General features: G+C 58.4%; 7 protein-coding genes and 1 long non-coding RNA gene across 15 annotated transcripts; 5 read left to right on the plus strand and 3 right to left on the minus strand.

Moving 5' to 3' along the window:
* Positions 1-3,085: 3,085 nt before the first annotated feature.
* On the minus strand, positions 3,086-14,572 carry EIF4A3 (eukaryotic translation initiation factor 4A3). Its single transcript, XM_078438041.2, has 12 exons — positions 14,339-14,572; positions 12,428-12,500; positions 11,798-11,864; positions 11,330-11,392; positions 10,613-10,745; positions 10,045-10,125; positions 7,739-7,880; positions 7,125-7,263; positions 6,250-6,365; positions 3,688-3,795; positions 3,467-3,594; positions 3,086-3,299 (listed from the first exon to the last, which is right to left on the minus strand). Exons 1-12 carry the CDS (start codon positions 14,505-14,507, stop codon positions 3,283-3,285), a joined length of 1,236 nt encoding a protein of 411 aa, XP_078294167.1. The 5' UTR covers positions 14,508-14,572; the 3' UTR covers positions 3,086-3,282.
* A 101-nt stretch (positions 14,573-14,673) lies between these two features.
* On the plus strand, positions 14,674-51,969 carry CARD14 (caspase recruitment domain family member 14). 4 transcript variants are annotated; one of them, XM_081791137.1, is made up of 24 exons: positions 14,674-15,559; positions 15,990-16,151; positions 18,262-18,488; positions 24,226-24,447; positions 26,740-26,969; positions 28,930-29,067; positions 30,867-31,171; positions 35,837-36,004; positions 36,839-36,958; positions 37,656-37,781; positions 37,904-38,053; positions 39,109-39,216; positions 39,705-39,847; positions 39,998-40,089; positions 41,340-41,397; positions 41,615-41,807; positions 44,500-44,626; positions 44,937-45,174; positions 45,992-46,043; positions 46,636-46,750; positions 47,319-47,492; positions 49,466-49,587; positions 50,274-50,389; positions 50,911-51,969. In XM_081791137.1, exons 5-24 carry the CDS (start codon positions 26,759-26,761, stop codon positions 51,116-51,118), a joined length of 2,964 nt encoding a protein of 987 aa, XP_081647263.1. In that variant the 5' UTR covers positions 14,674-15,559; positions 15,990-16,151; positions 18,262-18,488; positions 24,226-24,447; positions 26,740-26,758; the 3' UTR covers positions 51,119-51,969. The 4 variants fall into 4 exon arrangements, with proteins under 4 accessions (XP_081647263.1, XP_081647262.1, XP_078294164.2 ...); XM_081791136.1 differs by having other exon boundaries at positions 14,674-16,151; XM_078438038.2 differs by lacking the exon at positions 15,990-16,151.
* Positions 51,970-52,080: 111 nt separating this feature from the next.
* SGSH (N-sulfoglucosamine sulfohydrolase) lies at positions 52,081-59,792 on the minus strand. The gene is made up of 8 exons (XM_060645183.3): positions 59,655-59,792; positions 58,390-58,550; positions 56,495-56,600; positions 56,098-56,248; positions 55,646-55,802; positions 55,230-55,311; positions 54,270-54,473; positions 52,081-53,523 (listed from the first exon to the last, which is right to left on the minus strand). Exons 1-8 carry the CDS (start codon positions 59,749-59,751, stop codon positions 52,964-52,966), a joined length of 1,518 nt encoding a protein of 505 aa, XP_060501166.1. The 5' UTR covers positions 59,752-59,792; the 3' UTR covers positions 52,081-52,963.
* A 41-nt stretch (positions 59,793-59,833) lies between these two features.
* SLC26A11 (solute carrier family 26 member 11) lies at positions 59,834-79,276 on the plus strand. 2 transcript variants are annotated; one of them, XM_078438040.2, is made up of 17 exons: positions 59,834-59,932; positions 60,935-61,170; positions 61,712-61,904; positions 62,244-62,329; positions 65,202-65,281; positions 66,407-66,549; positions 67,050-67,225; positions 67,628-67,700; positions 70,542-70,592; positions 72,375-72,435; positions 73,918-73,973; positions 74,059-74,199; positions 75,998-76,125; positions 76,491-76,590; positions 76,989-77,122; positions 77,585-77,657; positions 78,422-79,276. In XM_078438040.2, the coding sequence occupies exons 2-17, from the start codon at positions 60,937-60,939 to the stop codon at positions 78,511-78,513; spliced, it is 1,821 nt and encodes a 606-aa protein (XP_078294166.1). In that variant the 5' UTR covers positions 59,834-59,932; positions 60,935-60,936; the 3' UTR covers positions 78,514-79,276. The 2 variants fall into 2 exon arrangements, with proteins under 2 accessions (XP_078294166.1, XP_078294165.1); XM_078438039.2 differs by lacking the exon at positions 59,834-59,932 and having other exon boundaries at positions 60,229-61,170.
* Positions 79,277-86,418: 7,142 nt separating this feature from the next.
* Positions 86,419-191,749, plus strand: RNF213 (ring finger protein 213). Of its 3 annotated transcripts, XM_078438035.2 has the most exons (69): positions 86,419-86,518; positions 88,319-88,460; positions 94,360-94,544; positions 98,640-98,783; positions 108,085-108,591; positions 108,819-108,941; positions 109,597-109,775; positions 110,274-110,432; positions 110,766-110,968; positions 113,340-113,623; positions 114,492-114,748; positions 116,443-116,640; positions 118,758-118,980; positions 119,511-119,566; positions 120,378-120,531; positions 123,454-123,627; positions 126,012-126,101; positions 127,452-127,574; positions 129,965-130,145; positions 131,954-132,127; positions 132,729-132,878; positions 134,810-135,399; positions 136,285-136,450; positions 137,420-137,637; positions 139,452-139,592; positions 139,717-139,881; positions 140,516-141,671; positions 141,933-142,126; positions 142,304-142,459; positions 143,799-147,419; positions 149,065-149,201; positions 149,584-149,679; positions 150,345-150,463; positions 151,946-152,065; positions 152,488-152,627; positions 152,843-152,987; positions 153,191-153,329; positions 156,195-156,386; positions 157,455-157,600; positions 158,998-159,152; positions 161,137-161,355; positions 161,759-161,940; positions 162,493-162,613; positions 166,354-166,454; positions 166,546-166,728; positions 167,699-167,868; positions 167,974-168,073; positions 169,433-169,544; positions 170,613-170,823; positions 171,062-171,252; positions 171,952-172,074; positions 172,832-172,942; positions 173,499-173,741; positions 174,027-174,108; positions 175,655-175,689; positions 176,783-176,877; positions 178,432-178,591; positions 179,738-179,918; positions 180,629-180,720; positions 181,325-181,582; positions 182,889-183,021; positions 183,333-183,416; positions 183,746-183,926; positions 184,124-184,325; positions 185,323-185,400; positions 185,940-186,134; positions 186,701-186,790; positions 186,879-187,057; positions 189,792-191,749. In XM_078438035.2, the coding sequence occupies exons 2-69, from the start codon at positions 88,364-88,366 to the stop codon at positions 189,943-189,945; spliced, it is 15,723 nt and encodes a 5,240-aa protein (XP_078294161.2). In that variant the 5' UTR covers positions 86,419-86,518; positions 88,319-88,363; the 3' UTR covers positions 189,946-191,749. The 3 variants fall into 3 exon arrangements, with proteins under 3 accessions (XP_078294161.2, XP_078294160.2, XP_078294162.2); XM_078438034.2 differs by lacking the exon at positions 86,419-86,518 and having other exon boundaries at positions 123,457-123,627; XM_078438036.2 differs by lacking the exons at positions 86,419-86,518; positions 98,640-98,783.
* A 3,111-nt stretch (positions 191,750-194,860) lies between these two features.
* Positions 194,861-210,006, plus strand: ENDOV (endonuclease V). Of its 2 annotated transcripts, XM_060645186.3 has the most exons (9): positions 194,861-194,985; positions 195,288-195,459; positions 199,982-200,116; positions 200,353-200,392; positions 201,286-201,398; positions 202,517-202,585; positions 202,872-203,000; positions 205,555-205,628; positions 206,264-210,006. In XM_060645186.3, exons 1-9 carry the CDS (start codon positions 194,930-194,932, stop codon positions 206,415-206,417), a joined length of 942 nt encoding a protein of 313 aa, XP_060501169.1. In that variant the 5' UTR covers positions 194,861-194,929; the 3' UTR covers positions 206,418-210,006. The 2 variants fall into 2 exon arrangements, with proteins under 2 accessions (XP_060501169.1, XP_060501171.1); XM_060645188.3 differs by lacking the exon at positions 199,982-200,116.
* Positions 210,007-233,541: 23,535 nt separating this feature from the next.
* NPTX1 (neuronal pentraxin 1) lies at positions 233,542-243,243 on the minus strand. The gene is made up of 5 exons (XM_060645184.3): positions 242,631-243,243; positions 242,100-242,307; positions 239,666-239,910; positions 238,290-238,469; positions 233,542-237,624 (listed from the first exon to the last, which is right to left on the minus strand). Exons 1-5 carry the CDS (start codon positions 243,108-243,110, stop codon positions 237,403-237,405), a joined length of 1,335 nt encoding a protein of 444 aa, XP_060501167.3. The 5' UTR covers positions 243,111-243,243; the 3' UTR covers positions 233,542-237,402.
* Positions 243,244-243,996: 753 nt separating this feature from the next.
* Positions 243,997-265,887, plus strand: LOC144614403 (uncharacterized). Its single transcript, XR_013552182.2, has 3 exons — positions 243,997-244,207; positions 256,859-257,080; positions 264,351-265,887. It is a non-coding gene; the product is annotated as an uncharacterized LOC144614403 (long non-coding RNA).
* Positions 265,888-274,641: the final 8,754 nt, after the last annotated feature.

Below are 274,641 nucleotides of genomic sequence, written 5' to 3' on the forward strand. Positions count from 1 at the left end.
TTGTGCCAACACCTCACTGTTGTGCCGTAAGTTTGTAATGTTCCTGGGGATCAGGCAGGAAAAGTCCTCCAGCTTTGTTCAGTTTTTCAAAGCTGTTCCGGCCATGCTGGGTCCTTTGTATCTCCATGTGAATTTTATTTTTTTGTTAAAAAATTTTTTAATATCGGGGTGCCTGGTGGCTCAGTCAGTTAAGCCTCCGACTTCAGCTCAGGTCATGATCTCACGGGTCATGAGTTTGGGCCCCGCGTCAGGCTCTGTGCTGACAGCTCGGAGCCTGGAACCTGCTCCGGATTGGATTCTGTTGTCTCCCTCTCTCTCTGCCCCTCCCCTGCTTGTGCTGTCTCTGTCTCTCAAAAGTGAATAAATGTAAAAAGAAAAAAAATTTTTAAATGTTTATGTATATTTGAGAGACAACAAGTTGGGGACGGGCAGAGAGGAAGACACAGAATCCAAAGCAGACTCCAGGCTCCGAGCTGTCAGCACAGAGCCCAACGCAGGGCTCGAACCCACGGACTGTGAGATCATGACCTGAGCCGAAGTCGGACGCTCAACCGACTGAGCCACCCAGGCCCCCTCCATATCAGCTTTAGAATCAGCTTCTCGATTTTTGCCAAAGTCTCTTGGTACTTTGATCGGGGCTGTGCCGGATCCGTGGAACAACGCGGGGAGAACAGACACCTGAGCGATCCCGACCCCTCTAGTCCCGTTACGACGGCGCCTCTCGTTTATGGGCGTTTTTCACAGCAACACGTTGTGGCTCTCGGGGCACGGATGCCGCAGGTGCCAAACGTATCCCCAGTATTTCACTCTCTGGCGCCACCGTAAGCAGTGCTGAAGTCTCCCTCTCCAAGTGCTCACTGCCGGCCTGCAGGAACGCGAGCGGGTTCTGGACGCCGACCTCGTACACGGCCGTTCTCGACCGCTGGCTCTAGCAGCCCAGTGGCAGAGCCCTGAAACTTTCCACGCGAAGGAGAGTCTACGCAGACTTTTCTTCCTTTCCAAACGGATGCCTTTTACCCCTTTTCTTGCCTCACCACGCTGGCCAGAGCCGCGGTCTGCTGTTGGCCGTACGTGAGGAAAATCTGGTACCTTTATCTTCCCCGGGTTCCCGAAAGCAGCTGGAACCAGACTCGCCTAGCCTTCCCGGCAGCTCTACGGGCTTTTGCCAGTGTGAGGCTCCTCTGGGTGCAAGGCCCCTGGGCTGTCCCGGCGGCATTTGTGACGAACCACCTTTCCAGGTATCACGTACGACACGGCTCTCTCTGCCCCTGGTAAGTCTTCCCAAAACCTCTGCCCAAGGCTCACCGTGGTCGGAGGGCTCCCGTGGGGCACGTTTCCCTTACTTCTCCACTCTCCGCTTACTCGCGCCTTTTGTGACTTCTTCGAAGTATGTGTAGCTGTGTCCTGTTTCGGGACCCGGTCGAGCCATCTTTTATAGCCTGTGCCCCCCCCACCTGATTTGTAACGGAGACGTAGCTCCGTAGGAGTCACCCCTTCAAAACGTGACCGCTCAGTGACGTCCGCCACGCTTACAGAGGCGTGCAACCGTTACCACGGTCCGACTCCTCAACGTTTTCGACCCCCAAAGCACGCGCTCCCCGGTCAGGAAAACCACCACCTGAGTTCTGTCTGATGCAGCCGTCTGGGACATTTCACGGAAGTGGGATCGCACAGCACGTGGCCCTCGGCGAGCGGGTGTCGACACCACACCCCTCTGGATGGCCACGTAATACTCCTCACGCGCCGTGACCGCACTTGCCGGTTGGTGGAGGTTCGGGTCATTTCCACTTTTTAGCGAGTAACGGCTGAAACTGGCAGCTGAACGTCTGAATATTCAGTGTCGAATGCTGAACGGCTTTCAACATCCTGTCTGGCCGGGCACACCGGCCCCCTTGCTTCTCTCAACGTTCGGCTGCCAAGGGACACCGCTAAACCCACTTGGGCCGTGACACTCGTGCCCCGGCTGCCCCCCCCCCAACACCCCCCAACCCCCTCACAGCCATGCAAGCACAGTGGCTCCCCCCACCCCCCCAGTCCACGTTCCGGAAAGCTGCCTAAGGCAGAACTCCCCCCTCAGAGAGAGAGAACATCTTCATTGCTCCCACTGGTCAGGGCCAGGCTGCTTTCCCACTGACACCACAGCACCGACGTTCCCACGCCCTCGCCACACTCACGGTCGTTACATCTTTCCTGGCCACACGTCACACCTGAGTCACCTGCCACGTTGAATGTTTTCCTGTGTTTTGCTAGTTGTTCTCTTTCCTAGACGGCGCCTGAGTTCGGCTTCTCACGCGTCTCTCCCTCTGGCTTGCTTCCTGCCGCCCCCTGCCCGAGCCACGGACGAGGCCCCCGCGTGCTCCCCTCCCTCCTCCACCCACACCGCGCTGGTCAAGCCAGAAACGCTACGGCTGCTGACAAACCCTTCCCCCCAGCTGCTCGCCCGGGGCTCCCGCTCCTGGTGCGCAAACCCAGGGCCAAGCTGGAGTCAAGGACCTACGGCCTCTTCTGCCGAACCCCCTCCCTCCCGACCGCGAGAAGTGGGATCCGGTGCCCGGCACGGCGGCTGCTTCCTGGCTGCACGTGGCCGGGGCTGTGGTGTCGCGGTCTCCGCTGCCGGCACATAGGTGCCCTGCACGTGCTGCATCGGACCCTGTGCGGCCCCGCTCCAGGACGGGAGCTCGTCGGGAAGTTCCTTGCACACGCCACACGACAGTGATGCCCGGGGTCGGAGTCGCCGGGCGAACTTCAGAAACGTCTCAAGCTCCCCACAACCGTGGACGTTCGGCTGCTGCCATCTCGACCCGCTTGGGGAGGTCTGCACAGGCGGGCTGTACCACCACTTCCGTTCACCGACAGAGACAGAAAGCAGAGTGAAGCGACCCGACCTGTGGCCCAAGATCGCCCAGCACGTTACTAGAAGGGCCGGTGGCACCTGAACAGATATAAACCTGAGGGGCACCTGGCTGGCTCAGTCGGTGGAGCGTGCAACTTTTGATTTCGGGATCGTGACAAGCCCCAGGCTGGGTATGCAGATTGCTTCAAAAAGAAGTATTAAAAAAAAAACACAAATTAAGAGTTTATGGGAAAAGTTTTAAACGTTTAATGAAAAAAACTCCAAGCATTATTTACACGTGGGTAAGAAAAGAACACCGAGGGCTCGCCTGTCCCGGGGGCTGTCGCCAAGCTCACACAAACCCCATCACCCAGAAACCGCCCCCGCACACTTCCCGACAGCGGCACGAGGTGGGCGACGGTCGCCAGCTCATCAACGCGGCGGGTTCCTCAGATCAGGTCAGCCACTGAGGGAGAGAAAGGCACGTGTGAAGGAAGGATGCAAACGGGGTGCAAACGTGTAAACTGAGCTACAGGCTCACGACGTATTCTAGACACAAACAAGACGGGAGGGGGAGGCGGAGGGGGAGGGCAACGGCGGGTGCCACACATCCTGGCGGGCAGGCCGGCTCACCGTTCATGGGCATCTCGTCGATCTGGGTGGAGTAGTACTGCTCGATGTCTCTCAGGATACGGATGTCGTCGTTCTTCACAAAGTTGATGGCCACCCCCTTCCGGCCGTAGCGGCCCGAGCGCCCGATTCTTCGAGGGCAGAGCAAAACCCCTTCAGTACACGCAGCAGGAGAGGGGACGGGACACCCGCCAACGGGAGGCCCACGGGAAGCCCACCCCTACCTGTGTATGTACAACTCTCTGTTATTGGGCAGGTCGTAGTTAATGATGAGGGACACCTGAGGGACGTCCAAGCCCCTGGCCCAGACGTCCGTGGAGATGAGCACACGGCTGCAACGAGAGAAGGTGCTTGAGGCAATCACCCCGGTCACGAAAGCTTAAGACTGGCTACGAGCGGAAACACGTCAGGTCACCCTCACACCGGCCCCCCTGCAGGCGTGCAGCGTCGGGGCGGCACCGGAAAGACCTGTCCACGAAGGGCCTCGCATCTGTGGTTGTGCTCAGTTCACGCGCACCGTCTGATAAAGAGAGTTCTGGTAGCTTCTGCTGCACTACGTTTAACTGTTTGAACCCAGCCCCGTATCAACAACTGGGAAAGACGTCCTACTTCCGCCTAGAGGGGAGTCAGGGCTGGTGGCCTCTGGACCTTGGCGCAGGCTTTACAGCGTATTCAAATTTGAAATGCAACTCACAGCGCTCTGTCCCGCAGCCAGGGCAGGATCGGACACGCCACGGGCCGCCACGTCCAATACCGAGGCCACCAGCCCGCCTACCCATCGAGCACGTGCAGCGCGGCTGGCCCGGAATGAGATGCTCTTTAGAGTGTAAAATACACACAGGATTTTCAATGCTCGGTACAAAAAAAAGTAAAAAACACTTTAATTAGTATTTTTAATGCTACATATTGCAAATGTTGAAATGACGCGCCCCGATGAGTCAAATACTGTATTAAAAATCAACCTCACCTGTTTCTTTTTGTCTGTTTTAACACGGGTATTAGGAAATCTCAGATGTGGCCTGAACTATATATTTCTATTGGACGTCGCTGGTCTAGAAGCATTCAATTTAAGGGACAGCAACACAGGAGAATGGAGTTCAAAACAAAACGGGGAGGTGTCACTGCCCCATAATCACCTACAACCGCAGCCCCAGAGGGAGAGGGAAGAGGAGCCCAGCCACACGGCAGGGGCAGGAAGCCGGACAGCAGCCCAGCAGGAGGAAAGACCAGAGCCGCACGGACGCATCAGAGCAGGAGCCGCTGAGACAGCGAAAGACAAGCGGGGGTGGGGGGTGGGGCAGCAGCGAGACCGCAGGCGACTTCCCAGAATTCTATCTCAGCAAGTTTCTCCTTCGAGATAAACACTTCTAGACAAACCAAAATGGACACTCTGTCATTGGGTCACTGGCAGCCCCAAACCAAATAGGTGAAGACATTCTTCAAGGAGAAGGACATCCATCCCAGACACAAGTTCAAAGACAAAGAGTAAAATGATAGTATGAGTCTGAACGTATGTACGTTTTGTCACATAAAGCAGAGGCGTCCTGTGGAGTTTGTGATATTAGAAAACACGTGACCACCACCACCGCTTTCTAGAAATGCAGGGGTCACTGAAGCCTCTGGTCTCTGCGGGAGCAGGGACGAAGGCCCACGTGCCAATCACAACAGATGTGGAGAATGGAGGCACAGAGCGCTACACTCCCTCAGGAGAAAAGGAAATGGGGAAAAGGAATGAGGATATGAAATCCAAAACCAGGGCACCTGGGGCTCAGCCGGCTTAAGCGTCCGACTCTTGATTTCTGCTCAGGTCATGGTCTCACAGAAGCCCCACATCAGGCTAAGCACTGAGCACGGAGCCTGCTTAAGATTCTCTCTCTCTCTCTCTCTCTCTCTCTCTCTCTCTGCCCCTTCCCTGCATGTGCACGTGCTCTCTCTCAAAACGAATTTTAAAAAAAGGAATCAGAAAAAGAGCATGAGAGGTAAACGCACTGATGAGATGATTAATTCAAACGTAGTTTCAACAGCATCAAACAACACGGGACGAACTGCATCCCAAGACAGCGATCAGCATTACGACGACGAAGAAAACCAACCAGAAGCCACCGCGAGCCGTGTGCACAGCGCACACCTGCAGCTTCGGGCGGCACACGGAGTGGGGGCGGGGCGCGTGAGGGGACCCGGCGGGGACACCCACCCCACAAGGCGGCCGGGCCGGCCTCACGGCAGGACTGCCGACAGGCAGCATTACTACGGACGGAGGGACGCTTCTGTGATGAAGGCTAACCCTGCAGAAACCCAACAACCCTGAACTGGTCGGCACGACGGCCTCAGGACCCATCGAGGACACACGGAACTCAGAGCTGCACCCACAGCTCCCTCGCTGCTGCGGAGACAGTAAAGAGAAACAGAGGGGAGGGTGCGGAGGGTCCGAGACGCAACCGGCAACCGAGCCTCCGGGGCACGGCGACCACGGGGCGCTCGGCCTGTGCACACGCGCACGGGGCATCTAGAAGTGAGCGTGCCGGGCCGGCAAGCAAACCTGGGTACACGCTATGAGGAACGACGCCACGTGCTCTCCGACCACAGCGGTACTTGGCTAAGACCCCAACACAAAAGCACCACCGGAAAACCTCCTTACTCGGCAGTGAAGACCCCTACCCGCCCCCCACCCCCGAGGTGATGGCAGCTCCCCCCAGCCTAGCGCCCCCGCAGGGCTGCCCACGCCCACGCCCAGGAGGCAGGAGGCAGGAGGGCTCGGTCCGGGGTCGGAAGTGGCGCTGACCCACCTGGCGCCGGACCGGAACTCCTTCATGATGGACTCGCGCTCCTTCTGTGGCATGTCGCCGTGCATGGACGACACCGTGAAGTTGGCCTCTCTCATCTTCTCCGTCAGCCAGTCCACCTGCAGGGCAAAGCAGCAGCCGCCACCGTAAGCTCAGAAACCAGACCGGGGCGCGTGCTGCGGACCTCAGCTCAGTCGTCCGCGGAACCAACGTGAACGCTCAGCGCCGGGGCCCTTAACACGCGGATCGATCACGGGGCGCCTGGGGTTTGGCTCAGCGGGTTGAGCGTCTGACTTCGGCTCAGGTCGCGGTCTCACACGTTCGTCTGGGTTCGAGCCCCGCGTCGGGCTCTGCGCTGACAGCTCAGAGCCTGCTTGGGATCCTCTGTCCCCCCTCTCTGCCCCTCCCCTGCTTGCTCTCTCTCAAAATAAACCTTTGGGGGAAAAAAAAAAAAAAACCTCAGAGGAATCTTTACTAGACGTGTGGGAAACGTTTGCCCAGCACATATTGGGGCAAAACTCCTCTCGCTGGTTCCGTGTACGTTTCTCAAGGGAAAAAAAAGGCCGTCTCTCACTATTCTCATTTGAAACTTAAATTCAAATCTCCTCTGGAAGGTGGCCGACTCCTGGCTGTCTGGTCCACCTGTACAAGAGCATCACTTGGGAGCCTAGGAAAACCCAGGCCCGGGGCCCCACCTAAAGCCAATGACGTCCGTGTGTCCGGTCCTGGGACCAGCATGAACACGTCCGTACAGCTTCCCTGGCCACGCCCACCTGTCCCCTTCTGAGCCACCACGGGCAAGGTCTGGGCTGCGTTCCAAAGAGAACCAAGTTCAGTTTTTGCCACGAGAACACTGAAGAGCTAAGGCGGCTACGTACCTTCCGCTTGGTGTTACAGAAGATGACCGCCTGAGTGATGGTCAGCGTGTCGTACAGGTCACACAAGGTGTCGAATTTCCACTCTTCCCTCTCCACCGCTACAAAAAACTGCTTGATGCCTTCTAGGGTCAGTTCATCGCTGGAAGACAAAGGCACGTCCCGGGAACTCATTCCTCCACCAAGATTTGAGGGCGCACACAAGCCACGCACCGTTCCCGGCGGCGGCCCCTACCCTCCCGGGGGCCAGCACCTCTGCTGCACGGGCCCCACCAGCCTGCGCCTTCAACAACTTGCACACCTCGTATTGCACATTTTGCTCCCACGGCAATGATGGACAAATACCGTCAGCTAGCTCATAAATTCGGAATCGCGGAGCCAAAGGAGAAGGCCCGTCGTGAAAGTTAGCTTTTTTTTTTTTTTTTTTCCACATCCAACACGGGGCTCGAACTCACAACCCCAAGATCAAGGGTCCCACGCTCCACTAACTGAGCCAGCCGGGTGCCCCAAAGCTGGCTTTTCAAAAAAGAATACAAGAAACACTTTACACGTTTGCAGACCCAAACACCAGCTACGTGGCCTGTGGCTGCGGCACCCGAGGCGTGGGGCGTGCTCACCGCTTCACCAAGATGCGGATGGGGTCCGTCATGAACTTGTTGGTCATCTCCAGGATTTCGTGAGGCAGCGTGGCGCTGATGAGCACCACCTGTGTGGCCGGGGGCAGGTACCTGTACACGTCGTAAATCTGCTCCTTGAAACCTGGGACAAAGGAGGAGACGCGGAGAATTCTGAAGGCCGCGCGACTGGACACGGAGGTCGCGGATGTGAAACGTAGGTTTCACAAAGAATGTCTTCCGCGGAGCCCGGAAATCCACGCGCCCCTCTCTGCCGTCTCTGGGGGTCGCGGCCCCACCCCGACAGGCCCGGATGCCGGCCGTGAGGAGCAACAGAAGCCCCGGCCCTGGGTCGCCCACGACCTCAGACGCCTGCTGGCGGTCACCGCTGCTGTTGGGCTGCTGTGAGGATGTGCGTCCGACGTGGCCAGATCTGCCACGTTTTAAGAGAAACCAGAGATCCGGATTCGGACAGAACAATCTCCCGCACACGTGGGATCCTTAGGGGTGTATGTCACCCGTCAACCACCCCTCGACTGGTGGGACCTGGCCCACGGGCCACCACACCGCGACCTCCGCTGCCCCGGGCAGGACGCGGGGTCAGCAGGCGAGCCCGTGAGAATGCCCGCACGGCGGGTCCCGGCCTCCAAAGGCCCCTTAACAGACCGCGAAGTCGTGACCCCACAAATGACAGAGCCCAAGACCTGCGTTTCTAGCAAACCCCCAGATGATGCAGACACCGTCCGTCTGGAGACCTCGCTGTGCGAACGGCCGCCCCAGGGGCCGCCCGCGAGGAGCCGCCCGCAGGCGACGCTTCCTCAAACGCTAAGGAAGCCGCCCGAGTGCGCAGCGGTGACCGCGCCGTCCCCTAGAAGAGCAGGGCCTCCGGACAGAGGGGCGCGGGGACAGCTCCTCACGCAGCAGGGGCCCCGCAGGTCCGGACACCGGGAAAACCGGCAGGAACCACACCTAAGCCACTGCGTCTGTCACCCGGTGACCCCCCGGTGTGGGGGCAGGGACTGAGGGGAGGGTGTGTACAGGCAGCGGAGGCGTGGACACACGGAGAGGCGCTCTAACGGGCGCTGGACCCAAAGCATCTGTCAGTCGCATCTCCCTGTCACCGTCCTCACACCACAGCCGCCACCACCGAGGGGGGCGTCACGTATCTGTCCTCAGACGTTTTGATGGAAACACGTGAAAATCCTAAAAGGTACGCGTGGAGTCTAAAAATTTGCTTTAAAACGTAACCGGGAAAAAGATCAGCCTACGAACCTGGGTGGCTCAGTGGGTTGAGCGTCTGACTCTTGGTTTCTGCTCAGGTCATGATCTCACGATTTGTGGGATCGAGCCTCGCATCGGGCTCTCTGCGGTCAGCACAGAGCCTGCTTCAGATCCTCTGTCCCCGTCCCCACCCTCCGCCCCTCCCCCTTGCTTGCTGGCACGAGTTCTCTCAAACAATATTTTTTTTTAATGTTTATTTCTGACACAGAGAGAGAGCATGAGTGGGGGAGGAACAGAGAGAGAGGGAGACACAGAATCGGAAGCAGGCTCCAGGCTCCAAGCTGTCAGCACAGAGCCCGATGTGGGGCTCCAACTCACAAACCGCGAGATCCTGACCTGAGCGGAAGTCGGACGCTCAACCGACCGAGCCACCCAGGCGCCCCTCAAAAAATAAATATTAAAATTCTTTTAAAAAAGGGGGCAGCTGGCTGGCTTTTTCGGTTGGGGTCCGACTCGGTTTCAGCTCAGGTCACGATCTCACCATTTGTGGGCTCGAGCGGGACTGTGTGCTGACGACACAGAGCCTGCTTGGGATTCTGTCTCCCTCTCTCCCTCTCTCTCTGCCCCTCCCCTGCTCGCTCTCTATCCCTCTCCCAAAACAATTACGTAAACGTTGAAAAATATATAATAAGGTAAATTTAAATCGAGATAAGAAAGTAAAAGCCTAGACAACCAATAGGACAGCTAGCTAGAGAGATTACAGAACCTCTAGACAACACGACACGCTGTTACCAGAAACCCAGGCTCCCTGTCACAGCCGCCAGGGCCCCACAGGGCACAGCAGGCATCTCTACGCGCCCCGCCTCGACCGCGCGCCTCCCCACCTGCGCCAGCCCCGGACGCGCGAGGAGCAGTGGCACAGCGGTCCCTTCCCCACCGCGGGAAGGACAGGGCGCAAGTTCTATTTCGTAGTCGCGACTGGGCCGAGCGCTTCTGCTCACGCGGAGAACGCTTGTGTTAGCTGGTTTCCACCTCGTGCTGTGAAAACGTAGTTAAACGTTGGGAGGAAATTACGCTGTTACTCATACCTTTATTCAACATTTCGTCAGCCTCATCCAAAACCAACATCTTGATAGCGCGCGTCCTCAAACTTCTGCGCCGAATCATGTCTACGGAACCACAGTTAAAAATAATTAGACCTCAAGGGACACCTGGGTGGCTCAGTCAGTTGAGCGTCCAGCTTCGGTCAGGTCATGATCTTGTGGTTCATGAGTTCGAGCCCCGAGTCGAACCTGGAGCCTGGAGCCTGCTTCGGATTCTGTGTCTCTGTCTCTCTGCCCCTGCCCCGCTCACACTCTGTGTGTGTCTCTCTCTCTCAAAAATAAACCAACATTAAAAGAAAAGAAAAGAAAAGAAAAGAAAAGAAAAGAAAAGAAAAGAAAAGAGATAATTAGACCTCAGGCTACAAGGAAAGGGCCAGCCGTTCTGGCTGTTCTTCACATTTTCACGGCATTTCAGAGACCTCTGTCCACCTCCTACACGTCACCCATGTGCAAAACTGTGACGCCGCATGGCAACGGGAAACAGTCCCAGGCAGTTTAAACGCCACTTGCGAACCCTGTTGGGGGCGTGACTTTTACAGACAGAAGCGCTTACCAAAGACACGCCCGGGGGTGCCGGCGACGACGTGCTGCCCGTAGTCCAGCTTCCTGATGTCCTCCCCCACGTTGGTGCCCCCGATGCAGGCATGGCACTGGACGTTCATGTAGTCACCCAGCGCGAGCAGGCCCTGAATTCAAACGAGGCTCACGTTCGTGCAAAGTCAGAGACCTCACGGTTTTCCCAAAACGAAGGTAATTTCTCCTCCAACGTAAGACGACCACCAAGAGTCATTTATTCTATTATTTACAGCATAAAACTACAAAAAGACCCGCTCTCCCCCTCCTATTCTGTGCCAAAATGAAGTCGTTTTGCTGCTGGCTTATTAGTACAAAAGCAGTACATTTCAATTACAAAATACCCCGGAAACACATAAAACTCATAATCCCAGCCACCCAGAGACAGTATTTACTTCTTAACCTGTATCAAGTGTTTATAGTGTTTTAAGTATAAAAGTTACACCCGCTTAACTAAAACGAATCTTTTTCTGAAAAAAATTACAATTCTAAAACCGCAAAAAGCTAGTGGAATCACACCAGCAACGTTAAAAATGATTTAAAACGTATCAGAAATTCACGTCACAAATGTTAGGGATCAGGAAATAAAATTAGAGGAAACCAAAAAGCAGGATTAGATTCAACCAACCAGTCAGCCTTTGACCACTGAATGAGAAAGCAATACTTGCAAATACGGCACCGCCTCCCTGGGTCTCACCTTCTGGATCTGGACTGCTAACTCCCTCGTTGGAGCCAAGATCAAAGCCTGGGTTTCACGAACCTGGTAAAATAATGTGTCAGAAAACAGAGTCCTCAGTATTTTTGAGGTACACGACACTAGTTCAGCGCAGACCGCTTTGCAATGTTATCTCACGTCAACCGCACATTAGACCACACGTCTAACAGAGGTAAACGAACCCGAATGTGAGTTCAAGCGTGAACCCAGCAATCACGGGGTTTACCAGGCAGGACTGCGGCTTGCAGACAAGAATGTCCGCTGATAGATCTCTCGGTTTAAACGACAAGGAATTGATGACAGAGTATTAGCTCTCATGTGAGTACACACCTAAGAACCTCTTAAGAAATTAGTTGAGTCGGTACAACCCAATAGACATTTTTCAAAGCTGCCCTTTTTGAACTGCAGTTAGAGGAGAAAAGGAAGGATTTCCTAGGAGTTGCAGATTACCTGAATATCCAAACACTGGAGGACGGAAATGCTGAACGTGGCGGTTTTGCCTGTGCCAGACTGAGACCTGTTCGAGAAAACACAGACCGAGGGTGTAGAACGGGCTCCCTGCTCCCACTCATGGCACCCCCACCATGCCATTACCCCCAGGGGCAGGTGCAGGAGCACCTGGGCAGCTTCTGAGCAGGAGCCCCAGCTCCCGGAGCAGACCAGTGCCTCAACAGAAGGGCGGGGGCTCTGCGGGGTCACCAAGGGAGACCAAGTGTTACCGGTGGCAGAAAAGGAGAGATTCCCCTTTATATAAATGTAATTCTTTTCTGTAATCTTGGACTAAAACCAGCCTCCAAAAATAATTCATCTTGTAACCAAGTCTTTAAGAATAAGGCAAATGGGGGATAAAGCCATTAAGAGTATTATAAACCATTCCACACGCCAACTGATAGGTAAGGCTGGCTAAAAATATGACGGCTTTCTAGACAGGACAGGAAAGGAAAAGAAAAAGGACAGGAAAAGAAAAAAACAAGACACCCTGTGGATTAAAGTCAAGGAAAGGGTGAAAAATGGTCCTCCCAAAGCACTCTCTGCACTGGGCTGACTGGAGCCTAACCCCGTTTGGGGCCAGTGACGTACTGAGCGATGACGTCTCTGCCTTTAATTATCTGCTTGATGGCTCGCTGCTGGATGGCTGACGGTTTTTCAAAACCTGCAGAGAGAAACAAAGTTAGTTCTAACCACACGCTGGAAGCTCTTCGGTATCCTTGTTTAAGCCCTCACCCCACCCCCCTAACCCCAAGTCCAACATACGGAAGCTCTCGACAAACAGCTGGTGAATGAACTGGGCTGAACCATGTTTTCATACTAACGTGGATCTCATTTGTACAAAATCCTTATTTAAAAAACACCGTTGCAGAATACAGAGACCTCAGGTGGATTACCAAAACCCCCCAAAAAGTTAACGGTGGCACTCCCGGACCCCGGGCGGGGGCTCACCTTTGACTGCAATCCCTTCTGTGTTATTTACAGTCACTTGCAGAGCTATTCTTTGCGTTACTGTTTGAACTACAAGGAAGGGAAAGAAGTCCAGTGGCTCTGCAGCCGCCCCTCTTCCCTCTCCGTATCGGTCTGCATGCTGTCCAAGCGTCTACACTGCATTTACTCTACTGCCTGGGTCTTTCTGCGGGGTCCACACTGTGCCCCTTCCACTCGCGGTGCAGCTATACAAACTAGGACACCATCCCTCTACGTGACTGTTACCGGGGAACGAGGCTACTCTGAAGGAGTAAAAGTATTTTCCGAGTAAACAAAAGTTTATGTACAAAAAAAATTTTTTTTTTAATTTGGGGCAGTCTTTTAAAATACAGTACAACTTCCATTTAACGTAAAAACTATAATAGATGACTTAAAACCCTCACCATGACAAGCACGTAGCTGGGAAACTAAAAAGTGTTTGGGGCAGGGATGTCCCGGATGCCCGGAGGCAGGCAGGACTGTCAGCCTCGCACCAGGCGGGGATGCGCTGGCACTTCTCACCTCCCATCCCCTCAGCACCCTCTCTGCTGTCTAAACTGCCAGAACATCAAGGACTGCTGGGTGAATGACAGCCCAGTCCCAGGCGTTAAACACAGATGCTGATCACTCCCATCTGCACTGCCCCCCCCCCCCCCGCCCCAACTCTTCCCAGGCTCCCAACTCGGGCAACTGCCTCCCAACATCTCCAACTGGATGGCTTCCAAGCCCCTGAGATTCACCTCGCCCAGGACAGAACTCCCGACTCTGCCTCCCTCCAGGGCTCCCCACCTAAGCAAACAGCACCACCACCCACCTCTGCTGCTCACATCCAACCCATCGCCACCGCAACACCATCACCTCTCCCCTGCCTCCTCCCCAGCCTCACCTCTCACCTCCCCTTAAATCCAGACTCCCAAAATAATCTCTGTACCTGCAAATCCGACCCCTGCTTAAAACCCTCCAAGGGCTTCCCACTGCACTTAGAAATAAAAAACTCTTCATCACCTCACACAGCACGCTGTAAGACCTGGCCCTGTCTGCCCCTCCAAAGTCGCCCCTGGGCTCCCACCACAGGAGGCTTCTTTCTGTGCCTGGACTTAGTACCGCACGGTCCTGGCACCAGCTCTTCCCCTCTGCCCGGTCCTCTCACGACGGGCTCCTTAATCCAGACCTCAGTTCAAACAGTAGCCCCACTACTCCCCCTGCTCCCCGCGTCACAGCCATCACCACTGCCTGAAGCAGCCTCGGGTCTAGGCACGAGCCTGCCGGATTCACTGCCAAACCCTTAGCGCCCAGAGCAGCGCGGGTCCCTAGCACCTACTAGGTACAAGCCCGTTATCCAACGCATGAACGGCTCCCAAGTGCCCGGGAAGACTTCTCAGCCTTCGCTGGACCCGGCACCGTGCTGTGCACCGAGGACGACGCGCCGAAGCCTCCGACACCGACACGGCGGGGCCGCGGCATGCTGGGCCCCGGGACTCCCTCCCGGCCGCGCCCCCGCCCTCGCCGCCCGGCCACCCCGCGGCCCCCGACCGTAGGCGTAGATGCCGCGCAGCAGGTCTTCCCGCAGGCCCATGGTGTCGAACGTGGGCGTCACGTCCACCTCCTCGCTGGTCTCGAATTCCACTTTGGTCATGTCCTCCTCTTTGAGCAGCCGCTTCCGCGCCGAGCCCGAGGTCGCCATCGTGGCCGTGGCCGCCATGATCCCGAGTCGGCTGAGAGCGGGGCGCGCGCCGCAGCGGAAAGCGGAAGCAGGGCCCCGCGCCGCCGGCGCCAGGAACTGACGCCACCGCGCGCATGCGTACGAGCGTGCGTCGGGGCCGCGTCTCGGGAGGGGCGGTGGAGCTCCTCTTCCCCTGAAGAGGGAAAGGGAGGGGGCCTCAGGGAGAGAGGCGGTGCTGCTGCCGCTGCTGCTGCTGCTCTCGCGCGTTTGAGCCGCCGCGGGAACTCGCGAGGGGCGGGGGGCGGGGCCCCTCCCACCCCTTATAAATAGGGCCGAAGCGGCGGGCAGCCGGGGCTGGTTGGAATGTGGGGCTGGTGTTCTCTGTTCCATTACCGCCGGGACGGGGGACCCTGCGCGCGGGTGGGTGGGCGTGGGGACCCCGCCAGCGGCAGCCGCCGAGCCAGGGCCCCCGGCCGCACCCTGGTTCCGCTAAGGTCCCGGCCGGAGCGGAGGGCGCCCGCTCGCCGCGGGAAACAGCGCTGCCGCTCAGTGTCCCTGGCCCCCGATGCAAAGAGTTTACTTTTGGAAAGCCTCGCTGCCGGCTCCGATTAGGTAGCCGGGTTTTAAGCCTCTAAGGGAGAGTCCCTGCGCCGGTCGAGTGTGTGAGGGCACGACCCCCGGGCTGCGCTGCACCTGCAGCTCCCGGGCCCCGCGTGCGCCACCGTGCCTGCCCCGCAGGAAGGGAACCCCGGAGGGCTCGGCTTTTGTCGCCCTGTACCCGAGAGCCAGTCCTGCGTGTGACCCTTAAACTTGCCTAAGTGCCTCCAGTGCCAGGCTCGCTCGCTCGCTCGCCCCTGGACCGGCGTCACCTCCCGACCTGGCTTCGTTCTGTGTGCTTTTAATTTTGTGAGGCTTACACTCCCTTTCTCTTGGTTGGCTTGGCTCGCTTCACTGGGCATGTGTTTAACCCGCCATCTCTTTCCAAGGGTGCTGGAACGCTCTCCTGTTGTGAAGGTTAATTTACTTGTAAGTGGATAATCGTTTCTTCCACGAAACCAGGCATACGTAAAGCGCAATGTGTTGCGGTATAGGTAAGTGAGACCTGCCTTCTGAAACACCCACACTAAGGGCAGAATATGTCCAAACTCTAGGAGGTAATTGATCCGATAAGCATGCCTCATAAGAATGCCGGTGGTAGTCAAATGTTGAGTATTTCTAAAGCTGACTCGCTTTCTTAGACTTTGAAATACGTATGCATCGTACAACACAGCACAGTTTGCAAAACTGTCCGGCCTCAGAGAGGACGCTGGATAATCCTCTGCGGAGAAGACATAGCAACTTTATTTTCTTTCAAAGACACTATAAGAAAAGGGTGTAAAATATCTCATTAATAACTTTTATGTTGACTGTGCGTTGAAATGGCAATATTTTAGATATACTGTTACATAAAATGTTATTTCAATTAATTTCACTTATTTTTAATCTCAATTTTGATTTTTGATGGTTATTTTCGAGAGACAGAACACAAGCAGAGAAGGAGCAGAGAGAGAGGGAGACACAGAATCCGAAACAGGCTCCAGGCTCCGAGCTGTCGGCACAGAGCCCGACACAGGGCTCAAACCCACAAACCGTGAGATCGTGACCTGAGCAGAAGTCAGACGCTTTACCGACTGAGCCACCCAGGTGCCCCTCTTTTCTTTTTTTTTAAATGTTTATTTTTTATTTTTATTTTTGAGAGAGAGAGAGAGAGAGAGAGAGACAGAGCACAAGTGGGGGAGGGGCAGAGAGAGAGGGAGACACAGAATCGGAAGCAGGCTCCAGGCCCCAAGCTGTCAGCACAGAGCCCGACGCGGGGCTCGAACTCACGGACTGCGAGACCATGACCTGAGCAGAAGTCAGACACTTGACCCAGTGAGCCACCCAGGCGTCCCGGCTACTGGAATGTTTTAATCACACTGTGTATGATATTCCTATTGGACAGTGCTGCTCTAGGTATATCTAGCACGTAAAATAACCTTGCCAGGAGTGGGGGAGAGAGTAAAAAGAAGACTCTACAAATTCTGACATCAATGGGGAAAGGAAGAAATTCTTGCATCCCTACTAAGTGCAAAGGGGAGAATTGACTCTTGGCGCTTGCTCACAGACTCTTCATCCTAATTCACAATCCACCCGGCTTGTCTTTCGCCTTCACACTTTTACGGCATTTTATGCCATTGTTCCCGCAAGGCCCTTTGGCTGTGTTTGAATACACATCTTAAAAGCCTCTTCCTTTTGTTTGGGGCCAGTAACTTTTTGACTTTTTAGGCCAGAGTCCACGGAAAAGGACGAGAGGTGGGGTGGGGGGGAGATCAGTGCAGTCTCTCATAAGCAGTGCTCCCCAGGGAGCAAAGGGGAACCAGGCAGACGTGGTCTTTGTCCCAGAGGCTCGCGTAATCAGATGGGATGACACCCTCCCCCCCCAAAATACAGTGAGGTCTAGAACACAGCGGGGGTGCACCTGAACATAACAGGCAGGTCCCCCTTGGTGGCCAGGAGGCCTCTGGGAGAACAAGGAGGGTAAATCCACTCTGGGGAGCTCAGAGTTCAGTAGATGACAGCAGAGCCGTGTTTTTATGACGCGGGACAGGCGGCTCTTGGTAAGTGCGGCCGGGAAAAGAGTCACTTCGGGAGATGTTTTCCTGCTCCAATACTCTGCTACTTTCACGAAGCCCATGCAACGTGCCCCAAAGGGTCAGCAGGGTCTGAAACGCATTTTGCTTCATCGCCAATAGCAAACGTAACTGGTTAGTTGTGTACTGAGAACACGCCTTAGTCACTTGCTCTGTCTGTTGGCCTCCTGTTTCCACGTCGCTATGTTGCGTTGGGCGTAGCATCTGCTTATAAAGCAAGAATTGACAACCCCGGGGGGGCGCCTGGGTGCCTCAGTCGGTTGAGCGTCCGACTGGGGCTCAGGTCGTGATCTCAAGGTTCGTGAGTTCGAGCCCCGCATCGGGCCCGCTGCTGTCTGCGTGGAGCCTGCTTCGGATCCTCTGTCCCCCTCTCTGCCCCGCCCCTGCTCACACACCCTCTCAAGAATAAAAAAACACGAACGGACAGCCCAGCTTGGCCCTCAGTACACGTTTCCACTGCTCGAACATGCAGATTAATGTTTCCATTCTTAACAGACACCTCAATTACAATTCCAGCTACAAGCTGCAGAGTAGAAATGGCTCCACTCTGAGTCCCCTAAAAAGTGGATTTCGATGGCTTCTCACCTCCGGGCCCTTTATCCCAGGACTTCCTGTCCCTACAGGGGACCCACCCATTCTGTTTGGGCACGGTACCCCCTCTTCCTCCCGCGCCTCACTTCCCACACCCTTTATGTTTGGGGGAGGGAGGCTGCCCTACCTGATTAGACTAATGTCAGGGAGGGCAGCGCCCCGTGTCTGTGTTTTTCCCCATCCTGCCCAAGCACATAGTAGGTGTGCCTGGCTGCGTAGAGCAGGAGGGCAGGAGGACCGCAGGACAGATCCGGCTGTTCGGGAGCAACCTGAGCTCATCCCAGAGCAGTGGGGAGCACAGGGACAGGTCGGTGGGCTACACCACAGGAGCCCACCCGCTTCTTTCTGGGTACCTGTGTTAGACCAGGTCAAAGTGGCTTGTCTTGTCCGGGGGCAGACGGAGGGTTAGGTTAGCACTGCTGGGCTGGGCTGGGCTGGGCTCCCATGAATCATCACCATAAGAGCTGATGCCCTGAATCTGAGGGGCTGTCCCCCAAGATGGACTTCCTGCCCTTCCCACTGTTCCTTTCTAGGAGTGGCCCTCTCTCACTGTGCTCCCGAACCCACTGGCTGGAGCCTTGACTACACCCTGCCAGCGTCCGGCATTTGGGCGGCAAAGGTACAGGTGCATAGGAGCATCTCTGTGGAGCAGGCGCTGGTCCAGGAGCTGGATTGGGTGGCGGACAGGACAGACAGCACTGCCGGGCAGAGCTCGTGTTCCATAGGAGGGCAAGCCCGACAAAACATGCAGACCAATAAGGTAATTGCAGGTTTTATCATGGCTGTGATGCAAAAAAAAAAAAAGCAGAGTGGAAGAGAGGGGGTCGCTGATTTACTGGGTGACTGGAGGAAGGTGTCGTGTAAGTTGTTAAGGGAGGTGGCCATGGAAACACCCCAGGGAGGAGTGTTCCAGGAAGAAGGGATGACGAGTGTGAACACTCCCAGACAGGCAGGGGATCAGTACAAGAGAGGGGAAGGAAGCCAAGGTATCGGTGGCATTGTGAGCGTGGGCAAGTGTGGGGGTGGGACAAGAGGCGAGCAGGGCCAGATCATAAAAGGTCTTACAGGCTGTGAGTGGAGTTTAAATGCGTTCCAGGGGCGCCTGGGGGGCTCAGTCAGTTAAGTGTCTGACCCTTGATTTCAGCTCAGGGCATGATGTCACCATTGGGAGCGTCGAGCCCTGAGTCAGGCTCCACAGTGACAGCACGGAGCCTGCTTGTGATTCTCTCTCTCCCTCTACTGCTTGTATGCTCTTTCTCTAAACAAAACAAAACAACAAAACAAAAACACTAAATGCCGCTGAATAGTTCACTTTAAAATGGTTAATTTTAGGGACGCCTGGGTGGCTCAGTTGGTGGAGCAGCCGTCTCTTGATTTCGGCTCAGGTCACGATGTCACAGTCCGTGAGTTTGAGCCCCGAGTCAGGCTCTGTGCTGACACTGATTCTGTGTCTCCCTCCCTCTCTGCCCCTCCCCTGCTCGTGCTCTGTCTCTCTTTCTCTCTCAAGAACAAATAAAACATTTTTTTCGATAGACCTGGTTTGGCTGAGTCAGATTTGAGATGCCTAGACATCCGAGTGGGATTGACAGGCAGATGATTGCACGTAGAATGGGAAAAGCAACCGAGAATGACCGGTTTTCCCTGCTCCTGTGGAAATAGCTGCTTCCTGCCCTCCTCGGCCCACCCTCCGAACTGGTGCTGGCCAGAGGTGGGTGTGGGGTCCGCGCTGCCGGCTCTGTACCCGAGGGGGGCTGTGGGGTCCACACTGCTGGCTGCACACCAGAGGCCAGCCTCAGAACCACGCCCAGCCCCGCCCTGGGACACTCAATCCGCCTCCAGCTCAGCAGTTGAGAAGCTGCCTACAAGTTCTGGAATCCTGCCCGGCGTTAGTCGGGAGAGCGAAGGAGCATAGCCCCCATTTAGGTACGTCATCCCCTGTTTGGAACCTGCCCCTGAGGGCCGTGGGCTGGTACCTGGGCTCCTGTTCTCTGGCTTCTGTTTTGGGTCTGCCTTTCTCCATACGGGACCTCCACGTACCCAGCACCTAGCACCCGCACCCCCACCCGCTGCCAACGTCATGATTGCAAAGCAAGCCCAGAAACCTCCCCACTCACACTCCCTACGTTTTACGGATAAGAGTATCCCCCAGAGGTGCTCTGTGGCCCCGCGCAGTTGACAGTGACTATTGATCACTCCATGATCCTTTATTGATCACATCTCTGGGATGTGGTCACTAGGTGGCGTTGTCCCCATGCCTACCGGGTCCCCCACCCCAACCCACTCCCTGGGTGTCCCTCCAGAAGACACTCTTTCAACCAAACCAGAAATACAGTTAACAGAAATACTGCTTTCTTGACCTTGGAAGTGTGGGGAAATTGTCAGTCGGGGTCTACCCGACGTTGCCGTGGTGACTAAGAAATGGTTTTTGGCCTCCTTCTGAGCTCATGGCCCTTTGGGAACCGGGGGCTTCCTCAACTCTGTTCTGACAGCTCTTCTGATATTTCTGCTTTTTTAAAAATACGTTTTTATTTATTTTTGAGAGAGAGAAACAGAGAGACATGGAACAAGAGGGGGAGGGGCAGAGAGAGAGGGAGACACAGAATCCGAAGCAGGCTCCGGGCTCCGAGCTGTCAGCACAGAGCCTGACGCGGGGCTTGAACTTGTGAATTGTGAGATCATGACCCCAGCTGAAGTCAGACACCCAACTGCCTGAGCCCCCCAGGCGCCCCTTGGTATTTCTGTTCTTTACCAAAAGAACTTACAGATAAGCAGAGGCTTATTGAGGATTCAGCCACCTTCCCTGGCCTCCTCTTCCACTTAGAATGCTGGCATTTCTTTGAGCTTTTTATAACTACCTAGAACTTTCCGTGCACCAGGCACGGTGAGAAGCGCTCTCCCGCCGTGATGCGGGTGCCACTATTAACCCCACTGGGCAGGGAAGAAAGCCAGGGCTCAGGAGTTAAGTAACCTGCCTAAGAGTCCCGGCTGAGAGTTTGTGTCCAAATGTGACCTCAGGTCTGCGCTCTGGCCCCTCTTCCCAGGCGGCCACAGCCTCCTCCTCCTCCTCGCCTCATTCTGTTGCTGTTCTGCCATGAACTGGCTGTGTGGCCTTGGGAACTGACCCTTGTCTGTTGGGATGATGATCTTTAAGGTCCTTCCTGCTCAGCCCACGGAGTCGTGATGGAGCGTCACTGTTCTGGGTGTGGGGACACAGCAGAGAACAGGAGAAACAAGGATTCTTGCCCTCTGGAGGCTACAGGCTCATGGTGGGGAGGCAGGCACGAGACCAACAAGGAACCGGGATGTTTCACATATTCAGAAGCAGTGCGTCCAACAGAGAAAAATGAGGCAGGGAAAAGAGGAGGGAGGGATAACCAGAGTGGGGAGTCCGTGATTTTAAATAGAATGGCCCAGAAAGACCTCTCTGAGAAGATGGCCCTTGAGTGCAGTCCTAAAGGAAGTGAAGGGAAGAGCATTTCAGGCAGACGTAACCGCACGTGCAAAGGTCCTGGGGCTGGAGTGTGCCTGGAGCTTTCAAAGGCTTTCAAGCAGGCCCCTGTGTGTGGAGCAGGTAAATGGATGTGATATCAGCAAGTACAAGATACGCAGGGCACTGTGGGTCACGGTGAGGATGTGAGGACAGAAGGAAATGACCCTGCCCTGGCACATCCCCGAACAAACAGCCGTCTTAAGAATTGGCCAGAAGCCGGGGTGGGGGGTGTTGTCGGGGCAGCAGACGGAGGAGAGGTCGTTGTAGAGCTCGGGGCATGGTGGTTCAAGCGGTGAGAAGAGAGCCAAGACCTTTGTCTAACCCTAAATAGTAGTTATCAAATGCTGATTTTAGGGGGGTGCATTGGGATGCCTAAGACATCCCCACAACTGACCATGAGAACCAGACAAAAATCCAGGACTTATCCTGAGGGATTGACGATGCGCTGGGCTGACTGCTCACAGAGAGAAGATTCCCAGCACCCCAAGACCCCGAGAGTCTCCATCACCCTCTCAGTCACTGCCTTCTGTGGATTCTGGGGTTCTTACAAAAGCAAGCGTCCTCCCTGCCGTGAGATCTGCACAGACCCAGGGCAAGGCACAGCCTCTGTGGGCAGGGCCGGGACAGACGGCAGGACCTGTCAGACCTGCTCCTCGGCTGTTCAGCCCGTGGTGGGTCAGCCTGCCTTTGCTTCTCCCGGACAAGGAAGGCGAGGGCATGGAGTCTGTGCCCGAGAGAGCAGGTCAGCATACAGGGAGGTGGAAGGTCGGGATGGGGTCCGGAGCTGTCCGGGGCGGGGGGAGGGGGGGGCTCCTGCCTCATTAGGAGTGGAGGTGCCTGCCTGTGGACGAGAGGAGGGAACAGCTCGTCCCATCTGGCTTGGTTTCATTACTTGAACATTCTCTGGTGGCTCAGTGCCGCTTTGGCATCGTGGGCCGCGATGGATGAAAGAAACGCTCTTATGTGTAATCTCTACGTTGTTGCCCCAGGTGAAAGAAGGGGAAGGAAGGTTTCGACACCCAGCTGCCTGCTGCTGGTGGTAAGGACACAGCCACACATGGAAACGGGGGCACTGGAGTGGGCTCTTAGCTGAGGGGTGCAAGAAAGCACCGCTTCCTTCGCTGGGTGACCACTGGCCTCACCCACCATGCGTGCAGGTCACCGGGTGGTCTAAGCTCGCGCTGACTCACGTTCTCCTATTCTGGAGTCCTGTGCGTGCATCTGTGCGTGTGAGCGAGTGTGAGCACGTCTGCGCGTGCGTTTCGCAGAGTTGAAAAGGTCTAGAGGGATCTGCGGGGTAACTTTTCCTCACCGTTGGGACCAAGGCCTATTTAAACTGGAACCGAGGGGCGCCTGGGGGGCTCAGTGGGTTGAGGGTCCAACTCTCGGTTCCGCCTCAGGTCATGATCTCGCGGCTCAGTCCACACTCAGCCCGGAGCCTGCTTGGGATTCTCTCTCCCCCCCTCTCTCTCTGCCTCTACCCCGCTCTCTCTCCCTCTCAAAGTAAATAAGTGAACTTAAAAAAATAGAATACATCAGAACCGAGTTGCAAAGACACTCCTACGTGTTTTGTGCCACTCGGGGTTTCATCGTCGGCTGCTTCGCCGCACAAAGGAGGGGCTGCGATGGCTGCCACCCAGCTACACCCCCTTACCCGGCCCCAGGGTCCCAGGAGAGGGCGGCGGTTGGTTGGGGTGTGGAGAGTCCTGGGGAGACCTCTGTCTTCATCTGCCCTGATGCTCTGTGTTCCCTCCGATGGGGCAGGGTCTAGGACTGCTAGTCGAGTCCTAGCAGACTCTGTGTGGGAGTCCCACGAAGTCTGGGGCCAGGCCCGAAACCGAATGGACCCGGTGCTCACCGTGCGGCTGGGAGTGCAGCCTGGGGTCCAGGTTTCTGCCTCCAATCAGTGCAGGGTGCTTGCGCCCCCAGGAAGGTCCGCCCACCTCTGTGGAGCTTCCTCTAGTGGAAGTCGGGAGGAGTTTGGGGTGCCTTCGCCTCTGCAGACTCAGCCCGAGTTTTCTTCTCTCCAGACGAGCAGTTAGTGGGGAGAGAGTCCTTGAGACCCTTCCCTGGTCCTGTCCCGGGGCCCCGTGCCCCTCCGCCCCACGCGACACCTCTCCATCAGTCTCAGGGCTCGGCGGCCAAAGCTCCCCTCAGTTTGCGGCTGCTTTATATAAATATATAAAATTCTGGCTCCCTTTGCGAGGAGCTGGGGCAGAGGGGTCCCGCGGGCCTGCTTCAGGCAGCACCTTTACCACTCGCACGGATTTTGTATGTTGAATCTGACCCAGACTCTGAGCTGGACGTGTGGGAGTCAGCTGCTCTCATGGGGTGTCATCGATGTCACGGAACAGGCGCTCCTGGGGGTGCAGGGCAGCTGAGGGGGACTCGGATGCTGGGCCGAGAAGGACGGAAAGGAGGGGGCATCAGGGAACATCCCAGGGCAGAGGACGGAGCTCGGCTGAGGGCGTGTGCAGGCCCGGCGTGGCCCAGAAGATGGAAGGAGGAACGGGGGGCTGGTGTCCCATATGCCGAGGGTGGCAGGCATTGGCCTCGGGGAGGCGGGGGCAGGCCGATCCCCTGGGTTCCTCCTCACCACCCACCCTCCCCTGCATCCGGGCAGGGCGTGGGGTCAGAGGGAAGCAGGGTGTGGTTGCTGACAGCTCTGTGGTCTTTTTATTTGAAAAAAAAAAAAAAGACGTTATTAAAATGTAATTCATATACTGGACAACTCAGCCATTTAAGGGGTGCAATTTATGGCTTTTAGTGTATTCATCGACACGAGCCACCAACACCACAGTCCCAGAGGGGCCCAGGCACTGTGGGTACCCACGGCACCTGGCAAGCGCCCTTGACATTCTAGGGCTCGCGACCCAGCTTCCTTCGAGGACCCTGCTTCCCAGCCCCGGGGAAGTGTCTGTAGTCACTGAGAAACCACGGAAGTCAGAGATCTGTCAAATTATTTCCTGGATCAGAATTTGCCTTCTGTTTTCCTCCCTTGCCTTAGTCTTTGGTGCCTGAACTTTGAGTTTTGGAGCAAGTCACGTGGCTCGAGAGCAGGCAGGCCAACTTGGCGCTGGCTTGGGGGGCTACTGCGCCCAGCCCCGTCCTGCCCCGCAGCCCGCAGAGAAGGGAGCCGGCGGCCGGCACCGCACCTGGCCACGGAGGGGACACCGGATCCCAGCGCACTGTGAGGAGTGCCCGTGGGAAGGAGCTGGAGGGTCCCTTGGTGAGCACTTCGTCCTCCTAGGGATTGTGGGGGGCCGCTCACGGACGTGGGTTCTCCATCCACTATTCCCCGTTCTCCTTAGTGTACAAGGGTTGATTGGCTCTGGTTTTCCAGCATTTTTACCACACAGACCTCTTCAAGAGGCATTCGAGCCCCGCCGGCCCAGCTGGTCATTCCAAGGAAAAGGGCCAAATCGCAGGAATTCAGGGGTCTGAGAGGACGTCACCACAGCGCTGAGTGCAACGGAGGACAGATGGAAATGACCTAGTGGGTCATTTATCGACAGGGGCGTCGATAAATGGTTTGTTCACATAAGTGAACCCGGCACCAGTAAAAAAAAAAAAAAAGGGGGGGGCATGCATGTGTAAGTATCCAACTTGCCAAGCCTCGGGAACACGCAGCACCGAGCCCAGCCTGACCCTGTGTATGTAAAGTGAGAGTCAACAGTAAAGATGCTCTTTATCTACAGGTACTCTGTGCACAAAGAATGGTGCAAACGCAGGCGTATGTTTGTAGACGCATCCACGTGCAAGGCAGCTACCTCGGGGCGAGAAGGAGGGCAGGCTGCAGCCAGCGGGACTGAGCTGTCTGTCTCCAACAATGCGTTTCCTTAATGAGTGCAGTCTGCATGATGGGTACATGGTTATACTGTGTATTTGCAGGACTTTTTAAATATGCTTGAACCAGGGGCGCCTGGGTGGCTCTATCGGTTGAACGTCCAACTTTGGCTCAGGTCATGATCTCACGGTTCGTGGGTTCGAGCCCCGCGTCGGGCTCTGTGCCGACAGCTCGGAGCCTGGAGCCTGCTTCCGATTCTGTGTCTCCCTCTCTCTCTGCCCCTCCCGTGCTTGCACTCTGTCTCTTAAAAATAAATAAATGTAAACAAAAATGTTTTAAAATAAGCTTGAGCCAGCCCAGGGTTTAAAAACATTTTAGAATGATTTCGATGGATTCATGGTCTAATGACCTCGTGCCAGGGCCAGGAGGGAAGAGAGAGACTCAGGTGGGGACACAGCTACGGAGGCAGCTCGTTGCAAAGCTGGGATCGCCCAGGGCGTGTTCTGTGTTCCGTGGATGGAAGGCTGGGTGGCGCCTTCCAAGGTCCTCCCGACAGAAGGTTCTGGAATTTAGATCAGTCAGCCTCAACACCCCATGCCCAGGGCGGCTGTTCCGGTACTTTCAAAGTGAGCTGTTTCATGATCGTCACCTAGGCAGACCAGGAGTTTGTGACTCCAGCTGGGGCATCTGCCCAGACCCACTGCAGCTCAGCAATTTCAGGGACCTGTCTGTCTTCAATCCACACACCCTGCCAGCCCAGAGGTCGTGGCCTTTACCACTTGCTCTGAGTCCTTGGTTTTCGTTTTCAATTGTTCTATAATACGCTTTTACAAAGTGTCGTTCCCTAGCACGTTTCCTGAGTGCCTAGTGCAAGTGTCCTGGGGCTGCTGAAACATCACAGGCGTCTTCCTTGCCAAGTGAAGTCAGGGTGCCTCCTGTGTGAGCACCCTTGTCCCGGCCCTGCTCCCGCCTGACTGCCCCCGACGCCCTCACCGTGGACCGTGGGCACCTCCTCTGGTTGCTGGGTTGCCAGACGGGGCGCCCAAACCCTCACACTTATTCCAGGGCGGTGTCCCTAGACCTTGTGTCATCCTCAGCCCTGCGGAGACTTGCTGGACATCTCCCTCACCGCGTTCCCACGCGACGTTAGTATCACAAAGGTCCTGAGTATCTGTTTATGCACGGCTGTGCTTTGGACACACAGGACTGAGAATTTTTGCTCAAGAACCAGTTTTCGATCCCGTGGGGGCCCCGTATCACCCTTCTTGAGAGAATGCATGTTCGAGATCAATCTTGTAAATCGGCTCTCCGCACCGAGGGCAGTTTCCTGTGTTTCAAAGGCAAATTCAGTGCCCTGAGACCAAAAGAAGCCAGTTCCTGCTCTGCTCCAAGTAGAGGGATTGGTTTAATTTTTTTTTAATATGAAATTTATTGTCAAATTGGTTTCCATACAACACCCAGTGCCCATCCCATTGAGGAGATGCCCTCCTCAATGCCCATCACCCACCCCCCATCAACCCTCAAGGGATTGGTTTAAAATCGAAGCTAAGGAAGGATAATCCCCCCGCTGGTCTTGGGACACCAGGGCCAGGGCCAGCGTCACCATCCTCTCCAGACGGGTCATTCCCTTCCCTGCACACAAGCCGGGGAAAGGTGGTTTGACCGGAAAGGCCTCCCGGGGCCCAGAGGCCGGGTCCCTGGTCCCAGCCCTCCATGGCCGCCCTCTCCTTCCAGCGTTCCCGAGCACGCGGTCATGGCGACCCTTCACCGCACAGACTCGACGCTCACAGCCCTGGATGAGGAGACGCTGTGGGACATGATGGAGAGCCACCGCCACAAGATCGTGAGCAGCATCTGCCCCAGCCGCCTCACGCCCTACCTGCGCCAGGCGAAGGTGCTGGACCAGCTGGACGAGGAGGAGGTGCTCCACAGCCCCAGGTTCACCAACACGGTCATGAGAGTCGGTGAGGACCCCCCACCCCGGGGCCCTTCCCAGGTTCACCAACATGGTCATGGGAGTCGGTGAGGACCCCCACCCCCAGGCCCTTCCCAGGTTCACCAACACGGTCATGAGAGTCAGTGAGGGCCCCCCCCGGGGCCCTTCCCAGGTTCACCAACATGGTCATGAGAGTCGGTGAGGACCCCCCACCCCGGGGCCCTTCCCAGGTTCACCAACATGGTCATGAGAGTCGGTGAGGACCCCCCACCCCCGGGCCCTTCCCAGGTTCACCAACACGGTCATGAGAGCTGGTGAGGACCCCCCACCCCCGGGCCCTTCCCAGGTTCACCAACATGGTCATGAGAGTCGGTGAGGACCCCCCACCCTGGGCCCTTCCCAGGTTCACCAACACGGTCATGAGAGTTGGTGAGGACCCCCACCCCGGGGCCCTTCCCAGGTTCACCAACACGGTCATGAGAGTTGGTGAGGACCCCCACCCCGGGGCCCTTCCCAGGTTCACCAACACGGTCATGAGAGTCGGTGAGGGCCCCCCCCGGGGCCCTTCCCAGGTTCACCAACATGGTCATGAGAGTCGGTGAGGACCCCCCACCCCGGGGCCCTTCCCAGGTTCACCAACATGGTCATGAGAGTCGGTGAGGACCCCCCACCCCCGGGCCTTTCCCAGGTTCACCAACACGGTCATGAGAGTCGGTGAGGACCCCCCACCCCCGGGCCTTTCCCAGGTTCACCAACACGGTCATGAGAGTTGGTGAGGACCCCCCCACCCCGGGGCCCTTCCCAGGTTCACCAACACGGTCATTAGAGTCCATGAGGACCCCCCTCCCACCCACTCCGGGCCCTTCCTGCCACACCAGCTCCACACGGCCATGCTGGGAAGCCCAGTGTCCGGACAGGGAGTGCATGACTTTAAAGACTGCGTTCCAGACATGGGGACACTGTGGTGATTTCCCGTAGCTGCTGTAACAAAGGACCGCAAACTGGGCAGCCCACCCCTGCAGAAATGCGTTCGCTCGCAGTTTGGAATCCGCGTATGGGCAGGGCCTCCCTCCCTCGAAGGCTCAGGGACACCTCCTTCCTTGTCTCTTCCCGGTGGTCATGGGGCGTTCCTTGGCTCGTGGCCACATCCCTCCAGTGTCCACCTCTTCCATCACGCGGACTTCCCTGAATCTTCCCCTGTCTGTCTCTTATGAGGACACTTGTCATTGGATTTAGGGCCCCCTGGAGAATCCAGGATGACCTTATTTCGAGATCCTTACCATAATTACATCTGCAAAGACCCTGTTTCCAAATAAGGTGCCCCCGACACTTTCCAGGTGGATGTACCTTTGCGGGGCGGGGGGCACATTTCGACTCCCTCCAGATGTCTTTGGAGCGGATTCTGACAGTCTGACTCACTGTGCTTATTCACCCCAAACAGGGAAGTGAATAGCCTCTCCCTGTCAGGTTTGGGGGATCGAATGAGACTCCTCTCAAGGCTGGGGCCAGAGGAAGCAGTAAGTGGTAGCTTCTTCTGACTGTTCCTTACGAACCTCAGATACAGGAGAGAGGAATCCAAGCTGCGAGTCAGGCTGGGGGCGCTGGCTTCACGGTGGGCCCTCTGGGCCCTGGGGTACTGCCCTTTGTGTCCTTTGTCCCGTGAGGCTCATACACAGGGTCTGCACATGTCACCGACACACCGGGAGGTCTGGAGCGCAGACAGAGGTCAGCTTCCTCTTTCACGGCCAACTCAGTGCTCGGCTTGCCGAGGTCGCTCAGTGCGTATCGGCCCGGCCCTTCTGGAGACTGGCTGCCGTCGTGTGAATTAGAGGGACCCACAGGAGCAGCGAGGGCACCCCCCGAGGATCCCGGAGCTCCGCTTCCACCCCCTGATTCCTAGATCTGCGTGGGTTCTCCCGCCTCCCCACCCTGTGTCCCCGGGGACGCCCTCCCAGAGCCCTGTTGGCTGAGACAGTTTGTCGTCCTAGGGCACTTGCTGGATTTGCTGAGGACTCGAGGGAAGAATGGAGCCATTGCCTTCCTGGAGAGCCTCAAGTTCCACAACCCTGACGTGTACACCCTGGTCACCGGGCTGCAGCCCAAAGGGGACTTCAGCAACTTCAGTGGTGAGAGCTGGCTCTCAGGGTGGCTTGGCGAGGGCTTCTTCGGAGCCTCTGGGTCCTGGTGCCTGCAGCCTTTTGCAGACACTCTTCTTGCCCGCCCCCCCCAACCAGGGAGAGGTTCCTTCCTGTCCCGCTGCCCCAGCACAGGGAGCAAGGAGGCCCCCACTAACCACGGTGCAGGAGAAGGTGCTGGCGGCCTCTGGTCCTAAAAGAGATCTGTCCCCGATGACCACGTGCCACGAGCAGACCCGTCGTGGGGCACAGAGTCTGCATTTGAGAGGTGCCGGCAGAGGGGAGGCATGTCCTTCCCCTAGAGATGCTCCTGAGCCGGCCTTCGCCTTGGCAGTGGGTGGAGGACGGCTGGGGCTGCGAGGGGGCCGAGGAAGAGAGGCCGCAGGGGAACGGGAGGGGAGCTGGCAGCCTTCTGCACATTTGCTCAGCCGGTGGAGAAAGGTCTAGCCGGCCTGGTGGGAGATTTTTTAGTTTTTGTTAGTTAAGTGGTTTGAGGGTTCCCTGGAGAAGCCGGGGAAAGATTTTGTTGTACAAAGGGCGAGACTAACGTCACTCAAAACCGGGTAAGAAAACGTTTCTGCCTGTTTGGCGTCACAGCCCGCGTTTCTGTTAGAGCGCCGCTGGGTGCCGTGCAGATTCATGGTCCTTGCTCTGTTTTTCTCAGGGTGACGTTGAAAGGGAGTCAGCATCGAGCACACCTTAGCTGATGAGGGAGAGCCGGGTCTGAGCCGCAGGGGCCCACGGGGAAGCGAGAGGAGGGAAAGCTGGTACCGAAGTCACCAGTCGTGCTGTTTATTTAACCAGATATTGAGTCCGGCTGAGCCGCTAGTTTGTTGGGTTTTGTTTCATTTTTTATTTTTTAAATTTACATCCAAATTAGTTAGCATACAGTGCCACGATGATTTCCGGAGTAGATTCCTTCGTGCCCCTTCCCCATTTAGCCCCTCCCCCCTCCCGCCACCCCTCCAGTCACCCTCAGTTTGTTCTCCATATTTTTTTAAATATAATTTAACTTTACTTTTTGTTTTTTAAAATTTACCTCCAAATTAGTGAGCCTGTAGTGCAACGATTTCCGGAGTAGATTCCTTAAGCCCCTTACCCGTTGAGCCCATCCCCCCTCCCACAACTGCTCCAGTAACCCTCTGTTTGTTCTCCATATTTAAGAGTCTCTTGTGTTTTGTCCCCCTCCCTGTTTTTCTATTCTTTTTGCTTCCCTTCCCTTATGTTCATCTGTTCTGTGTCTTAAAGTCCTCATATGAGTTAAGTCATATGATATTTGACTTTCTCTGACTGACTAATTTCGCTTAGCATAATACCTTCCAGTTCCATCCACATAGCTGCAAATGGCGAGATTTCATTCTTTTTGATTGCCGAGTAATACTCCGTTATATAGATATACCACATCTTCTTTATCCATTCATCCATCGACGGCCATTTGGGCTCTTTCCATACTTTGGCTATTGTTGAGAGCACTGCTATAAACATGGGGGTCCCTGTGTCCCTTCGAAACAGCCTAGTATCCCGTGGATACTAACACCTGTATCCCGTGGATAAATGCCTAGTAGTGCAATTGCTGGGTCGAAGGGTAGTTCTATGTTTAGTTTTTGGAGGAACCTCCCTACTGGTTTCCAGAGTGGCCGCACCAGCTTGCATTCCCAGAGCAGCTAGTTTTTAAGGAGACCGACAGATCAGGGTGGGGGCTCCGGCCCGAGAGTCTGGGCGTAGGAAGCAAAGACCCCCGGGGGGCAAGGACAGGGGGTCGAGGTCGCCCACCGGCCCGTGCTCCGCAGGGCTCATGGACACGTCCAAGCTGACCGAGTGCCTGGCCGGGGCCATCGGCAGCCTGCAGGAGGAGCTGGGCCAGGAGAAGGGGCACAAGGAGGCCCTGCGGCGGCGCTGTCGGCAGCTGCAGGAGCGCCTGGGCCGGGCGGAGGCCCGCGTGCGGAGCCTGGGCCAGCTGGAGACCGACCATGACCGCGTGAAGCGCGAGGTGCTGAAGCTGAAGGACGAGATGCTCAGCCTGTCGTTGCACCACAGCAACGCGCTGCAGGAGAAGGAGCTGGCGGTCACCCGGTGCCGCGGCCTGCAGGAGGAGGTACCGGGTGCACCCCCCCGCCCCCGCCCCCCCCCCCACCCCTGCCGGGGCCACCGAAGGGGTGGACGCTCCCGGGAGGCACCTTCCCCCAGCGACGTCAGTAACCTGGGGCCCCGGGGACCTCCGTCCACCCCTCCCGGGTCCCCCGGTGGGGCCTGCGTCTGTGCGGGGAACAGGGGGTCGTCGACGAGGCCCCCAGACCCGACAACACCTTTGCTCACTTCTCGGCTGTGGGCTGTCATTTTTTTTTTTTTTTAGTTTAATGTTTATTTATTTTTAATCTTGTTAATGTTTGTTTTTGAGCGAGAGACAGAGAGACAGAGCATGAGTGGGGGAGGGGCAGAGAGAGGGGGAGACACAGAATCCGAAGCGGGCTCCAGGCTCCGGGCTGTGTCAGCCCAGAGCCTGACACGGGGCTCAAAGTCACAAACTGCGAGATCACGACCTGAGCTGAAGTCAGAGGCTGAACCGACTGAGCCACCCAGGCGCCCCTCAGGTTTTTATTTTTTAACATATATATATATATAATATATATGTATATATTTTAATTTTTAAAAAACGTTTAGGGGTGCCTGGGTGGTTCTGTCGGTTCAGCGTCTGACTTCAGGTCATGATCTCACGGTCTGTGGGTTCGAGCCCCGCGTCAGGCTCTGTGCTGACAGCTCGGAGCCTGGAGCCCGCTTCGGATTCTGTGTCTCCCTTTCTCTCTGACCCTCCCCCGTTCATGCTCTGTCTCTCTCTCTGTCTCAAAAATAAATAAACATTTAAAAAAATGTTTATTTATTTTTGAGACACAGTGTGCAGAAGCAGGGGAGGGGCAGAGAGGGGGGACAGAGGATCAGAAGTGGGTTCCATGCTGACAGCAGAGAGCCCCATGTGGGACTCAGACTCATGGACCGTGAGATCATGCTCTGAGCCAAAGTCGGATGCTTAACCACTGAGCCACCCCGGGGGAGCCTGGGCTGCTGTCTTCTGATTGACTTGTAGGAGCTCTTTCAACACTGAGGAGACTCATTCCCTGTCACTTTGGCACCCGTTCCTTGCCCTGGGGCTTTTGTGTGTTTGGCCTTGATTTTTAAATTTTAACTTTATTGAGAAAATTAATTTCAAATTTGTAAACAAATACACAAATATGAATATCGTCACCCCTTGAACAACATGGTTTGAACTGCAAGAATCCATTGATACCTGGATTTTGTTTCTGTAAATACAGGAGTGTAAGTGTATCTTCTCCTTCTTATGACCTCCTTGGTAACCTGTTCTCTAGCTGACGTTACTGGAAGAATACCGTAAATGATACATGTAACACGCAGAATGGGTTAGTCGACCATTTGTGTGATCAGGAAGGCTTCCAGTAACCAGTAGGCTGTTAGTAGTTAAGTTCTGGGGAGAGTCAAAAGTTACATACGAATTTCTAGCTGCAAGGCGGGGGGGGTCAGGAGGTCGGTGCCCCTAACCCTCACGTCCTTTAAGGGTCACCTGTAATACCCAGGACACCCAAGTATCCTTACTTCATCATTGTCCGGCTCTCTGTGTCTGTCTCTCCACACACACACACACACACACACACACACACACACACGCTCTTTTTTTCCTGAACCACTTGAGTTACGTATATCATGGCCCCGTACCCCTAAACATTTGAATGTGTATTTCCTAAAAATAGGATATTCTCTGATGTAATCGTAGCTCAGTTATCAACGTCGTGCACTTTCACCAACACTATCTGTTTATCTAACCCGACGTCTGTGTTCCAGTTTTATCCCTACCTAGATGGCATCTGTCATGGCATTTTCCTCCAGTCCAGGAGGAGAGCCTGTGGTCGTCCTGTCTCTGTCGTCTCCTTTAATCTGGAACATTTCTGCAGCTTTTGTCTATTATAGTGTGGATATTTTTTAAGAACACAGGCCCCCCCCTTTTTTTTTAAAGTTTATTTATTTTGAGAGACACAGAGAGAGAGAGAGAGAGAGAGAGTGAGCAGGGGAGGTGCAGAGTGAGGGAGAGAGAATCCCAAGCAAGCTCTGAGCTGTCAGCACAGAGCCCGATGTGGGGCCTGAACCCAAGAACCGTGAGATCATGACCCGAGCTCAAGTCAGACACTCAACCCACTGAGCCCCCCCAGGCGCCTCATGGCCCCTCTTTTCTGTAATAGACTATTCCTCATTTCGGGTATGTCTCCTGTGTCCTGGTGACTGGACGGGGGTTATGCCTTTTTGGTGGGACCTGCACAGGGACGCTGGGCCCGGGTCCAGTCACCCCACCGTGGCACCAGGCCCAGCGCCCCTCGGTGCTGATGTTAATATTGCCCACTTGGCCCAGGGGCTGTCCGCTCCCTCCCCTGTAACCGCTGTTCCTTTTTCCTCCGGCAGCGGAGAAGCAGCCTGGGTGTGGGGGGCTCTGGAACCAGCAAGCACCCTGCCCTTAATCGACATTTCCCCCTGGAGAGCCTCAGTGGGGGTTCTTGCCCGAACTCATCTCTAGTCTGGTGGTTGCAGGATGATGAGCCCATCTCCAGCAACCCCTCTGGTCAACCAGCTGGCCCTCGACATCCTGACCGCGAGGAGGAGCCTTATTCCCCAGTGTGTGCGTCTGTTGTTGGCACAGACGCGTGCATTCTTACATCCAGTTGCCTGTAACACGTCGCTGTCCTGAATGAGCTTGCCCAAAGTGTCCCAGATTTGGCCAGAGGGAGCCCCTTTAATCTCTTCCGCGTCCTGTGACACGCCCCCTCATATTCCGAGCACGGACTCCCTCTCTGGAGGCACAAGAGGTTCCGGGGTCATCTGGTCCCCACCCGGCCCCAGCTCTGGGCTCAGCCACTCCCCGAAGGGCCTGGTTCCGTGCAGAGACCAAGATCAGGGCTCTAGGTGAGCTCATAGCTCCTCGGTCCTTCCAGCAGACAGAACTAGGAAGCGTGCACCTAAATGTACGAATACGCATACAAACAGGCGTTGCACGTATGCGCGTCCACACACACACTTGTATTTTAGAAGCCACGAGATCACACCCACACCTCAGATTCCAGGCGATCCCCAGAGCCTCCTCCCCCATTCCATACTCGGGCGCCCCTAGCCCCCCGGCGAGAACCCCCCCACCCACACTAACACTCACTTGCTCGGTCCTACAGTGCATGGAAAATACTTTCAGCATAGCTGTGCCCACACCAGCACGGGAAACAGAGCTGCTAAGGAATGTTGAGGGTTTGTACTTCAGTCCCAAATTGTGGCTGCTGGTCTCTGAATCCCCCCCACTCCCCTCATGGTGGTTCCCCTGTTTGAAATATCATTAGGTTCATTTGCTTAGGTTTGTTATCAATTTCAGGTGCCCCCCCCCATTCCGATCCTAATGATTTAATTTTACTTTTTGAAAATGTAGGCTACGACACACCTAACCCAGTTGGCCCATAGCAGGAACTTAGTCGTTGCTTACGGAAAATTCACCAAGTAGACGTCAGAGGGGAAAAAGTCCAAGTGGAAAGGTTCTTCCTTCTCTCCTTGACCCGAGTGAGTGCTGACTCCACCCTGACTCCCGATTTCCTGGGCTCTCCTCTTGGGGAAAGTCCCTTCTCCCCACGGACACCACACCCAGGATTCCAAGAGGGCAGGATCTTGGTTCCAGATCTGAGTTTCTCTTGGGGGCACTGTCTGGCAGGGTGGAGGCCAGGCATGTAATTTCCAGAGACCCACAGCCCTGGACAAGCAGCCCTGCTGGGGAGCACATATTTGCACGTGGATTACGAGTGCATCTGCATAGACCCGTCATCTCTGCTCCGTCTGACTTGTCTTTCCTCTTTCTTTACACTTACTGCTTTTCACAAATCTCAGTTCCTTTTATGCAACGGATTTAGCAGAATATGGAGAGGCGGGGAAGCCAGGGAGCATGCTGGAGGACACTTGGTCACTGGCCACTTACCACCAGCCATGGGGATTTGTTTTGCAAGACGGTCAGAGAGCCGATTCCCCGGGGTTCCTTGCTCTGTTCCTGGGGACCCAACCTAGTCATTTAACTGCTATGCCTCATCTACAAAATACAGCTAGGGGCGCCTGGGTGGCTCAGTCGGTTAAGCATCTGACTTCGGCTCAGGTCATGATCTGGCGGTTCGTGAGTTTGAGCCCCGCGTCAGGCTCTGTGCTGACAGCTCAGAGCCTGGAGCCTGCTTCGGATTCTGTGTCTCCCTCTCTCTGCCCCTTCCCCGCTCATGCTCTGTCTCTGAAAGATGAATAAACATTAACAAAAAATTTAGGGGCGCCTGCGTTGCTCGATCGGTTAAGCGGTTAAGCGTCCGACTTCGGCTCAGGTCATGATCTCATGGTTCGTGAGTTTCGAGCCCCACGATGGGCTCTGTGCTGACAGCTCAGCTCGGGGCCTGGAGCCTGCTTCGGATTCTGTGTCTCCTCTCTCTGCTGCTCCCCTGCTCATTCTCTGTCTCTCAAAAAATGAATAAACGTTAAACAAAAATGTATCAAATACAGCTAGAATGCCTTTCTCCTCCACAGAAACTGGAACGACTCGCCACGTAAACCCTTTAACGGGTTATGAAGTCTAGGGGGAGGGACCCCTTTGAGCAGGAGCAAAGGCACCATTGAGGAGGAGGGGTGGGAAAGGAGCTGGCTCCCGGGCTGGTGGGGAAACAGTGTTTCCATTGTCCTTCCTCCCCACTGGCAGCTGTACCTGCTGAAGCAAGAGCTAGAGCGCGAGAAGATGTCTTCTTCCCACGAGCGGGACTGTCGAGAGCGTTCCCCACAGATGGCCGACGGCCTGGAGCCCGGGGACAAGGAGCTGACCCGCCTGAAGGAGGAGAACGAGAAGCTCCGGTCGCTGACGTTCAGCCTGGTGGGTCCCCTCCCTGTCCCCTCCCTGGCAGCCAGCTGGAGTTTCCCGCGGGCCGCGGGGCTCCCGACGGGTGGTCCGTGGAGGGGGCGCTGAGGACTGACTGGGCTGCAATCTGGCGATGTCCTGTATTTCCCTTCCTGCTCCTCCCCGGCCCCCAGCGTTGGCGGGACTTACAGCCAGCGGACGTGCATGACGATGCCCCACTCTGCTGGGCAGCGTCTGTGCTGATTCTACAGGCTGGGGTTCAAGGCTGTGGGCGGGGGCGTGAGGGGGGACCCTTCTGCCTGCCGTCCTGCCCACGCGTGCTCTGGTGACACCAGGGCCCCGGCATTACACAAACCCTTTGCCTCTCCTCTCCGGTTCCTTTCGGTCAATATTATGTCCACTTATTGAGCGGGGATAGACACTCACCGGGTGCAGGGTAGGCGGCCGCCCTGGCGCTGTCTGTCACGCGGCCTGGATGGTGCCATCGCGCCTAAGCCCCTTCCCGCAGAGCGGGCGACGGGCGAGGGCGTGTCCGTCAGTGTCCCGTCTCTCAGAGACCCTGCTGGTGGATCTGGGGACGGAGCCGCCCGACGCTGCCACCCCCGGGGACTCTCGGTTTCCTTTACCTTCCGTCGTCGACCGCGTGGAAGTAGAAGTGAAATGCACCCGTTTTGACGGCTGACCCGGCCTTTCCTTCTGTGAGATGCGCGGGAATGAGGCCAAATCCATCCACGCGCCCGGCCTCGAGATTTCCTGTTGCCCCTTCCCGGGGAAGAACGATGGGGTGCTTCCCAGGGGCAGGCGTCTCGGGAGGTCAGGGCCCCGGGGCTGACCTCTCTTTGCCCCCAGGCGGAGAAGGACATCCTGGAACAGAACCTGGGCGAGGCCCTGGAGGGCACACAGACGCTGGTGGAGCGTATCCACTCCCTGAGGCAGCGGGCCGTGGCCGCCGAGAGGCAGCGGAAGCAGGTGACCCTTCCGGGCCGCGTCCGGCACCGCGGGGCGCGGGCGGGGGCCGCGGGCCCTTGAGACCACACCGCGCTTAAACCCAGTGCCGCTTCCCGAACACGCTGGCCCGACCGCCCATCCTTCACGGAAGCCCCGTGCAACACGGACCCAAGGCCAGAGGCCCCGGCCGGTTAGCGGGTGGTCAGAAAGCGATCGGACACACGAGCAATAGCACGGAGGGTGCTCTCCAGTGGGGGCCCCGGGGGCCAGCACCAGGGGTTTATTCAGTTGCCACAACAGGCAAGGGCAGGACACGGAGGAAGGAGACAGCGCGAGAAAATGAGGCGGTAGCGTCGAGGGAAATTCTGTACGTCTCTGGGGACGTGGAGTGAACGAAGCACAATTGTACGTGCCACACCCATGCGTATTTCTTTAAGATTTTATTTTTAAGCGATCTCCGCACCCAACGCGGGGCTCTAACCCGCAGCCCTGAGATCCAGAGTCACACGCTGTACCGACTAAATTCAATTATAATCAGCATAGCAGCCCTGTGGATAGACGCACCTTGAAATTTGGCACTTAAGACACGGGCAGGAAGTCACCTCTGTCACCGCCTGGACGGTCCCCCCTGTCCGCCTCCCCGAGGCACCCCGGCCCCACCCCGTCGTCGGCCCCCAGAGCCGCTGGCCTGCATGGGCTGTGTCTGTCCCCCGTCCAGTACTGGGAGGAGAAGGAGCAGACCTTGCTGCAGTTCCAGAGGACTAAGGTCGACTGTGACATCTACAAGGAGAAGATCAGCGCCCTCCAGGGCCAGTTGCTGGAGCTGCAGCGAGAGCGAGACCAGGTGCCCGGAGGGGAGGGGCCCCGGGGTGCCGCCCGGCCGAGTCCCCACCACTGCTGTCCCCCGCTGGCCGGCTCGCTCGCTCGCCACGTGCCATCCTCCCTCCTTTCCTTTCTGCCTCCCAGGCCTACTCGGCGAGAGACGCGGCCCGGATGGAGATTTCTCAGAGCCTGACAGAGAAGGACGCCCTCCGCAGGAAAGTGTTTGAACTGACAGACCAGGTCTGGGAGCTGCGCCATCAGCTTCAAGGGCCGCAGGCCGAGTCCCTGCGTGGGGTGAGTGCCTCCCTCCCACCCCACGGGGATGCGGTTGGGTGGCGGGGCTGGGAGGCCAGGTGGGCACAGCGGGGGTGGGGGTGGTACCGGGCCACTCACGGTCCCTGCCGGGGCATCGGGTTGAGCCGCATCCACGGCACATCGGCTCTCGTGGGTGAACCATGTTGCCGGGTCCTTGAAGGGGCACATCGGGGCAAGTTGGGTCTGTGTCCACCTCTCCTTTCGTGGTAATCTTGTGCAACTCATGAAAGGGGTAGCTTGGCGGAAGGTTCTGGAACCTCTAAAGTATGGTGTTCGATGAAGAAAGAAAGCGTGTGAAACCGGGCAGGCAGCCACTTGCTTTTGTAGATGATGCATTCCGGGTTTGCAAGGCCAATGTCCAGGAGCTGACTTCCACGCATGAAGGGAACTGCGTTCCCCAAGGGCTAAAATGATTATAAAAACCTTCCGTTAGGATCTGTCCACAGCTCCAACTCTGGCACCGGCCCGGGGGGGGGGCGGAGAGCCTCTTCAGAGGTGCCCGGGAACTTGGTGAGGCCGTGGGAGACCCTCCTCTTCCTGGGCAGGGCCCCAGCTGCTTCCTCCTCCACCCTCCCCACATTGACCATGTTCCAAATACATATACATATAAAAAGACAGACAGCAAAATGCTAACGGTCTTGTTTTTTGAGTGTGGACGATGGGTGGCTTTTCTTCTCTGATCAATTCTGTTTGCCTCCGATACTCTGTGTGGAGTGTGGATGTTCTACATATAGCATGTGTTATTTGTGTAACCTGTAAGGAACAACACATAATCCCTAAAATGCCATTCCCCAAGCTGGTTGCTTTCCTTCTCCTCAGTGGTCGGCTCCTGCTGTGAGGGGTGGGGGGGGGGGGGCGTCCCAGGCTCGGAGGAGGGGACGTGATGAGGGAACAGTGCCCAGAGGGAAGAGGTGGGAGGTGGAGGCAGGAGGGGGACACGGGAGGGAGTTGACTTGCTGGGACCCCCCCCCACCCGGAGGGCATCCAAGAGGAAACTCTCCTGCGCCGAACAGCCTGTGGCCCATCTTTGGCAGCCTGAGCAGGAAGCCGGAGCCCGGGAGCCGTGTCCAAAGGGGAAGCAGCGGCTCGTGCGCATGTTGGCCATCTGTCCGCGGGATGACAGTGACCGCAGCTTCACGGAGGTACAGCGGCTGCCTGGTCCCCTCCTGGGGCCCGGCCAGGCGGACCCCCACCTACCGGGATAGAGGGGGCCTGGCTGGCACCCCGCAGGTGCTAACGAAGTACTTGTGAAGCAAACCCGGTGGGGGGGGGGGCTGCATTCGGATCCACACGGGGCACCTGCTATCTTCCAGTGCCTCGCTCCGCACTGTGGCCCTCACCAGCCAGGAAGTTGGCCTCTCTGGGCCTCAGCTGCTTTGTTTGTAAAGTGGGACAACGCTACCCCACCACGTAGAGTTATCTACCAGAACTGAGCTACACGAAATCTGGAAAGCAGCTAAGAGGGTGCCTGGCACATAGTAGGTGTTCAGTTAGTGTGACCTTGCTCTGTGCTGTGTCCTTGTCGCCTCCTCTGCCCTGACAGTTAGGGACCCCGCTGCTCCGCGTGAGCCCCGTGAGCCCCGCGTGAGCCCCGTACGACCTCTGTCCCGCCCCCCCCCCCCGCCTCCAGTCTCAGCTCTGCTCTGACCTGAGCGCCACGTCCAGCCGTGAGCTGGTGGAGAGCTTCCGGTCCAGCAGCCCCATGCCTCCCAGTCAGCAGTCCCTGTACAAGCGGGCCGCAGAGGACTTCTGGGAAGACCCCTGGTCTTTCAGGTAAGGGACTGGCAACGGGGTTCAGATGGCACGGGCCCCGGCAGCTCACCGGGACCCCGGCCGAGGGCTGGGCAGGTGCCGGGAGCTCTGGGTCTGAGTCAGGGAGCAAGCGATCACCCTGAGCCGTCTTCTTCCCACGCTTTCCGGCAGCTTCCCAGAAACCCTGCAGGTGGACCGGGGACCCTCCCCGGGGGCTAAGGCAGGTGCTACGGACCTGGATTATGAGATTGTAGACCCGGCAGGTGAGTGCACCCCCCCCCCCACTGGACCTCTGCAGCGGCCCCCCTCTCCTGGGCAGCTGAGCAGGAGGAGAAGTGAGAACAGGGGTCTTCAGGGAGGCGGGTGAGTCAACCCAGTGCCTCTCCAGAGGGCAGGGGAGGCGAGCTTCACTGCTGCCCCGCCCCAGGCCTCTGGGAAATGCAGGCCACCTGGTCACTCAAGCCCATGCCCCGATGTGCCCTGTTACTGGGTGTCCTTTCTATCTCACCTGGAAGCGGAGGGAGCTGTGTTCATCTTTCCGTCCAGCTCGGCATCAACATTCACACGTGTTCTCTCCCTGTGCCCCCCCTGCTCTGACACCGGGACGCTTAAGTGATACCGGAAGGCAAAGGGGGTTAGTCCCCACTGCTCCTGGAAGAGACACCTGCTGTGAGCATCTCTCCTCCCCCCGGGTGCTGCCACCTGCCACCTGAGACCTCCCCACATCGCCTGCGGCCTATTCTTCATATTTGTGACTTAACTGGTCTCCTCTCCTTCTCAGGCCACGGGCCCCACAGGGGCGGCCTCCCCACCTTTTCCACCCCAGCTCAGCTGCCCCCAGCCGTGCCCCCCCCCCCCCACAACAGGTGCTTAGCACCCCGTCTGGAGTTCACGCAGTGGGCCACCAGGGGGCGCACGCACCCTGCTCTGTACAGAACAGCCACACCTTTGGGGCAGGAGGGGTCCGGGGCTCCCTGTGGGTCACTGACCAGGCAGCTGATGGCCGGTGCTGGCAGTTGCCGCCGTGGGGAGATGCAGGTCCCTGCAGAAATGCGGGCCCAAGGTTATGCCAGATCTGATTGGTTTTTTTTTATGTTTTTGGTTTAATTACCCGGTGTTTATCACAAGTGCACGCCTTAATCCCCCCATCTCCTATTTTGCTCACCCCCCCACCCTAGATTTGATTTTTAATGTAGCCAGAAATCCAGACTCTAGCTGCCCTATCCTGTAAAATGTTGGCAACTCAACTCTCATATAAGGACACCGTGTAGGTCAAATCCCACTGCTGTTTGGGGGAAGATAAACTGAGGTTCTAAGCAGCAAGAAAGGAAAGAGGAAAGGGAGGTTCCGCCTCAGCAGAAGGAGACAGACCAGCGGGGGTGGGGGTGGGGGTGGTGGCTAAGGCTCTGGTGGGGGGGGGGGGGCGAGGTGGCCCAGGTGAGCAGAAGCTCCGTCAGGAAGGGTGACCTCGGGGCTGGCCTGGCTCGTGTCTGAGCCCTCTGCTTCCGTCCAGAACTTGCCGACTGTGACAGCCTGCAGCCATCCTCCGGGGGCCTCTCCGTCTCAGCCAGGTGAGCGGCGGAAGGGCGCCAGGGCCAGCAGGTGGCAGGGCAGAGTGAGGACCGTGTCCCATCGCTGTTGGGAGGTGACAGCATTTCTGAGGATGGGGTTGTGGCTGGGTGGGTGAGGGGAGGTGAGAATTCCAGGTGCTGGGGCCGGTGGGGACAGGGCCGTGCCTGACCTCCTGCTCTCGGTGGCTCGTGGGCTCTGTCCCCTCCTCTCCTGCAGCAGCGTCCCGGTGCGGAGGAGGCTGGCCCGCAAGATCCTGAGCCAGGTCACCGTGCTGGCCTTCCAGGGGGACGAGCTGCTGGAGCAGATAAGTGTCATTGGCGGCAACCTCACGGGCATCTTCATTCACCGGGTCACCCCAGGCTCCGCGGCGGACGAGATGGCCTTGCGCCCGGGCACCCAGATCATGATGGTGAGTGTGGCACCGGGCCCGCGAGCCCCCCAGGATCTTCCCCAGCGGCGTCAGCAGCCGCAGCTCCAGCCGGAGGAGAACGTGCTGTCGGGGTAGCCCACGCTCCCTCTCAGGCTGAGGTTATGCTCACTCGGAGGCCAGGGTCCTGTGACGAGGCCACAGGCCAGTACTGAGGTGGGGCCTTTTTAAAAAAAATTTTTTTTAATGTTTTTATTTCTTTTGGAGACAGGGAGAGACAGAGCACAAGTGGGGGAGGGGCAGAGAGAGAGGGAGACACAGAATCGGAAGCCCAGAGCCCGACGCGGGGCTCGAACCCACAGACCGCGAGATCGTGACCTGAGCTGAAGTCGGATGCTCAGCCGACTGAGCCCCCCAGGCGCCCCAAGGGGCCTTTGTTAGCTGTGCCGACCACTTTGTGTGTGTGTAGTGAAATGCGCGTAACGCTAATGTGTTACTGTTCACTGGGGGCATTTGAAAAAGCTTTCTACCTGTAAAATATTCGTTAAACTGCAAAACCCACTTAACTAATTATTATCGAGCGAATAGTGGGCAGGAAGGTGACGTTGATGTGGCCTGAAAGCAGGAAAGAGTCGCCCAGTTCCCGAGGGCTGGTTCCCCCAGGAGGAGCCTGGGGTGAGGCGGGCACGGCGCCTGGAGTCAGTGCTGACAAGGGCGGGGGGGGCTGCGCCTTGGTCAGGAGCCCTGGCCCCGCGGTTCATCTTCGATCTCGTGCAAGGGACACACACACACACACACACACACACACACACACACACACGGCCCTTCCTCACATCCCTAACACACCCCTTAAGATCCTCAGTCATCGGCCTACGTTGCGGTTAAAGCGACAGGAGCCTGCGGAGACGGTCCTGACATCCAAATGGGGCCAGTTCGGTTCTAACAGCATAAAAACGTTTCAAATATATTTTTTTATTCTTTCTTTATTTAAAGTTTTTATTTTAATTGTGGTTAGCTAACTAATCCAGGGTAAGATTAGTTTTAGGTGGACAATAGGGTGATTCGACACCTTCATCCGTCACCCGGTGCTCCTCACAGGTGCCCTCCTTCACCCCGTCCCGTTTCACCCATCCCCCCACCTCCCTCTGTCACCACCCGCGTGTTCTCTGTAGTTGAGTCTGTTTCTGGGTTTTTGTCTCTCTCTCTCTTTCCCTTTGCTCCTTGGTTTTGTTTCCTAAATTCCACATAAATCGTCTGGTATTGTCTTTCTGTGAATATGTCACCTACTCTCATACTTTCTAGCTCCATCCATGTCATTGCAAATGGCAAGACGCCATTCGTTTTGATGCTGAGTAATACTCCACTCTGTGTGTGTGTGTGTGTGTGTGTGTGTGTGTGTGTCTATAAACCACATCGTCTTTATCCGTTTCATCAGTCGATGGACACTTGGGCTGTTTCCATAATTTGGCTACAGTTGATGCTGCTGCTGTAAACATCTGGGTGCATGTACCCCTTCTGATCTGTATTTTCGTATCCTTTGGGTAAATACCTACCAGTGCAATTGCTGGGTCGTAGGGTAGTTCTCTCTGTAACTTTCTGAGGACCCTCCATACTGCTCTCCAGAGAGGCCGCACCAGTTTGCATTCCCACCAGCAGCGCAAGAGGGTTCCCCTTTCTCCGCGTCCTCACCGACTCGTGTTGTTTCTTGTGTTGTTGATTTCGGCCATTCTGACAGGTGTGAGGTGGCATCTCATCGCGGTTTTGATTGGTTGTTTCCCTGTTGAGGAGTGATGGCGAGCATCTTTCCCTGTGTCTTTTGGCCATCTGGATGTCTGCTTTGGGAAAACATCTATTCGTGTTTTCTGCCCATTTTTCAACTGGGTTTTTGGTTTTCAGGTACTGAGTTGTATCAGTTCTTTACATATGTTGGATACTAACCCTCTATCTGATATGTCGTTTGCGGAAGTCTTCTCCCACTCCGTAGGCTGCCTTTTACTTTTGTTGACTGTTTCCTTCACTGCGCGGAAGCTTTTTATCTTGATGAGGTCCCAGTAGTTCATTTTTGCTTTGGTTTCCCTTGCCTCCGGAGACGTGTTGAGTAAGAAGTTGCTACGGCTGAGGTCAAAGAGGTTACTGCCTGCTTTCTCCTCGAGGTTTTTTGGTTTTTTTTTTTAATTTTTTTTTTAACATTTATTTATTTTTGAGACAGAGAGAGACAGAGCATGAACAGGGGAGGGTCAGAGAGAGGGAGACACAGAATACGAAGCAGGCTCCAGGCTCTGAGCCGTCAGCACAGAGCCCGACGCGGGGCTCGAACTCACGGACCGCGATATCATGACCTGAGCCGAAGTTGGCCGCCCAACCGACTGAGCCACCCAGGCGCCCCTCTCCTCGAGGTTTTTGATGGCTTCCTGTTTTACGTTTAGGTCTTTCATCCATTTTGAGTTTATATTTGTGTACGGTGTTGAGACGTGGTCTAGTCTCATCCTTCCGCATGCTGGCCAAGCCGCGTGCTAGAGAAGGGACGGGGGTTGACTCTCGGGTCGGGAATGTGTGCGGTCAGAGGAGCTGACATCGAGATGTCCTGAAACAGGGCCGGTGACAAGGGCTCTGATGGGTGTGTGTGGATGGCTGGGAAGGGCGAGCGGGTCCTTCTGTAGGGCACACCCCTGTACTCAGACTGTGACCGCAGAATCCGGCTCAAAAGATGCCGACACTCGTGATTTGCCCTCAGGTGGATTACGAGGCAACGGGGCCCTCGTTCAAGGCCACCCTGGAGGACACAACCCTGGAGCAGGCCGTCGGACTTCTCCGGAGGGTGAACGGCTTCTGCTGCCTGTCTGTGAAGGTCAACATGGAGGGTACACACTCCCCCACACCACCCACCCCGTGAGGCCACCGCCGGAGGCTTGTGCCACTGAGTCCTGTGTCCGTGAGCCCCCGGCTGCACCGAGGCCAAGCCCTCCCGCCCACCCCAGGACCATACCGTGCCCCAAGTCTGCAGACGACCCCAGGGCGGCTGGGGATCTCCCACTCACGGACTCCAGCACCGAGATGGCTCCTAAGACTCTGGGGGGGGGGGGGGGCGGGGGGGTCCTTCCTTCTCCCTTCCTCTCACATTCCAGACCCTTCCTCGTTGTGGGATCACAGCCCAGGCTTATCTTTGATCAGGTTATAAGAAGTTGGTCCAGGACCTGGAGGCCAAAGTGGCTACCTCGGGGGACTCCTTCTATATCCGGGTCAACCTGGCCCTGGAGGCGAGGGCAGTGGGGGAGCTGCAGGTGCGATGCAACGACATCCTGCATGTCACCGACACCATGTTCCGGGGCCGCGGCTGCTGGCACGCCCACCGCGTGGGCCCCTATAGCACGAAGGGCACCGAGAGGGGCAGCATCCCCAACTATGCACAGTGAGCATCTGTCCTGCACCCCGACACCTCCCCGGGTTGGGCCAGGGCGCTGCCGGGGTCGCCCGGCCTGGCTTCTCGTGGACGCACCCCCCTGCCAGCGAGGAAGAGTGGTCTCCCCAGGCTTCCCTCCACTGCCCAGGAGCAGAGGGTAGGCGTGATGAGATGTGCCCCCAAGTGGATGGAACCCCCAATGTGCCACCTCAATTTTACTGCTCAGATGAGGTTTCTTTGTGAGAAGGGGTGGCCTTCATCCTAGAGCATTCTAGAGCACTGAGGACCAGCGTGACACCGGGGCTGGCTCACTCTGTCACGGGGGGCTGTCCTGGGCACAGCAGGATGTCAGTGGTCCTTCTGCCCCCTAGTTGTGACAATGAAAAATGTCTTCTCCAGACATGGCCCAGTGTCTCCTGGTATGTCTGGGACTTGCTGGTTTGAGCACAGAAGTCCCGCGTCCTGGGACAGCTGGACAGGGGGTGGCCTCCCTGGGAGCAACGACACGCCTGCGGAGAACCGTGCTCTGGACCGAGCGTGGTCCACGAAGCGCGGGCGTCGGCCGTACCCGGCTGTCGAGGTTCTGGAACGTGGCCCAGACCCAGGCTCACGCCGAGTCACCTGGGCTCCGACTCAACGGTTCCAGTGGCAGCTGCAGGGGCGGGCCAGGGCTTTGCACTTTTTCGAAAGCCCCAGCGGACCACAGTGGCCACCAGAGTGGAGAGCGGCTGCCTGGGGCCACAGGGGTGCTCTGGGGTGCTGGGCGGGGGCCCCTTCTCGTCAAGCCCTCCTTGCCACTGGGTCAGGGCTGTGCTCTTCTGCACAGGGCTCAGCAGCTGCTCATTGCTCTGATCCAGCGGAGCACCATCGCCCGCAAGGTGAGGCGGGGAGAGCCGCACCCGGACCCCGGACACGGGCGCCTGCTATGGGGGCCCTGCCTCCCCCCTCCCCGGCCCTCCTCCTCCCGGCTCACAGCACCTGGAGGGCCCTGACCCCATCTGGGGTGGGCTGGAAGGGGGGCAGGTGCCGGCCTGCTGACCCCATGGGTGCGACCCCTGGCGTGTCTCTCCCTGGGGGGCCCTCCGGCCGTCACCTGGGTCTGCACCCTACACCCAGCCCGCAAGCTTCTCTAATGCGTGCAGGTGCCCTCTCTGCCATGCCCCCAGTTCATCCCATCTGCCCGTCCCCACCCCATCCCATTCCCTCTGAGGTCCTGACACAGAGCCCTCAGCTGTCCCGGGATTGGGGCAGGGCCGGGCTGTGGGGCCCCTCCTCTCCCCTCCCCTCCCGCCTCACTCTGGATGCCCTGCCTGAGGATCCTCTCCTGCCTCCCTTCATCTCCCACCCTCCGGTGTGGGGCCTGCGCCACCTGGCTGTTCGGCGGGCACAGCCTGGTGGTGCAGGGACCAGCCTGGGTTGGGCCGTGTGCAGACAGCTTGGACACCTGCTCGTCCCTCTGCTCCCCTCCAGCAGTCTTCCGGGGGACCCCAGAAGCTGGTCCGCATCGTCAGCGTGGACAGAACCAAGGCCGGCCCTGTGTGCTCATCCTTTGAGGGGGCCCTGTCGGAGCGCAGCAGGCCGGGAGGTGAGGCGGCCGGAGCGGGCCGAGGGGCCCTTGATAGCCCCCTCGTGCCAGGCGTGGGTGGGAGGTCATAAGAGAGGTCAGCACGGCACATCCCCCGACCCCGTCAAACCGTGTACACGAAGACAGTGGCAGTGGATCGTCTTGAGTTAGTCTTCTTCTTTTTGGAAAGTTTTTTGGGTGCGTAACATGACTGCTGAAGACAGAAGGACAACCTGGAAGGCCAGGGATCCGGAGGGAGGGAAGGCCTGGTGCTGTGGGTCCAGCAAGGGCGGGGACCCCGGGGCCAGCGGTCAGGCTGACCGTGGGAACGGCAGGGAACTGCGTTTCTCCATCCTGCGGTGGGCCTGTGGAGCGGCGCCTGGAGAGACCAGAGCCCCCGAATCAAAGGGTGCAAGGAGCCGCCGAGCAGGGCGTGTGGGAGGCGGGTGTCCCCGGGGGGAGCCGAGTGTGGGCCTGTGTCCCAGCAGGAACCCCGGGCTGTGCAGACACGGACAGACTCGGTGCGTCCTGGGCCGTGGGGGCTGGTGAGCAGCCCCGCCCGGAGCCTCACGCCTCCTCTCCCCCACAGAGCCCTCCACCACGTGCTTCTGGGCCGAGACCTGCTTCACCCTGGTGCCCTACAGCCTGGTGCGTCCCCACAGGCCCAGCCGGCCCCGGCCCGTGCTCTTCGTGCCCAGGGTGGTCGGCAGGATCCTGAGCGAGAAGCTGTGTCTCCTCCAGGGGTTTAAGAAGTGCCCAGCAGGTACGCTGTCGCCCGGGAGCCCCGCCTGTCTGTCAGGTTGCGGAGCGAGGCCTTGGCAGAATGCTTGTCTTCTTCTCTGGAGGCCCTGGGGCCGCCATGAGAAGGGACCACAGATTGGGCCACTCCGAACAGCAGGGATTTATTCTCCCGGGGTGATGCAGTCCAGAAGGCGGAGGTCCAGTGTCTCGGGGCTGCCCCCCGCCCGGAGGCTCCAAGGGGTGGGGTTCTCCTTTCCTTTCCTGGCTTCCGGGGTGCCCGCAGTCCTGGGGGTCCCGGCTTGTGGCTGTGTCACTGTGCTTTCTGCCCCCTTGTCCTGTGACCTCCCCTCTCCGTGTCTGTCTTTGGTCCTTTTTTTTTTTTTTTAGTTTATTATTTGTTTATTTATATATTTATTTAATTATTTAGAGAACGTGTGAGCAGGGGTGGGGGGTGCAGAGAAAGAGAGAGAGAGAGAGAGAGAGAGAGAGAGAGAGAGAGAGAGAATCCCAAGCAGGCTCCTGGCTGTCAGCACAGAGCCCAACGTGGGGCTCTAACTCACGAACGGTGAGATCATGACCTGAGCCAAAACCAAGAGTCGATGCTTAACCAACTGAGCAACCCAGGCGCCCCTCACAGTCTTCTTATAAGGAACCAATCTTGAGGCGCCTGGGCGGGGCTCTGTCGGTTCAGCGTCCGACTTCAGCTCAGGTCACCATCTCACAACTCGTGAGTTCGAGCCCCGCACCGGGCTCTGTGCCGACAGCTCGGAGCCTGGAGGCTGCTTCGGATTCTGTGTCTCCCTCTCTCTCTGCCCCTAACCCCCTCGCATTCTGTCTCTCTTTGTCTCAAAAATAAAACATTAAAAAAAAAAATTTAAAGGAACCAATCTTTAGGGCCCGTCTTCTTCCAGGATGACCTCATCGTAACTAATCACATCTGCAAAGACCCTATTTCCAAATAAAGTCACAGCCCGAGGTTCCAGGTGCCCACGCATTTAGGGGGCATGCTGTTCAATCCAGCGCAGTCGCTGCTCGCAGATAGGGTTGTACGGAACCGGGGCGGGACCAGCGGAGGGCTCCACCCGCCTGCTCACCTCCAGAGCTGCTGGGTGGAGGGTCCCCGAGAGACCCCGGCCATCTGGACTGCCAGATCCCAGGGGACAGGGTCTGAGCGTCTGCACAGCAGAAAAGAAGGTTGCGATGGTTGGAGAGCGGGACGAGGGCTTTGTGGGAGTTTTCATTCATCCGCTCGCCGCTGGCTGATGGCTGCGGGAGGCCTTGGCTCTGCACTACCCTTGGAGCTCACAGAGGGCACGGGGCCGCAAGTGTGTGGGCAACGTTCGGGCGGCGAGGCCCGGGGAGAGGAGCTGTCCGTGAGCCGGGGTCGCCATGACCGTGGGGACGCTCTGGGGGCGCGGCTCGGACTCTGGAGAATGGGCGTCAGAACTGAGAGTGGCACAAGTGGGGGTGTCTTGACTGGTTCGTTCGGGGCAAGGGGTCTCCGCCCGGGCACCGACAGCGGGCTGGGGCGGCCTCACTCTCTGTGCTGGGGCCCGTCCCTGGCCTCCACCCACCAGATGCCGGTGGCGCCCTCTCCCCCTGAGCCGTGACAGCCCAGAATGCCTCCGGACGTCGCCAGGTCTCGCTTGGGGGCCCCACAGCCCTGACCTGTGGGCTCTAAGGGATTCCTGGGGTGACAAGCTGGACATTCACGTTTGGATCTTGAGGGTGTGGGAGGGGTTTATCCGCACCCTTCCTCCCTCCCTTCCGTCCATCCGTCCACCCACGTCCGGGCACTGGCAGAGCACGTGACTGATGGTCGAAGGTGCGCATGCAGGGCACAGACTCCTCTGAGCGTGAAGAGCAGGGCCAGGGGTACACAGACGACACCCCAGGCAGAGGGTTCCCCAGAGCTGGGGGGGGTCCGCGGGGGTGAGAGTGCTCAGGACCTCGCAGAGCTGGGTGCCTGATGTCCCCGTCCACTGTCACCTTCAGAGTACTTGAGCCAGGAGGAATACGATGCCTCCAGCCAGAGGGGGGACATCATCCAGGAGAAGGAGGCATCCGGTGGCCGCTACTGGGTGACCCGCAGGGCCATTGAGTCCCTCATGGAGAAGGTAATGGGCGAGGCCGGGAGCTGCTCTGGGGGTTTGGGGACCCATCTCTGGAGGATGGTGGTGGGACAGGGCAGGAAGGACCGACGCTGAGATCGGAGGGACGCTGGTGGCCAGCCTGCAGGCTAGGGACGCCCCGTGCTGGTGCTCAGCTAATCTCTGGCTCAGCGTGCGGAGGGCGTAGTGCGGAAAGACCGAGCCCCGTCTCCGCCACCTGGGATCTGTTAACTTCCCTGAGCCGGATTCCTCGGCACAGGAAATCTGAATAATATTTGTTAAAACGAGGAATAAAATGGAGATAAGCCTCCATACTGATTTAAGGCTCAAACGAATACATGAAAAGCAGCTCACCGTGAACCATGCGGTTTTATGTGGACGGGAGACGGGCAGGCCCAGCTGTGAGCCAGAGGCAGATGCCCCCCTTCCCAACCCCTGCCCACAGAGGCTGACGGGGCCTTCCGACCGGGAGGGTTCCGGCCTCCCACAAAGTCTCCCGCGACCCCAACGACTCACAGTTCCTAGATTCTGCCGATGAAACACCAAACGGACAGACCTGAAATGGTACAGCAAGTGCCCTCGCACCCAACAGGGCGCCCCCGGCTTCTCTCCCCATCGCCCCTCCCCGGTGTGGGCTCCTCTCGCCGCCTCTGAGGCCGAGGACCTTGAGCCGTCTCCCCTGTCCCCTGCAGAACACCCACGCCCTCCTGGACGTCCGGCTGGACAGCGTCCGTGCCCTCCACAGGTCGGAGATCTTCCCCATCATCGTCCACATCTCCGTCAACGAGAAGGCGGCCAAGAAACTCAAGTAGGTGGGACCCCGAGGGCTGGCGGTGGGGCTGAGCCTGGCATCACGTGCCTCCAGGGCGCGGCCTGGGGTCTGGGACAAGCACCTGCAGCCTCCCCCCTGGGAGCAGCCCTGACAGTGAGGGAGGCCTGGCACCCGCCTTGACTAAGGCCGCGTGTTCGCTGGGGTACGAGCAGCTCACGGTCCAGCTGCGCTGGGTGAGGACAGGAGCTGAACACCGTTACTTGGGGTGTGGCTGGGGACAAACCCAGACGTCCTGTTGCCCCCTTACCACTTGTCAGCTGAGGTTGTAAACTGGACCCCGCGCCCCACACCCGTGCAGCGTCGTCCGGGGCCTGACTCCTGTCTTCCTTACGAGGCGCTCGGACCCCCAAAGCGGGGCAGGGCATTTGTGCCGCGTGGCCCGTGTGCTGGTCCCCTGGCATTCCGCGCCGGCGGTCGGCTTCCTGGGGCTCTGCGCTGGGCCGCCGCACGCAGCTCTCGCTGAGGGGTCCCCCCCTCCCCGTGTCCGGCCCGTGCAGGAAGGCCCTGCAGCAGCTCAACACCTCGGAGAGGCAGCTCCTGGAGGCGGGCAGGCAGGAGGAGGGCGAGCTGGACGAAGTGCCCTGTCTGTACAGCCACCTGGCCCCCGATGGCTGGAGTGACCTGGAAACCCTGCTCGGCTGTGTCCGCTTGGCCATCGCGGACGAGCAGAAGAAGGTTGTGTGGACAGAGAAGAGCCCCCGCTGACGCCCCCGGAGTCCCCTCCAGAAATTGTGGGGACCTCTGAGTCCCCACAGGAGTCCCCGACAACGTGGCCCTGTGCGTTGAGCTCAGGGCCTCTCAGGCACAGCCCTGGGGGTGCTCACCAAACAAGCCCAGCTCTCCGGGCATCGGCTCCCCTCTCTCGCCAGGGTCTGACCTTGAACTACATGCAGGGGACAACGGGCATTCGGACCATCTCCTCCTCCTCCTCCAAGGCTCCGCGTGGTCTGGAACCAGACGCCCCGAGAACATTTCCGCAGCGGGGGCGTCTCCCGAGCCTTCCCAGAGCTGGAGGCCCCAGATGTCCAGAAAACGACCTGTCGGACCCGAACCACTGTACTTCCCTTTGCAATTCAATGTGCCAAAGGGCTTGTTCCAAAGTCACGGTGGCCACAAGCTGGTAGCCCTGATGACCCCCACGGTCACTCCCATCCCTGCCCAGAGCAGAGACACAACCCCTCTTGTGATGTCATCCTGGCTAACTTTCTCAGCTCCTGATGGCAGACAGGTGCCTCAGGAACTCCAATTTAGAGAGTTGTGTGTATGTGCTGGGAAGCCTAGTTTCCCAGGGATGGAAACAGTATTTTCAGCGGTGCCTGGCGGTTTTGGGGGACCTGTGGGGGGTCCTCGAGAAGCCTTCCACAGACACATTGCACAAATGCCATCTGGGCTCCCCCTGAGCCTGGGAACTGCCCCCCTCTAACTGGGTACCCCCCCCCCCCCCACCAGCTCCTTCTCCAGAGTAAAGGACCTTTACTCCACCTCCAGAGCTCAGGAGACATTTGGGCGTGGCTTGGGCAGGGACCCCCGGGGTCCCCTCACCACCCGGCCTTGCCGCCCACGGTCACAGACTGAATGGAGTTTTGGCAGCAGTGGCCCTGAGTCTGAGTGCCTCGGGCGGCTGCTCTAGAACTCAGACCGCCATTATCGCAAACGAGGTCAGAAAATGAACTTCTATGTATTTTACCGAAATAAAGCTTTTCCAGTGCCCTGGACCATGGCTCTGTCCCTACGCCGCCAGGATGAGGTTGGCAGGGGAGGGGAGGAAGGCAGGAGCCCGCCACTCAAGGGAAAAAGCCCCCTCTTTCTGGGTCTTTCCAGGTTGAGCAGGTGGAAGCTGGGCAGGTCCGGGGCAGCTATGAGCAGCAGCACGGGTGTCCAGCCGGACAGAACTGACCCAAGCCACAGGATGGGGTCTTCGTGCTTGGACATTCAGAAAGGATGAGCTCTGCCCACACAGACCACAGAACGAAACTCGGCACCCGGGAAGCCTGCCACGGATCAGCAGCCTGGCAGAAACCCCGCCAGGGTTGGGAACTTGACCGTGGGGCAAAGCGAAGGACGCAAAACACGCTCAAGGGTTGTTCGAAGAGTTTTCAAGGCCAGGGATGGACACGAGCCAGACACTGGGTTCCCACATACAGTGTGGACTGGGGCCACCGCCACCCACAGGGCACCCAGAGGCCCATCTCCTCCCGGGTGAAGGGCGCGGGGACGTCTGTGGGCTCTGAAGAATGAAGGTCTCGAGCCCCAGGTCCCAGCGCCTTCTCTTGGCAGGTTCCCAGCCGAACCCAGGAAACAAGCCCCCCTTCCTGCAAGTCCTGTGCTGAGACATGACTCGGACACCAGGACAACTGCGTCCCCACTCCCACGGGCGGAGGAAGGAGCCGGGCACAGGCCCCACCACTCCCCCCTCCACGCAGCGGCAGCAATGACCCCAGCATCAGGGAGAGCCCTGCTCAGACGGGAGGGTCGCTGCCCCTCCCTCCGCCTCAGCTGGAAAGGTGGGGACCGGGCGTGGGGAGGCCTCCCACGTGCCCCCGGCGACCCTCACAGCTCATTGTGGAGCGGCCGGCACTGGGGAGAGAGCCTCTCCTCCAGGACACCATCGGGAGCACACACCCAGGGGTCGTGGGTCTCCCACTGCCACTTGGCCAGCTGGGTCTGGAGCAGGTCCAGAACCTGGGCATAGCGTGGATCAGCGGCCAGGTTCCGGGTCTCGTGGGGGTCCTGGCTGAGGTCGTAGAGCTCCCAACGGTCCCGGTAGTAGTAGTGATGGAGGTCCTTGTACCAGCCCGTGGGCTGGCCGGCCGCGGTGCGATTCAGGAGGTCCTGAAAGGTGGGCGACACGTAGAAGTCCTGGTCGATGGGAAAGGGCATCCTGAAGTTCAGGTTGTGCACCAGGCGGAAGCCCCGGTGGTGCACGGAGCGCATGGGGTAGGCCATGGTGACCTCGTGGTGGCTCTGGCTGCCAAAGACGGTGCTCCAGAGGGGCTCTGCCTCCAGCGCCGGCAGGAGGGACCGGCCGGTGAGCCGGACGGTCTTCGAGCCAAAGATGGGGTAGCTCGGGTAAGGGACGGAGAACCAATCCAAGATGGTGGGCGTGAGGTCTGCAAAGGAGGCGGGGTCTCGGCACATCGGCCCTCCGTGGCACGAGAGCCCCCACCACGGAAGGGCTCGATCCAAGCCTTTCTGGAACGCTGCAGGGCCCCCCTGCACACCAGATCGCCACCAGGGAGCTGCGCTGGGTCCAACCTGCCACTGTGGCCCCAAACCTCCAGGACGTGACGCCTTCAATGGGTTAATGAGAGGCTCCAACTTGGCAATACTGGGGCTCCTGGTAAAATCTCTCAGGTCCGTAAGGAAGCCCCCCCGGAGGGCCTCATCTATTCTTGTCCTGTGCTGTGGCCACAGCGCTACGGAACTTGTGCGTTGGGGCCAAAGGGCGATGTGGGCCCCAAGCTGCCCTGGCCCCTCAAAGTCAGCTTCCCCGGCATCAGCAATGCAAATTCTCCGACACTCTGGGGATGTCCACGTGCACACCACGCGGACGTTCCCTATCACTCCAGGGGGCTCTGACACTCACCCGGGGAAAAAGCAAGTCTCAGGGGCAGCGACACCAAGGCTAGAATCCTATCTTGACGCTTACAAGCTGTGTGCCCTTGGGCAACTCACCTCACCTCTCTGATCCCCATCTGCACTTATAGAACGGGGTGGCCCTCCCTTCTCTGCCCAGGTGGTATGGGAACCACGTAAGATAGCGGGTGTCGAGCGCAGTCTGGACACGGTGGTACCACTAAATTTGCCCCCGCCCTCCTCCCCCCCCCCCCCCCCCCCGTGAGCTGCGGAGCCATACCTAGGAGGCTCACGTAGGCCTCGCTGACCTGGCCCCAGCGTTTCGTGTGCTCTGGGGACGACACCAGCAAGGGTTCGGCGGTGCCCGGCCAGTACAGGTTGGTCCTGCCGCTGGGGAAGGGGATCCCGTTGTCGGACGTGAAGATCACCAGGGTGTCATTCAGGACACCTGCCTCATGCAGCTCCTGGAGCACGAGTCCCACCCCTGGGGGTGCGGAGGGGACAGCAGAGCTCAGCCACAGACGGGCATGGAGGGGCGGGGAGGGGCGGGCACTCACACATTCCTCCATCCACCTGTTGGACCTCTGCTGTCTGCCCCCCTCCCCCCCCCGGCCACCGCCCCGGCCCCTCACCCAGCACCCTGTCCTGGAGGGGGCCGGGGACGCCGGCCATCCCTCAGCACATCCGTGGCACCCGCACGGCCGGTTTGTTTTCTGGAATCTCATGCCTGCCCTGTGTGGGTAGCAGGGACCATACGGGGCGACGGCTGGAAGACAGGAGTCCCCCCACACTTTTCCCCTTCCCAGGTCACCACCCACTAATGGCACCAAACGATAAAGGTTCCAACTTTCTGTAGTGGCTGAACGGCGGTCCCTGCGAAGGGAAACAAACCCGCCAGAACCTGTGAACGTGAGCTCATTTAGTTAAGGGGACTTGACAGATGTCACCGTCACGGATCTTCAGGGGATCATCCAGGTGGGCCCTAAAGCCTACGACAAGGGTCCTTACAAGGAGAGACACAGCCAAGACGTACGAGGCTATGTGAGGCCGGGCAGAGACTGGAAGGGTGCGGCCACGAGCCAAGGGACACCTGGGGCCCCCAGACGCCGGAGGAGGCAGGAGGACTGTCCTGTGCCCCAGAGGCTGCAGGGGACACGGCCCTGCTGCCACGACTTCAGACCTCTGGTCCAGGACGGGCTGCAAGCTGCAGCACACCGCCGTCCGGGCTCCTGGAACCCACCTTGGTCCATGCGGCCGATGGTGGTATACTGGGCGGCTAGGTCAGCTCGGGCTGTGGGAGTGTCGGGGACGAAGTAGGGCACCTGGGGGAGCAGGTGAGGGCAAAGCCAGGGTTGGAGCACGGAGGCCGGGGGAAGGGGGGGCCAGTGCTTGAACGGCGGTAGATGAGGGCCAGCCCCCCTCCCAGGGCCCGAAATCCTGCTCCACGGTGAATGGTGGGGCCCAGAATGTCCCCGCTTCTAGACACGTTAACACTTGTTTGCCAGCCGCGCGGACGGGAACCGGATCCAGTGGGTCTCCTGTTAAACGTGCTAACGTCACACGCCCGGGGGCCCAGGCTGCCAAGCCCCCTCCCGATTTACGAGGCGGAAGAAGGGTAGGCGAGCATCTTGGAGACACGGCGGGGGGCTGTCCTACCACCACGTCCTGTGGGTCGTAGGCCTGGGGGGTCCAGTCTGGGATCCGCCCCATGCCGCTATCCCCGTTGCCAAACTTCTCACAGAAGGTCCCGTACTGGGGCTGGGAGTGCCCACAGCGGTGGGGGTCGTGGAAGGCGACGTAGAGGAAGAAGGGCCTGCCCGGGGTGGGGAGGGGCTTGAGTCTTGAGGTCAGCTGGTTGACATGCCACCTGGCTTTCTACGCTGCGGAGCCCCATTCTTTAGGCGGGAACACCCCTCGGGACCGTCCCCTCCTCTGTAACTGAAAACGTCCCCTCTCCTCTCCCTCTGACCAGACTGACTTGAGTATCTGGAACTTTCTCCCCCTCCCCCGCTCCTCCACCTGGGGTCTCCAAGAATCCCAACTAAAGACTCTGGGACGTGCATCTGGCCGAGGGGGTGGGTGGTAAGGGGGCGGGGGCCTCCGCGCACCTGTCATCCTGAGTCCGCAGGAATTTCCGGACGAGCAGCTTAATTCTGGTGATGTTGCGTCCTACCTGGAGGACAGAGCCGTTCTCCTCCGTGTAGGCGAAGTCAAACGGGTACACCGGCTCGGGCCCCACGTGCTTCTTCCCAATGATGCCTGGAGGTGGGGACACGGGCCTTCCAGAGCCCCTGAGGTATCCCGTCCCCCTCCGCTCCCTTCTGCACCCCCCCCCCCCGCAAAGCCCTGCCCCGGTGTGGCCTCTAGGCGGTCAGCCCGGGCCCTTGTCCTCACGGAGCCAGGGCTCAGGGGAAAGGCCGAGGACCTCGGGTGTTCAGAGCAGGCGACACGGGGCTGACCCCGAGGGGGCCTGTGCGGTCCCCGCTGTGGCAGGAAGCCGCTCACCTGTGCGAACGCCGGCCTGGCCGAGCAGCCGCGGCAGACTCTGCACCTTGTCGAAGGAGTTGAAGTGGTGGACGTCCTGATGCAAGCCGTACATCCCGTTCTGATGCTGCGGCAGAGACGCGCGTGACGCGGGGCCCCACCTGCCCCGGCTCTCCCCATGGCTCGTCGCCGGGCCCTCCGGGGGGCCCCCTTTCGGCCCGGGCAGCCGGCACCCAGGGAGAGTTCCGCGGCCTCTCCCTCAGGCCCCTACCGTAGGACGTCAGCAGGGGAAACAACGCGCCGGAGATGTGCCCCAAGGGGGGGCTTTTATTTGCTGCTTTTTTGTCTACCTGGGTTTTCCAGCTTTTTCGTCACGAGCACATGCCACGGCGGCAAACCGCTGTTAACTAGATTTTTTTAAGCTTATTTAGAGAGAGAGCACGAGTAGGAGAGAAGGGGGGGGCGGGATCACAAGCAGACGCTGTGCCATCAGTGTGGAGCCTGATGTGGGGCTCGAATCCACAAACTGTGAGATCACGGCCTGAGCCAAAGGCGGACGCTTAACCCACCGAGCCACCCAGGCGCCCCGATTAACTGGATTTTTTACAGCATAAAAAAAAACAGTCGCCCACGTTACAAACTGAGACTGGAAAGACGTAAGACAAGCTGGAACGGTGCTCTCCTCATTCCTACGGCCCGGACGGGAGTGCAGCTCACAGCTGCCTGATTAACCTTCCAGGAAGCGTCTGGGTAGTGGCCACACAGGGGCCGCCTACACGTGGCCTTGGTCTCTCCAATGGGGACGCACACAGCACACCGGCTCCCCGGAAGATGGTGTCTCGGGGTAACACATCGGGAGTAAGTACTCGTGCACCCGAGTTCACAGCAGCGTTAGTCGCGACAGTCAGAGGAGTACAAGCAACCTCGGCATCCATCGGCGGTTGAACAGGTAAGCAAAGTGCGCCAGACCCGCGCGACGGAACCTCACACGGTGTTTTGGCCACAAGGAAGGACATCCTGACGCCTGCTACGACGTTCCCGCGAGGCCACTACGCTCGGTGACATCAGCCAGTGCCCACAGGACACACACCGTAGCAACTGCATGCACTGAGACGAGACTAGAATAGAAGGGGCCGGGGGCCGGGAGGGGCGCAGGGAGGCAGCGGGCACAGAGCTTCGGTTTGGGAACACGATTAAGTTCCGGGGGTAGACAGCAGGAACGCCGCGCGATAACGTGAGCGTATCTGATGTCGCTCAGTCACGCACTTAAAAAAAAAAGTGACTGGAACGAGGGCGCCTGGGTGGCTCAGTCGGTTAAGTTCCTGACTTTGGCTCAGGTCACGCTCTCCCGCTTCAGGAGTTCGAGCCCCGCGTTGGGCGCTGCACTGTCAGCACAGAGCCCGCTCTGTCTCCTTCCCTCTCTCTCTGCCCCTCCCCCACAGCCTCGCATGGGGGTGCTCTCAAAAATAAATGAAAAAGCATTTAAAAAATATTTTAGAAAAGACTCAAAATGGTAAGCTCCGCCCTACACATATTCTAGCACACACGATACAGAGTAAACGTTTACATGATAGCTCCTACCATCACTCAAGCTCCCGAGATAACAGTGTGACAGGAGTCAACCCCGGACAACCGCGTGCCAGGCACCTGGCTATGCGCTTTCCATATAAAGCATGAGCTTGGCCAATCCCGTAAGAATCCCAGGAACGAGGTGTCCTCAAGACCCCATTTCACAGGTAAGAAGACTGAGGTCCGCGAGTACGTGATTTGGTCACGGTCCCACAGAGCCGCGGAGAGGGCGCCCTCTAGCCCATACTCGAACCCGCTTGGCTGGGAGTGGGGAGAAGAGGGTGGACCCATCCCCAGGGGAGGTCAGGGAGGGGCTCGCGACACTCCCACACCCCTGCTGCCCTCACCTGGGGCAGGCCAGTGAGCAGACTGGCGCGGCTGGGAGAGCAGCTGCTGACGGAGGTGAAGGCATTGCGGAAGACCAGGCTGCGGCGGGCCAGGGCATCCAGGTGAGGGGTGGCGATGGCGCTGTTGTTGTAAGTGCCGCTCTCAAAGCCCCCATCGTCCGCTGAGGAAGGCAGAGGCAGAGGCCCCGGGGGGCTGGACTCAGGACTGAGGGAGACCCGCAGTCCTGCTGTGGTGGCCTGGGCCCCTGGTGCCCGGGCACGCGTGACACCCAGGCGGCAGGACCCAAGTGGGCATTGGATCTGGGCAGGCGTGCCACCTGAGTGGGAACGCCACCAGGCACGCACAAGAACTGGGCGAGCGGTCAGCAGGCAGGCGTGAAACTCCGGTGGCCTGACACCGGGTGGGATTGGTACCCAGGCAGGCACGACACCCCAGACGGAATACTCAGGTCGAGTGTTAGCGAGTGGGTGTGGCCGGGCAGCCCCCGGGGCTCCGCAGACCCTGCAGGAGCTGTGGTTTCTGCACCAGTGTCCCCAGCAGGGAGGAGCGGATGGGAGCCCTCAGAGGAGAGCAGCTGGATGTTACAATCAGCGGAAGGGCGGGTTGGAGACCACAAACTTAATCAGAAAGAGTGAATCTGGCAGAGCCTCAGACCTCAAAAGAGGAAAGAACAGGGTTGTCTTGTGACAGCCCCGCTCTGGTCACCAAGTCTCGTGAAAAGCAGAGCGCTAGAAAAACTTGTATATCTGGGAGGGGATGGGGTAAGGAGAGAGGGCAGCTGGGTGGCGTGGGGGGGGGGGGGTGCGGCTCAGCCAGGAGGAGAGCTGAGCCACAGCGCTCCCGGGTCTGAAAAGGGAAGGGCAAACTTACAGGGTTTTCCGGCTGGGGAGGAGATGAGCCCCCCACCCCCCACCCCGGCCGGCACCCAGTCGCGTCTCTGGGGACTTGGACCCCAGCTCCTTCCTCCACCGCATCCCCTCTGGGGGCTGTGGACCACCGAGCTCTGGAAGGCCACCCAGCTGCCCGAGCTGGGGGCCCGCAGGGCTGGCCCTGGCTGCTGTGGGCACGCGTCGCGGTGCAGGGTCAGGGCCAGCGGCAGGAGTGGGGCGCTGGACGCCGGCCCGACCCCTGCGGAGCCCGCGGTGGGCGAGGCCGCCCCGGCCTCCCTCTCCGAGGAGCCGAGCGCGAAGAGTCTGGGGCAGCAGAGAGGGCACACGGGGAGGGCTGCGGGGCTCGCTGGCGAGGGGCGCGGGGGCGCACTCACCGAGGATCAGCAGCACGTTCCGGGGGCGCGCCCCGGGCACGCGGCAGAGCCCCAGCGCCAGCAGCAGCACCCAGCAGGCCGGCCCCCGACGGCGCATGGCGGCGGCTCCCGGCCCGCCGCCCCGCCCCCGCCCGCGGTCACGTGGCACAGACCCCGCCCCGGGGTCACGTGCGCGCCAGGCCCCGCCCCTCCAACTCTCCCCTCCCTCTCTCTCCCTCTGCGGTTCCCGCAGACCCGGGCTGCGGCGACGTCCGGAGACCCCCGAGCCGCGGCGCCCGGTGGGTCTGTGGCGGGCGGGGAGCGGGGCCCGGGCGGGGTGGGCGAGCTGCGGGGGGACGTGCTGGGGGTCGCTGGGGGAGGCTCGGGGCCCGAGGGTGCGGGCTCCTCTCGCGGGGACCCTTCCCCACCGCGTCCCCACCAGGTCCCCGCCGCCCTCGGCCTTGCTGGAACGGTCAGCCGGCGTGGGGTGCCTACCCTAAGACCCAGCGTCCGGGGCAGGCGGCTTCGAGGGTGGGAGGCGGGGTGCGCCGGGGTCCGGGGGTCAGGGGTGGTCTGAGGCCGGCTCTGCGCGCGGGGAGGGGGGGAGGCGCCAGGCCCCTAGAGGATGCTGCGCATCCGGAATTAATGGAGGGGCCTCGAACGTTCCCCAGAGCCCACTAGAGTCCCTGGAGCTCCTGTAGGGATGCGAATGCCACAGGTGGGGGGTGGGGTGATGCGAGACCCCCACCTCCCGCGCCGCAGTCAGCCGTAGTGGGTGGAGTTCGCCGGCGCTGCGCACTTGGAAAGCCTCGGGGTCCTGGAGGCTGCAGGCCCCCCACCCACGCGCCGCCTGCCAGACGAGGGAGCCCCCGTGGACCCCGCTAGTCCTCGCGCTGCTGCCGTTAAATTCCTTGGCGAGGGAAAAAGAAGAAACAGATTATCCCGGGAGGAGAGACGTGGGGTCTAATTCGCGTTTAGGTCCCTCACCGAAAACCCGTTCATCCCATTCTTTCTGTCGAGGGGCCTTGGAAAGAAAGCAGCTGGCGTTTGGGCAGGTGGGATTCAGGGAGGGTAGCGAGCAGGGGACTGGATGGGGGACTGCATCTTTGGTCGAGGCCCCCTCTGCGCTGGTTGTTGGGTCCCTTCGAGGCCAGCAAAGGGGCAGATTTAATCCATCTGGTTCAGATCCCCTGGGGGGAGGCCCGTGTGCCCCTCCTGACTGCCCTGGACCCTGCCCTGTTGCTGGATTCTCCCAAGCCTAGACCCTGACTGCTGCTGTGTCATCCCCATGCCCACCCCAGGCATGCCCTCTCCCGTGAAGGCGTTGGGGCAGGCCAGGCCCTCGGGTGCCAGTATGGCCCCACAGGCCCGCTGCTGCTCCCCTGCGGCCCTGCAGAGGCGGCTGCCCATCCTGGCCTGGCTGCCGGACTATTCCATGTCATGGCTGAAGATGGACGCCGTCGCCGGACTCTCTGTCGGGCTCACGGTCATCCCGCAGGCGCTGGCCTACGCCGAGGTGGCTGCCCTCCCGCCCCAGGTGAGACGTCTGCCCCCCGCTGCCGCCCCACTCCAGCCTCAGCACCGTCCCGGGAGCCGAGCAGAAATGCGTAGTGTCCCCTCCAGACAGGCAGGGCACCAGAACCCCAGCCCCGTGGGGCCCCCCGGAAGGCTTGGCGTGCAGTCTGCAGCATGTGACCGCCTTGGGGCAGACACACGCCCCTGTAACCGCTCTTGCCACACTCGTCACACGCAGGCACTGGACCAGTAGTGCTGGGTTGCCCGAGGGGCCCGGCAGCATGACTCACGAGAACGTTTTCTTAGACTCCTAGACTGAGATAAGGGCTCAGGCCTTTGTACTCCTGTGGGCACCCCGCTGGGAAGCAGGTGGAAAAGAGGCCCCGGTCACTGTAGGTCCCCAACCGTGGCTAACGGCGTGAGTGCTTTACCCCGCCTGTGCGCCGGGGTCCCCGCAGGACACGACAGCCACCCGCCACAGATCCTGCGCTTAGACACCTGCCCACGGGACACCGTGGGCATGCTGTGTGCCTCCGTGATGCTCAGTGCTGTCTCCCCACCAGTACGGCCTCTACTCTGCCTTCATGGGATGCTTCGTGTATTTCTTCCTGGGCACCTCCCGGGACGTGACCCTGGGCCCGACGGCCATCATGTCCCTCCTGGTCTCCTTCTACACTTTCCACGAGCCTGCCTATGCCGTGCTGCTGGCCTTTCTGTCTGGCTGCATCCAGTTAGCCATGGGCTTCCTGCGCTTGGGTAAGACTCTCAGGCCTCCCTGTCACAGGGTACCCAGGCCCCCACGTCCCGGGGATGCCCTGGCCCTCAGCCAAAATTTCCTTCTTTGCGTCCCAAGGGCTCTTCGTGTGTGTGTGTGTGAGTGAGGGGGGCCCTCTCAGCCCTCTACTATTCTACTTGGAGAAGGGCTCCGGGTCCCAGACCCTAGCCTCCCTTCCCCACTGTCCAAACTAGTCCAGACAGGGCATGTGGTCCTTAGCCTTGTTCCACCCAGGCCGCCTGTCCCAGCCCACATCTAGCCACGTCCTCTGGGACTGGGCAGAGCTGGGACCAGCTTAGTGTTCTCTCTCGGCTGGCCAGGCTTCTTGCTGGACTTCATCTCCTGCCCTGTCATCAAAGGTTTCACGTCTGCTGCCACCATCACCATTGGCTTCGGGCAGATCAAGGTAGGCCCACTAGCTGGCTCCCGGGCACCTCGTGGGTAGTGGGACGGGGGCTGGGGTCGATATGTGCGGGCCAGTTGATGGCTTGCTGTTCTGGAGCTCAGAGCACAGGTGCTACAGCGCATCTCCATCGGTCCCGTGAGCCCCTGGGGAAGATGCTGAGTGACGGTTAGACTGTGCAAGAGGTAACGTGGGCGACTGGTAACGACAGGCTGGTCTTGCTACAGTTTTCTTTTTCTAAATTTCTGTTGACCGTTTTTCTTTGATTTTATTTTTAAAAATTTATTTGGACGCACGTGTATACATTTTTAAAGTTTGTTTTTGAGGGAGCGAGAGAGGGAGAGAATGAGCAGGGGAGGGACAGAGAGAGGGAGAGAGAGGGTCCCAAGCGGTATGCTAAGCAGGCTCCGAGCTGTCCTGCGTAGAGCCTGAAGCGGGGCTCAAACTCACAAACTGAGATCATGATCTGAGCCAAGATAAAGAGTTAGATGTCAGTTGACCAAGCCACCCAGGCACCTCTGTATACTTTTTTTTGGGAGAGAGAAAGAGAGAGAGTGCTTGTGCACCCCTGCACCTTGGGGCTGGGGAGGAGCAGAGGGAGAGGGAGGGACAGAATCCTAAGCAGGCTCCACGCTCAACGCTCAACGTGTGAGCCTGACGTGAGGCTAACCAAGATCCTGGGATCACGACCTGAGCCAAAATCAAGAGTCGGACGCTCAGCCGACTGAGCCTCCCAGACGCCCGTTTGGTGCTTTTCAGATGCCATGCTTTAGGACTTTATTTGCTGCCCTTTCACTGGGTTTTAAGTTCTCGAAGGGCGTGTTTTGTTTAGGCCTGGCCCTGAGCTTTGTAAAAAGGAAGTGAGTGCTCAGTGGGGCGACCGGAGTAGAACTGAGCCAGGGTGTGGGAATGAAGGCCCGCCCCTGCCTATGTGTCACCTCCTGGCCTCTCCGAGGCGCGGATCCCATGGCCAGGCTCTGCTCCCGGCTGGCCCAGCGCGTTTCCCTGATGGTGGTGGAGCGGGAGAGTCCGGGACGCGAGGGCGTATGAGCCAGGGCTGACCCTGTTTGTGCTCTTGCTACGTGCCAGACGCTGGGCCAAACCCTCCCTCGTGTTTGATTCTCAGGCTGCTCCTGGGAGGCAGGTCTGTGGTTATCTGCACCAGAGAGGAGATGCTGCTCAGGAAGGTGTGAGTGGGCACGGTTTATGTATTCTGTGCACACGTGTGTCAGGGTGAGCTCGGCAAGTGCTGCTCCTTGGGACAGTGTGTCCTTTATTCTGGAAACACCGTTCTTCTTTTTCAGCATCAGGATTGTTCTTTTATGGAATTGTAATACAGAGAGGGCAGCTTTTTTTTTTTTTTTTTTTTAATAGTCTATTTATCCTAAGAGAGGGAGGGATTCTCAAGCAGGCTCTGAGCTGTCCGCATGGAGCCCAATGTGGGGCTTGAATTCACGAACCGTGAGATCGTGACCTAAACCGAAGTCGGACACTGAACTGACTGAGCCCTCCAGGCTCCCCTATAGAGGACCGCTTCTTTTTTTTTTTTTTTTTTTTTTTCAACGTTTTTTATTTATTTTTGGGACAGAGAGAGACAGAGCATGAACGGGGGAGGGGCAGAGAGAGAGGGAGACATAGAATCGGAAACAGGCTCCAGGCTCCGAGCCATCAGCCCAGAGCCCGACGCGGGGCTCGAACTCACGGACCGCGAGATCGTGACCTGGCTGAAGTCGGACGCTTAACCGACTGCGCCACCCAGGCGCCCCGAGGACCGCTTCTTCATGCACTCTTACTTGGCAATCCCAGGTCCCCCAGATCTTTAACGCCTTGACCAGGTTATGACAGCCATTTGAGAGCCCTAAGCTGGAGGCGGGGGAGGGTCAGGAGTAGGGCTCCTCCTGACCTGCCCTGGCTGGGAGCTCCTTGGGCCCCAGAATCCATGTGTCTCCACCCCAGTGTCTGTCCCACCTGGGGCTGTGTGCATGTTTGGGGATCCTTGCAGCCTGACCCTTCTGGGGGTCGCGGCATCAACCTTCTCGCTAATGTTCCCCACCTGGTCTCAAGTGGATAAAGAACTAAGGGGCGCCTGGGTGGCTCAGTCGGTTAAGCGGCCGACTTCAGCTCAGGTCATGATCTCGCGGTCCGTGAGTTCAAGCCCCGCGTCGGGCTCTGTGCCGACAGCCCAGAGCCTGGAGCCTGTTTCAGATTCTGTGTCTCCCTCTCTCTGACCCTCCCCCATTCATGCTCTGTCTCTCTCTGTCTCAAAAATAAAATAAATGTTAAAAAAAAAAAAAGAACTAAAACGCAGGGTAGACGCCTTCTCCCCTCCGAGGACCCTGCCCTCCTGGGTCCCCCAGCATCCTTCCCAGGAGGCCCTCGGAGCCCCCAGGGGCTCTGCCTTTAGCTCCACCTGGCTGTACTTCTGGCAGGAGGTGGGCCTGGCTGGTGGGCCTCCGGGTGAGGGTTGTGGCCTCGGGCCAGTGGCAGGGGGTAGGGATGGGGCGCTCGGTGTGAGGGACAGGACGGAGCCAAGGGCAGTGGGGCCTGCAGGGCGGGGTGGGGTGGGCCGGCAGCGACCCCAGACCCTTGACCAGGGCGCACGAAGAGGTCTCCCTGCTTTGAGATCACCCGGACTGGTTTTCCTCACGAGGGAGAATTGTTCACCAAGACGTGTCCTTGATCTCTTTCGCCCAAGGATCACGATCCCCTGCCCCTGGGGGCTTTGGGAATGGGCAGAGGGTCCCCAGAGAGCCTTGGGATGTGCCCCCAGCAAGGGCCCTTGGACTCTGGCTTTACAATGTACTGAGATGCTGCAGGGGAGGGCTTCGGGCCTCACTTTGAGAAGGTTGTCTGACCTGAATCTCCGTTTGAACAGAACCTCCTGGGACTGCAGGGTATCCCCAGACAGTTTTTCCTGCAAGTGTATCACACCTTCCGCAACATCGGAGAGACCAGGTACCTCATGGCCGTGTGGTCCTGCCCGTGTAGGGAAGCCCTTCCTCCCGGAACCCCTCTCCCAGGCCCCACCCCCGGGGGGAACTTACTCCCGACCTCTGGGGCCTGTCCCTTCGAACAGGTCCCAGAGCAGCACCAGCGTCACAGGGGAGCTGGTTAGGAATGCAGACTCGCGGCCATGCGCGGACCTGCTCAAGCAGCCAGCGTTCAGCGGGGGCCCCGGGGGGGTCAGTGTGCACACTGCAGTTTGAGAAGCGCTGTGCGGGACGACCTGAGAGCCGGTCCCGTCCCGTGGCCCTGCACAGAGCCTTGGGTGGTAGGAGTGGGAGGGCCCCCCGCAGAGGAGGGGCAGCGGTCTGTCCAGAGGTTTGTGGTTCAGTGAGGAGAACGCAGGCCACGGGGCAGGCAGACCATGTGGATGTGCCCGAGGGACGGGCGGCAGGCAGCGGGTCATGGGGCTTCTTCAGTCGAAGGGCCTCCCCCAGAGAGCAGGCAGGGTAACGAGACCGATAGGAGAGGATCCCAGATGAGCCGGGAGTCTGGACGTGTCTCTGGCCGGATGAGCAGTGACCTGGGGGTAGCTGCCCGGTGGGGCCAGTGCTGAGGCCTGGAGGGAGAGGGGGAGACCTGTGACCGACTGTCCTCTCTCCCCTTCGTCTGCTGTGAGGCTCCTCGGGACTGAACCCACTGGAAGCCAGGGGCTCCCTGGCCCGGGTCATGCAGCCTGTGGGGGTCATCCTCCTGGGGGGGGTGGGAGGGGGGCAGGAGAATTGGAGACTGACTGGTCAGAGAGCATAAGAGGCGGTCAGATCTCCCTAGGCAGTTCTTCCTGCAGGTGAACCTCCTAGAACAGTCCAGGCCTCTGCAGCCCACGGAGCTACGTGACTGAAAACGTGAGCTAGTGGCCCCAGTGCCACTGGGATTCGGGCCTCGGCTCCCAGGCCTGCGCTGGCCTGCGTGGTCACTAACTTTTGAACAAAATGTCGAAACAGAGCAGGGGAGCACGTTGCTTAGCAGACAGCGAGAAGAGCGTCCGAGAGAGGCGGCTTTCCCGTGGAAGGGGCAACCGAGGGGCAGAGGTGTGTGCCCTGGGCCGGCCTGGGCGTGACCGGTGTCTGTCCACAGGGTGGGCGATGCCGTGCTGGGGCTGGTCTGCATGGTGCTGCTGTTGGTGCTGAAGCTGATGCGGAACCACGTGCCCCCCGTCCACCCTGAGATGCCCCCCGGCGTGCGGCTCAGCCACGCGCTGGTCTGGACGGCCACAACAGGTGAGGGGTGTTCCGGCCGAGGAAGTCGTGAAGCCGTCCTGCACACCCAGGGTGAGGGGTGCCCCGTGTGCCCCCCTGCACACCCAGGGTGAGGGGTGCCCCGTGTGCCCCCCCCCCCCCCCCAGCCCCGGAGTCCCACCCCGAGGGATTCTCCTGTCTCCGGTCTGGATGTGACTTGAGAGCTGGCTGCATGATGGGGCTCACGTTCCGGGAAGAGGTGTCCCCCCCCCCCCCCAAGCAGCCAGCACAGCCCAGGCAAGACGCGAGGGGTGGGACGCAAGGTGAACCAGTAGGTGACGCGTGTGGGCCCTGCACGTCGCCATACGCCCGTCCTGCCGTCTTGGTTTGCCGTGGCATCACGTGTTCACGCCCTCCCCACAGTCACTCGAGCCCGTGCTGTTTCCCAGGCGGGAGCGTCAGGGGCCGTGGCTGGGGTAGGGTGTATTCACCCCAGTCACCCAGAGGAGCCAGGTTCACCAACGGTTCTCGCTCTGTCCTAGCTCGCAACGCGCTGGTGGTCTCCTTTGCCGCCCTGGTCGCGTACTCCTTCGAGGTGACTGGATACCAGCCTTTCGTTCTAACCGGACAGACGGCCGAGGGGCTCCCTCCCGTCCGCCTTCCGCCCTTCTCGGTGACCACGGCCAACGGAACAGTTTCCTTCACCGAGATGGTACAGGTGGGTAGAGGCGGGGAGCCAGGCCTCTGGGCTGAGCTGCGGCAGCCTCTGGCCTGGTTCTGTCTGCGCCCTGATGCATCCGCTTCGTAACAAGGAGCTCTGAGTCCTCAGGGCGGAGCGCCTCTGGGTGCAGGGACAGGCACGAAAGAGTTCCAGATGGGGCACGACCTCAGAGGACACCGCCTTTATTTTCCTGCCCTGAGCCCAGAGGAGCGTCTCGCGTCACGGGCGCTGGCAAAGCAGGGGTTCGCTCCGTGTCCTGCTCCGTGCACGTGCCACACGGAGTTGCTTCCTTGCGCGCGTGAGCTCACGGCCCCGCAGCCGAAGGATGGGTCACTGCCCGCTCAGACCCCTGCTCTCCTTCCTCAGAGGGTCACTCACTGTCCCTGTCTCCTCCCTCAGGACATGGGGGCTGGGCTGGCCGTGGTGCCCCTGATGGGTCTCCTGGAGAGCATCGCGGTGGCCAAGTCCTTTGGTAAGGTGCCCGCCATCCACGCCTCCCTGGTGCTGTCCGGGAGCCTGAATAGCTTGCCTGCTCTTTTCCTTTCCGTTCTCTGCTTTGATTTTTCACAGCTTGAGTTTGTTTTTTTTTTTTTAATTTTTTTTTTTTTTAACGTTTATTTATTTTTGAGACAGAGACAGAGCATGAATGGGGGAGGGTCAGAGAGAGGGGGAGACACAGAATCAGAAACAGGCTCCAGGCTCTGAGCGGTCAGCACAGAGCCCGACGCAGGGCTCGAACTCACGGGCCGCGAGATCATGACCTGAGCCGAAGTCGGACACTTAACCGACTGAGCCACCCAGGCACCCCTCACAGCTTGCGTTTTTATCCAAGTAGTACATGTTTGTCTTTAAACAATAATTTGTGGTGAAAGTAGATTTACAATGAAAAACCTCACCCAGTGGTGGCTGCTAACGTCTGGGAGCCTGCTCTCCAGAAAAAGAAGGGCTTGCATTTCCTCTTTGCCTTTTCTTGGACGAAATGTTCCCCCCACCCACGTGGCTCCCAGCAGAACAGAGTTTGAAGTTCCCATCTTGGGATGAGATTGCGGCAGCCACGCCCCCCATGCGGTGGCCACGCCCCCAGGCGGTAGCCACACCCCCACGTGCACATGCTTTGAAATGAGCTTGTCTTAGGAAAAGGTATGTAGGCAAAGGAGGAGTTTTTGTTTATTTTTTTTAGGAGTTGTTTTTTTTTTTAATTTTTTTTTTTAACGTTTTTATTTATTTTTGAGACAGGGAGAGACAGAGCATGAACAGGGGAGGGTCAGAGAGAGGGAGACACAGAATCTGAAACAGGCTCCAGGCTCTGAGCTGTCAGCACAGAGCCCGACGTGGGGCTCGAACTTACGGACCGCAAGATCATGACCTGAGCCGAAGTCGGCAGCTCGACCGACTGAGCCACCCAGGCGCCCCAAGAGGAGTTTTAAGTATATCTTTATTTTTAATATAATTTGATGGGAAGTTTTCACATAATAGATAGTAATGGCTATGTTTGGTGACAGGTTCCCACAATTCCTAAAAGTTTAACAACGTCAGGTGCCTGGGTGGCTCAGTCGGTTGAGTGCCTGACTCTTGATTTCCGCTCAGGTCATGATCTCATGGTCGTGGGATCGGGCCCTGTGTTGGGTTCCTCACTCAGCATGAAGCCTGCTTAAGATTCTCTTTCTCTCTCTCCCTCCTCTCCCTCTGCCCCTCTCCCTGATCAGGCTCCCTAGCTCGTTAAAAAAGTAAATAAATAAAAACCATTTATAGAAAAAATTTTAACAATGTGCTCCTTCAGTTGGCTGAGCACACCTGGCCTGTCCCCTCCTTGCCCCCAGGGAGGCCCGGAGACCTTAATCTACTTAAATATCTATTGCCCTCATTCCTCCCTCTGGGCTGAGGCTGCTCCATCCTTCTCGTGTCCCCTCCCTTTGGTCTGCTGGACGTCCAGCTTTGTGTTGTCTGTGTGGGTGGCATTTTCATTTCGTTTTATGACGGTTAGGCTCTCTCCCTGGGGTTTAGGTGGACCCTAAAGATGAAACCCAGGAAAGGTGCCCGTGTCGCTCTGTCTCCATAGATCGGCTCTGGTTATGCCAGGGTTTCGTTTCCTCGTGCGAACTGCCAGCAGCCTGACCCTTCTGTCCTTCCGAAGGGAGTCTTGAACTCTCTCTTCCAAATGCCAGTGGTTGCTCGAGGTCATGTTCCGATCAAATCTTTCTTGTACAGCTTTTGTTTTTCTGATTATCTTTTTCTGGCAGGGGAGATTTGGGGGCATTTTGGAGTCTACATCTTAAAGAGTTCATGCCTCTCGCCTCACTTTAAAACTTTGTTTTCTGGGGCGCCTGGGTGGCTCAGTCGGTTAAGCATCCGACTTCGGCTCAGGTCAGGATCTCAGGGTTCTTGAGTTGGAGCCCCTGCATCGGGCTCTGTGCTGACAGCTCAGAGCCTGGAACCTGCTTTGGATTCTGTGTCTCCCTCTCTCTGCCCTTCCCCTGCTTGTTCTCTCCCTGTTTTCCTTTGAAGTCAGTTGCTCTCCTGTCCTAACTTGTAAGCTTGTCATCCTCTGAATCGGGGGCTTGGAGAACCCGTGCTGCTGCCCATGGCCTGAGAGTGGCTGTTACATTTTTAAGCATTTGAAAAAAATTTCTAAACAAGTTTAGGATTTCCTGACACACAAAAAGCACGTGAAGTTCATGATCTCAGTATTCGTGTAGCAGAAAGGTGTTACTGGAACGCGGTCCTGCTCACGTGATCGCGGGTTTCCACGGCTGCTACTTACGGCTGTGACACGCACGGAGTCGTGGTGACAGAGTGTGGCCAGCAGAGCCTAAAATGTTCCTAGCTGGCCCTTCACAGAAACGCGTGCCAGCCGCTGCCTGGGACTCACAGCCGCTGCGTGTCCCCCCCACCCCCACCCCGTGCCTGCCGACCCGTCTGTCTGCATGGCCTCGTCCGTGCCTTCCGGGTCCTCCCCACTCGTGATCAGACAGGTTTTCGTTTCAGATTTCGCCCTTCTCGTGAGAGCAGCACACGTTGTCGTCGTAGGGCACGCGGGAGGTGCAGACGCGTACGAAGAAGCCGCCCTCGCCACCCCAGTTGGCCGCTGTTCACGTTTTCCCGTCCGTCTTTCTGCCCTTTCTTGGGAGACACGCATACACGCTTGAGCGTATTTGTTCGCATACATGCGTGTGTTTTTTTGCGTGTTTACACGCTTACGTTTACATCACATAGACGTTGCCATGGGTGGAAGTTGATAATCTGTTTTTTGTCTGACGGACGTTTTCTCAGCGAGGCCGTGTATCTAGTGACTGTTTTTATTCTCTCTCCGTAGCGTCTCAGAATAATTACCACGTTGACGCCAACCAGGAGCTGCTGGCCATCGGTAAGACCCCAGCGGCGGTCTCACTTGGGCTGCTCAGACCGTGGTGATGCGCGTGGCGAGGTGCAAGGAGCAGAGGTGGCCGCGAGTCGGGCCTGTCCCCAGATGGTCCCGTGCGTACTCACGTGGCGTAAGCGGCTGACCTCTGGTGCCACTGACTGGAGCTTATTGAGCACTTGCTGTATACCAGACCCTGAGGTCTGTAGCTCTGCTCCGGGTCAAGGAATGCCAGGAATGTTCCACGTTGGGGGCAGATCGCCGAGGAACGTGGGCTCCGGGTGAGCCTGCTGATGTCCGGGACCCCGTCTGCCCTCGCCCTCTCCCCGTGACCCCCCTGCAGGCCGGGCAGGCAGGTCAGCGAAGACTCGGGAAGGCCCCACTGTTGGGTGGGTCTGTGCCAGGTGTCCTGGCTTTTTGTTTAGTTTCCACAAATCTGGCCTCTCTGGGGATTCTTTTTTTTTTTTTTTAGCGTTTATTTATTTTTGAGACAGAGAAAGACAGAGCATGAACGGGGGAGGGGCAGAGAGAGAGGGAGACACAGAATCGGAAGCAGGCTCCAGGCTCTGAGCCGTCAGCCCAGAGCCCGACGCGGGGCTCAAACTCACGGACCGCGAGATCGTGACCTGAGCCGAAGTCGGACGCTTAACCGACTGAGCCACCCAGGCGCCCCTCTGGGGATTCATTTGGAGGGCATGACCCGCATCTTAAATTGAGTTCTCACGACTGTTTTTCGTTTGCGGACACCAGGCTCTTCTGCCTTTGCTTTCTGCCGCTTGTGAGGTAGGCAGGGGTCTGACCTGGCGGTGCCAGTAGGTGCCTTCCTGGGGGAGTCCACAGGAGCCCCCCATCCCCGTCCCCCGCCCTGCTGCTTCCCTGCATGGCGGCGTTTTGGGCTCAAGCCACTGAGTTTCCTGACAGCACAGGGAATGGGGCCCCAGGATGGGTCACAGAGACTTTGGGGGGCTCCTCTCTGAGCTCTTGGCGGACGGGCGCCGCAGAACGCCCACACCACGCGGTCAGGTCTCTGACCGGAGTCTCCGGGGCCATCGCGAAGAGTCAGGGTGACCACGTGTGGTCAGCACACGGCCTCTGCTACCTCCACCAATGTCTGGCCCTGCTCTCGGGGCACGTGCTGGGCTGTGGGACCCAGGAGGGCCTGGTTCTGAGCGGGCCCCACCCTGAGCTATCTCAAGAGTGGGTACCTGAACCTGTGAGCCCATTGTGGCGTTATGGACCGTGCGGGACTGCGGTCTTTGGGAAGGCCCTGGGCGAGCCACATGCTGCCAGGGCCGCCCGTGATAAACGTGGGCTAATTAGTTATCTCCGTTCGTAGGTCCCGGCCAGGGTCTCAGGTGTGGGTGAGTCAGCGTCACGGGAGTGGGGCACTTACTAGCCGTGACCTTGTGTACTAGCTGGTCGTCTCACGAAGGGAGTGTGGGTTTGAAGAAGGAGGGGGATAGCTGACCTCCGGGCTGGTGGGCCTTCTGGGCCCTGTTACACATGGAAAAAGGCATGTTTAGTTCACCGGGGCAAGGCTGGGGCCAGAGTTACTTTAAAGTTAGGGTCAACCCCAGTGAACTCGGCAAAGATCACGATTTGTGTTTCCTTCCCTGTGACAGACACCTGGACGCTCGTAGCACACCCCTGGGTGATTCCTCCCACCTTCCCCTCTTCCTGTTTCCTTCCTGGTCTCCGGCCTCCATTTCATCATCATGTCCCATGTGTTTGTATCATTTTATGTCTCGCTCCCCCCGGATAAACCTCTTGCTTTCGTTTCCTCCCCAGGCCTGACCAACGTGCTGGGCTCCCTCGTCTCCTCCTACCCGGTCACAGGCAGCTTTGGGCGGTGAGTGACCACGTCCTTCTCTGTGCCTTGGGTGGGGGAGGTCCCAGCCCAGGCCAGAGGGTCCACATGCAGCTGGAAGAGCCTGCTGGGCCCCTGCCCACATCTCGATGCCCCTCTGTTCTCCTCCGGGGCAGAAGTCTGCCTGTGGCGGCCGCACCCCTCCATCAGCGGCATCCGTGGGAGGCAGGACCTGGGCTCACTCTGCCGCCCTTCACCATCTCACCTGTTTTCTCTGGTCGCCGGTGCCGCGGTTTACTCCTAACACGTCCCCAGCACGCGGCAGGGCTCCCCGCATCTCCTGCCGGAGCGCATTTCGGAAGGGGACGGGAAGCATCGTGCTCTGTGTGGAGAAACGGGTGTGGGTTATGCACAGCCTCCACACGTGCTGGCACCAACCCCCCCCCCCCCCGGAAGGCCAGAGGGCAGGGCAGAGAGTGACCTTGCTGGGGGGGGAGAAGTGGGGGCATTGGCCAGCAGCACCTGCGTCCCCAGAACCGCTGGCCCGACCCCGTCTGAGTACTGGACCTCCACAACACTCCCAAACCCCCGCGTCCGAGGGGCCGCAGGGCCCACTCCGTGTCCTCGCCTGCAAATAGGAATCACAACAGGCCCGCGTCAGAGTTACCGGAGGTTGAACGAGAGCGCGTAGAACGAAGCCAGCAGCCTGCGGGCCCTGGGCTGGTTTGTGAAATAAACCCTCCGTGTGTCCTCAGTCTAACCTTCCACCAGCTCTTGTAGCGTGACCTGTCCATCAAGGTCGCAGGTCTTGTGCCCCCGTCCGGTGCAGTACCTTGTGTATAACGGGTACCAGAAAAATCAGTGAGTGCTTGAGGAATGAAGTTTCTGCCCAGCTCTGGAAAAGCGGAAGACGACTTAGGCTCTCTGTGGACACGTACAGACGGACTGGCATATCCAGAGGGCATGCAGGCGGGCACAGGTCACCGTCAGGGTGATCGGGAGCCGAAACCGGGTTCTACCTTTGTGGTGCTCGCGGTGGCAGAGGAAAATGTGGGCCGGGGTCGAGTTCTTGGGCAGAGAAGGCTTTTCCGGGGTTACGGGACCGGATGCAGTTTTCCAAACAGGCGACGGGAAAAAGGGAAGTCGAAAACAGCGAAGTTGACTTCCAGTCCCCTGGGAGGAGCCTCACCGTCAGCCCGTGGCGGTTCTCTCTCCAGGCCTGTCTGTCCACGTGTGCGCGTGCATGTGGGAGACGAGTGTGTGGGGAGAGGGACGTCCCCCACTCGATAGTGTCACCGGCATGTCTGCGTATCCGTGAACACAGTGACATTTTTGCTAGCGCTGCCGTGACGAAATGCCACAGGCTGGGGACAGGCAGGGTTGGCTGCTCCTCAGTGTCCCCGCTTAGACGCCAGTGTCCGCGGGGCCCCGACGTCCCCTTCCAGGCGCTCCGGTCCCAGGGGCCAGCCTCCCCTGCCGGTCCAGGGCCCCTCAGCCACCAGGGGCGTCTGTGTTTCCTTCCAGGACGGCTGTGAACGCGCAGTCGGGGGTGTGCACCCCAGCAGGGGGCCTGGTGACAGGTGAGCAACCCCCCCCCCCCCAAGCCCGGAACACGTGCGGGGCGGGGCTGGTGGTCACATGACGCCCTGCGCCCCCACCCCGCAGGAGTGCTGGTGCTGTTGTCGCTGGACTACCTGACCTCGCTGTTCTACTATATCCCCAAGTCCGCCCTGGCCGCCGTCATCATCATGGCCGTGGCTCCGCTGTTCGACGCCGGGATCTTCGGGACGCTCTGGCGCGTGAAGAGTACGTGTGTGCTCGCCGGTCACGCGCACGTATTCTGGATCCTCCCCCCACCGTCTTCCGGGACCCACGGGGCACGGTTGCAGCCGGGGGTTACCGTTGTCCCGGGAGGTGGCCCTGCTGGCCGTGGGTCAGGAGGGTGAAGGGTGCCCCAGACCCGCTCCGTGCAGTGCGGAGTGAGTCTGCAGCCCGCAGACACCCCTGCTGCCCTCCCCCCGCCCCTGCTCCCCCTCCTCTCTCCTCCATCCTTCCTCCTCTCCCCCTCCTCGCCTCCTCTCCGTCCGTCCTTCTCCTCTCTCTTCTTCCCCTCTCCCCTCCTTCTCCCCCTCTTCCCCTCCCTCCTTCCCCTTCTCCTCTCCTCTCCATCCCTCCTCCCCTCCCCTCCTCCCCTCCCCTTCATCCTTCCTTCTCCTCCTCCCCTTCCCCCTCATTTCCTCATGGATTCTCCCCTCCATCCCATCTTCTCCCTCCTCCCCTTCCCTCTTCCCCTCCCTTTCATCCCTCCTTCCCTCCTTCTCCTCCTCTCTTCTTCCCCTCCCCCTCCTCCCCCTCCTCCCCTTCCCTCTCATTCCCTCATCTATTTTCCCCTCCCCTCCATCCCTCCTTCTCCCCTCCTCCCCTCCCCTCCATCCCTCCTCCTTCTCTCTCTTCTTCTCCTCCCTGCTCCTTCTCCCCCTCCTCCCCTCCCCTCCTTCCTCTTCTCCTCTCCCCTCCATCCCTGCTTCTCCCCTCCTCCCCTCCCCTTCATCCCTCCTCCTCTCCATCCCTTCTTCTCTCCTCCTCCCCTCCATTTCTCCTCCTCCTCCTCTCTTTTTCCCCTTCCCCTTCCCCCTCCTCCCCTTCCCCCTCATTCCCTCATCTTCCCCTCTTCTCTATCCCTCCTTCTTTCCCCTGCTTCTCCCTCCTACTCCCTTTCCCCTTCATCTCTCCTTTCTCTTCTCCTCCTCCCCTTGTTCCTCTTTTTTTTACCCCTCCTCCCTCCTCTCCACCCCTCCTTTTTCTCCTCTTTTCCCCTTTCTCTCCCCCTCCTTCTGTCCCTCCTCCCCCTTTCTCCTCTCCCCCCCCCCCCCTCCTCCCCTTTCCCAGCCTCAAGCCTGGCCTGGCTGGGGAGAAATGAGAGGCCTCAGGGTGACCCCAGCGGCCTGACTCCTCTCGGGACTCCCTGGAGCCTGCAGTGCCTTTGACGGAACTCCCGTTCTCGTGTTTGTTTCACTGGCTGAAGCAGTGGAGGGATTTACGGGGCTTACCTGGTTCCTCCCGTCTGCCCCCGAGAGGCATTGGTGATTTCTTCATGTGCCACACGTGCCAGCTCCCTGCTGTGTCGCTGCCGCTCTCTTTGGGACAGCCCTGAGATGCGTGGGCACCTGTGTGGGCCCGGCAGGTGCTCTCCGCCCCCACGGAAGCCCAGGGAGGATGGGGCCTCCCCTGAGTGACACATGTCAGGGTCGAATCCTAGGCTGACCCCCGAGCCCTCCCGCCTGCCCTAGGACCCTTCCTCCCGTGGCTCAGAGGAGTCACGCATGTTGCCCAAGGACCCACCAGGTCCCTTCCTCAGGCCCCCGACAGGTGCCCACGGTTGACCTCCTCCCTGAGGGCAGGGGCCCTGGGCCTGGCTGTCAGGTCTTAGTGGCCCCTCAGCCAGGCAGGGAGGGCTTTCTTGCCCCTGACACGTCTCGGCCAGCGTGGCCGTGGCCCATGTCAGCCCCTGAGGCCCCAGACGGAGGTCTCTCTGGGGCTCGGATTCGCTGGAGCCCAGCTTATCCTGAGGGGGCCACCCCTCAGTTGGACTCCTCTCTTCCAGGGCTGGACCTGCTGCCCCTCTGCGTGACATTCCTGCTCTGCTTCTGGGAGGTCCAGTATGGCATCCTGGCCGGGACCCTGGTGTCCGCTCTGATCCTCCTGCACTCTGTGGCCAGACCCAAGATACAGGTACCGGCCCATCTGTTCTCCCCGAGCCAGGGGTCTGCTGGCCTCAGGGGCCTGGTGGGGTGACGCGTGCCCTGGGCGGTACCCCTTGGCTCAACTGTCACACGCCTCCTCGGTGCGACTCTGGCCCGTGGCACCACCCAGTGACCGTGCACACGGTGGACGGGTGTCAGCCTCCTGCCGTGGACCACAGAGCTCTCCCGCTGCACGTGAGGCTGCGGACAGGCGTGAGGGCCCATCAGCTGTGCTCCCCCCGCTCTGTTCTGTCAGCCTGGGTTGGGGCCTCCTGCTGGAGGGGCCACCCTCTCAGAACTGCCAGGTCGGACTTGCCTCTGGGACCCACTGGCTGTCCCCTGCTCTGTCCCCAGGTGTCGGAGGGGCCGGTGCTGGTCCTGCAGCCGGCCAGCGGTCTGCACTTCCCGGCCATCGAGGCCCTCCGGGAGGCGATACTGAGTCGGACTCTGGAAGGTGCGTGGGCTGGGGCCCCCCAACTCCCTGCCACCTTCTCTGTACCCCCGTCTGCTCCCACGGGACCCTGAGTCCCTGTCCTCAGCAGCCAGGGAGCTCACCCACTCAGGCCCAGGAGGTCTCGGGGCGTCTCGGGGCATCCGGTGGGTGCCTGCCGTCTGCACACAGCAGGAGGGGCTGTTCCCCAACGTTTGTTCCTAAAGACCGTCCTTTGTTCCCGGGAGTTGGTGTTCGGGGAATAAAAGGGGCCCGTTCCTCCTCTGAAGGGGGTCGCTGCTGCTGTCTCCAGATGGCTGTGATCACAGGTCCTGCGGACCCCGCCCCCACCCTCCCTGCTGGGGCCGGACCCCTCCGTGGCCTCGCTCTGGCCCCTGACCCGCCGGCCCCTGTCTCCACAGCATCCCCCCCGCGCTGCGCGGTGCTGGACTGTACCCACGTCTGCAGCATTGACTACACCGTGGTGCTGGGGCTCGGGGACCTCCTGGGAGACTTCCACAGGCACGGCGTCACCCTCGCCTTCGTCGGCCTGCAGGTGGGTGTCGCGACGGGCGGCCCTTTTCGCCCTCAGACCTGCCCGTGAGGTCGGCGTTGTTCCCATCCCCACGTGAGGACAAGGGCACCGAGGCCCCATGAGGCTGAGTAAGCCGCCCAAAGCCACACAGCGAGGACGGCGGCCCCTGCTCCCTGACCCGGGCACCTGGCTCCGAAGCCTGCTGACAACGGTCACGTTCCTCGTCCTGTCTGCAGAGAGCTCGTTTTTGTGTCCTCCTTAGAACGTCAACTTCTAAATACTCCTCTTCTAGCATAGCCAGGAGGCCCAGTTTCTTCCCTCCGTTTTCCTGGGTAGAGGCGGAGTTGTAACTGCTTGGTCGCTCTGGGGGAAGCAGTGACCTGGCCGGTGGCCCTGGACCTGGGGGCCCGCCCCAGACCGCGCGTGCCCACGTGTTGAGACAGGAGCATCCCTGCCCAGAATTAAAGTCTGCCTGCCCTGCAGGTTCCCGTTCTCCGCGCCCTGCTGTCCGCTGACCTGAAGGGTATACAATACTTCTCCACACTGGAAGAGGCAGGTGGGTACGGCGGGGTCATCTGAGAGCGAGCCACGTCAGCCGCACGTGCCCGTGGCCCCGGGTGGCAGGACGGCAAGACAGAAACTCTGGAATCGGAGGGTCGGACGCACAGGTCCAGGAGTGGGGAGCGTGGGCACGGTGGGTGAGGCAGAGGCCACAGAATCGGGGGGCCCTCTTGTTCTGGGGGTTTATTTGGGGGGGATGTTTTTATTTAAGGTACAGTATAGGTTCAGTGAACGCACAGATCTTAAGCGTGCACCTCGAGTTCTGACAGGTGGGTACAGCCAGGTGTCCGCAGTCATTCCAGAAGGTTTCCTCAGCCCCTCTTCATGACCCCCCGCCAGGGTTAGCCACTGTTCTCATTTCTTCCACCGTAGGTCAGCTTTGCCTGTTGTAGAACTTGACGTAAAGGGGATCGCAAAGGTTCTTTTCGTGTCCGATTTCTTCGGCTCAGCGTGGTGTCTGAGATCCATCCACGTTGTTGCTGGAAACGGCCGACCCACAGGAGACAGAGGGACAGCTGTGGCCCGGCCCTGCCAGGGGACCGCCCGGCACTGAGGAAGGGTTATCGGGGCTTGGAAAGCAATGAGGCTCTGATCAGGGATGTAGCTGGAAGCCTGCCTGGGGTTGGGGGTGCCGGCCGGGGGGACCCCCAGCTCCCTGTGCACCAGGACCCTGAAGTGCCAGCCTCGAATCCCATTCTGTGAAGTGAACCTTCCTCGCTTCTGCTTTTTTAATGCTTGCAAACCTTGTGTCTTCTGCAGAGAAATACTTGAGTCAGGAACCGGGGACCCAGCCCTACAACATCAGCGAAGATTCTGTTCCGGAACACAAGGTCGCCCTGTTGAAGGCCTGATTGGGGCACCGACGGGCACCTGATGCTCGGGGCGTCTCGCAGAAGGTTCCTGATGCCAGGATTCCGGATGCCACCCGATAAACACGCTGAGCTGAGGGCTCTGAGCAGGTGACCCTGGAAGGAGGAGGGAAAACCACACACCAGGATCCACAGGTGGGACTCTCACTGCCTTTATTTGGGGTGACTGAAAATTGATCTCCCTTCTGATTCCTGTGCACGCACGTTTTTCTGAGGAGTGGTTTGAAGACAGCCTTCTAGAATGACGGACCATGTGAGAAAGAAGGGACGGGATTTCCACCTGGTCCAGGGGAGGGGTCTCCACGCCCCAGCACCTTCCTGGTTACAGGGGACGTTGGGAGTGGGCAGCTCGGAGGTGGGTTCGAGCCTTGGTGGCGGCATCCGTATTTGTCGTCGGGGAGAAAGCCAAGGTGTGCCAAATGATTTCAAAGTGTCTTGTTAAAAATAATTTTGTTGTTGTTGTTGTTTTAAATTAAAAACGTAGCAGCTTTGGTGTTTTTGTAAAAATCGGAAACGCTTCTTGTAAAAGCTGCAGGAGACCGTCTCCTGCAGCCACTTTGGCGGTAGTCCAGACCCCATCCCCGCAGCGTGCGTACGGCTCCGTACGTCAGCATGTGGGTACGTGCGTTTACGGTCGTGCGCGGACGGGGTCCTTTCATACGTGGTGCTCTGTGACCCGTACCTTTGTGCAGTCCTTGCTGTGAACGACGCGTTGTGATAATAAACAGAACCGTGATTTGCCGTGGCTCTGTCGTATTTTATTCTGTGTCTGTGTCACAACGGACTCCTGAGCCTCTACACGTGACCTCTGCCTGTCCCGCCTGTGCACGCGCCTTTCCACCCCTGCTGTCACAGCCGAGGAAGCCTGTGCTCCCAGAACTTCTTAGAGAAAGGACTCGCTGGGCAGATAGACCCCCTGGAGCTCACCGGTGGTCCCACCAAGACACATTCTGGCCCAGTGGCCTGGGCCCCGGTCTCGCGATGTTTCTCCCTCCAGGCCCCGAGCGCACCCCGTCCCTGAATCTGCATTTCCTTTCCTCGAGGAGCCTCTCCATCTGCACAGACGAGCATGTCCTCGAGCCCTGTCTGCCTGGCCGCCGCTGCCCAGGGCCCTGGGGGACGGCAGTCCAGTTGTCCCCAGCCCACACACCAAGCACACCCCTTCTTGAACCAGGAGACTGGCCACCCGTCTGCTCTGGCGGGCCCTACCCGCCTGTGAGCCTGGAGGACGGCTTCCCAGAATCTTCTTCCGGGGTGCAGATGCAGGGATGGGCATCACAGCCCGGTTGGCAGTTGTAGAGAATGAAGGCCAGCTAAGCGTCTCCGTTTGGGAATGTCGTGACCGCGAAGCACATGAGCTGCAGGGCTGTGTGGCTGAGGGACGAGGCACCCCCGCGCCCCTGCACACGGGTGTTGTTGAAGGGACAGTTGCAGAACGACGTTCATCTCAAGAGACCATTTGCGGGGGCGCCTGGGGGGCTTGGTCGCTTGAGCATCTGACTCTCGATCTCAGCTCAGGTCACGATGTCCCGGTTCGTGAGTTCGAGCCCCGCGTCGGGCTCTGTGCTGTCAGCGTGGATCCTGCTTGGGACTCTCTCTCTCCCTCTCTCCCTGCCCCTCCCCGCCTCGTGTGTGTGCACGCACACATGTGGTCTTCTCTCCCTGTTAAGATCGAAAAACCGAAGTTAAACGATGGTATTTTAATTTTATATCAATATAGTACGTAACAGAATGAAGTTACAAATTTACTGAGTTTAAAATTCATAACTTATTTACGAGCTTATTAAGTTTATAATTGATTTCTAATTAGAGCTTATGTTAAATTAAAGAGAAAGGACTGGTCTGGTCAACTGCATGGAAAGAGTTGGGAATTTGGTGCCGGAAGATGCGGGGCTGGGCCCCACCATCCCTCGCCAGCAGGTAAGCCCCCTCGGGGCCTTGGCCTACGCCCCGGGGCCCATGGGACTGTGTCCACGACAGCACTGGCTGGAATGCTGCCTTCAGCAGGCTGACAAGGTCACGGCGCCACCCAACACGGTGGCCGTTAGGCAGTGGTGGGTGTCGTACGTGGATTGGCAGCACGCGACTCCCGGTGCCCCAAGCACGCGACTTTATTGGGAAAGAGGATCGTTACAGGTGTAATGAGCTGAGACGAGTCCATACTGGATCAGGATGGGCCCTAACCTTTTCGTTCAGTGCTTAGGAAATGAGCTTGGGTGCGGACACGCCCCCAGGAAGAAGCAGCCGGCAGAAGTCGGGTGATGCTTCTATAAGCGGAGGAACAGCACAGACGGTCAGCTTGCCGCAGGGAACGCATTCCACCTCCGCCTCGGAAGGAAGCAGGCCCGCTGGCCCCCGGATCCTGGACCTGGGGGGGGCTCCGCCTGGGCCATGCTGCTTTGTTAGAGCCGCCCTGACCGAGCAGCGAGATCTTCAGTGCTGGCTCCTACAAGTCTCCCCACCGCTTCCTGGCTGGCTGGGGGTCCCCTCCGTGCCACCCAGCCATGGGTGCCCCGGGAAGCCACAGCCTGAGAATGGCAGAGAGCGGGTCACCTGCGGAGCACACGCCCACCGGTGCCGCCCGCCTGTCACAGCAGCTCGGAGCCCTGGAGACGCAGCGAACGGTGACGTAGGACCCCACCGTCGAGGGAAGCACAACCTGTGCCACAGACGTGAGCCACGCGTGCCGTTTTAACACTGCCAGCGGCCCTGCGGAACGAGCAAAAGGTAACGGGTGAAATTAACGTATTATCATCCGAAATGCTACCCTTTCCACCTGTGATCTACACGCGACTCACCGACGAGACTCTTGACGTGAGTTTTCTCGTACGAGATCCTCAAGGCCTAACACGGATTGTACGCTCACGGCACGTCCCCGTTCAGACGAGCCACGCTTTGAGCTTTGTGCCCCGTGTGTCGTGTGGCTGCCGTGTCGGAGAACCCAGGTTTGAGACGTCCACGTCCAAGGCGGTCAGGAGGCCCATGAGCTCAGAGCTCGTGTGTTTGCCTCCGCCCCCGGAGGTCGTTGGAAGAAACCGAAACAGTGGCAACGGAGGAGGCGGCGTGGTGTGGCCGGCTTGCAGAGAGCTGTTCTGAGGCCAGGTCCTGATTTCTCGCCGCGTGACATTGGGGAAAATTGTCTGAAGTCTCCGAGACGTCATTTCCACGCCCCCCACAGGACCGCTGCAGGGATTTAATTGAAGAGCAGGGTGAAGGCCTGGCGTGCGTCACGCACGCGAGTAGCCGCTGCTGCTCAGGACCGGACCTCCTGGTGTTATTTCGTGTCCTGTTCTCCCCTCCCTGCCACAAACTGAACGCCTTCCTTGATAAGCACGTCTGAGGGGCAGTCCCCGACAGGAGGCACAGGAGACGGTTTTCAGCAGGACTCTGGATGGGGGGGGGGGAGGGTGGAGGGGAGGGAGGGAGGGAAGCGTGTGGGCCCAGGCTCCCACCCCGGGGGAAGTGAGTCGGGGCCGGGTCCCCTGTGTCTGCTGCCTCAGGCCTCCTCTGTGGTCTGAAGCCACCGTGGAACAGGGTCCCCAGGGCCGCCAGGCTCAGTGGCCAAGTCCCTGCAGGCCCCACCCCCAGCGAAGCCTCCCCGTGGGTCAGGGTGCTCTGCTTGCTAACATGGGGAGCGGTGGGTGTCCCCGTTAGTGGGGCAGGAACTCCCTCTTCACTAGAAAGTCTGCCCGGAGCTGGGCTTCCCTGGGCGGACACCAAGCCTTTTTCTGACTGAAATGTGATTATCCGTATAAAATCTCTTCTGGGGCGCCTTGGGGGCTCAGTCGGCTCAGCGTCCGACTTCAACTCAGGTCATGATCTCAGCATTCCTGGTTCCTGAGTTCGAGCCCCGCGTCGGGCTCTGTGCTGACAGCTCAGAGCCTGGAGCCTGCTTCTGATTCTGTGTCTCCCCCTCTCCCTGCCCCTCCCCTGCTCGTGCTCTGTGTCTCTCTCTCTCAAAAATAAATGTTAAAAAATAATAAAATTTAAAAAATAAAAATTAAATCTCTCTGTGTAGATCTAACTATCCTTTGTAAATTCAGCTACTGATGCTGCCAGAGAACCTGTCCCCCTCCCTCCAGCTTTAAGATAAAAAAAAAAAATTTATTTTTGTTTAATGCTTATTTTTGAGAGAGAAAGACAGAGACAGCAAGGGAGGGGCAGAGAGAGAGGGAGACACAGAATCCAAAGCAGGCTCCAGGCTCCGAGCTGTCAGCACAGAGCCCAACGCGGGGCTCGAACCCCTGAACCGTGAGATCATGACCTGAGCTGAAGTCAGATGCCCAACCAACTGAGCCATCCAGGCGCCCCTAAAATAATTTTAATCCTGTGGAAGGACCCACGTTTATTATCCAAACCACAGGAACCTTTGGCTGTGCCAGATGGCTGCACCCTTTCAGAGGAGTTTGGGCAAAGCCCACGGAGCTGGTTCCTGTAATAGGTTGAATTGTGTCCCCTGAAAAGAGTTAATTCTTGACCCTAGATGCCTGTGACTGTGACCTTATTTGGAAACAGGGTCTCTGAGGACATAATTAGGTGTGTTGAGATGAGGTCATACTGGGTTAGGGTGGCCCTAAATCTGATGGCTGGCGTCCTTCGAGGGGATGGGGACACATGCGAGGAGAATGCTGTCCAGGAGCCACCAAGTCACTCGGTCGCCTTCTTCTCAATTCTGTGGCCCCTGCCCCCTAAACAAACAGGGAACCATCGCCTTTCCCTGAGGGCCACTCTTCTTGTCTGTTCAGGGCCTGCAGCCCACGTCTGGGGCTCAGAATGGAGGATGTTTCTGGCCCCCACTGTTTTAACCTGGGGGTCTTCTGACACCAGGTAGCTTTTACTGCATGGGGTCAAGAGCACGATCCCTAGTCAAGAATATCGAGGCCCAGAAAACTGGCTCCCAGCAGCCGAACCCCACCCGACCAACCTGCACCCCAGAGCCTGTTAACGAGCAGTTTAACGACCGGGTCTGTCACTCAGATAGACGTGTTGTCTTTCCACGGGGAAAACCGGAGCTGAAGATGCGATCTGAAGGCAGGCCGGTTGTCAGACACAATCAAAGCCGGGAACTACAGGGCCCCTCGCTTGGCACGGTTTTCATTTGCACAGCCCTGGGATAAGTGAGAGCGTTTTGTTCAGCCCTGCCTGCTCACACAAGCTGTGCTTTCAGATGGCTGGAGGCTCCGATCCGGACCAGGGCCACAGGCAGGACCGTGGGCAGTGGCAGAACCGCTTCTCCTCATAAGGCCCCCTCTTCTCGGCCCCTCCCTGCCGCTTCCCGCACTTACTCTCCCTGCAAAGTTTGCCGCCCGCCCCCTGCTGGCTGCCCTGTAGCAGGAGAACATCCTTCCTGCCGGTGAGCCCACGACTATCCATCCACGCAGGGGAGAAACAAGACTGGCCGACAAAGGGTGTTTGGGTCCGACTGAATCCATGCCACAAACTCTGGTGGTTGCAATATCAAGACCAAAGACATTTCAAATGATCCAACGTCCACGGGATCTGGAAGATCTAAGCCGGGTTTGGCCAGGTAGACCACGTGGCCGAGTCAACGGGGTCCTCGGCTGAGGTCATGCAGCTGACCGCGGGCATAACGACCAGACAGGCTTTCCCGCAGCAGATCTCCCACGGGGAGGAGTCAGGCTCTTTGTGAACGCTGGGCCAAGAGGAGAGTCGAGCCTGCGGGGTCTACCTCACCCTGTGTTTAAGGACAAAGCTGACACCTTTCCTCACCCCCTCCCTCCTTCATCCCAGGATCCCACCCTGCTCCTGCGCCCGACCGTCAGTCTCTGTTCCTGGCTTGTATTTTGTTGTTTTCTGTTTGAATTTTAATGGTATTAGGTCATACTACATTTACACGTTATGTTATACTATATTTTATCGTGTGCGTATTTTAACGTCTGCGTTTGTTACATCAGTACAGACTAGGGAAGGTCAGGGGTCTTTTCTGTGGACATCAGCTGGGCTCCTAACACCTGGCTTTTCCATGCCTTCTTTGCTCTGTCTTTATTTGGTGTTCCCTGTGGGTTTTGACTTGGTTCTTTGGGGGGCTCACTGTCCCTATGGTGCCGGTATCCTGTTGACAGGGACACTTGCTGTCAGCTTCTCAGCACCTAGAGGCAGGAGTGTCCAAAGCCCCTACTTTCTTTGGAACACCTGGTGGCTTGTATCCACACGTGTCCGAACAGGGTGTCCGGGCCGACCGTGCCACGTACGAACATCTCAGTAGAGAGTCACAGCAAAATCTAAGCCTGGGACACACCATCGGCTGCTCCCTGAACCCAAACCCTAAACTAGTCCTGCACCCTAACATGCACCCTCAGGCTAGCCCCCCAGGGAGGTCACTGAAGTGGTGTGGGTCCGGCCCCTGACACCTCCCCGGACCCAATCCTAGTCCGAGCCATGGCTCTGGCCCTCAGGGGGCCCACCTCCTAGATCTGAGAACGGATTGCTGGCCCATTGACAATGACCCGGTCAGATGTGTCTCCTCAGCCGTTTGACTTGTCCAGGATGGGCATCCTGACCCTGCCAGGCTGCCGGCAGTGCCCGCTGTGTGGGCCCTTCAACGACTCCCTGGTACTGTGGGCAGGCTCAAGGTTCTGGTGCACATGCCGGTGGGGCCTGTGAGCCATCACTGCCCCTCAGGAAGGGTGCCACTGGCCAGCGGGGCTGGCTTGTTACTGGCCTGGAAGAGGGTCTGGGTTTTGGTCTGCTTGCATGGCCCCAAATCTAACAGGGTAGGGCTGGGCTCTCCCTTCGCTCGCCAGAGGAGTCCCAGCACGGAGCGTCTTTGGGCACCAGGAGTCTTCCCCGGATTCTGACCGAGCCCCCTCGCCTCCTCGGTGCAGTCAGCCACCCTCCCACTACAGGGTTTGTGCACCCCCCTCCCCCCCGCCCTGCATCCAGCCTGCCCAGCCTGGCACCCCTGGCTGGAGCCCCTTTCTTTCAGGACAAGCTCTCTCTCTTCTGCACCCCGTACAAGGTCAGCACAAGGTCCAAGGCCACAGCACTGGACACGGCCTGGATCCTGCCCAGATCCAGATGAACTGACTAGACAGCGGGGGGTGGCTGATAGGGAGTCGGGGTTGGTAGCTTCCAGCACACGTGAGACCGTCTTCAGCAACCTGTGCCGAGCACCCCCTAAGCACTGCCTGAGCTCGGACGGTGACGCTGGGATCCAGTGCAGAAGCCAGCCCTGCAAGGGGGGAAGGGGGCGCATCGCAGGAGAGGGACCCCAAGACCTGAGCTTGTGGTCCCAGTTGAGAGGAAGGACGGTGTGACTGGAGAGTGTGGGGAGGAGAGGGCTGGAGACCCGGGCAGGGCGGGAACCCGGGCCTTTTGAATTTGATAATCAGCCTAAGCGGAGATTGTAGCGGCACAGGTTCCGGGGAGGGGACAGTGAGGAATCAGTGCTACTCCTGGAACGCCAGCGTTTACTGTATTATTACCGTCAATAAGAGATTCTCCAACAGCTCTAGGGTGCCAGACTCCGCGAACTCACAGAGGAGGAAACAGGGTTGGAGGCGTTGGCGTGCAGACGCAGGTTGGGGTGCCCTCTCGGTTATCAGGGAACATCGAAGGGCTGGGCGCCGGCTGCGAAGTCTCTACTGCCATCTGTGGTCACTTAATCGGCCCAAGGCCCCGATGCCCCTTGCACCGAGTGACCCGCCTGGCGTCCTCTGTGCCCCTCCGGGGACCGCCGCTGGCTCCACGGGGAGGTGGGCACTGTCCAGGGTGCTGTGCGCCGGGGCTGGAGGCTGCTGGGGGAGACCCGGGTGCGGACCCCTGCGGGGCTACACCCGGGGCTCGGCGAGCCCCGCCCCGCGTGCAGAGGCAGGCGGCGCCTTCCCCTTGGCCGGGCGCCGGGTCCACTGGGGGGCGCCATAGGAGGGGGCATTCCGGCCGCTCCCTCTGGCGGGCGGACGCGGGGGGGGGGCCCGGACGTCAGAACGGGACCGGCGGCGGTGGCCTGGGCGCGGGGGCGCTGTAGGTGCGAGCGGGCGCGGGGATGCGGGGCGCGGGGCCGACGAGGTGCGGGGATGCGGGGCGCGGGGCCGTGGGTCTGGGTCGCGGCGCCTGCGTGCTGCGCGCCGTCGCCTCCGGGCTGCCTCTTCCTGCGGCGCCCGGTTTCGGTTTCGCCTCCGGCTCCGGGGTGCGGACTCCGCCCCCGAGCCGCGCCTCCCCCGGAGCGGAATCCTTGGCTTTCTCCGGTGGCCGCCACGGAGCGGTGTTGTTACCAAAGGGTGTCCCTACGTGTCTCCACAGTCACTTTTAGGAGAACGGCGTCCCCGTCCCCGTAACCGCGCGGCCCAGAGCGCAGCGTCCTCCCGGGGTTCTAGGACTGCCCGCCGCCAGGGTCCCCGGGCCAGGATGGGCACCTCGGCCGTGACGGCCTCCAGGGTCGCCAGGCGGCTGCGGGGAGGCCAGAGGAGGAGGGAGCGCAGAGATGGGGAGGCCAGCCGCCCCTGCCCTGCTCCTGCCCTGCTCCTACCCCCACGCCCCCGCCCCCACCCCTACCCCCTACCCCCGATGCCCCTGACCCGCCCCCACCTCCCCACCCCCACCCCCTACCCGCGCCGCCCCTGCCCCCCAAACTCCGCCGCCAGGCTTTGTTTAGTGGCGGTTGCGGGGGATGGGCTTTGAGTTTGGCGCAGTTCTGAAGTTGGGGAAGAGGAAGGGAAACGTCGGGAAGCTCTAGGATGGAGTAGCGTCAGGGGCCTGGGTTCTCATTTCTGCCCTCAGGCCCTTGGTGCCGGCGGGAAACAATAGGACCCTTCAGGGTGGGTTTCAGTGCCCTACTGTGACATTCCTGGCCTGTGGGGAGGCAGAGCCTGGCCGAGGAGGACTACTCTGGGGTAGAGGCCAGCGCCATGGGGAGTCACTGAAAGTCTTGGAGTGAGAGCCCAGACCAGGAGGGTGGTCGCTTCCGGGCCATGTGGGGGTCAGGGGCCAGGTGGGGGGCAGGGCCCGGCTGTGGCAGGCTGGGCCCGGCTGTGAACCTGCCTCACGGGTCTAGCCCTGCCTTCCCCCGGAGAGCTCACTAGGGAGTGGAGAGCAGGCCAAGTCTGGGGGAGGCAGGGGCGGGCAGCAGGGTCAGGGCCCGGAGGACACAGCCTGCCCACCTGCCTGTTGTTAGGAATCCTGACGGCTACCCGGGTCAGCCCGGGGCTGCCCGTGCAGGCTGGTCGCTTGGTGGGTTCTGACTCAGCCGGTGTCGGCTGGCGTTTCTTCAGTGCCGTTTGCCTCACCTAACTCTCATGTCACCTGTGAGTCAGGTGCTTTTGTCCCCGAGCCCCTGGTGAGCCCCTGGTCCCGAGCGCACCGTGGGCATCCTCAGAGTCTTATTTCTGAGTTTTGCACGTGCTGTGTCTCTGCCTGGAACCATCCCCCCTCTGCCCACACCCAGTTCTCAGTAGTCCCAGCCCCATCTCAGCCCGGGGTCGGGGGTGGGGGGGAGGGCGCACAGTTCTCGACTCACTGAGTGATGGAGAGCCCAGGAGGGGTGAGCCTGGCTGGGGCAGTAGAAAGGGAACGGAGTGCCGCGCCAATGGCGGGGGAGGGGGTGAGACCCTCAGGGCTGGAGGGAGTGGGGGAGGGAGTGGGGAGGGCTTAGTGGGGAATCAGGCAGGGGAGGTGCTAGGGATGGGTTTCGATTGAGCTGATTGAGCCGAGGAACTTCTGGGTGCTTTAATTTCCCTTTCCCTGAAAATGAAACCGAAGCAGGGCTGGTCACATGACGGGTGGCTCAATATATAGTCAGCTGCCTTGGGACCCTTCCTTTTCCTTCCAGACCTGCCTGAGCTTGCCGGCCTGGAGAAGACCCGTCCCGGGAGGAATGGAGTGTCTTTCGTGCGGGCATGTCTCCAAAGAGGATGCCCCCAAGTTCTGCAGCGAGTGTGGACAGAGGCTGCTCCCTGCAGCCCCCGTGGCAGGTAAGGGCCAAGCAGGGGCGGTGGGCTGGGCCCCGGCTCCTTCCCGCGTCCCCCTGCTGAAATGGAAACTGCGCCGGCAGGCAGCTCAGGCGGGCAGCAGGGGGTCTTCTGTGGCCAAAGAACTCTTACCGGAAGAAGCACAGTTGTGAAAAGAGCAGTTTCATCTGCTCCTTTGCTGGAAGCTTCTGTTGCTCTTAAAACTTTCAATTTCGTTTCTTGGAGAGGAGAACTCGAGGGTTCTCCGCCCCCTCGTGAATGGGAAGCGTCGGGGGCTGAGCTGAGGGGGGCTGAGCTGAGGGGTCGTAGCGGATTTCAGGGGATGCTGTGGAAGCGGTGTCCCAGGTGCTGGGGTGGGGTGAGGGGTCCCCGCAGCCTGGACTGGCAGTCTCCTTCCCGGGGAGGGGTGGCAGGTCGGTGCATGAAAGGGGAACCGTGTCTGGTGGCCCTCACTCACCCCTGGCTCAGGTTGGTCCTCAACTCTCTTGGCGTCCGGGACTTCCGACTGACTTCCTTCCCTTGTTAGGCATTCTGGGACCACAGGACTTTTGCACTCTCTGTTCCCTCCTCTTGGAACATACCTGTTCTCCGAGGGCAGCACCATGACCCCCTCACCTCCCTTCAGTCTTTGCTCCTCTGTCCCTCTGTCTCCTCCTACCTGGAGGCCCACTCTGGCCGCCCAGGGAAAAACGGCCCCTCCGCCTCCCCCACAGCCGAATTACCCTTTCTTCATCAGGCTGCTTGCCCTCCTAGCATTTGGACCACGGCAGCCGGCGGCTTCGGAGGGGACCTTTGTTCTCTTGTTAGCTGCTTTTCTTCAAGTCCCTTGCACACAATAGGTGCTGAATTAATGCTTTGGGGGCCAATCAAAGAAAGTTCTCTAGAAGACCACGTGTGTTTTTTTTTTTTTTTTAAAGTTTTATTTATTTAGGTGATCTCTGCACCCAGCGTGGGGCTTGAACTCACAACCCCAAGATTAAGAGTCTGGGTGCTATACCGACAGAACCAGCCAGGCACACCAGCCTTGTGTGTTTTCTAAATACGAGGGTGTGTGTGTGTGTGTGTGTGTGTGTGTGTGTGTCCGTAAATGCTGTCAATACCAACCTTCTTGCTCTCCGACCTTTGGTAACCTGCCAAAGTGCGCTGTGTGTTAGGGGTGAGGCGATTCTTCCCTGAAACAACAGCCTTGGTACAAAGTGCTCACGTCACAGATGCTTTTATTGGACCGTAAGAGGGTCAAAGAGGCTGCTGCCATTGCTGTCAATTTCTGTTTGATTTTCTTGTGCTGCAGCCCCCGGAGGGAGGAGGTCTGGCCCCAGGGGTCTGTCTTTGCCTGTGGATCCCACGGGGCTTGACTCATGCAGGCGGGCTCGGGGCTCGATGTCCTCTCTCGTTATTGATCCCTGGCTGTCCGGGTGTGGAACGGCCAGCATAGCTGAGCTCCTGGTGTCTGGCTGGAATTTCCCACCTGCCAGGGCTCCCCATCCCTGGCCGTTAGTACACGCGCCTGGATGGGAGACCTTGTGTGTGTGTGTGTGTCGGGGGGGTCTTTGGGACCCCAGAGATTAAACAAACCCAAAAACCAAAATCAGAGCTTTTGGTTAAATTCAGGGAGCCTGGCGCCGTGCCAAGTGTTGAGGGCACAGCTATCATAAATTTCCATCTTACAGACGCCAAGAGTGAAGCCGAGGGAGGTCAAGTATCTTGCCTCCAGTCCCACGGCTAGCAACTAGCAGAGACGGGGTGGGAGGGGGTCCCGGATTTGGATCCCGGCCTGGCGGCTCCGGAGCTCGTGCCCTGGGAGGGAGCCGTGGTCTTGGAGGGCAGGTGGTGGGCGCGGGGCCCCCTGTGTCTGCTCCGTTGTGCCTGCCCAGCCAGGCTGGGCAGACGTGCAGCCCAGGGCCCTGCTGGTGTTCGTTTTCTCAGTGCCCGGGGTTCCTTTTCTTTCCGCTTAGAAGAGTGGAGAGGTGGACCCAAAATGCACAGCTTATTAGGGTAAAAATAGTAGGAGAGCTCTCCTCATTGAGAGGGAACATTGGGAAGAGAATGCCCGCTAACCACGGGCCGGGAAGGGTCTTTGTGTTATAAGGTCCTGGTCGCCCCGCTTCCCTTCCCCCTGGGTCCTTCTCAGGTTCTTCCCCCCCCTTGGCCGGATAGCTCTAGGGGGTGTCCCTTCCTGATTGGCTCCTTTCCGTTGTGTGAGGGGTGGCCTACGGTATCCGGTATCCGTTCTTGTAGGAAGTACATTTTATGGTCTACTTTGAGGTCGAGTCTTTTGTCAAATTCCTAAGGGGACCCTGAGGGGGAGTAGGTGGGTGTCTGTCACATTCGTATGAGGACGCCTGAGGGGGTTTGCTGTAGTCCCCGATGCTCCCAGCATGGCTCTAAAATATGTGTTTTTCTCCACCCAGGGGCCTCGGGTCCTAACCTTTTCCTCTTTGCCTCTTTTCTTCTATCTTTTCCCATCCTATCTACAGGCACTGGCCTGTAGTGGGGGCCAGGGGTCAGGGGTCAGGGTGTGGCAGGGGTTGAGTGTGCGCCTCAGGCTTCAAATGAGTTACTGAACCGGTAAAGCAGGGGGATTCTCTGACGGACAGGCAAAGAGGAGTCACAGGTGCCTCCTGGAGACCCACCGCTTAGGGAAAACGCGCTTTGCGCCTCTCGGGGTCTCCGCGGAAGCCCACCGTACCTCTGCCCGCCTCTCGTTTTGCGTGAGGGGCTCTCGGAGTGCTGCCCAGGGCATCCGACGTGCCTGCCAACAGAGCAGGGGAAACGGAAGTTCTGGGTGAGAACCTGGGCGTGCAGCCTTTTTACGGAATGCCGTGAAGTCCGCCTGTGGTCACCAGGCAGGGCCCTGCCCATCCCGGCCGGCAGGGAGAGCAGTGCAAAGCCCCCAGCCCCCGAAATGCTGGCACCTGCTGGCGGTACCGCTGGCTGGTCTGTGAACCGTGGGTGGTGCCGGGTCACATGGGTGGCCCTCCCTGCTGCTGGCGGGAGTGGGGCCGGGCCCTCATCACTCAGGAGGGACACACAGGAGGATGGGACTCTGCCCGCCGGGTCCCCAAGGGCCTGGGGTCTGAGGAGCAACACCCTCCCACCCGCCCCAAGCACATCGCTTCCTGCTTCCTGCTTCCTGCTTCCCGGCCTCTCTTGCTTCCTCACACCCTGGCTGTGCCTCTCTATTTACAGGAAAACAAACTGAAACCAAGATGCAGAGGGCTTGGCTGGAGCTCCGGAGGGACATCTTCTCCATTCAGCCGCTCATGGGCCCTCCAGCCTGCCCAGCCCTTGAGCTCAGGGCACTCCAGACCTGGGGCTGGGGGACCCGGGGGCTGCGGACAGGGGCGGTCCCTCGGGAGCCCGATCGCAGCCTTGGAGAGGCTGGTGTGGCTGTTCAGAGGTGCTGATATAATCTGCTATGGGGTTCGAGAGCAAACCATCAACAAAGAATTCTCGAGACCTTTTTTGGTATAAAAAAGGTGGTTTTATTGAGGCACTGGGACAGGACCCCCTGGGCAGAGAGCTGCATTGGGATAGTGCAGAGGCATTGATTATATACTTAACGTCAGAGGAGTAGAGACAAAGGAAGTTCCCAAAGGGACTTTCATATGTTAAAGAAGTCTCTGGATCCTGGAGGCCTGGCTGTTGTCAAGCTAAGGCGGTTTTTCCCTGTAGCAGAACTGTAACATTAAGACAGTTGGGGGTTCCTGGAGGAAGGTCAGACTTGGCAGGTCTCAAATATTTGTCAACGGGCCGCAGATTATAGGGAAATTTAATTTTGTCTACATTTCTTTTGCCTTTGTTCCCCACATCACCGAACACCTGGGTCCTGGGGGAGCCGGCCGGGGGCGGGGGTGGGGACACATGCAGAAGTATGGATGGGGAGAGAGTCCCAGCCCATCCTGGGCAGAGGGTGGCCACTTTTGCCAGGGGTAATGTTGGGCCGGTCCGAGGGTGGGGGGGAGGGTGGGGGTGGGGGGCGGGGTGGGCCAGGTGTCCCAGGGGACCCAGGTGGGACTTCTTCCTTAAGGGCCAGAAGGTTACTTTCAGGGGATGAAGTTCTGGGCAACCTGTTTACTTTTTAATTTTTGCTATTTCCAAGTTTCCTTGATGTTTTTATAATGGAAAGAAGACGAGATGCCTAAGACCCTGAAGGTGTCTGGGGGAGGGCTGGGGGCCGCTGAAGGGCTCGGGAGGCAGACGGGGCACGGGTGGGGGTGGCCCGGGGGTGTCGGGGTGGCAGTGGAGGGGGTCGCCCGTCAGGGATGGGAACCATCTGCCTGTTTGTGCCTGTGGGTCCGCCGGTGTGGGCACTTCCTTCCGGGGCCGCCCGCACAGGCTGGGGGCCGTGCTCAGGACACCTGACTTAGCAGGTGGTGGAGGCGAGGAGGACCTGGAGGGTTGTGTTGTTCAGTGCACTGGGTTTTTCTTTTTGTCAGCTGTGGTAAAACGTGTAACAGAAAAGTTACCATTTGGATGGTGTTTACTGTTACGGTGGCTGGGTTCACACCGTTGTGTAGACTTCACCGCCGTCCACCTCCAGAGCAATTCTCATCTTCCCAAACTGCAAATACTAATCCGCGAATGGGAACCCCCGGCCCCCGATCCCCCCTCCCCGCCCCGAACCTCGTGCCTTACCTGCTTTAGCCTTCGCGGCAAGGAAGCCGCTGCAGCCACTGTTTTCAGGCTGAGGCAGGGGCCGGGGTTGCTGGGGGTCCCGGGCTAGCGGCTGGCCGGCCCAGGGTTGCGCGCGCTGCACCCCCAGACCTGTTTCTGGGGCACTCGCTAGGAGCCAGCGTGGGCGATTGATTCAGGATGAGCTGATTTTGTGCAACATTTTGTTGTGGCAGTGATTGGGGGCTGCCCGCCCGCCAGGCCCCTGCTTTCTTCCCCCTGTTCATGTGCTAATCAGCCATTGACCCGCTGTGGGGATCTGAAGGGGAGTTCAGGCCCACTTAGCTCTCTGGATTCTAGAAGGTTTTCTTACCGGCAGGCTTGCCTTTTGCAGGGGCGCCAGGGGCCCCGCGGGGTCGGGGGGAGGCCGTGCTGCCCAGCATGCAAGCAGGCTGCAGGGGTGGGTGGGGGACGGGAATTTGGTCTCATTGAGCTAAAATGTCCTGCAGGCGAGGACCCTGGCCCCAGGGCCTGTCCCAGCTTCTGTGGGGTTCAAACCCTGCATTCCCATTTGCCACCTGCGGTGGGGGGGATGGGGGGGCCCAGCTCTGTGCTTCCATTTTTTGCATCCAGCTAGGAAAAGCACATGCCCCGCATGGTGGCTGTGAGCACATCACGGGTTGGCCCCACCAAGTGCCAGTTAAGGTGTCCCCTTACTGAATCCGGCTACTTTCCTCTTTATCGTGACGGTAGAGATAACAGGTGCCGGTGTGCAAGACCGTCGGAGTGAAGGAGGGGGTAACATCTTGAAGCCCCTTACCTTCCCCCAGTCTTTTTTTAAAAAAAATTTTTAATGTTTATTTCTGAGAGAGAGAGAGAGACAGACTGCGAGGGGGGGGGCAGAAAGAGAGGGGGGGACACAGAACTGGAAGAGGAGGTGTGTTGGGAGACCCTGGGTCTGGCTGGGAGCGGGGCTGGGAATGGGGCACCTGCCCCTGAGAAGGGGGTGGGGGAGTGGCACATTCTGACTTAGAAACATGAGGACCAGGGTGGCCCGTGCTGACATCTGGAAAAGCTGGGCGCTCAGACTGCGTCGCTGCTTCCTTGGGGCTGGGGCTGGGTGTGTGGGTCCCTCGTGCCCACCGAGAGCAGAAAAGGTGCCCAGGGAAAGCGTACGATGGGGGAGAGGGATGATGTGTCCACAGTGTCCAGGGAGGATTCTGAGTTTCCCTCCGTGACTTCCCTTGCTTTCCCCCGAGATTTGACCCGTGCGTGTGTCCCTTTGTAGATCCCAAGAACGGCAGCCTCCAGGCGACGCCAGCCCGAGAGGGAGAAACGGCCCCAGAGGGAGAAACGGAATACGGACAGGAGCTGAGAGAGGACGGCGGCCCTTTCTTGTCCCCGGGCTCAAATCACCTGCAGCAGGAAAATCTAGACGAGCCCCCTTCCGACGTCTCCGGGACCGTGCCAAGAGTGAGTGTGCCCCGTCCCCGGTAGGGTGGGCGTGGGAGGGCCGCTTCCCACCCGCCTGGCCTGGAAGCTGCTCGCTGCTGTGGCTGCCTCGGTGGCCGAGCGAGGGCCCTTGTCCTTACCATACTGTTGTGCGGCGGCCCCCACAGGGTCCTCCCCGCCCGGCCCGCTGGTGGCCGCCCTCCTCTGGGCCTGGTCGGCTGCACGGTCTCTGGGTCCCCGTCCCTCTGGGGTCGCCACCTGCCTTCTCCTCCCGCCAGACTGGGCCGCTGTGTCTCCCAGCGGAGACGGGGTCTGGGCGCCTGAGCCCCTGCCGTGTGGCTGTCCGGCTCCTCCCGGGGCCTCTTCCCGGTGATGGTGCGGGTTTGGAGGTGTCTCAGAGCCACGGGGACAGGCGGGCACTCAGGAAGGACACTCCTCCCCGCACAGGTGGGGGCTGCTGCCGGGTGTCCTTCCGTCTCCCCTGCAGGGGTCAGGCCCCAAGAGTGTCTTGCGACAGGTTCAGGGAGAGTGATGGGAGAGAGCTCCCCGTGTTGGAGTCCAGACCCCGCGGGCCCGGGGATTCCTGCCGGCCGCTGAGAGGGGGGGCTGTCTTTCTGTGTCTGGGTGGGGGCTGGGCTCCTGCCTGTTCCTCGGTTATTCCTCGTACTGGTCAGGCCAGGGCGGCAGTGTAGGTGTGTGTTGAGGGTGTGTGTGTGTGTGTGTGTGTGTGTGTGGCTGGTGTGTATCATGTGATGTGTGTGTGTGTGACAACGTGTGTCCTTCCCTTTGGCAAGTCGTGGTCCGGAGTAGGATGTGGGACGTTGGAGGTTCGGCACCGAGGAGCACACGTGCGGCTCTGTGAGTGAAAACGGTGCCGAGTCCAGAAGGACTGTTGTTTTTCTTTTAATTTTTAAATTTATGTTTGAGAGAAAGTGTGAGCAGGGGAGGGGCAGAGAGAGAAAGACATAGCCTCTGAAGCAGGCTCCAGGCTCCGAGCCGTCAGCACAGAGCCCGACGTGGGGCTCGAACTCACAAACCACAAGATCGTGACCTGAGCCGAAGTCGGACGTTCAACCGACTGAGCCACCCGGGCGCCCCTGGGTTTTCTTTTTGAACAGAGTGAGCTTAAGGCTGTTTTGGGAACAAAAATGGGCGAGAATAACCAAGAATACTGTGAAAAAGAAAAGTCCTGAGTGGGACTTACTGTACTAAATCAAACAAAAACGTGGTACAAAAGCCATAGTCAGCAAAACTGAATTCAGGGGGGTGATCTCTGTGCCAGAAGAGGCAGCTCTGAGTCAGAACCTAGTACTGATGAGAGCAGTTGGGGAAGAGATACATAAACAGTGATCTGATCTCTGAAGAGGGAAAGGTTTTCCAGTAATGAAAGCAAGAGACAAGTGCACAAACCAAAGATGGGTATCTTTGACTCCAGAAAGGTCTTAAAAGAACTAAAAACCGCATAGGATGTGGTAAGCACAAAGGACAAACAATCTAGGAAAACATAGAGAATATTTGTATTTACATAAAAATATTTTTAGCAAAGGATGAGTTGCCTCAATATGTCAAAAGCTCTCAGAAATGAAGAAGAAAACAGTAAACAACCCAAGAGAAAGGAGTGGGCCAACAAGAGATTCTAGTCCAGAACCGATAAGATACTAAATACATGAACGTCCGACCTCTGAACTCCAACGCTGAGAATGAAAAGAACTTATCAAAGTCAAGAATTGATTTAAAGTGGGCGTTCGCAGAGATGGGACAGAGTTCTCCCTGCACCTGAGGTAACGGGGTGGGACCACCCAGCAACACAGGGTCCTTCGACCTCCTCTTCTTCTCTGACTTCAGCATAAGGAAAGAACCCCAGAAAGCCACCTGAAGGGTCAGGATAGGGTTTGATCACAGCCCGAGTCTCGAATGGCCCAAATCCCGGGATCCGCCTGAATATCCCACCATGGGAGGCCAATTGTATCGTCCTTACGGCGGAATGGACCGCGGCCTCCCAACTGCTACTTTCCCGAAGATTAAAGATGTGGGGAAACTCTCGCAATCAGATTAGATAACTAACTAACCCAATAAAAAGATTGGTACCAGCAAGAATGGCGGAGAAGGGGACTCCCGTGGGCCTGTCCCTCCAGAGAAACACCAACAAAAATTGAGCAAAAGTGTAAGAATAAGCTTGATTGGACCTTTGGAAGGTCTCAGTAACGGTGGTGCCTTCGCCCCGGAGACAGCTTTGTTTGCGGGATTGGAACTCAGCCTTGACCTACCCGGTCCCCGCATAGGGTGCCTGATGGCATCCCCACGTGGGGTGTCCGATGGTGGGGGCCTGTGTCCTGACAGAGGGAGGGAGTTCCCGAGGAATCAGGTCTGTCTTGTTTTTGTTTTTAATTTTTTTTAACGTTTATTTATTTTTGAGACAGAGAGAGACAGAGCATGAATGGGGGAGGGTCAGAGAGAGGGAGACACAGAATCCGAAGCAGGCTCCAGGCTCCAAGCTGTCGGCACAAAGCCCGACGCGGGGCTCGAACCCACGAACCGTGAGATCATGACCCGAGCCAAAGTCGGACGCTTAACCGACTGGGCCACCCAGGCGCCCCCTGGAATCAGGTCTGTCTTGACCTCTGGGGTGCCCTGAAGGCACCTGGGATGTGTAAGGCTGTTCCTGGACCACCTGCGGGTGAGTGTAGGAGCTCCCTGCTGGGGGGTGGGGGGCTCTGCGGAGGGGAGGGGGGGAGGCACCGCTCGGAGAGCGTGAGGTTCCTTTCGGGGGAGGTGAAAATGCCCAGGATGAGATAGTGGGGTGCTCGCACCTCAAGCACTAAAAGCCACTGGATGGTGCACTTGAAAATGGTTCACTGCATGCTACGTGACCTTCACCTCAGCGTAAAGCTCTGTATGGTATTATTGCAGGAGGGGATTAAAAAAGCCTAAATGCGCCAGTTCCCACCCGCGAAGGGAAGCCAGGGTGAAGCGAGCAGGCAGACGCTGGCGGGGTTGTCTGGTGATTCGCTCACCGGGCTTCGTGCTCGTACCCGCCCTGTGGCGACCCTACGTAACCCCACGGTCGGGAAGCGGCGTGCGTGTGGTGGAGGACAGGCCTGTGTGCTAACCGGGGGGGGGGGGGGGGGGGGGGGGGGGGGGGGGGAGGACTCTGCCAGGGGACCAAGGGACAAGCCCCCAGCGGGACAGGAGCCCCCTGGCCGGCCTCAGCCCAGCCACGGAGGGAGCAAGTCCTTCACGCAGCCGCCACGGGGTGGGTGTGCGGGGTGGGGGGGTGTTGTGGTTAATGGGGACGGTGTGGGGCTCCCACCACACCTGTCGGCTGGGGTGACCGTCTCAGCCTGGCCTTTCCTTTGGTGGCCCTTCGTTGCGGACCAACTGGGTGCGTTTGCTGGTTCTCCCTTCGTTCCTAGAGGTGGTTGGGTGGTTCTCTCCCTGGGGTAGCTTCCCCTGGCGAGGAGGAGGAGGAGGAGGAGGAGGGAGAGGGAGGGGGGAGGCGGAGGGGGGAGGAGGAGGGGTGTTATTAGAGCCAGGCCGAGTTGGGTTGAAGGTGCCTCCCTCCCACAGCTTCCTGCTGTGAGGTGATGGAGGCCTCCTGGACTTTTGGAGCTGCCCGAATTGGGCTTTGGTCCCCAGGGGCCATCTGCGTGCTCCGATCCGTCTCCCCTGTGGGTCCCGTTCCAGGTACCCCTTGCGGAAATAGCCCTGCTTTTCCACACGGATCCCCTGCCTTCCCCAGCTCTTGGTCCAGAAGCTCTTGGCCCAGAAGCTCTTGGCCTTGTTCCCTTGTCCCTCCTCCTGCATGTGGTGCCCAGCAGCCCCAGGCCCCCTGTGCCCTGGGCAGGGCTGAGGCCAGGCCCCGCACCTCACAGACTCTTCCTCCTCTGGAGCAGCAGCACGCAGCACGGCCCTGCCTGCTTGGTGGCCTGGGGCACATCGTGAGCCCCTCGGGGCGTTGCTGTCTTCCTGGGGAGAAGGAGGAGGCTGGGGGGAGGGGAGACGGGCGCTCTCTGGTCAGTGCCCGCTGGCGGGCTCGGCCCTCACCAGAGGGCGGCCCCGCCTAGGCCTGAGCCTGTGGTCTTCCTGCCCTGTCTGAAGGGGGTCGTGTCTCAACAGGGAGTTGCCTCAGAGGTTTGTGTAGATGCGGCCGGCAGCACATCCGATGAGCGGGAGGCTGTTAATCACCCTCCCAGCAAAAGAAGAAAAGAGGACGCTACCCTGCGTGGGGTCGCTGACACGTTCTCTGCAGACCCCGAGCAGGTACAGGCATGCTTCGTGTTTCTTACAAATGCTGGGTTTGTGGCAACCCTGTGCCGTGCAGGCCCGCCGGCGTCCTTGTTTCCATAGCGTTTGTTCGCTCGGTGTCTCTGTGTCACGTTTTGGTGATTCTCGAACGGGTTCAGACCTTGCCGTTATTCTGATTGTTACAGTGACCTGTGATCAGTGATTATGATGACTCGCTGAGGCTCAGGTGATGGTTAGCATTCTTCAGCAATAGAGTATTTTAAAACGAATGCACGCAGGTTGACTTTTTGGACATGATGCCGTTGCACACTTAGAAGCCGGCGTAGCGTGCGTATAAATGTTTCAGGCACTGGGAAACCAGAAAAATCTGTCCGGCTCGCTTTATGGAGATACTTGATTTATCCTGGGAGTCTGGAGCCAAACTCGGAATATCGTTGCGTCTATGCAGTAGGTCTGTGCAATAGCGATACCTTTCGGTTTTGGCTCTTGTGGCTGAGGACGTTTTGCGGACATTTAAGTTTTAGCTTCATCATGTGCCCCCCACGCCCTCCAGTTCTTCCCCCCGCCATCTTATTTCTTGTGAAACTATCTGCTTGCACGTGGGGGACGCTCACCTGGCGAAACCTCCGTAAGCCATACGAGATTCTTTTCATGGGAAAGAGCGGGAGGGCCCGGGCCCCGGGGTGGGGGTGGGGGGTGGTCTAGGCCCAGCTGCCGCCGATGCCTGAGGTTATAGGCTCATGCTCAGAAACCCAGGGGTCAAGTGGAGGCCCTGCTGAATTAGTTTCTGGATCCTGGGAGTTAAAATCCTGACTTTGTTAATTTTCTACAGCATTTTGGGAGTCTTGCAGGATTGTCTAATGTGAAAAGTAAAACTAGCTGATGTATGCAATGAAAGCATTTTTGCTTATGAGGAAAAGCAGTGAGGATTCATATGCCGAAGAGTGACGTTTGTGGAGTTTATTTTATGTATTACTTCTTGGCAGAGAGCGTTAACTCTTTTCCTGAGTGAGATGACCACTGTCGGGGAGGAGGAGTTTTTCTCTGCCCTTCTACGTTCCTCGGCTGGGCTGAGGATCAAATTGACATGAGACGGGTTAAGGGGAGAAGGTCGGAGAGAATTTGCACAGCACAGATACCTCCTGCACACATGGGAGAGACCTGGGAAAATGGGGTGACAACCCACAATGGCCAAAGCCATCACCTTGAATGCCCCCTCCACAGGAGATGTTGGGGTGGGAGGGTCAGTTGTGGGAGTTCATCAGGAAAAGCGCCGTGAATAAGTTGAGGGTGTTGTGCAGATTTAAAGCCAGCCTTCTCCACTGACGAGTTTCTAGGGAATTGAGTCACTCCCCTGTTCCTGGTGATGAGAGAGACACCCTTACTCGGGAACTTTCCTTTTACGTGGAAATAGCTCTCACAAAAGGGTCATTTCTCCTCGGTTTTCACGGCTTCTCCCGACTCCAGCTTCTTAAAAATAACCAGCTTAAAGTATAATCAATATGCCAAAGAGGCATATTTGCAGGTGGCAAAATTTGCTCCCCGGTGTCATTGATGAATTTAACGAAACTTTATTGCCCAGTAGATACTAGGTATCAGATGTTGGTGGAAGGCTTGCAAAGCAGTCGTGGTCTTTGCCTGGAAGGTTTAGGTCTGTGAAGTAACTGCTGAAACACTTTCCAAAGACAGTGACTTCAAAGGGCGCCTGGCTGGCTCAGTCAATATAGAGTACCCAACTCTTGATCTTGGGGTTGTGAGTTCGAGCCCCACATTGGGAGTAGCGATGACTTAAAAAATAAAATCTTTAGGGGAGGCTGGGTGGCTCAGCCGGTTAAGCATCTGACTCTTGATTTCGGCTCGAGATTGAGCCCTGAGTCGGATTCCGCACTGAGAACGCAGAGCCTGTTTGGGATTCTCTCTCTCTCTCTCTCTCTCTCTCTCTCAAAAATAAATTAACTTAAAAAAATATAAAATCTTTAAATACAGTGACATCGATACAGGGCCTGGAGAGTTGCCTAGACGGAAAATAACAGCAGATGGAGAGCTCACTTGTGATAGCCACAAAATCAGGAAAACCCGCAAAATAACATTTCCTTGAGAGGGAAAGCAATAGTTTTAAGATCATAAAGATGTCCTCCAATCTCTCCACTGCATTAACCAAGTAACGTGCAAAACTAGTGTTTTTCAGTCCATCTGGAGTATAAATCGGTGAGAAGATCTATAAAGAATATAGAAAAAGAGAACAATAATGGGAGATTTGACCTAATGTCTCTCAAGCTATAAAACCTTCTAATGGAGTGACTGAGACCCGTCAGCGAAGACGGACACACGTGTGTGTGTGTGTGTGTGTGTGTGTGTGTGTGTGTGTGTAACAGCTCAGCACGTGATCAGAGCACCATGATAAGTCAGAGAGTTACAGTAGGTGTGCTTGAACCACGGGCTGTTTGGAAAACAGATCCCCCGGTCATATTACACATTAAAATATATACCAGTCGGGGCGCCTGGGTGGCTCAGTCGGTTGGGCACTGATTGGACTCTTGATTTCGGCTCAGGTCATGATCTCACGGTTGTGAGATTGAGCCCCGAGTCCAGCTGAGCACGGAGCCTGCTTGAGATTCTCTCTCTCCCTCCCTGTGCCCGCCTCCCCTCCAGAAAACAATATATCAGAGCAACTCCGTGTTTTAATGGAACACAACACCCTAAAAGTTCTAGAAAATATAGGTTAACTACTAGTAAAATTATACAAATGTTTCTCAGCCTCGTTAAAAAAACCCACAGATGCTAATACGGCAGTAAAAACGTTCATAGATTCTGAGTCAGAGAAGACCATTCATCTATTAAATGTAAAAGCCAACGGCCAGAAAGCTTTGTGGCCTCTGATGAAGGGTCGACCGCTGGGGCACCTGACCGACTTCCAGGAAATAAGAGGACAGCAGCGAAGAACCGGCAGGTGAAGGACTTAAAAGGCAGTTTACGGGAGAGGAGCAGGCGATCTAGGCCCGGGAAGATGCTCAGCCTGAGGAGAGTACAGGGCGGGGGCTGCAACCCTGCTGTCCCAGCTGGGCTAGTGGCTGCTGTCCCCGGGCTGGGAAGATCCTGCAGGTTGCTTGCAGGGCGGGAGGTGGTCGGGTCCACGCGGTGGGCTGTTACCCTGGGGGTCACCCTGCCCGCCCTCGCCCCCCTCCCCCACAGCTGTGCCCTCCAGGCCCTTCCGGCTCCGCAGGACCACCTGCCTTCGCTGTGGCCACGCTTCCTTATGAAATATGTTAAGCTTCAGGACTTCAGCTGCCTAAGTGTAAAGATCAAATGGTCTTTGTCCAGTGACTCATGAATCAGGCAGCTTCCCATCCAACAGGAAGGAGCTCCAAAGGGCGGTACAGAGAGGAAGGTTTTTAAAGGCAGGGACGGGTAGAAACGTGGAAGGTTTTCCAAAGGCAGAAACGGGTAGAAACGTGGAAGGTGTTCCAAAGGCAGAAACGGGGTGGAAAAGGAAATTATTAGTGAAGAGCGAGTTGTTTTGAGGCACGGCTGCCCTCGGACTGGGAACAGAAGGGTCCGCTGGGCAGATCACGTCGCTAGGGCTGACCAGGTGATTCCAGGTTGAGTGGCTGGTTAAAGGTTACCTTCCTGGAGGCTAAAACTGCGTTAGCGGGCGCCTGGCTGGCTCCGTCGGTTTGAGCATGCAACTCAACCTCTGCATCTTGAGTTCGAGTTCCACGTCGGGCATACTGCCTACTTTAAAAAAAGCTGCAATCAGGTTGGGTATGAAGTGTTGGTTTGCTGATGGGGAACTTAGCATGAGCGACTCCATTTTAGGCTTGTGGTTTCTTTTTTAATACTTCCTTGCTGACAGCACCCCTCCTTCTAGAAGGCAGGCCTGATTCGGGTGCCCTGGGGACCCTTCCCATAGAAGGTCAGATGTCTCCTGCCACCTTCTATGATGCCTGGAGGGTTGGCCGCCTGCCACAGTGGGGTCCTCCTGTCCCGTGCCACAGCGCAGCAGTCTGGAGCCCTGAGGATTCTGTGGCCTGAGTGTACGTAGGAGAGCCTGACCGCTTACGGGACAAAGGCTGCTAGAACATTGATCACCTGGACTGACTTTAGGCTTTTGTAAGACAGAAACAACCAAATTCAACGTTTGATTGTTTTAACTATTAGAAATCTTTTGGTGGCAGATAACTGGACACGCAGCTCGGGTGAATTACCACGATAAGAGAAATTTGTCACTAACATAACTGGGAAACCCTCAGGTCGGTCTGCAGGCAAGGCTTGATCCAGGCACCTTGGTGTTCCTCTCCAGGTCCAGGTGTCGCCTTCCTGATGTCAGTTTCCTCCTTAGCGTCTCAGCAGCTGCCGCTAGCACTCTAGACCTTTCTACTATTTCCACAGTTATCCACAGTTATCCACCTACGATACAGTGTGCAGGGGAGAGAGGACGCCTCCTTTAGTGGCCTCTACAGAAGCAGGAGGAAGTGTCTCCGTCCCAGGGGGGACTTTCATCAAACCTCACCGGCTCCAGTTGGGTTAAGCGCCCATCGCAGTGGCCAGGGTGATGGGTTGGCCCCGGGAGCTGAGTCGAGGCGATTCCTACTTGCGCCCGATGGCTGAGAACGGGGAGATTCAGGGACTATTTCCCAGAGGAGGAGGAGGAGTGGGAGAAGGCAGCTGGCCACACACACGGTCGTCACGGTGGCCCCCAGCCTCTGCTGTGTGTGGGAAAGAGCCACGGTCACTGCAGCACTGGGGGGGGACCTTGCATGTGCTGGCCACCTCTCTGCGATTCTTGACCTGCTTTGTCCCATCCGGGCCTCACAGTGACCCTGTGATGTAGGGGTGCCTGTCCCCTGCGTTTTACAGATGGGGAAACTGAGGCACACCATGGCTGAGTAACCCACACGGGGTCACCTGGCCAGCCCGGTGTGTGTGGTGAGCTGTGTGGGAACTGAGGCGGCCCCCACCCACCCGCCGCATCCCCGTCGTGGCCCCCCAGGAGGCACCAGGCAGCTTGAAGGGGAGGGATGGTTCGATCGTGTCCCCGTGGGTTCAGAACAGATCCAGTCAGACTTCCTCAGCAAATCCAGGCGGCCCGTGGTTCCTGCGGGGAGAGGTCGTGCCACCCGTGCCCGTCGCCCGACACCTCTGTGTCCCCCTCGGTGGTCCCTGAGAAGGTCCCTTTGGCAGTCGGCCAGCTTGTAGTTGAGAGGCTGGTGCTTTGTCCCCACGGCACCATTGGCTGGGGGTGGGTTGGGCTTTGGTTCAGCCTGACCTTTCTGGTCCCCGTCCCAGACCCTGTCCTCCTCTTGTAGAGGCGCCCCCCCCCCCCCCCCCGCCCACCGGCACGTATGCCTCAGTTTAGAAGGTCTGCGTCCTCACCCTGCTGGAGCTGGCAGGAGATGGTGGGACGGGCTCCTGCAGAAAACAGCCCTGGCAGGGCCGGCTTCCGAGAAGGAAGTGTGAGGCCAGCGGGGAAAGGGGACGCTGTCGTCAGTCTGAATTCCTAATCCCTCCCCGAATCAGCCCAGGCTGGGGCTGGACTCCCAACATCTCAGCCTTCTATCCGATTAGTGGGGCTCATCCCGGGTCCCCGCTGCAGTGCCCCCACCGGTCGCCCCCACACCCCGCCGTGGTCCCTCTCCAGGGTCCCCAGCAGCAACCCCCCACCCCGTGTAACCCTGATCCAGCATTTGGGTGAGTGGACAGGGGCCGGTGTCCCCGCAGACCCTACCCCTCTCTGTGCTGTGTGTCTGGGAGGTTTGTGGTTTGTTTGTTGGAGAAATAAATGGGTGCGGGTTGTAACATCAGAGATGCGTTTTGATAAAAAGAAAAAAAAAAAAAAACTCCAAGAATCAGCAAACTAATTTTTTTTCTAGTTAATTCTCTTTGGGCAGGAGTGGGAGTAGCCTTTGTGTGTGCACTAAGGGCTGGCGTGGTATAGTTTTTGAATCGAGGTGCCCCCGTGCAGCCTGGCGACGCCCTCCGCATCCAGAGACAGAACATTCCAGGCCCCGGAAGGCTTCTTAGCATCCCTTACTGGTCAGAAAACTTCAAAAAATGTTTTCATTAAATGTTAATCCCACAACAGAGGACATTTATGACGCAGACGCAGGGCTCACAAGGTGAACGCTCACCCCCACCATCCACTTAAGCATGGAAATCAGAACTGTCGGGGTCTCCTCCCTGCTGCCCCCAGCCCACTCCCCACACCCAGAGGTCGTGACCCGTGCCCTCGACTTCGGTCCGCTGTCTGTGTGTTCCCAGTCCGGGGAGTGTTAAAGTGTACATGTTCCTGACTGTTACGGTCTTTAGTTTTGCCTTGAGGCAAATATCCATATCCAGAACATGCAAAACCACAGGCCACGACAACTAGGAACACAGACGGATAAAACCTTGATTTCTGGCAAGGGAGCGGTTTAGATTTTAGCCTGAGCCGTGTTGTCTCTGGTGTGCTGGTCCCCCAACTGTGGAGCCATGGACAGCTGCCTGGTACACACCCAGCCCTCAGATGTCTGTTAAGAGAACCAGAAGTCACCTGTACAAAGTATACATCTTGTTCTAGAAGGATTTGGAGCAGCTCATAAAAAGCACAATAAAATAAGAATATGAAAAGGAGCAAACAAGGTAAAGGGGGGGGAAAGACACGTTGCAAATCAGAAAAGTCAAAACCCACTGTAGGATCCGAGCGGACCCCGGCTCCGGGCTGAGGGGTGTGGGGTCCCGAGGGTCCCATGCGGGAGAGACACTGGCTGGCTGCAGAGAAACGCAGGAGGCTTCCCGAGGAATGTGTTTAATGAAACAGAAATGTTCGGGCACCTGCAGTGGGCCGGGAATTCTAGACACTGCAGGTGTGGCCGTGGACAAACAGAGGCTTACATTCTGGAGTGGGAGAAAATGAATGGGCGTCTAGTGACCAGAGGCCACGGTCTGGGAGGGTTCGCTTTCCTACAGAGGGTGTCAGGGATGTGGGGCACGGCACTGGAGGAGGGAGGTATCTGCAGGAGAGCCCAGCAAGGAGGCGTCCGGTCCAGTCTGTGCTGGGATTTATTTAACTGATGGAGATGCTGAGTCACAAGAGGAGGGGCCTTGCCGGGCAGGGAAGCTCCTGGGTGGTCAGGAGGTGGAATAATGATAGGGAAGGCACGTTCGAGCAAGTCTAGGATTGGCTAGTCCGAATAGTCCTGGTGAACTCTGGGCTGTAGGGGTGTCTCTAGTCCTTGGGAACCCGGCCCTGGGGTGATTTAGGGCCGAGGAGTAGTGGCTGAGGGAGGTAAGTCAGGGTGTGGGCTCTGGGTTGATTAGTTTGCCTACGGGAGGGAGTCTTCTGCCCCCTCTGGGAATGAGCTGGCCCTGGGAGGGGTGGTTGCCAGGACTGGCAAGGCCCCTAAACTGTCAAAGCATCATAAGCTACAGAGAAGAAAAAAACAGGATTCGTACCGGAGGCCAGAGCAGGGCAAGCCCAGGATGAGGCAGGCAAGCAGTGAGCAGAGGTCCCCCGACCACGCTTCGACTTTGATTCTGGGTGAGAGGTTTCTGGCCACTCGCAGACGGTATGGGCCCGGGGACTCTTTGTGGGACGGACGAAGCCATCTTGGTGGGCTTTGTGTCTCTCTGACTCGGCCCGCAACGTCTCCTCCAGGAAGCCTTCCGGGCTAGGGACCCCCTCTGAGATCCCAGGCCCTCGAGCGCCTCTGTCTTTGGTGTTTTCCACAGGCTCAAACGGTCAGTAGTCTGTCGCTCTTACTAACCCACTGGCTTCGCGGGGGAGGAATGCGTCCTGCTGTCTCGTTCCTTGTGCCTGGCACAGGGTTCTTTCCAGGTTCCTCGATCAGTCAGTGTGCAGCTCGGCTGAAGCAAGCCTCGAGCTGAGTCGGAGAAGATTCTCAGAGGGCCGTGGGCCACATGTCCGTGCAGGCCGCCTTCTGCCGAATCAGTGGTTCTCGGCCCGGCCGGGGCTCGAACCCTCGGGAGGCCTAGTGGCGATGCTGCGGCCAGGGCCCGGTCAGAGCAGAGCTGGTCTGCTGCTCCCCAGCAGCCCCCCCCCGCCCCGCAGTGGCTCCTTGGAGATGCAGAGTCCTCCCGGGTCCCCCGCACCTGCCCGGTCACCGTCCGCACATTAGCAAGCTTTCGAGTGCTCCGTGGGCCCTGGGACGCTGGAGAAGTCATCGCCTTCAGTGACCTCTCTAAAGCCTCTTTCTTGCCCCACGACGGTAGTTGGGGGTCTGTGGTCAGACAGGCCAGGAAATCTCGCTCCGGGGAGGCCCCATGTGTCCTGCTGGCTGTAGGCGCACCCGCAGGAGGTTAGGATTCGTGGAGAAAACCCAGGCCCTGACCCAGGACGAGGCCGCCCCACCCCATGTGCAAACAAACCCCACCTTCCCTCACTGTCAACGGGGACTCTTCCCGGGCATATGGGCAGGTGGGGAGTCCCGGGTCCACAGCGGGTTTCAGGGGACTTACGGGCCACTGGCACTTAGTGAACCGACCAGTGTTCATTTGCTCCAGAGCTGTGCCCCTCAGCGAGGTAGGGCACCGAGCCCCCCCCCCCCCTTCCCGCCGGGTCCGCGGAGGGTCCTGCCACGGCTGCTCCCCGCGAGCCGTTTCTGATTGCGAGGTTAGGGTCTCCGGCCACTGAGCAAGCATCTCCGGGCAGGACGCGGCTCTTGACGCTCCTGTTTCCTGTCCCGTCTTTTTCTCTCTCTCTCAGCGTCATGTACGAAACACATGCGACGTAGGAGTGCGATTCGTGGAGGCCCACGCTTTGTAACGTTCAAAGACCACCCTTTAGGGGCGCCTGGGGGGCTCAGTCCCTTAAACGTCCGACTCTTGGTTTCCGCTCAGGTCATGATCTCACAGTTCGTGAGTTCGAGCCCCAAGTCGGGCTCCTCGCTGACAGTGCGGAACCTGCTTGGGATTCCCTCTCTCTCTCTCTCTCTCTCTGCCCCTCTCCCACTCCTGCTCTCTCTCCCTCAAAATAAATAAACAAACCTAAAAAAAACCAAAAAACAAAAACAGACCACACTTCCAGGGATGATGTCCCATCGGAAGGAATTCTGGGTGAGCTTCTCAGCTGTGACTTGGCAGAATGACGTGCGTGGCCAGCACTGCCTGGCCCCCTGCCCCTCAGCTCTGCCCACCACCCCCGTCCATATGCGTCTCTGTTTCAGTCTTTCCAAGATGAAGAAGGGGCAGATTTAACAGGTACAAGGGGAGTTTGGTCGGGCGAAGCTTTGAATGCTTGAGACATTGAGAGAAAACGGGAGGAAAACGTTGGGAGAGCTTAGTGACCCCAGGAACTCAAGTCAGCGTCTTTTTCTTTTAGAGAAAAAGGAAGAAAAGGAGTAAGAGAAAGAAACAGAGCGGTTCCGCTCCCATGGAGCTGGACTCCTCGGTGGAGGACTCCTCGTGCCCTTGTAGGGTCAGCTCGCTGGCGAACCCCGGGTTCCAGGACACAACCCCACCCCAAAGCCGAGATCTGCAAGGCGGGGCGACCAGCCAGCCTCGCCAGCCCCCGGGCGCCGACCCGACCCCCCTGGAGGGCGGTGGCCGCCAAGCGCCCGCGGGGCACGCCGAGGCTGGCGGCAGCCCTCTGCACGACCAGACTCCGGGAGGGGCCGTCCCGAACGGGAAGGAGCACGACACCCCCAAGCCTTCCAAGGCCAGCGGCCTCCCCCAGGAGGGGGCTGGCCCGGCCGCCTCTGCCAGTAAAGACCATCCCGGGAAGGACGGTGCTGCTCGGGAGCGCCCGATGCCTGACCCGGAGCCGGGCTCGGAGCCCCAGAAAGAACCGCAGAGCGCCGGGCAGCAGGCCGGGGCCCGGGCCCCCCGGGTGAGTCGTTGGGGGATCCAGGAGCGAGCCTACCTGCCCTGACCGTTTGCTCTCCCAAGCAGTCCCACGTCGCCTCCCTGCCCAGGAGGGGCACTGGGGACTCGTCCCTGGGGACGGTGCCCCTCCCGGAGCTGCCGGCCCCTCTGCTGGGCTGGTGGCGGCCAGTGCTGGCCCTCACGCCATCGCGGCACCCGCGCCCTGACGTCCGGGGCCTTTGTCTCCTCCAGGAAAATGCTGCTGTAACCCGGCCCGCTGAGCCCGTGGAAGGGGCCAGGAAGGAAGGTAAAGCCAAGACTCAGAAAACGAAACAGCCGCCAGCAAGCACCCCTGCTGCCTCAGAATCCCGCCAGGTAGAGCACCTCGTCCTTGGAAGCCTCCCCGTCCTGCTGTCTGTCCCACTGTCTGCCGCTTCCGGCCCCATTCCTTCCAAAGCTCATCCTTCCTTCAGTCGTTCGGTGACACTCTTTTGGGTGCTAGGGATACAGCCGTGAAGGACACGTGGCTCCTGCCTTCACGGCTCACATTCTCCGTGGGGAAAGGTGGAAAGCACAGTCAGGCATGGGGAGTGGCAAAGAGGAGAGCAGGGTGAGGGGAGAGAGGGCCGGGTGTGCGTGCTGAGAGAGCATGGCCGGGCGAGGCCTCTCCAAGGGGGTGCAGGTGGAGCGGAGATCTGAAAGAGTGAGGGGCAAGCCATGTGGCTCTCTGGGGACATATCCGAGGCCAAAATGGCAGGTGCAAAGGCCCTGTGGCAGAGTGGGGGGAGGGAGGGGCTGTTTAGGGAAAAGTAAGGAAGCCGGTGCCCCCAGGATCGAGTGAGGGCAAGAGGGGCCGTTGACAGGATTGGAGGATTGATTCCTGGAGGCTGTGGCGGGTGGGCCCGAGGGCGTTGGAAGGTTCTGAGCAGGGAAAGGACGTGAGCAGCCTGGCTGTTGTGAGAAGCCGTCACCGGGAGGAGGCAAATGTGGCAGCTGATCCTAAAGACTGGGGCTTGGTAACTTGTTCCAGGAAGCTGAAAGCAAGGACAAGACGGCCGCTACTGGAGAGAAGACAGGTAGAAATGAGAAGGCCAAGCCAGAGGATCCGAAGAAGCCCGAAGGGAGTAACAGCAGTTACGCGGCTGCTGTGAAAACTGGCAAAGAGCAGAAGAACCACCCCAAAGCGGCAGTGTGTGAAGTGAAGCAGAGGTAGGGTGTGAGCCCTGGCGCTCGGGAGCAAGGTCACAGCCTGCTGCCACCCCCACACTGGTGCAGGGCCGGAGGGTCCCAGGTGTCCTTCTCGGGGACTCTTCTGGGAGAGGCAGGCGGGGGGGGGGGGGGGGGGGGGGGGGGGGGGGCAGGGTCACACTCCCCGGTTCCTCGCTTGCTTATGTGCTCTCTCCCACGGCCCCCTGGGGACCCGGAGGCCACGTGGGCCGACTCCGGGGCAGAGACTGGCACCACCCGGGATGCTCAGCAGCCCCCTCCCGCCACTGCCCCCAGCCCGTCACGGCTGGGCAGAGATAGCCCCCCACCCGTGCCCACCTCCGGAGAGGGGCCCCCACGGCGTGTGGTCTGCCCGCAGTGTGGACGCTCTCGCGCTTTGCTGGGGTGGGTGTTCGCGCGCCGTCGAGAAGCAGGGCGTGCGCGCAGGCGCGCAGGCACGTCTAGATCCGGTGGGCGTTTCCTTTCCCGGCTTCGCTGCAGCCCGTCGAGCCTGCAGGAAGGGGTCACGCTCTACTTCCACGCGATCGTCTCGAAGCATTTCGGGTTCGACCCCGACCTCCACAAAGTGTTCATCAGGGGTGGAGAAGAGTTCGGGAAGCCCAAGTGGACTCGGAACGTCTGTGAGATGCACCACACCAAGTGAGTACGGCCAGCGCTCGCGGGGAGCCCCTCGGGGACGCGCACGGGGCGCGCGGTCTCTGATCCCGTTTTTCAAGGCGATCACCCGTTTACGCTTTTGGAAACTGACTTTTTGCAAACACATACCCCCTGCCATGTACTCCTTCGTCACGTGTCACTCCGGCCCCACGGAACGTGGGTTCTGTCCGGAAACCGTGTCTCCTTCTAGAAGCCTCCTCTTGGGCAGGATCGAGCTATAGCTTTGGGTCTGCACTCGTGCTGCGTTAGAGGAGAGCGAACGTTTTCAAAACGGGATTCTTTTCCGGGTAACGGGCCGGTGTCCTGTTTCTTCAGAGACCTGCGTGAGAACGGGTCCCTCGTGGAAGGCAGCGCCACCCTTTCCAAACAGCACCTGGATAAGCCCATTCCTTACAAGTACGTCATCATGCGAGGCAAGGGCCAGGTGGAGTACGAGTTCATCTACAAACGTCAGCAGAAGGAGGGCGAGTTCGTCAACCGCTGTCTGCACGTGAGGTCTGAACTCCTGGGCTCGGGAGGTGAGTCCTGGCCGGGCACAGGGGTGCGGCCGTTCCTCTGCAGAGGGGGCCCGTGTGGGTCCTCGTCACATGCCCCTGCTCCACATCCAAGAAACCCGAGTTGGGAAGCACGGGTTTGATCAGCGTGATGGAACGCTCACTTCCGATGGTAGTAGAAGGGGATTTCTACAAAAGGGCAAGGGAGGAAGGTGAAGCCGCTGGGGGTGAGGGGCCGCAGGGGGCCGGTGAGCAGGTGCAGGGCGGGAGGACCCCCAGGCCCGGAGACTGAGAGTCAGACCTCCGCCCACGGCGCCCCTGCTGCTTGGCATCCTGGCCGCCCTCCCGTCTCTCCTCCTTTCTCTTCTTTCTGTCTCCTTGTTTCCGTATCTTTTCTTCCCCTTTTCTGTTTTCTGCTCATTGCATGCAGCGTGTGGCGTGTGCGGACAGGATGTGAGTGTGATGTGGTGTGTGTGTGTGTGTGTGTGTGTGTGTGTGTGTGTGTTCTGTGGATGATCTCGGTGGCCTGTACCTTCTCTGCGGCCCGGTGCCTGGTCTCACAGGTGTGCGCGCGCGTGCCGAGAGCACACGGTGTGCGGGGGTGTTTGTGCGCATGTGAGAGAAAGCCGATTTCACAGCGTAGTCCTTTTTAGCAAGGTTGGCGTGTCCGCTCCCGAGAGGCCTCGGTCTGTGTCTGAGAGGCTCCCCTTGCAGCTCGACCGTCAGGGCGGTGGCCGGCTCACCGTCAGCACTTAAGGGGAACGGGCGCCCAAGCCGGGTACGTGGGACGGGGACGGAGCTGAGTGCCGGTGACCGATAGAAGGACCCACGGGAAGGCCTTTGCTGGCTTTCCGAGAGTCAGGAGGTCATGGCTGGAGCCCAGGTGCAGGGCCCCCCGCGGCCGACGGCATCACGGGTGATTTGGGAAGGGTGTCTGGAAGGTGCTGGGAACACGGTGACTGAGGGTCTGTGCTCTGCTCCATGCGGTGGGGTCATAGCTTATCTGCATTAATTTGAGTAAAGGCGGGTTTCCTGATTCCCCAGAGAGGGGGGACAGGTGGCTTCCCCCCTTCCCCCCTGCAAGCGTCCCCGCAGAGCGTGAACCACAGCGGCCAGGCCGCCAGGGAGGAGGTTCCCGGCTGCAGGCCGCGCCCCGAGAGACCCAGGCGGCGGGAGTGCGGGCCGGTGGCCTGGCATGGGGACCTGGTGTGCTGTCCCCTGATGTGGCCCCTTCTGTCCTGCCAGCTCACGTGTCTGCTGGGCTTTCATTGCTGGGTTTTATTTCGCGGTTTTTCATTCCGTCCGTGAGTGACCACAGTGGTTCCGTGAGCCCTCCAACATCAGTCACCACTGCCGCGGGAAGGCTGACTTCTGCCACCTTCTCCCATCTTTTCTGTTCACCTTGTTTCCGTGTCGGTTTTGTTCTGTATTTTTTCTGACTTTTGTGTTTTCTTTCTCTTTTCTCTAGCGGGTTGGAACTTAAACATTTCTTCTGGTAGATTCTGAGAGACGGAGACCACTGATGTCCCTCCCTGCCCCACCGTCCCAGGGTCCAGGGTGCCCCTTGCTCTCCACGATGCGGGCCTGACCAGGCCTGCAGCTCTCCCCTCACCTTCTGTCTGGGGCGTTCTTGAACAACTGAGGGACCCACCGTGTCCCCAGCATGGGCCCACGTGGGCCTCTGGCTGGTGGGACGCAGAGAGCAAGAAAACCAATTATTCCAGGCAATAATTTCAAGTCCTCGCCAGGCTGGGATGGAGTGGGGGCGGGGTGAGCGGGGACCTCCATGCAGACCGCGGGAGGCACAGAGGACCTGCTTTTCCAGAGACTTCTACATTCTGCATCTGGTCACACGAGGAGCAGCCATGCACTCAGCCCTTGCCCTGCGTCGGGACCTGCGTCCAGGGCGCCGTCTAGTCTGCCGTGGGGCCTGCACTGTCCTTCATGGGGCGGGCATCGTGGTTCCCAGTACAGAAGAAACAACGCTTGCCTGGAGTGACTTAGCCAGATAGTGCTCGAGGGCCGGTGACTGTGGTTTCGGGATCAAGTTCTCAACCGCTGTGTGATCGTTTTCTAAGGAGCTCATGTACGAAGCGTGCTGAGCCAGCTGGTTCAATAAAAGGTGTTTCAGATAGATTCCGAACGGCTGCATCGTGTGCCCTTGGGCCCCCCTCCGATCACCTTGGGGCAACTAGGGTGTCCGTCCTAAACACAGCTGTCCCCCACCTGGGCCCAGCTCTCTGCTGGGTATCCACGGGCAGGTGCACCCGTGCGCGACCCGGCTGCCTTCCCTTCCTTTGCCTCGTCCGTCGGGCGCCAGCCTCCCAGGGAGGGGCGTCTAGGTCAGCGTGTTGGGACGGTCTGCACTACAGCGTCTTCCTTCTTTTGTTCTTAGAATGGCACCAGTACGATGATATAGTTTGCATGAAGCCCCCGGGGCTGATTCAGAGGATGATGGACCATTTGACAGACGGCACAAGGAGGGAGCTGGTGAGGGGGAAGCAGATCGCCGCCACCATCATGCTGGACACCATTTTCAGCATCCTGCAGATCTGGGACGCCATCAACATAAACAGCTTTTTTATCCAGTTCCAGCAGTTTTATTCTGTCGTGAGAGTGCCCATGATCTACGAAGGCCGTGAGCAGCCCTGGAGCGCTCTGCAGTACGACGAGAACGAGGTACCAGGTGTCCGGGGTGTCCCCAGTGGCTGTCTTCCCCTTCTGGGCAGTCAGCTCTCCCCCTCCCCCACTTCTTACTGGCCACGAGCTGCCCTGAGGAGCAGGTGCAGGCAGAAGGACCTCAACTTCCCTACTCTCCAAGCACCCCTGCCTGGGGATTTTCTTCCTCCTTCACCCCCTCCACTTCCCCGGCTGGCCCCACCCCTACTCCACGCCTGGCCCCACCCTTCCTCCACACCTGGCTCTGCTCCTCCTGGCCCCACCCCTCCTCCCCACCTGGCCCCACCTCCTGCACTGGCCCCGTCCCTCCTCACCTGGCCCCACCCCTCCTCCCCCTCTGGCCCCACCCCTCCTCCTCACCTGGCCCCACCCCTTCACCACACCCGGCCCCACCTCCTGTGCTGGCCCTACCCCTCCCCCGCCTCTGGCCCCACCCCTCCTCCAGGCCTAGCACCCCCTCCTCACCTGGCCTCTGGCAGAGTGGAAAGAAGGAGTGGGAACCCTTCTCCATCACCCGTCCCCCCACCCCCCGCGTTGTGGGAGGGCCCTGGCAGTTTTGAGACAGACCTGCGGCCATGCCTGAGATGACAGTTGGGACCTTGTAAGCGTGGGGGGCCCCTCCCCCATGCAGGGTTCGGGACTGCGCCCTTGGTGGTGGCTCCCATCAAAGGCCCGGGGAAGTGGGGGTGCCCAGGGTCTGGTGAGGAGGCAGGGCAGTGGGGTCACCCCTCCATGGGGCTGTGTACGCCCTTCACAGGCCTTGGCCCCCCGCCCAGGTGGCATGGAACAGAGGGCGATGATGGGGCGGCTTTCACACCCCTGACACCCACAGCCCCACAGTTATGTCTTCCTTCCCTCCTGGGGTCAGGTGAAGAAAAACCTGTGGTGGTATTTGAAAAAGCGGTCCGAGCCATTTCTGGAAAGAAGCGGGGACCTTCGGCCTGAAGACCACCCAGTGAGGAGCAGACTGAGAATGGGACTGATCCTCCTGTTTTCGGTGGAAACATTTGACTTACCCATGCTGGAGGGTGACCTGGCCTGGCTCTGTAACCTCCTTTCTTTGCCCGCCTGTTCGCCTGGCGACCTTCACCGTGACCTCAGCCACATTTTTGAAACACGTCTGAGGTATTGTGTGTGTGCGTGCGGGTGTGTGGGTGTGCGTGGGTGTGTAGGTGTGTGTCCAGGAAAGAAAGACTGCCCGTGATTTTACACATCCGTCACTTCAGTGTTTATTTGTCTAGACTTTTTCCTCCTATGTATTGTCTTCACTTTTATTACTTTTCTACTGGAATATCTTGCTTTTTTTTTTTTTTAATTTTTTTTTTTTTAATGTTTGTTTATTTTTGAGAGACAGAGAGAGACAGAGTGTGAGCGAGGGAGGGGCAGAGAGAGAGAAAGACAGAGAACCTGAAGAGGCTCCAGGCCCTGAGCCGTCAGCACAGAGCCTGACGCAGGGCTCGAACTCCCGGACCGCGAGATCATGACCTGAGCCGAAGTCGGCCGCTTAACCGACTGAGCCACCCAGGCGCCCCTCTTTTTTCTTATTTTTATGTTCGGAATGCTCTTTTCTGGTTACTTAAAAGCAAAATTTTTTTTAATGTTTGTTTATTTTTGAGAGACAGAGTGCTAGCGGGGGAGGGGCAGAGAGAGAGGGAGACACAGAACCCGAAGCAGGCTCCAGGCTCCGAGCTGTCAGCACTGAGCCCGAGGCGGGGCTCGAACCCACAAACTGTGAGATCATGACCTGAACCAAAGTCGGACGCCTAACTGACTGAGCCTTCCAGGCGCCCCTGGTTATTTATTTACTTACTTTAAAAGCCAACGAACATTGTGTGCTGGGGGCAGAAACAGGGCCAGCCTTTGAGTTTTGCCGAGTCATGTTGAACGTGGTAAATGCCACCGTGTAGCTTCCCAGGGAGCCCAGGAGCTGTGTCCACGAGCACGGAAACTTGAGAATTTCCTTTATCAGCCCTGCAGGCATGTGTTTGAGAGGTTGGGGTTCGAAGACTGACTGCAGGGCTCGCCTCAAGGGCGTCTGCGGAAGCGACGGGGGTGTTCCCCCTGCAGCCTCTGTGGCCACATGTTCAGTTTCGGACACACAAGGGTCCGCTGTGCTGGGCCAAGGGTGCTCTCGGTGTGGAGGCTCCGGCCTGGCCCGAAGGAGCTTGCTTCTCCCTGGGTGGCGGGGGCCACCTCGGTGCCCTCGATTACAGAGCGCTCCTGCAAGGTCTTCTCCGCGGCTCTGCACATGGACCTTGCGGGGAACGGAAGGTGGGCTTCCTTGAACGATGCGTCTTATCAGGACATCTGCTTCTCGGTTTTACAAACTTGAGCTACCCAGCGCAGCTCTGCGTGTTTTAAGAGCCGGGCATTGGTGACACACGTACAAAGTTTGTGCAAGGGCAAAGCTCAAAGAGCCGGCCAGCATCAGTATCTTGCGACCGTAGCGAGTGTGCCCTGTATCGTTTGCACGTTTCTCCTTGCGCTTACAGAGCGGCTTTATATGGCTTTGTATCTGGATTTACTGTAGCCGGAGGGTCTGGGCTCACAGATCACGCAGCTTTCCCAAACCTCTGTTCCCTCCACTGTCAGGGAGGATGGTCGGTCGCTACGGGGCTTCAGCGAGAGCCTGATGCCGGGATGGGTGGGTGCCAAGGGTGAGCCCCTACGTCCCTGGCAACCATATTTCTCCCGGGGCTGGTCGCTCTTCTCGGCCACCCCTGTGTTCTCCTGCTTCTCGTGCGAGGGGTCATCAGACCCCCCCAGGGCAAGCCACTGGCCATCCTCAGCTCGCTGTGGGCTCTCTGTTCCCTTCCCAGGTGGCGGGTATTCCTGGTCAACCTTTGCCGACAGTGCATAGAGAAGACGGTCGACCTCTGGGTGCTCACCCTGCCTGTCCTGCACCACTGCGTGGCACCAACCCCTCAAGGAAAGGACTCCAGGATACAGCCTGAAGACACCTGGGCGGCCCTGGAAGGAATCCCCTTCTCGGAGTTCCGGGAAAAAAAGGCAGATCGGTAAGTTGGAGAGCCACACTTGTGTCTGTAAGTCTTGGGATGACAGCTGTGCTTCTAGAACCTTCGATAGGCTCCCCCGTGCACACATTCCTGCTTCGGGCAACACTTCTTTTAAAATGACTTCTTCGGGGGCGCCTGCGTGGTTCAGTCGGGTAAGCGTCCAACTCTTGGCTCCTGCTTAGGTCGTGACCTCACGGTGCATGGGATCGAGACCCACGTCGGGCTCCCCGCTGACAGCTCAGAGCCTGCTTAGGATTCTCTCTCTCTGTCTCTCTCCCCCTGGAGCATGTTTGCTGGTGTGCTCTCTTAAAATAAACATGAAAAGCTTTTAAAAAAAAGATTAATTGTATGTATTTTAAATACCCTTCAGTGGTGTATAAACTGTCTAGAAGAAATTCAGTTGTTAACAATGGAAAATGACAAACACCAGCCTTGGTCTTAAAGATCTTGTCTTTCAGGCAGACACGGCCTTTAGTGGGTCACGAACCTTTATCAGATGTTCTTTGTAACCCTTCTGTGACTTCTGTGGCACCTGGCTTTATGTGCCTTCCAGCTGTCCCCTTCTGGGGTGTCTCCAGTACAGTGTTACCGTATAATGTCATGATTTAAGGACCTTCACTGGGTCCACTTGGACTGTTTGATGTGGAGCATTTACTTACTCGCTCATCAAGATGCTTCATCCGTAAGTCGCTGCAGCCCCTGTAGAAGACAGTATGGAGGTTCCTTAAAAAGTTGACGGTGGAGGGGGCGCCTGGGGGGCTCAGTAGTCGGCTGGGCGTCCGACTTCGGCTCAGGTCACGATGTCGCGGTTTGTGAGTTCGAGCCCCGCGTCGGGCTCTGTGCTGACGGCTCAGAGCCTGGAGCCTGCTTCGGATTCTGTGTCTCCCTCTCCCTTGGCCCTCCCCCACTCATGCTCTGTCTCTCTCTCTGTCTCTCAAAAATAAACATTAAAAAAAGAAATTAAAAAAAAAAAAGTTGACAGTGGAACCACGATATGATCCCACAGTCTCACTTGTGGGCGTCTGCCCCACGGAGACGACATCAGGATCTCAGAGATGCACGTGTCCCCCCATGTCCACTCCAGCAATATTCACAATAGCCACGGCGTGGGGACAGCCTAGTGCCCACCGATGAGCGGATAAAAAAGTTGGGAGATACGCCCAGTCACACACACACACACACAAATTTCCGGGTAGAAGATGAAGAAGTTTTGGGAGCCCGCTCTACGGCCTGGTGAGCGTAGTTGGGAGGGGTGTATTAGACAGGCTTCCGTGTCGCTAAGAGAGTAGATCTTCACTGTTCTCAGCACAACAAAGAAATCGTAACTATGTGACTTGATGCAGGTGCTGGGTAGAGCGAAGGCGGTCAGTGTATAAACGTGTCAAATCAACACACTCCACACCTGGCACACAAGGGCTCTAAGCCACTTACAGCTCCATAAAGCTGGAAACAGTGCTTAATTCTTAGTGCAGTTTCTTGCCGTGGTAAAAAGAGACACGTCCTATAATTTGGCTTTTTAATCATTTTCAGCGTAGGTCAGCGGCATCCCCCAAACTCACACGGGTGTGCCGCCCCGGCCAGAGCTTTCTCCTTGTTCCCACGTTGAAACTCTGTCCCTGTTAGGCAACGACTCTGTTTCCCCTGCCCGCACCTGGTAAGGCCCGTCGTGCTGTCTGTCTCCGTGCCATTTGCACACGCCAGGGACCTCTCATCAGTGGAATCAGCATGTTTGTCCTTTGGAGACGGGCTGGTTTCACTCAGCGTCGTATCTTCAACTTTCATCCGCTTTGGTGAATTCTTTTCTTTTTTTTAGTGTTTATTTTTGAGAGAGAGAGAGAGCGAGCTTGAGTGAGGGAGGGGCAGAGAGAGAAGGAGACACAGAATCCGAAGCAGGCTCCAGGCTCTGAGCTGTCAGCACAGAGCCCGATGCGGGGCTCCAACTCGCGAACCGCGTGATCATGACCTGAGCCAAAGTCGGACGCTTCACTGACTGAGCCACCCAGGCGCCCCGACGTTTAAATTATTTTTGAAGTTTGGACTTTATAAGTCTCTTCTGACATTACTTAACTCCATCTGTGTTTGCTGATCTCACTGCTGCTCCTTCTCTGTCCCTACAGGAGTCACTTAGTTCAGCTCATGGGAGAGGAAAGGCATTTGCTGAACGTAGATGAGTATCTCTTCCGGTCCTGGTTCAGTCTGCTGCCCCTGCGCAACCTGGTTCACTATATGGAGAACTTCATGGACCATCTGAGCGTCTTCCCCACTTGCGTCCTGGACTGCCTCCTGGGGACGTGGTACCGGCTTCAAAGGCTTACAAAAGTCTCCTTCAGCGACTTCGAGGTCTGTTGTCCAGAGCAGGCTCTTGAGACGCTTAGCAAAAGCAGATCAGAAGTGAGACGTTCAGAGCCTGGGATCCTTCTTTTCTGTGGTCCTGGCAGGACGAAACACTTAGAAGCCAGAGGCCTGGGTGGGGTGGCTCTTTGCCAGGGCTATGGGGCCGCTCTGATGGCAGTTCCTCTGCTTCCGGAGAGTTCCCGAAAGCCACGGCCGGGAGGCGTTCAGGCTGTGCGGTATGGGCGGGCGGACGGGGTCGGGGCTCCCCCGCGTGCCGCTCCGTCACGGCTGCTCCCTCCTGTCCCGTTTTGGGGGGCGCGGGAAATGGTCCAATTTTAAATCCTGAATTTCCCTCGTGAGACGATGGAAAATTGGTTCTCGAGTACCTTAAAACTCGTTGGTAGAAAGAAAGAAAGGAATCCATCGTTCTGCTCTGTTCACGGCAGGTTTTCTGGGTTCTGTTTTCGCGAACGTGGTGGCGTCACTTTGACTCTCCTGTTTTGTTTTGTTTTTTTTCTTTTTCTTGGCCACCCCAGAACACCGAGAATACGTTTCAAATGTTGCTTCACCTCCTGGACATTTATCAGGACAGGTAAGTAAAAAAAGCGAAATGCGGACTTTCTCCTGCACGAGGTCACCCCCCCACTGACCGCGGGATCAGAAGGTCCTCACCCACCGCCTTTTTGAGCTGTCAGTGCTCTTTTCTCCCACACATTGTCTTCCATCCGTATCCAAACGATCACCGCATTGCATTTCCATGCTCGTGTTCCGCAGTTCTTTGACGTCTGGTCTCTGCATGGTTTCTTGCAAGTCAGGCCAGCTGAAAACAAAAATCGAGGACGGCCTCGCATAGTGACCACATGCTCCTACAAATGTGTATGACCTCTGACACCGCGAGGGGGCGCCACACGGAAACACACACGTGGGGGGTCAGGTGTTTCCTGAATTCTCGGGACACTTGCGCTACCGCCTCCCCTGGATTCTTAGGGTGTTCAGGGTGGGGGCGTCGGATCGCCATTAATGTCAAGCCCCAGGACCGCCCCCGAGCCAGCCACAGAAGCACCCTCACAGTGCCTCTCTCATGCCCCCTGCTGTGCCTCGCCCCCGTTGGCTCTGGCCATGTGCCAGCCAGGGACGACGGGGCCCGGTCCCCACAGAGCTGGAAGAGACCCCATGCACCGCACCTGTTTTTCCACTGTCTTCACTCCCTCTCTCCCTGTACCTTTCTGATTTTTGTTTCAAATTTACGTAGTACCTTAATCTGCGGTGACACACGTCCCTAGCTTTTTTTTGCCTTACTCGTAGGGATTTGGAAGGGAAGGAACGCATCATGGTTAACGGGTACTGTTGTCTCATTTCTCCTAAATTACTTCAATGATTTCTCTTAACTCTTTGCGGGGTAGGATTCTTGAGGAGCCCTTGGTACAGTCCTACTTGACTGTGTGCCTGAAACTTCACGAAACTATCTGCAGAATCACAAAAGACCCAAAGTTTTATGAGCTGCCTGCCTTATCTGCCGAGATTGTTCGCAGAATTATTGTACTTAAATCTCTAGTGGTAAGTGGACCCCACACACACAGTGTCGCACCCACGATAACTGGAATTTCGAGCGGCCTCAATTCCAGGAGGGAGATCGGCTGGCTCTAGGATTGCTAGAGGGCCACAGAATGGGTGACAGCGTCCTCAGAATGTATGTTGGGCACCTGCCCTGTGCCGGGTTCTGTTCTGTGCACTGAGGATGTTTTGGTGAGCCGGCGTCTGCACCCTTACCCTCCGCGGGCTTCCACTGGAGGGAGGGAAGGAGGCAGGCAGTGCAGGGGTTAACTCCAGAGCGGTGCGGATGTGTGCCCAGAACGCACGTCCGGGCGTGGTCTTTCCCACTCGACCTCGTTTCCTGCACACTAGTACCTAACTACAGCGGCCAAGTGCACGCACCCAACATGCACACCTCCACGCCTCTGCACACAGGTGCGCGCCCTTGCGCCCCCTCCAGGATCGAGCTGTAGGGAGACCCCGGCGCCCTGTCCCCTCTCCCGCTGCACGCCTCCCAAAGGGAACCCTCTTCTGTTTCCTGCCGCCCAAGATGAGCTTTGGCCATCTTCGCACACTCTGCTTCATGTGCCTGCTTGCTTCACTCACCCCTGCATGTCTGGGACTCACACCCCTCCTTGCTCGTGGCAGACCTTTCTTCCTTTCTCCGCGTTGTACTCTTAGTACACTTGAGATGCTGGGCATCACCCTGCAGGTGATATGAGACTTTATGTTTAGACTGACCGTTTGCTTGCTAACCGGAGTAGGAGCCAGAGCTGGGATGTTAGCGACGTGAAAGAATTCCGCGTGTGTTTTGACTTTATTCTTTTAATTTTTCTTCTTTCAAATACCTGAGACACATTTTATTTTATTTATTTTATTTTTTTTTTTAATTTTTTTTTTTTAACGTTTATTTATTTTTGAGACAGAGAGAGACAGAGCATGAACGGGGGAGGGTCAGAGAGAGGGAGACACAGAATCTGAAACAGGCTCCAGGCTCTGAGCGGTCAGCACAGAGCCCGACGCGGGGCTCGAACTCACGGACTGTGAGATCGTGACCTGAGCCGAAGTCGGCCGCTCAACCGACTGAGCCACCCAGGCGCCCCCTGAGACACATTTTAAAATAAACGTTGGTAAGATGATTCTGCTGTTGTTTAAACTTTAATCACGGGTAGGTGTCCACTTCCATAAATGTACGTGAAAATACGTACATACGTTTTCCCGCAGAAAAAGCTCTTACGTGGTGGTTGGACTCTAAGACCAGTGTAATCTACAACATGGTGAAAATATTCTACCTCAGCCATAGAAACAAAAAGGCTAGCAAAACTGAACTGAAAAGTGTATGATCAGTTTTTAACAAGCTTTTGGGTGGGTCCTGACACAGGGGGTTAAGTGCATTGATGGGACACCAGATGCAGAAAGGCCAGGAGTGTGGGAATGCTTCAGACTGGTGCTCGGCCTTGGGCTGTCCACGTCCTGCCCGTCTCTGCCTGGCCCTGTGCCCGGTGTAGGTGATGGAAAAGAGAAGGAGGCCTCGTGGGGGCCCCCCAGGGAACGTGTAAGTGTGACACAGGTGACAGGCGGTAGGCTGGAGTGTCCGTAAGGTGCCGTGGGAACCGAGGGCAGGGCCGGGGTTCCTACGAGGAGTGAAGAGCCCCCACAGGGTCGGGGAGGAGGAACCTCGCTGTTCTCAAGGGCCCTCGGGGAGTGGAGTGTGGCTGGAGATGCAGCCAAGGTGTAGAGAAGGCCAGATCACAGGGCAGGCACACCGTGCTTGAGCTTCTGGATTGTTCTAGAAGGTGCTGTGCCATTCGGGGATTTCAGGCAAGGGCGGGCGTGTCCCAATTTTCAGCTGAGAACCATGGCGCCCACTTGGCATCCACTGATCTGGCGCTGGCCTGGTGGGCCTCCTCCCCCTGCCCCCATCTTTACGGACAGAGCCCCCTCCTGCCCTAGGCTGGGTACAGTCCCCTTCATGTGCCCAGAGAACACCTGGCATTTTCCCCACTAGGCACCTACGTGCTTAGCGAGCAGATGCTTGCCTGTCTGTCTGTCTGTCTGTGAGCCGTTGCCAGCTCTTCCACAGCATCAGCTTGCAGGGCAGGAACCCAATCTGCTTGGCCACCAGGCAGAGGGGGGGGGGCATGTGGTGGCTCTCAGGGAGCCCCCCGGAGGGCGGAGTGACAGCTGATCCAGGTGTGGGTCCTGACACTTATACTGACCTTGCGGGGCACTGCCGAAGCACAGAGGCTAGTGCTGAGCTGGGAGGGCCTTCCTGGGGCTTCGGGGCATGGCCCCTGCTGAGGTGAGGCTCTTTGCCCATCTGCTTCATGGTAGATGTCCAGGTCGGGGGAAGGCAGCACCAGAGCCCGGACCCCAGTGTCAGAGCCCGTGACCCCAGGGCCAGGGCCCGTGACCCCAGGGCCAGAGCCTGGCCCCAGGGAGAAAGGATTTTTCGGAGTAGGGGAAACCTCGTGGGAAAAAAGTGTGGACGGAAGCGGCCTCGGGTTTACCTCTGTCCAAGGAGCAGGGGTCTGCATGGTGCACCAGTGGGGGCATCTCTGGGCTGCTGGAGGCTCTGCCACTGGGGCACGTCCTCTCCCAGCCAGTCTGGAGAAGGCGGCCTGGTGTGGCCTGCTCGCTGGTAAGGCGGAGTCCCCCCGTGCTGTCGCTGCACTGGGGGGGGGGGGGGGTTCACAGGGACAGAAGGCTTATCCTTCCCAAGCCCTCTGCTTTGCCCGAGCCGCCCACTTGCGGAGCAAAGCCGCAGAGTCCCGCGAAATCGAAGCGCCTTGAAACGTAGGCGAGGCTGAGGTCTCGAATGCGCTCATGTGACTCCGATGTGGCTGGTTCTCGAGCACCTGCCGCGGGTCGGGAAGGGGGAGTGGCGTCTCCAGAATGTCCCGAGTCGCGGTGCGGGGACCCTTACGCTCCCTCTCTCTCCCTCAGCAGCCGGATTCAGCTGAAGGCCCAGGAAAGGAGACCGGGAAGAAGAACTCCGTGAAAACGGTCTTCCAGGGGACGGTCGCCAAGACCAGAGCTTGGCTTCAGAGCATTTTTCAGGAGAGCATGTTCTTCATCTACTGGTCGCAGGTCACTTTCAGATACCGGGAGGAAATCAAGGTGAGCTGTGTGGGGCCAAGGCACTGACGCGGCACGCTGCCCCGTGCTCTGTCCCCAGGATGCACAGCCAGGGCTGGTCGTGCTGCCCACGGTCCACCTGGTGGGGTCCGCCATGGCCCCCCCCCCCCCCCCCCGCCTCAGGCCCCGGGGGAAGGTGCTGAGACGTGGGGCCTGCGGGGAGAGGGCTCCCTTTCAGCAAGGACGCTGGCAGGTGGTTTGGCTGGAAAAGGCAGGAAAAGGCAAGAGTTACTTGAAGGGGAAAGTGGGCAGAATAATCCCCCAAGCGTTAAGAATGAGTGAAGCCTGGCTTGTGGTCCATCGACACGAGAGGATTCTCAGTTAAATGCAGTGATTAATAATGGTAAGATAACACTGATTAAAATGTAGCCGAACATCTACTCTGAGGCAGGTGTGGCTGTTAGCCCCGTCTCACAGAAGAGGTGACGGGGTTGGGGGACATGACGAGAGAGTGGACCGAAATGCGGGCAGCCCAGCCCCAAGAACTCCCCATCAGAGCCCCACAGCGGGCGAACCGGGCTGTGTTCTTGAAGACTAGCCAGCTGCCAGGACGCAGCGGTAGAGAAGGGATGAGCCACCCAACCGGATGGCCCCCTGAACCCCCTCGACCCAGATTTCAGCAGGTGCTTGCCTCCCAGGACACTTGAACGGGATAGTGGTAAAATCACACAGCTGACCCTGTGCGTGAACAGGGCTGGTGATGCTCGTACGTCTCAGACTTAACCCCTTCTCCACACGGAAGGGGGCATCAATCCAAATGCCTGGAGCACAGAAGTCCTATCACTCACCCTCGGAGGGACAGAGTCTGAGGTCAAAATGAAGAAAACGCACGTCAATCTTGAGCTTTATTTAGAAATTTCGTTGTTGGTAGTGGGATGGGCGGAGCGCTTCTGGAGCTGTCTGTTTGAGCACCGGGCACAGGGATTCGGAAGCCAGGCGTCTTTCTCACTGTGGAGAAGCAGACGTGGCAGAGGGCCAGGGGCCCGTGGCATTGCTGTGAGCTCGTGACCTGGAGGGCTGGAGGGGCTCCCAGCTCTCTCCACTGAAAGGCCTTGAAGTCATGCCGGCCAGGCCCCTGAGCGTCGTGAGCACCCCCAGGCCTGGCTTTACCATCCCCACTAAAAGAAACCTGGGCTTCAGGCAGGACAGCTGGCCCCACGGCCTGACACCCCTGTGGTAGACAGGGCTCGTGGCGGGGCTCGTGGCAGGCCAGCGTCCCAGACCAGCTCCCGGGACAGTCGCTCGTTTAGCTCCTGGCACCCGGTGACACCGTTTCTGAGCTTTGGCAGCCGTACTGTGCCCGAGTAAGGCACGAACTCAAGGGGAACACGAGTTGGCCGTACGTGGGCACTCCGTCGCATCTTTGCGATATTTCTGTAAATCTAGAGTCATTCCACGTTTCTAGAAAAAAGGAAACAGAAGGTCGTCCGGAGGGACTACTAGCCGAAACTGGGACAATTTGGTCATCCGGACGAGTAATGCCGGGACTGGACAACAGACAGCTCACTAATCCTTGAAACATGTTTACAGAAACAGAAAGGGGGTGGGGAGAGAAAGAGAAGTTCCTCATTTTATTGGAGAATGCAGCCAACGAAGGTGGAGAAAACCGCGTGGTCACAACCTTCATCTGTAACACGGCGGTGATCGTGGACTCCCTCAGGTTTCATCCACGAGTGCTGAACTCAGTGGGTGTGAGCGTTAGGAAGCGGGGTGTCGGGGATCTGCTTGTCCTCATGGGAGAATTAGGAGTCAAGTCAGATCGAGAGACAGTCTACAGACAGAAGAATGGACGGCCTCCCCATCACCCCCGTCAGGGGACAGGGTCCCGCCAACACCAACCGCCCTGAGCGTGACGCGTGCACCGTGATCGTGCGGCAGAAGGGCCACGATGCCAGGAGATTCCTTCCCACGTATTTAGAGGACCACGTGGCGCGGAGCCTGCACCTTCTCTCCCCGTGGTTCTGCAGAGAAAACGCTTCACGAAGGAGACCGAGAAAGCAGCTGTTAAATACCAACAACTGGGGAATCCAGTTGAAGCAACAGGGGTCTCACCGGGCCGTTCCTGCAACTTTTGTTTTATGTTCGGAGTTTCTCGAGCTAGAATAGGAGACAGATACGTTCAGCATAGAGACCAGCTACACGGTAGGAGGAGCATCTCGGCTGCCTGGTCCTGTCGAAGCCCTTCCTTTCCAAAGACCGGGACGAGGATGGCTGCCCTGCCTCGCCACTGACACGGTGACAGAGACGCGGTCACAACCCAGGTGTCCCGTGCCCCTGGAGCTGCCATAACAGTCTTTCCTTTCTCGTAGAATTCATCGTGGCCCTTAGTTGTCCTGCGGCTGTCACTGACATGAGGGCTTTTGCAGGTCTGGAGGCGGCTGGTGGAAATAAACTTCCCCGCGGAGTATGGCTGGAAGGAGTCGTTGATGGGGGACCTGGAAGGAAGAATCAAACAGGTAGCAGAAGTCGGGGTGTTCTTTTCAGGAGCACGTTGATGAAGCCAGACCATTCGTAACATCCTGTAGATACGGAACGGTGCATTTCATGGGTAGTCCTGGTGTGCAAGGGGCGTGGGGTAGACATGACCTTGCATTTAAAAAATTTTGTTAAATGTTTATTTATTTTAGAGAGAGAGACAGAGAGAAAGAGGGCAGGGGAGGGGCAGAGAGAGAGGGAGAGAGAAAGAGGGCAGGGGAGGGGCAGAGAGAGAGGGAGGCACAGAATCTGAAACGGGCTCCAGGTTCCGAGCTGTCAGCACAGAGCCCGATGAGGGGATTGAACCCATGAACCACGAGATCATGACCTGAGCTGAAGCCGGACGCTTAACCGACTGAGCCACCCAGGCACCCCTGACCTTGCATTTTTGATCCAACCTTAATAGTTTGACCAAAGGTGATATTCCAGAGAAGAATGAGGGAAAGGGTCTTGCCTCCAGGGAAACCCTGGGTTTATGGAGCAAAGCCCTCCCATGTGCAGATTGCTTACTAATGGGACAGATTGCTTACTAACTCCAGTGGCAAAAATGGGGAAACAAAAATGTTTTCATTTCTTTTCCTTTTTTATTTTAGAGACAGAATGCAAGCAGGGGAGAGGGAAGGAGGGAGAGGGAGGGAGAATCTCAAGCAAGCTTCATGCTTAGCTCTGTGCCCTGCGTGGAGCTCGATCCCACGACCCTGGGATCATGACCTGAGCTGAAATCAAGAGTCGGATGCTCAACGAACTGAGCTACCCAGGCGCGCCCATGTCTTTATTTTTAATTAAAGCCTCTGACCCTAGGAAAATCAGGACTCGTTTTTACATGATAGAGTTTAACGTTTATTTATTTTTGAGACAGAGAGAGACAGAGCATGAACAGGGGAGGGGCAGAGAGAGAGGGAGACACAGAATCGGAAGCAGGCTCCAGGCTCTGAGCTGTCAGCACCGAGCCTGACATGGGCTTAACCGCTTAACCCACTGAGCCACCCAGGCGCCCCTTTACATAATAGAGTTTTATACGCCACGGTCTCAGGGGTCTTTTTAGGAAGTTGGAAGCGAGGGGGAATCGCTTATTTTTCAGAGTCTCCCTGCTTCTGCAAGCTGCTGGGCCAGGGGCTTTTTCTGCAAAGCGGGAAGAGAGACGCTGCATCTCAGCCTCGTGTGTCTAATGGCTCCAGTTGGCGGGACCAGGGGACACGGTCGGGGTGGGGTGTGAAGTAAACTCTGGGGACCCCATGCAGTATGGGGAAGTAGGACAATCGGGGTGCTTTTATTGCACAGAGTATTAGAGCGCAGCCCCAAAGCTCTCACACCATCGCCCTGTGTTGCAGGAGAGGCCTCTCGTCCAGATCTCTGCCTTCTGCAGCACCCACTGGGATGCCATGGGGTTAGAAGACAGCGTGTCGAGATGCTTCGAGAAGTGTGTCATTGAAGCAGTGAGCACGGCCTGCCAGGTGAACAGCCTCTCACCGCGTGGGAAACGCGTTTGGGTTCACGGCGGTCCTCTGACATCATCAGCTCGGGGCCGTTCAGTGCCCGCTGGTTCTGAGCCCCGGCTGCCAGTGCAGAAATGGGCACCGGGCATCCCCCTTGTAGCCTAGAGGGAGGGTCCTGAAATTCAGTACCCTTGACCCCGAGAGGCCGCTCAGCCTCCTGCTGCCACAGCTAACGCACCCCTCACGGGTGACCCTGAATCAAGCAATCCAGTGCTGTGCCTGTATGTCCTTCTCATTGCTGCTGGATTGTCTTCTGTTTGTTTTGTTTTTTTGTTTTTAATTTTTTTTTGGTAAGTTTATTTATTTTGAGAGAGAGAGAGAGCGCGCGCGCGCGAGCAGGGGAGGGGCAGAGAAAAGAGAGAGAGAATCCCAAGCAGGCTCCATGCTGTCGGCACAAATCCTGATGTGGGGCTCAAACCCACAAACCATGAGATCGTGACCTGAGCTGAAACCAAGAGCCGGACGCTTAACCGACTGAGCCAGCCAGGCGCCCCGGCTGCTGCTGGCTGGTTTTACCACCTGCTCACACTTGCTTAGCTCGTGTGCAGTAAGAGACCCCAAAGGCTGGCAGAACATTTACGGAAGAAGACGATGAGTTTGGAAAGATTCTGTCAACTCACGTAGGGTTTTTTCTGCAAAGTGGGAAGAGATTCTGCCCAGCCTCACCCCTTCGGAACAGCCTCTCCCACTCTGTGTGTGGGTGAGCTTAGGGCTTTCTGTACATAAAATCACATCGTATGCAGAGAGAAATCTTTTTCCTTTTTCCTTTGCAATCTGGATGCCTTATATCTTGTTCTCCCTTCATTGGTGTGATTAGAGCCCCCAGTGCAGACGTGCCTTCTCATCTCAGCGGGGACGCCCTCAGTCTTGTGCCCCTGAGCGTGTTGTCGGCTGTGGACTTTTCAGAGACGCCTTTCGTCAGCTTGGGGACATTCCTTCTAGTTGAGAGTTTTTATCGTGGAAAGGCATTGGATGTCTGAACGCTTTCTGTGTCTGCTGAGACGACTGTGTGATTTGTTTTCTCTGGATACGATGTATCACGTTAACAAATGTTCCGTGTTATGGGGCATCTGGGTGGCTCAGTTGGTTGAGTGTCCAACTTAAGCTCAGGTCATGGTCTCCCCATTCGTGAGTTTGAGCCCCATATGGGGCTTTGCACTGACAGCTCAGAGCCTGCTTGGGATTCTCTCTCTCTGCCTCTCTCTCTCTCTCTCTCTCTTTCTCTCTCTCTCTCATTCAAAATAAATAAATAAACTTACAAAAAAGCACAGATCTTTGGGGCACCTGTGTGGCTCAGTCGATTAAGCCTTTGAATCTTGATTTCAGCCTCGGGTTATAATCTCATGGTTGGGGAGTTCGAGCCCCACATCTGACTCTGTGCTGATATCCCAGAACCTGCTTGGGATTCTCTCTCTCTCCCTTTCTGCCCCTCCCCTGCTTGCTCTCGCTCTCTCGCTCTCAAAAGTAAATAAAACTTAAAAAAAAAAAAACACGAAAACAGGGGCGCCTGGGTGGCTTAGTTATTTGAGCATCCGACTTCAGCTCAGGTCATGAACTCGCGGTTTGTGAGTTCTAGCCCCATGTCAGGCTCTGTGCTGACAGCTCGGAGCCTGGAGCCTGCTTTGGATTCTGTGTCACCCTCTCTCTCTCTGCCCCTCCCTCGCTCATGCTCTCTCTCTGTCTCTCAAAAATAAATAAACATTAAAAAAAAACCCATAAATGTTCTGTGTTAAACCAACCTTTCACCCCCGGGATAAATCCCACTTGGTCATGGTGTATAATCCTTTTTGTATGTTGTTGGATACGGCTTTGCTTCATCCTTTTAAATATCAAAAAGTAGCTATTGTAAATGAATCCCTGCTTTTTTCCCAATTACCGAAACTTTTTATAAAAACTTTGAACCTGAAGAAGGAGGATGTTCCATCTCTCCGTGGGGAATCGGAAGGAGGATTAAAAAGTATATGCTGAACGCATTACAGTTGAGAATCATGGTTTAGGACAGGGTATGCATATTAACGGCTTTCTCATACTACGTTTGGCCTCCTTCCTGGTAAGTCCAGGAAACCCGCAGCAGGCTGCCGTGAGCCCGAGGAAACGGGTTGTGACGTGCAGGTGCGTCTGTGTGTATTTTTTGCCTCTGTTTCTGCGTCTCTGATGTTAGGTGAGGACACGGCATGCAGGGAAACAGAAATGCCCTAAGAAAAGGGAAGTATTTTCTTCTCTTGCTTTTTTTGAGGCTTTGTAAACCACAGAGGATTTCTGGAATGCTATTGAACGAGCGGTTTATTTACATCCTTCGAAGGCAAACCCTCCCGAAAAACCTCCCGCATTTCCCTCTCTTTGTTCAGTCTCAGACCAGCATTCTTGAAAGAATCTCCCATCACGACCTGCGGAAATTTGGCAGTCTCGTGTCGGCTGTGATCACCAAGTCCTGGCCAAGGAGCAACAGGCAAGCCGTGGATGATATGGATGGGGTGTTAATGCACCTGCTCACGTGGCCGGACATCAAGCATCTCTTCAAGTTATACGGTATGTCCGTGGGGGGTGCAAGTGTGTCTGTCCCGTGTGCTTGTGTCTTCCTGAGCCCCGGGGTGGGGGACAGAGTATTAGACCTGATACTCGGGCGGGTTGATGTTCGACCAGGGAAGCAGACGGGAGGGACGGGAGGGAGGAACCCAAGAGGATCCAGGGTATCCTGCTCTGTGGCCCCCGTTCCCTGGGTGCCCGCCATGCCCCAGCTTCACTGCCAGCGTAGGGTCCTTGCAACAGTCCCGAAAGATCCCCGTTCTTCAGGCGAGGAAGCCGAGGCGGGGGGCTTGTAGTGTGACTCACCCGAGGTCTCCAACATAAATACCAAGAACTAAAGTCCAAACCCAAGTGTGTCTGGCTCTAAAAACCACTCTCTGTTCTGAGATCAGCGTCCACGTCGAAGCCGATGCTGACGACTTTTCACAACAAAATAAATACCGTCTGTTTCTTTGCCCCCACCCCCCCCACGCCCCGAGTGTTCTGTGGTCAGAGAGGGGGAGATACGTATTGCCCAAAAAATGTCGTATTCAAGTTTATGTGTAAGTCATTAGATTCAGATGTAGGGCAAGGGCACTGGATTTGGGACAAAAAAATCCCAGTTGGAGGATTTGGCGTCTCTGTTACATCAGAGTCTTGCCTGTCAGTGCTGTTGTGTGCATGAAACAAGGTCGTTGATGGGGGGGGTGGGGAGCGGTTCATGAGCCTTGTTGAAAGCTACTCACTTGGAAAGATTACATTTGTAACTTTAAAATTACATTTTAAAATTAACGGTCGCTTTTAGGGGCGCCTGGGTGGCTCAGTCGGTTAAGCATCTGACCTTGGCTCAGGTCATGATCTCACAGTTTATGAATTCGAGCCCCGCGTCGGGCTCTGTGCTGACAGCTCGGAGCCTGGAGTTGCTTTGGTTTCTGTGTCTCCCTCTCTCTCTGCCCCTCCCCTGCTTGTGCTGTGTCTCTTTCTCTCTCTCTCTCTCTCAAAAATAAAGATTAAAAAAATAATAATAATTTAAAAAACTAAAACTAAACATAAAATAAATAAAAATTCTGTCCTCTCGCTTGATCTTAAAATTCTAATTCCCATTTTTGCAAGAGAGCCAACCTGTGCAGAATAGCAAACCCACACATTGACGTGCCTCCGCAAAAACACCCCCTGCAAACCCTCCGGGTCACCCTCGCTGGGCACCCGCGCGTCCCTGGTGCAGGCCACTGTTCCGCTGCACGGATTCTCAAGACGCGGGGCTTAAAGGAGACGGTAGTTCCAGAACAACCCTCAGCATGCTGAAGGGGGCTCAGGTTTTAAAAGCCAGAGAAGGGGCGCCTGGGTGGCGCAGTCGGTTAAGCGTCCGACTTCAGCCAGGTCACGATCTCGCGGTCCGTGAGTTCGAGCCCCGCGTCAGGCTCTGGGCTAACGGCTCGGAGCCTGGAGCCTGTTTCCGATTCTGTGTCTCCCTCTCTCTCTGCCCCTCCCCCGTTCATGCTCTGTCTCTCTCTGTCCCAAAAATAAATAAAAAAACGTTGAAAAAAAAAATTAAAAAAAAAAAATAAAAGCCAGAGAAGTGCGGCTCTCCTCTCCTGCCATGGCGGGAGTCACCTTTATGAGCAAGGTCGTTTGGGAAGCCTTCCGGAAAGCAGAATCGGGCTAAGGGAGAGAAACGCTTCTGGAGACACAGGGTGACCTTTGCTGGTCTCGCGTGCAGGTGGGGGCAGAATAGCAAGGAGGCCGCGGGGCAGCCCCGTGTCGTGCGGGGGCAGGGGGCGGGGGGCGGGAGCAGGCGCCCGCTCCTTTAACTCTGTTCTCAACCTGCTCAGAAACCGATGAGAAGGTGCTAGCCAACATGACAGAAGATGGCAAGAAGCTGTTGGCCACGGCCGACTCCGTGTTCGCAAAAGTTACCGAGGACCTCCTGGATGGCACTGTCCTGGTTGGACACTTGGAACTCATCATGAAGCACACCAATCAGTTTCTCGACATCTGGCAGTTAAGTGAGTGTCAGCGGGACCGGACTTGAGGTTCCTGGACAGGGACCGCGGGTGTCCGCGTATTTTGTAGAGGGGCGACCCACATCCTCCTACGATGAGGGGCTCTTCCTGTCGGCCAGTTGAGAGGGGACGGTTTCTAATCCTCAGGAAAATGGTGGGGAAGTGATGAAAGAATGGGCCAGTAAGATCGCCCCGTTTCTCTCCACGAGGCTGGGCTCGTGGGCGTGCGGGCAGCGTGGCGGTGCACGTGGCAGCCGCCTCGTCCCTCCCCGCGGCCGTGACCTCAGAGCATCCTCAAAGGGAGCTGGCAGAGGGGCGCCCGGGTGGCTCAGTCGGTGGGGCGTCCGACTTCGGCTCGGGTCATGATCTCACTGCTCGTGGGTTCGAGCCCCGCGTGGGGCTCTGGGCCGACAGCTCGGAGCCTGGAACCTGCTTCGGATTCTGTGTCTCCGTCTCTCTGCCCCTCCCCCGTTCATGCTCTGTCTCTCTCGTCTCAAAAATAAACGTTAAAAACAAATCTAAAAGAGAAAGGGAGCTGGCAGAGATGGGTTTCCGCGGAAAAGGATACCCTTGCTCCTCCTACTGGGCTCCTCTCGTTTTCCAGAGAGAAAGTGCCTTTCACCCCAAGAGAAGAAGCAGGATGTAAAGGAAGTGTTGGAGTGGAGGAAGGAGGAACTCAGGTTTCTGAAGAAAGAGAAGAAATGCGTCCACAGTCTTCTGAAGCTGTGCGGGGAGGTGAAGCACCTGGTAAAAGGTGACACTCCGGGGAGCCCCCGTGGACCAAGTGGAGGGTCCCCGGGGCAGGGGAGGGGGGCAGGGTCCGAGGGGACCATCCACACACGTCACACAGCAGTGTCTGCCTTGGAGGGGAGGCATCTCGTGACGTGTCCGTTTTTAACCGCATCGCACGGGCCACCTTGGTCGTTTCGCTGTTTATCGCTGTGCCTCCGCGTGACCTGCCTGAATACCCACCCGCTGCCCTGGTCTCCCAGGCCCGAGCGTTAGCTGCTGCAGAATTACAGAGGGGAGATCCTGCCCGATCTTGGATGCGTTGGTCCACTGTCCCTGTCGCTGTGGACAAGCACAAGGCAGATGTGACTCTGACCACTGGTCATTCTCTGTCTGGAAGCTCTGGCGATCTTTTCGGCCCCACTCTTTGGAGAGTTCATAGTGACGAGCCGAGGTCGGGGTTGCTTTTCCATCCATCGTGTTGGGCTTACGTAGGTCTTCCTGATCTGGAAATCCACGTCCTTGACTCCTGGGAAATTCGCGTGAGCTGTCTCACTGGTACTTTTCCTCTGGCGGGAACACGCCCCGTTGGGTCCCAGACCTCCCGCAGCAGCCGCGCCACTTCCGTGGATCTCTTCTTCAACTTTTGTCCCTTTGGTGTTTGCTCTGCTTTCTGAGAAATTTCGGCCCCTTGGCATCCAGCCTTTCCCTTAGCATTTTTCGTCTCAGTTGTCACACTGACTTACAAGAACTTTGATTTTTCTCTAAACGACCCTGTTTCGTGCTAATCTTGCTCCTGTTCACAATCGCGGTGTCTCGTCTTTCTGAGATTATTGTCATTTTCGGCTTAGAGGTTTCCCTTGCCTTTTGTCCCCAGAGTTTCTTGTTTCCTCCAAGTCCTTATGTGGATGTTTTTCTGTCTTTCACGTTAAAGACCCCCCCCCCCCCCCCGTGTGTCTGGGAATTCTTCCGTCTGTACGAAGAGGGGGGGCCTAGCGAACCGGCTGTAGCCCCTGAGGGTGGTGTAACTGGGCCTCAAGGGCACGTTAGGTCCTGTCCCAGGGGTGGTCAGACCAGCGTGGGGGGCACAGGCCCGGCGGCCGGGGTCCTGGGGGTGGAGAGACGGGAGGGGCCGGAGGACCGTCTGCCTCTGGTGTGCATGTTCTGGTCCTCTCTCAGGGTCCTGCTCCTGCCTCCCCTCCTCCGCTGCCCGCGGCGTGTGTCCCTCTCTGTTACAACCCCTCCGTCGTCTTCTGAGGGAGGACATGCGTCCAGGCACGCCTGATTCTCCCGTTGCCAAACTCGCTCCGCGTCAGAGCTGTCGCTGGCCGGGGTGGAGACGGGCGGGCGGCCTGCTGTCTAGAATGGGGTGTGCGTGAAAATCGGACTTCTTCTCCAGCCTTTCGATCCAGGCCTCCTTACTCTCTCCCTCCTCTCCAACGACCTGTGTGACCTGTGTGTATGCCACCAGGGAATCCCAGCCCGCCCGCTGCGGGCTGGCGGCCCTCGCCTTGGGGCCCAACTCGGCCTTGGCCGTGGCTGCGGGTCTGCTTTTCAATTCCACACCCCCCCCCCCCCACCCCCTTGCTCTGGCTGTGATCTTTTCCGCTCCTCCCAGCCCATCGTGGTTTGTGACTTTTCCAAGACCTTGTCTGTTGTGGCCCTGGAGCGGGTTTGGGGAGGGAGTGAGGCGGGCGATGTCCACACGGTCACATGTGCCCGCAGGTGCCTAGAAGGGACCGTGCTTGCTTTGTTGTGGAAAGTCATGAACAAGCTGGGGCGGGGGGTAGGGGGGGTTGTGGGGAGACCAGTGGGTCCTTACTGAGGAAGAATGACGGCAAGTGCGTTCACGCAGGTTGCGTTTCGGGCAGTGAGGACGGTAACTATGGGGAAAATAAGGTAGAACGGTACCGCGAGTAGAGGTTTGACTTCTGACGTTCCTTTGTGGTTTCCAAGTGGATCTGGAAGAGGTGATCGGGAAACACGCGGAGGACCTCAACGGTAAACGTCTGAGCGACGCCGTGACCGTGAGGTTGTCGCCCGCCTCCCCGGATGTAGAGAGGACGACACATTACAGCCTGAGCCCCCAGGTCCAGGAGATGGCCAGGAAGATGGACTGGTTGAAGGACAGCCACCTCTTCCAGGTGTTCTGGGCGGAAGCCGCGAGGGCGCTGAGCGAGCCCGGGGAGGAGCTGGAAGGGCAGATACTCCAGCCCGAAGAAGCGTATAAGTATCTGTACTGCCCTTGTTTCGAGAAGTATCAGGATCTGTATGAGGATCTGAAGTCAGGAGAGATCACCTTTCAGGAGGTCAATGTCGTGTTCAACGACTTTGTGAATAAATACAGCAACCTCACTTTCGAGCTCCAGCTTATGTGTGCCCTAGACAGCAGCGACCAAAGAGACTGGATCGGTGACCGTGTTGGGCAGATCAGGGAGTACCATCACCTGCATCAGGCCGTCAGCTCAGCCAAGGTCATCCTGAAGGTCAAGGACAGTTTGGGCCTGACCGGTGACTTCCGTGTTCTGCACACTCTGTTAAACTTCGTAAGTTATTTGCCAGGGACCCCTGGGGTGGGGGGCTGGGAAGTTGGCGGGGGTGTCTCACGGGCTCTCTGGGTTCTCGAGGCTGGACAGGATGATTCCACAGCCTGCCCCCAGCAGTTCTCGATTGCACCTCATTCGATGCCAGATCGTGCCCAGGGCCTTGTTTCCACCTTTGTTTATAAACAGTGTGAGTGCCGTTGACACTCACTGTTTTCCCGGGTCGGCGTGAGGTTCGAGAACTGGGGAACGGGCGATGACCCTCTTTCAGTAGCCAGGGATTTGGAGGGAGTGATCTGGTCTCATGGGGCTAGAGAGGGGCTGGAGGGGCGAAAAAGGGGTTTGGTTCGCCCGGCTCTGTGCGTCCCCTGGTGCCAGCAAGGAGCGGTCCGCGGCAGGCTGTCTCTGCTACGGGCCAGAACCGGGTCCCACGCGGTGTGTTCCTTCAGGCGAGCATTGACAGGGTATCCCGTGACCTGCGGTATGGTATAGACGCTGGCGATGATGGTTAAAGTTTAGCACAAAATTTGGAATTAAAGCACACGTCGGCTTGAATCCCAGCGGCGTGCTGTGGAGTAAGTCACTGCTCCGGGGGTCCGTGTGCTTACCCGTGAAGTAGGAAAAGTAGCAATTTTTACCTGGCTGCGTTCTGGCACACGTTGCTTGGCAGAACGCCAGGCACGGAGCAGGGGTGGTTCCTGTACCGATTCCGGGGACAGCAGGGGGGTTCTGGCGTCTCGGGGACAGGGGCTCCACGCGCCTGCCTCCGGCTCCCGCCGGTCCAGGAAGGGCGGGGATGGGGCCTCCGGGATGGTCGTCGTCGCTACGGCTCCAACTCCAGGGCTCCAGGTAACCCCGTCCCGAGCACAGTAGAGCCTTGTCTTGCAGACGGACAACTTCAACCAGTTTCGCCACGAGAAGCTGGACCGGATCAGCAAGCAGCTCATCCAGGCCAAAAAGCTGCTGCAGGACATCACTGAGCCCCGGTGCCAGTGTCTGAACGAGCTGTCCCTGAGGAAGGAGTTCATTAGCTGGGTCCGGGAGGCTCTCGGAGGTACGGCTGTCGGCGTCTGGAGGGAGTGTTCAGGTGGCTCGTGGGGCGGGGGGCAAGCCCTCCACGTGCTGCCTGAAGAACAGAGATGCTGTCTGAGTCAGGTCGATGCACAGCATTTGCCGCAGCGGTTGCCGGCACAGTTTATCTCAGGGCGGTGTTTCTTACGTTCTGGTATAGAAAGCATTTCCTTGGCTACTGTTTTCCCCCCACTCTGGATGCTTGCTGTGAACAGTGGAGGGTCGTTTTCTTACAAATCTTGCTCCCTTTTGCTTTTTCCTGGGCTTGATTTTAGCTACAAAACAAGGTGAGCCCTTGTCCGCAGAGACTTTGGATTACGTCACACTCGTTGGTGTTCTGTGTGTTCCTTTTTGGGCCAGGGGCTTGGCAGCCTTTTTCGTCTTGTGGCTTGGGCGCCTTTGGCAGAGGCGATGCACAGAGGGGAGGAGGGGAGATACGGAAGAGAGGTGGAGGAAGCAGGGGAGAGGGGAGGCGGCTCTGGTGTGCAGGGGGGAGGCTGTCTCTCCTCCAGAGCCCCCGTGCTTGCCACCGTGGGCTCCCCGGCCCGCTTTGAGGCACATCCTTTGATTCGTAAGTTGCCCGAAGAGAGGTACTTCCGTCCCTTGATGGTTAACTGTCGACACAGTATTTACCAGCTGAGCCCGCGTCTTTTTCGTGTAAGACGGGGGCGTCGTGCAGATTAAATAAAGCGAGGTTCACGGAAGCCCCGTGGGGTGCCTGGATGTCGCTGTGGTTCCGTGAGGCCAGGTGCTGACCAGTAGTGTCGACGTCAGCTGCAAAAGAAAGATGGCCCCGGATCTGTGCTGAGAGCAGAAAGTCGATAAGCAAGACCCTAAAATTTCAGCAGTATCCGTTTATACCTCACCGAGGATCCTTGCTCGAGGTCAGAATGCCGGGCCGTCCTAGAGCCGCCCCGCACTCACCCCCTCACCTGTCCCCCTCCGCCCCAAGGCGTCCACGAGCTGAAGGTGTTTGTGGACCTGGCCTCCATCTCCGCGGGGGAGAACGACATCGACGTGGACCGGGTGGCCTGCTTCCACGATGCCGTGCAGGGCTACTCCCCGCTGCTGTACAAGCTGGACACGAGCGCGGGGTTCGACGAGTTCATGACCCATCTCGGGGAACTGTGGAGGGCCCTGAACAACGACGCATACCTGCCCCATAAGCTGGTAAGTCTTACTTCTGGCTTCATGCGGGCAGACAAAGCCGCGTGGGCGATTGTGGCACCGCCAGGGGCGTGACTGCGAACTATGCCACCGGAATGATGGGGTGGATGCAGCATTTTAAAATGATGTTTCTCTCGGGCAGACGCCTGGGTGGCTCAGTCGCTTAAGCGTCCGACTTCGGCTCGGGTCACGAGTTCATAGTCCATGGGTTCGAGCCCCGCGTCGGGCTCTGTGCTCACAGCTCGGAGCCTGGAGCCTGCTTCCCATTCTGTGTCTCCCTCTCTCCCTGCCCCTCCCCTGCTCGTGCTCTGTCTCCGTCTGTCTGTCTGTCTCTCTCTCTCAAAAATAAAAACATTAAAAAAATTGTTTTAATGATTTTTCTTTATAGTTTAATTATTTTGAGAGAGAGAGACAGACAGACAGACGGAGACAGAGCACGAGCAGGGGAGGGGCAGGGAGAGAGGGAGAGAATCCCAAGCAGGCTCTGTACTGTCAGCACAGAGCCTGACGTAGGGCTTGAACTCACGAACCCTGAGATCATGACCTGAGACGAAGTCAAGAGTCGGACGCTCAACCGACTGAGCCCCCTGGGAGCCCCTAAAATGATGTTTAAAACCAGTTTTCCTTCATACATGGAAATGCTTTCTCTCCCTTATTATGTTAGAAAGTGTAATTCAAAATTGCATGTAAATTAAGTACAATTCCCATCATGCAAAACACTCATGTACAGAAGACTGACATGTGACCAGTGTTTTTTTTTTGAATGGTAGTAACTGTTCCTTAATTCTGTATATCGCTTGGTATTTTCCATATTTTCCGTAAATGGTGTAAATTAACGTTTTAAATTTATATGTTTGTAAAATATATATTAATTTATATTCACTTAATTCGTAAGTAAGCTCTACACCCAACACAGGGCTTGAACTCAGGACCCTGAGATCAAGGGTCACATGCTCTACCGGCTGAGCCAGCCAGGTGCCCCTAGAAATCCATTTTTTATCAGAAAGAAAATGAACGTGGGGGCCCCTGGGTGGCTCAGTCAGTGAAGCGTCCGACTTCAGCTCAAGTCGTGGTCTCTGTTTGTGGGTTCGAGCCCCACGTCGGGCTCTGCGCTGACAGCTCGGAGCCTGGAGCCTGCTTCGGATTCTGTGTCTCCCTCTCTGCCCCCACCCCATGTTGTGTCTCTCTCTGTCTCAAAAATAAATAAAACTTTGAAAAAAAATCTTTAAAACAAACGTGGTAGTTTAAGTAAACCACGTGCACCAGGGTTCGAGCAGACCCACACCGCATCACGTGGCTAGTCTGCAGAGGCCATGTCTGGCCAGCCGCAACCACGGAGGGTGAGGGAGGAAAGGGGAAACAGAAGGACAGGTCGAGGCATCTCCGTTTCTGCCGCTGGAAGCTTACTTGCCCACAAAACATCTCCGCCATAGTTTCTCCTTAGAGCTTCCGGTTGGACTTGGGGTCCCCAGAAGCACACGGAGAACGTAAGGCCACAGTGCCCTTGCTCCATCCGGCCTCACCCCCGCCTGGGGGCCCGGCAGAACCAAGCCTTCCCCCGACCCGTCCACGTGCCCCCGCGTGCTAGCCAGGGCACTGGCCACGGGTGGGGACACGGACAATCAGCCCGTTAGAAAAAGGGCAACACTGTGGGCAGCGACCCGAGCGGGACAGGTGAGAGGACAGCGGGTGAGGAAAGCCTCACCCGGGGCGACTGCACTCCCAGCGGGACACGGGGAAGAGGGGCTTACACCGCGGGAGCAGAGGAGGGGAACCACGGGAAGAAGAGAAAGAAGGTGTCCCTCCTGTCCCAACAGTGCGACTCTGCCAGGAACTTAGAGTGGCTGAAAACGGTGAAGGAAAGTCACGGTTCAGTAGAGCTCACTTCCCTGTCTCTGGCAACGGCCATCAACGACAAAGGCTGCTATATCATCAGGGCCCCCGCAGATGGCCAAAAGGTGAGCCACCCCACGTCCCGGCACTGCTGTGACCTGTACGGGCTGCTGTCACTTGGGGGGGTGGGGGGGGTGTGGGGGGTTCTGCCTCCAGAAAACCAGCTTCTACACTGGCACTTGCCTGCAGATCTCCCCAGACACGGTTCTACAGTTATCCCTTCCCGAGAGCCACGGAGGCCACGAGGAGACGCGAGACTTCTCTTTGGAAGAGCTCAAGGAGCTTTTGAACAAGCTGATGCTGATGTCTGGCAAGAAAGATCACAGCAATGTTCAAGTAGAGATATTTTCCAAGGTGAGGACTCTCACTGCCCGCGGGCCGGACAACTCAAGAGGGTCTGAGTTGGCATTAAGTGATAGGAGGCACTCCGCTTTAAATCTGGGGGTGGGGGGGCAGCGGGCCTGCAGAATGCAGGAACCCGAGTTCAAGACGCCAAGAGATGTCTAAGCCACAACGGGCCCGTTCGGTCGGTGGTCCCGTCTTAGGGTGCGCAGGCTGAATTGTCTGTTAGTTCTCTGCGTCGCAGGGGAGACGGCCGGCGGAGGGGTCCCAGAAGGAGACTTCTGTCGCTTCGATCGCTGTGAATCAGCAAGAACCCCCAAATACCAGAAGATTTAGATAGTAGCTCTTGGTCAAAATTAAAAGCGAACGTACCGTTACAGGAGTATCCGTTCACGGAACAGCCCCTGGCCTCTGTCAAGGGTTTTTTCTTTCAAGGCTATCTGCGCCTTATGCCAATAGCCTTTATCCTCAAGAGAGTCCCCTCGGGAGGCTGATTATGTAAAGAGGAGATAAGGCCTCCGCGGCGAGCCCCGCGTGTCCGAGGCCGCGCCGGGAAGCGTGCAAAGACCCGAACCCGAGGGGCGCTTCCCCCTCGACTCCCGCGTCGCGTCGCCTCTGACACAGCTCCCGCTTCCGTTGGCCACAGGTGTTCTGCAACGTGCAGAGGCTCGTGGAGTCCTTCATAAACCTGTACGCTGCCGGGAACATGCTGTTCCGCAACTGGACGGCCCAGGTGCACTGCTCCCCGCGACACGGCGTCTCCATCCAGATGGACTTCCGCTTGGAGCCTGTGGTCCAGCTCAAGGGCAGCGGCCCGGTAGCAGAGCTCTTGGAGGCCGTCAGCAGGCAGCTGGAGCAGTTCCTGGACCGCTGGGAGGCCTTCGTGGCGGAGAAGCGGGCCAAGCACTTCTACCTCAACTACTACACCGCCGAGCAGCTGGTGTACCTGAGCACGGAGCTCAAGAAGGCGACGCCCAGCGACGCTGCCCTCACCATGCTGTCCTTCATCAAAGGCAACTGCACCCCGAAGGACGTCGCGAAGGCCCTCAAGGAGCCCCGCGGGGAGGCTGCCAGGCACGACGAGAAGACGGCGATCCAGGGGCTGCAGGTGACGCTCCTGCGGGAGCTCAGCCTGGCGGGCAAGCTGAGGGCCGTCCTGGAGCAGTCGCTGGCGTGCATGAGCGCCTTCCTGCCCCACTGCCTGGACCTGGAGGCCCTCGGCCGATGCCTGGCCCTCCTGGGGTGGATGCGCGGGTGCCCCGTGGAGCGCCAGCTGCCCAAGGGCCTGCACGTCGGCCGGCCCAACCTCATCGTCTGCGGCCACTCCGAGGTCTTGCTGGCCGCGCTGGCCGTCTACATGCACACCCCGCAGCAGCCCCTGCCCACCTTCGACGAGGTGCTGCTCTGCACCCCGGCGACCACCTTGGAGGAGGTGGCTCTGCTCCTGCGCCGCTGCTTGACCCCGGGCTCCCGGGGGCAGGGCGTCTACAGCCTGCTGTACGCGGACCTGCTGAGCTACGAGGTGGCCAGCCAGGCGGAGGCGCTCTTCCTGAGCCTGTGCTCACGGCCGCACCACGAGGACTTCCAGCTGGTGATGGTGTGCGACAGCGAGCGGGAGCACTGTCACCTGCCCTCCGCCTTCAGCCAGCACAAGGTCCTGGTCACCCCCCAGGCGCCCCTGCGGGACATCCAGGCCTACCTGGCGCAGCATTTCCAGGTCCCCGCGCACACGCCGTCGGCCGCCGACGTGTTCCGGGACCGGACGTGCGTGGGCATCGTGGCGTCCAAGCGCGCGGGCGTCGGTAATGACCGCCGCCGGGGTGGGCGGGCCCCTCGGGTCGCAGGGGCCATCCGACGGCCCTTCCCCCTGCAGCGGGGGCGGCTCGGATGGAGCCCTCTGCAGGCGGGGACACGGAGTCTCAGGGAGGTTTTGGCTCCCTGAGGGTGTGAATCGGGGCGATGGTTTATTTCATCCGTTCCAAATTTTGCACGGAGAAGCGACTTGCAACAAATCTTCCTGGTCCACGGTCCTGCCGCCTGATTTCCATACTCTAACGTTTCAGGGAAGTCTCTCTATGTGGAGAGATTGCACAGCAAACTGACGATGAAGCTGAGAGGAGAAAACGTGCCCCTTAAAGTCATCCGATTGATCGACCCTCAGGTGGATGAGAACCGAGTGCTGAGCTCCCTCCTGCCTTTCCTGAAGGCCCACTATCAGACCAGACCCATGATATTCCACTTTGACGTGACCTCTTCGGTAAGTGCCCCGGGGTCTTGGTCACGCGGCCGCTTCGGGAAGGTCAGCGTCCTCTTCCCACGCGTATTGATACTCAGTATCACCGCGTCCAAGGACAGAGCACGACAGTCCTCGGGGCTGGGAGGACGGGCCGTCTTCTGTCTAAGCGCTCCTACACCTGCGTGATTCTGTCTTTAGGTGCAGACCGGACTTTGGGTGTTCATTTTCAAACTCCTCATCCTGCAGTACTTAATGGGTAAAAATGGGAAAATGTGGCTCCGGAACCCGTGCCACTTATACATCATCGAAATCCTGGAAAGGACCCCAGCAATGCTCAAGATGCCTTCCAAACGGGTGTGTACCACAGGGCATTTTCACGTCTCTGCACCGGTACGCCCACTGCTCCCTTAGCGAAGCAGCTGAGCACGGTGTTAGTAAAGACAATTCAGTCTTTAAAATTATTTTTCTAACGTCTGGAATGAAAATACCGTCATCTGTTAGCAGTATCTTATGTTTGTTTTGTTCGCTTCGGGATTCATGCTGTTTGCGTTAAATGCCAGCAGTGCTCGCAATGCAGTGAGTTCGTCTGCTGGACACGGTCCGTCTTTCTTAATGCCAGCCAAGATGGGAAGGAGGCTTTTGTCATGTACACTTCTTTTTTTTTGAGAGAGAGAGAGAGAGAGAGAGAGAGAGAGAGAGAGACAGCGACAGCATGTGCAAACCGGGGAAGGGCAGGGAGAGAGGGAGAGAGGGAGAGAGAGAATCTCAAGCAGGCCCTGTGCTCAGTGCAGAGCCCGACATGGGGCTCGATCCCACAACCCTGGGATCATGACCTGAGCTGGATGTTCAGCTGACTGAACCATCCAGGCGCCCCCTGTCTTGCACACTTCTAAACGAAAGGGCGGGCATCTTGCACACGCGTGTGCACACGCACACACACGTGCTTAATAGAGATTTTGTTTCAGGGGGCGCCTGGGTGGCTCAGTCGGTTGAGTGCCCAACTTCAGCTCAGGTCATGATCTCACCGTTGGTGGGTTCGAGCCCCGCGTCGGGCTCTGTGCTGACAGCTCGGAGCTTGGAGCCCATTTTGGATTCTGTGTTCCCCTCTCTCTCTGCCCCTCCCCTGCTCATGCTCTGTTTCTCTCTCTCTCTCTCTCTCTCTCTCTCTCTCTCAAAAATAAATAAAGATTAAAAAAAAATTGAGAGGGGCGCCTGGGTGGCGCAGTCGGTTAAGCCTCCGACTTCAGCCAGGTCACGATCTCGCGGTCCGTGAGTTCGAGCCCCGCGTCAGGCTCTGGGCCGATGGCTCGGAGCCTGGAGCCTGTTTCCGATTCTGTGTCTCCCTCTCTCTCTGCCCCTCCCCCGTTCATGCTCTGTCTCTCTCTGTCCCAAAAATAAATAAAAAAACGTTGAAAAAAAAAAAAAAATTTAAAAAAAAAAAAAAAAAATTGAGAGATTTTGTTTCAGGAAGTCGGGTAGAAAAGACTCACCAGCTGAGAAGGTAAGTTCCCACGATGCCTCAGCATACTAAAGAAAGCAGTCTCGTGTACAAAGGAGGCTGCGGAAATCAGTTGACGCAAAGTCGTTGCTCGTAAAGGCCCGTCCAGTGCAGACCGCGTGAAGGGTTAAGGTGCAGAACGATGGTTCGGGAAAATGGAGCCATACGCGTTTTCTTTGTGTCTCCCCTTTCCAGAGTACACACGGCCCCCAGTTCAGTTTTCTCGACATCTTCCCAAGAGTCACCTGCCGGCCTCCCAAAGAAGTGATCGATATGGAGCTGAATCCCGAGGAGAACTGCAGAGATCCAGGGATGGACCAGGGAGTGTTCCAAAGCGAGACTTTCCAGAGGCCTTACCAGTATCTGAGACGGTTCCACCAGAAAGAAAACCTGGACTCGTTCCTGTACCAAGAAGGCTGTGTGGAAGGCACCCCTACGGAATGCCTCCAGTATTTCCTGATTTACTGCGGGGTGATAGATCCATCCTGGTCAGAGCTCCGGAACTTTGCCGGGTTCCTCAATTACCAGCTCCGAGATTGCGAGGGTTCCCTCTTCTGCAACCCAGACGTAACTGGAGACACACTGGGGGGCTTCAAGAACTTTGTGGTCACCTTCATGATCTTCATGGCAAGAGATTTCGCCACACCCACCCTTCACACGTCCGACCAAAGCCCGGGGAGGTACGCGGTCCCCATGGATGGGGTCAGGGAGGAAGACCTCGCCCCTTTCACTCTCCGGAGGAGGTGGGAGTCCGAGCCTCACCCGTACGTGTTCTTCAACGGCGACCACACGTCCATGACATTCATAGGCTTCCACATCCAGGCCAACGAGAACGGCAGCCTTGACGCGGTGGATCTCTCCAGCAGGACGGTCATCAAGAAAGACGTCATGGCGATGGAACTGTACCGGGGGCTGTCACTCCAGAGGGTGCCCTTCAACGTTGACTTTGACCAGCTGCCCAGGCATGAGAAACTGGAAAGGCTGTGCCTGGCGTTAGGGATACAGTGGCCCGTGGACCCCGATGAAACCTATGAGCTCACAATGGACAACATGCTTAAGATCCTTGCCATCGAGATGCGGTTCCGGTGTGGGATCCCCGTTATCATCATGGGGGAGACCGGCTGCGGGAAAACCAGACTCATTAAGTTCCTCAGCGACCTGCGGCGTGGGAGCACCCAAGCTGAAACCATGAAGCTGGTCAAGGTCCACGGAGGAACGACGGCAGAGATGATCTACTCCAAAGTCCGGGAGGCCGAGGAACTCGCTGTCTTCAACAAGGAGCAGCATCAGCTGGGCACCATCTTGTTTTTCGATGAAGCCAACACAACAGAAGCCATAAGCTGCATCAAGGAAGTCCTGTGCGATCGTACCGTGAACGGCCAGCCCCTGGCCAAGGACTCGGGCCTGCACATCATAGCCGCCTGCAACCCTTACCGGAAGCACTCGCAGGAGATGATCAGCCGTCTGGAGGCGGCCGGTTTGGGGTACAGGGTCAGCTCGGAGGACACGGCGGAGAAGCTTGGCTCCACCCCTCTCCGGCAGCTGGTGTACCGAGTCCACGCTCTGCCGCCGAGCCTCATCCCCCTGGTGTGGGACTTCGGCCAGCTGAATAACACCGCCGAGAAGCTCTACATCCAGCAGATCGTGCAGAGGACGGTGCGCTCCGTCGGGGTGGACGAAGCCCAGATCCGTGCCATCACGGAGGTGCTTTCCGCCTCGCAGAGCTTCATGAGGAAGAGAGGAAACGAGTGTGGCTTTGTCAGCCTCAGGGACGTGGAGCGCTGTGTCCGAGTCTTCATGTGGTTTTACGACCACAGCGTGATGCTCCTGTCCAAGCTGGACGCCTTCCTCTGCAGGGCCGACGTGGACCAAAGCGGCTCCGAGAGAGATCCCGTCCTCTGGTCCCTGGTGCTGGCCCTCGGGGTGTGCTATCACGCCTCCTTAGAACAGAAGGAGTCCTACTGGAAGACCGTCTGCAGGCTCTTTCCGGAACCCTACGCCGACAGCAAGGTCGTCCTGGAGGAGATAACTCGAACGCAGGATCTCTTCCTGGATGGCGTGTCTCTGCGGAAAACCATCGCCAGGAACTCGGCTTTGAAGGAGAACGTCTTCATGATGGTCATCTGCATCGAGCTGAAGATTCCTCTCTTCCTGGTGGGGAAGCCCGGCAGCTCTAAGTCTCTTGCCAAGACCATCGTGGCGGATGCCATGCAAGGCCCGGCGGCCCACTCGGACCTCTTCCGCAACCTGAAGCAGGTGCACCTGGTGTCGTTCCAGTGCAGCCCCCACTCCACCCCGCAGGGCATCATAAGCACCTTCAAGCAGTGTGCCCGCTTCCAGCAGGGCAAGGACCTGCAGGAGTACGTGTCCGTGGTGGTGCTGGACGAGGTGGGGCTGGCCGAGGACTCGCCCAAGATGCCCCTGAAGGCGCTGCACCCGCTCTTGGAGTACGGCTGCATCGGAGACGATCCTGCCCCCCACCAAAAGGTTGGCTTCATAGGCATTTCCAACTGGGCCCTGGACCCCGCCAAGATGAACCGGGGCATTTTTGTGTCGCGCGGCAGTCCCAGCAAGAAGGAGCTCATGGAGAGCGCCAAGGGAATCTGCTCCTCGGAGCCCCTGGTTCAGCAGAGAGTGCAGGGCTTGTTCGCGCCCTTTGCCAGAGCCTACGAAGCGGTGTGCAGGAAGCAAGACAAGGAGTTCTTCGGGCTCCGTGACTACTACAGCCTCATCAAGATGGTCTTCGCCAGGGCGAAGGCTTCTGACAAAGAGCCTTCCCCGCAAGACGTCGCGCAGGCCGTCCTCCGCAACTTCAGCGGCAAAGACGACATCGACGCGCTGGACATTTTTATGGCCGCCTTGCCCGAGGCGAAGTGCTCAGAGGCGGTCGGCACCATACAGCTGATCGAGCAGAACATGCGCGGCCACCTCCAGAAGGCGGCGGGCAGGGAGCCGGACGAGTCCGAGTCCCGCTACCTGCTCGTGCTGACCAGAAACTACGCGGCCCTCCAGGTCCTGCAGCAGATGTTCTTCAGGGACGACCAGCAGCCGGAGATCATTTTTGGCTCCAGCTTTCCCCGGGACCAGGAGTACACCCAGATCTGCAGGAACATCAACCGGGTGAAGATCTGCATGGAGACCGGCAAGACGGTGGTGCTGCTCAACCTCCAGAGCCTCTACGAGAGCCTGTACGACGCGCTCAACCAGTACTACGTCTACCTGGGAGGCCAGAAGTACGTGGACCTCGGGCTGGGGACCCATCGGGTCAAGTGCCGGGTCCACCCCGACTTCCGGTTGATCGTCATCGAGGAGAAAGACGTCGTCTACAAGCAGTTCCCCATCCCGCTCATCAACCGGCTGGAGAAGCACTACCTGGACATCAACACCGTCCTGGAGAAATGGCAGAAGAGGGTCGTGGAGGAGCTCAAGGCCTGGGTGGAGAGGTTCGTGGATGTGAAAGGCCAGCACTTGGCAGGCGGACACAGATACAGCCCTTCGGAAGTCTTCGTCGGCTACCACTCGGACGCTTGTGCCTCTGTGGTGCTGCAGGTCACGGAGAGGCGAGGCCGCGGGGCCTTGACCGACGAACTCTACCAGCGGGTGTGCGAGGAGGCCAAGTCGATACTGCTGGGCTGTGCCACGCCGGACGCCGTGGTCCGCCTGGGCGCTTCCTCCCTGGGCCTGTTCACCGCCCAGGCGCTGTCTCGGGAGTACTACCACACGCAGCAGCACAGCTCCTTCGCGGACTTCCTCCGGGCCCAGCTGCGCACGGCGGTCCCCGAGCGCCACCTGGAACGCCGCATCGTCTTCACGGAGGTGATTGTCTCGCTACGCTTTTACCCTGGTCCCCCTCCACCCCAGAGGCCTTGGATCCCTAGGGTCCGGAACTCAGGACTCCTTTCAAGGCAGTGCGTAGGAGGGGCGCCTGGCGGGGGCTCGGTCGGTTGAGCGTCCGACTTCGGCTCAGGTCACGATCTCGCGGTCCGTGAGTTCGAGCCCCGCGTCGGGCTCTGTGCTGACGGCTCGGAGCCTGGAGCCTGTTTCGGATTCTGGGTCTCCCTCTCTCTCTGCCCCTCCCCCTCTCATGCTCTGTCTCCCTCCCTCTCTGTCAAAAGTAAGTAAACGTTAAAAATTACAAAAAAAAAAAAAGGCAGTGCCTAGGAATCATAGATGGCTAGGTTGAGACTCTGCTTTCTCTCCATGGAGTGTGAGAGGCCCGGATCCTCAAAAAAGTTCAAGCCAGGCGAGTCTCGAGTGCCTGCTTCCGCGCAGTCCTCTGCACGGAGGGTGACGCTGTGGACAACGTTCGCTTCCGCAAAGGAAGGGACACCTTCCAGTACTGGGCTGAGGGCACTGAGAACATAGACGTGCGTTGGCACGCTTCTCGGCCTCGGTCAGCATACAGCGCAAGACTTGTGAGCAGGTCCCATGGATATCGTAAGGCAGTGCTATCCGTGGAGGCAGGAGGGGGCGACGCAGATCAGGGTATGAGGTCAGAGGACCCGCCAGCCGATCGTGACGTGTGGCTGGGACGGTGGTACAGGCACAGAGCCCGCTTGAGCCGAGCTGTCAAGGTGTGAAATCGCTCCGGGGACCGGTCGCTGTGCAGCGTGAGGTTCGAGGACGCGAGGACCGAGAGATGGGGTTGAGATGCCATGGGAGAGACTTCACGGCGGGTCTTATCAGCGACGCCGATGAGGGGGTCTGCCGTAGAGACGGGAGAGGTGGCGGAATGCTTGTCGAGATGGGTCCCGTTGCCTGGGACAGGGAGGGAGAAGGCCTGAGAGAAGAGTGTCGCAGACAAGATAGGCCAGTCAGGAGGCTGCCGGACCCGTTTAGCCCGAGAGAGGGGCACGTGGGACAGAATGGAGAAATAGTCCAGATATCAGCTGGCAGAGCTAGGGGCTGATTCTTTTGGGGGGGCCGTGGAAGGCGGGTCCAGGGATGGTTCCCCAGATCGTGCTTTGGATGCCTGGAGGTTTGGAGAGTCGCAGTCCAGGAATGGGCAAGACACAAGCATTGGTGGTAAGTTCCATCCCGGGCGCACCTTACCACCTGTGACACGTCCCCTGTGACATCCAGGCGGCGACGTCTGTCTGGACGAAAGCAGCAAGACTGAGGGAGAAATGGCGGGGGCGTTGAGCCCTGAGCGGTCGTCAGAATTTCCGTGAGGGGCCACGCACGGAGAGCTACTCCAAGGAGACTTGAAGGCACCTAGGGAACAGGATGAGTCTTCTCTCTAGAACGTTTTGATCCCATGGCTTCTGCGTGCCTCAGCGCTGCCTCGTTTTTAACATCTCCTCTGGGTTTGGGTTCTTTTCTGTGTACCAACTGCACGACGCATGCTGGAGCCCGTCGAAGGTGTTTGTTCAACATCCTCACGTTTCTAGGACTTACCGCAGCAGACCTGTAAACCTTCCCTTGAATTCTAGCCAGTAACTTGCGTTTCCTGACTTTGTAGATCACCACTTTCTCCAGACTGCTGACCAACCGTGACTGCGAAGTTTTGCAGTCAGAAGGAGCGGACGGAGCTCTGAAGCCCACGATCCTGTCTCTGCAGCAGTTTGACACCGAGGGCTCATTCCTCAGAGAAGTCCAGTGAGGCTCCCGCCTTCCCTCCCTGTCCCCTCTGCCCCCAGCCCTGACTGCTCTGTCCTTCGCTCACAGGGCTGCAGGGACCACCGGGCTGTCACCAGCACTGGCTCGTGACCGCCGAAGCCACACGACCGAAAAGGGTGCCTGTTGCATTCTTCCAGTCCCCCCTCTGCACAGGCATCCTTCTTGGGGGGTGGAGGGAAGCATCCTCTCGTCTCATCAGGGAAGCATTTCCCCGGGTTTACACGCTCTCCCCTGGCTTGTCCGCTCACACAGAGGAGATCCTCACCCGAGGCACTCGTTCTCGGTCGTCTTCTACTTCCCATCAGTCTGGGGGAGTTTCATCGCCCGTTTCTTAGGACGGATAATTTCCTTTTTCTTTCAGAAACTGCTTAACTGATGCAGCCAGGTGTAAAATCCTCATTATTCAAACCAATTTTGAAGACGGAGTCCACAGCGCTCAGCTCATTGCTTCAGCTAAGTACGTGTTTGTTATTTTTCTCAGAAACTACCCAGAAAGCCCCAATTTTATTCAGGAGTTCCTAAAGAATTTCTCCCCTGAAATTTAGCCTACAGAGAAGGCTAAAACCAGGCAACAGTGGTAAAATGCCAAGAAGCGTAAATGATAGAATATTAGTAGGATATAAAAGACTATCCTAGAGGGGCCCCTGCGTGGCTCAGCTGGTTAAGCGTCCGACTTCGGCTCAGGTCACGATCTGAGCCCCTTGTGGGGCTCTGTGCTGACAGCTCAGAGCCTGGAGCCTACTTCCGATTCTGTGTCTGTCTCCCTCTCTCTGGAGCTCCCTGCTAACGCTATGTCTCTGTCTCTCAAAAATAAACATTAGAAAGGAAGGAAGGAAGGAAAGAGGGAGGGAGGAAGGAAGGAAGGGAGGAAGGAAGAAAAGGGAGGGAGGGAAGAAGGAGGGAGGGAGGGAGGAAGGAAGGAAGGAAGGAAGGAAGGAAGGAAGGAAGGAAGGAGGGAGGGGGGGAGAGAGGGAAAGAAAGCAAGATAAGAAGACTGAAGATTGAACCTGACCGCTCACGGGAGCGGTCAGCCGCTTCCACATCGTTGGCTTTGTCTGTCTGTTTGTTTGTTTGTTTGTTTTGTTTTGACTTGTTTGTCCTCGCTTGCTTGTTTTAAAACAGGTATTCTGCTATAAACGAAATCAACAAGATACAAGGGAATCAGGGCTGCGTCTTGGTCTATTTCATCACGAAACTGTCCCGGATAGAGAGTGGAGCGTCCTACGTGGGATTCCACGGGGGTAGGCTGAAAATGGCAGCAAATACGCTTATTTAGTGTGCAGAGTTGCTCCTCATTTGCTCCCGTGGCGTAAAAGCCTGGGATCCGAGCACCGGTGTTAATCTCAACGAGATTCGTTTCGGATGCAATTAAATTTCTTAACCCCGGGTTATTGCAGGACTCCCTCACTGACTGGTAGATAAACACCAGTGTTTTCTTTTATAGTGTTTTTTAACAGTGTCTTTAATAATTACACGGACAGCCTAGAGAAGGCACTCCCAGCTGGCACTGTTCTGGAAGCACTGATACTTTATGCCTGGTTCCGGCGGGGGGCAGGGAATGCTATCTTAAGCCTCTCTTTTTTTTCTGAGGAACGGGTCACCAATTACTTCACGCATAAGAAAATTGGTATTCTAGAAACTGGCGAGTGACAGTTTAAGAATGTCGTAGATAACGGGGGGGTAAATCTTGCCAATTTCCCACACCCCTTTTCTAGCTGTGATGGGGCAAGGTTACTAAAAAATATAAAAAGAGTCAAAAACCAGGGCGCCTCGGTGGCTTAGTTGGTTAAACATCCAACTCTTGGGTTTCGGCTCAGGTCGTGATCTCAGGGTTTGTGAGTTCAAGCCCCACATTGGGCTCTGCTCTGACAGCACAGAGCCTGCTTGGGATTCTCTCTCTCCTCCTCCCCTGCTCGTGCACTCTCTGTCTCTCTCAAAATAAGTCAATAAACTTAAAAAAAAAGAATTAAAAACGTTCAGATACCCTTTACAAACAGGCAGATCTTTCCATTCTTATGGCTGATGTTTATGTTACGGTTGTTGAAATAGATAGCAGGGTCAGGTGGCTTCTGTGTGTGAACCAGAGTCACTAAAGGGTGACTAAGGGGACTAAAGGGTGCAAACCATTCAGCAATAGGTGTATTTAAAAAAAATTTTTTTTTTTGGGGCGCCTGGATGGCGCAGTCGGTTAAGCGTCCGACTTCAGCCAGGTCACGATCTCGCGGTCCGTGAGTTCGAGCCCCGCGTCAGGCTCTGGGCTGATGGCTCGGAGCCTGGAGCCTGTTTCCGATTCTGTGTCTCCCTCTCTCTCTGCCCCTCCCCCGTTCATGCTCTGTCTCTCTCTGTCCCAAAAATAAATAAAAAACGTTGAAAAAAAAAAAATTTAAAAAATAAAAAAAAATAAAAAAATTTTTTTTTTAATCTTTATTTATTTTTGAGAGAGAGAGAGCACAAGCAAGAGAGAGGCATAGAGAGAGGGAGACACAGAATCCAAAGCAGGCTCCAGGCTCTGTGCTGTCAGCACAGAGCCCGACGCGGGTTTCGAACTCACAGGCCGTGAGATCACGACCCGAGCCGCCGTCGGATGCTTAACCAACCGGGCCCCCCAACACCCCTGAGCAGCTGCGAATTTAAACATCAGGACCTGTGGTGTGTCCCTGTTTGTGGCCAAGAGGACACCAGGAAAAGCATGGGGACGTTCTCAGCGGCTTCATTCCTCACAGGGCTGTGGCAGTCTGTGCACATTGACGACCTGTGCCAGTCCACGGTTATGGTTTCGGACGTGACTAGATTGCAGGATGTGACCATCAGCCAGCTGTTTAAACCAGAAGGGGACTCCGAGTGTAAGTCAGGAGGAAGCCTTTGGGGCCGTAGGTGGGACAGTAGGAGTGGTGGCCGGGAGCACGGAGGAGCAGGGAGGTCCCCATTGAGTCCCCGCACCTGCCCTGACGGGGGGCAAGTCCCAGGACACCTTCCGCTGCTTCCAAGGCCAGGCACAGGTCAGCGTGCCCACATGGGAAAATGGGTCCTAGTGGACACATCGGGCTGTGAAATGGGGCCTGTCAGACTCTGATCGCCAGCACCCCGTGTCAGCCGTGTGAGCCCAGGACGGGAGGGAAGGTTGGTGCTGGTGGAGCCCGTGACCCGGGCCTGCCGGAGCCCGGCCCGTGTGACCCGCTGCGGGGGTGAGGGACCAGGGAGGCCTGCGGGCAAGAGCCCGAGTGCAGCTCCCTTTCTCCGCGGCTTGATCGCACTTCTGTTGCAGTGGAGACGGGACACGGGGCTGGTGACAGCCCAGAGGAACCGATGGAAACCGAGGCTGTGGGGTCAGAGGAGGCACCAGGGGTGGACCTGGGGACGGAAGGCTCGACGGCGACGGGCAACGCTGAGCAGGGTGGAAGCCATGTGAGTTCTGGCTCCTTCTAGTTCTGGGGCCTCCCGGGACACGGGCCTACCCCACAGGCGGTCCCCTCCTGTCTCCCGGAGTCGAGGCCCTGGGCCAGGGCGGGATCTGACCGGGCTGAATCCCCGGGGGGGCCCACAGCCCCCGACAGCGACTCTCGAGGGATGGGGGGGCGGCGTGGGGCGGGGAGGCCTGACTGTCCCCGTGACACGCACAGATCATGGACACCACCAGCCTGCTGAGGAGCTGCATACAGAGTGCCGTGGGCACGCTCCGCGACCAGGATGGCCGCCAGCGCAGCATGCGGAGAGTGGAGATCCTCCTCGGCCTCCTAGACGAGGACGACGACGACGAGGTCAAAGGTATGGGGCCCCACGGGTGGCACGGGGGAGTGCGACCGTTGCCCCTGTGGCCCCAGGGCTCGCAGAGGCCGCGGGTGCAGCAGGGACCTCGGTGCAGCTCCCAAATCTCGCCCGAGACCCTGGGGTCACTGGACGTCCATCAGAGCCCCCCGCTCGATGCCCGTGGGGGATGCCCAAGGCCCATGCCCTCTGCTTTTCTGCAGCCGCATTCTTGCGGGCATCCAAGGCACGCCTCTACGTCCTCCTAAAGCAGCAGGAAGACCAGTCCCTGTTCAACATGAAGGAGTGGGTGACCCGGGAGGCCTCGAATCAGGACGCTCTCCAGGAGGCAGGCACATTCAGGTACCGGGCCGTGGGGGGGGTGGCTCGGTTGTGGCAGTGGGACACAAGCGTCCCGGCCGTGGACGGCTCGCCCACGCGCCTCGTCTGCAAGCTCCGTGCGGTTCAGAGCGGTCCCTGTTTTCCCCAAAGGGGGCAGAATGGTCTGGGTGGAGGTCAGATGGGGTTTGCTAGACTCTGGTCTCCTTTTCTGCGTGTGCACGTTTTGTCGTAACAACAGCACCCAACTTCCAAAAGTACAATGTGTGTCCCCGCAGGGTGTTAACCCCGACCAGCGTGGTCGTCCGTGGAAATGGCTGCTGTTTTAGGTTACGGGGAAGGGGACAGGCAGGGAAGGAAGGGGAATGATTTTCTCAGGCCTGCCTCTTAGTCGAAATCATTTGATAATACAAACGTCGGGTCCGGGAGTATGCATGTATCACCCGTGCTCCTTTTTCCGTAAAACCTGGACCCTTTTCTCAGGACTAAGTCAAGACACCTGGTGTTCTGGAGGGAGGCGGGACACGGTGGGTCCCACAGGGAAGGTCCAGCCGCCCCGAGTCGGCAGGGTCCTCTTAGGCTGGTCACACATCCTCGTGCCCTGGTTCCTCACTTCTGAAGGAACGTTCGGCTCCTCTGGTCTCATACGGGTCCGGTCTTCCCCAGCCGTGATCGGCATGGCCTCGGGACCCTGCCTCTGTGTGATGGGCTGGTGGGAAATGTGGGAGCCCCCAGAGTTCCTGCTGCTGGTTTCGTTGCTGTGGGGGGCAGTTCCTGCTTCTATGTTTTTCTTTAGTTATCCTTAGTTTCTTTCCCACTTACGCTTTCTGAGTAAGGAATTTCATAAGATCAGATATTAATCTAGATCATTTTCCTTGGTTACACCTTACAGATATTATATTTTTACTTTTTTAACGTTTCTTAATTTTCGACAGAGAGAGAGAGAGAGAGAGAGAGAGAGAGCGTGAGCAGGGAGAGGCAGAGAGAGAGGGAGACACAGAATGGGAAGCAGGCCTCAGGCTCCGAGCTGTCAGCACAGAGCCTGACGTGGACCCAGGGCTTGGACTCACAAACGGTGAGATCGTGACCTGAGCCAAAGTCGGACTGAGGCACCCAGGCTCCCCACTCCCCTTACAGATATTATTAAATATTTAATTTCATGTCAGTAATCCTTAAAATCTCTATTTTTGGTTTCCCCTCCAGCGGCCAGACTCCCCACACTCGGCAGGTGTCCAGAGCGGTGTGTGGGGCCCCTCCTTGTCACTGCTCTGCTGTTGGCTGTATTGAGACTGGCCCACCCCTCAGCAGTTGCCGGGGGTGTCTGAACACCCCTGCATGGGGTGGTCAGACCACAGCTGTAACTCACCTGTGTCGGGTGTCAGGTGGGCTTTGGAGCCTGCTAGTTCACTCTCACAAGCCTCTGGGGGCCACTCTGTTTACCGTCCATGTACTGGGGACCTAAGTCACTTCCCCTCTTGCGATTAAAGTCCAAATCTTTGGGGCGCCTGGGTGACTCAGTCGGTTGAACATCCGACTTCGGCTCGGGTCATGATCTCGCGGTTTGTGAGTTCGAGCCCCGCATCGGGCTCTGTGCTGACAGCTCGGAGCCTGGAGCCCGCTTCGGATTCTGTGTCTCCCTCTCTCTCTGCCCCTCCCCCACTTTCCCTCCCCCCGCCACCCCCCCCCACCCCCCCCCCGCAAATAAATAAACATTAAAAAATAAATCCAAGTCATTTTAGTCTTGGTTTTCCCCGATGCCCAAAGCCCGCATACCTGTCCAGGTACACCTTCCCCTCTCCCCCCACTGCCGGCTTCTACGTTTCATCCTGTGGTTTCCTACGCTTTTTTCTACTCAGGCATTTTTTTCTGTAAATCAAGTGCTCTCTTGACTGTTAGCGTGCTTCGTTTCCTCCCTAGACGCTTGTGAAATCTCCACAGGTCCCTGCACACTGTGTACTTTTAAAAGGAAAGTATTTCTCTCTCCTCTTTTTACAATGGAACCTGACTTTTTCTCCCCAACGTTAGCTCCCTGGTAGTAGGTTCTTTGCAGGGTATTATAGAGTTCACGATCACGCATAAACATCGTTATAACAGCGAAGTACAACAGCGTTAACAGAAGCAGGGGAACGTGTGTACGTATGTAAACCCTTTTGGATCCAATGTCCACAGACATGAGTAAAACCATGTTTTAGAGGGGCGCCTGGGTGGCTCAGTCGGTTGAGCGTCCGACTTCAGCTCAGGTCACGATCTCACGTTCTGTGAGTTCGAGCCCCGCGTCGGGCTCTGTGCCGACAGCTCAGAGCCTGGAGCCTGTTTCAGATTCTGTGTCTCCCTCTCTCTGACCCTCCCCTGTTCATGCTCTGTCTCTCTGTGTCTCAAAATAAATAAACGTTAAAAAAAAACCAAAAAACAAAAAACAAAACCATGTTTTAGAAAAGCGTGTACTTTCCTGTTTAACTTGACCCCCAACACACTTATTTTGGCCTGTGCTTTATCATTTTCTCCCTGCAACTGTTGTTTGTTTTTTCTTAAAGTAACTTTTTTTCCCCCAAATGAATGTGGTCCCTGTTTTCTGTAGAGAGCCTCTACTTGCTTTGGGGAAATAGCTATATAACAAAACACAACGGATGCTACTTGGAAACTGATTCGATGTAGAATTAAGGTCCATTCTCGTCCCGTCTCCAATCCGTTTCTACCTGTGAACTTTTCTTCGGGTACTTAAAAATGACGCCAGTTTCCATGTGTTGCCAGAGCTGTGGTGTTGCATCGATAGACCAGGTGTCTCGTGACCAACGAACCGAATGTCAACAGAGTCCCCTCCCCCCCCCCCCCCCACCGCGCTCCTTGCTTGCCGAGCTGGCACGCGGTCTCCTCTCTCCCCCACTGCAGGCAGACCCTCTGGAAACGGGTCCAGGGTGTGGTGACCCCCCTCCTGGCGAGCATGGTGTCCGTCCTCGACATAGACAGCAACCTCGAGCTACTGATCAGGCCAGACTCTCCATCCTGGACAAGAGATCTTTGGATGTTTATTTTCCGTGACATCAAGCTTCTGAACATTCCTCTTGTGACAAATGATATGAGGTGAATAAGAGAGTTGAGTGTGTATGTGTGTGTGTGTGTGTGTGTGTGTGTGTGTGTGTGAGTGAAGGGAAAAAACCGTAAGGCAGGTGTGGCCTTAACATGCTCATCCAAGTAGTTGATGAAGTGTATGTATCGACATTGGAATCACAGTTATTTTAAATGCTGGATCTGGGGCGCCTCGGTGGCTCGGTCATTTGAGTGTCCCACTGTTGATTGCGGCTCAGGTCATGATCTCGCGGTTCGTGGGATCGAGCCCCAAGTCGGGCTGTGAGCGCTGAGCACGGAGCCTGCTGAAGATTCTCTCTCCTTCCGCCGCTGCCCCACTCACACGTGCACACACTCTCTCTAAAATTAAAAATTAAGAAATTAAATGCCGGGTCTGTTTGCAGCCTAAGGGCGATGGCATCGCTGTAACAAACGGGGGTTCTTGAAAGTTCCGAGAATTCCTTGTTTCACTCCCCTTCCTCGTGGCCCTGCTTTCAGAGCACCACCCCAGGTAAAACGGCCAGCTTGGGCCTCATCCGGACTGGTGAGGCTGTGCTTCGGAAAGCCCTTTGATCAGTCAGCTCTCCCTGCCCCTCATTCCGTGGCGGGACCCACATACCCTGCCCCGGGCCTGCCCTTGCACAGCTCACCCTCAGCCGGCCTCCCAGAAGTTTCCTCTTTGGATATCAGGGGCTTCGCTTTTGGAGCGCGGGTGAACAAAGAATATTTGAATACGTGGGATCCTGGATCTCGAGTGGAAACACTTATTTAGACGACAGGGCACTGTTGACCCTGAGGGAAAGGGTCGCCTCCCACGCGCCGGGTTCTGTGTCGAAGGTGGACGGCGAGGGGAGGTCCAGGCACCGCACGGCCCGGTTCTGCCCCAGCCTTCGGGCAGCCTGCTTGACTTCCCAGCCTTGTTTCGTTGTTGTCTGTGAAACAGATGACACATGGACGTGCTTGAGTGCGTTTATAACGGAAGCCCTGAGCCGTGATCTGGGCCAGCCTTTTCGGCACCTGTGCTGTCGAGCGCGGCATCAGAGGTGGGGCTTGTGTCGTGAGCAACCCCTTGTCTGGCTGCAGATCCAAGAGTGAGGTGCCCTACATCATGGTGCAGAACTACATGACCCTTCCAGAGGACATCTCCAGCGACATCCCGTTTGGCTGGAGAATCAAAGGGTATCTGGAGGAGCTGTGGGTCCAGGCTCAGTACATCACTGGAGCTGAAGGTGAGCCCCCGAGGATGCCGGGAGACGGGACCATGCGCTGGCTCCCCGTCGTAAGTGGGCCATTCCCATTCGGAACCTTCTAGGCAGTTCGGGCATCAGGACTCGGGAGACGGCCCGAGCCGAGCCTTTCCCAACAGCGTCCGCGACGTAAGCGAAGTTCTGTCCACACCGCGCGGTCAGTGTCCTCGGAGTCATGTGGCTCCTTGCTCTGCCGTCACAGGTCAAGCAGGCCTGGCCATAGGCATATCCCGGGAAAACCAGGGGTCACGCACCCTTGGGAAAAGTCATCTTTCCATCTTGCATGCATGAAGTAGACTTTTCAAAGTTTACTCATAGTATTGCCTTTAAAGAAACCAGGTCAGGGGCGCCTGGGTGGCGCAGTCGGTTAAGCGTCCGACTTCAGCCAGGTCACAATCTCGCGGTCTGTGAGTTCGAGCCCCGCGTCAGGCTCTGGGCTGATGGCTCGGAGCCTGGAGCCTGTTTCCGATTCTGCGTCTCCCTCTCTCTCTGCCCCTCCCCCGTTCATGCTCTGTCTCTCTCTGTCCCAAAAATAAATAAAAAAAAAAAAAAAAAAAAAAAAAGTTGAAAAGGAAAAAAAAAAAGAAACCAGGTCAAGGGCGCTTGGGTGGCTCAGTCGGTTAGGTGTCCAACTTCAGCTCCAGGTCATGATCTCGCGGTCCATGAGTTCGAGCCCCACGTCGGGCTCTGGGCTGACAGCTCAGAGCCTGGAGCCTGCTTCGGGTTCTGTGTCTCCCTCTTTCTCTGCCCCTCCCCTGCTTGCGCTCTGTCTCTCTCTCTCTAAAATACATAAACATGAAAAAAAAATTAGGTCCAGATACTTGAAGATGAACTTACTTCTCTAGGTAAGCATTCTGCAATGTTTTCAGAACAAATTGAAGCCGTCTCTGTCCTGAGGAAGGAGTATTTCCTTTTTCGAGGCTGTACCCGTACTGCCCCTGCTTTCCTGTGATAGCGTGTGGCCTGCGGGCTGGCACTCGTCCCCTAGAGGCAGATCTTCCTGGTGTGAGCAGCGTGTGACCCCCCCCCAGCCCCCGACGAGCAGCCCCCTCATTGGTGACCCACTCAGACCCTGGGATTCCCGAAGCATGACATGATTTGCTAGAACATAAAACCTGTTCTGTCTGCGGTCGTCTTATCCCTTTGGGGCCAACTAGGCTGGTGGTGACTGAAACTGAGTATTCGTTTCCGTTATCCCGCTGGAAAGGCGTCCGAAGTGTCTAGAAAAGGCCATTAAATCATGCGGCTTACTCCCGTTTGCCGAGAGCTGCCCTTCAGCAGAGCCTTATCCTTGCCCGGGGGACACTGGGGTTCTGACCGCAGGCCAGGAGACACGCCTCAGGCTCTCCCTCTGCGCCCTTCTTTGCTCTGCTCTGCAGGACTGTTGAAGAAGTTAGTGGAAATCTTTCAGCAGACCTCTCTGGGCAGGTTTCTCGCTCAGCTCAGCGCAGAACAGCAGGAAGAACTCTTTCTGTGCTACATAAAGGACTTCCTCCTCTTGACGATGAGAGTGTCCACGTGGGAAGAACTGAGGGTAAGTGCTCACTCTGGGGCAGGGGAGGGGGCCACTGGTGTCCGTGCGGCTGGGCCGCACTGTCCCTCCACCCTCAGTCCCCTGTCCGGGGCCCCCTGCATCACGGGCTTTCCGTTCACGCAAGGAAGGCCTCCAGTGTCCCTGTAACGCCTTTTTGTTTTTTATTTACTTTACCGTATTATTTTTTTAACACCTTCTTTTCGGGGTGCCTGTGGGGCTCAGTCAGTTAAGCGTCCAACTTCGGCTCAGGTCATGATCTCGCCGTTCGTGGGTTCGAGCCCCACGTCAGACTCTGTGCTGATAGCTCGGAGCCTGGAGCCTGCTTTGGATCCTGTGTCTCCCTCTCTCTCTGCCCCTCCCCCACTCATGCTCTTTGTATCTCTCTCTCAAAAATAATAAACATAAAAAAAAATAACACCTTCTTTTCAAATGTGGAGTCCCTCTTGAAGAAAATTAGGTAAATATTTAACTGGCCACTACAGGTAATAACTAACTGAAATTTCAGTGGAAATTAGGATACTTCTGATCACCTACTGGGTTCACACTTGAGGGTATGTAAAAAAGGAAAGTGACCCATTTAAGGACAACATACTTATCACCAGCGTGATTAAGGGCTGACAAAATATGCTTAGGAATCCCGGAGGGACCTGGCGGGCTCTGTCGGGGGAGCATATGACTCTTGATCTCAGGGTCGTGAGTTCAAACCCCATGTTGGGTGTAGAGATTACTTAAAAAAATAAATGAAATATTCTTAGGAATCAGTAAGAAAGTTTCCTAATTTTAAAAACTAGATGAAAGTTATAAACCAAGTATTAACAAAATAATTATGCAGAGATCCACAAAACAGAAAAACTGGCCAGCCTCACTGATAAGTCAACAATACCTGATCGGTTTTTAGGTTTTAGGTTCTTGCCCATGTGGCGAGACTGTTTTTTTTTTTTTTTTAATGTTTATTTATTTTTGAGAGAGAGACAGACAGACAGACAGAGCATGAGCAGGGGAGGGGCAGAGAGAGATGGAGACAGAATCCGAAGCAGACTCCAGGCTCCGAGCCGTCCACACAGAGCCCGACGCGGGGCTCGAACCCACAACCGTGAGATCATGACCTGAGCCAAAGTCGGATGCTTAACTGACTGAGCCACCCAGGTGCCTCTGAAGACATGTTTTCTTTTTTTTTAAATTTTTTTTAACATTTATTTATCTATCTCTGAGAGACAGAGCATGAATAGGAGAGGGGCAGAGAGAGAGGGAGACACAGAATCTGAAGCAGGCTCCGGACTCTCAGCTGTCAGCACAGAGCCCAATGTGGGGCTTGAACTCACGAACCTTGAGATTATGACCTGAGCCGCAGTCGGATGCTTAACTGACTGAGCCACCCAGGCGCCCCAAGACTGGTTTTTAACTGGACCCAGAAGCGCCCCCGTTACAGATGGTGTTGTGAACCAGCATGTGCTTCTGGAAAAGTCCGAGGGGTTGTGTTGAGAGCCTTAGAAAATCTGAGGTGGTGTCTTTGTCCTGCGTGTGTTACCAGATGCAGACAAACATTTCATCCACAAGAATGTTCTTTCCAGCTTTGTTTCTTAAAATGGCAAAAAAAAAAAAAAAAAGGAAACAATTTAATTGTCCATAATTAAAGGCCAGACAAATTAAGTGACAGCTGTTTGATTGGTGACTGGTTGTTTTAATGGGCACACACGTTCACAGTGAGGGTCTCCCAACGTAATTAATGACAGAGAAATGTTCACAATGTGATGTTAAGTGGGGAAAAGAATCAGACATACACCATGGTCATGATCTGGGGACAAAACGGGGACAGGGTATAGATAAGAAAATGCCTAGACAGGGTGACACCAAGACGTACCCAGGGACCGTCACAGTGTGTGTGGTTTTTAAGTTTCCCTTGAGCGGTCGGGATTTTCCACCGTCAAAACATAGCTTTTGTTTTGCTTTCCAGTTTACGCTAAAAGCTTGCTTCTCGTCCCAGATTTTGCAGGTGGCGCTGTGGTCCTGCATCTGTCAGCTGCAAGCACAGAGGCCACAGGAAAGGGTCTCCTTACCGTGGGTGCACGTGGCTTATCAGCATTTCCGGAGCCGACTGCAGAACTTTTCCCGAATCGTGACCACCTGCCCCCAAGTCCTACAGATGTTACTCTACAACGTCATGGGAACCGTAAGGAACGACAGACTGGACGGACCCGAGCTGGTATGGCCTCTCCCGGGTTCATTTGTGCTCACGGTCTGGGCTTGGCCTTCCTGGGGCAGGTGGGTGGCAGGTGGGGGGCAGGTGGGGCAGCTGGGTGGCAGGTGGGGGGTGCTTCCGTGGCCGCCCGGGACGGGAAGCCCCAGGAGCCGTGTTCTGCCTGGGAGACCTCTTCCCGGGGCCGTATGCCCGGCTAACACACAAATGTTAGGAACACATCTGACCAATGCTTCCTATATCCCGGGACAAGAGGGGAGTAGGCGACGAGCCTAGAACAGAAAAACACGGGCTCACAACCTGGACCTCTGGGCTTAGGATATTAGAGCAGCCACAGGGGGCGCTGCTTAGTCAGGGGTTTGTTCTCTGTCCACCCGCCCCCCCCCCCCCCCCCCCCACCTTCCGCCAGACTCTGGATGCATTTGCAGCGATGGCCTGCACGGAGATGCTGACAAGAGACATCCTGAAGCCCAGCCCCCAGGCTTGGCTGCAGATGGTGAAGAACCTGTCCATGCCGCTAGAGTTCCTGTGCTCGGACGGGTACCTGCAGACCTGCGGGGAGATGGCCAGAGATGTCATCAGGGAGGTCAGGTGAGGCCAGGAGCCCGGCCCCCACCGGCCCCTTCCCCACGGGCTCATGGGGTCCTCTTGCCACAGAAGAGGGTCCTCTCTTAATGTCTGCTGAGTCTCCTTTACCGCCAGGCATCATGCCGACGCTGGAGACGAAACGGACGACAGGGCATTCAGGGAGCCCCGCGGGGGGTGGGGGCGTGGAAAGGGGAGCAGCAGAGCCTACGGTCCCTGCAGTCCCCGCAGGAGAAGTGCTGGCAGAGGGGAGCAGCAGGAAGGGGCCCTGGGCGGGCGGCAGGGCCGCGGGGAGGGGACGAGCAGTCAGGGTAGGCATCCCGCGGGGGCACGTCCCGTGCCGGCCTTCCAGGGTGAGGCGGGACTCCTGACCCCGAGTCTGCGGGAGGGCGTGGGGGACACGAAAGTGACTGGGGGCGGGAGCACGCCGCAAAGGGCTCCTCCTGGAATCTTCCGTCTGCCTTCACCACTTCCCTGTCTCGGATCCCTCCCTGCACCCTTGTCCTGCGGTCTCAGGCGCTATTGTCCCAGCCCAGTGACGACCACCTGCTCTTACAGAACCCAGTGGAACCGCATTTTCCCCGTGGCCCTGTTCGTGGAGCACGTGCTCCTGGGGATCGAGAGCCAGATCCCCGAGCTGTGCGAGCTGGTGACCGAGTACGTCTTCCTACTGAACAAGGTGAGCTCGGGCTCGGCAGGTGCACTTTCCGGGGACGCGGGAGCTCCCGGCCTAACCTGCCGTCACCCGCGGGGTGAGCGTCCTTCCCGCTCTCTGCCCATCTTACCTGGGAGCGCAGCGGGCGCGCTTCCTCCGCGGCGGCCGTCAAGCCTGTGCGTTTGCCATCTCCGTGGCCACGCGCTTAGCGGAAGGTGATCTCTGCCTCTGTTACCCCGGGAGCTTTGCGCAAACGCACCTAATGGTGTCAGCTGTCCGGGCTTTGACGTGCAGGCCGCACGCTCCGAGGAGGGCGGGTATCGGTGGTGGAAACGATATGCGAGCTGACGTGCCTCTCGTAGGACAGTGGGAGCCTCAGCAGTCGGGGCCGCGGGCCGCTCCCCGGGTCGGGGTGTCCCTGCTCCTGCGTGCTGTCCCTCTGTCGTCCTCACTATACAACCTCCACCGTGTGCTCTGAGAAGGCTGTTCCTGCTGTCGCCACGGGCCGTTTCAAGAGCACAGCCCAGAACGTGTCCACCCGCTTGAGGTCGCAGCTCGCCGTCCTGAGCGTAGTCACAGCCCCCCCTGGCCGCCAAGGAGGCGGAGAAGCCCCTGGTGGCGGACTCCTACAGCCCGGTGGAACCTGGAGGCCGTTTTCAGGGAGGGAAGAGTGGAGAAAGAACTCTAGAAAACGCTGGCCTCTGCCACCCTGGCGGCGGGGGAGGCACGCATGACTCCCTTCTTCCCGCACAGAGGCCAGTCCCGCGGGGCCCCTAATGGCCAGGTGACCAGCTGGCTAAGACATGAGTCATCCGGCCCCTGCACGCCGGTGTGCACGCACTCAGGCGTCGTCAGGCCCGGCCTGTGGGCTGATGTTCCCCAGAAACGTCATGGGCTTCTGGCTGGCTTTCCAGTGAGATCCACGCGTGAGTGACCACGGCTAGAGGTCTTTGCTCATTCATTTTCACACCTGAAGGCTCTTGGGTCTGTGGCCTCAGGCGACGCTCGTCCCCTCCAAGGACAGCCTTGAGCCCACTCGCATTGCCTGGAAGGCTGGCTCCTGTGGTCTGCCCGGAAGAAAGTCTTAACCGGAAAGGCGAGGGGCCTCAACCCTTCTCTTCTAGTGAGGCCGCCCTAGAGTTGGCCTGTGCCAATAGTCAGCAGAGCCTCCCACAGGACTCTGGTAAAAGCTGCAGAAGGGTGGATATTCTGAGTTTTCTCAGTTCTGATAGAAAGGATGGGTGGGTGGGTGGATAGGTGTAGGTACATAGGTAGGTAGATATATAGATAGATACGTAATAGATGGATAATAGATGAGATAGATGATAGGTAGATAGATACTAGGTAGATAATAGATGATAGATAGATAGATAATAGATACAGGGAGGGAGGGAGTTCTCTTGCTCTGTGATCCGCCTTCCACGGTGTCACGGATGACAGTCTCACCGGATGTTTTGTTGACTTGCCAGTCTGTAACACTCTATCCTTACCATCCACCGTCCAACCACTAGACTGCTGCCATTTTTTTTTTTTTTTTTTTTTTACTGTGGGAAGATACACATCACATAAAATTTGCCATTGTCACCATCTGTAGGCGTACAATCAGGTGGCACTGATTGAGTCACACCGTCGCACAACCATTCCCCACTCTCTGTCTCCAGAACTCTTCTGTCTCGCAAGACTGAAACTCTGCCCCCACTGAACACTAACTCCCGGTTCCCCGCCCCGGCCCTGGTGCCCACCATCCTCCTTTCTGTCTATGGTTTTGAGAACTCTAGGGACCTCACAGAAGGCGAACCCTACGGCATCTGTCCTTTGGGGACGGGCCGATGTCACTCTGCATGTCCTCAGGGCCCACCATGTTGTAGCAGGTGTCAGGACCGTCCTCCTTTATAAGCTGAATAATATCCCATTGCGTGGATGGACATAGTTTGTTAATCCAGTCATCCACCGATGGACCCTTGGGCTGCCCCCACCTTCTGAAAATAGGAACCCTGCCGTGAACACGGGTCTGCAAGTGTCTGAGTTGTGCTTTCAGCTCTTCCGGAGACGAACCTAGAAGTGGAAGAACCTAGAAGTGGAACCGCTGGGTCATATGGAGACTTTGTGCGTAACTTTTTGAGGAGCCGCCGAACTGTTTTCCACAGCGGCCTCACCATGCCTCTCCTGCCAGCGACCCACCGAGGTTCCAATTTCTCCATATCCTTGCCGACACTTGTTACGTTTTGTTTTGTTTATCATAGCCGTCCTGATGGGTGTATCCCTTTGTGGTTTTGCTCTGCTGTTTCCCTAATGACCGATGACGGCCAGCATCTTCCTAGGTGCTTACGGCCCAATTGTACGTCTTCTTGGGAGAAATGTGTCTCCAAGTCCTTTGCTCCCTTTCGAATTAGCCTGTTGATTAACAAATCAAATTTAGCAGGGTGTTAAAAACCTATCCCATTTCTTTTTTTTTTTTTTTTTTTTTTAATGTCTATTTATTTTTGAGACAGAGACAGAGTGTGAACAGGTGAGGGGCAGAGAGAGAGGGAGACACAGAATCTGAAACAGGCTCCAGGCTCTGAGCTGTCAGCACAGAGCCCGATGCAGGGCTCGTACCCACGAACCGTGAGATCATGACCTGAGCCAAAGTCGGACGCTTAACCGACTGAGCCACCCAGGCGCCCCAAAAACCTATCCCATTTCAAAGTAAGATTAATCTTGGGAATTCAAAGGTAGCTCAGAATCATAAAAATCTATAAATGGTATCAGTTACGTATCGAATTAGAAGGTCAGCTCTAAGTGATCATTTCAGAAGGGACAGGAAAAGCATTTGGTAAAATTTATGAAGTGGAAAAAAGATACTCGTGGCAAACTGAGAATACAAGGAGTTCCTTGTTATGCTGTTAACGCCCAAGGGTATACATAACATAAAGATATCTATTGCAAGCCTCATGCCTAAGCCCAAAATTCCAGACGCACACCCACCAGACTCTTAGCTTGTATCGTTGAAGATGCACATTTCCTAAAAACTAGCATCTCCACTTGTGAATACAAACCCTAGACACTTCCCGCTGCTACTCAGACACATGGAAGGATGTTGGGTACAACACGGTGGGGACATTCCAGATGCCCAGGTAACCAGAAAGCAAGGAGCTGACGTGTCTGCCGGGGGGTGCCATACAGCGGGTAACATGAATGATCAGGACTTAAAAACACTGAAAACAATAATGTGATCCTTATGCAGGCGTGCAAATGTCCTGCACGCGGGAATGTCGGGGGGCCTCTGTGCGAGGGGAAGGAGAGCAACGCTATCAGAAGGGCACCCAGGGACTTACAGCCGTATCTGCCGTGTTTGGTTTCTTGAAAAAATCACCTAAAGCAAATATTCCAAAAACGCTAAGAGTTCTTAAAGCGTGGGGGTGGATCCTCATGTGGTCATTACGTCATCATTTCAAGTTTGAAATCTCTCGTCATGGGAGAAGCGTAAGCCTTAGAAAGGACAAGAGAGGAAGGGGGGGGAATCACAAGTTGCACATCTCGTCCTCCCCCCCCCCCCCCCAAAGCAGCATGATAACAAAGGACATTCAAAGCTAGATAACTGCTAGAAACAGAAAGGCCTTACCCTGCAGGCAAACACCACAGCCCCGCCCCCAACTCCAGCCCAGTGGCCGGAGGTGCCCGCTGTGCGCACCGTGTCGCCCCGGGCGTGTCGTGCTGGCTGGCTGAGCTCTGTCCCTCTTCACTGCTCATTAGCATCCTTGTCACTGCCCCTCGTCCCTCAGTGTCTGCAGGAGAACTCTGACATCAAGACGTACCGGCCCTTCGTTGCCGTGATGGTCACTCTTCGTAAGTGTAAGGACCAGGTCTGCAAGACCCTCGCCAGGTGAGACCTTTGGTTCGCGATCCCTGCGGGAGACAGCCCTGCACGTGTGGCACCTGTAGCTTCAGAACCGGTCACCCTTCTTGGATCCTAGGGTTGAGATTCAGCCGTGCCCCGTCTGCCTGGGAGACGCACAGGACCCGGTGTGCTTGCCCTGTGACCACGTATTCTGCTTGACCTGCGTCAAGGTCTGGGTCATCATAGGCCAGATGAGATGTCCTTTGTGTTTAACAGACTTGCCAGAAAGCTTCTCTCCAGCAGTGTCCCAAGAGCACAGGTAAATCGCCCTTTCTTTCTCTTGAGCTTCCTCTTTTTCTTTCTTTTTTGGCAAGTACAGTATTCAGAAATATAAACCGTATTAACCTTAGAAAACCTGACTTCAGAGGTGCCTGGGTGGCTCAGTTGGTTAAGCGTCCGACTTCGGCTCAGGTCATGATCTCCTGGTTCGTGGGTTCGAGCCCCCTTGTCGGGCTCTGGGCTGACAGCTCGGAGCCTGGAGCCTGTTTCGGATTCTGTGTCTGCCCCTCCCTGCTCTCACCCTCCCTCCCTCTCTGTCTCTCTTTCTCTCAGAAATAAATAAACATTTTTAAAAAATAACTTAAAAAAATAAAAGCTGACTTCAGAGAACCATCCTAAGAGAGACGGCCACTTGCGTAGCTTCATAAGCACCTAGTGTCCCGAAATGATTCTCTCCCCGAGACACACGTGAGCATAGATTTGGGAGATGACCCGACTAGCGGAAATAAATCAGAAAGTCATAAATTAGATAAAGCCGTCACGAGACACCCGAGGAGCTTAGGTGGAAGAAGTTTGCCTCCCCCCCAACCCGAGGTGCCAGCTGTGCTTGGCCACATGTCCTGCGGGCCAGTGGTTGGCATCGGCAAATGCTCGGTGGGCTCAGAGCCTTCCGCTCTGCCATTGGTGACTCAGCAGCCTTCCCTTCCCGCCCCCCTTCCGATAACCGCCCGAAGGCGGGGCACACGGCCAGTCTAGCGGGCGGGGTCTTTGCAGACTTTAGCAGAAAAGGGTATCACTGGCTGGTGCAAATGATCAAGGGGCCCCTAGAGAGCAGTTTGCACCCCGTCCGGCCGTTTGCACCCAGCTCTGAGTTTGCACCCAGCTCTAAGCGCCCGTAGCAAGGAGATACTTGTATCTCTTTACTGAAGAACACGAGGTGTCCAGCCTGGGCAGGGATCTGGGGCACGCTCTCCAAGCACTGACTGTGCCTCCCCACCGTGTTCCCCTAGGAATGCCATCAGGAAGCACGCCTGTATCCGGCAGATGTGTAACAGTTTCTTCATAGACCTGGTCTCCACCATATGCTTCAAGGATAATTCCCCACCAGAGAAGGAGGTGATAGATGTTCTGCTAAATTTACTCTTCGCGCAAAAGGAGCTCTTAAGAGGTACCTCCCAAAGTAAGTTGCTTTCTGCCCGTAGACCGAAATAAATCCTGGCTTCCTCCTCTGACTTTTTTGTGTCCGACGTGAATAATGAGCTACCCCCTCTCTCTCTGGTTGAAGGGCACCGTGAACACACAAAATCTCTCTCCCCCTTCGATGACGTTGTGGATAAGACCCCTGTCATCCGTTCGGTGGTGCTGAAACTGCTTTTGAAGTACAGGTAAGCACAGCCAGCCTGGAGTGAGCTTCTAGAAGCTGCTTTGGGGGAGCTTTTTCAGTGGGGCACCCCCTGGTTGTGTGTGTGACGTCTTCGGCTGTAGGCATTGAGTTCAGCGTAGCTACGAGGCACCTTGTTGGGGGAAAGAAGACGTGTTTTGGGCAGGGGAGCGTGTTTCACGTGCGAGAACGCGTGAGCCCTGCGGTTCTGAGCCTCCTCGCACAGCTATCTCGTTTGGGGATTTGGGGGGATGGACGGTAACTTAGAGCGGCCCCCCGCCCTCATCGTCCTAGGCGTCACCTACGTTTTGTGTCAGCAGTTACATCCGTCTGCTTCTGTGAAGGGACAGAGACGCCCACACAGTGCCAAAGGCCAGCGGTCGTGTCAAATTATGGTATTTCAGAAAATGCCGAGAAGGCTGACCTGTGTCCCAAGGCTTCTTTCAGAGGACACTTAGTGTCCCCGGCCTGTGCCCTGGCTTGACAAAGCATACTTCGAGGCGACGGCAAAGTCAAGATGCTACAAGAAAAGTTCCAACAGACGGGGTGCCCTGGGTGGCTCAGTCGGTAAAGCGTCCGACGTCAGCTCAGGCCGTGATCTCACGGTTCGTGGGTTCAAGGCTCGCGTCGGGCCCTGTGCTGACAGCTCAGAGCCTGGAGCCCGCTTGACCCACTGAGCCGCCCGGACTCCCCTAAACGTTATTTATTTATTTATTTATTTATTTATTTTTTAACGTTTATTTATTTTTGAGACAGAGAGAGACAGAGCATGAACGGGGGAGGGGCAGAGAGAGGGAGACACAGAATCGGAAGCAGGCTCCAGGCTCTGAGCCGTCAGCCCAGAGCCCGACGCGGGGCTCGAACTCGCGGACCGCGAGATCGTGACCTGAGCTGAAGTCGGACACTTAACCGACTGAGCCACCCAGGCGCCCCGACGTTATTTATTTTTAACACGTGTGCGGTGTATGTTTTAAACTAGTTGATAAGTATTTTCAATTTTTTTCAGTTTTAATTTGGACCGTCATCAACATCGATAGATGGAACCCACATCAACAAAGCCCTTGGGGTTCTGTGTAATTGTTAAGACCGTTAAAGAGTTCTGAAGCCAAGAAGGCTGAGAACAGCTGGTCTAAAGTACAGAATTATATTCCTCCAATATTGTGCTAAAATATTTTCAGTACAACCATGTTATAAAGTGTATGTACACACGTCTGTATTTATACAGGAGGAGAGAGATGGATAGGTAGGTAGGTAGACAGATAGATACTTTCTCTCTCTCCCCCTCTCTCTCTCTTTTTTTTTTTTTTTTTTTTTTGCAACACGAGACCTGAGATCACCAGGTACCATATGTCTCTTTCCGTAGCTTCCAAGAAGTGAAAGATTACATCCAGGCTTACTTGTCCCTTTTGGAGGAGAAAGCGTTCTTGACTGAAGATAAAACTGAGCTGTACATCCTCTTTAGCACCTGCCTAGAGGTAAGCGAGCCGTCAGTACCCTGAGCTCCTTTTGCAAACTAGCTGGACCACGCGATCTGTTCAGTGGAAAAGTGTCTCTGAAAATTTACAGAATATCATTTTAGTGGGTGAAATTACCAGACGCTCCGCTCCACACACAGAAACACTGCTTCTGCCCCCAGCAGTCATGTGTTCTGATGTGTCCGAGCCTGGGCGAGAGGAAAACACCACTCCTCCCAGGTTAACCGTGCTCATCTCCGCAGGTGGAGAGGCTGTGGCTGTGATTGCTTGTCGTATTTCTTCTCTCCGTACTTTCGCTATTTGCAAAAATGTTACGATGCACATGAGAAAATCATATTATACGACGTTTTTTCTTCCTCAAAGGTTTTCTCTTCCCCTCCTTCTTGCCCCTAAAATAAAAAAGGGTTGTTTGTTTTCCATGATTCAAAACAGGTACCTTCAACCTTACGATATTTTTTTTCATGTTTATTTATTTATTTATTTATTTTGAGCAAGAGAGAGAGAGACAGAGAGAAAGTGTGTGTGTGTGTGTGTGTGTGTGTGTGTGTACGTGTGTACGTGTGTACGAGTTGGGGAGGGGCAGAGAGAGAATCCCAAGCAGGCTCCACGCTGCCAGCACAGAGCCCGACTCAGGGCTCAAACTCACAAACCGTGAGATCGTGATCTGAGCCGATATCAAGAGTCAGATGCTCAACTGACCAAGCCACCCACGCTCCCCCAAACTTACAATATTTCTGTCTTGTTCTCCGTGGTCACACTGTGGGAATTTTGGAAGGTTGGGGATGTGCATATTAAAAAGAACAACATCCTGGGACACCTGGGTGGCTCAGTCGGTTAGGCGTCCGACTGGCTCAGGTGGTGATCTCTGTTTGTGAATTCGAGCCCCTCTCTGTGCTCTGTGCTGACCGCTCGGAGCCTGGCACCTGCTTCGGATTCTGTGTCTCCCTCTCTCTCTCTGCCCCTCCCCCGCTCGCACTGTCTCTCTCTCTCTCTCTCTCTCTCTTTCTCTCTCAAAAATAAACATAAAAAGAAAGAACATCCTTTTTTTCCCGGTTCTCTGTTCCCTAGGATTCCATGTACGAGAAGGTTAGCGCCCTCTCTAGCAGCGAGGGCCAGAAGTGCCTGAGAGAGGACGGGGTGTTCCTGGACACCTACTCAGCACGGCACGGCCCCGAGCCTGCCGGCGAGGCCTCAGTAGACCACCTCCAGGAGATGGCCAGGATCCGCCTGTGTCTCAACAGGGCCTCTGACTTCCTCTCCGGGCTCCAGGAGGGCTCAGGCAGGTCTTCGTCCGCACCCCTCTCCACCCCAGGCCTAGAGAGCTCGTTCTGTGGGAATTCGGGAAGCAGAGCGATCCCGGTCTGCCCTGTGTCCCCTCCCTTCTGGATCGGTCAGCACACTGTGAGTTCCGGACGCCAGGGCCCGTGCTGTTCGCGCCTGGCTCCGGGTCCCGGACGAGTGAGCAGTGAGGACAGCGGGCCGCCGGGCCCTCACGCCTGTCTCGTTGTGCTCTGCAGAGGCGGCCGAGGACAAGCAGCACTACCTTCGGCAGGTGGAACGCTTCTGCAGGCAGGTCGGGAACGACTGGTACCGGGTGTACCTGGTGCGGAAACTCGCCAGCGAGCGGGGGATCGAGTTCGTGCAGCGCCTCTCCCGGCCAGGCCACCCGGCGCGGTGGGTGTTTCCCCAGGCGGTCTTAGCGCAGCAGGTGAGTGGCGCGGCCTCCCGTCCTGGCCTCGCCCCCCCCCCCGACCCCTGCCGGTCCAGCCCGGTCCCCGGTGCCTCCCTGCAGCCAACCTGCCCAGGCTTGTGGTGGCGTTTCGGTGGCCTGCCCTGGGGGACAGGTGGGCGCGTGCACTTCTGGTTTGTCCCCTCCCTGCACAAAAAGCTGATTTGGGCCTCGCCTTTGATCTGGCGTGATGTGGGCAACGCAAAAGAACGAACGTGTGGCTTTTGCTCTTGCAAGTGAATAGTAACCAGCTAGCAGAAGTCCTTTCTCTCCCGCGTGGGCAGGTACAGGAGGCAGGAGAAAGAGGGTAAAAAAGCTGTAGCAGTTTTGGCTCCGGGGCCCGTTCCCGGGGTGACAGAAATGGCACTCGGCATGCTGGCTTTCCGTGTTACCTCCGCTGGGAGCCTGGCACGGGCATCCTTACGGCACTGTTGTCTGTGCTCCCAGCGGGGACAGAACACAGCGACACGGTCAGACCTGCCTCTTCCTCCCCAGTCCTGCACCCACTCCCCCCTCCACTGCGCGAGGAGGCGGCCTGTCCCAGCACAGCAGGGGACCGTCCTGCCTGGGGCCGGACCTCTAACCATCGCCTGGGTCCTCTACCTGTCAGGGCGGTTCTTTGCTGACCGTGTCCCCCCACGTCCCCACTGTGATGAACCCGTGTCCCTGGCCTTGCAGGAGGATCACTCAAGCCAGATGGACCGGTACCTGGTGCACGGTGACAAATACAAGTCCCTTCGTGACGCGGTGGGCAAAGCCGTCCTCGAGTGCAAGCCCCTGGCTATTGCGGCTGCTGTGAAGGTAGGCCGGCCCCTCCTCCCTGCTTCCCTCGGTACCAAATGGCGCCCCAGAGCCAAGTCATGTGTCCACGGCCCCCGCATGCCTGGCCGAAACAGGAGGATGTTAGTAACCGAGTTAGGGGACAGATTCGCTTGACCTTGCTGACCCGCCCGGTAGGGGCCATCAGCAGCCCCTATGTGACAGGGCACATGTTATTTCCTGTGAGACCCTGCTTGAACATCACTTCCTCTGAGGTCACCCTGATGGGAGGTGCGCGGGCAGAACTGGGGACGATGCTCCTACCTGTGCACGGTCGTGACTCCCGTCGGTGCTGACGTGGGCGGTCATTTCCTTAACGAGGCAGGGAGTTCATTCATAGAGTCACCTTCGAGCGGTTCTGGTCTTGCTTCCTCTTGGAGGCCCCGTGTACCCTGGGACTGTGCCGGGAAGCGAGGAAGTAAATACACAGCCTCGCTCTGCTCGGTGGGGGCGGTTTCCAGGAATGGCGGGGTGCTCAGAAGGAGAACAGCGGTGCTCTCTCTTACGTGGGTGCCAAGCGGCCTGATAAACGCACTGAGCTGCATGGCGGAATGTCTATGAGCCAGGCGGCCTCAGAGTCCTTGGCCAGGGGCCGCCCTCGAGGTGCGGGGGGTGGCGGGCGTCCAGGTCTCGGGAAAGGCTGTCCCGCCTCCCCCTGGTTTAAGGCCAGAGTCAGCAGGACTCTGGCCCTCAGTCGGACGTGTGTAACCGAGCCTCACCGGCGTCCTCGCCTCTTCAGGTCTCCAGGAACCCCGGCCCTCAGCAGGCAGCCCACTTACTGTTAGCGCTTTTCAGAGAGGTCACCACTTTGTACAGACTCCCTGATGCAAACCTCCATCCTAAGCCAGAGGTGAGTGTCCACACTCGGGACGGTGCTCACAGCCTCAAAGCCCAGAGGGACTTTTCTTGAATAGAAGTAAAAACCACAAGGGTGCCCGGGTGCCTCGGTTTGTTGAGCGTCCGACTTCGGCTCACATCACGATCTCACAGCTCGCGAGTTCGAGCCCCGCGTCGGGCTCTGTGCCGCCAGCTCGGAGCCTGGAGCTGCTTCGGATTCTGTGCCTCCCTCTCTCTCTCTCTCTGCCCCTCCCCTGTTCACGCTCTGTCTCTGTCTCTCAAAAATAAATAAATACTTTAAAAAAAAAAAAAAAAAAGGAAGAAAAGTCAAGAATATAAGATACTGTTTACAAAGCAGAACATCAGAGTTAGCCCTGGGATGTGTGGTGCTGTGTCTGCAGATGGAAATTCTCTCATCTGGATAATCTCCCCTCAAACGGTGACAATCAACCGTATTTTCCTTCCTACTCGATATGTGTCTGGATCGAAGTGTGTGGCTAGCTTAAGGAGCCAGTGTTAGCCTTCACGTCATCGTCTTTGATATATTTTTCAACATGTTTTCTCGCCAGCAACGTGAGGCTCTCAACAGCTTCATCGAGGAGAGCGAGGTCCTTTCTCATCGGGATATCAAACTTTTCGCAACCTCCCTCGTGGCCGACACTCTGCCCTTGCTGAGCACGGGTGCCCGGGACAGCAGCCTCGAAGGCACGGTGGCAGAATTGGCCGTCCATGTGGCCATCCTCCTCCTGTGCGGACACAGCGAAGTCTTGGAACCCCTGAGGAATCTGGCCTTCTCCCCGGCCACTATGGCGGTAAGCCCGGGGGCTGGTTGTCACCACAGAGACCGAGGCCGTCCCTGGGCACCCGTAGAACCCGTGGTCGTCCCGCGGTCTCCTCTCTGCCTCTGTCTCACTAGACGCCTGAGCCCCCAGCGATGGCGAAGACCTTGCCCTGTGTCATCGCGCAGGGAGCCCTGTTCTGTTTTCCCCGGTGGAGAGCGTTGAAGCGGGCTGCAGAGGCCGCTTCCCAGCCCCAGGCGGTGGCAGCCGGCCGCGCGCCCACGTTCCTGAAGCTTCTCTGCTCTCTTGGCTTTTCAGAGCGCTTTTCTTCCAACGATGCCGGAAGACTTGCTGGCTCAGGCTCAGAACTGGAAGGGTCTGGAAGGCGTGCGCTGGTACAGTAAGTGTCAGTCCCCGCGATGTGACACGGGGCCCACGCGCTTTGTGCCCGAAGGTCCCAGACACCTGGCCGGTTCCGCCATCGGTGCTTTCGCAGAGCGCGGCGCCTGCTGGCCGCGGACGGGGCGCGTCAGCCCCTTCCTGAGCGCCCGGGGGAGGGCGCGCTGGGCACACTCTTCCCTCCCTGGGACATGAGCCACACCAGAGGCCCGGGCAAGGGTCAGCTCACGCCACGGCCCAGGTTCCGACCCAAAGAGAGTTCTTTTTTAAATACAGAAGCGGGGGGCGCCTGGGTGGCTCAGTCGGTTAAGCATCCGACTTCGGCTTAGGTCATGATCTCACGGTTTATGAGTTCGAGCCTCGCGTCGGGCTCTGTGCTGACAGCTCGGAGCCTGGAGCCTGCTTCGGATTCTGTGTCTCCCTCTCTCTTTGCCCCTCCCCTGCTCACACTCTGTCTCTCTCCCTCTCAAAAATAAATAAACATTAAAAAAAATTTTAAAAATAAAAAAATAAATACAGAAGCGGGAGCCCAAACGATGGCACCTGTAATTCGTGTAAACTTTGCTGTTGCCTGAGTAAATCATCCTTTTAATTAATTAATTTATTTATTTATGTTTGAGAGAGAGAGTGAGCTGGGGAGGAGCAGAGAGAGAGGGAGAGAGAGAATCTTTTTTTTGTTTTTGTTTTTTTTTAACATTTATTTATTGAGAGACAGAGAAACACAGACTGTGAGTAGGGGAGGGGTAGACAGAGGGGGAGACACAGAATCCGAAGCAGGCTCCAGGCTCTGAGCTGTGAGCGCAGAGCCCGATGCGGGGCTCGAGCCCACAAACCGCGAGATCACGACCTGAGCCAACACCAAGAGTATGTCAAGAGTCGGACGCTTAACTGACTGAGCCACCCAAGCACCCTGAGGGAGAGAGAGAGAGAGAGAGAGAGAGAGAGAGAGAGAGAGAGAGAGAATTGTAAGCAGGCCCCATGCTTAGCACGGAGCCCAGCGTGGGGCTCAATCCCACAACCCTGGGATCCTGACCTGAGCTAAAATCAACAGTCGGACAGTCAACCCCTACCGAGCCACCCAGCCGCCCCTATTTATTATTCTAAACAGACACAGCCAGGACTTGCCCAGCCCCCCTCCTTTTTTTTTCAGTTTATTTATTTATTTTTTTATTTTTTCGTAATCTCCCAATGTGGGGCTCGCACCCACGATCCTGAGATCAAGAGTCCCACACTCTTCCCACTGAGCCAGCCAGGCATCCCCTGAGCAAAGAATCCTTTTGAACTGGGTTTAAAAAGTTGTTACGAAACACGCTCCTCAGAAACAAAAAAGTTGAAAGAGAAAGGAAGGGTGGCTCCCGGGGTAGCCCGTGGCACGAGCCCGTGAAGGGAGCTTCTCTGCGTGTCCGATCAGGCCCACGCGTGTTTTCACTGACGTGCTCCGCGTCCTGCTGTGGCTGCGCCGGAGAGGAGAGTGTTGGCCTCCTCTCTTAACCTTGGGGCATGGGGTGGAAACTCAGCAGCCAACGTGTGTCCTGTTCTTTCAACAGTGTGTCCCAACGGTCACCCCTGCTCTGTGGGAGAGGTGAGTCGTGGTGTCCAGGGAGGGGGGCGGAGCCCAAAACGTCTGTTCCCGCAGATCTGAGGCTGGAGAGGCGGGCATGGAGGAAAAGGTTGATAAGGGTCTTGACCTCTAGGAGAGCGCAGACCCTTTTGAAGGCCGTTGAAGGCGACCAAGGGCGCCGCGGGTCTCCACACGTAACCCTCTACTGGGGGGCTGTGCTGGGCCCTGTGGGATGTGCTCGGGTGCGGAGCAGTGTTCCTGGCTTCGAGTCACCAGATGCCAGCAGCACCCGTGTCCCCAGCGTGACAACCAAAAGTGTCTCCAGACGTTGCCAAAGTCCCTGTGGGAGGCAAGACTGCCGCTGGCCGTCCTTCCCGGCCACTGCCACACGGGATGCGTGACACGTGTCTTTCTGTAACAGCAAGGTGTTGGCTGGTCCGTAGTCTGGATTCCTAGCCCAGGGAGGAGATGTGGTCTAGATACCGAGGGACAGGAAGAAGACCCCCGGGGTTATAAGCCCCTGGGGAGAGGGCTGCGTGCGCCCCGTCTCTGCGTCCCGCGGCACCCGGCCAGGGCTCTGCTCGCTCAGCAGCAGGCTGTTGAATTGAACAAGTAAACGAGAGACCTAGAAGAGAAAACGCGTCCTTCCCGGGACCGCTCTCGGCTCCGACGCTCCGCGCTCTGGGGCTTGAGGCTGGTCTGGCTGCGATTCGCAGTATCCGGGAGCACACAATCTGGTTTGGAAAAAAATGAGGTTGTGGAAGGAGCGAACCATGTTTTTTTTTTTTTTTTAAATAAAAAAAATCCCAGCAGAGTTGGGGAACTGGGTTTGAAGGCCGCGGCGGTGTTCCCGGCGCGAGACGACAGGGCCCGGGCGTGGGCAGTCGGGGCAGCAGGGAGGAGCCGTGAGCGCGTATCAGTCTGTCCTGCGCAAAGCCCCCGTGTCCTGGCGCCCACCACGTTTGCACGGAGCACGCGCCCCGGGCCCCACGGCTCCGGCAGCCCCCCGCACGTGCCTGCCGTCCAGCGCGGTCCTCGGCCTCCCGCGTGGGCGTGTGCGCCTGCAGCGACAGTCGTCCACAACTGAGCGTGGCCCCGTCTGTGTGTGTCCTAGTGTGGCCGGCCGATGGAACAGAGCCGCTGTGTGGACTGCGGGGCTGTAATTGGCGGGATTAACCACAGACCTGAGGACGGGTTTCTTGCTGTCACGTAAGTGAGACGGGCATTTCGTTTCAAAGCGATCCGACTACGGGTTCTGGAGCCTGATTCTATTCCAGCGGGTAACTTAATACTGAATACAGTATTAATAACTTGTGCATTTGGGCCTGTCGGATCTCAATGCCAAGGTCCCTGTGGTCATGGAACAGTGCGGTGTCCGCTCTGTCACTGGCTGACTGGCCTTTTTTTTTTTTTTTTTTTTAATGTTTATTCTTAGAGAGAGAGCGGGGGAGGGGCAGAGAGAGGGAGACACAGAATCCAAAACAGGCTCCAAGCTCTGAGCCGTCAGCACAGAACCTGACATGGGGCTCGAACCCACAAACCGCGAGATCATGACCTGAGCCGAAGTCGGACGCTCAATCGACTGAGCCCCCCAGGTGCCCCTTAAGTTTCTGGGGTTTTTTATAGAAATTTTGGTTTTTCAAAGATTTTATTTATTTTATCTTTTGAAAAGTGTATTTCTTTATTTTGAGGGAGACAGAGACAGCATGAGAGGGGGAGGAGCAGAGAGAGAATCCCAAGCAGGCTCTGAGCTGCCAGCACAGAGTCCAATGTGGGGCTCGGACATACGAACCGTGAGATCATGACCTGAGCCGAAGTCGGACGGTCAACTGACTGAGCCCCCCAGGCGCCCCTGACTGGCCTCTTCTCTGTAAATAAGGCCACACATGGATACATACTTGCATTAACACCTGTCATTCGGATGTCTTCTGTTCGGGCCTGGGGCGTGGCCCCCGTACAGATATGCTTGCCATACGCAAGTGACCTGGTTCAGAGCGACAGTTAAATCTGCGAAGCCACAAAGTGGGCATTTTTCTATCTGAGCCCACGCCGTCTCACTTGGAGCCTCTCAGCTGCCACCACTATTTGTGGGACGTGAAGGAGACAGAGTCCGTCTTATCAAACAGTCCTAGGCTGGTGTCCTGATCCCAGCCTTCTCTCGAGAGGAGTGTGGCTCTCCGTGCTCCCCCAGAGGGCAGCTGGGGCCCCTCCGTGGCCATCACATTTTCGCTAGTCCGCTGCCATTAGAGTTTAAAATATCCCAGCCTGTTATCGCCACAAACCATCGGAACGTCCCAGAATCTCCAGTATTTTTGCAGCTGTCTGCCCTGCTGTGCCTCCCACCTGGGTGCGACACGAAACTCTTGGCCGGGCCTTCCATCCCATTTCTGATTTGGGGAAGATGAGATCGGGGTGCACATGCCCCCGATGTCCACGTCACCTGTCCCTAGCCTACCTACCCCCCCTTCAGGGGAAGGAGCAGGTGCGGACCCCTGTCTGGACGCGCGGCTCGGGGGCAGCACAGGCGGCCGCTCGGGTCAGCCGCCTCACGCTGACAATGCCTCGGGCTGCCGGTCAGACGGGAAGGTGAGGCTTGGAAGGGGGACGCCCCGAGGCGAGTGGTCCCGGCGACGAGTACCATGGCACCATTCTCTTCCAAATGCGAACCTCGTCCGCACGGCCCGAGAGTCCGAGGTGTGCCCCTGGGGCCGAGGAGAGATGACCGGCTTCAGTCTCTACCCTGTCTTCTCTTGTCCTCTCCAGAAACCACGCAGACAGAACGCAGACTGGCCACGTGCTGGGAGTCGCGCTGGGCAGACGCGAGACGGTGGCGTCCGACCGACAGCTGGCCCCCGCGGTCTTCCTGCTCCTACGACTGCTCACCCACCTGGCCATGCTCCTGGGGGCGGCCCAGAGTCCCGAGGTACAGCCCGCAAGCCTCACGCTCGGTTGCGAATTTGCAACGACCCGCGAGTCGTTTTGTCCAAAAAGTGCTGGCCACCTCCTGCGGGTCAGGAGTACGTATTTGTTGCCAAATCCACAAAGTAGCGTAAGGTTCACACCCCCCTCGTTTCCCTGCTGGCGGGGGGCCCTACCCATCAGGTTCTGTAAAATCCATTTTCTTTGTTTTCAATTTTTTGAGTGTTTGTTTATTTTTGAGAGAGACAGAGCATGAGCGGGGGAGGGGCAGAGAGAGGGAGACACAGAATCCGAAACGGGCGAGCCGTCAGCACAGAGCCCAACGCGGGGCCCGAACCCACGAACCGCGAGATCACGACCCGAGCCGAAGCCGGACGCTCAACCCGCTGAGCCCCCCAGGCGCCCTGGCAAAATAAGTCTTATTATCAAAGTTTTAAACAAACAGTCCGCGTCTCGGTGCACACTGGGAGCGGGGAGGCTACTCGACCGCGATGTTACCCGTGTCTTCGCTGGAGCTCGGGGGAAGAAAGCGCAGCGCGTCCCCTCGAAGTTAATGAACCATGATGGCCGACCGTTGGACCCGAACGTTATTTGTTTTGGGTTTGCGTGCAGTGTAGCTTTTAAATTTTTTTTTTTTTTAACGTTTTATTTATTTTTGAGACAGGGAGAGACAGAACATGAACAGAGGAGGGTCAGAGAGAGAGGGAGACACAGAATCCGAAGCAGGGTCCAGGCTCTGAGCTGTCAGCCCAGAGCCCGACGCGGGGCTCGAACTCACGGACCGCGAGATCATGACCTGAGCCGAAGTCGGCCGCTCAACCGACTGAGCCCCCCGGGCGCCCCAACGTGCAGTGTAGCTTTAACGAGCCAGGGATGAGGCTGTGGCCACGTGCTTGCACACGTGACCGTACAGACGTGTGCCCTAACGCGTGAGGGACACAGCATGTTTTCAGCGAGCTGAGAGCAGGGCCGCGTGGGCCCGAGGTCACGCTGATGATGTCACAGGGTCACTTTCACCGCCCCGCCGCCTCTGTGTGCGCGGTGCTTCCGCCCCTCCCCAGCGCCCTCTGACTCGGCACCGGCCGTCCTTCCTGGGGGCGTGTGCCAGGCCCGCCGGCCCCCCGCAGACAAGATCTCGTGTCCCTCGCAGGCTGTGATAAACATCATCAAGCCTCCGGTGAGGGACCCCAGAGGGTTTCTGCAGCAGCACGTCCGGCAGGACCTGGAGCAGTTGACGAGGACGCTGGGCAGGAGTGCCGACGAGGCCATCAACGCCGTGCACCTCGTCCTGCGCAGCCTCCTGGGAAGGCAGCGCCACCCCTCCGGCCAGAGTGAGCTCGAGGGGCGAGGGGGGTGGCTGGTCACTCCTCACGACGCCGGGGACGGATAAGGGAAGCGGGGAGGGGTGTGGGGACGAGCGGAGGGAAGGGCGGCTCTTGTCTTTGCATTTTCCCCACCGGGTCAGCACGTGTGCACAGAGGCGTCACGTGTGTGCGCGCGTGCGGGGAGGCCGTGCGTCGTCCAGGACGGGCAGGGCGTCTGAGTCCCCACCGTCCAGAGACCAGTGTCTGCTCCTCTGTTGGGACTTGTCCTCTTTGGACCCCTGGCCTGTGTGGCCCCTTCTGCTTTTGCTATAAGGACACACAGTCCGGGGTTACCTGTCCGTGTTCCCGTGTCCACAGTTGGTCCCGTGGAAAAGGGGGCTACAGACCACTGTGGTCACTGAGCCAATGTTCCCACTTTAAAGACTGAAACCCGTGGAAAGGGAAGGTCTTCAAGGTGACGCAGCAGAATGGCTATTTCTGAGTGGCGGCGTTGAGAGTCACTTTATTTTCTTTCTGTTTCTATCTTCACCACGATCCTGGGCTTGCTGGGAGCAGCAGGGACCATTTTGAAACACTCAGGTTAATTTAGCAAGAAGTGCCCCGCATCCCCCCTCGTCCCCCTGCTGGAAGGGAGCGTGACTTTGGTCTCGCCTTTAGTCATTGTTTACGTAGCCGCTGTGGTTTCTTTTCCTTGGGTGACGTGTGTTTTCTTGTAGGAATTTTCAATTTCGATGCGAGGCTGTCGTCCAGAGAGTTCCGAAACAGCTGGGAGAAGGCCATGCAGACACTCATTCTCCCTGAGCTGGAGGTACGCGGCCTTGGCGGCCGGCTGGGAGCCCACGGGTGGGTGTCCTGGGAGCGTCCTGGGCACTTGGGCCGTGCGTCGTCCCTCGCGCAAGGGCTGTGGGGCCGCTGGCGGAACCCCAGGCACAGGTGTGGACCACCGGCCACTCTACCATTTTGCTGTCCCCGTGCCCTCCGTCCCGGAGGCCGGGCTGGCCGGTTGAGGAATTACTGTGAGTCCGGGAGGGGTAGGTGGCTTTCTGTCCTCTACTTTTAATAGTGAGAACAGCAGGTAGGGAGACAGACTCGTGTGTAGATGCCCAGCAAAAATGCACAGGTAGTCATGGAGTCACTGCTCCTCTCAGATAAGAACAGTATTGGGAGTAGATACACCCAGAGGGAGATAAAAGCCCCCAAGTAAAAGGATGGGGATACAGGTCTCTGGGTCTCTCATCTGGGGAGACATGAGCCCACAGGCAAGGAACCTGAAAATCGTCGTGAAAGAGAACCTGGTCGCTTGCTAAACCGGGGAGGGCGGACGCCCGGCCTTGCCCGCTGGTGGGGGCCCCCGTGTCGCGGTCTGTGTGAGCGGCCTCACCTCCAGACCCCTGTGCTGCTCTCGCACCCAGCATCAGCCTCTGGAGAAAGCCCTGCTGACGGTCACCACTCAGATCAGCCAGGATGAGCGGATCAGCTCCAACCCCGTGGCCAGAATCGTGTACGGTGACCCCGGGGCCTTCCTGCCTCACCTGCCCCAGAAGAGTGTGGTCCACTGCTCTAAGATGTGGGCCTGCAGGAGGAGGGCCACGGTTGAGTATCTGCAGCACGTCGTGGAGCAGAATTCTGGCCAAGACACAGTGCCCATCCTCCGGAAGTTCCTGCAGAAGGTAAGGCTGCCCCTGAGTGACCACCTGCCCGTGTCCCTGCGGACTCGAAGGCCTGGCTCTTACTCAGTCACACGGGGCATGTAACCGACTACCTCGGTGCTCTGCCTTTTTTTTTTTTTTAATGTTTATTTTATTTTTGAGAGAAGAGACACAGAGCGTGAGCGGGAGAGGGACAGAGAGAGAGGGAGAGGGAGACACAGAATCCGAAGCAGGCTCCAGGCTCTGAGCTGTCAGCACAGAGCCGGACGCGGGGCTCGAACCCATGAACCGGGAGATCAGGACCTGGGCCGAAGTCGGGCGCCTGACTGACTGAGCCCCCCGGGTGCCCCAGGGCTCTGCTTTCTTGCTGGACCACCTGTGGCAGGGACTCCAGGGGAGGGTAGGTTCTTCATGCAGGTCAGGCCGTGAGGCAGTTTGAAGCATAAAGTCACAGAGGAAATACACCGGTCAGAGTCGGCAGGAATCAGGAATCCGTAAAGAACGTGAGAGCCAGGATGTCATCTCCCCGGGTCACTCAGCAAGAAGGAGCAGAACTCAGGTCATCCCCGGGGGTGCCCGTCCACCGTCCTGGCCCCGGTGCCAGGAGCGCTTGGCCATCAGTGAGGGTCTGTGGAAAGAAAAAGCTTTTTTCGTTGGGAACACGTAACCAGAATGAAACCAACAGACAAAAAGAGTCTGCCGTGTCCCAGACTCGGCCTCAGAAGGAAGAAAGGTGTTGGGGGTGGGGGGAAGGGAGCAGTGAAGTGTCGCGTCGGGCCGAGACCGGAAACAGGCCCCATTTGAGCCTCATGCCCCCTGAAACTTCGCCTTCTGTGGTAGCGTCTGTCTCCCCCTCCCCGCCGTGTACCAGCGTTGGCTGTCGGAACAAGTGCGACGACTGTCGGTCAGTGGGAGGGCAGGAGCCCAAGCAGGGAGGGTCTCCTGGGGCTCAGACGACACACGGGAGCGACGCCCAGCCTCTGCTCTTGTCAGATTCCTGCACAGCCAGCCCGTCGCCGGGGCCCAGGATTCTTTGCCGAGTGTTCGGCAGACACGTGTGACGTGTCAGCCCCGTGAAGGCAGGGACCGTGTCCCGCTGGCGTCTCCGTCCCTAGCGTGCAGGGTGTCCTGCTGGCAGGCGGTAGGCACTTGTGAAAGACGGAAACGGCCTTTTCCTGTTCCCGAGGAGCCCGGGGGGGCGTCACGTAAAATGGCGCCTCGACCGGCTCCGATGCAAACCCAGGTCCTGAGCCAGCCCCGGAGCCCGTGTCCCCAGGAACGTGGGGCAGGGGAACTCACGTGCGGCCTGGCGGTCTTCCCTCGGCAGGAGGCAGAGCTGAGGCTGGTGAAATCGCTGCCTGAGATCTTGGCCCTGCAGAGGGATCTGGTGAAGCAGTTCCAGAACGTTTCGGAAGCTGACTACCAGTCCATCCGAGCTTTTATCAGCAGTCACCACGAAGGTACGTCTCCGCTCCAGGAGGAGGAGGTCAGCCTGGCCAGCCGTGTTTGGGGGTTCACAGAGACCGCCGCAGCCAGCCCGGCGCTCGGGGCCTCTGTCCCCTCAGCCTTCAGTGCGAAGTAACGGGTGCCGTGAACCCCAAAAGCCCAAAAGAGGCTTGGCTGCGGCTGAAACTCGGCGTCCGCACTCACACACGCTGCTGAGGCCGGAGACGCAAAGCCGGGCCCGTCCCAAAGAGCGCGCGACGATGTTGGTCGGACCCGACCGGGTAGGGGTTTTCACGGGGCCCTTAGAAGGTGTTTTGTCGGACAGATGGGTTGAAGCAGTTACTCCGCAAGAGAATCCGTATCTTTCTGTCGACGTGGAACAAGCTGAGGATGTCACTGCAGACCAGTGGTAGGTGCCACGCTCCCTGTCTCCCGCCTGACCCTGGTCCGTGAGTCTCTGGGCACAGGTGTCGGGGGCAAGGGAACTAACATACCACGAAAAAAGTAACCCGTGGGTCATCTCGGATCTGTGGATGTGGACTCAGGAAGGAGCTGAGATCGTTTGAAACCGGTGGGCGCGTGAGGGCGGTGGGGACAGAGCGCGCAGAGCGTCCCCGGCTCCAGCTTGTCCCCACTTGGGAAGCGCCCGCGGGCTTGGGCGCCGGCCTGGAGGTGGTGGGAGCGGCGGCGCGGAGGTGAGCGGAGGCCTCTCTGCTGAGGGCTCCCCGTCCTCCCAAGGTGAAATCAAGCTGCCCGAAGAATACTGCGATGCCGACCTGGACGAGGACACCGACTTCGAGGTCATTCTGCCGCGTCGCCGGGGCCGGGGCCTCTGCTCCACTGCCTTAGTCAGCTATTTGATCAGGCTGCACAACGAAATGGTCTACGCGGTGGGAGAGTTCTCCGGAGAAAACAACGGGTGAGCGCACGGCCGGCCGCGGGAGCCGGGTCTGAGATGGGGGTCGCGGGGTCGCGGGGGCCGCGGGGGCGGGCACACTCCCCTGCCTCGGCTGGGTGCACGGGCCCGGGCAGCGCGCTCGCCCGCCGGGACGGAGGGCGGGAGCCGGGAGCCCGCTCCGGGTGGGTCCCCGAGCGCCACGTCTGTGTGTCCCTCAGCTACACGGTCGATGCCTCCGAGGTCACGGACCTGCACGTCATCAGTTATGAAGTCGAGCGGGACCTCGTGCCCCTGATCCTCTCCAACTGCCAGTACAGGGTGGAGCAGGGCCAGGAGACCCTGCAGGAGTTCGACCTGGAGAAGATCCAGCGCCAGGTCACCAGCCGCTTCCTCCAGGGCAAACCCAGGCTCACGCTCAAGGTGCGGCTGCCCCCCCCGCCCCGGGACTTGCCGGGCCGGCACGTCTGTTTTGTGAAAGTTGGCCTTGGCCTTGCATCCCAGCTGTTTCTGAGCGAGACGGGCACAGGGATGACCGTCCAGCCGTGCGGTGCCCCCAGAGGCCAGAACCTGGGTCCCCTCCGTACCTCTGGGCCTCTTCAGGTCCCCGTGGACTTGCTGGATTTCTCTGTGTCGTTGACGGCATCGCCTCCGCCCCTGACAGCCCCTGGCGGCCACCCGTTCCTTCACGCTCCACACACGCTCCTGTCACCCGACACCACGGCACCTGTGTAACTGCCACAGGCCCACTGCTGCCTGCCCTCTGAGTCTTAGGCCACATTCCCGAACCACATCTGGCCCACGTCGCTCCCTGGTGACGGCCCTGAGGCCGACTGGTGTCCCGGTCCGTGTGGGGTAACGCCCACACTGCTTGTCGCAGCCCTTCTCCAGCCGGTTGATTCACACACCGAGCCGCCCTCCCTCCCTGAACACACTGTGCGCCTCAACATCTCTCTTCTTTCACCTGGGCTGTTCTTGTCCCTGCCGGGTCCAGTCGGGGACACTGGTTCCGTGTGTGTGCTCCCTCACTGCCAGCGGTGAAGCCCTGACCCGTTGCACCCAGGGCTGTCTTAACCCGCTCTGCTGTCCCGTTGTCTGTGCCCCGTAGTGGTTGGGGGAGTACAGGAACGGGAGGTCCCCGTGTACCTGCTCCCCCCAGTGGCCGGCAAGCCTGTAGCATTCTGCGTGTCGGCACCTGCTTGGCCATCGAGGCGAGGCCGGGTCCCTTGCCGTGTCACTGTTTCTGTAGACCGTGGGTCAAACACAGACCTCACACGGCAGCCAAGAGCGGCACACTTTGCCCGGCGACATGCTGAGGAGCACGGTCCCGCCGTTGAGTCACCGCTTAGGAATAGAGTTGTCGGACAGAAACCTCCGCAGTGGATTCCATCTCCAAAGGCTGTTTTCTTTGTCAATTCAGGGACTCCCCACTCTGGTGCACAGACATGACTGGAACTATGAGCATCTCTTTGCGGACATCAAGAGCAAAATGCCACAGGTGATCACAGCACACCACCCCGCTCGCACGGTGCTTTTACCTGGTGGTGGTGGCTTCCTCTTGGGGAGGACCGCTCAGCCTTGCTGGGAGCACCGCCAGGTTTCAGCGGCCTCCCTGCATTCCCTGAGCCCACTGTTCTTTCCAGAAGGCCAGCAGGGCAGCAAATCAGCAAGAGTTCTCTTGTTGAAACCTGGTGGTAGTTTCTTAGTCATGATGTCAGACCACGCGTGCTGATGCAAAAGGTCCAGAGAACTTATCTATTCCCGCTCTTTGGACTTGTGTGTGGGTGTGTGTGTGTGAGCACGCGCGCGGCGGTGCGAATATCCTCACAAGGTTGCTTGGAGGACTGTGAGTTCACGTCAATTTCTGTAAAGTGTCTGGGGCGCTGCTGCCACTTAGGAATCACCGAGCATTAACTGTCATTATTGGTAGGTCTCTCACCTTAAGGCCTTGGCAGTGAAGTAGGTAAGCCGGCTTGCCGGGTATGAGGCACAAGAAACCCCCAGCCACGGACCCCTGTCCCGCCTTTGATTTCCTAGAAACCCCTCCACAACGCGGCCATCAGCGCCATCTGCGGACAGCTGCAGTCCTACAGCGATGCCTGTGAGGCCCTGTCGCTCGTAGAAGTCACTTTGGGGTTCCTGAGCACGGCTGGCGGCAACCCCAACATGTCTTTGAACGTGTACGTCCAGGACGTGCTGCGCATGGGCGAGCAGACAGCACTGGTTCTGAAGGTGGGTCTTGCTTGGGGCTCCGCTGCAGCCTAATCCACGCTGCCCTCCCCACTGCCTGCCGGGATTTGCGCCTCGAAGGGAGTCCCCACCTGGGCGACCTCCGGAAAGGGCAGGAGGTGAGAGTGGCATGTCAAGGCGAGGCCCAGCGCGACAGCCACCCTCTCGCCATGCGAAGGGGCTCTGAGATATGGCGGGGGAGGGGTGGCGCTTTGGACTTGAGGCCAGCGGCTGGTGTACAGTTATGGGAAGAGAGGAGCCCGGGGCAGAAGTGCCGCCATGCCCGCCTGTTCCCTCCCGGCCCCGCCTCCAGCTTGGGGAGCCTGGCCCCGCCCAGCCCCGCCTCCTGCCCTGGAGCCTGGCCCCGCCCAGCCCCGCCTCCTGCCCTGGAGCCTGGCCCCGCCCGGCCCCGCCTCCTGGCCCCGCCCGGCCCCGCCTCCTGCCCTGGAGCCTGGCCCCGCCCAGCCCCGCCTCCTGCCCTGGAGCCTGGCCCCGCCCAGCCCCGCCTCCTGCTTGGGGAGCCTGGCCCTCCCGGCCCCGCCTCCCGCTCAGGAGCCTGTCGCTTGCAGGCCTTACACAGATGCCAGCTGAAGCACACGATCGCACTGTGGCAGCTCCTGTCGGCCCACCGGTCGGAACAGCTGCTCCGTCTGCACAAGGTGGGTGCAGCCCCACCCCGCTGGGCTGGGGGGCCGCTCTCTGTCCTCCCAGCCAGCCTCTTGCTGCCTCCCTTCTTCTCTATTCTAGGAGCCCTTCAGGGAAATCAGTGCCGGGTACAAAGTTGGTCTCAGCCCAGACAATGCCAAGTGCCTTCGCACTTTCCTGAACCAGACTGACCTCGACTCCTTCCTCCTGGAGCTTCATGAAATGATGATCCTGAAACTGAAGAGCCCCCAGGCCGAGGGCAACTTCAACCCAGAGTGGAGGTACGGGTTCGCTCGCGGGTGGGACCTGCACACACACGGGGTGCCCTGTGGTCTTTCCCGTGACCTTCTGCAGACGTGGAAGGAGCTCCCGTCTGACCTCTGAAGCCCGTGCCCTGCTGTTTTAACCTTTCCAGGCCCCCAGCAGATTGGCCCTTTGGCTTTGATCTCTGCTGGGTTTTTCTTTTTTTCTTTTAATGTTTAATTATTGCTGAGAGAGGAGAGAGAGGAGATAGAAAGGGAAGGAGGATCCAAAGCGGGCTCTGCACTTACAGCAGAGAACCAACCTACCAACCACAAGATCACAACCTGAGCCAAAGTCAGATGCTTAACCGACTGAGCCACACAGGCACCCCTGCTGGGCTTTTAAAAATAATTACTGAAGTCATATATTCTGGTTGTGACAAGTGTACTTATGTCAGAGATGTGCATTTTATTTTTAAATTTTTTTTTGTTGAAATATAATATACGGTGTTACATTTGTTTCTGGTTTGCAGTATAGTCATTGAACAATTTTATGCATTACTCAATGCTCATCATGGGAAGTGGACCCAATCTCCTTCACCTATTTCACCCATTCCCCACCCACCTGCCCCCTGGTAATGGTCAGTTAGTTCTCTATAGTTAAGAGTCTGTTTCTTGGTTTGCCTTTCTTTTCTTCCCTTTGCTCATTTGTTTCTTAAATTCTACATTTGAGTGAAATCATGGTATTTTCTTTCTCTGACTTATTTCACTTATAATTATACTATCTAGCTCCATCCACATCATTGCAAATGGCTAGATCTCAGTCTTTTTTATGGCTAATATTCCAGTGTGTGTATACGTGTGGGTGTACATACCACATCTTCTTTATCCATTCAGCAGTTGATGGACATTTGGGCTCTTTCCATAGCTTGGTTGTTGTTGATAATGCTGCTATAAACATTGGGGTTCATGTACCCCTTTGAATCTCTATTTTTGTATCCTTTGGATAAATAATAGTACTAAATAGTAATAAATAATTGCTGGATGTAGGGTAGTTCCACTTTTAATTTTTTTGAGGAAACTCCGTGCTGTTTTCCACAATGACTGCACTATTTTTCATTCCCACCAACAATGCGTGATGGTTCCTCTTTCTCCAAAAACCATAAAATTCCTAGGGGAAAACACTGGCAGTAGTTTTTCAACGTCAGCTGTAGAAATATTTTTCTAGCAACGTCTGCTCAGGCAAAGGGAACAAAACCAAAAATAAATTATTTGGACCACACCAAAATAAGAAGCTTTTGCACAGTGAAGGAAATCATCAACGAAACCAAAAAGCAACCCTACCAAATGGGAGAGGATGTCTGCAAGTGACATACCTTATAAAGGATTAGTACCCAAAATATATAAAGAACTTCTACAATTCCACACCAAAGAGGGAGGAGAGGGAGAGAGATGTGCATTTTAAATTTGATATAAAAAGTCACACCGATGTATAGTGTATGAGAATACCCAACGTCGGATATTACCCATCTTTTACATTTTTGCCAACCTAATGGCCAAAAATAGGTGTCTTGTTTTCACTCGTATTTTCCTATTTAATAGTGAAGCTGCAAATTTCCTACTCATCTGCCATTTTTGTGTCTTTCTCTAGATTATCTCTTGGTATCTTTTAGGTTTCTTTTGGGCTATTTATCTTTTTCATAATCTTAAAAGATTTAAGATTAGGGGCACCTGGGTGGCTCAGTCAGTTGAGCGTCCGGCTTCGGCTCAGGTCATGATCTCACGGTTTGTGGGTTCGAGCCCCACGCTGGGTTCTGTGCTGACAGCTTGGAGCCTGGAGCCTGCTTTGGATTCTGTGTCTCCCTCTCTCTGCCCCTCCCCCATTTGTGCACGCGCACTCTCTCTCACCTCCTCTCAAAAATAAACGTTAAATTTAGAAATATATATTTAAGATTAATCTTTGTTACAGAACCTCTACCTCAGTCTTCAATTTCAGAAAGCCAAATCTGACAGATTTTTTTCTATAAAGACTAGAAAAACATACCAGAAGGGTCTTCCTTGTCCCAAGGTTACAAAGCCCTCTGCCACATTCTCTTCTTGTGCTTTTATAGCTTTAGGTTGTACATCTGCTTTGTTAACCAGTTTATGTTTTACGTATGATGTGAGGTAGGGATTTGCCAGTCCTGTTTTCCTAAATAGATACTCCATTCCCACTTTTCCTCGCCAGCACACGTCATCGGTGCTGGTTTCTTCCATTACGCCGTCTGGCACATGCCTGCATACGTTTTATATTCCTTGAACACATTCAACAAGTCTTTCCTACCTGGGAATTTTAGTACAGAGAACAAAAGATCCCTTTCCTGGAGAATTTACCGCCTTTGTTAATATAAAACATGAGATGGAATATAATCTTTTTTTGAATGGCAAGGCTTTGTGTTTATGGAGCAGATCCCATTACCAGAGTGCTTTAAGGGGACGTGACCTGGCCATTAATTATCAAGGTCAGCTTTGTTCTGTGGTGTTCGTATACTTTAGTGTGGGAGGCGGCAGGCATGTCCTGAAGCCCCTGAACCCTGGCTTCTAGTCCCCGTTCTGTAGCTCGACTTCAGGATGACCGCCCCGCCCCCCCCCGCCCCCCCCCCCCCCCCAGCATTTCTGGTCTCAACAAGCACTTTGGTTCTATTGACTTGGAAATAGCAACGACCACTGACGGCATCTTTGCGTCAAATGTGAGAGTGCTTGACCTTCTATCTCTTGTCCCTTGGTTTTTCAGCCTGAGAGACACTCTAGTAAGTTACATGGAAACTAAAGAGGGTGAAATTCCTCCTGAACTGGAATTTCAGTTCCCAAAAGAGATACTGCTGTGCAGCTGTGTCCCCGTGTGGAGAATGGCCGCTGAACTGAAGCGAGGTCGGCAGGTGAGGTAGAGTGCTCTGCTCCTGACGGGGGACAGCGGGCTCTTCCCTCGTCTGTCACCAGCCGCCGCCTGGGCCAGGGCGTACGAGGGCGGCTGCTGGCGTGGCTCGGAACTCAAGATCCCCGGGTGCCGTGCCGCAGACAGCTGCGAGAGCCACGCTGTTCCAGGAACACGTGCACATTCCACATCGTTCCCATCAGATTAAGGATACTTCCCGGTGGGAGGTGAGAACTGGAGACCCCAGGAAGCTGGGACAGATCACCTTTCGGTTGCCCGGGGTGCCAAGCAGGTGCTTCTCAGCTTCCTGGAACAGGAGCCATCTGTGCCTTCGGCTCGCCAGGTGGAGTACAGCACACGCCCACCCCGGCCCTTCTCAGCGCAGGATGAGGAGGAGGGGAGACGGGGTTATTGACTTTGCTATTTTCTAAATTGTTCTGCACTCACAGAGGAGAATCCAGCTTGATCCTTTCTTCTGTTCCCTCCGACTCTGAGTATTGTGCAAATATTTGTAGGTTTCCAGAAAGGTCTGCAAAAGTGCCAGACCCTTTTTTGTGTCCTCCCAAACACAAGTCAGGGCATTCAGTGCCTTGAGGCCAAACCTCCGAGACCTCACCCGGCCCCCACGGAGAGTCACTGCTGAGCTTCAAGGGTCAGAGCCAAAAAGCTTTCACTGTGGAGAGCGCGGGGCCAAGTCGGGGGCACTTTTCGGGCGTTCCTTCCTCTTTTACACAATGAAGAGACTGGAGTGATGGCCACATTTGCTTCTATTTCTAGAGGTTTTAAATTCCAAATGAAACTTGGTCAATACAAACTTGGATCAAAGGCATGGTTGCAGCATCTTTGTGGGAACTTTTAAACTGTCCGGGATCGTGCTAAATAAACGCGTCCTCCCTCTGAATCTATCTGGTCCTTCCTCCGAATCTCCGCCAAGGCATAAAAAACAGACTCAGAGAGAATATAGAACCAGCTAAGTTTCTGCAAAAGGAAAAAAGAGAGAATAGTCAACTCGATCTGATATGCCACGTTTCTTACTGTGAGGGAAGTGTCTCTTTTGCACAGTCTCCTTGGGTACTGGTGGCCTCTGGACTGACGCCTGCTCCCAGGTGGCTGGGCACCCGTCGGCACTGAGATGACCACTGTTTACAAGTCAGAGGCGAGTGTCTTCAATATACATTCTGAGTGAGTTAACGACGTGGGCAGCTTGAGATTGCGGAAACGACGCTGCCGGGACCACCGAACACGCTGCGGCCACAGTGGAGGGAGCTGCAGAGGGAACCGTCCTCCGTGCTCCTCAGAGCGTCTGATGAAGGGGAGCACGGTGGCCCGGGCCCCCTCAGTAATTAATCTGATACAACACCCCCTTGAACTTAGTAACCCATGATTGTTGTATCGTTCTAGACTATGCAAAGGTACCCCCCCAGCCCCCCTAACGGGTTGAGGTGCAGCAGGGAGGGCGCCTGTCCAGCTCGTCGACTTGCACTGGGAATCCCTTTGATTCTTCCAAGCTGGGACGGAGCTGGTGTGGCCCGCCAGGTGCTGCTCTGGTCCCTCACTGTGCCACACCTTAGCAGTGGGAGTTAGGGGTCAATATCTTGCTGTGAATCCTTTTTTGGGGCTGGGAATTTTTCCCCCCACTTTTAACGAAGGGTTTTTTAACTAATATTTTGTTTCGTATGCTATACCTTCAAAGCCTTAATGGTCTTATCTAGATTATCTTGTTTATACAGAAATACACTGGCCTAGCACAAGCAAATGTCAATTTTATTATACTTGTCATACCTGTTTTAATAAACTTGAGTTTTGCTGCTAAAGAATCCTTCTCTCTGAGGGTAGAGCTTCAGTTTATGGCAAGTAGACATCAACTCAGCCATGGGGAATGGTTTTGGGGTGTGTGTGTGTATGTGTGTGTGTAAATGTAGATGCATCCATGTAGTGGAAGGTTCTGGGCAGAAGACGTACACCCCAGTGTAGAAAGTGAGAGGCAAACCTTTCCTCGGGACACAATGATAGCCGAGCGGGGGACCCACAGCTGGCCATCCCTGCCCGGTCTCCAGACTCCAAGCCAGAAGCTTCCGCCTCGGCCTCAGAGGGCGAGCTCCCCATTCCCCGCCCGAAATGCCTTCGCCGGAAGACAGCAGCGCTGCAGCTAACCCTGTCGGAGAGCCCCCTCTGTTCACAAAGCGGGGTTGCGAGACGGGAAAACCTTTCCTCTGCAGAAGGAAAGACGGGGTAACGGGATAAACTGTGAGCTTCCAGAGGCCCACTTACATTTGAGCGCGAAAATCCCCCTTTAGGGGGAAACTGCATTTTCTCTTCCAAATGGAGAGGCTCCTCCAGGAGAGAAACTGGGGGCTTCTAGAGGAGGCCTCGCCCCTGCCGTCAGACTCCTCTTCCGGCAGCTTCTGTTCCGGGCCCCTGGCCGGTCCTCCGCCTCCTCCTCCCGGTTCCCATCTCCGTTCGCATCGGTTCGTTTGCACATTTCCCAAATGCACCCCTCCTGCTTCCCGCCCAGGCAGAAATGGCGCTTTGTCTCCTCTTTGTTTCTTTTTAATGTTTATTTTTGAGAGAGAGAGCATGTGCGCCACACGAGTGCACAGGGGAGGGGCAGAGAGAGGGAGACGGAATCCCAAGCAGGCTCCATGCCGACAGCAGAGGCTGTCAACAGCAAACGCAGGGCTTGAACTCACAAACTGTGAGATCATGACCTGATCCGAAATCGGACGCTCGACTGAGCCACCCAGGGGCCCTGCTGTCTCCTCTTTAACACCTTACCATGTGTGTACATTAGCCACTTTTTGTCACGGGCTGCGGGATTCCATCACTTGTTCATGGAGGCAGCCGTGAGCTATGTCGGTCGTTCCCAGAGCCAGGCGGTGCTAACCTAGACACGAACTTCCAGCGATAAGCATTCACCGTGAAGACGGTGCCGGCAAAGGCAATGCTAGGGTTGGTAATGCTGCCCAAGTCTGGGCACGCACGCGGGCCCTGGCACACCTCTGACTTAACAGTCATGCGCTAAGTGAGAAGTTGCTGTATCGGCGGGGCCTGGAGAGCTACTGGATGGGGCTGAGGGAGAAAACCTGAGGCCCCGAGCTGGGTGACCATCCATCCAAGCCATGGCTAGCATTCGCATTGCTTCCTGCCTTTCTTCCAGTCCCTTCTCAGTCACTAATTAAACTTAGGCACAAGCATTCATGGCTCCCATTTCCAACTGGAAAACCAGCACCAGGAACGCACAGATGCTGAGCATTTCACACATCATCAGGGTACTGGGGACAGCAGGGCCCTGCTTCCTTCTGAGGAGGAAGGATCTGGGGGGACCACCGAGGCAAGAGCAGAGAAATGGAGGAAGGGCCCTAGCCGGAGCCCATGCAAGCTGCCCCGGGACCTTGCACATCCTATACAGGCCTGCCTTCAACCTCGCCCCTTCCTCCACACCCATCCTGATTATGAGGGTGCCCCAGGCCCTAGCATCCCCCTGGCTGCCACTGCCCGCACCCCCAAGCACAGCAGAGCCTCAGCCCAGAGCAACTTTGGCCCCAGCTCCACAGGCCCACGAGTGGCCCCCAGTTACCCAAGCCCAGGGCCTCCTCATCCTCACCGCCCTGTACCATGACAAGGCCGACACAATACATCCCAGATGGCCCCCAGTGTAGGCCCTTGGCCCTCCCATTTGCCAGTTCCAGGGCCTTGCACAAGCCCCTTCCTCACCTTCTCTCTTTATAAAAGCAGCCCCCTCCCACGGCCTCCTGGCAGACAGCCTCTCCTCTGCTGTCCTGCCCTGCCTGCTGCTCCCCTGCGGCGTATTCAGTAACCTTCCATCTCCTCTGTTCTGCCTCAGGTGAATTCTTTCACATCCTGTGCCACCGACTCCCACCAATCACTGTCCCACATCTGGGGGCTCCCATCCCATCCAAAGACACCCCATTTAAGCACCACACCTGTGGGTGGTCAAATGCTACATAAAGCCTTTCCTGAACCTCAAACTTCCATATTTCCTCTTGAAATCTATATTCAGACTACAGTTCTTATCCACACACTTCCCCGATTTCCCCTGGGAGAATACAAACCACGGGTCAAATCGCCACCCATCAGTCTCACTGGCTGCCTTCAGTGCCTCAACTACACCAACCTCTTTTCAACCCCAGGACCCTTACATGTGCTGTGCCCTTTGTGGGATGCTGTCTCCCACTCATCCCCCAGGGCTCCTCTTAACTTCCCCACGGCCAGGGTAAAGTAGGCATCCCCGCCACTCTCACGGCACCGCGCACGAGGCCGGGCACGAAGAGCTCGTTAAATTGAGGAGCCTGGGGTGAGCGTCAACGTGCCAAAGGTGGTCCGTGTTTGGTCTACTGGGCGAGGCCGTGGGCCCACTAGGACCCACCCGAATTCGCGAGTGTGGTCCACTAAGGATTGCGCCGTGCTCTCAAAGCTTTTACGGAAGTCACCGGACCCAAACCCACGAGCCGCGGAGAGGGCAGGTGCTCGGTGATGGGGTCCGAGCGGCTCGGCACGTCCGGTGCCAGAAGCTGAGGGAGCGTGCGAGGTGCCCGACGTGGAAGGTCACCCTGCCTCGCCCACCCTGCACTGCACACCGCGCGCAAGACGCGGGCGGCCGGCACCCCCGGCCTCCCACACCCACCCCCGGGGCACCGGGGGCCGACCAGGCTGCGAGCAAACCCGGCCGTCGCCAGTTATCGGCCGCAGCCCGCGCCGTCTCGAAGCTGCTCTGGTCGCCGCTCGAGCCTTCGTCCTGGTTGAAGGCGCCCGCGCGCGGCCGGGACCGCTCAGACCCGGGCGGGGCAGGTGGGCGGGCGGCCAGGAGCGGGCAGGGCTCCCCGCCGGCCTCCAGCCACCAGGCGGCGGCGTCCGGACCCGGGTTCGCCCACCAGAAGCGCCAAGGCCACGAAAGCAGCAGGGCGCCTGCGCGCGAGTAGCCGGAAGTGACGCCACCAGGAAGGGACGCCACCGGAAGGGGCGTTTGGGGCCGAGCCATGGCTAGGGAGGCGGCGGAGCTGCCTCCGAAGGAGACCCTGTCGCTCTGGATAAGGTAATGGGGTCGGGTGACAGCCAATTTGCGGGGGCTAGAGCGACTCTGGGGCCGCGGAGGGCTGGGGGGAGGCCCGGCACGCAGGCGAAAGGGCCTTCGGGAGTTGTAGTCGGCGGGGTTGGCGGCGCTCGCTTCCGGCGCCGCGTCTCGGTGTAGGGGGCCGGAAGGTGAGACCGTGGAGGGGGCGTCCCCGAGGCCGGGCTCCCCGGGAAGCGGGGGGGTGGTGAGACCGGGAGTGCCCCGGGGAAGAGCCTCAAGCCCCGCGGGGCCGGGAGGCCCGCTGGACGTGTGTCTGCCCTCAGGGAGCAAGCCCAGCTGAAGGCCCTCGTGGTGGACCGGGACACGGAGGCGTGGCAGCGGGACCCCGGCTTCTCGGGGCTGCAGAGGGTCGGGGGCGTGGACGTGTCCTTTGTGAAGGGAGACAGTGTCAGCGCCTGTGCCTCGCTGGTGGTGCTCAGCTACCCTGAGCTCGAGGTAACCCCGCGGGGGCCGCCCCGCTCGGGCTTAGGGGCTGCGGGCTGCGTTAGTGAGAGAGGCGGGACGGGGAACAGGGCCAGCGTAGAACCACGCTTCTCCTTTTGTAGGATCTCGTTATTCGGTGGGGAAGCCTCTGAAGGAAAGAGAAGGGAGGTAAAAACCGAAGGAGATTCTATGTGCTTGCTGACAAGTGTAAAGGCCCTTGGGGAATCGACCCAGCTTAATATGACGCTGTAGGTTAGATTCTCACCAATCCCCTTTCCCCACTCGGGAGTTCTTTAGATTCCTCACACATGCCATGCTCTGTCTGCCTGCCTGACCTTACATTGGTGTTTCCTGTCCTGGAATATTCTCCTGGCTACCCCCTAGTTGTGTCTCAGGTGCTCTGGTAAGCACCCCTCTCACCCTGCAAGATCAGGAGTTACTCTCAGTACCCTGTCTTTTCTCTTCATTGCCCTGGGATAGGATTGGCGGATCTGCCTCTCCTCCTACCAGAATGTAAACTCCACGACGATAGAAATCAGGTTGTCATGCCCACCAGTTGTAGCCTTAGGCACCTAGCTCAATGCCTGTCATAGAGAAGACACCCAGATACATGAAGGAATGAGCAGTATGCCCGTGATTGATTTGGAGTCAACAGTTCAGGAAGACTGGACAGGGAACGCTTTGCTCTTAGCACACAGCCTCGCCCTCCCTGCTTATCTGCCTGCTCCCCACGACCGCATGTTCCTGCCTCCGTGTCTTTGTGCTTTACTCGAAAGACCCCTGGAGTCAAAATTCAGCAAAAACATACTGGGCACCTGCCGTTGCTAGGAGCTGGGTATAGCGGGGTGATGGAACCAGAGTCCCTGCCCTCCCAGGTCGCCTGGTCACTTGGTAGGATGGCCTTGGGAATAAGGCATAGACGCGGGAGCCAGACTGCCTAAGTCTTTACCTCCACTCTGCCGCTCCCACTTCAACCCCCTGGGCCTCCATTTCCTCCTTTCTAAATCAAGGATGAAAATACTATTGATAGCTAGCTGTGGTGAGGGATAAATGAGATCGTGCACGGAAAGCAACTGGTTGGCACGTGGTAAGCCCTCAAAAAATAAACATAGCACTGCTAATTCTTAGGACAGCTTCTCACTTTTCAAGGCCCGGTTCACATAGTCCCGTCGGTCTGTCCTTTTCCCTAGCTGCAGAGTTAATCACCTCTCATCCCTGTCCTTGGTCTCGTTGTTACGCAGCGCTTCTGCGTTGTACTCAAAAGTTACCGCACTAAGCGTAGGTTCTCGAGGGTAGGGTGATGCTGTGTTGTCATGGAGCCCCAGCACGGAGCAGAGTGCCTGCTGCTTGGATGGAGTCGGCACCCGTCATCCTGTGCTCCGGAAGCTTGCACTGGGAAAGGGTTCTGGCAGAGCCTGGCGCAGCGGCTCCCAAACGCCTAATCGCACAGATCTGCCCCGTCAGTCTCCGGAAGCGTGTTTAGAAATACAAATTCCATAGGCAAATCCAGAGACAGAAAGTAAATTCCTGGGTGCCGAGGGCTAAGGAGTGAGATAGATGCGGTGTGAATGTTAACGGGGGTGAGGTTTACTTGGGGGCGGTCATGAAAGTATTCTAGAATTACACGGTTGTTCAAGTCTATAAATAACGAGAACGTTGAATTATACACTTCAAACAAGTGAACTTTATGGTAGTAAATTTATCTCAATAAAGTTTTTAAAAAATGTATTGACCCCAGAGCCCCGACTCATTTCCTGAAGAAAAAAAAGGTCTCCCAGTGGACGGCCTGGAAACCCGCTTCTTTAAACAGCATCCCTGTGATTACAGAGCACAGCCGGGGTGGGGAGCACTGAACCACCCTCCAGGCAGCCAGGAGTCCTTTCCTTGGTTGCCCTGGCGGATGGTGGTCTCACAACGCAGCCCGTTCGTAGTTGGACACCCGGTTAGTGTGTTCTTTTCCACGGGAAGCTGAATTGTCTGTGGCGTCGGTCCATCCACTGTGCCTCAGGCGGCAGAGGCAGGACAGACCTTCCCGCCATCCTCCTCAAATGTAGTTCCTCCCCAGTCCGGCAGAGCTACGTGCAGCCTGAGACGGAGTTTGTAGGGGCACCACTTCATCGACCCAGGTCGAAACCTGCAGACCTTCACAGAGATTCCGACCGTCCACGTGGTGCTCACACAATTGAGTTTTTTCCTTTTTCCAGATCTTTAAGCTGAAAATGTGTGAACGTTGAAAGAATAATACATTGGACACCTGAATAGTCTCTACTTAGATCCACCTGTTGCCGACTGATTTCTGTGTGTGTGTGTGTGTGTGTGTGTGTGCGCGCGCGCGCGCGCGCGCGTGTGCGTGCTGAGGGATTCGAAAGTGTCTCCCGGAGGTGACAGCTCACCTCCGAGCACCTCAGCAGCCCTGTCCCGAGAATGGCCTTCTACGCATGACAGCAGTGTCGTTACCGGACCTCGGAGCGGTCATTATAATCCTATAGCATCACCTGAGTCCCTTTCCACGGCTCATTTCCCCAGTTTCCTCTGAAGTATTGTTTTGTTTTCTGAGCTTATAAAGGTTTAACATTTTTTTAAAGATTTTTTTCACATCTTTTATTTATTTTGAGAAAGAGTGGGAGGGAGGGAGAAAGAGAGACCCCCAAGCAGGCTCCGCAGTGTCAACAGAGCCCGACGTGGGGGCTCAGTCCCATGAACCGTGAGATCGTGACCTGAGCCAAGATCGAGAGATGGGCGATCAACCTACTGAGGCCCCTGGTCGCCCCTTAAGGTGTATTTTAAATCCACTCTTGCTGTTAGACCGTGTGGGGAGTGACGGGTTGTCCAGTATGTTGCCTGTGTTTCCTTTACTCTTTTTTTTTTTCTTTTTTTTTTTTTCTTTTTCTTTTCACAAGTTTCTTCTTGATCTGCCTGGCCTTCTGAACGTGCGGGGTCAGATTTCCTTTTATTTTTGGAACATTTTTCGCGTTGTGGTTTTAAGTGCTCTGTTTACTAGTTCGGCTCTCTTCCCTTGTTTTTCTTCTGCAGTCACGAACTCTGGTCTTTCTGTCTTTCTTGTGTTTTTGTGTGTTTCCATTCCAAGTTTTTATTTTTTGCCTTGTGTTCTCCACGTGCCGTTTAAGAATAGTTCATTTTCCTCGGCCGCACAGCTGGCTACGGGCGGCATTTGTTTCATCACTGATGGGCTTGGATTATTTCTGTCTGGGTTTGTACGGCCTTTCGCTGCTCATCCAGAGTCGGGTTTAACCGGGTCTGGAGGGCTGGGGTCTGGGTGGCTGGCCGGGCTTCTTAGCTCGTGAGGGACAGTGAGGGGTGGTCGCTCCAGTGAATGGTGTCCTTTCCTGAGGTGAAGACAGGCAGCACGCCTTCTGATTCTTGGCTCTGTTGTTTCTGAAGAGCCTCACACTTCTGACCTCGTTTTCTTCACCACAACCCTGCAGGGCTCTCCTGCTTCTCCCCTCCCCGAGAAGGCCGCTGCTGGCCCTGTGGCCTTCCAGGCCTCTTCCTCCAGGTCCCGGCTGGCCGGGCTGCCTACGGGTCTCGTCCCGTAGGTGCCCCCGGCCTTGCCCAGTGCGCGCCTAGAGCGGGCTCTGCCGTCCCGGGCTGTTTACTTCTGCACAGAGGTGCACACCAACGGTCCCAGTAGGCTCATCCCTCGGTTACGCTGTGAGATGGGGTCGGGGAGTGTTTGCCCTCTGCTTGTAGATCTCTGGTTTCTGGAACTTGTGCGGACAGATTCAGAGATAAGCGGCCATCATCCTGTGAGAACTCAGGCCACGCTTGAACTTCACGCGTGTTCCTGTGAAGTCACCCTGTCGTGTGGGGCTCAGCACTCCGGTCTGCTGGGTTCCCTGTGAGTCCGGTGCCGCGGTCGTCGTCACGGGAGACCCTGCCCGCTTTGGGTCACTGGCAGTTGGAGAAGGTTCCCGGGAGTCATTGACAGAGATGCTGGGGCACGTGCCCCCTCCCTCGTGGGGGGCACAGGTGGGGAGAGCTCAGCTTTGGGGGAGGGCTGAAGTTGTGGTTTCGAAAGGGCCCTGGGGCCCTTTGCACTGTCCTGTCCCCGGGAACCCCTCTTCTCTTCCAGATTGCCCAGCTCTGAGGCCCTGCCTGTCCTTTTCTGAGTCTCTGAACTCTTTCCACGAAGCTGGGGTTGCCTGTCTTGTGGCTGCTTTCTCTGTGAAGACCCGGCCTCTCCTCCCCCAAGTCCCCTGCTAGTGGGGAACAGTAACATCCTCACTCTGGTGCCGCTTCACACACGTGCTTCTTGTGCTCTGTCTTCTCTGAGCCTCCCCGAAGCCCAGCGGGGGCGGCGTGGGGCGGCGGAGGGGCTCGAGGGGGCCCCGGTGCTCGCCTGGCCACCTCACACCTGCCCCCCCAGAGAGGGAGGCCGAGAGGAGGAGAGTTGGGGGGGGACGGGAGAAGGGGAGGGAGCAGGCAGCAGCGAGACAAGGGCTGCAGGGTGACAGGCTGAAGGCCGGCAGGAGCCGGGGGCCGTGCCTGCCGGTGACCGGGTGCCTGGCGACAGGTGGTGTATGAGGACTGCCGCATGGTTAGCCTGACGGCTCCCTACGTGTCGGGCTTCCTGGCCTTCCGAGAGGTGCCCTTTCTGGTGGCTGCGGTGCGGCGGCTGCGGGAGAAGGAGCCCGGCCTCGTGCCCCAGGCAGGTACCTCGACTCCAAGGAGAGAGACCCTCTCTTTCCACCCAGGAGGGAAGGCCACGTCACCCACTGCAGGCCGAGGTCTCTGACCTCCCTGGAGAGGGTGCGCTTTTGCCGGATCTCCCAAAAAGCCTCCCACGCCCAGAAGTGGTGAGCCCACCCCACCTGCTCCAGGCTGCCCCGGCCTGACGGGGGAGGGGCAGTTCGGCTGGCTGACTGTCACGTGTGGTTCTTCCAGGTACTCCTTGTGGATGGAAATGGGCTTCTCCACCACCGAGGTAACCCTGCCCCCGAAAGACAGGGCCCAGAAGGGGACGGTTCTGACGGTCCCCTCACAGAGGGCCTGCCCCCTGCCCAGGACCCTCTGCTGCCGGCCTGGCCCTGGCCGCTCCCCCCTGGGCTGGCTGTCCTGGTTAGGACCCCACCCAGTAAAGAACCTGCTTCTTGTCACCCCCGCCTCTTCCCTGCCTGCCCCCTGAGGCCTCCCCTAGCGCTCCATGCTGGCCCGTCTCAGGTGCCCTCGGCCACTCTGGTCCTGACTGCTGCTCAGCTGGCCTGTCCCGCCGCTACCCACCCGGAGCTCTGACAGGCCCACTGAAGCCGGACAGGAGTGCCCGCTCCCCACTGGCACTGGGGAACTTGCCCCCGCCTGGGTGCCGGGGTGCTGACCCCAGAGAGAATGACTGAGGGAGAAGTCACGAGCCTGGGGGTGGGGCCGCACAGGGATCTGGGAAGGGCTGGCATCGGACGTTTTGGCCACTGCCTCGAGAACCCTGGGTGCCAGCGTGTGACTACGCACTGCCTGGCCGGAGCCCCAAGAGTGTGTTGGGAGGGTGACGCAGAGGCCTGGTGGCAGCTGCAAAAGAGAAAGGATGGAAAGTGCCAGAAAGCGGAAGGAGAAACGGGATGAAGTATCGTGAGCTAATCAGGCTCCTAATGTCGCCGAAGGGAAGGGGGCGTCCTCCGCCTGGTGACCGTGAAGCGGGGCGAGGGCCACATTCCAGGTCAGGTTGGCCGTCCGCGTCCTGGCTCTCCAGGGCTCAGTCTGCCGATAGGCTTCTGTTTACCTGGGGAGCTGCGGCGGGTTCTGGTTTGTCCCCAGTCTCCACGCTGTCTCTGGTCGCCTTGGCTCGCTGCCCCATGAGCCCAGCCTCACCCTCTGCCCCTGTAGGCTTTGGGGTGGCCTGTCACCTCGGCGTCCTCACGGACCTGCCCTGCATTGGGGTGGCCAAGAAACTCCTGCAGGTCGATGGCCTGGAGAACAACACCCAGCACAAGGAGAAGGTGAGGGATGGGGCGATGCCCTGCCCCAGGGGAGGGCAAGGAGAGGGCCGGCGGGGGTGCACAGGCTGGGCCCGTGCCTGTGCCAGCCCCAGAGCCTGCCCCGTATGAGCCTCTGTTCCCGCCCTTGCCTGCTGGCACCGTCCTCCCCGTCCTGGCTCCCTAACCCGGAGTAAGAAGGACCCACTTTTCTCTCTGCGTGGCCTGTGTGTCCCTCACGGCTCGGGGGTCACGGCAGGAGACTCCCAGGCCGGAGGAGTGCCCTCCGAGCTCTCCCAGCCTCCTGGGCACAGGCTTGCCTCTCCCATCCCCGCTACGCTTGCGCTGCTGTGGTGCCCCGTGTAGGGGAGGGGCCTCAGGTTATTGCGCGCAGGACATTTGGGAGCCCATGTGGCCCTCTGTACTCGTCCCCACCTTCTCCCAGCATCTCCCTCCTTCGGCCCCCTCAAGGCTGGCTTTGGGAATGTGGCAGCCACTCCGGAGGGAGCCGGAGACGTGCCCAGCCCCACCGCTAGACGGCTGATGCTGAGAACAGTGATCACGTCTGTCCCACTCCTGTGGGCATTCCCGTGTCTGTGCAGAATAGTTCTGTTGAGTTGACGGGGACCCCAGAGCAAACTGACGTGACTCCTGAGACACTCGGTGGACCAGTCCCCACCCCCTAACAAAAGCCTTGCTGGGGTGAATCCAACATGCCTAAGTCCCTCGCGGGAGAAAGAGCGGCAGGCGGTGGTTCCGGCCCAGGTGGCGTCCGTGGGCCCACCGGCCAGGCCGGGCGGGTGGGTGCCAGCCTTCGTCCCGGCCTGGCAGCTCCCCCTGTCAGCACCGCGGCCTGGGCGGGCTGCCCCTTCCTGGGCCCCGGGCACCTCGTGCACGGAACAAGGAGGGAACTGAGGTCCGACAGCCTCGTCGGGGTTGGACGCTGCCGGGGAAGGCCTCCCGGACGCCGAGCCCGCTGATGGCATGGGGGTGGGCACGGCCTGGGCTGCAGCCCACGCGCAGACTCGCCCGCCCTCTCCTTGCCTGGCGACTGCACGGCATCAGACATGGACAGGCCTGCCCTCCGCCCTTCCCCGAGAAAAGACTTCTTCTGTGTGTGTGTGTGTTTTCCTGTTTTCCAGATAGGACTCCTGCGGGCTGGAGGAGACTCGTTTCCTCTGACGGGGGGCTCTGGGACCGTGCTGGGCATGGTGAGCGTCCAGGGGCCTGCGCGCCACCGAGATGGCACCCACAGAGGGGCAGGCGCCTGTCCGTGTGCACCAGACCCTGTCCACCTCCCCCTGCCACCCTGACTGGTCCCGGGGGGGGGGGGGGGGGGGGCGGGGGCCTGCGCCTTTCACCCCTGCCCGGCACCCTCGGCTGTGCCGAGGGGAGCTCCGGGCTGCGTGTGCCCCACCCGGCCCCCGGATGCGTGGTCGGCCCGAAGCCCCCAGGGCTTGTCTCTACCGTGCCCTGACTTCGCCTGCCTTGTCCCAGGCCCTGAGGAGCCACGACCACAGCACCAAGCCGCTCTACGTCTCTGTGGGCCACAAGATCAGCCTGGAGGCGGCCGTGCGCCTGACCCGAGGCTGCTGCAGGTTTCGGATCCCGGAGCCCGTGCGCCAGGTGGGTGGGCCGGCATGCGCCTCCTGGACTTCCCTCGACGCAGGTGCCTGTGGAAGGGCCTGATGGCGCCACGCTGGGCCCTGGAGGGAGGGGAGGGGACCAGAGTTCATCCTGGGGCCCTGCTCCGCCCAGGCCCCGGGTCTGCCGTGCTCCACTTCTCCTCGGCCTCCTACGCACCCTACCAGGGTCACTGGGAGAATCTGCTCAGGCGGCACAGTGTCCTGCCAACTCCCAGCCATCCCCTTGGGGGCCCGACCCGCCCCGCCGGCCTGTGGGGGGGAACAGCCGTCCTCTGCTGGGGAGGCTCCGGCTGTACCAGAGTCCTCGGTCAGAAGATTGCAGGATGCGGCTGTGCCGGGCACCTAGCACCTAAAGTGGGGTGGGGGGAGGGTGGGCAGAACTTGGGGGAACAAGGTGGCTCGGCTGGGAAAAAGCTCAGCCTGTAGGAGACGAGAGCTGAGCTCAAGATGGCCTGTGGGCCCCCGTTGGTGAGCTCAGTCGTGACAGGGAGTCTCGTCCTAGGTAGGTGTGTGTCCCAGAGAGGCCCATGGAATGAGGACTCGTGAGAAGCTCTCCTCAGGAAGAGACCAGCCAGAGGAGGGGGAAAGGTGGTCCAGGCCCAAGGACCCCCATCTGCAAAGGCCCTGGGGTGGGAAGGAATTTCATGCCAGGAAAGCGAGAGGAAGGTGTCGCTGGAGCTGGGACCTGGGAGGCGCGGGCCCGTGATCGAGGCTGCCCGGATGCTGGAGACTCGCCCACAGGGACCCGGCTGTGAGTCCCGGCCTGCGGCTCTGTGGGCGGCTCCGAGGAGCTGGGGGAGCCCGTCTAGAGAACAGGCGCTGGCCTGTGCAGGTTCCCGGTTTAGTGCGGCCACAGGACGGGAGGGCAGGGTGCCTGGAGGTCTCCCTGGAGCCTGCTGCTTCCGCCATCTCCCCATGGCCTGTGCCGGCTCAGCTCTAAGCGGCTGGGCAGAGGAGCCCCGGCCAGACTGCCGAGAGCCAGTCCACACGGCCCAGCGCCCTGGTGACACCTGGCTCTGCCCCGGCCCTGGTGCCCTCGCCTCCCGCCGCCTCCTGGGGGCCTGGGACCTTCCCCAGCTGCTGATGTGCAGGGCGGCCTGCAGGGGGCAGCAGTAGCCCACGTGCGGCCGTGGCTCCCAGCCCCTGCTGCCCCGGCACCGAGCTCCCACCAGCCTCAGCCTCCCTGTCCCTGTCCCTGTCCCTGTCCCTGTCCCGGGCTCCGCTGGGTTCCTAGGTCGTGGGTCTTCAAGCTGTGACCTTCACGCCCGCCCTCCCCTTCCCTTCCCTGGAGGCCTTAACTCTTCCCTTAACCCTGTCTCTGGGAGAAATCTAGCAACTCTCCCGAGACCCCTAGAGCCAAGAACTCTGTGGTGCTGGCACAGTCCTTCCATGCCTCTCTCTGCCCCCCGTGCGGACAGTGACCCCATCCTTGCAGGTGGAGAATGGCCTGTAAAGTACCTTGGACACTTCCAAGGCAGGCAAGGACTGTGTGTTTGCCCTAGAGAGGAGCCTGCCAGGTTCCTGGGCCTGCCCTCCCAAGGGGGAGAAGCAGCCGCCTGTGCCAGGACCCCGCAGTCCCCATCCCCGCTCTGGCCGTGGGGGGAGGGCCCTGTCCCGCAGCCCCGATCGTCTCTTGACCCATATTCATCCTGGGCCACTGGCCTGTCAAGCACTTTGTTCTCTTTGTTACTTCTGGAAGCCCCCAGGAGAGGCTGAGAGAGGGGATTTCGGGCCTGCTTTTTCTCTCCATGGAGTCTGTGAGTCCCCCCACCCCAGGCCATCAAGGCAGCCCTCTGGTGCCAGGCGTGGGCTGTCTGGTCAGGTCGGTCCTGGCTGCTGCAGGGAAAGACAGGAGGGTGGGGGGCTTCCCACCAGAGTATCCCAGTGCCCTCCCCCCTCCTGCCTGCTTGTTCACTCTGGAACAGCATTTGGAGGGATTAACTGCTGTGACCTGTAGTCTTGTGGCCTGAAGGGGGCTAAGCCCATCTGAGCCAGGATCAGGGGCCTTCCCGAGGCCAGTGCGATCACCCTGCGGAGGGGCCGGTGTGTGGGAGAGGGTTCCATTCCGGCCTGAGCGTCTGTCCCTCCAGTCTGCCTTGGTCCCGTCCGTCACAGTGACTTTGCAGGACTTTCTGTAGACACTTCCCAGGGAGGGGGTCGTAACAGACGCGAGCTGGGGAGACAGACTGGCTGGGCTGAGGAGACTCCTCGGAGGAGGGGGTTCAAGCAGAAGCGAAACCTACGGAAAGCACAAGCCACAAACCGAGCACGAGCCGAGCTGCCCCCGGAAACGTGGGGGACGAGCCAGAGCCTCCACCCCAGCCGTGCACTCGGGCCCTGCGGGGACTTGGCCATCACAGGGCCTTGACCGGGGGGCCTGGCAGTGTGTCGCCCACGGGGCTGCAGCCTTTGTCCCTGTGGCGGCCTGGAGTGCCCTCTGTGGGCTCTCGGGGAAGCGAGAGCGCCTCCACCAGGCCGTGAGGTGGAGGCTTGTCCCGAGGCCACCACCTCTCACTGAGCCGCCCTCTCCTCAGGCTGACATCCGTTCTCGAGACTACATCCGCAGGACCCTGGGAGCCCCCACGACCCCCGCACCAGGGCAGGACAGGTGAGTACTGGGGGCACCCGCAGGGGACCGTGTGGGGCCGTCCTGGCGGGATGGCTTCTCCGCGGTGCCGGGCGAAGGACAGAGTCCCTGCTGGGGTGGGACACTGAGGCGGCAGGATGTGGGGCCTGGGCACCCCATCAGATGGACCGGTCCTCGTCCTGGCTCTGCACCACCAGCTCTGGTGATCACACTCCCGGGCCTCGGTTTCCCTATCTGCACGCCAGGCACGGTGATTCCTATGCCGGCAGCTTCTTGTGGGGGAGCCTGGCACGGATGTCACAGCCAGCAGGGGCAGGTTATCTGGCCCTGACAGCAGCACGAGGCGGACACTGTGACCCTGCTTTACACGTGAGGAGACTGAGGCGTGGCCTTGATGAGCAGCAGAGAGGCTCCAGTCGGCGTTTCCTCGAGCTCCTTTTTCCCGAAGCCCAGGGCTGTCCGAGGCCCAGCTGGGCTGCTTTGAGAACGGAGGGACCCCCGAGCTCCCCCAGGGACGGGGGCTGGCCAGCTGGAGCGCACACGGCACGGTCTGCTCCTTCTCGAGTCAGCAGCAGCTGCGGGGACCACGTGGGGAGCACGGGGAACTCTGGGCCGGCTCTGCCTTCGATGCTGCCCTTTCTCGATGTCCTCACCAGGAGCCGGAAGGTACAGAGGCCAAAGGGCGGCTCGGAACAGCTCGAAGATGAGGGCAGGCCCCCCGAGGCCCACGGCCAAGGTCCCGAGACAGCAGAAAGCCCCAGACCCACGCGCCCAGCAGCGGCGAGCGTGGAGCCGAGCTGCGTGCAGTGAAACCCTCCAGCCGCCCGGCTTCCCGCTCCTGCCTGGACGGTCACGGGGCCGTGGTGCCCACGGCAGCTGGTGGAGCGCCCAGGCCGCAGGACACACTGGCCGCGCCGCCCACAGGGACGGCCACGGGCCTGGCCACCGCCTGCCCCGTGGTCTGGGTCTCGAGGCTGCAGGAGCTCGGCCGAAGACAGATGTCACGTGGCAGAGCGCCAGACCCGGAAAGAGCGTGACGTGGCTTTCCCAGGGGCACAGGAAGGACGTTCAGGGTTCGTGGGGTTCAGGGTGTCTTTGTTTTTTCTCTAGAAGCACCCCAGGGGGCTTAAGACTGCCCGACTGCACGTGCATTCGTGGCCTCTCGTCCGGCTGCTCCTTCACGTGCACACGCCGTTGCTTTTTTGCCTTCGCGATTTTATTTTCCGGCGTTGGTTTTCACACCAGCGCTTCCCTCGTCTCTCAGGCGGCCGCTGAGTCGCCTCTGCCCTGACCCGAGAGGGTGCGAGCTAGGGCGGCCGGGCCCTCTGCTCGCGGCTGCCCCGCCCGTCTGCCAGCCGGCCTGCTGCAGGCACGCGAGGGGCCCAGGGGGCACGCGGGGTGGTCAGGTACCCGATGGGACGGGTGCTGGTGGCCGAGGGGTGGGGCGTCGGGCCCCGCTGCCCTGGCTGGGGCCGTGAGGGCAGGCGGCCCCGTCTGGGAAGCCGGTTGAGCACGTCGCACCCCGACTGCAGGGCTGTTAGCCTGCCCTCACTGCTACCCGCCTGGGGCCCTCCCCTGCGCTCCTCCTGACCCCAGGCCCGACCCCCGGGGTCCTTGAGAGTGCCTCTGGCCCCCTGCTGGCCCCTCATCTCCATGTGGGCGGCGTGGCCGCACCCACAGCCCCCTGTGCCCCACGGGCCAGCTCGCCCCAGGCTCCCTGCACACTCTGGCATTTGCTGAGAAGTACGACTCGAAGAGGTTTTTCTTGCCATTCATACGTTTTCTTAAGCTTGTTTATTTATTTTGAGAGAGAGAGCGAGTGTACATGAGGAGGGGAGGAGAGAGAGAGCGAATCCCAGACAGGCTCTGCACCGTCAGCACAGAGCTGACGAGGGGCTCAAACCCGTGAACCCTGAGATCATGACCTGAGCCGAAACCCTGAGTCAGACGCTCAACTGGACTGAGCTCCCCGGGTGCCCATTCCTAGTGTTGCTCAAGGAGCCTCTCGTCATGGTTTAGACGACCCAGACACGTACGGAGGCCCTGGGTGTCCGCACTCCCTGTCCCCTCCCCGGTGTCGCCTTCGTTTATGAGGAGTGAGTTCTTGTCCAAGGCCCAGACCCCTGGTGGAAACGGGGACAGTGAGCCGGCGGGCTGCAGTTGGGGCCGCACCCTGCTCTGCCTGTGCCCCTTGGGAGGCCCGGTGGCTGCAGGAGGCTGAGCCGGGCTCCCCACTTGAGGGAAGCAGGGCCGCCCCAGGGCGGGTGGGGCTGTGGGTCCCCCCCGCCCCGGGTGCTTCTGGGCTCTCCGCCGTGGCCCGGCGGGGTGAGCAGGTCCCAGCAGCTTCCACAGGTGCCTTCAAGGGGACTCCCGCACGTGGGAAGGGCCAGGCCAGGCTCTGTCCTCCTGTCTTGCTCCCCCCTCCTTTCTCAAGCCAGCTTCCGCTTCTGCCGGCGCTGGGACCAGGACCCCTGGCTCCCGGGTGCTGTGCCCCTGACATCAGACCCTGCGCCCCAGCACACGCAGCTGTCATCTCACCCCTGCGCTCGGTGCCCCGGCTCTCACTGCTTTGGAACTGAGACACGGGCTGTCCCTCGAGAAGGCGCGACACGCCTTCGGGAGGAGCTCTGAGGCTGAGACCTCGCGCTCGGAGCCTGTTTCTGCCCGGGGTTCCGAGCAGCCCGGCTTGGGTGGATGGAGTAGGAGAATGTCTGTAGTCTGTCACCCGGTGCTGGGCACACTTACCCGGAAACCCCGCGGGAGGCCAGCAGCCCCGGGGGCTCGGCACCTCGCGTACCTGCCTGCGTTCCCCGCGAGGCCCTGGTGAGACCTGGGTGCTGGGAGGAGGGTCCGAAGCAGGACAGGGAGGGCTGGCAACGGAGTCGTGGCCCTGCCCCACAGAAGGGCACAGAGGTCCGGGCAGGCTCCGCGTGGTCCCAGAGGTGCCCAGTTTCCGCCCCCACCCCGGTCTCCTCCCCTCGGCAAAGAGCAGGCCAGAGCCCTTAGAGGACCTTCAGACAACTCACCCGACTCGTTTATGTTTTGAAATTCACGTCCCGTCACCAAAGCTGCCACTTCAAGCGCATTTAAGTTGTACGAAGCGGTTTCTCGTGTATTCAGACCTCGTGCCGTCGTCACTGCCGTCTAGTTCCGGGGCTTTCCATCGCCCCAGAGGGGCCCGGCCCAGCAGCTGGGGCACCGGGTCGCACGCCGTGCGGCCCTTGCGCTGGTTTCCGCCAGGTCTCGGGCCCAATGTTCTCAGCACCAGGTCCTCCCGCGTCGCACCGTGGAGCAGCGCGTCTCTCTGCGGCCAGGCGCTACCCCCTTGTAGGGACAGAGCGCCACCGGCCTCCGCCCCCCGCGGCACCCGGCTCTCTCTGTTCGGGGCCCTCAGGAACAGCGACGTACGAGTCTCTGTGTGAGCTGTGTTTGCGTCGACTCGGGTCTGCACCGGGGAGGGGGCTCTGGGTCCCGTGGCAGCTGTGTGTTTACCTTTCTGGGGAAGAGCCAGGCTGTCTTCCAGGGCGGCCCGGCTGGCTGTCCTCGTGGCCGTGAGGCGGAGCCTCGTGGCTCCGACCTGACGTGGGGCGCCTGTCGGCGTGACGGTTGGCCTTCTGTACGTCTTTCCGGGAGACGTGGCTGCCGGGCTCCTCCCGTGCCCCGTCCCCCACCCCGTGCGGACGCACGCGCTCTCCCCCGGCCCTGAAGGGGCCCTTCCGGGGGTGCTCGGACGCCACGGCGTGTGACACGTCCGGCCTGTCTGTGCTCGCATGCTGCTGGTGCGTCTGGCGTCACGTTTAAGGAGCTGCTGCCTAAGTCCCGCGAGTCCTTTGGCTTCAGCCCTTACGTCTGGACCCTGGGCCCACTTTGATGACACGTCAGCGTTTACGGACGGCTGTTCCGGGCCCCTGGCAGTTCCTTGCCACTTTCAGGGCCGGCTGTCCACTTCTGCACAAGGGCAGAAAAGGGTTCTGACGGGCACTGCGCCGACCGCCTCGCGGCGCTCGCTCGGTCCTGCCGTCCCGCGCCTGGGCAGCGATTTCACGGACACCTCTGTCAACTTCTTTCCACTTCCTTTCGTGGTTTTCAGCGTACGAGCCTTCACTCCTTTGGTCAAATTCTGTTTGACGCTATTTTACCGGCTTTGTTTTGGGATTATCCATTCCTAGTGTGTTCACGAGCGTATAGGTTTTCGGGGCGCCTGGGGGGCTCAGTCAGTTGAGCGTCCGACTTCGGCTCGGGTCACGATCTCGCGGTCTGTGGGTTCGAGCCCCGCGTCGGGCTCTGGGCTGACAGCTCGGAGCCTGGACTCTGCCTCGGATTCTGTGTCTCCCTCTCTCCCTGCCCCTCCCCCACTCACGCTCTCTCAAAAATGAATAAAGATTTTTTTTTTTTAAAAGAAATACATCTGGCTTTTGTGTCTTGTATTTTGCAACTGTGCTGTGGTGCGTTGGCTGTAATTGTGTGTGCATGTGCCCGCTTCTGTGCACACGCACGTGTGTGCGCACACACATTCTTTAGGGTGTTTTCCACGTAAGATCATGTCACGTCAGAGAGAGGTGGTTTTACCTCCTCCTTTCCCATCTGAATGCCTTTTCCACCTTCTCCCAGCCTGACGGTCCAGCTGGAACTTCCAGGACAACGTTGAATAGAAGTGGCTATTCTGGCTCCTGACGTCCTTGTCTGGCTCCTGACTTTAGGGACAAAGCTCTTGGTCTCTCCCTGCATGTGCACACAGGTGGGCACACACACTTAACACGCATGCACACGCACACAGCGACGGGCACAGACGCCCTTTATCGGGTTGAAGGAGCTCCTAGTTTCTCTGTGTCTTTATCACGAACGGGTGTTGGATTTTTTGAAACCATCGAAATGATTGTTTTCCTTCATTCTGTTAATGTGGTGTGTTACACGGGCCGATTTTCACATTTTGAGCCGTTCTGCATTTCTGGAATAAATTGCACTCGGTCATCATGTACAGTCCCTTTACTATGCCGCTGGGTTTGATTTGCTAATGTTGAGCTGAGGACATTTAGATCTATATTCGTGAGGGTTATTGGTCTGTAGTTTTCTTGTGATGTCTTTGTCAGGCTTTGATATCAGGGTGACACGGGCCTGCAGGAAGAGAACCCACAGCAATGTGGGCCCGTCAGCCCTTCTCACGGCCAAGCAGGGCACCGAGCACGGGTCAGAGACGAGACGGAGACTCACAGCCCATCCGCCCTGGGGATGCCGGCGTGGATACAGCCAGCACTTCTCAGAGGGGGGTCGGCTTAGGGGAACAGGGTGCAGGGGTCCGGGGTGGGCCAGGCTGGGAGCTCAGGTGGAGGGGCCGAGGTGGGGACCTGCCAGGCCCAGGGGTGGGTGTGGGGAGGGGGCTCCCAGGTGGCATGTCCTGCCCACCCCACCCCCACCCAGGAGCTCTCTCGCCCCAGCGCAGAGGGCACGTGCGGGCCTGCGTGTGGTGGTGTCTCAGATCCTTCCCACGGAACCTTAAAAATAGGGCCGAGACGGTGTCAATCTTCACAGACCACAGCCTGCCCCAGAGCCAAGAATAAGTCCGAGCCACTCAATAATTCAAGTCAGATCCAAATAGACTTTCCTGTTAACCCGGCGGCCTCTGTGCCCCTTCCCGAGGCCCCCACCCTGCCCAAGGGCCGGGAGTAAGAGGCTCCCACGAGGTGGGTTGGCCTGGACGTTGTAGGTCTCTTCACTTTGGGGACCCCAGCCTATGCACCCTCCCCTGTCTTGGGGCAATCAGAAATGGGGAACACCCAGGGCTGGGAGTGGCTCTTTGTGATCAGGCCAAAGCAGGGCCTCAGGGAGGAGGTCCTAACCTGCCCCGAGCACTCCCTCCCCTAGCCACCCCCACACCTCTCTGGCCACAGACATTGGCCTGTGTGAGCCCGGTTTTCTGCCAGGCTTCTCGGCACCTTTGACTGCCATTCACCCCTCCTCCTAGGCTCCTGGGGTCCCAACCCTCCAGGGCCCAAAGGCCAGCCTGGGCTCCAGTGAAGCCAATCCCCCCCCAACTCAGGCCCCAGTCACTGGTGTGCACGTACCCCTCAGGGTCTGTTTTCCTGCCTCCTCCTGGGTGGGCCTTTAGGGCCCAGTGGGAATGGCTGGGGACAAGGAACCGGGGTTCCTGGGTTCCAGCCCAAAGCTTCTGCACTCGCTGGGGGAGGGGAGCCTCACTGACCTGCCCCACCCACTCCAGGTTTGTTCTGGCCCCAGCAGCCCCTGCTGCACCACCCTGGCCAGGCCCTGCATGGAGTTTTACCAAATTATTAATTAAAGGCACAGACATGCGGCAGCACTGACATCCAAATGAATAGCATGCTGGGTAATTAGACGGGGTGTCATGGGAATGATGGAGCACAGCCCGGTGTCCCCAGTTCACCTCCCCAGGAAGCAGGAGCGACTTCTGGCGGCTTCCTACCACCACAGGCGGCACTGGGGGCAGGGCTGGGCCCCCCTCCGTCTGATTGTTCCCCACCCAACAGGCAGAAGAATGGACAAGGGGACAGTGAAGGCAGGAGACAGGCGAAGAGTCCGAGGTGGAGGGAGGGAAGTGGGGGAAGCCAGCGGAGGGCTCCTGCGAGGGCAGGGAGGAAGGCCAGGCTCCAGGACGTGGGGGGGCTGCCCCCCAAAAAGGAGGCAGCTCCCTACGCCCTTCCCTGGGGTTCCCGGGAGTATGGAGCAGGCTGGAGTGTGTCTGCGTTATAGTTGTTTGAATTCCACTTGGTTTTTCACCAAAGTCATAAATGTACGTGGCTTAATCAAATATCTCTGTAAGACTTGCCACGAAAAACCAGCCGCTCCGTACCCACCGTCTCTCCTGATTTCCCCTTCTCGGAGGCAAAATTTTGTTATTTTAGTTAGTTTGTTTTGGTATTTACTTCTAAATAACGTGCTAACGTTGCTTTTCTTTCAGACTTGGAAATCATCCACTCACTTCCTGCTGTTGAGAGTTTGTTCACACACACACACACACACACACACACACACACACACACACTTTTCTTCCACCCATCTTCTCATTTTGGCTGAATCATAATTCAATGTATGCATTATTATTTCTTTGCACATACTACTCACAGCTGAGTAACGTATTGTAATTACATCTTTTTTCTTGTACAACCTCTTGTTTTTCCTGGACTTAATAACTGCCTCGTGCTTTGGGTTTGCTTTATTTTCTGTGTACTTATTACTTATTCATCCCCAAACCCTGTAACAAAAATATAAATCTCTTTTCTGGTATGTTAAAAACATCAGGCCATCTATAAATTTGGTTTCTTTCTTGGAGCCTGTGGTAGACAGCCTCCAGGATGGTTCCATGAGAAACCACGCGAGACAGTAGATCTTTGTTCTGGGACAATTTTACATATTTTTTAAATTATTATTTTTTTTAATTTTTGAGAGACAGTGTGTTCACTACTGGGGGACGGGCAGAGAGAGGGGGACAGAGGATCTGAAGCGGGCTCTGTGCTGACAGCAGAGAGCCCAACGTGGGGCTCAAACTCTCGAACCACAAGATCATGACCTGAGCCGAAGTCAGACTCTTAACCGACCGAGCCACCCAGGCGCCCCTGTTCTGGGATAATTTATTACACAGCAAAAGACAACTAACTCAGAGCCATTCCTCCCATATCCACCTGTCCCAGTTGCCTTGTACCCCTGCTACACATCCATCACCAAGGACCTCTCTCCACCCTCGTCTCTCCTGTGCCGAATCCACCCTCCTTCGTGGATTCTGAAGCCCTTTATTTGGGTCTGCTCCCTTGTATTGACGGTGTGCATCATCTAGTGGCTTCTTGAGAACAAGTGTATGAGAGCTACAACCCCGCCCTTGCCCTCACCCCAGTAACTTGTGCCCCCCTCCCTCCTCTGGGCCATGAGGCCACCGCTGTCCTTGGTGCTGAAGCCGATGCCGAGGTGTCCCTCTGTGCTGCTGGTCTGGGACGCTGAGGGCGCCTCTGCCCTACTTTTACTCCTCTCTCACCCTGCTCCCCTTCTCCCGAGGCCAGATACTGCGTCCGTCCTGAAAAATCCCCTTCCCTGCCAGCCCTGGCCTTCTGTCCAGGCCTCCCCTTTCTGCACCAGGCTGTCTTCCTGTCCAGGCCCCTGATCAGACCCCACACAGGTTCTGCAGATGGGCTCGACTCCTGGGGTAAGAGCCCAGAGGGGTTTGAGCTGAGAAGCCTCCAGGTTACATGTGACAGAACCCAACACAAACCATCTTAGGTAAAAACGGACTTGTTAGTTCACTCTGGGGGCACAGCTGGCCACACCACATACCTGCTGGAGCCAGGGAGTGGAATCAGCCCCAGTGCACCTATGGAAGGGGGTTCCTCAGCAGGCCGAACACGGTCACCAGAAGGCACGCCTGGCTGGGGAAATGGGAAGGGACCTTCTCAGGAAGGTGCAGGGGCTCTGGGATCTCTCAGGACACTCTGTTCTCAAGGCCCTAGAAAGCGTCGTCTCTGCCCAGTGACGCCCCATCCTGTCTCTGGGTGTTCTCTTCCAATGCCAGCAGGAAACAGCGTGATTAAGGCTCCATTATTAACTTGCCAATCTTGTTTCTGGGGCACAGACGCTGACGGCTTAGGGGACCTAGTTGGCATATAACGAGGTCTCCATGACAAATTACTTGGGTATCAATTAACTATCTAGGGAAATGTCAAGCAGGATCTGTCATGCTGGTAGCGGGGGATAGCCAATTAACCTGGAGCGGTTAATCCGATCCCCAGCAGTCACCTGCCTCCGCCTCCAGCAGGGCTCAGAATGAAGGAAGGGGCCTGCATTACCCGGGTGGGCGGGGCCTGGCCTCCACCTCCCCAGGATGCACACGTCTGCATTCACGCTGGGGAACCTGGGTGCATGGCCCTGGCCTTGCAGCCTGTCTGTCCATCATTCATTCATTTTACAGCCACCTGCTGGGTCAGGCCTTGACTGGTCACCTCCGGTGGGGGGTGGGGCAGAGCTTCGAGGGACAAACGTGCATTCGGGGGTCTGTGATCTGTGTCATCTCTATAGGATCCAAGATGGGTAAGAGCGTTCACAGGGCAGGAAGGAGAGAAGGGTTAACTTTACAGGGGTCAGGGCGGGGAGGTGCAGGAGGAGAGGCCAGGGGAAGGCCTCTCAGGGTGGGGGCTGGGGCGGGGGGCAACCAGGCAGAGGGCTCCCAGGTTCAACACAGATACAGGGCCTCTGGCAATGAACCGGCAGACCATCTGCCATTCTGAGCTGTAGGACTTGGAGACAGTTTCTTAAAACCTTTCTGGCCTCAGTTTTCTTGCCTGTAAATGGGGCTAATAATCCCTGGTTCCCTGAGTGCTGGGAGAGTGAACAGTGCCCCGGGCAGACGCACCTCACTCTGTGCTTGGCCCACAGGCAGGTGCTGGCAGAGTCTGGCTCCCCTTCTCTGTCCCACAGGCTACGCACAGGTGAGGCGGTGGCGGGGGGGAGGGTTGGGGGGGAGGCTCCGATGGAGCCCAAGCCCAGAAGAGGCACAGGAACGAGGAATATGAGGAAAGCGGCCTGGGAGGAAAGGGCCTTCCCGGAGCAGGTGGTGTGGGCTGGCCAGCGGGCAGGCAGGCAGACAAGGCAGGGCACAGGGGCAGAGTTTGGGGACTCTGGCCGCCCGATGTCACGGTGCCTTCTGGGTTTTGCTGTTTTCAGGAACACACCCTGGCCCCCCGGGGCTGTGGACCAGTGACCATGCTTTCACATCCAGCCCTGTCCCCACCCATGGGGTCCCCACACCTGGCCTGCGCCTCTGGTGGAGCTGACCCCCACCCAGCGGTCGCGCCCCCCCCCCCCCCCCCCCGCCGTGTGCTCAGTGCTGATTGGCAGCTGCCACTTCCCAGCTCTCCCAGCCAGGGAGCCTCGTGCTTATTCATGACACTGACATATGGCACCTCCGTGGGGGGGATCGGAGGAAGCTGCCAATTGTGAGTGCAGCACGTCCCCATTCGAGCCCGGCTGAAGCAAAACAAATGCAAGATGTGAGGGGAGCAGAGGCGGCCCGGGGGCGTGTGCGTGTGCGTGTGTGTGCGTGTGTGTGTGTGTGTGTGTCTGCACGCTGGTGCCACACTGCGGGGGCACCGGGAGGAGAGGAGGAAAGCGGCGGGGGGCGGGGGGAGTGAGTTTGGGTTTTCGTGGCTTCTGGGTCTTGGCCGATGGGGTGGGTCTTCAGAGGCCAAGTTGTCCATCCCTCTGCCCCCGGGCAGGCCGGCTCACGGCAGCTCTCTCCCCTCACACGGACGGACGTGCGCTCGAGGCCGCGAGCGAGACAGGCCAGCAGCCTGCAGCCTGCAGCCCTGTGTGCGGATGTCTGAAATGTTCTCATTCTTTCCAGAACCAGGAAATTCCACCTAATGTCAAGCCGGAGCCTCCAGAGTTCCAGGCTTAGCCAGCCTCTTCTGTCTCTATTGGGGATGGGAGAGTGCGCGCGCCGGCCCACGTCAGCGGCTGGGGGCACGGCGGCCCTCGCCCCACGCGGGCCTGGCGCCCCAGGGCTTGGCTGGGCACCCACAGGCTACGAAGCTCTGCTCCCGGGGCTGGGGAGGGCAGGGCCAGAGCCACAGGCCGAGCTCTGGGGGTCCTCAGCCGGCCCCTCCTCCCGGACCCAGGGCTAGAGGCTGCTGCCACGGCAACGAGGCTTTTTGCCAACTGGCCGCAGGCCTCCTGGGAACGGTTGGTGGGTCCAGAAACCACTGCCACCACTTCCCAGGAGGCCCAGCCCCAGGGACTCCGACCCTGCTCGGCCAGGTGTCCCCGCCAGTAGTAAGGGAAGTCACTGGAGATAGAGAGGGGGCTGAGGGACACCAGAATTGGGCCTGGGGCCCGGCAGGCCCAGGTCTGAAGCCAGCTGAGCTGAGAGGAAGAACCCGTCCCACAAGCCCCAGCCCACAGCCGGGCCCTTAGGTGGGGTCTTTCCCGGGGGGGGGGGCGGGTCCACCGGCCTCCTTCTTGGGGAGGGGAACGGCTGGGGGCTGGGGAGCAGCAGCCCCCCCACAGCTTGGGCCTTCCCCGGGGAGTCAGAGAGCTGCGGATCCCTGCCCCCAAGTGTGCAGCCTGCCAAGAGCGGCTCCCAGGCTGCTGGAGCCCTGGGGGGGGGGGGGGGGGGGGTAGCCCGCAAGGGCGGCTCCCATTCCCGCCCACGCCCTGGCCCCCCGCCCCCCATGGGCGGTGGGCCGTCTGGGTGAGTCCCCCGCCTCAGCCAGGAGGAGCGTGAGCCCCCAGGCCTGGCTGGCGGTGCTCACGTCCGGCAGGCGCTGGGCCGCCTCGCTTCAGGCACCGCTGTGCATGGAGGCATCTGCCGCTCAGTGTCTCGGGGCAGATGGGCTGCCAGTGAGCTAAGTGTGTGCGGGGGAAGGGGTGCCATAGGAACCCCTTCCCGCCAGAGCGTGGGGGCGGGAGAGGCAGGCCGGCGGGGGGAGCGGGGAGTGCTTGCGAGGGGGAGGGGGCTGAGATGGCAGGGGCCCTGAGCGTGGGGGGAGGCACGCGGCGGGGTCGGTCCTGGGGGCACCGGGCAGGGCAGGGTGGCCTTAGGAACGTCCCGTCCCTCTCGGGGCCTTGGTGACCATCTTCAGGGTGCCTCCCGGCTCCCAAGCCCGGAGCTTCAGCAGGACAGGGGTGTCCTGGGCAAACAGACGCCTGCCATCTGCAGGGCCCTCCCGCCAGGGGGTGAGGGCGGTGGGGACTCCGCCGCCGGGCAGATCTGCCAGAGCACGTGGGCGTGGTTCCCAGAGGGGTCAGGGTAGCGCTGCGAGTCAGGTGAGGTCATGCTGCCAGCCACTCCTCGGAGCGGGACCTGATGTCAGCCCTGGCTGGCTGCAGCCAGAGTCGTGCCCCGAGGGTCCCGTCAGGTCACGGGGGCCAGGCGGCTGGGCAGGGTGCTGCGAAGGCAGAACCACCTGGCCTGGCTGCCCCAGGCCCGAGGGACCCTGGGCCCTGGACCCTGGGGGGCAGTGGGGCTGTGGATGGGGGAGGTGTGGAAAAGTTGGCAAGGCGACAACCCAGGGCCTGGGGATTGCGCTTGTCGGGCACCGGGAGGGCCTGGGGCAGGGGAGGCCCCCTGGGCCAGTGCCAGCATCCTGCCCTGGGAAGCTCAAGGGTTTCTCATTCATAAGGACAGTGAGTGGACGCTGGGGACCCGGCTCTGTCCCTGTCGTGTGCCAGAGGCTGCCCTGAGCACCTAGCAGCGTGGCCACCCGTCTCATGGGCACCGTAGCAGGGGAGGCAGCATCACCCCACCGGCTGGAAGAGGAGGTTAGGGGCGGAGCCGGACGGAGGCCGGGCTCGGCGCGACCCCCTGGGCTCCAGGCCCCACAACCCCGCTGGAGGGCTGCCCGGCTCCAGAAGCCCAGGGGAGGGTGCCAGGTGGGCCCCGTGCCCCTCTCGCCTCCCTCCCATCCTGGGCGGCCCCCACCCGCCCCTGCAGCCGCCTCCGCCCGCCCGGCGTGACTCAGCTCAGCTGTTAGCCTCTCGGCTGGTGGTTGCCTTTTTTTTTCCCCCCCTTTTTCTTTTCCAAAGTGAGGCGTCGCTGCTGTGCTGTGGCAGGCCTCTGCCCAGCAGTGCCCGGGGTGGCTCCTGGCTCGAGGCGGCCAAGGTGACCAAATGACCGGGCCTCACCCCTGGGCTCTGGTCCCGGGCGGAGAGATGCTGTCACCTCCAGAGCAGGCATGCTCCGCCTGAGCTGGGCATGGTGCTGGGGGACGCCTGTCCAAAGTCACCCTCCACAGCTGTCCCACGACCCAAGGACCTTGTGTCCTTGATGTTGTAGATTGAGCATCAAGAGGCCAGAAACCCTCCTGGGGAGGGCGAGGGGTGGGGCAGGGGCAGAACCCAACTTCTCAAGAAAGGGAAGAAATGGAGAAATTTGTCCTGGACCAAGTCACTTGGATGAGGACGAGCTTTCCCTCAGTGAAGGAAGGAAGCCTCCCTGACATGGGATTGTCAGGAGAAGGTGCCATTTTGTTAGGGAGTGAGTTTCCTGTTCCGAGGAGGATTCAAGCCCTGATGTGGATTGAGCCCGGTGAGGGGAGAGCGCTGCAGGCCAGGTGGGCTTGGGTTCATCTCCGGTCTGCCCGTGGGAACCTGGGGGAGTCAATCTGCCTGCGGGGCCGTCTCCTCGTCTGTGGAGCGGGGTCAGTATCTCCTGAGGATGGGACCAGACCGTGCAGGGAATGTGTATACAGATGCGTGTATGTTCTGGTGTGGACCGTGCACCTGGAGGTCTCCACCTCTGAGAGCGTTTGCTTCCATGGTCGGGATGGGTCCCGTCAGGAGGGGTGGCTCAGACTTCAAGGGGGAGGAGCTGGGCGGCGGGGGGGGGCGGGGAGAGGTCTGGCGCGGGGCCCCGGGGACCCCCGAGAGAGGCTGGCCTCAGACTCTGGGGTTCCCAAGCACAGGGGCGCCAGAAGCCCTTGGGATGGGGTGCTCATGGAACCCGGAAGTTGGGACGCCCCGGCCTCAGTGGAGAACCCATGTGGGCAGACACAGGCGGCCTTAGGGTTTAAATACCTCCGTGAAGGTCAGATGGCCCCACACCCCTGGACAGGCTGGGGACAGCTGGCTCCTCCTGCCCCAACGCTCCCCTCCCTCCCACCCCCTGCTCTGTGCCCCTGTCTCGCGCCTCTTGCAGCAGATTGAGGGGTGGCCCCCAAAAGATGTGTCCGCCCGGCACCTCGGAATGTGACCTCACTTGGAGTAAAACTCGGCGGAGGTAACCAAGTTAAGGGTCTTGAGATGAGCTCGTCCCGGGCTGGGGTGGGCCCTAAACCCAATGTCAGGGGTTCCCAGTGGGAAGAGAAAGGCAGGGGGAGGCGGAGACTCAGACTCAGGAGCAGCCGCCTGCAGTGGGAGGCAGACGCGGGTGGTGCACCCGGGACACCGGCAGAGGCAGGGACAGGTCCCCCCCTGGGAGCCTGGCGGCTGCCGGCATCTGGGGCTGGAAACACCCTTTGTGAGCTAAGGGGGCCGCGGGGCGCCTGCTCCTCGCCACGGGTTCCCGGCCCCTCCCAGGACGTCCCGTTAAGGCAGGAGTGGGGGGCCCCTGCAGCCACAGAGGCTCCCGCGACCACACGCGCCCCAACGGACACACGAGAGAGCACCCAAGGAAAGCGCGCCCAGTCACTTCCCCGCAGGATGGCCTTCGCGGCCTGGCGCCACACGGTGTGGGCCCCCGGGGCCGTGTGTTGCTACTGGGTATGTAGCCACTGGGCTCTCCAGAAGATTCTCTGAGCCTGCTGATATCCTGAGATAACTCCTCCTTTCTGGTTAGGCTAGCCGGAGTGGGCCCCAGGGGTCCCAAGTGGCGTGTGGGGTGAGGGGGCCTCAGCGGGGGGCGGGGACCCCCTCTCGGCTCTGTCCGCGGGCAGAGGCCACGAGCCAGCGAGGACCCCCGCTAATCCCAGCTGGATGAGCTGACCTCTGCCCCAGGGCCTGGCGGGCACGGAGTCGGCCAGGAGGCCCACGAGGGGTCAGCGGTGGGGGCTGGGGGGTGGGGACACCCACAGTGAGGACCAGACGCCTGCTTTCTCCAAGGTGAAGAGGCCTCAGCTCCTCCCTGGGGCCCAGGTACCCTGCTGTCCTCCCTCCAGCCCTGCTCCCGTCCCTTGTCCCTCGGCTTCCTCGGGGCCCATGTCCTCCCTCCCTCTGTCCTCCTTCTCTCCCCTACACCCTTCTTAGAAATGAAGTCATCTAGAAAAATAATCAAAAAATAGAAAGGAAAAAAAAAAGCTAAGAAAATGGGATTTTTTTTTCCCTTTCAAACATTTGGTAAGACACCTCCCACACGGATGAGTGTCCACCGGGGGCCTGTTTTTGTCCGAGGGAGACTCGGGCCTGCACCTCTCCGGGTGGCGCCAGCCGGATGGGCTCTCCACTCCCGTCTTGGGGTCTGCGCGGGGCCTCCCGGGAAGCCTGGCCAAAGTCAGCTCCCAGAAGCCAGAGACCCCAGGCCATGCTCCCCACAGGAGCCCCCCCGAGGATGGGGCGGCCGGGTGGGGGAGGGGCGGCGGGTTCCCGCTCTGGGGGGCACCAGCCCCTCGTGGGGACCTCGGCCCCCAGCCTCTCCCCTCTGCCCACCGGCCCTGCTGCAGCTCCCGTTTGTTTATTTATAATTTACACTCAGCCAGTTTCCAAGAAAGCTCCGAGGCACTTGCTGAAAAGCTGCTTCCGCAAGCTGGGCTGTGCTCCCATCAGCCTTGGGCTCCGAGCCCATGGACACTTTCCCCGTGGCTCGCAAGTTCCGACGTCTCAGCCTGGCGTCCGGGGCGCACCGGGTCCGGCCCCCGAGACAGGCCCTCCCTTCCCGGGGCAGCTCACTGCCTTCTCCTGCTTTGGGGGCCACGACGCTTCCTCCAGGACGCCCTCTTGAGCCCCGGTGGGAGGGGACCTGGGGACGGCTGCACCCCTCTTCTGCCCCTCGGCTATCTGTCCTGGGGCCACAGTTACCCAGTACGGGCAGGCGCTCCACCTGCCCCCCCGCTGGACCTCGCCCAGCCCTGGAAGGGACCAGAATGCTGCGGGGGGATGAGGGGGGGCTCCTGGGTCTCGACCGGTATCCAGGCCGGGTCTCCTGCACCGGTTTCTGGGGGCCGACATGCAGGGAGGGAAGGGCCTGCAGGGAGGGAGCTCCGGGAGGGGCAGAGGCTGCAGACAAGAGCGGGGGTGGCCCTCATGATTTGGTCCGAACCCTGGGTGAAAAAAAGTGCCACTCTGTTGACCAGCACAGCGGGGACACAGGTGGCTGCAGTCCCTCCTCAGCCCCACTGGGGCCTCAGAGCTTCTTGCCTTGGGCAGCGGGGTAGTCCCTGATCCCGAGCGCCCCCTTCCCTCAGCCCTGCTTCGTCAGGCTTATTTTCCATCCACGGCAGAGGGAAGTCGGTCTCCGACTCAGGTCTGCACCAGCCAGGGCCAGAGAACCGGCTTAAGCAGGAGAATGTGAACGTGACACCTCACTTCTGCAACCCCCAGTCCCTCCTCAGTAAGAGAGGGTGAGTGAAGCCGAGGCCAGCCCTGCACCCAGGATAAGATCAATGCAGATGCGATCAAGGCCACAGGGCAACACACTGCACGCCCCTCGCAGGGCCTCAGTTTTCCCACCTGTAAAATGAAGCAGCCTCAGCCTTCTCCCTCTGCCCAAGTCTGTAGATCCGACTTCTACGGAGCAAGCTGGATGGCCCTGCCAGCCAGGAGGGCACATGGTGGGCCAGGGGCAGGGGCCGCCCTCGGCCCCCCACCATCCTCAGGCGCGAGATCCCACTGGCCGCGGCACCACCAGTTCTGGCCAATGCCCCTCCCCCTCCTTCCCTCCTTCCCTCCGTCCCTCAGGCTGAGCAGACATCACCTGGCAGGGGAAGCCTGGGCATGACAGCCCCCCGGGGGGGGTCGTCCTCAGGAAGCCCCCGTGGCAAGGGCAGTGCCAGGCAGGCCTTTGCTAGGGTTGTTCTCGCACTTGGCAGGCACGCAGGGGAGCGTGGCCTTTCCCGGGTTCCGGCTGTCCTTGCCACTGAGTTCCGTGGGGCCACAGATGCCCTGGCTGTGGGGGTCAAGGCAGACCAGATGTCCATTCCGGGCCACAGTGCCCCGTGCCAGAAGGACGGTACAGAAGGCCCCTTGCTGACACAGCCCTGAAACCCTTGACTCTGGAGCTGAAAGGGAGGCGGGGGGCAGGAGGGAGGGAGGAAGGGAGGGGAGGGAGGGGAGGGGCCCCGTGGCTCCATTTCCTAGAGGAAATGCCTTTGAGGCACCAAGTGGCCCCGGAGCATCTGGCTGCTGGGGTGGCCTGTGCCCCGCTCCCCACGAGGTTGGCGGCATATGGCTGCCCCGGCTTGTCCGAGCCACGCAGCCTGCAGAGAGCTCCCCTGCCAGTGCCCATGCCCGGGGGGAGCCAGTCGTCCGGCCATTTGCGTGCAATTCCGGTCAGCCCTGGATGCTCGTCTGGCTTCCTGCCTGGGAAGCGGCATCGTGCCCCGGGATGAGCACGGGCTTCTCGGCCACCAAGGGCTGGACCGAGGCCCCGGGGCCTCCATGTGCCAGTGGCACGATCGCGGTCAAGGGGCTACACTTCCTGAGCCTGCTTCCTCGTTTGTGAAAGGATAATCATGGGAGCGTGGGGACTGAGCGCTAGAACCACATGGGCGCAGAGCAAGCAGCCGGTGACGGTTGTCCGCGGGGCACATTTCGCGGCAGAAGTGGCCTCTGGGGACCACTGGGAGGACTCCTGGAGACCCCACGCTGAACGCGGCTTCGCCGGCCCCCTCCCGCGGGGGCAGTGGGCTCGTCCCAGTCCCTCCCACCAGACCCAGGGCCCTGGTCCAATTCAGCACCTCTGGAGCCCGGAGGATCCTAAGCAGAGGGTGACAGTGTTTGAAGGGTAGGATTCCCTGAGCGCCTGGGGCCTCCCACACGAATGAGCTTTTTCGGAGCGAGATGCTGCGAGTGAGGCACTTGCTACGTGGGCAGCCACTCGTTCCTGCTGGTTCCGCTGCCAGAGAATCACCCCAGGGTGGGGAGGAAGAGGAGGAAAGATCCCTCATTCACCTGCTCAGTCGACAATATTTACTGAGCACCTGCTGTGGTCTGAACCAGGCAAACCCTCCACCTGCCTGCAGCTCCCAGGCAGCAAACACCATGCTGGATGGGGATAAGACCCATGCGGCAAACACAGGGCAGGGGGCCAGGCGAGGGTGGGGTGTGGTTTCACTCGGGCGGTCGCCTCACTCAGGAGGTGAGAGCCCCGCTGGCATCTGTGCAGAAATTGGTGCACGAGTGTTGCAGGCCGAGGGGCCCGCAAGTGCAAAGGCCCTGCGGCAGGAAGGAAGGAGCGAGGAAGGCAGAGCCCGCAGTTCGGCGAGGCTGCGAGGCTGTGCGGGCACGGGACCGGGGGGGCGTGGCTTCCGGGGACCCACGGGGAGGGGGCATGACAAGGTCACCGGCTGCGGTGTCCACAGGCGGACCCAGGCTGAAGGAGGGAGACCAGGCCCGGGAACCAGGGCGGGGGGCCGGGCGAGACGGCGGCCCGGGGCAGGGGGGGCAGGGGGGCGGCGCTGCGAGCGGGAGGAGGGCTCAGGCCGGCGAACGCGCCCGGAGGCCCGCCCGGAGGGGGCGGGCGAAAGCCCAGGCCGCGCCCCGGCCGGAAGCTCCGCCCCGCAGACCGGACGCCGGAAAGCCGAGTTCTCGCGAGAGAGTCTCCTGGGCTCCGCCCCTCCGCTCTTCGCCAATCGCCGCGCCCCTGAGCGCGTTGCCGTGGCAACCCGGGTGCGTCCGGGTCCCGGCCCGGGTCCTGACCCCCGGAGCCGGGCCTCAAGGCCTCGGCGCTCCCGGGGTCTCCGCGCGGCGCCCTGGTGAACCGGCAGCGCCCTCGCTGGGAGGCCCGGGGGCGGGTGGAGGCGGGAGGCCGCAGAGAGTCGTGGGCCGCGTTAACTTTTTCAGAGCACTTTCCTACCTCGCCCAGCACCCCCCCGCCCCCCCCCCTCCCGCCCTCAGCCGCGGCAGTCCTGCCCAGGGGGCTCCCCCGCCCCTCCCGGACCCTCCCCCGTCCCCGCTGTTCCCCGGTCACCCGCGCCGGGCCGACCCCCGCGCTCCCCGCCCTGGCCCGAGGCCCCCTGCAGGGTCCCCTCCGCCCCTCCCCCGCGAGCTCAGGGCTGCAGCCGCTGGACGCGGAGGAAGGCGGGACTGGACACTGGGCAGCCGGGGTCGGCGGGCGGAGGCCGGCCCCGAGGGCCGCCAGCCCCGCCCGGCAGAGTCCACCCGGGCGGGAGGAGGGGGACGCGGGGCCGCCTGCGGACGGACCCCTGTCTCAGCCCCAGCGCCGTCCGCCCCGGAGCCCGACCAGGGGCAGGAAAACTTGAATGTGCAGTAATGTGAGCCTGAGAAGGACTCCTTGTTCCTTGAGTTCACCCAGAAATCCGCCTCAAAGGAAAGTTACCGCACTGGGGAAGAGCACAGTTGGCTGGAGAATTTGGTTTAAAAATAAATAAATAAAATTTAAATTACATAACTAACACGTGTTCGGTATAAAAAATTTTGGAAAACACATGGAAGTATGAAAACCCTTGATCCCACCGCAAGACAGAACCACTGTTACTTGAGAATGTTTTCTTCCCGTCTCGTTTTTCCTCAGTGCATTTGTATTGCAGAGACATCATTTTCCAGTAAGATCTGTGGATGTGCTCCAGGGCCCCTTAGACCCCTGGGTAGGAATGGGAATGAAGGCTCCTGATGTGGCTGGACTTCCCGTCCCCAGGCGCACGTGGTGGCAGCCCCAGGACTCAGGACAAACGGGCACTGATGTGGCTGTTGCTCTGGTTACCAGAGCTCCACCTTCGCCCTACAGAGGGGTTCCCGGGGGGTGTAGGGAGTCCATGCTCCAAGCTCCTTTCTATGGCCCCAAGTTCTTTTGACCTTCTCCTTTAGGCCAGGGGTGCAGGGGTGGGGGACAGGATCAGGATGAGGGTTGAGGAACCCACCAGTCCCGTGAGGGAGGGGAATTTGACCCAGCGGGCTCCCTCCAGGCATGGGAGCGTCCTGGGAGAAGCAGGAAAGCGGGTCAGACAGGGAGGCGGCCAGAGGCCCAGGGCCAACCCTTTACCTCTGCCCTCCTTAGGGACCACGCTATAAGACCGATAACCAAAGGAGAGCCCCCCCACCCCATATACACACACACCACATGGTCTCACCCTAGCAGGACAAGGGGACATGTTGTAGTCTGGCACCCTGGAAGGAGCCCCTAGCCAGCCCACCATCCTGGGCACGAGTTGGAAGCAATGTGTCCATGCACTCAGGCAGGGGAGGGGAGAGGGGGGATCCCTTCTGAGCCCGGGACAGGGGTGGCGGGCGATCCGTAAGCCTGGCCCCTCAGCCCTCTGAGCGCACGCAGTCCCCCCGACCCCGTCCCCCAGGGTAATGGGAATGACCTCGCCATTCATCTGGACAGACTGTCAGGCTGCCACCCCGTCAGACGTCTGTGCAGAACAGGGCATAACCTCACGCGTCTAGGTGCCTGCGGGTCTGGGCTGGTGGTGCTGTTTCCACAGAGTCTGCCTTAAAGGTGTCTTGAGCGTGGTGGCCTCCCTGCTCAGGGCCTGGTGGCAGCACTGGCAGGCACCTGGGCCCCCTCGGCAGGATGCTTGGTCTCCCGGCTGCCCGCGGTCGTGGTGCAAACAGCCCTGTCCTCCGCACACCGATTTCAGGAGCCCCGGGGAGTCCCTCTGTGACACAGAGGCCACCTGCACGTTGTTGTCCCTGCTCCCTCCGGGCCCTGCCCCCACCCCAGCAGCCATCACTTGTGCTCCCAGAGTGTCCTGACTTGTCTCCCAGAACATTTCTTCCAAAACTCACTACTTCTCTGCTTAAAGCCATCTGGTGGCTTCCCATGTCATTCGAAGTAAAACCCGAGTTCTTTCCATGGAGTATGGGGTGTCAGTCACCTTCCGTCCACGGACCCCCAGGAAGCTACCTGCTGTGGAAAGAAGCCGGGGAGAGGGCACAGCCTGGGGGCCGAGGGCCGTGTCCCCGCGCGTGGGGGGTGTATCAAGGATTTATGACTGCCCGGCGCTGGGGGCCTTGAGGGCAGGGTCAAGGAAGCAGGCGATTCCACTACTGGTATCTTAATAATTTTATCCAGAAGGCAGGAAAACAGAGCAAAGCTGAGGCTGAAATTGGTAAACTCAAATCAGCGAGAAAAGGGACACGTGGCTCATCCCTGAGTCTGGACAGTGTGCGCGCTCTGTTGGCCTCGGACGTGACTGCAGGGAGGCCTGGCCTTGGTCTTGATCTGTCCCTCTCTTGGTCCATGTTGGTGTCCGGTGACGATATTTACCCTGAAATTGTCAGCGGGCCAGCAGCTGGCACGCCAAGGCCGCCGCTCCCCCTCCCGAGACCCCCAGTGGCCTGACCTCCCACTGCCCCGCCCCACGCCAGTCCCCTCCGTGGCTGCACTGGCTGCCCCTCGGGCCCTTCCGAGCGGCCGCTCGCTCTCTCCGCCTGGTGCCGCCCTCCAGGGCGCTGGAGACCTGACCCTGGTGCTGCCCTTTCCTCCTGCACTCCTCCTCCTGCCGTCAGGCCCCAGCTCGGCCCGTGCACCGCTCCCAAGGCCACCAGCACATCCCACAGCCCACGGGGTCCGGTCACACGCCAGTGCATCACAGTGCTGGAGGGCAGGGATGGTTCGTGGGTGTAGCTCTCGTCCTCCAGACCCTCCGGGCGTTTTCTGGTGTGGGTGAGCCCACTCGGGGCCTCTGTCTGTGCTGCGGCTGTAGAGACCAGAGCTGGCTGCAGGCGGGCAGGCAGAATACGTGCAGGGTGGCAGGGGGAGGGGGGTTCGGCCAGTTTCTTCGGCCTCCGCTTCCCCCGCCCTCCCAGAGAGGCCAAGGGGCCAGAGCCTGGTGACCCCTGAGCCCTAAAGAGCAGAGAAGCTGGAGTCAGAGCCGGCCCTTTGCTCTTTCCACAGGGGGTCTGGCTCCATTTCGAAGGAGGACCCGGCCCCTGATGGGAGGCAGGGCCTTCGCGGCCAGCCAGGGTCAGCCGTCTGGTGTTCCCAGGCCTCCAGCCTCAGGGCCCTCTCCTTTTTTTGCTTCTAAAATGCAAGCTCAGCCCCTTTATTCCTTCCTTGGGCTGCCGTGGCCAGACCCCACAGACCCCGGGGCTCGACACAATATAAATGTACTCTCGGACGGTTCTGGAGACCGGAAGTCTGAAATCAAATGTCGGCGGGATTGGTTCCTCTGGAAGACAGAATGTTCCGAGTCCTTCCATCAGCGTCTGGACCTGCCAGCCGTCCCCTGGCACCTGTGACTTGTGGACGCACCAGTCCCGTCTCCACCTCTTCTTCACTTGGGCTCCCCCCCGTGTCTGTGTCTTTGACCAGACGTCCCCCTTCTTGTTAGGACACCGGTCACTGGGTCAGAGCCGCTCTACTGAGCATCTACAAAGTCTCCATTTCCAAATAAGTTCATACAGGTTCTGGGTGGACGTGAATTTGGGGGAACGTTGCTCAGCGGGGCACAGCCCCATCCATAAATGGTGGAAAACCCCGTGTCCCGTGGGGGACCCCACATTTCTCCCGGTTACCTCCCTTTGCGTTTCCTGCTTCTGCCGTGAGCTCACGGGTGGTCCGCACCAGACAGCCCCCAACTCCTTCATTTGTGCCCAGCATCCTTCACGCGGGTCGTTCTAGGTGGTGCCATTTGAGACTGGCCAGCAGCACGCTACAGGTGACAACACAGGGCATTTCCTGGCGGCTGGGCGCCCACCCCTGCCCCGCGCCCTGGCCTGAGATGGCGCTCCCTGCCCTTCTGGACCCCATCACCTGTTCCATCCCTTCCTCAAGCTCTCACCTCTTACCTCCTCCCCCACCCCGGGATGCCTGAGAAAACCACAGCCTCCCACTCCCTTTCCTTCACCCCTTCCCTCCTGCCTAGACCCCCGGAGGCAGGGGAGAGGGTGGGCACAGAGCAGGGCACGCCTTTCACATCCACAAAAGCCACGGGGGTGTCTTCCTAACTGGAGCGGAGCCTGCCTAGGACTTCTGCTGCTCCCCTAGAATGTGAAAGCACTCAGCTCCGATTTCAAAGAGCATTTCTGTTTTTTTCTTCTTTCTACATCTGTGCTAACATTCTGTGATTCTTAGAGAACCACAATTCTGAAGAGCAAAGCCCAGAGCCAGGCATGTTCGAGCCAGAAGGGGCTTCTGTGAGGAAGGACACAGACCGGGAGTCTGCCCGCTGGGTTCTGGGTGGGGGGGGGGGGGTCACACAGCCGCGCAGCCCCCCACCCCCGGGTGTGGCTGGTATCACTCAGGGGTCCCAGCGGCGGGAGACCCCGTAGCTCAGAGGACTCACTCATACAGGGAGGGGGAGGATCAGGGACGAGTAGGGTTTAGCGAAGCAAACGATCTCTTGGCTATGCCAGCAAAAGCACAGGCAGTAAAAGAAAGAATACATAGGTTGGATTTCATCCACGTGACAAACTTCTGTGCCTCCAAGGGCATGGCTGAGAGAGCAAAAGGACAGAGCACAGGCCAGGCGAAAATATCCACAAGTCGTGTGTCTGTGACGGATTCATATCCAGAACATGTAAAGAGCAGCCAGAACGCAACAACAAAAAACCCAAGCACCTGATTTAAAAACGGCCAAAGGGTTTGGATGGGCATTTCTCAAAAGAGGATATTCAAATGGCCGATGAGCCCAAGAAACTCACCATCTCCCCATACTGTGCGACATCACACCTCACGAATCATTCTGAAATGCAAATCGGAATCACAATTTTGCACCTATTAGGATGGCTACTAGAGAAAGAAAGAAGAAAACCCAGAAATAACAAACGTTGGTAGAGAGACCAGAGCCCTAGTATGTTGCCGGCAGGAGCGTAAAACGGTGCAGCCGCTACAGAAAGGAGTTTGGCAGTTCGTCAAACAGCTAAACATAGGATCACCGTGTGATTCCATTCCTGGGGGTGCACCCCGAGTGACTGAGAGCAAGGACCAGAACAGACACCCGTGTGCCGTGTTCTTAGCCGCACTGGTCACGACGGCCGAAAGGTGGAAACAACTCACGTGTCCGTCAGTGGGTGGAGGGAGGGGCACGATGTGGTCCATCCACACAGTGGAATGTTATTCGGCCGTGAAAAAGGAAGGGGAAGGAGGGAAACCCTGACACCTGGTACCCCATGGATGAACCTGAGGACACGATGTTCAGCAAAGCCAGCCCGTCACAACAGGACAAATGTTGTCTGATCCCCTTACGTGAGGAGTCTCGCGCAGGCAAATTCACAGGGATGGACGGTGGGTTAGAGGGTACCCGTGGCTGGGGCAGGGTGGGGTGGGGGCGTTAACGTTTAATGGGGACAGAGTTTTGCACCTGGGGGGCTCAGCCGGTTAAGCATCTGAGTTCAGCTCTGGTCACGATCTCGAAGTTCGTGAGTTCAAGCCCCGCGTCGGGCTCTGTGCCGACAGCTCAGAGCCTGGAGCCTGCTTGGGATTCTGTGTCTCCCTCTGTCTCTGCCCCTCCCCTGCTCATGCTCTCTCTGTCTCCCCACCCCCCTCTCTCAAAAAATTAGTAGACAATTAAAAAATGGGGACAGAGTTTCTGTTTGGGAGGATGTTTTAGGACTAGATAGTGGCAGTGATCGCACAACATTGTGAATATAATTAAAGCCAGTGGATTGCACACTCCAATGACATTAAACTTTACGTTATATGTATTTACCGCAATTTTAAAAACGTTTTTTAATGTTTATCTGTTTTGATAGAGTGTGCGTGTGAGTGGGGGAGGGGCAGAGAGAGAGGGAGAGAGAGAATCCCAAGCAGGCTCCCGCACTGTGAGCGAAGAGCCTGACGTGGGGCTCGAATCCACGAACCGTGAGATCATGACCTGAGCTGAAATCAAGAGTCAGGTGCTCGACTGACTGAGCCCCCCGGGTGCCCCTGTGGTGTTTATTTTTATTTTTAATTTATTTTTAATTTATTATTATATATATATTTTTTTTAGTTTATTTTTTGAAAGAGAAAGAGAGAGAGCAGGGGAGGGGCAGAGAGAGAGAGAGGAAGAGAGGGAGAATCCCAAACAGGCTCCGTGCTGTCAGCACAGAGCCCAACGTGGGACTCAAACCCACGAACCGTCAGATAGATCGTGACCTGAGCCAAAATCAAGAGTTAAGTACTCGGCCGACTGAGCCACCCAGGTGCCCCCAACGGCCCCTATGTTTTAAGAAGTGACTTGATGCCCCTGGTCAGTCTGGGCCAGAGTGCAGCAGGGGTGGGGAGGGGCGCTGCAGGGGCGTTCCCGCAGCCCAAACCCACTCGGATCCCTCTCTCCCTGCAGCCGAGCCCTGCCCAGCGCCTCTGGCACAAGTCTGCAGGCTGCTTCTGTGCTGAGCACACAGCCTCCCCTCAGAAGCCAATTTTCTGCACAGCGAAAATGTTTCATCTGTGCCCACTTCAGCAGATGGCCCCCCACCTTGGCCTGAATTGAGAAGCACAGAAATCAAACAGGGGACAGACGGCTTCCTTGGCAATGTCTTATAGGCATGGAAGCCTGAGCACTCACACCAACCCTCCCTGCCCTCCCCCGCCATGGGAGCCGGCCAGGAACCCTCCAGAGACGTGCCCTCCTCGGCCCGCAGACCACCAGCTAGGCACCTGGCCCAGGTGCCTGCTCACGGTAGGTGCTCAGGAAGTATGTCCTTCGTGAATAAACGAATGTGTTTCTAAGGACTTGTTCATGGCTCTCTGCCTCCCCGTGCCCTGCGCCCGGCCTGGAGGAGAGACCGCAGGATTCCACGTTGCCCGGGATGGGAGTCTAGCTCGTGCAGGGTGTGGGACTGGGTCACAGCAAGGGGCTCTGCGCTCCGGACCTCCGACGTGCAGTCCCCGCCCTGAGGAGTTACGTGCACCCTGATCTATTTGGTGGCTAAGAAACTTCTGGGGAGAGAGTATGACCTGGGTCCACTACCGATGATCAGAGATGTGAACTCACGTGTGGTCGAGAGGGCAGGGGCCTGGCCTGAGGGTTTGAGGAAGGACAACAGGGACCCTGAGGGGACAGCCAACATCGTGGGAAGGTCTGGTGAGGGCAGGTCCCATGGCTGTGGGACACAGGCGAGGCAGGGGACACAAGAAAGTGGCGGGGGTGGGGGCAGAGGTCCTGTGTGAGCAGGGGGTTGGGGCCGAGGGACTGCACTGGTACCCATGCACTGGGGAGACAGGTCCTTCGGCCCCAGGGAGAGCCCAAAGGGACTGCAGAGACCGTCTGGCCCTACCCTGTCTTTCTGTGCCGGGGGCCATGCCCGCCAGCTTGCCAGAGCGAGGACGGGACAGGGGACGGGGCGGGATCTAATGTGGAGAAGGATGCAGTTTAAGGTCAGACAGATCCTGCGCGTTGAGCCCCGCCCCAGACCCTCCAGGGGGTGGTCCACGCTTCTCTGCTGCCCCTTGAGGGGACGTCAAGGGAGGGAGTTTGACAAGCGTCGGAGCAGGTCACCCATGCAGGAGAGACAGGAGGGCTGAGCCTCTGGGGTCCTGGGTGCTGGCGGGGACGGCTGCGGGGAGCAGCTCTCGGGAGCTGCCCCGGGGCTGAGAACTGCCTCGCAGCCAATATGCTACGCACAGGCCACATTCCCTCGGGGCCATCGGACCCCAGGGCTGCAGCCGACACGTCCATCCGCAGCCCAACCTCCGGAGGACCACCCCCAGCCTGGGCCGCATTTCCCAGCTCCTCGTGGGTATTTAGTGCCCTGGGAGGGAAAGGTCCATGGGAAGGGCCTGGGGGGAGGAATCCTGAGTTCCTGGGTTCCGAGTCCAGCCCGCACACGCGAGCTGTGTGGCTTTGAACACGGCCTCTCCGGGCCGCGATCTCTTCACCCAAAGAGTGGAAGGGTTGAACTAGTTGGTCCCTGAGGCTTTCCCGGCCCAGACATCTTCCAGGCCTTGGGCACGGCATTTCTCCCTCCTCAAGGGCAGAGTTAGACAGGGCTGCAAATCACACAGGGAGCCCCTTGCACAGTGTGGTTTGGTGGCTGAGGACATGGGGTGGCGAAGACTCCGGGCGCATGTGTCTTCACGTGGGGGGACAGGCCAGGGTAGGGACCTGAGCACAAGGCACAAGGAAGATAACAAATAGGGAACAAACCCCCTGACGGAGCCGCCTGAAAGCGGGGCAGTGAGCTCCCCGTCACTAGAGGTGTGCAAGCTGAGAACCGGTTCCGGCATCCGAGGGGCTGTTGGAATCACTGACTTCCAAGGCACACTCTGGCTTTGAACTCTAATCCTGTGTCCCATGCTCAGACTCCCACATCAGCCGGCTGGGCTGCGAGCCTGGCCCCTTCCCCCTGAGTGGCTGTCCTCGGCTCTAAGGCCTCCCGGCGTCATTCAGGGGTGTGCCAGGACCAGGCGCGAGGAATGTGGAAAGTAATTTGTTTCTAATGAGAGTTAAAACACCCGAGGTTTGGGATGAGCTCTTCATGGAAACGAGAAACGGGAGAGTGACGTTATGGCAGCCGTAACTGCGAAAGGACGCGGTGGCCGGGATTGGGCACAACCCGGGGCCCGGCCACAGGGGCCACGCGTGAAGCCTGCGGGCGGACACCACCCTCCTCCTGTGCCACCAGGCAGCGGGCTCACGCGCCCCAAGCCCCGGCCCCCGAGTCCCGAACAGAGAAACACCACTGCACTGGGCAGGAGGTCTGCGGCCAAGGCGCACTCAGCCCTGACAGCAAGAAGCCAGTGGGACTCACTCCTTCTGCTAGGCCCCCGTGTGTGTGTGTGTGTGTGTGTGTGTGTGTGTGTGTGTGCGGGCGCGCGCTCTGGGGGCTTGGGGAGACCGATCAGCCAAGTGGACTATTTTGGTTCCCCGTCGCTTTGTCCCTCGGAAAGCTCACAAGCTCTCTGTCCGTCCACAGTCTAGCCTGGTTCGCGAGGGGCGGGGAAGAAAGTTCTTCCCAGTGCCCGGGGTTCCCGCATCACCCACTCCCCGTTATGTGACCCTGAGGATGCTCTCCACTTGAGTGCAGGGAAGGGGCCCCGGAACCCCAGAAAAGGGGAGGTAGCCAGACGTTGGCCGAGATCCAGTCAGCGGTGATGTGGCAAAGGAGAACAGAGCAGGGCTGTTTGGGAAGAACGAGTACAGGCCGTCTGGAACCTGGCCCGGCTGTGCCGGGGGGTAGTGCGTCCGCGGGGCACAGAGCGGCGGCGCAGGGGTGAGGGGCGGAACGGGGGGTTCCTCTGCACCCCGAGCCCAGGGCGGGCCTCGCCATGCAGGGACACCGCTTCCCTCTCTCGCACCTATGAACCGGGGCGGCACCCTCTCCACCCCCAGGCTGTGCCTGCATGTTCCTGAGGGAGAGGGGTCCCTGGGAGGCCCCCTGGGGCAGGTCAAGATGGCATACGCAGGCTTGAGAAAAGAGACACCCCAAGGAGACCACAGTCTTTCTTCACTCTTTACTGTGTAAAAATAAACTCAACAATTCATGTCGTTTCAGCAAGAAAATGAAAAAAAGAAAAAAAAAAAGCAATACCAGTAGAAATAGTGCATTTCCAGAATTGCTGATGGCAGGTGGCAGGTCCCATGGTTTTGACCCATTTGATACCCAAAAGGCTGCAGATCATATGAAAAATGTACAGCTTTGGTTAGCAAATAATGAAAAATTAAGGTACATCGATTTTCTTTCATATTATACAGTATGTACATTATAACAACATCAACCGTAGGGGGGTTTGCTTTTTGGATTTTTTTTTTTTTTTTTTTTTTTTTGGCAAGTAAGACAAAATTGGGACTCTAAGTATTGGGCTTTTTTTTTTTTCCTCCTCAATGACTTGTTCCCTTTTAACAAGTTGCACTTAAGTCCACTGTGCATGGATGGGATACACTTCCCAACGTTGGTTGTGACTAAATTTACACACTGTGTTTTAAGAGATGAAACCATGGCTGTGTCAGCCACGTTGTTTTGGTTGCCATGAGATCACGAAGGATACTGTCCTCTTTGCGTTAACGTCCGTGGCCCTAGCTGCCTCCACCCCGAGTGGGACGGGTCCTCGCGTCAACAAGTCAGCTCCACGGCAAAGCGTCCGCCATAAACGGCCAATTTCCATCCCGGTCCCCCCGACACGCCTTTGAGCACAGGTGGACCCTGTCTGGAGCCTCCCGCCAGCCTCTCCCCTCCCCTTCACTGCCCACAAGACACCCCCTTGGTCTCAGGTCCCAGGGCTGGTGACAAAGTGATCTTTGCAGTCTTAGAAAATAAACTGGGAGTCTACAAAAGGAAAAGAAAGCATACAAAATGTATCTCTTTCTTCCAAAATACACGCTTTCAGTCCTACGTTTTGGCGGAGCCTGAAAGTGTTTTCAAGGGAGATATAGGTTGAGTTAATTTATAGGTTTGTCCTTTTCTTTCATAAAAATACTCGTTTGGTAATAAACTTTTTCTTCTACAGTAAGAGAAATAATACTGTGTTATCAAAAGCAGGAAGGCTTACGATTCAAGTGGGATCTAAGCCCCGAGGGCCCGGGGCGCCCCTGGCGGTGGCTCCCCGGCCCCGGACGCCCGGGGTTCTGTGGGACACCAGCTCAGAAGAGCAGACACTGCCTCCGCAGTGCTGGGTTTCTTCCTATTTTATAAAATGGCTTACCTGAGATAGGTGTGGGTTATTCAGTGCAAGAGGGAGCGTCGATCAGATTAAGGAGTACATGAAAACCACGTGGGATACGTTTGTGCCTGTCAATCGACCTTTCTCGGGGCCAGCAAAGTGCCAAGTGTCAACACAGTGAGGGAGTCAAGGGGCTTTGCACGCGTTCCGGCTGGGGGCGGGGAGGGAGCCAGATGCCAGCCTCCGTCCCTGGCACCGTGGGTGCATCAGGGGAGGAGGGCGAGGAAGGTGAACGGGGTCAGGAGGCCAGAGGGACGTAGGCATAAGCGTCTAGGGGTATGCTCTGCCCGTCTCTAGTTAGGGCAGAGGATGGCTTGTAGTCCTAAACGGACGGCTCCCACCCCGCCCGCGGCGGGGGCAGAAGGTGGTCTGGGGTCCGGCCGATCGGCAGGGGCTGGTGGGAGGTGCTGACAGGAGAGCACCCAGCACCCTCTGGGCCTGTGCCTAAGCAACGGCTCCGAGGTGGCTGAAGTGAGGGGTGGGGCCAATCTGGTCTGGAGGGGTGATTCCAAGCTCTTGCTCTGTCCCAACCATGGGCTCTGTCTAGGCTCCTTGTCAACCTACATGTTAAAAAATACTTCTTGGTGTGTTTGGGAAGTGGGGACGGGGAGAGGGAAACGGATCCCTCCCTTGACCTCCCCCGACACCCGTGGCTTGTTTATCCGGCCGTTTTCGGTAGCTAACACGGATGGTCACAGAACAATGGGTGGCACTGGGCACACGACACAGAACCAGAAGTCCATGCAGGCAGGGGACACACATCAGACTAAAGGAGCAAGGGACACGCCACCCCAAGGAACATGCAAACGGAGAAGATCCCTGCAGATCCAGAGATGCCACGGCCCGACGGGCTGGGACGAAGCGCAGGCTTCTCAGAGAAAGCCACTGTTGAGCCACGACACGCGGCGTGGCACCTGGCCCGCACCCTCCGAACAAGAGCGACGCGCTGCGGAACGGCGACCGGGTGCTGTGGCGACACCACGGGGACACGAACACGGAGACACCAGCACAGACACACACAGACGCACGCGGTTCCCGACGCAACACGGACCTGCGTTTAAGGAGACAGGTGTCCCTGAAGGCACACCTGCGCCTCCGGAAGAAATGTCTGCAGCTGTGGATGAGCCAGGCAGTGCGGTAGAATTTCTAGAAAGACTCGCCAGCCTTTTGCTAATTAGCCTCCTGGTGACAGAATCCAGGGTGCCCTCAAGGCGTGTGACCCCCAGATGGAACCCAGCAGGGAGCTCACCTCGCCTTGGGTATGATCTTAGTGTGCTTCTTCTCTCTCTCTCTCAACACACACACACACACACACACACACACACACACACACACACACATTTTCTCCCCGCCTCGGAAGGACTAGAAGGAAATGTGTATGGTTGCTTTTCACGGGGGAGAATAAAGTTAAAGGTCTGGACGCTGGTCGTGTCTCAGTGTCACCAGCCGGTGACACACTGGGGGCTGCTCCAGGAGCTGAGCCCTGGAAAGAAGGTTGGGGGGGGGGGGGTTGGATTCCAGGCCCCAACGCTGGCTGGCGTGTCTGTGTCTGGCTCCCCGTGAGAGGCCTCTGGAGGCCCTGCCTCCTTGGAGGACCCGCTGAGCCAGTTTCCCCTTGGCCCTGGGGGGGGGGGGGGGAGGAACATGGCTGTCAAAATTAGGAGGGACCTTCTCATCGACTGGTCAGCTTCCAGGGGCAGGGGTCCTAATGGGCTGGGTCTCAATCGGGATGTGGGTTTGCCTGTCTGAAAGGTCCCCTGTTGAACTGACCCACAGACGCCTCTGGTCTCCCACGGCCAGAAACCAAGACTTCCTGGACCGTGGGAGGGACACGCCTCTCTCAGGGGCACCAGCCGGCAGCCAAAAGAGGGGGACGGATCCCAGCCTCGAAGGGTGCAAGGAGGCGGGCAGACTGGGGGCTGAGGCGCTGTCCTGGGCCAGAGCCAGCAAAGCAGCTTCCCAGGCCCAGCACCGCTGCCCTCGGATGCCAACTGCAAGCTTGCTGGCCGGGCACCGGGGGTGGGGGGGGGGGGGTGCCCGGTTCCCGGGGCCACCCCCCCACCTCTGCCCACCCCCGGAGAGCAAGAGAGAATCCACTCCTACGACAAAAGAGAAATTCTCTGAGGGGAGGGCCCCGGCCCCGAACAAACAAACCGCCAGAACACATTTATTTTACGGGTGGAGAACTGCGCCCCCGGAAAAGGTTTGCAAACAAAGACAAGCGCGTGTGTTGAAGAAGCCACACGGGCCACCCACGGGGGCCCGCGGGCAGCTACTAGAGTCTTCCGGCCAGTCGTGAGATTCCCCCCGCAGCACACAGAACACCTCGCTCGTCCCCACAGACACACACCCGTAGACACACACGCTCTCTCACCTACGTCCACACCGCGCCCGCGGGAGCACAAGCAGGCCTGAGGCCCGGAGCGGGGCTCCTCGGGGGGGGGCGGGGGGGCAGCCGGACCTGCTTCCCGGGCACAAGGACAAACCAGGCTGCGTGCGAGCGCGTGCGAGGGGGAGGGCCTGAGTCGCTCCTGGGGAGAGGGAGAGAAGGAGACACAAGACGGGTCGCCACCGCACAAGCAGGGGGGAGGCAGGCGGGCCGGCTCGGCCCGAGGGCGGGAGGCTCGGCCGCCAGGAGCCTCAGTTGATCTGGCGACAGGCTTCGAATGTCCACTTGGTGGCCCCGCCGTAGATCTCGATGTGGGACTCGGCCCAGGCGATGACGTTGCCGGAGAGGGCCTTGGTGCTGCAGGTGGCGAGGTTATATACCTCCCCGGGGGTCAGCTTGCGGTCCCAGATGTTGAAATGGGCCAGCTCGCCCACGAACGCCTGGGTGGCATCAAACCCACCACCCAGGGTGTCCTTCAGAGAAGAGCAGACGGTGAGGGTCTCTCGGGGGGGGGGAGGGGGGGCGTCCCCAGGGGGCACGTCTCCGCGTCTCCCCCACTAGGGGCTCTCGCATCTGCCTCCCGCGCACCATTCTGTCCCGTCTCTGGGTCTCCAGCCAGACCTTGGTCCCCCTCCCATGGGGTGCCCGGGAAAAGGGACACTACTGGCCACCTCCGCTCGGGATGCAGAGCTTTTCCTGGGGGCGCCTGGACTCTGCCTCCCCCTCGGCCAGTGAGGGGGGTCGGCCGGGGCCGCACACAACCACGGGGGCCGCTGCCGCTCTCCCTGCAGAGCCCCACGGGAGCAGAAGGCCTGGAAGGCCTGGGACCCTCCCCCGTGCCTTCCCTGCGGGTGCCCAAGGGGGAGACCAATCACTTCCAGGGAATGCATCCCGCAACCCTAAGGGCAGGCTTGCTTTCCTGTGCCAGAGACGCAGCTGCGGCCGCCCCACCGAACTTCCCCAGGAGCCCACCCAGAGCGCGCTCTCTGCCCAGTGCTGCCTAACCTGCTTCTCTTGGCTCCCTCTGGGGGTGGGGGAGCCACTCCCCTCTCCAACTCCCTCCCTCCTCGCCCCCCTCCCTTCTCTGCTTCTGGGGCTCCTTCCCCTGCAGCCAGCACCCCCTCCGCAAGGCCAGTACCTGCTCCTGGCCCAGCACCAGCACACCCTGGGGCTTGATGGGGTGATAGGGTGCCAGGTTCTCGCCATTGCCACCCTGGGTGCCGTCCTGGTAGGCTTCCCAGACCCCGTCCCGGGTGGTCCAGGTGACGCAGATGTGATGCCACTTGCCATCATTGATTACAAAGGGCAGCTTGGCCACCTGGGAAGGACGCCACACGCAATATCATGGGTACAGGGACCGGCGAGGCAATCGATCGATCGTCACTGCTTACCAGTTCAACTGCTTCTCTTCTCGTCCCTACGTTGCCAGTAAACACCGTTACTGAACTCTCTCAGCCCCTGCCCCTCTGGGCCTTAGCGCCCGTCAGCCCCATCCCTCCATGGGCCTTGGAGTCACACAGGAAATGTGACGATGCGGCAAGGGGCTCCTAAGACCGGTCTGAGTGCGCAGTGTCCTCACCCCTCCTGGCCCTCCTCCCTCTTTGCTGGTCCTACAGAACCAGCCCTCGGGAAGAAGCATCCCACCGCTGGGGTCTCAGCTCACTGCTGCCATCTGGGCCTCTCCCTCCTGCCCGTGCAGCCTCTGCAGAGGCTCAGACGCCAGGGGCATGGCACCATGCCTTTAAAGCTCAGGCCAGCCTGCGGCCTGGGGTTTCCCTCCCTCTCTCACATTCCGCAGGGGACAGACGGCGCAGCAGACGCAACAGCAACAGACGAGGGAACCTGCCCGCCCTTTAACTCGCCCAGAGAGGAACAACCCTTTCTGGTCAAGGCGTCAACAGCAGGGGCTTGGATTCCAATCCCCAGCCTGGGTTTTAGAGATTTACTGCCAATGCTGCCTCAGAGGTGTTGGAAAGCTGGCAGCTCACTCCACAGCTGTACAGGACCAGGAGGGAGACGGCTCCCTGGAGGGAAAAGGCGGGACTCTCCAGGGCGCTGCGTGCGTCTGGCCTCCTCCCAGCGGTGGGGGCTTGAGCAGGACAGATTGGGGCACCTTGACTCACCGCGGAACATCTATGGTCCTTCCCACAGGAGCAAAGCCAGCCCTGATGAGGCCAGCTGGGGGAGGAGGACCCAGGGTCTGATCTGCCCTGTGGATCTTCCCCTGCCTTCCCCGGGAAGCCTGGGTCTGAGAAAGTTCCGGCTTCACCCTCTTCCGAGTAGGGCCAGGGCGCCCCTCTCCGTTTCCCCCTGTCCTCACCCTCCACCTCCCTCAGTCCTGCCCGGTGGGCACTTCTGTTGGGACCACAGCTGCATCTGTGGCTGTGTCTCTCATGCCCACCACTCCCCCCCGCCCCCAGCCCCGGGGACCTGCCCCAGCAGCCAGGCGGGCCTGGGGGCCTCACCGTGCCTTCCTATAAGCCCAGGTGGCTGGAGGGGGCGGGGTCGCTCTACCTTGTCGTTGATGAGGATCTCCATGGGATTGTTGCCCCACTCAATGAGAACCAGCTCGTTGGCCTGGCCAGGCACGGCGTAGGAGAAGGGGGTGCCCACCCCGGGCGCGGCGCTGGACTTAAGCCACATGCACACCGTGAAGGCATACATCTCCGGCAGGCTCTTCTTCACCTTGGCGTACATGTAGTTGGTCCGCAGTGGGAATGTGAGCTGGAATTTGTCTCCAGGACGGTTGTCCTTCTGACCTGGAAAGGACAGGATGCAGTCCCTTCAGCCGTCTGCGCCTCAAAGCACTCCTCCGGGTCTGAAAATCATTCTGTGCTCCCCTCCACCCCCAACCTGAGCTCAGGAAAGCAGACACGACCGTCTCCATTCTATAGATGCTGGGGTGGGGGGTGGGGGGTGGGGGCAAGTGCTTTGCCTGAGGGCACGGGGCCAGAACAAAAGAGCTGACCTAAGATCTCTGCACTCCCTGGTCTGGCTCCCACGTCCTGCCTCTGGGGAAGCCGGATGGGGGTGTGAGGGGGGACTCGGCGGGCTGCACGGTGGGCATGGCTCAGTGCACTCCTGGTAAACCGGCCCTTGATGTGTGGCCACAGAGGGAGGTCTCCTCCAGCCTGAAGGAGGCTAGCTCCCCCAGAGCAGCCCCTGCGGCCAGCCGCCCTGATTCCAGGATGCAGGCTGCTGGTGGGTGTTCACAAACACACCTCTTGGATCCCCACCTGGATTCCCACCCGAGACAGCCAGGCCCCTGGTGCCCAGGACACTCCCCTTGAGGCCAGCACATGCTGCAGTCCCTGGCCACTCATCGGACCCAATCAACCAGCCCTGAGAAGTCTGGCTATTTCCAGAATCCCACCCACCCCACAGGAGGGAAAGCGGTCCTTCTAAGGTTCTTCTGGCAACTCTGCCCGGAGTCCTGCAGAGAGGGCAGGGCACCAGGGAGTCAGCCCCCCCACCCCCCAAAATGACTGCTTTGAGGACTATGCCATTCATTCTCCGGGAGAGCTTCCTGTGTGTGTTTCCTGAAAACTCAGGCTCCGGGCCTGACAGCCTCCCTTTCCACAACAGCCACCAGCTCCCAGCCTGCCAGTGATGTCTCGGGGAATGCTTGTCTGCCCCCCTCCCAACCCACACACACACGCTGTAGCTGTGGCCCTGGATATGGTGTGACTGACTCCAGGCAAAACATTCCAACCCAGCAGTGGGCACAGGCACCAGGCTCAGAGCCAGGAACACACACACCTGCCAGCTCCTGGGTGTGCTCCGGGGCCTGCCAGGCAGTCCAGAACTAAACCGGCCCCCAGGCCAAGAATTATTTCTAGAAGGCATCCTGCTGGGCCAGCAACCCCCCCTCCAAGTCAGGTACCAGGGAAGAGCATAGCTGGCCCCCTCAGTGCTCCCCCAACCATCCCCGGCTTGCACGCCCCCCCCCCCCACCTTCAAGCAGAACCAGCCCCTGGCTTCTCTAGGGGATGTTTTTCATTCCCCCCAATCTCCCCTCCTTCCCTCCCCCTCCCTCCCCCGTCCCTCCTTCCCCTGATCTGTTTTTCAGTTACATAACGTGCCTTAAGACGGCACTGTTTAAATCCATCCGGCACATTTTGCGGTCCAAGAAGGGTCACGTGGCCCTGCTCCAAGCCCAGGAACGCCCCCCCCCCCTTTTACAACCTTGTTTGATTTCTGTGACTTCAAGGCTGAGCCCAGCTCATCTATGAGCCCTGGGGTGCAGCTGGGGCTGGCCAGAGTTGGTGACCCAGGAACCAACTGAGTCTTGCAAGATTCCAGGGCTTGGATTACTCAGAAGATAAAACCATGGGGAGGGGGCTCACCGGAAGGGGGGGACCCGGAGATCCCCATAGGACACCGGGGTGGAACGGGGGGGGGGGGGCGATGAGCTGGGAGAAAACCTACTCAGGGCCCAAATCTGCTGGGAACCAGGGGACCCTTCCCCGGCCCACACCCCACTCTCTCTACCGGGGATGGGGACCAGCTGGAGCCCGGCTTTCTTACCAGGGAGGGCTTGGGAGCACCACAACTACGGCGCAAACTTACTGAACATTAAACAAATCAGACTTGGAAAAATCCTCCCAGTGTGTGTGTGTGTGTGTGTGTGTGTGTGTGTGTGTGTGTGTGTATGGGGGTGCTGCCGACACCAACCAATCCCTTTCTCACTCTGCTTCTGTTGCCTCCATATGTCCCCAGCCCAGGGGGCCCCGGCACCACCAGGAACATGGGCTGGAAACGCAAAACCCAGAGCAGGGACTCAGGAAGCAGGAAGGGGGCTGGAGAGGCTGAGAAGCTTTGGGCTTTTCAGCCTGGAGCTGAGCTGGGCAGGAGGCCAGGACCTGAGGCAGGGTCCCCATGGCCCAGGGAGCCTGGCAGGCAGCAGGTCGCTCCACCCCCCCCCCCCCACTACCTCCAGCCCCGGCACCTTTCTCCAGCTCGCTGATCCGCTGGTGCAGGGAGGTCAGGGCGCTCTCGATCTTGACTCTCTCCTCCGTGTCGTTCCTGGGGCCACCCTTTCCCTCCTCCAGAGTGTTCACCCGAGACAGCACCTGCCTCTCCAGGTCATCGATCTTGCTCTGCAGCAGATCCTTGAGGCTGTTGGTCTGGCTGGAGGAATTGAGCCGGCTGTACTGCTGCGGGGGTGCGAGGGCACGGGGAAACCACATCGTTACGCGTGGAGCGGGGACCGTGCCGGGAGGCCCGCGGCGAGGTCCCCTCGGGGCGAATGCGGGGGCGGCCTGGCGGGGAGCTCGGGCGAGTGGCCGCCGTCTGCGGGGCCCCTCAGGCTCCGCGCAGCCCCGGTGGGGCACGGGCGCCCGGCCGAGGCGGGGCCGGCGGGGGGGGGGGGGGTGGGTGGATGTCGGGCCGGGTCGGGAGTGGGGGTGGGGCAGGGCAGAGGGGCGCACGAGCCGGGCGGGGGGGGGGGGGGAGGGGGGGAAACGCGGCGCGCGCAGACCTCCAGGTTCTCCAGGCGGGTTTTGAGCGACTGCAAAGTTTGCCCGAGTTGGCTGAGCGTCTCGGCGGCCGGCGTCCGGGACAGGTCGCCCATGGTGTTCTTGCCCGAGCCCGGCTGCTTGCGGCCGCCGCCGCCGCCGCCGCCGCCGCCGCCGCCGCCGCCGCCGCCGGCCCGGGCCTCGCCGGTGCCCGCGTCCAGCGTGCTCTGGCTCTCGCAGCGGCCCAGCTTGGTGGTCAGCTCGCGGATGGTCTCCTTCTGGCTCAGGATGGTCTCCTTCTGCTGCAGCACGGTCTCGCGGAGCTGCAGCACGTTGCTCCGGAGCTCCTCGGCGCCGCCGGCGGCCACGGACGCGGCGCACATGTCGGCGTCCACGGGCACCGAGGTGCAGATGAAGCGCGTCGGCCCGAAATCCTGGGCCGCGCCGCCCAGGAGGCAGAGGGCGAGCAGCGCACAGGTGCGCGCGGCGCGGCCGGCCGGCATGGCTGCGGGCGCTGGGGGCTCGGCTCGGCGGGGCTCGGCGGGCGGCCCGCGCTCTGGGCGCCGCGCTGCTGGGCCGCGCAGTCCTCACCGCCGCGCTGCCCGGCCCTCACTGCCGCCCGCGCTGCGGAGCCCGCGCCTTTTATGCCGCCGCGGGAGGGGCCTCGGCGCTGCCGACGTCAGCGGGGGAGGAATCCCGCTTTAATTGTCTGCGGCCCGGCCCGCGGCGCGGCGGGGGTCTTCGGGGCGCGCGTGGGGGCCGAGCCTCCCCCGGCCTCCTCCCCCGCCCCCTCCCCCCGCCCGGCGGGTGCTGCTTCCGCGGAGGCTGGGAGAGCCCCGGGCCGGGGCGGGGAGGGGGGGGGCGGGGGGGGGGCGCGGCCTGGGACTATGGGATGGGCCACCTGCAAGATGTCCCCAAATTTCCGACGGGGCTGCGGGCGGGTGGGAGCCCACGGCCGGCCCGGGAGACAGGATTCGGTTCAACGCGCTTGGCGGCACAGAACACCCTGGGGGGAGGCGGGGAGGGGGGCGGCTCGGGCCGGGTCCCCAGGGACTCAGTCCGTCCGCACCCGGTGCCGAGCGAGGAGCGCCGGGAAGCGGATCCTCGCGGAGCGCCTAAGTCCAGAGAGGGGGTTTCCGGGATGCCCGTGTGGGGTTGGAAAGCCGATCTACACCCTGGGTCTGGGGACCCGCGCTCCCGCGCCCTCCCACAGGCCCGGGGTTTGGGGGACCCGGCAACGCTGTCCTGGGGGACGGCGGCACAGCCCCCCTCCCTTCCCCCCCCCCCCCCCCCCCCCCCGCCCCGGATGGAGCCCTAGCGGATCGGGGCTTTCCTGCCAGAGGAGCCGGCCCGATTCCGGGCAGAAGGCGCCGCCGGGGCTGGACGCTCCCTGCAGCCCCGGGGGAGGCGCCGGGCCCGCGGCGCTTCCGAGGGGGGCCGGGCGGGCGGACCCTTCCGCGCTCCCGGGGCGCCCGCCCGTCGCGGAGGCGCGCGTGCACGGCCGTGTGTGTCCGTGTGCGCGTCCGTGTGTGTCCGTGCGCGTGTTGGGCGTTCGGGACTCCGTGAGCCCCAGCTCGACCCGTTTCTCGGCCGATGGCAGGTAGGGAGGGGTCCCGGGGGCCTCGGCGGGGAGGTCGCCGGAGTGGAGCCCCACGAGACGGCACTTTACTCGGGGCCGCCTCCCTCTCCCCTCCCCCCACCTGCACCTGTTTTCCCGTCCGGGTTCGGGTTCGGACGCCGGGTGCAGGGCCCCGGACAAGCCCGAGCCCCTGGCGCGCCCGAGGCGCTCGGAGACAAACGCTCTCTGGAGGCCGCCGGGGTCCGAGCCCCCACTGTGCGGAGGAGGAAACTGAGGCGCCAGGACCCCGAGGGCGGGCCCCAGGTGACGGCACGCGCCCGGGCTACACCCGCGGTGGAGGCGGCCCGGCTGACGCTCCGCACACCCCCGCCCCCAGTCGGGGCGCTGCACTGGCGGTCCCCAGCAGGTCACCCCCCCCCCCCCGGGGACCCACCGGCAGCTGCAGGGTGCGGGCGCTGGGCCGCCGCCCCGCGGGTACGAGGAGCAGCCGGCTTTCTCGAGACCTTTTTGAGGAACCACGGTCTTCTCCGTGCCTTTCGGCCGCGGCGTCCCACCCGTGCCCCGGGCGCCCCACCGCCTGCGTTCTTTCAGAGCCTCAGCCCTGAACCCTCCCGGAGCCCGCGCGTCCTTCGGCCTCCGCTTCCCGGCGCCAGAGGGACCCCGCGGGCCGCACGCGGCGGTCCTGCGCTCCGAGCCCCGCGGCCCCGGGGGGTGTGCGGGCTTCTGGCCCCGGCGCCCAGGTCGCGGGAGGGGGCTAGGCCCCGGCGCCCCCGCGGGCCTGAGGATCTCCCCAGGCTGGAAGGCGGCTCGGGAGGAACTCCCCGCGCGGGGTCCCCGGGGGCGAGGCTGTCCCGGGCCGGGAGGGAGGGCGCCTCGCAGCGAGCGAGTGGGCGCGGGAGAAGGGCCTGGCGGGGCCCGGGGCAGTCCGCGTGGACCGAGCCGGAACCCACGTCCGGCCTCGCGTCCTGAGCCGCCGGGGTGGCCGGGCTTACGCGAGCGCAAGGTGGGGGGCCTGGGCCATCACCAGCCGGAGAGGAGACCCCGGGCACCTGGCCACCCCCGCCAGCCCTCCGAGACTGGAGTAGGGGGCCTCAGAGGGGGAGGAGGGGCTCTGGGGCAGTGTCCAGGGGCAGCGCGAGGGAGGTGTGGAGCCCCGCGGCGAGGGGACGGCGGTCTCCGGCCGGGACCCTTTGGCCGGCGACCTCTGCAGCGCTCTGTCCACCCGGAAGCGCTATGAGGGACCCCTGCGCAGACAGGCCGGCCCTGCTCAGACAGGTGGGCGGAGGGCCTTCTTTCGATCTCTCAGCCTTCTTTTGATCCACTTAGCCCGACTCAAGACCTTGGGCAGGGGAGGATTCAAACCTGATCGCATCTGCGGCTTCCTCTCCCTCCCCAGTGCTCAGAGGCATCCAAGATCCCTGGGGCCACCTGCCCAAAACCCTCAGAGAAGGAGCCTCAAGATGCGTAACTAGCTGGTGGGAAGGTCCGCGGAGGCAGGGGCACCTTCCTCTGTGGACCCGCGGTCCCCCCCGCCAGGGTTCCACATCCCAGAACCGCGGAGGGCATCCGGGAAGTGGAAACCCTGGCGGCAGGGCCGGGAAGAGAGGCACTACCCCGATCACACGACATTCCCACCATAAGGGTGTAACAGATGTAGGTAACCCCAAAGACGTAGACAATAGTAAAATGTAAGAAAAATCATTAGAAACTGATGAGTTCTGAGTAGGCACTACCTTCATTTGCAATATAGTGTATTTAATAAGAAGTTTGTGTAACTTAAATCTTAATGATGGCCCCATTTAACAATCCGCTTGCAAATCCCTGAAAACAAAGCAATGAGTGGGTGCCAGCAGCTCCGTGCACCCCTGGTGGGAAACAATGGCCCATGGCGTGGTCTCCTGGGCCTGTCCTCTCCCTGGCGCAAGGCCGTGAGCTGGTCTAGGACCTCAGCCCAGGACCACTGGGTGGACACCGAGAGGGTCCCCCGAAGATGCTGAAAACACCAGGACAGGGACACACGGCCTGTCCGGAATTCAGGTCCACCTTGCCTCTTGAAATGGCTACCCCAGAAGTGGGCAGGCTGGGGAGCAGAGGGGTGGGGTGGGCTCAGCTGGGACCCCCATCCGGGAAGAGAAGGAGGCAGGAGTCCTTGCTTCGGGACCCCAGCTCCGGGGCACAGGTCCGTGTTCTCTGGAGGACATGTGGTGGTGGGGGGGGCGGGGAGTGGTTGCAGGGTGAGCTGGTGTCTCAGCCAGGATGGGAAGACACTTTCCATAGGGGCTGGCATTTTAAACATGGGGGGGACACCTCCGGCAATGCTCCCAAGTTGCTTTTTGCTTCTGTGTCTGTGTTTTCAGCAGCCCCTGTGGTGCTGGCTGGGATCTGTTTCTCGATCGGTGCTCACCTGGTGACAGCTCATTGGGCACGTGCGGCTTGTGCACTTTTCTGTCTGTGGTTCCGCACCTCACGGGAGGTGGCACCCACGGGTTGTCCCTGGAGCAGAGGAGATGGGCTTCTGGCTGCCCCCAGGTGAGGGCCGGTGGGACCTTTGGTAGTCAGACCCTCAGAACAGAGCCAGGCCACGAGATCCCCCACCTTGCCCCGTGAGATGGCTCTGGGCTCCGAGGAGGGAGTGTGGGCCAGCTCGGTCAGCAGCAAGCCCCGTGGGGTGTCAGTGGACTAGCTTTCCAGACAGACTCCGCCTACCCACTCTGGTGTGACAGGGGCAGGTCCCTGCGGCCCAGCTCTGCTGGGGGACAGGCTCTACCCATGCGGTTCCTTCTCCCCTCTTCCCCACCTGCCGTAATAACCCTACCTCACAAACAAGAAGCTGTCCCTGTGCGGGGGCGCCTGGGGGGCTCGGTTGGTCAAGAGTCCGGCTCTAGATTTCGGCTCAAGCCACGATCTCACAGTTCGTGGGATCGAGCCCCGCGTCGGGCCCTGTGCTGACAGCTCAGAGCCTGCCCGGAGTTCTCTCTCTCTGTCCCTCTTTCTACCCCTCCCCTGCTGGCGTGCGTTCTCTCCCTCAGAATAAATAAACATTTAAAAAATTAAAAAAAAAAAAAAAAACTGTCCCTTTGCAAAGCCCTCTGTCCACATTCATTCAGTTGCCTGTAAGGCATGGCCAGGCTACTGTCCTCACTTGACAGATGAGGAAGCCGAGGGAGGCCCAGAGAAGCCCAGGGCCGCGCATGTCCGGTGAAGGCATTGGTGAGGGGCAAGCCCTGACTTCCACACTGCCCCCTCTCTCCCCGCCCCCCCACCCCCAAGCCCCGGGGGAGCCCTGACCAGCAAGGGAAAGAGCCCTCTGATGGATGGGACCCGGTGGCAGTGAGAGGTGTGAGGAGGGACAGAGGCCCATGTTGTCCACACCCAGTGGTGGAGGGAGATCAGGCCGGGTCCATAGAACCTGGGCTCCGGGCTTCTCACCTGCAGCCCTGGGAAGAGACGCAGCCCCTGCTTCACCACAGGGGTTCCAGATTCACGTCTGTTGGGCCAATACAACCAAACTCTTAGTGGCCATGGCAGGGACTCCCCGAACATGGACAGTGGTCATCAGCGTGGGACAGCAGGGTCCCTGCTGGCCTCCAGACTCCCTCCTCCAGCTGGCGTTCCCTCTGAGCCCTTCCCTCCTCCGAGCCGCCCAGTCTGGCTGGGGACAAAGCCCTGGGTGGTCTCCCTCCCTGCCCTGCCCTGCCCTCCCCTGGGGCCCAGCACAGGGAGGGGCAGTGGTGGCCAACTGGTAGGGGCCCCAGTGAACGGGAGTTTTATAAAAGGCAGAAACGTGAGCCCTCTTCGGAAAAGTTCCCCTCACTTTTCTCCGAGCAGGAGTTTCTGGTGCCAGGCAGAATCGTGGGCATGGAGTACAGCGTAAATATTCATAAAGTTTGCTCTCAGTTCAGCAAATATTTCCAGAGCATCTACTGAGGTGCAGGCCGGGTGCCGGGCTACAGGGGACCGATACGTTGTTCTGTGTCCCAGAGAGCATTCGTCTCTCAGGCGACACAGGTATAAATGCACCCCCAGTGTGGCAGGTGAGTGCCATGGGGACGAGAGGACCCCCCCCCCCCCCGAGCCATGGCAGACGGGTGGGTCGGGGTTCAGCAGTCACGAGGGTCTTCTAAGGATGTGCCACCAGAGAGAGGTCTTGAGGAGTGAGTGAGGAAGGACGGGGCTAGCATAACCGGCGCTGGGGTGAAGGGGGCACCCCGTGGAGGGAGGGCACACCCTTTGTCTTTGACAGTAAAGTGCGGAGCAGAGGCCGGAGGAGGTGTGGCTGGCACATGGCAGAGGGCTTGCAAGCTCGGGCTGGGACAATGAGGTGTGACTACAGTCCTAAGTGTGAGAGATCCTACCTGGGGACACCTCTGTGGGGGGCAGATTGTGGGGGAGCAGGGCCTGCTGAAGAGGCTGGCTCAGAGGCTGCTGCTGGAAGTGACAGGGAGGGGATGGCGATCATGGCAGGAGAGGCAGGAGTGGGGAGAGAAAGATCGATTCGAGAACATTTCCAGAGATTAAGTTGTCAGGACTTGGTGGTGACCTGGGTCGAGGAGTGGAGCAGGCCTGACTCCCCACCCTTCCCTTGTGGGACGGGAAGGTTGGTGGCCCTGGAGACAGGAAGGTCCTGAGGGAGGGAGACACCGCCCATGCACACTGGGACACATCTCCGCCAGCCAGGAGGAGATTGAGGTGATGAGGTCCAGGCACTTGTCCCAGAACCCAGCCCTTAGTGGGCTCTTCAGTGTGTCCGGGAGGGGCCTGGCACCCTCGGGATGGCTGGCGGGATGGCGGGATGGCGGGATGGCGGGGAGATGGCCCAGGGAGGGGGTGGGAAACAGGGAGGATGGGGAGCACCCCCCGCTCCAATGTTCAAGGGACCATTCTGTAGGATTTCTGAACTCCGGGTGCTGGGCTCTCAGCAACGCATGTGGCAATGCCCAGCATCATCGTGCCCCCTGCCCCCCCTTCTGTGCCCTCTGGAAGCCAGTAAGTGTGAAGGCCGGGTCTGGGCCGGGCCCGGAGCCCCCACCCCGCCCACACCCGTGTGCGTGAACTCGGTTCGCTCCCCCAAGCCGGCAGCATCTGGCCGGGCCGCCAGCCCGACGTGTCCTTGCCCATCAAGCTCACCATCTGCCCACCGTCAGGAGAGGGCACAGGAAACATAAAATGAGGGGAGGCGTAAAGGTGTTGCGGAATACAAATGGTGTGTACCAGCAAGGGATTACAGTTCTTGCAAAGCCTGTGCCTGGAAGCCATCACTCACGCTGGGCGGGGAGAGCGTGGGCTCCTTCCCACAGGGCAGGCGCTTCCCGCTCTGGGGACCGGCTGCCACGGCCGAGGCCGGGGGTGGGGGGCGGGGGTGGTGGGGGGCTGGGCAGAGGCCGCAGGCTGCCAGGGGTCTGGGGCTCCCGCCACAGGGCTGATGCCGAGGGCCCCTTGGGGCTGGCGGTGCCCCGAGGACTCGCCACGAATGAGCCCGTACGGCGTCCGCGTGGGACAAGGCATCTGCACGCACCTTCCTGCACGTGATCCTGGAGGGAGTCTCACAGCGCACAGTAGGCGGGATTCTTGATCCTTCCTTTTTTTTACCTATTTGATCTTTTGTGTCGTTTTATTTTACTTTATTTTTATCTTATTTTATTTTACAGTTTGTTTCTTTTGAGAGACAGAGGAAGCGAGCAGGAGAGGGTCAGAGAGAGGGAGGGAGAGGGAGAATCCCCAGGGGGCTCCCCGCTGTCAGCATGGAGCCCGACGTGGGGCTCGAACTCAGAACCGTGAGATCATGACCTGAGCTGAAATCAAGAGTTAGAGGCTTAACCCACTGAGCCCGGGCACTGTTTTACCCATTTTAGTGCCTTGGCCGAAGCGGCACAGCTAATTCCAGTGATGCAAGGCCTGGCCCTTCTGAGTTTCCATTCACTCACTCATTCATTCATTCACTCACTCATTCATTCACTCATTCAGGGGACATCTTTCCAGTACCTACTATGTGTCACAAGGAACTCGCCCAGACGGGGGAGACCCGAGAGCTTTCCAGCTACCTTTCTTTTAAGTTGATGGCTGCGATTTTCTGGGCTTTAAGTTTCAATTTCAGGCACTTTTCTTAAAACATTGGCATCCGCTACCGGGAGCTATATCGAGATCGCTCTAGGCTGCTGTCTGGCTGCGTCTGAAGCGAGAACATTACATGACCTGTGGCTTAGCAGGGCAGGATTTCGGCTCTCTGGGCCCGTCCCCGACCCTGAGCTCTGCGTCCCCTCATGCCCCTGCCTCAGCGTCATCGTTTACCACCATTTACCCAGCACCGGGAGTGAGACAGTGAGACGTAAGGATGTTATCAGATGGAGGCGTTTGTGGGGGGGGGAGGCGCCCCGCAGAGGCCTGGCACACTGCCAGCACGGATCAATGGTGGCGGTCGTTGTTATCCTGGTGACGTTGCTGAGCTCCCGGCAGGGGCAGGACCGGCAGGACGGAGCCAGTCCAGGAAGGGTCCCTGAGCCAGGAGGGGAGCCCAGGTGATATGCGGGGAGCAGGGGGCTCTCTCTCGTTTGGGGCTACACATCCCCCCTCTTTCTTGTGCAATGCTGAGTCAGTGCCTACAGCTGTCAGATCCTGTGGGGTGTGTGGTCCCCCCTACCCTCCTGGGGATGTCATGGGGACACAGGGGGGCTCCTGGGAGAGGGGTCTCAAATGAGTGTTCCTCACATGCCCGTTGTGTGTGTGTGTGTGTGTGTGTGTGTGTGTGTGTGTGTGCGCGCGCGCCCGCACTCGTGTGAGAGGGAGGAGTAATCTTAAACTGTGCAGGTGTCTGGGAAGAAAACAAAGGAATAAAGAAATGAAGCCGTCCTAGTGGGATGATGTCTTAGGGTCAAAAGCCCTCTTTCTGGGAAGATTTTCATTTCCTGTTCCATTTCCTGCTCAGCACAGTGCTCTGGGGGACGGGGCTGAAGCAGGAAAACAGGAAGCTGCTCAGAGCCAGGCCTTCCATCGTGCCAGGCTCAGTCAGGACCAGCCCGATCGGCTGGCCGTCCCTCAGCCCGGGTCCCCACACAAGCACGGCTAAGGCCGAGCTCTGAGAGGCCCGAGGAACTGGCCACTCTGGCTGACTGACTTCCAGCAAGGTGGGAATTGCCTAGGCAAAGAGGTATTCTCAGCGAGGAAAGGCAGCATGTGTGCAAAGGCCCTGAGGCAGCTCTAGCAGAGAGTGGGATGAACAGAGAGGCAGATGTGGACGTCCACAGGGCCTTCTTGGTAAGTCACACTAAAGGTTTAGATGACACCGCGGTTGTGGGGAGCCACGTCAGGGTTTGGAGCACGTGACTGTTTTAGAAAGATTCTGCCGGCTATTCAGTGAAGAATAGATCTGGCTCTGGCACCGGTGGAGGCAGGGAGATCAGTCAGGTGATTGTCCTGGTTGGGGTGATGGCGGTGGAGGTGGAGAACACCCCCAAATTATGCTTTGTGTGGAACCAGTGTCCACACGTAATTCTGTGTGAATTACGAGACCGATCATATTTAGCTCCTGGCCTCTGCGGCTGCTCTGGGTGATTTGTCACGAACCCACCAGCCCTGAATCCCTCCACAGGCCTCTAGCCCCCCTTCCTCTGTCTCTTTATTCCTTAGGTGGGTCTGGGGACATTCCCAGCAGTCGTGTTTTGTGGCATTTCCCAGCCGCGGCCAGCTCTCTTGGAGGCACCTCCCACTGGACGAATGTGGAGGAGACCTGCCTGTTTGTGGCACACGGGAAGGAGCCCGGATGCCGCGGACGTGCTCCGCAGAGGCCGGCCAGGTGCAGGCTGTGCGAGACCCCCCTGCACCCTCTGGAGTCTTAAAACCTTACACAAGTCAACCTCTGGGGTCTCTGTTATTTCATCTATGAAAGAGGGATTTTCCCGCCTCTCGAGAAAGTACGTCGAGAGGTGAAGCATGGGCCGGTGGTGGGCCCAGAGGTGGGACTGGCATGGAGGGGGCGGGGGCATGGAGGAGGGCAGCTCTGTGTTCTCACACTGCCCCGGGGCTCAGCTCCTGTGGGTCCCGGCCATTTCTCGCCCCCCCACTAGTGTGCTCCCACGTCGGTGACCCCGGGCACTCAGGGGTGGCTTCCGGGTGGCCTCTTGCAGGCCCAGCTCTCTCATGCGTGGAGGAGCTGGGCTGCCTGGTCCAGCGACATGCCCTTCAGGCCCCGGGCAGGCTGTGGGGTGCCCTGCAGAAGAGGACCCACATCTGGGCCAGAGCCAGGAGCGGCTGGGAGAGTAAGGCAGCAGGACAGAGACCTGGCCGCCAGGAAGCTCACCTTCTGATGGCCAGACTCAGGCCGCCTCACACCCTGAATCCCGGCCAGACAGACCCCCCCCTCAGGGGCGGCCGTCATCCCCAGCTGGGGAGCATCTTCTCCGATCCCCCCCTCCCCCGCTGGAGGTGCCCAGCTCTGTTCCTGCCCCTTTAAGTGAGGGGATGCCTCCGAGCAGAGCCCTGCTTCGGAGAAATTTGCTGCATTTTGCCGCAGTATCTTGCTCCTAGGTCGAAGTGCTCCCCGGCGGTCTCCTCCCTCCCTCCCTCCCTCCCTCTCCCCACCCCCTCCCCTCCGCGGTCTCTCACACACGCTCCCTCTCCCTACTCTGTCGTGTTATCTCGGCTCACACTAGTATTTGGGTCTGTGAAGTCACCGCTTCCTTCCCGTGAATGCCATTTATAGCTGGCAATAATGAAAAGCGCCCGTTTTACACTCACTGGGCCCCAGCAGCACTACAGAGACACGGATCCCTTTGTTGCGAATAATTAATTCGGTTCCATATTGCATAACATCCTAAAGAGCTTTCCGGGGCAAACTCCCGCCGGCCGGACACTGTGATCTCATCAATATTGCATTGCACCAGGCCCTACTGTTATGCGGTTTCATGAAAAATTTAATTGTGGTTTAAATCTGCAGTGTTCTCTTTGAAAAGGATGGCGGAGGCTGCAAAGGGTGGGGGGCTGAGCGGGCCAGGGGGAGGGGGAACCCCGCGCCTCGGGGGAGGGAGGGGGCCTTCGGCGGCGGCAGCGGGAGGCCCTCTCCGATTGGCTGCCTGCCCCCCGCCGGGGCGTCCGCTCTGGATTCGCGAGGGAGCCTACGACGGGCCATTCATAGAAAATGTTCCTCCCGAGCTCGCGTGGAGACGGCGGCTCCTGCGAGCCCAGGCCCTGGAGGAGGGCCCGGGTGCTGTGGGGGACGCCTGCACGGGAGACCCCATGCCCGGTACCCCTGCCGGTCAAGGTCAGCGCTGCCACCAGGCTCTGCACCCTGGCGGTGTGGCCTCCTGCAAGTTACTGGCCGTCTCTGAGCTCAGTCCCAGCCATGGTTCCCAGCCGGTGCCACCGTCACCCCCACGTGGCCGCGGGGCAGCTGTCCACGAGACCCCCGCTGGCAATTGCTGGTGCCGCCCTCCACCCCCGTCTAATTTCTCCCTCCGAACTCCCTTTCCAGTGGGGGTTGGGGGAGGGGGGGCCTTTTGCTCCTCCTTCCGGGGGAGGGGGAGGGTCTGGCTGGCGGAGAGGCGGATCTGGCGCGGGAGGGGGCCACACGGAAGGGGCGGAGGAGACGCTTGGGCTTGGTGACTTCCTAGCGCCGCCTGGGGCGGGCTGTGCCCCCCGCGCGTCCCCGCGGCCCGGTGATTGCGGACGGCCGGGATTTGTGCGTCCCCGGCTATCTTCTGACATTGTTCCAGAGTGATTAAGTTAAGCCTCCTGGGGCCGGCTGGAGAGAGAGGACAAATTGCTTTGTGAAATTGATTTGCTGCCTTAGCATTTACAGCTCGCCAGGGGTGACGCCAGTGTCAGGGGCCCTTCCTCCGTGCGTGGTGCCCTCCCCTCCCCGCCCACACGGGTCACGGCTGCGTGTCCAGGACAGAATGTCAGCACACATGTCCTTGTCCACTCGTGGTGGACACACAGCGAGTCCTCGGTGCCCTGGGCAGGGCGGAGGGCCCCCCAGAGCCCAGCCTGCAGGGTGACTAACCCCAAATATCCCTGGAGGGGCTGTCCCCTCCCCCCCCCCCAGGAGCTGTGGGCACCGCAGAGGCCAGAGCAGGGGTCTCAAGATCTGGGTTCGCAGGCTCCCAAGGGAGAGGGGCAGAGCCAGCCAGCCGGGCCCAGGGTCTCCTGCCCCTGGGGCAACTTCCTCCATTCCTGGGGAAGCAGGTGGGGGCCACGACACCCCAGGACTCACACGGCTGGGCAGCTGGGGCCATTCAGGGGAGCAGGGCGCGTTGGGGCAAGGGGGTCTGTCTGGACAGAAAAGTGTTCCTGTGTGTCACCACCTGGGACAGAAAAAGGACAGGCAGTTCTTTCCTGCCAGGCCAGAGGTGCGTTTCAGAAAACATGGCCGAAATGGAGACCGCCCGAGCTGGCAGAAAGCCAGACAACAGGCGGGAGAGCACTGCGCAGGTGCTCCCCGAGCACGAGCGTGAGGCACCTGCTGAACACGACTGGACAGTGCAAAGATCGGGGAGCCTGGCGGTGAGAGGGTAACGCCAGCGTCATGCTGGGCTGGAACCCGCTCCTCTCTCAGACCGTGTGACCTCAGACAGGTGACCTCACCCCTCTGGGCTGCATCCAGGGTTACACTGGATAAGTCCCGTAAAGCTCTTAGAAGGCTGCTGGCCTGTGGAAGAACTCGGTGAGTGCCGATTTTGATTACGTGGCTGTCTTTCCCTCCCTCAAGGTGTTCAGGTACCAGGGAAGGAGAGGAGCGCCCCGGGGGGCTCAGTCGGTTGAGCGTCCGACCTCGGCTCAGGTCATGATCTCACAGCTCGTGGGTTCGAGCCCCGTGTTGGGCTCTGTGCTGACAGCTCAGAGCCTGGAGCCTGCTTGGGATTCTGTGTCTCCCTCTCTCTGCCCCTCCCCTGCTCGTGCTCTGTCTGTCTGTCTCTCTCTCTCTCTGCAAAAATAAATAAACATTAAAAAAGAAAAATAGTACCAGGGGCGGACCCAGAGCTGGGGCTCTTTAGTGCCACGCCAGGGAGAAGGAAGGAAAGTCACCGCAGGCTGGACCCTTGCACACCACCCCCTCTTTACTGTAAATTTAATTACTTTCTTAATTTGTGGTAAATCATACATAAAATTCACCGTAGCCGTTTTCAGTATGCAGTTCGGTGATCAGCACCGTCCACTTCTAGACCACTTCTTCCTGCCAAACCGAAATTCCGTCTCTCCCTCCCCCTCCTCCAGCCCCTGGGGCCCCCCTGTCTCCGGTCTGTCTCTGTGCATGTGACTCCTCCAGGGGCCTCGGGTGAATGTCGTCCTGCACGACTGATCCTTCTGTGCCCGGCTGACTTCACTGAGCGTCCTGTGCTCAAGATGCATCCGTACGGTAGCAGGTGTCAGGATTTTGTCCCTTTTCAAGACTGAGGAATGTTCCATCGCACGGAGAGACGCCATTTTGTTTATCCAGTCACCTGGCGATGGACGCCTGGGTTGTTCCCATCTTTTGGCGGTTGTGGGTCCTGCTGTTGTGAACGTGGGTGTGTACAAAGCTCTTCGAGACCCTGCTCTCACTTTTTTTTGGGGGGGGGGGGCGTATATACCCAGAAGTGGGATTGCTGGATTATGTGATCCCGTCTGTTTTTGTTAGTTTACAATTGCAGAGAGTGAGGCTACCCAGAAGAGCTCCCGAGTCCGCCCTGGGACCGCAGCCCCCCACCCCCGCTCCAGTCCCTGTGCACCCGTTCCCTGGCCACTGGAAGGCCCTCTGTGAAGGGCACACCAAACAAGCATCATTGCTCACGTCACGGGAAGGGGGCTCTGGGCCAGAACGACAGTGGCCACTCACCGACAGCCGGGACTGAGTGTGGCCACGTCCCCGGTACTGGGAACACAGTTGCCAATGGCCAGACGAAGTCTCCCAAGTAGAGACTAGCAGCAGATTCCACAAAGCAGTAAGGTAGCCGTAGGGAGCACAGGGCTGCAGCTCTGGGTCGCCAGAGGTAGGAGATAGGTGCCCCCTGTGCTCAGCGGCCACCTCAGCTTCGGCTGGACCTCGGGAGTCCCTGTCCCTGGCAGGGGAGGCCTGCGTTGTTCCCTTGGCTCAGATGAGGAGGTCCAGCAGAGGGCCTTCTGTGGCAGTGCCCTCTGTCCCCAGCGCCCGCTCATCCCCCTGGGAGTGGGGGAGCGGAACTGCCTTGGTGGAGATGTGGGCTCTGCCGTCCTCTCGGCACCGGCCGAGCCCGAGTCCCTGGGGCAGCAGCCCCCTCCCAAATCAGAGAGAGTGCCATGTAAAGGGCAGGATAGCTGGTGCAGACTCTGGGGTGCTCCTGAACATGGCAGAAATGAGAGCATGGAGTGGACAAGACGGGGCTGGGTCAGATCAGAGACCCCAGATCCGGAGGGGCTCATCCTGCCCTAGAGCAAGGCCCGCCTCCAGGGGCCGGGACACCTGCCCGAAGGCCCTGCAATTTCCCTGTAGTAACCGAAAGGCGCCCTCACTTCCCAGGGAACCCAGATGCAGACATCTGTATTATTAGCGTATTGGCCACGTGGTTCCAAGTATTCCCCCCTCCGTGTAGCCTCGCACTCTGTCCCCTGCGGTTGGGGGCCTCCTGCGGTCAATGAATCGGGTTGGAATGAAGAGTGTCACTTGGGCCGGGGCACTGCAGACCCTCCGGCTCATTCTCTCTCTCTCTCTTCCCCGTGGCCCAGCAACAGGGTCCCTGACCGGCTCCTGCCGACCTGGGGCACGACGTCTGGCAAGGGAACAAGAAAGGAAACCCATTGTCCCAGCCCCTGGTACCTCACGGCTGTTTGCAGCCTACTGGAGCACTGCCTGGAGCACCGCCCGGCGATGCCTCCCCCCCCACGGAGGGCCAGCCTGCCTTCCTGGGTCCTGCCCTCTGGCTCTCTGGCTTCTGTTTCTTCTTTGAGGTAACCAGCACCCTTTCAATAACTCCCTTTGCTGCTTGACTTGACCCCTGTTGGCCTCCCCTGGGCACAGGGCACCCTTGCCTGGCGGAAGAAGCTGTGCCAGCCGTCGCCAGCCCACACTGCGCTGGGATGTGGGCCAGGCAGCCGGGAGGGGTAGGGGGCTGGGTTGCAAAGGCAGACGAGGGCCATCGGAGAAGGGGTGATGTGCTTGTACGGTTGTCTGTGTGTAGGAATGGTGGGGTTTTGGGGTGATGGTGGGATGGTCCAGAGCCAATGGCCAGGAAAGAATTCTTGAAGACATCTTTGGTGCAAAAGGTGATTTTATTAAAGCGTGGAGACAGGACCCGTGGGCAGAAAGAGCTGCACTGGGGTTGTGATGGGTGATGGGTTATATCCCCTCAGGTTGGGAGGGAGGCAGGGGCAGCGTAAGTCTCTAAGGAATGTTAGAAGCAAGGTTTCCAGGACCTTGAGGGGCTAGCTGTTGCTAGGAAAACTCAATTTATTACCATTTAGCAAAACCTCCGTCATGAGACCCTTCAGATGTGTATGGGGGTGGGGGCGGGTGGTGCATAAGCTTGGAGTGGGATTGCCAGCATACATCTTGGGGCCGTCGAGATAAAGGAAGTTGATTTACAGGATCCCCGAGGTTGCGATCACGTTAAGCCAAGGTTCCCTTTTGCCCCCAGCAGAGTGTCACCATCGAGGCAGCCGAGCTCCTAGAGGGTGGTCACTCTGCTCGTTTCAAGGACTCATCAATGGGCTGCCGGCAGTAAGGGAATTTAGTTTTTCATTTGCCTCAGTTTCCCACATCACCATGGCGAGCACTTAGACCCCTTTCCTTTGTTGTCTGGCAGCGGGGAGTGTCCGAGGAACGTCACACAGACCCCACCTGGGGGGGGACAGGTGCTGTTAGCCTGTACTCTGCCCGCAGCTCGCCCCACGCTCCCCGTCAGGAAGAGATGTGTGTGCGTGTGAACGTGCACTCGGGCATGCGTGTTGGAACATTAAAGGAACGTTCCCACCTCTAGAGGCCCCGTCGCTAATCCCCCGAGCCCGGGTCCCGATACCAGCTGGGCGTCCCTGCTCAAATTAATCCGAAGGCCGGTGAGCACGTCTGAAACTTAGTGACGACAGCACCCACAGGGGTGCGGGGAGATGGCAGGAGAGGAGGTGAAAAAAGCACTTGGCACGGTATCTGGACATAATAGATTCTCAATTCGCTGTCCATCCGGCCAACCCCGCCGTCTGCTCAGCCCTCGCCCCACCTGCCCACTTCCGCCCCTCGCCTCCGTGGGGGGCTCGCCCACTCTGCCCGCACTGCCCCGGGCACCGCTGTTTGTCCACAGAGCTGAGCCCCAGCCGCGGGCTGGGCTCTCCCGTCTGCGGCATCTAGGATTCCTGTGGTTGGGATCCCGACTCCTCTTTATTGTTTTTAAAGTGTTTTGCTGCTGGGAAGCCTCAAGCCTCTCCACAGAGGGACATAAATAAGGGTAATAACGTGGCCACTAGGAAGTCGCCCAGGGTGTGTCCGCCCTGGAGCACCCCCGCAGGCTGCAAGCAAGCCCCTGCGGGGGAGCGCAGGGGGAGGAGGGACGAACGTCTCTCACTTGCCGTTTCTGGGTCAGTTACCTCTTATTCTCTGAGCTGCCAGCAGAGTGGGGGGTGGGCACAGGCTATGTGCCGCCGGCCAGGGCGGCACGGGCGGGTGTGGGGCAGGCTGTCCTCCCTGAACGGAGCGCAGGAACTCACCATGGTGACACAGGCCAGAGGGGGACACCTCCACTGCCCTCCCCCGGCCACATGTGGAGAGTGCAGGTGGGGACGTACAGATTAGAACCCAGAGCCGGGGTGGGGAGGCAGTGAACCCTGGTGGCCATGGGCCCGGGCTTTGGAGCCAGGTCAACCTTGGTGCAAGCCCGGGCCCCACGTGGTGCAATGTCTGTGCCCTTGGGCGGGTCCCACCTGCCCCCTGAGCCTTGGTCTTTTGCGTGTAGAGTCAAGACCGTGATGGCCTCCACTCCCGGGAGCTGGGCCCCAGTGTCACCCTTGTGATGCTCAGCCAGGTCCTGGCCTGGATTGTCCCAGGCAGGTGGCCTGGGGTGAGCGAGGCCTGGCTGCCTGTGGGGTTTCCCCATCCCCCACCCAACACAGACTGGATGCCAGAGACCAGGTTCACCCGGGCAGTTGTTGGGGGGTTGACCTTATCTCAGGTCAAGGGTGAGGGGCGCCTGGGTGGCTCAGTTGGTTAAGCGTCTGACTCTCGATTTCGGCTCAGGTCGTGATCTCGTGGGTGTGGGTTCAAGCCCCACGGCGGGATTCTCTTGGCATTCTCTCTCTCTCCCTCTCTCTCTGGCCCTCCTTCACTCGTGTGCTGTCTCTCCCTCTCTCGAAAATAATAAATAAATAAACTGAAAAAAAAAAACCAAGGTGGGACCGAACACTGGCTGGTGGCCAAGCCCCACTGGAGGGAGCCCTGCAGGGTGGGGGTGCTGGCTTCATTCGGGGGCGTTTGCTCGGGGGCCTGGAATCAAACTGGACTAATTAGACCTGGCAGGCTTGAGCCTGGGAAGCCTCGGAGGACCCCGGGCTGCTTAACTTCTCAATTTTCATCTCTGACAGTTGAGGGTTTTCACCGCCCACCAACCCTGGGCCTCTGTCTTCTTTCCTTTAAAATTTGTGACAGCGCTGTTTTCCCTTTTTTGCCTTTTATACTTAGTAACACTTTTTTTTAAACCCCAAAATATCCGTGAGAAACAATTCAGACTCTACAGATATTTACCAAATGTGACCGTGTGGCCCAAAGACACAGTGGCGCCCCTTGTGTGTTTAGGGAGCTTCTGAGCTGGCACATGGGGAGGGCAGGGGCGAGGTGGGGCTGGAAGTCTCTCCCCACAAAGCTAAAAGGGGGCAGAAGGTGGCTTCGGAGGAAAGGGGAAGTCACCGGGACACAGGAGGCAGGGGATGACGTCACATAGGGGCCTGAGGGCCGCACCAGGACGCTGGGGATGGGGGGTGGGGGAGGGGGGGCGGAGGCTGGTCTCCCGTGTGAGAGCCAGGCCAGGCTGAGCTGGGTGACAGCCCTACATCTGTGGCTTCCCGAGGGCGAGCAGGACGCAGGGGCAGGGCGCAGAGGGTGGGGGCAGGGGCAGCCAAGTAGGTCCCCGGAACAGGCAAGTGTCTCTGCCGCCTCACCCCTGCAGGGAAGCGGAAAGGCGGCACCCTCTTCCCTTCCTCGCCCACCTGCTCTCCACGGAAGAGCCGGCGTCGCAGGGTTAGCGCACCAGAGTGGGATGCGGGCCCGGAGCGGCTCCGACCCGGCGACCTTCCCCGCGGCCCTGACGCTCCCTTGACAGCATGCGTTGTAATTGGGTTTTGCACGGAGCCTCTGGCACTGGCCTGGTTGTCCTGCCCCCCCTTCCTCTGCCCTGAGTGTCCATCCCTGATGTTCTTTGAACCCCAGGCATCGAGCCTCCTTCTCTCTCAATCTCGTCCTCCGCCCTGATTCTACCCGACAAGGTCAGGCTGGCACCGGGGCCTGGCATGGTGCATGCTTCTCAAGGGTGCTCTGTGTGGGCCGTTTCCCGGCCCCCACCCCTTGAATAAGAAGGGGAGCCCCGGGTCCGCACCCTGGGGAGGAACAGGCCACGGCTGCCGTCCCAGAGGCGTCGGAGGCTGCTGGGCGATGCCCCCCTGTTAGGGACCTGCTCCCTGATGCGTCCGTGATGTGTGTGAAGAGGAACGGAAGGGGTTCTGGGAACGGACTCCTCGTCTGCAAATGGCAGCAGTAACGCACGTGGGCGGACCGTCCGTGGAGGCTGGGGGACATCACGTGTCTAGCACAGGGCCCGGCACAAGTGGCACCAGCCTCCCCCCCCCACGACCCCCGCCTCCCTCATTGCTTCCCTATCTACCGGACGGAGGGGCTGGATGTCCCAGTGAGAACACCCTGCCCCCAGGGACCGTGTGCCCCCTCTTGGTTACTGTAGGGGACCTGCTGCTCTGTGCTGGTGTGGGGCCAGCACCCGGCGGGAGCACCTGCTGTGAATGGCACCTTCCCTGGAGGGCCGTGGTATTTCGCCCCCCATTTATGGATGTGGACACTGAGGCTGAGAATGGTTAAGGGATTGGGCCCAGGTCCCAGAGCTGGTCCTGCCGGACTTGGGACTCGAGCTTGGTCTTCTGACACCCACACTCCTGTTTGTCATCGCTTCTCGGTGTGTGTGATGGCCTCCTTCCTCCCCCAAGGCGACCAGATGTTCAGCAGCTTTGTACCCAGGGACTTGGGGAGCAGAGGGCATGGGAACATTGTCCCTCAGTGGGGCACTGCCCCGGCGCCTTCGCCAGCCCAGCGGGTGGCCGAGCGTGTTCTTGTTTGGGTCCCGACTGGTTGAAGCTTGTTTGTCAAGACCTTGTCAGCATGGGGCTGCGGGGAGGAGGGCACCTGTCTCTGGCCTGGATGTTTACTCCAGGCTCTGCAAGCCCAAGGGGGCCGCGTTTGCTGCTTCCTACACGGCTCAGGGTCATCTCCCTGTAGGAGGGAGCCGCAAAAGGATTGGCCGGGGGCACAGGCGTCTTTGTGTTTAAAACGAGGCCAAAGCTGTCGCCAACTCACGCAGACAGACGCAGAGGTTTGACTGAAATCAGGCAGGTGACATCAGCTGCCCGAGCCCCCTGCTGCCTCCCCCAGTCCCCACGTCTGACTTCAGGTTCGCCTCTGCTCTGTCTCACGCAGCCCCTGCAAACTGATAAGCAAGAAGTCTGCCCTCCGAGGCTGCATGAATAATAGAACTGAAATCATCCCTGGTTAAAAATAGATATTCTTCTTAATAAATATTTTACATACTGTCTTTAGGATATACAGATCCCCCGACTGAAGACTTGAAACAATCCCTGTTATCGAACCCAAAGAATATAGGAGAGGCTCAGCCCCGGCTCTGCTGGTACGTTCCTGCGGCCACAGCTCCCGCCTCGGATCTCACTCGGTGACGTCCGATGAAAACATCCCACACACGGGTGACACAGAGCTGCCTCCAGGAGCTGCCTGGGAATTTGTGGGCATGTTAGTCACCTATGAATTTTATGGAGGCAAGTCAGTTATAATGTGTCCCTTGGTTAGTGAGTTCAGAAAAGCCTCGGAGTTCAGAAAAAGCAAAAGTAGGTTCTCGTGTTCCTGCTGTGCAGGACTCCCCCCCAGGACTAGACACCGGGGTGTCTGGGGGAAGTCGTGGGGAGCGAGAGAACATTCTGGGTGGGGAGGCAGAAATGGTTGGGTTTTAAAGCACTGGCCCATTTCAGAAAACTTTGCAAATGCAGTACAACCTTGAAGGTCTGCACTAATTAGGACACGGCATGATCTAGATACAGCAAATGAATCTGAATAAGCTACAGGAATGATCCCAACCTTGACCACCTGCCCCCTCGTATGAGCTTCCCCCAAAGACGGGGCAGGCGAGAGATGCTGGGGTCCGCCCAGCACCTAGACCGTTCCAAAGTGAGCCACGTGATGCAGACCCCAAGAGAATGGGTGGAGCGTCCTTATTTGACAGGGCAGGACTCTGGATATGGGAAGGCACAGTGTGCTGAGACTGGCGCAGGTGAGCCAGGGGCCCACATCTCTGTGTGGAGCACCTCCACAGGCCATCTGATTTCCCTGGACGGAGCACAGGGACCCTTCCCTTGAGGCCCACTGTCTGGAGAAAAGGGCATGCTCTCTCTTGTGCCCTCCATACCTTGAGGACATTTTGGTTTAGCACCCAGCACCCTGCATGGCATGTAGGGTTCCAGGTCTGTCTCACTTCAGAGAGTGAGTTTCTTAAGCACCTGACTTAAAGTTTGACACATGTTGTTGCATGGATGGGTGGGTGGATGATGAATGGATGGATGGATGATGGATGGATGATAGATGGATAGATAATTGGGTGGGTGGATGGACGGATGATGAATGGATGGATGGATAATGGATGGATGGGTGGATGAATGGTTGGGTGAATGGATGGGTGGGTAGATGAGTGGATGAATAGATGGCTGGGTGGATGGATGGATGGATGGATGGATGGATAGATGGATGGATGGTTGATGGATGGATAGTGGATGGGTGGGTGGATGGATGGATGGATGGATGGATAGATAATTGGGTGGGTGGATGGATAATTGGGTGGATGGGTGGATGAATGGATGGGTGGGTAGATAATTGGGTGGGTGGATGGACAGATGATGGATGGATGGATGGTTGATGGATGGATAGTGGATGGGTGGGTGGATGGATGGATGATGAATGGATGGATAGATGGATGGATAGATGGATGGATGGATGGATGGTTGATGGATGGATGGTAGATGGGTGGGTGGATGGATGAATGATGAATGGATAGATGGATGGATGGATGGTTGATGGATGGATGGTGGATGGGTGGATGGATGGATGGATGGGTGGGTGGATGGGTGGATGAATGGATGAATGGGTGGGTGGTGGACAGATGGATGGGTGGATGGATGGATAGAAAATTGGGTGGGTGAATGGATGGATGGGTGGGTGGGCGAAAAAAGGAACATTATATCAGATTCCAAAGCAAATTGATCACAGAATAAAAATGGGAGCCCAGTCACCTATGTTTTTGCAGGGCTGGTCATATAGGTGGTAATGTGCTTTGATTCTCCTCCTCTCTCTGTTGCTTCCCACTTCCTGACTGGAAAGGCAGGGCTTGGTGAGCAGGGGGAGGGAGTGGGATGGGTCCAGACCTTGGGAGCATGGAAAGTGAAAGATCGGGGCGCCTGGGTGGCTCAGTAGTTTAACACCGACTCTTGATTTTGGCTCGGGTCACGCATGACCTCACAGTTCTATGAGTTTGAGCCCCACATCGGACATTGTTCTTTGAGCCAAACTGGTGCTTGAATGTCAGGCAATCAGAACTCAGCACCCACTCAGGCTCCCAAGAGGCTAAGTATTGCGGGAAACGCAAAGGGAGTTAGCAAATTAAAAATGAAGAAACCCTATTGTTTCCATAGAAGGGGTATTTAAGGTGACTTTGTGCCGCTCTACCCACACTTGTTTCACGTTTTGTATTTTGGAAGGTGGAGGGGAAGAAAATCGCAAAATGTTTTCCTTTCTCTGTGATTGCATATACTCCTAAAATATTAAACTATTGCTGAATAATTGATTAAAACTAACCTCAGTGGGAGCCAATCACCCATTTGGCAGGATCTCTTTAAACTTTTAGGGGCTTTTAGCTTCCTCTGGCCGCCTAACCTTTTTCTTGTCTCATTCATTCAGGGCTCAGCAGACACTGTGCCTCTTGAGGAGCTAGGCTATCACGGTGCCTCTGTCGAGTGGAGGGATGGCCGGCCAGGCTGCGTTCAGGAAAAGAAAGGTCCTGGGACACTGTCGGACAAGGAAGCAAAGGGAGGGGGAAGGTCTGCCAATAATCGTGCCTCGGTTTCTAAGTCACAGAATGGGTGTCAGAGATGACAGCGATGTGACCTTCAGAGCCACTTAAGTTGCCCGAGACTTGGGTTTTTCCCCAGAATGACAATGATGTCTGCCTCCTGTTCTACACAGGGACACAAAAATCATCGGGCAAAGTGCTTTTGGACCGTGGGCTCAGGCGTCAGACTGCCCGGCTTCCACCTTCCTCAGGAGGCTGAACGCATGACCTTGGACGAGTTCATCATTCTCTCTAGGCCTCAGTTTCCCCACCTATAAAAATGGAGACGGTCCTAGAAATCCCGGGCTGAGCAGATTAGGTAGGACAGTCTCAGCATCAGCCAGGGCGGGGAAGGCCTCCTCCACGGTCACTCTGCTCAGTAAGAACTCAGGGAGACTCTGATTGGACTTCTCTGTGGGAGGAGTAGTTACGGGACACGCAAAGTCCCCCAGAATGAGCACAGTCCTTTAAAAAAATTTTTTTTAAACATTTTATTTATTTTTGAGAGAGCATGAGCTGGGGAAGGACAGAGAGTGGGGGGACAGAAGATCTGATGCGGGCTCTGCACTGACAGCAAGCCCCATGCGGGGCTCGAACTCACAAACTACGAATTCATGACCCGAGCGGAAGTTGGACACTCAGCCAACTGAACCACCCAGACACCCCCAAACTGGGCACAGTCTTTAATGTTTACTTGTTTTTGAAAGAGAGAGAGAGAGAGAGTGGGGAGGGGCAGAGGGAGGCAGACACAGAATTGGAAACAGGCTCCAGGCTCTGAGCTGTCGGCACAGAGCCCGACGTGGGGCTCGAACTCACGGACCGTGAGATCATGACCTGAGCTGAAGTCGGCCGCTTAACTGACTGAGTCACCCAGGCGCCCCAAACTGAGCACAGTCTTGAAGAGGGATGTGCACGCCCGTGTTTATAGCAACAGGACTCACAATCGCCAAAGGTGGGAGAAACCAAGTCCGCCGGTGGATGAAGGGGTAAACAAAATGTGGTCCATCCGCACAGTGGAATATTACCCAGCCTGAAAACGGACGGAAATGCGGACACCCGTCATAAAGTAAATAAATCTTGAAGACGCGATGCTCAGGAGTGAGCCAATCACAAAAAGACAAATGAGCCCCCAGGATACTCAGATTCTCAGAGACAGAAGTATGGTGGGCATCAGGCCTTGGGGGAGGGGGCGGACTTAGAGTTTCCTGGGGACCGAGTTTCAGTTTGGGACAATGACAACGTTCAGGAGACGGGTGGCGGCTGCACGGCAGTGTGAAAGCGTTAGTGACACTGAACTCCACACTTACGTGGAGTCTGACATCACGTGGTTACGATGATACCTTTTATGTTGTGTGTATTTTACCACAATAAACAATGATAATTAAGAGCCGAGCTAAGCTCTCCGTCACGACTGTGTCACCTTAGTTGGGACCAGACCTCGTCTGCTCTCTGTGGATGGCGCACAGCTGTCCTTCCTGGCTGTGCGTGGATGGGGCCCCTCCAGAGAGCTGACAAGGTCCCCGGCTGGCACCTTGCGAGCCCGGTCTCTGCGTGGACCCGGCTGCAGCCTCTGTCCTCCCGGCTTCTGCAGCTCTGCCCAGTTCCACACTGCCAGGCTGGTCGGCCTTGGCTGTCCTGTGGCAGCCACTGGCTTGGTGCTTTGGCTGCGGAGTGATGCTCTCCCTTCCAGAGCCTGTCCGTGTGGCCCCCGGGCAGGTGCCTCAGCCCCTCGTCCTTCTCTAGGTTCCGAGGCCCTGGACGGCTTGCAGGACCGCATGCCTGCAGGGCTCACCTGGGCTCTTGGCCTCCACCGAGGGCAGAATCCCTCCTCGTTCGCTCGCTTGACGGTGGGCCGGGCCTCCGACAGGCACGCCTCTCCTCCTGCATCTTGCTGGCTTTTTCCTTCTCTTTATGACGCGGGGGGGGGGGGGGGGGGTGTTCTGCCCTGACCCCCTCTCATCCCTGTTACCCTCTGGTTGTGCTTGGACTCCGCCCACCCTTGTCCTCAAGGCTCTTGAGCCACGCCTCCTGGCCCAGACCCCCGTTATCCCAGGTTTTGGTCACCTCTCTTTCTGCCACTGCATCTTGGGCTCTGCTCTGCAAGCCACTGTGTCACTCTGGTATCTTGGGCTTTCTTGTTCGTTCGTGCTGAGGCTTTTGTCCAGCCTTGGGAGGCGTGCTGTCTCTTCGCGTGGGAGGCCAGCAAGACGGTGGGCAGCGGGCATGGCGTGATCTCTGAGGTCTGGCGGGCTGAGCCAGGGTCGTGATGGCTCCCTGGGGGCCACCAACGCCCGTAGGCCTCAAGGCCTTCACTTCCAGAGGGGAGGCTGAGACCCAGGGGTGAAGTGGCTTGTCCAAGGTCACACAGCAGAGCTGTGGCCAGAATCCGGAAGCCAGGTCCTCTTGGGTCAAGAGTCGAGGCTCCTGTGCCCAGCTCCCCTGCTCTGAGCTGTCGCTCTGAGGTCCGCGCGGCCCTCACCTGCCCAGGGTCCTGTCTGCACTTGTACCTCTGCCGTCCAAAGCACTTTCACACTCACGTGTGTGCACATATGTGGTCTTGATGGTCCCTCCGGTGGGCAGGGCAGGGATCATAATCTCCCCCGCAGAGAAGGCAAACCACGGCATAGAAGGCTGATGGGCTTGCCCGAGGGCATCTGGGAGCGCCTTGAGAGGCCAGGGCCAAGTCTGGGACTCGTTTTTCCTTCCACGACCCTCCTTCAAGTCTAAACAGCTCCACGGAGAACAAAGGTCTTTCTTGATCCGCTCAGCTCTGTGTCCTCCCCCAGCAAACCCTGACGGGGACATAGATGGAGATGACTTTGATGCTTGCTTTCTCCCCGTGCATGCCCCAAGGGGTGCTTGGTAGTACCCGGGCAGAGCACCCTCCTGCCCGCCCCCCCCAGGAGGGCAAGGCTCCTTCCTCCAGGGAGTATCCAGTCTGTGGGAGGAGGTGAGGCAGCTGGGCCAGCATTACAGGTTGGCAGGGGGTGGGGGGGAACAGGCCGAGGGACAGTTGAGAGGCCATGCCTGGGTGAGACCCAAGCAGGTAAGCAGGAGCTGGCAGGGTGAGGAGGGAAGTGGGGGCTCCGTCTACCGTGTGCGTAAGAGGCCAGGAGCCTGGGGACTGAGTGTGGAGTTGAGGGTAAGGGGGCACAGGCTTGGCAGGAGAGGAAGCAGGGACCAGTCACACTGGGACCCTTAATCTAGGCCACGTTGCTTGGACCCCATCCTGAAGATAACAGGGAGGGTTTAGAGCAGGAGAGGGACGTGGTCAGATCTGAGTTTTCTGGGAGACTGTTCTGGCTCAGGATGGAGAATGGGCCCAGGGGCCCAGTTGAGGACACCAACCGGCTAGAAGGTGGTGCTCGAGGCCCAGGCCCAGGACCCGGGCAACCCTCAGTGCGCAACCACAGGGCTCGCCCAGCTTGCTCGTTCTCTGGCTGCGCTGGCCCCTCTTCAAAATGGAATTTCACTCTGTCAGACCCGCGGGGGAACATTCGGTGGACAGCTGGGGCCAGAGGTGCTCAGGCAGTTTCTGCCTCTGCATGGGGCGCTCCGGGCCACTCTGGTTCTCCACCACGAGAGAGGCAGGGTGCGTCCTCTGTGCCCTCCGCTGGAGAAGGCGTGTGCTGGCCAGAGAAGCAAAGCTGTGCTCCCCCCACCCCCAGAACTCTCTATCCGTGAGTTGGGCCAGGGAATAGACCCTCCCCCACCCCAAAAGCTCATGTTCCCGGTTTGAGAGGGTCTGAGCATAGGAAAGGCTGAGTTCAGCTCGTTCTTGGGTCGGGTCATGGCTGGTTCCGGGCAGTGAGTCCACTGCCATCACACTCGTGCTAAGGGCAGATGGGGCCACCCCGATGGAGACTGACTGCTGTCCCTGTGGCTTCTCACTTGCTCCGAGGGAAGCCAGCTGCCGTGTCTGTGTACCCGACGGGGAGGTCCGTTCGGCAAGGAGCTGCAGGAAGCCTTTGGCCAACAGCTCGCAGCGAAGCGAGGCCCTCGGTCCCATAGCCTGTGAGGTACTTTGTCTGTCCCACAGCCCGGGAGCGAGCTTCCTGGGGGAATTCTCCCCCAGTCGAGCCTTCGGAAGAGAATGTGGCCCTGGCCAATGGCTCAGTTGAAGCCTGTCGAGAGACCCTGGGCCAGAGGACCCAGCTGGGCCAGGCCTGGATTCCTCGCCTGCAGGAATTAGAAGGGGATACTAAATGTTTGCTGTTTCAAGCCACTTACTAAAGAAAGAAAGAGAAAGAAAAAATAAGATCCTTTGTCTTGTAATGCCACTCCCAGGAATGTGTCCCAATGGAAGAGAAATATTGAAAAAGCTTTAAGGACCAAGATATTCACAATGCTGTTATTTATAACAGTCACAAAACGAGAAAGGAAATCTTAAATACCCAGTGATAAGGGAATAACTGATTAAGTGGTACAATGGCTAGGTATTGGAACACCAGTTGCCACTAAACACGTGCGTTCTTTATGAAAATTTATTTTATTTTATTTTATTTTATTTTATTTTATTTTAGTAAACTCTATGCCCAACGTGGGGCTCGAACTCATGACCCCAAGATCAAGAGTTACACACTCCACCGACTGAGCCAGCCAGGTGCCCCCCCAAATTAAAATAATTTGAAAACATTTATGTGAAATAAAAGGGTGCCAGGCTGTAACTATCATATGAGCATGTGCATGCCAGATGCATAATGAGAGTCATACTTGATGTGTAGCAAAAAAGGAGTTTACAGGGGCGCCTGGGTGCCTCAGTCGGTAAGCGTCTGACTTCGGCTCAGGTCATGATCTCGCTGTTTGTGGGTCTGGGCCCCGCATCGGGCTCTGTGCTGACAGCTCGGAGCCTGGAGCCTGCTTCGGATTCCGTGTCTCCCTCTCTCTCTGCCCCTCCCCTGTTCATGCTCTGTCTCTCTGTCTCTCTCAAAAATAAATAAACATTTAAAAAAATTGAAAAAAAAAGAAGTTTACCAAAATGCGTACGGTGTGGAGAAGCACGGGTGATTTCTTTCCCCTCCCCTTCTACTTAAAAAATTCCAAATATCCTATAATAAGCAGCGACTTGGTTTAAATTCCTTGAACTTGGGGACTGTGTCACCCAGGTGTGACCCTGGTGTCCCCAGCACCTACCACAGTGCGGACTCTATTTCTGTCCCATGGATAAGTGGGTATTGCTCTTACAATGGAAAAAAAAAAAACCCAGCAAACTATTTAATTAAGAACATTAACTTTCTCTGGCCGTCAAAGCTGGAGCCACCCAAGGAGAGTCTGGCTTTCTAAACACTCAGGCCAGCAGGGAAAGCTCTCTCAAGGGGACGCGTGACCCAGGTCCGGCGTGGTCAGCCTCATGAACCGACAACTCTGGATGAAGAAACACAGACATCCCTGCTCCTCGGTGCCAGCCTTCCTGCCCTGGCTGTCCCTGTGCCCCTGCCGCTGCCCTCCTAGGCAAGGCTGTGCCCTGAGGCTCGAGAACAAACACACCCTCCAGGACAATTTGACTGGAGAACGCAGGCCAGAAATCCGCCGCAGGACCGTCACACCACATGCCTCTGTTGTCGCTGTTGTCTTGAACAATCCAGTCTCGCCAGTTACCCAGAGATCGGAGCCTCCACATGTCTGGGGACAGGGGGACAGGGCTATGGGCTGCGGCAATTTGCAAAGTGGCTGCTGACATTTGAGGGCAAGTGGACAGGCTCACAGGCCAGCTTCGAGGACCTCAGTCCCTGGCCTGGAACACTGTGCCTTCTACGCATCAGGCGCTTTCACGCAGGCTGCCCGTGGGGTTCACCCTTAGCGTCGAGTCACAGAATTTCACGCAGGGTGGTCTTTCCCGACCCTTCGTTTTACAGGCAGGGAACAGGGTGTCTGTGTGGGACTGATCCAGGCCATTGGGTGGCTTCTGGGGGGCCCTGGTGGCATTTGGGGCAGGGTGGCTGTATCAGTCACAGCTTTCCAGACAAACAGACCAATAGGATAGATAGGGAGGGAGACCGAGACAGAGATTTTAAGGAACTGGCTCACGAGATCGGGAGGCCATCTGAAGTTGGCTGTGCCCGTCCGGCCGGTGGGAGCTTCCAACAGGAGTTGAGGTTGCCTCCTGAGCCCACGGGCGTCTGAGGCTGAGTTCCTTCCTCCTCAGGGGAGCTCAGTCTTTCCGCTGAAAACCTTCCCCTGACTGGATGAGGCTCTGCCACCTTGGGGAGGGCCATCTCCTTTACTCAACGTCTCCAGAGTTTAGTGTCACTCTCATCTGAAACATCTTCACAGAAACACCTAGACTGGTGCCCAAGCAAACAACTGGGCACCGTGGCCCAGCCAAGTCGACACAGAAAATTGAGCATCGCGGTGGTGCTGTGCGTGTGCATCGAGGGACGTTTGGCAACCCTGGGATGCTGCAGAGAGGTGACCACCAAAGACACGTCTTCTCTCCTCTGCTTCTGAATCAGCCCTTGGGAGGAGGAGGGAAGTGGGGGGGAGGGGGAAGCTCCTGAATCAGGAGAAGGCGTCAGTTGGGAAAGTGGTCAGAGAGCCCGAAGCTACCTGGACCCTCAGGCCAGTGCTCTGGGCGCCGGCTCCCGGCTCCTGGCCCCATCTACCTTCTCTACTCAACTGGGGTGGTTGGACGTCTTGAGGCTAAGGGAATGCCTCCTCGTCGTGTCCTCCGAGCGCAGACTAGGTCTTGACCCTGCCATGGGCCTCATGTGACTTCCCACTGCCCTACATGTGACTTCTCTGGCCATCAGTCCAGGCCCCTGGCTGTGGGTGCCTCTGCCGAACCGCCACAATAGCGGCCTTGGAAGCTGGCCCAGAAATCAGAGATTTCTGTAATAATTAGGGATCATTTGAGGTCCAGCTCTTGGGGAAGGCACGTGGTAAAATAGAGCTGTTTTATTTCATCCCCTAGTGTGAACTGTGATTAGAAATTCTAATGCGCGGTCCATCCTGACCCCCAGCTCCTGTCCTTTGGAAGGCATGATGTCTGCCACTCGGTGTCAGGGTTGATAATGGGGTGCCTGTTGTTTAACCCTTGATATTTACCAACTCCAGTCAGTTCACCAGTCCTCAGTCCCAAATTTGCTAAAGTAAATGCTACGCCCTTTTCACAGAGCTGTCATGCATAAAAACTGCCACTGTGTTCCCTCACTCCTGTCCCCCAGTGAGCCCCGCAGCAGGCGGCCTGCCAGCACATTGGGGGTGCTCCGAGGACAAGCCCATGCGTGCTGACGACCGTCACTCCCACTTTCTTTCCCAGCCCAGCGTGACTTTCTTGGTCCAGAGCCCCAGACCAAGTCCGGGGGCAGTCCTGCACCCTCGCGCACACCCGGGAAAAGCAAATGCTTGACGCTCCAGCACTGGTGGTTGGCGGTCTGGCCGCTCAGTGCCCGGAGCGAGGAGGAAGAGGGGATGGGGGAGTGTGCAGGGGTTTCAGCTCCCCCTCCTTGGCTGCAATGCTCCCATCCCACTCTGACCCGGACCACCACCCTCACCACCTTTCACCCCACCCACAGGAGAAGCAAGACAGGGAAAGAAGACAAAGGATCTGGGGCCACACTGGCAAGGGACACAGCAGCAGTCTGGACCCCAAGTCACCATGACCATAATAAGCTGCCATGGTTGAGCATTTTTCTGTGGGAAAAAAGCCACATTGAATGTCAGACTCCAGGTTGTAACAGGACATGATGGTATAAGGACGTGGTTCACACGTGGCACTTCACTCTAGTGCCTCTGCATTGTGGTCTTTTTGTAAAGTTATACTTTTTTTTTTTTTTTTACTACTATGGTTATTTTACTGAAATCATTGCAATAGGTATTTAAGTGCCCATAGTTACTCATTTTTACTGACAAGGAGGATTGAAGGTCTAAGACACAGCACCTGTCCTCTACAAGCTCACACTCTTGTAGGACATACAGGTGTAACCTGTCCAAGATGAGACAGCTTGTCTACCAAGCATCTGCTGCTCTGAATCCCACCTCTGACGAACTCAGAAAGGGCTGTTTTTCCCAAGAAGATCTAAGTCATTGATTTCATTCCCACAGCAACCTTATGGGATGGGCAGAAAACGAACTCCCCTCACTCCATCTTATAAATGAGGGAAGTTACAAAGCTGTTGAGTGATGGATTCTGGGCAAGAACTTGTATTCCTTGGCCAAAGATCCATTTATTCATTCACCCACCCACCCACCCACCCATCCACCCAAGAATCCATCCATCTATTCATTCATCCATCCGTCCATCCACCCTCCCATCCATCCACCCACCCACCCACCTATCCACCCAAGAATCCATCCATCCATCTTTTCACTCACTTATCCACCCACCAAAACAGCCATCCACCCAACCACTCATCCATCCACCCATCCACCTAAGCACCCATCTATCCACCCAACCACCATCCACCCAAGAATCCATCCATCTATCCATTCATCCACCCACCCATCCACCCAAGCAGCCATCCATCTACCCACCCACCCACCCACCCACCCATCCACTTCATCCATCCACCCACCCTCCCACCCATCCACTCCATCCATCCACCCACCCATCCACCCAAGAATCCAACCATCCATCCATCCATCCACCCACCCACCTATCCACTCAACCACCCATCCATTCACCTACCCACCCACCCACCCATCCCATCCACCCAAGAATCCAACCATCCATCCATCCATCCATCCACCTATCCACCTAAGAATACATCCATCTATCCATTCACCCACTCATCCACCCAGTCATCCATGCATTGCCAGGCCCAGGACTAAGTGCTAAATATGGCTTTTTTTTTTTTTAATGTTTATTTATTTTTGAGAGAGAGGGAGAGCAGGGGAGGGGCAGAGAGAGAGTGGGGCAGAGGATCCAAAGCAGGCTCTGTGCTGACAGCAGATAGCCCGATGCAGGGCTTGAACTCACAAACTGTGAGATCATGACCTGAGCCAGTCGGAAGTGTAACTGACTGAGCCACCTAGGTGCCCCTGAAGATAGCTTTCAGAGAACTCCCACTCTGGAAGTTGTTTGGATCCAGTAGGTAACAGCGGTGGTTTAGAGTCTCATTATCGCAGGATTAGCTTTGTTCCTCGTGCACAGTCTGGGGACAGGCAGAGTCACCTGTAACAGACCGCTTTGGCGGGATTTCCTGTGTTGGCGCGACCATGTGTGGTAAGGCGCAGGGCAGAGCGCTGACACCCCATGAGATCCTGAAGATCCTGATGCAAAGTGCTGAGTAGGATTAACTGTGCTTGAGCCTCCGTGTGAGCGTTTGTATGACGGGATTTCTGGTCTCTCTCTAGACACTAAGAGGGAGCAAATCTTCTTGTGATGGATTAATGGCTCTAATGTCATGAGCGCTTTGATTTATAGCTTACCTTCTAGTGTCCCCTTCATAGCCCAGAAGATTCTTAGAGACAAGTTCTCCGGCAGCAGGGTCAAGCAAAGGCCGTTCTTTTATGAGAGGAGGGCACTGTGACAATACAAGAAGGACATCGCGAAGGACGAGCCTTGACATGCTCAGCATCTGGGCAGAGGATCAACTAGGAGGGACAGCCCCCACCTCGCGGGGCCAGGCGTAGCTTTTTAGAGCTCGGGCTTTCAGGAATTGACTCCTGATAACCGAAGTCACAAGAGACTGAATGGTAAATCGAGTGGCAGTGTGCCTCTCCCCATGGAAGGGAGGGAGAGGCTTGCAGCTCCACAGCGGGGCCTCTGGCCGGCAGTGGCTCGTCTCTCCTGAAGCCAAGCCAGAAGAGAAGGCTCCACACACATTACCCCCACAGCAGACCCCTGAGGGGGTAAGACGGAGGCCCGTTAATGGACAGGAACACCTCCAAAGTGGCGCAGTTTGTCAGGGCAGAGCTGAACTTGAACTCAAGTCCGGGGCTCCTTCCCTGCCTTCTGTCTTCTCCACCGGGCACAGCGGCCCCCCGCAGCCTTGCCCTCAAGGGCCCAAACTTCACCATAAGAACTTAGATGTCAACGTGTTTTCCGTGGAGACCAAATTATAGGCCGGAAAAAAATTGTGTGTGTCGGGCAAACACATGTAATTCCTGGACATCCAAGAAAACAAACAGAGAAGATGGGTTTATTTCTGCATCCGGCAGCCAGACGAATGCCAGCCTCTGGCCGTGGGAGTGAAGACA

Source organism: Panthera onca, chromosome E1 (genome assembly GCF_046562875.1).
Source record: "Panthera onca isolate mPanOnc1 chromosome E1, mPanOnc1 haplotype 2, whole genome shotgun sequence".
Classification (NCBI taxonomy): domain Eukaryota; kingdom Metazoa; phylum Chordata; class Mammalia; order Carnivora; family Felidae; genus Panthera; species Panthera onca.

Bases quoted from the DNA above. Each gene is read 5' to 3' on its own strand.
- EIF4A3 (XM_078438041.2), bottom strand. From the start codon at position 14,507: ATGGCGGCCACGGCCACGATGGCGACCTCGGGCTCGGCGCGGAAGCGG. The intron at 12,501-14,338 runs GTCGGGGGCCGC...TTCTCTCTGCAG, and splicing joins GCGCGGCATCTACGCCTACG to GTTTTGAAAAACCGTCAGCC. The intron at 10,746-11,329 runs GTGAGACCCAGG...GTTTGAATTCAG, and splicing joins TAGCAGTCCAGATCCAGAAG to GGCCTGCTCGCGCTGGGTGA.
- ENDOV (XM_060645186.3), top strand. From the start codon at position 194,930: ATGGCTAGGGAGGCGGCGGAGCTGCCTCCGAAGGAGACCCTGTCGCTC. The intron at 202,586-202,871 runs GTGAGCGTCCAG...GCCTTGTCCCAG, and splicing joins CTGGGACCGTGCTGGGCATG to GCCCTGAGGAGCCACGACCA. The intron at 205,629-206,263 runs GTGAGTACTGGG...TGTCCTCACCAG, and splicing joins CCCGCACCAGGGCAGGACAG to GAGCCGGAAGGTACAGAGGC.
- SLC26A11 (XM_078438039.2), top strand. From the start codon at position 60,922: ATGCCCACCCCAGGCATGCCCTCTCCCGTGAAGGCGTTGGGGCAGGCC. The intron at 72,436-73,917 runs GTGAGTGACCAC...GTTTCCTTCCAG, and splicing joins GTCACAGGCAGCTTTGGGCG to GACGGCTGTGAACGCGCAGT. The intron at 74,200-75,997 runs GTACGTGTGTGC...CCTCTCTTCCAG, and splicing joins GACGCTCTGGCGCGTGAAGA to GGCTGGACCTGCTGCCCCTC.
- RNF213 (XM_078438035.2), top strand. From the start codon at position 88,364: ATGGAGTGTCTTTCGTGCGGGCATGTCTCCAAAGAGGATGCCCCCAAG. The intron at 149,680-150,344 runs GTACGTGTTTGT...GTTTTAAAACAG, and splicing joins CAGCTCATTGCTTCAGCTAA to GTATTCTGCTATAAACGAAA. The intron at 161,941-162,492 runs GTGAGGCCAGGA...CTGCTCTTACAG, and splicing joins GATGTCATCAGGGAGGTCAG to AACCCAGTGGAACCGCATTT.
- SGSH (XM_060645183.3), bottom strand. From the start codon at position 59,751: ATGCGCCGTCGGGGGCCGGCCTGCTGGGTGCTGCTGCTGGCGCTGGGG. The intron at 58,551-59,654 runs GTGAGTGCGCCC...TGCCTTCCTCAG, and splicing joins GAACGTGCTGCTGATCCTCG to CGGACGATGGGGGCTTTGAG. The intron at 56,601-58,389 runs GTGAGGGCAGCA...TCTCTGCCGCAG, and splicing joins TGCTCACTGGCCTGCCCCAG to CATCAGAACGGGATGTACGG.
- CARD14 (XM_078438037.2), top strand. The intron at 36,005-36,838 runs GTGGGTCCCCTC...CTTTGCCCCCAG, and splicing joins GGTCGCTGACGTTCAGCCTG to GCGGAGAAGGACATCCTGGA. The intron at 37,782-37,903 runs GTGCCCGGAGGG...TCTGCCTCCCAG, and splicing joins TGCAGCGAGAGCGAGACCAG to GCCTACTCGGCGAGAGACGC.
- NPTX1 (XM_060645184.3), bottom strand. From the start codon at position 243,110: ATGCCGGCCGGCCGCGCCGCGCGCACCTGTGCGCTGCTCGCCCTCTGC. The intron at 242,308-242,630 runs GTCTGCGCGCGC...GCACCCCCGCAG, and splicing joins CCCGCCTGGAGAACCTGGAG to CAGTACAGCCGGCTCAATTC. The intron at 238,470-239,665 runs GTAGAGCGACCC...CGTCCTTCCCAG, and splicing joins AGATCCTCATCAACGACAAG to GTGGCCAAGCTGCCCTTTGT.